The 288,358-nt window shown below is 32.5% G+C and overlaps 2 protein-coding genes across 2 annotated transcripts; one reads left to right on the top strand and one right to left on the bottom strand.

The window, feature by feature from the left end:
• Positions 1-57,399: 57,399 nt before the first annotated feature.
• LOC130450271 (calumenin) lies at positions 57,400-67,752 on the bottom strand. Its single transcript, XM_056788587.1, has 4 exons — positions 67,267-67,752; positions 64,967-65,196; positions 64,594-64,813; positions 57,400-62,839 (listed from the first exon to the last, which is right to left on the bottom strand). Exons 1-4 carry the CDS (start codon positions 67,491-67,493, stop codon positions 62,548-62,550), a joined length of 969 nt encoding a protein of 322 aa, XP_056644565.1. The 5' UTR covers positions 67,494-67,752; the 3' UTR covers positions 57,400-62,547.
• Positions 67,753-94,094: 26,342 nt separating this feature from the next.
• LOC130450272 (serine/threonine-protein kinase SIK2-like) lies at positions 94,095-234,118 on the top strand. Its single transcript, XM_056788588.1, has 11 exons — positions 94,095-94,432; positions 124,222-124,338; positions 143,825-143,888; positions 158,084-158,199; positions 165,928-166,098; positions 176,551-176,674; positions 214,876-215,078; positions 218,756-219,321; positions 221,241-221,752; positions 224,528-224,738; positions 228,011-234,118. The coding sequence occupies exons 1-11, from the start codon at positions 94,307-94,309 to the stop codon at positions 228,345-228,347; spliced, it is 2,547 nt and encodes an 848-aa protein (XP_056644566.1). The 5' UTR covers positions 94,095-94,306; the 3' UTR covers positions 228,348-234,118.
• Positions 234,119-288,358: the final 54,240 nt, after the last annotated feature.

Raw genomic sequence — 288,358 nt, forward strand, 5'->3', positions numbered from 1 at the left:
CTAAAACAAGTATCATGAAACTTGATTAGAAAAACCAATCAAGCAAAGTTATTTAGGAGTTTGTTTCCATTTATTGCACAAAAGCTAAGCCTTGTTTAATAGTGTCAATACTGTAGTATGGTGAGTATTAAAATTGAATATACATAGATGCATGCAGGAGTGATAGAAAGTACGAATTTTGTAGCATCTGCATTTATTTCGACTAGTATGTATCATAATCTTATATGCTGAAACAAGCAGTTATAGATTTGAATCCGTCCTACCTTATTAGTTTGTTACTATTGCTATTTTAGTGAGATTGAGTGGATCATCAACAACGCATTAACAATTTTGTGAAAAAGGTTCCAAAGAAGTCTATAAGAGTTAAAAACTGTTTATAAGTGTCTAGAGCGATTTAAAAGTGCGATCAATAGATAACAGTATACTGTATAAGAGTGTTCAAAATGGAAGATTTCAGGCGAATTCGCAGAATTGAGCTACGAGCCGTAGCCGTGAGCGAGCTGCTTTGGAAAACGATGGTGAAATCGAATTTTCAACACGTGTTATACACGATATTTTTCTGACCACCAGAGAAAAACGCGGTGATTATTTATTTTTATAAATTAAAGTTTATGATAAAGCTACTATAGTTTTGAAAATAAATTGGTGCTTGCAAACGGTTGTTGAGCATTTTAAGTTCTTGATACAACATTTTGAATTTCATGTGTATCAGAATGAAACTTCTTTTCTGGATCTGCAAATGTAGTTTCACAAAATAAATAATTATAACATTGTGTGAAAATGTAGACATCTTCTATCATCGACCTGTGTGCAAAATAAAAACATACGTTCGTTAATCAGATTTATGAAATTTTCCATTTCACACGGGTATGCCATTCGTTCGTTTCCGTGTTGAAATTGCTAAAAATTTAAAATTTCTGATAAGGTGAAACTGTATGAAACATGTCATATGTTGGAGAACTTATTCGTTCCAATAGGCAATTGAATATTGAAGAACTTGAGTGCCAAATTTGTTGCAAGGCATTTTATCACAACTCGTAGCTGTGTTGTAATGTTATCAAATTGAAGGTGCACATAAATAAACCTAATCAATGGTATAGAAATGTTTATAAAGGTATTCAAATAGTAATATGATAAGTATGTTTACATTTAGGTTTTATATTAAAAGTCAAAAACAACAATTTATTATTGAAATAGATTGATTATGAAACAATGGTCAGCTTTAGGGTATCGAAATATTGATAATAATTGAAAAATAATTTCATAATTATAATTATCATATAAATATTTATATTTATTTTTTGGAATCATACACTCACGTTAACTAACATTCCATTTATTAAAATATTTCTAGCACATGCTTTGGGGAAATGGATTTTACAGTATATTCGAATTCATAATTTCTTTCACCTGAAAACAGGTACCTACTTTTATAATTTTTTCTTCTTTCAGTTAATTTTATATTATTTTGATTAGTAAAAATATTATCTTCTTCATCGGTAATTGAGTATTCTTCATATTGGTTTCAATGCAGTTAACAATTGCTATTTGGGATTTGTTATTTCCTTAATTTTTGGAATTAATTGGGTTTGTACTGAATACACTGTTTTCACCATCACTACACAAACGCCCACTAATCCACTCTCTGATGCGCGTTTCGATAACCAAGTTATCGTCTTCAGAGTCTGAAAATAAGCTTTTTTAGTGTTGGTGTAGTGGTGGTGGAAACAGTGTATTCAGTATGAATATCGCCAACGGTTCCAGAAACTCCAACTTAATTGGGTTTGACTTCATATCTTCTATCATTAATTCTTCTTGTATATGCGTTTACTTTACTTAATTTAGGCTTAAGATTTCAATATCAAATTGAAATTGATAATTAATGAATTTAAACCTTGAAAGAACATCATCAAAAGTTTTGGAAAAGGGAAAGGTCTAAAAGCTTCATTCAAAAACAAGGATCATAACAAAGAGATCCCTCATTTACGATTTTATTCGGTACCAGAAGATATTATTAGAACAGCTAAACTTGATACCAAAGGAATGGAATACCATTATAAACATCATAGTCTAAGAGCCCGTGAGAGCCCCAAAAACTGAAAGTTCTTCTGTGTCTTCCCAGTCCAGCTAAGAATGATCCCCACCCATGAAACTTACTATGCAAAAAAATTATTGTATACACTAAGAGTGGTTGTTACAGACCATCTTACAAGGCATTTACAAATCTCATCAATAAATATTTTTACTCTGAACGTTCAAGTGCTGAAAGCCAAAGAAAATAAAACAAAAAAGTTATGTAGATACAAGCAACTCAATTCCAACTTTGTCGTCTACAGAATTTTAGCAATAACATCTCAACAAATTCTTCCAGTCAATAGTAAAACAATCTCGAACATCTCAGCTAGCTCCGTTTTCTGAATCAATAGGTCTGTCGATCTTCAAGATATTTCGGATGATTTTAAACTAGATGTTAATGATAAGATAATTATAACTTCCGAAGTGAATATTTTGAATAATAGTACTGCTGATAAAACTATCATGAGGTTATTTGTATATTTTTTAGTAGAAAAAAGTGCAATCAAAAATTCTCCCGCTTTATGCAGATGATATTCTTCAATTTAAATCTAATGTCTAGCATGGAGAAAGTTACAATTTTTTGAAAAAATAATATAATTTCCATAGCAAAAAATGTATTTTCATACTGAATGCAAAAGGGAATGACATTATCACCAAAAGAATCGTAAAAAAGTTTTAATGAAATTAGTACAATCATTAAAGAAGACGAAAGTTAAAAAGAGAGCTGCTTTTTATTAATATATTTACATGAATCAAATATCAAGTTATTAGAAGGAGTTTTTCAAGAAAGTTCTATTCATATGACAGCCACTTTCAAAGCACACTACGTTTAGGAAAAATGTCGAAAACTATTCTCTAAGGATAAACAATTCTCAACTGTTTGTAATAATATGGATTGAATCGTTAGATTTTTGACATTATTCCTACTGTAAAAATTTTATTCAATAAAAGTTCTTGATAAGAATTTTTCACTAGACAATTCGGAATTAACAATAGTCGATACGTAGTAAAATGTCTAAACAACAATTGCACACGTCGAAATGTCTGGCTACTAAAGAAGCATGGTTCAATGATTTAAACTATATATGAAGTTTAAGTTTTATATAACGGAAGTATACTTACAAATTATAATAATTTGGGGGTGTACGACTACGACAGGGGGCTGTAATAACACTAATTGTCTGACAATGAGTAACTGGAGCTTTGATAATATTACGAATCAATTATAAAAAAAATGAGTTTTATTCTATGATAAATTTCAAATGGAATTCTATACACGTTTTTTACATGTCACTATTAACTTTCATGCGTGAGGATCATACTCACCTTTTCTGGGACACACATAGAAGAACTTCCAGCTTTTATAAAAAAAGGAAGGTCTGGCCCTTTTGGGCTCTCCATTTATCGAATAATTGAATAAATTTGATAAAAAACCGAGAACATATGGCCTCATAAGTAATGTAAAGACAACAGAATATATGGAAATGAAATAAGATACCATCAATGGAAATAACAATAGACAACTAGACATATAGATTTCTAAAATATAGTGACAGTGAACAGTTTCATTTACTCAATGGTGAAAATTAACAATAAAAATAACGAAATAAATAAAACGTCCAAAGGAAGTAAAACATACTTTGGATACTCATACAACGGCCTGAAAATGAAGTTGAAATATGTGAGAGGAAATATTTGAAAGCAAAAAGCTAGAAGTTCGTCATGCAGAAGACTTATTAATAACTTGAGCTAAGCTATTTTAGCTCGACTTATGTTCTCTACCTTTAAGCAAAGATCAGATGTATATTCACATTTCATGTCACCCATGATGGTACACGTCTGCTATTGTTAACCTATTCAGTAGTTTCCTGATTTGGTCAATTTCACAAGACTTTGATCCATCCTTATACCTACTATTTCATTGATTTAAGTTTTTGACTAACGAGAGCAAACTAATTCCGGTCTCGATGTCGCTACTGCGTCAGTCATTAACAGAATATAACGTTCATAGTTCATAGTACTCAGTAACATTTTGAGCGTGGAGTACATAGGCCTTCGTTCTCCTCTATGTACCAGCAGCACTCCGGATCGTCTGTAATGCCCATAGTGTGGATATAGCTGGAGCATTTGTTTGGTGTGTGACGCAAATGTCCATCTATGTGCACCTTCGCTTGTATCAAGCCAGGTGTCTCTATCTATCTCTACCGAGCCTGCCTTGCAAACAGACCGTTGAGAGATGCGATAGCAACGCTTTTAGCTACACCGAGAATGGGTTCTGAGCCCATCAGTGAATTCACTGATCCCAGTATGGCAAGTGAGCACAACTTTTCAGCCGTTATGGCTTATATGACAGGATATACCATGAAACTTCTTTTATATCACGTAGATGTAAGGTCAACATTTTTGTTGTATACATCATTTACCTCTTATTTCTTTTCTGTTCCACCTTATCATAAAGTGACAAGTTCAATTTTATGCTTCCAACACTTGTTAATGTATTTATTTCAATTGTAATATAATTTTAAAGGAAAATATAAACATAAATTGTCATATTATTGGAGATATTTGTTTGTAATTACTGATTTCTGTCGTATAAGTTAATTGTTGACTAATGGAGAGGCCACGATGTACTTCGTAATAGCGGTAGCTGATATGTTGAAAGTTATATGCCCTGAGCAACCAATTACATGAATATTAATGACATTTGGAGCTCAAAGTTAGAGAAACTTGTTGAGCTAAGAAAAACGCTGTCGTTCAGTAAATTAATTATTCCCACGTGGAAGTAACTTGGATGGATTCAATTAATAAATTAAATATATATATATATATATATATATATATATATATATATATATATATATATATATATATATATATAATGTTTATACAGTGCTTTTCAGATAAAAGTATCCACCTTTAATAACTTTTGTAATACTGGTATTTAGAAAAAATCCAAAAACACGTGAATTTCTGTTGGAAGGGGCAAGCATTATGGCTTATTTAAACTTACTGGAAAATCCACCCCCTCACCCCTAGCAGCATCCCCTTTATTTTTTTAATTTACTTTTCATATTTTTTATGTAAAATTTGGATACTCCTGTTTGAGCTGATTTCAAAAATGTATAATACTTGTAGGTTAAAGTGGTTAGTTTATGAGATAAACAATTTTTCTTTTAAGAGCACAAATTTTACTTATTATTTACTTTCACCTTATTTGCCTGTACTAAAATGGGTTGTACAACAGTTCAAACTCTTTAATCTTTTCAACTGTGCTATTTATTCTACTTAAAAAATCCAAACAACAAAAAACTCTACTTTTTATTAAAGTTTGACATTGTCAACTAGAATTTGTAGTCACTATTGATAGTGTAATTTGATACATTATTTATTTTGTTTCTCTGAAATGGTTTACTCTTTGCAAGAAAGAATTGAAATTGTAGGTTTATACTACCAAAATAATAATTGTGCAAGAGCTGCTGCTAGAATATTTAACGAATTACATGACGGAAGACATGCAACTCATAAGTATGTAATTCAACTGATGGAGAAATTTACCACAACAGGGTCTGTTTGCAATAAAGTGCATAAGCGAGAGGGACTCGTAAATAACGAAGCAATCCAAGTGGCAATTTTAGGGCAAGTCAGCTTAGAGGCTCAACAACCCCAATCGTTGTCAACAATAAGTAGAGCGATCGGTGTTTCATCTTCTACAGTTTTCCGAGTTCTACATAAATTCAAGTACCACCCATACAAAGTTAAGTTGGTGCACGAGTTGAATGAAGATGATTTTGATCGTCGTCTAGAGTTTTGCGAATCAATGACGCAAATTATCAATAACAATCCACAATTGTTAAACAATATTTGCTTTTCTGATGAATGCTCATGGTCATTAAATGGCTTAGTAAGTAGGCATAATTGTAGATATTGGGCTGAAAGTGATCCACATATTATGCGTGAATTCCATACACAACATCCCCAAAAGTTAAACGTTTGGTGTGGTATCCTAGGTGACCACATTGTCGGACCTTTCTTCATCAACGGAAATTTAAATGTTGAATCATATCTTGAGTTACTCAGGGAAGGGGTTGACCCACGTATTACAACAATAATAGAAAATGATGATAACCTTTCCGAAGATTTACTGGTATTTCAACAAGATGGAGCCCCCCCACACTATGCTATGCCTGTCCGACAATTTTTAAACGAAACATTCCCCGCTCGTTGGATAGGTAGAAGGGGGCAGATGATGGAGTGGCCACCTAGGTCACCGGATTTAACACCCCTAGACTTCTTTTTATAGGGGTATTTAAAAACAAAAGTTTATACTACCCAACCAGAATCTCTGGATGATTTACGAGAGAGGATAGAAAATGAATGTCGACAATTAAATCCAGCCGTATTAAGCAATGTCAGAGAGGCATTTCAAAATAGATTATACCATTGTATGGAAGTGAATGGTACTCATTTTGAACACTTATTGTAACTTCATAATAAATAGCACAGTTAAAAAGATTAAAGAGTTTGAACTGTTGTACAACCCATTTTAGTACAGGCAAATAAGGTGAAAGTAAATAATAAGTAAAATTTGTGCTCTTAAAAGAAAAATTGTTTATCTCATAAACTAACCACTTTAACCTACAAGTATTAAACATTTTTGAAATCAGCTCAAAGAGGAGTATCCAAATTTTACATAAAAAATATGACAAGTAATTTAAAAAAATAAAGGGGATGCTGCTAGGGGTGAGGGGGTGGCTTTTCCAGTAAGTTTAAATAAGCCATAATGCTTGCCCCTTCCAACATAAATTGACGTGTTTTTGGATTTTTTCTAAATACCAGTATTACAAAAGTTATTGAAGGTGGATACTTTTATCTGAAAAGCACTGTATAATGTTTATATTGTTGAAAATTATATTATTTTGGATTGTAATAGTGGCATTTCTTTCTGAAACGAACATTTCATCAAAGATATTCATGTTATGTATTTTAGAAATGCATAGCATGACTTTAAACTCACCATTATCTGTATTTTAATATTTGTATCTTCGTAGTATCTTCGTTAATAATTAATCTCTACAGAAGTGTTACTTCATTTCGTTCTGTGAAATTTCCATTTTCCGTTTTATTTTTGTTCCCTATATATTTTTATTAATTTTGATTTTTCACATAATTCGTCTTCTTTCAGTGCTGAACTACGTAAATCAAATTGATCTTCTAAGAAAGAAACAGTTTTGATTAATTAGGATTAAAAAAAATATCAGTAAAAATGACGAAGTAGATAAAAGGTTTTGTTAAGGAAGTAGAACGAACTCTGAATACTCACAGAATGAGAACAAATTTTCAGAAAGGAAGAGTGAATATTTGAAAACATAAAAAAGTTTAAGCTGGTGATGAAGAAGGAAGACTTTGTTTTGAACCCTTAAAGATACAAGTAACTATATAAATGAACAATACTAAATGGAAATATAATCTGCAGAATACTAGCTTAAGTTTGTCCAGAGAACATAGAGTAAAAAATATGATAAATCATCTCAGGGTTTGATGCTTTTGTGTTTTATTAATAAACCCGCCAATTAATACGAGTATAACCCAAACGTTGTAGAAGGTATTAGTTTTGTGTGTGGGCGTTGTATTGTCGTAAGTTTTCGAAAACAGTTTATGGATTAATTAACTGCCATAATTGCTTCTGTAATTGGAATGGACACGAGTTGAGAGAATTAGGCCATGTCGCACAAACCATCCCTAATTAATGGATACGATTATAGTGATATAAATATTTCAATTACCTAGCTCAATATACGTGAGGTGCATAAACTTTAAATAAAACTAAAAACGATTTATCTCAAAAACCAAAATGAAATTATTGAGAAAAATACACTCCCAAAAAATAGGGCTTTATTGGTAGAAGATCAAATCTGTAACAAAATACTGAAACAATATAAAATATACTCGAATCATCAATATTTATACTGACAATTCCTCAATTTATTCAACTATGAAACAAGACAAGAAAGTGTGTAAAGAAACATAAGAAAAAAATAATAGTATTAAACAAATCAATACACTATATTAGACAATACTATAACGGCTATAAAATGAACTGGTGTGTGATAGCTGCAAGGTCCAGCTCGTTCGGATGTCCGTTCACACGGGTAACAAGGTCAATACAAGGCTGATTCTCTCGGTAGAATTACCTTTTTTGATATAACCAAAAACACCTTGCAATATGTTTCCAATAAACTGATCTACCTAAACAGTCGAGAAATTGTACTGGCAACTGGACTTTTAAAAATGCACGGTTATTTAGGATATCTACATTATAGGCAACGATCCGGGTTTCCGCTGGCGCATGAAGGACAAGGAAACTGCAAACCGTACCATCGGTGAGTGCGCAGCATTTTTAGGTGTGTTTAAACAGTTAAAAAATTTGGGCAAGCCTATCAAGTGTCGTTAAAAGGCACAAGCTCAGATACCTAATTAGCTTTTCGAAGGATATCAGCCTTTCACAGTTTTAAGTGAGGTATGACTGGCCTATCAGAAAGCCTATTTGCGTAACGGACCTGACCGTCCACTAACCCAATTACTAACTATGAAATTAAAGGGAAAGAAAAAATTTTACTGAACAAAATGAAGTGAAAACTCGGCCAAAACAGGTAACCAGAAAAGTATTTCCTATAAAAGTGAACTTTTAATTTAAAAAGCCCGAAGTTCTGATTAGAAATAAAAATATTGAAAATAAATAGAATCAGTGAAAGACATCCACAAACAATTTGCCCACCCTATAATGTTCTGAAAATAAAATATTCACCAAATTATTAGGGTCAGGTCAGGAAGATGAACTACAGGATAAACAAAATTATTTTTATTCAAATCAACCGAAAATAAGGGTTGAATTTAGTAGAATATATAGTAGAATAAAAAGATGTATAGGTATGTCTGGAAGAATTAGAAATATCAAATAATGAAGAGTATGTAGAAGAATATAAAATTCAATAGTACTGATTAATATATGCTTGTGTGCATAGAAATCGGCCCACTGTAAACTTTTGACTTTAACTTTATTGTTTCTTAAATTCTTCATCAGATCCAAAAAAAGCTATTAAGACAATTCAATATGCTATCTGCAAAAATAAGCTCTGGGATCGAGTTTGGATTGAAAAGCCTAGTTCAAATTTTTTTTGCTCATTCCATAAATGTTCTATTGAATAGGTCAGGACTGTATGCTGGTCAGTCCTTAACCGGAAAAGCGATTTCTACGATGTAATCTTGCACTATTCTGGCGGTATATGTCCTTGTATTGTCATGTATAAAGATAAATTCGTCTCCAATGTAGTCGTAAAGTACTACATGAATTGCTATAATCTCCTCGATATATCTATCAGCCGTTAAACCTCTTCTTCTGTGAGCACGGTCGCCTCTATGAATGAACACAGAAATTGCAGGATCATGCAGGAACCACCTTCATGAGCACTTCGCTCTTCAAATCTGCAATCCGCAAATCGCACTCTTGGTCTTGGGTACACTTTCCTTCTTCAGTCGCTACTATAGAGGCATATTCTAGTCTCATCTGAGAACAAAACAGATCCCCATTGTTCCAACATTCAATTCAGATGATCCTGTGCAAAACGTAGGCGTGCTTGCCGATGAGCTGGAGTAAGTTTTGGACCAATCGCAGGTGTTTTAGGGATCAGGTTATTTTCATGCAGTCTTCATCTTACTGTCCACTGACTAATTGTCACTCCTCGCATCTGACGGAGCTATCATTGCACTTGAACGGTATTGAGGTGACGATTTCTTAATGTTGTTGACACAATAAAGCGGTCATCACGGGCAGTTGTAAATCGGCTTCTATCTATTCCAGATCGCCTATTGGAAAATCCAGGCTTCTTAAAACGCTGACACACTTTTCAAATCGTTACGCGGGTCATATCCAATTGTCTAGGAACAGCTTGCTAACAAGTCCATTTTCGATTAAAGCAATAATTTCGGCGTATGCATTAAACTAACACATTTCAACACTATTGAGATTATAAAAAACAAATAATATGCAAATTTCTCTATCAAGCAATAATTCTAATATGTTATTATTTCCGTTATAATCACCGAATGAACACGTTTCATTTGTTCACCGGATGCTACGCATATAAACGATGAACGTTGCTGATAAATTTAATACATTAAAGCATATAAAATTGTCTTTCAAACAGCATATTTTTCTTTTTTTTCTTATAAATAATTCAAAAAACAATATATTTGAACTCAAAAGATTACAGTGGGCTTACTTCTATGCCTGCAAGTTCAGTTTTCCAATACATTTTTAAACTAATTTATTCAAACAAAAATAAATTCAATCAACTATATCCTCGTCATTCTTTTCAACTACTTATTCCAATGTAGTTGACTCTCTATATTGTAGAGAACTTGTGTGATTGATTAAAAAAATTTGCTAACAGCATTTTCGTCATTATTGAAATACTTTCTAAGAGAAATCAATCAATAGATGCCCCAAAGTAGGAGATAACCTAATATGTGAGAACTATAGATTAATATGCTCATCCCCAAGTTTTGAGATAGACAAATAAAAACAAATATTTATGATTGGTCTTCTTTGTTTTTCCAAATATTCTTAAAAATATTTTTTCCTTTCCGGTTGAGGTATAGCTAAAACATTTGATTTGAACGCATCAACCGCTTCTTTTCTATTTGCCAAAATAAAAAAGAATCATTGAATACCGATTAAGGACGTGGATAACCCATGAATTCGATGTTATGACTGTTCAGAATCCTTTTTATTTGAACCGATGTGTAAGAGTTTGCATTTATGTGGTGGAGAAGGATTTGTCTTTTGCGATTGGTTTCTCTGCTTTTTTCGAACATTTCTGGAAAATAAATGCTGGTGTACCATTCAGAATTGACCATTCTACGTTGCTCTAGTGGAACGGTGGCGACTTGTCCAGTTATTGCAAAAAAAGTCGATTGTTGTTTAGTTTTGAGTTCATAGTTCATAGTTCAATAGATTCATGAGTCGTCTCCTGGCACGATCTAATTTTTTTTATGTTAAAAGCAAGCACTCTATTACACCTAGGTAATACAAGTAGTGCTTGCGGTATGGAGATGCCTGTGGATTTGATTACAAACTTCTGTAGGCGGTAGGGTTTTGGAAAAACGTGCCTTAGTAACTAATTCCACAGGCTTGCACTTCCCCAATGAAATGAGTCCCGATAAATTGAAGTTCTGGGCATATGCAGGAGTTCATGAGCCAAGTGTGCTTGTCGAGTACGTTCTGCAAAAGGTCATAGAGAGAGAGAGAGAGTTAATAGTAATAGATAATAACTAGTATATAAGTCGTATATTAGTCCATAGCAAAAATTTAACCAGAATGTAGCATGACTGGAATTTAATATTATTATTAGAATAAAAGTCTGCCCTCAAATTATTGCGAAATGCGGGAAAATATGATATCGATTTGATTTTAATTGGTAAGTGATAGTGCATTCTTTGCATAGTAAAATATTGAACCCTTAACTAATTCTGAACGTGGGGTATGTAAATAAGTGTATAGCCGAGCAACGTCCTTTCTGAAATTGGAGAAGCGTGCTTACGAATTAGGCAAACGGATTTAAAGATAAAAAATCAGAATTTTCAATCTTTTAAAGAAGTCCCTGCAGTGACTTCTTTAAAATCATATTTTACACTGGTGTCTAGATAGGCGATGTCTTTTATAAATAGAAGAAACAAAATAGGACCTAGTACTGAGCCTTGAGAAACTCCAGATTCTATTGGATTGCAGATGACATCCTTGTATCAACCTTTACAAGCTTCTGTTGGTAAGGTATGACTTTTACCATACGAGAGGTGCTCCCTAAAACCGTAGTTCTACAATTTGTTAATCAAAATATTATGATTAACACAATCGGAAGCCATAAAAAAATCACAAGTTGTTGCAGTGGAGTGATGGCTGTTAAGCTAGAGTAGAATTATTTTCGAGGGAAAATATAGCATCATTGGTGCATTTGTTACTTAAAAACCCAAATTGATGGGTAGTATATATTTTATATTTAAACAGAAATGATCTGTTTTTGACCAATATTTCTACGATCCTAGATAACGCGGGAAAGAGTGCAATTGGCCGATAATTCGATGCTTGATTTTCATTTTCTCCTTTATGCAGAGGTCATTTGGAAAAAATGCCATTTTGAAATAAAACGTTAATCAAAGTGGTAAGGTGATTTAATGTTAAATTGGGCAGACTCAAAAACATTTTTAATGAAGTCCATCAGTTCCAGATGAGTATTTATTTTTGATGTCATTATTTGTAGAGCAAAGCTCTGCTAAAACTACGAGCATAAAGAAGAAATTATGTAAGTTAGTATCAGGGAGATATGAAAGCGGATCATGACAAGGATTTATAGAATTTGATAAGTTTTTCACTACATTCACAAAGTAATTATTAAGGTTATCAGGTGAAATAGAGGTTATGCTGGGTGAAGAAGCCTAATTTCTTAGAACATTCACATGGACCAAGTTTTGAATAAGACACTATCCGAGAATTTTTTTAGGTGAGATAAAGATTGCATATTCTTTGCAGATATACGTAAACCTTTAGTAGACCAAGGTTTATTTTGCTTATTTTTAATACACCTGAGGGGAAAAGAATTGGAAGCCAGACTAGTTAGTGTTTTATCAAATCTGGAAAATTCGAAGTCGACATCACCAGATAGCATCTTCCAGTCAGCTGTTTGGCAACGGTGCGTGAAGGTTTGATAACTTTTTCCCAAAAAGATATGGCATAATTTGCGAGAAGCATTTTTAGTATTGGATTTCAACGAACATTTTGTTAACACTGCTTCGTGATCGGAGAAACCTGAATAAAACACAGTATGGTCGGTGAATTCTGAATCATATGATGACATGACATAGTCTACAGTACTGGAATTGGTATTAGTTATTCTGGTTGGTGCTTTATATGCATGACCATACCAAAAGAATCCAAAATTAACTGAACATATTCTTGACCAGCATACACACTGGAATAATCAATATTAAGATCGCCAATAGAATTAGTTTGCTTTTTAGAGATAAGGACTCCAATAAAGTCAGTAGTTTGTGACAGAAAGTATGCACGTCAACGTCAGGTGTTCTGTAAATTCAAACAATATAGAGGAGATAAGTCTTGTGGTAGAAGATAGAAAATTCGAATACTTTCTCAGATATTGAACTGTGTTATTTCGGAAAAGTCATTCTTTGTGGACATAGTCATTTATTTGCACCAATCGACATAAGCTTTTGTGGAGCGATTGTCAAATTATTCGGTATCCAACGCGGACAAATCTTTTTGACACCCAATGTTCATGCAATATTGAATGTATGCGAGTGGATCTAATGCCCAAGTATGCCTCAATTTGACAGTATATCTCAATACGATCTTGCAATCTCGGGTTACGCACATTATCGATGTTTTCTAACAATAGCCGATTTTGGAGGACCTTCACGAAATTCTCGAAATTCAGAGAATGTGAAAAGGATGTGCATTGAAATATTAATCAGCTTTTTCGAATGATTGCTTAAGCCCACCCTTTTTTCAGTTGATCATACTGTCTAGTTTTTATGTATGCATAAATTTAGTATTTCAACATTTTAGATTCTTAATTTATTCTAAGTTCTCCTACATTTCAAGTACTAAAGAAATACAAAAGTGCAATACTCCCAAATGTATATAAAAAGTAATACATCAACGTCATGAGTTTTAAAATATTTACAGAAAAAGTTTGTGAAAGCTATTCTATTGTAAAATTTTCCACTAGTCGTATATAAAATGTCAAAAACATTTCTATGAGAACTGCATTTAAATAAATACCTCGTCTGTGGGAGAAATAAAATTTTCTTCAAGCAACTACGTTTAACGGCGAGATTTTCAGAAAGAAATTTCGCATGTAAACTGCCTTCCTTTCAGACTGCAAGTTAGTCGACCTGTTTTATTCGCAATAAATTACAACTGGGAGCTAAAAAAGCCCTACTGCGTTTTACATTTGAATATCATTACTGGATTCTAGCGTAAGACACACTTTTAAAATTGGAATATGTCTGGAAATTTTGTTCCTTTGTGAATATATCAGTAACGAGTTTACCGCGAGTTTCCGAAGAATGTATTTAAATGTCCATTACAGACAAAGTAGGATTTTTTCTTTGAGCAATTCAATCTCTTAAGCGTATTTCCTTTTTAAGCGTGGAATTGTAAAATAGATATGATTTGAAGGCGAAAATGGGACAATTTAGACGCAATTTTTATCTTCAGTGCTTTGTTTGAAAAGGAATCTGTTTTAGAAAATTCTTCCCAACTTGACAGGAATTGTTCCTAAATATGTATCTTCCTTTATTCAATTCTATTTCAATTAGTTATTGACCTTAATTCTATAAACTTTACAAATTTAAATACCAAGAGAAGCAGCTGTCCCTCATTTTCAAAAGAAAGTGGAGTATAGAGGGAACGTATTAATCATTTATACAAAATTTAGAGTAATAATCGTTCATTTATTTATTGCCATTACTACTACATTAGTATGAATATTACTATTAAGGTAGTTGGGTGCAAAAGAACGAATATAATTTAGATTTGCCGCTAATATCAATTTTTAATTGGAAACGTTTCGTAACAGTGTACCATATGTGTTGTTCAAAGATTAAAGCTGATCCACGGCGTTGTTTACAAACTATAAGGTAAATATTATTTTTTACTATAACAGCAGTGTGTAGTTATTGATTTAAATGATTTCTATTCGTGGGATTGATCAATAAACACCATCTCTTACGTTCACAATTCATTTAAATACTATACACTACACTTAACAAACTGATATCATTCACTTATCACTATCACTTAACTAACTAAAATAATTTATTTAAATTCGTCGATTATTTTGCTAATTCGTACTATTCACTAGGACTATTTATTATGAACTAAACATACTCCTTATATATCCCAAAGTAGTTCTCAAAAGATATATGAAAATAAAGAAACAAATAAATAAATAGACTTTCCTAGAGATTATTCAAAAGAAGAAATGTAAATAAACCGCTCGCCAAAAAAACTTATATATATATATATATATATATATATATATATATATATATATATATATATATATATATATATATATAATATATATATATATATATATATATATAATATATATATATAATATATATATATATATATAATATGTATATATATATATATATATATATATATATATATATATATATATATATATATAATAACAAAGATCATACGAATTCCGGGCATTAAATAAAATTAACATATTAACAGATGGTTTCGACAGTATTGCCGAATGAGGCAAAATTATTAAATATTCAATTGATCTTAATTTTGGTTTCTGTTTTGCAGAAACTACAAAACCTCAAAGCACAAGCCTTTGAGAGTAGTTATTTGCTGAGAAGCTCGTAACTTATTAATAATTCCATTTTCATGCGACACTACAACAACGGTTAAGAAAAGGAAAAGATGTCAAGTCTTTAGGTAGATTTAAAGCAGTTCTAACGAATATTTATTAATTTATTAAATATTTATTAATGAGTTAAAGTTCTAAGCTATCATAATTTCTGAAGATGACAGGAGATAACAAAATTGCGTGTTTTTGCCTCCAACTATCACGCAAAGAAATGCTTTGTGAATATTTGCAATCCGATAAATATTACCATTTTTGACAATTTCTTTTGATTGTTCAAGCTCGTTCAAGTTCAAGTTCAAATTTACGTATGCGATAACATCTTCGACTGATTAAAATCAGAAGAAGAAATTGAAAACAGACTGAAGTCGCTGGGGTTCAGATGTGTTGTCCTGATTTTCTTCAATTGCTGACGCTTTTCGAATCGTGAGTGATTGTCTAGTTATTCCAACAGTTATCTGTTGTTCAAATCTGGTCTTAATCAGTAACATATCCACTGCCATATTCAATCCATTCCATGCACCACATTGCTTCCCGAGGCTTTCATTTCTTCTTCTTGCTTCCTTCACTGAGATATTAGAATTATATGAACGGCAATTTAAATAATTTCATTTTTAACATACCTGGTAGTGACGCACTCGTACATAACGCCATTAATGAAGTGCTTTTAATAAAGTTATTCCCGTCTTTTAATAAAGGAAGGCATTAGCTTTATCAAAATCGGCTTCCTGGTTCTTCTTTTTTTTAATCGGTAGCTAGTTGCCTGTAAGACATATAGGCATATCCAAATTACCGGCGTTTGCTGTATAGTTTTTATTTTCATTTTTGATTTATATAGAATGTTCAAAACCAAAAGATTTAATTTTCGCAATCAGGACGATATTGTGTTGTTTGGAGAAACGAAATTTTAACTTTGTATCCTCACCAGAAAATTGGTTTTAATTAAATGGATACTATCCAATATTACTCGTTCAATTGTTATGTTACATTAATTAACTGTTGACTTTTGTAAAAAATAGACTTGCCTATTAGGAAACATGAATTTTGGTAAAAAAATTGCTAATGAATTTGTAAAATAAGTATAAGGTATAAATATTTGGGGAGCATTTTGTATAAATAATAGCATTTTATTCGAGAATATCTCAAAATTCAATTTTTTAGAAATACCAGCGATAATGTTCTGATAACTCTATTTTTGAAGTTGATTTCATTGAAAGTAAAATCGCCATTATTCCAATAATTTCCTATTAATTTTCAATTCTTACTGTCATATTTAAAATGCTTTTAGTGCAAACTACCTTCGTTCTGGTCCCCTAAACAAGTTATATCTGCTCTTAAACAAGTTAATTGGTCAAGTTCTTCATCAATTTGTCATTTTGATTCATGAACTATGATAAGATTTTCACTTCTTATATATTCAACTCCACTACTTTCTCGATCATCTTCTGAATATACAACAAGTTTTGAAATGTGTTTCTCGCAGATATAGTCAGTTTGTCTTATCGTATTATTTCCACAGAATTATTTGGAAAATATTATTTCATTCAAAGACTGAAAATGTATACTTATAACAGAAGATTACGTTTATCGAGCCATAGAAGTAAATTCTTGCGTAAATTGTTTTGAAGTGCGAAAACTCGCAGCTCTTAAAAGAAACTTCAAGCCGTCGAGTTCTAATGAAACCTTCTGCAACTGAAAAGCTGGGATGGAAATATTAGGATATGCTTGTACCATTTAAACAGCTAAAGCATCTACTTAATATCTTTTCATCTGACGTGAATTGTTTTCAAGCTCTTGCCTTGTTAGTCACCGAGAAGACAGTTTCGGAAGCGGATGTATTCGAACAATACCCTAAGTGGTTAATAAAAAAAATGTCAACGCATCCTATTATACCATTAATAATTCCTGTATTATGAAGGATGTCTCATTAGTAGCTGAAAATACATTAACTATTGAATTGGAATATTTAGTTTAACTCAAATCCCTCATTGAGTTATAGGGTGTTTTATTAAAAAATTAAAAAACAAATGGACCCATTAGTTTAAAACCATTTGGCGTATCCTTTTCATATTTGGCAGGATGTTTAGGTACTGTAAATCTTATTGAATTATGTTTAATAACCATTTCTGACTAAAATCAGAGGCATGTGACAAGGATAAGTTGCTACAGTGTAAAAAAGGATCTTGAAATTATTTTGGGAAAGAGATGAAACTAATACCTCGGAACCTTATAGATACGTAACTTTGTAAATCCTATTCCTAGTTTTATTAATGCTTAAACGAAATAATGAAAAATTTGAAGCCTTTACCTTTAGACAAGTGACTTGACATAATTTTTTCATCAAAATTTATGAAAAATGGATGAAATTTGAGTTTATTTATAATTATAAACAATTAAGTGGATAATTCTTTTATTGTAATGATAAATCTGGTAACTTTCTATCAATCAAGATAAATCTTTTTCAATAATTTCGTGCTGCAGTTTAGAATTTTCAGATTCCAAACGATTTCTTCCTAGTGTTAAAATAAATTATCACCCAAGATTCAATCTACTTCAAATCTAAGTGCAGGTCTACTAATAGTAACATATCAAGAGCAAATTTGGACTTGATCAATTCGTATTAAATCGCGAAATATGCGCCATATACAGAGCAAAAAAAACGTACTTGAAAGACTTCCACGGACTTACCCACGCCTATTGACATGCTACGCCTCCGTTGCAGCGTTATTCATAATTATGATGGTGTGATCAAAAGTAACCTAACCTAACCTAACCTAAGTACCTAACCCTTTTTTTCTGTATGAGGAGAAATCCTCATTGACACCCGGCGTCATAGTTGGGTAGTGTCGGACTCTTACCAACTATAAACTCTCTTGGGTTCCCTCACTTTGCAATGGTATCCGCTCTTGCATTGCTTCATTGCAAAGGCTGTTTTTTGTTATATATAGTTTCTACTCTCTTTCTCTTTGGTTTTTATTATAGTCCCTATCATTTCATAAGCGTACTTCCAAAACTCCTCTGATTCTAGAAAGCATTCCATTATGTTGGTATATTGAAACTTCTTCCTCGTTTCTGGGTATACAAGTTTCTTACTTCTTCATACTTAGAGCAGTGGAAAAACCTATGCTCAGCATCGTCTTCTTCAGTGCAATAAGTGCATTTAGGAGTGTTTGATCTCCGCCAGGTATAAAGGTACCTGCGAAAGCATCCATGGTCTGTGAGTGCTTGTGTTAAGAAGTAGTCAGTTGTCCCTTGCTTCCTGTTTACCCAAACTTTGATGATAAGAATGAGTGGGTGAGTCCATCGGCCATATGTTCCGTTGTCTTATTTCACTTGCCAGCTCTGAATGAGATTTGTTCTTGCGTCAACCTTCGACACTCCGTCGTACCTGTCTTTTCTCTCCTCTACTTGTAGCTCCATAGTAACCAGCCTTGCAATTACACCTATTCCCTCGACAGATACAGTCTGACAAACAATGGATATACGAACAGCGATTTTTATCTGTAGTCGTGTAAGCTTGGCAATAAATGTTTTACTTTCGTAGACAGTATACGATACTGAGCTATCCATAATCTGGTTATGGACCATGCTAGAAAGGATTTTTCTCTCAGATGCACTAGAGCTTCCTATGGCACTATATTCGCCAGATATGAAAATGTTTTTTCTGCTTTTCCTTTTGATTTCTTTTTTTACGTTGAGTTTCGTGTCTATCCAAACTCCCAGGTACTTTAATGCCCAACCATATTTGCCCAAATTTCCTTTTATGTGGAACAGCTCCTATATTTTCTGACGTTAGCTCTAGACGTTTGCTTTTAATCCAGTTTCCTACAAGCTGCAGTGCTGTGTTGGGCGGGTTCATTAGGAGTTGTTTTGTTACAGCTTTTACCACTAGGCGACGTCCTCTGCAAAGCCAACTAGTATAACTTCATGTGGCACTTCTATTCTCAAGAGCGCATCATACAAGATGCTCCAGGGAGTTGGACCAGTAATTCCTGTGGTACTCCACTGTTCACGTCGAAGATCCTGAAGTTACTTTTTGCTTCAGCTATTATATTTCTATCAGGTACGATGCAATGATGATTATGAAGCTCTCATTTATTCCTCTCAATCTAACTTCATCGAGAATGTATTGCTACGATGCAGGTAACTAGGTACCTACCTTGGAGCACACGATCTTATCTGATGACGTCTCAATTGAAGTTTTTTAAATCGGAAGATGTCGTGTTCTAAAGTAACAAAGCAGTAGTTCCATCTTTTCAAAGTACAACAATAATATTGAAATATTAGTCAATTTTATACAAGTTTGTTTATGTAACACAAGTTATATCGTGTTGTTGCGAACTCATCTCCGCCCTGGAGCTGGTCCTGTTTGGATATAGCGGAGTTCTGAAATCCGGCGGAGGCACCATTTTTGATAAAATACCCGAAATTAGTTTGATCTTTGTTTTTATATAAGTTTTAATGGCAAACGATTTGTATACATTGTTTCTTTTCAATAACTTCTAGGAAGGTCTATTTATTTATTTGTTTTGTCATTGTCTACATTTTTCTAGATCTTTTGAGAGTAATTTTGAGATATATAAAGGGTTTATGTAGCCAAGTTCAGTTCAGCTTATAATAAATAGGGAACTTAGTTAGTTAGTTAGTTAAATGATAGTAATGAGTGAATTATATTAAAGTTAGTGTAGTGTAAAGTATTTGAATGAATTACGAACGTAATTGACATTGTTTATTAATCAACCCCACGAAAAGAAATCATATAAATAAGAAAAACATTACATTATCTTGAATGGTTAGAAAATTATCAATTAACAGAGATCGATAAAATATAGGTTATAGGACCTTTCATATAATGCTTTAACAAAATGACGCACAGGGTCATTATATTTTCAACAATATTTTCAACAATATTTTCAACAATAAGTTGCATGGATAACTATGTATTTCAAATTTATTTTTTATAAAAATTAAAAGATCTGGAACAAACAATATACCTCTAATTATTGAGTTCACGATGTAAAATAAATATTGATTTAGTATTCAGAAATCTGTACTATCTTGTAGATGTACCTAGATGGAAGTAGAAACGCCGCTAGCGCAACTTAAAACTTGTTAGAGCTTCGAAGTTTGTTTTATCGGGATCTGAAATTGACGTCAATTAAATTTAGCACATGCTTGTCGATAACCATGATGAAACGTTCAAGCAATAAAATATAATGATTCGTTTCCACTGAAAATGTAAAACTCAGTGAAAAATAAGAAATTGGGGATTTTTCTCAACCAGATCTCTAATTGGTGTAATTATTAAATATTAAGAAGTATTCCTGATTATGTGCATATGAATGATAATGAAATCACATCCAATGAAACTGACATCCAATAGTCTCACAGACTAAACCCTGGATATAATATCTTTAAGTGTAAATCTTCGCAACAGAAAAAGCTGCCAGACCGCTAAAAGAGTGGTGAATTGAAAAAAAAACACTACAATCTACTAAGATATCGAGGAAATATTGAAAACAATAGCATCAGAAAGGACAAAATCGAAAGTGGTAATTAGCTGTCGCGAGACAATCTCCTGAATTCGTCACACTGGAGTTAACCTCTTCTGGATACCTGGATAATTTGAAGTTGAAGGGAACTCCAGCTCAGATAGACTTGCTAAAAGTGGGGAACAGAGGAGAGAAAACCTAATAAGTTGATTGTGCTGCTAGTCAAGCATCAGGATATTTGGTCAAACAGAAGAAATAGCAGGATATCCAGAGTGATTTGGTTAAGGATCAATGACCATCAAACCAGAAAGATAATCAGATCAACAGAACACTCAATCCAGAAAAGCATTGGAGTGATCACTGGACATTATGCTATTGGCCCCAGATTTCAGAAAGGGAAAGTGAGAAGAGACAACTATTACAAAGTGTAACAGAGGAGAAGAGATGATCGAGCATATGGTCTGTCGTTGCCCTGTCATGATAAAAAACATTTCAAATGTTGGGTGACAACACAATAGATCACATCAAAAATTTCGCAAAATAAGCAATGGAAAAATAAAAAAAAAACTGAAATTCAACTATAAGAAGGAAAGCTAGTCAGATAAGTTTTTGAAATCTGGATAATAGAGGGTAACACAATTTGCTTCAGCCCTCCGAGTAAACCAAAACCAATATAGATCAAAGTTGCCCGTGATAAGCTAACCTTGTAAATGTACCTAGGTGGAAGTAGACCCACTTCTAGTGGATCTGACATTTTCGAAAACTTTCAACAACAAGAAATGTCTCTTGACCAGAGCCCTATTTGGTGTTATAATCAAGTGTTAAAAATATTCCTTATGTGACTTCATTTTGTTTAAAATTATAAACTGCGCAATTATTATTGTAACATGCCAATCGACCTGTTATGTTTTTAGTCGTTAAAACGCAGTAGTCACTTCTGTATTACCCACTTATAAGTTTTTGAAAAAATGAATCAGAATTCTAGTAAATTTGTGGTGAAATTATTATTTATATTCGTTGGTGAGTTTTTCTAAAACCTTTATAACTTGGTTTTTTATATGAAATGCTTACAAAATTCCTTTGTTATGTCATTAGAAATCTTTTATAATCTCCTTTTTAGTAGTTCCCAACTATACTCCTTTGTTTTGTCTATTAATCGATTCTTTTTCGAACCTCTGTAGCTGCTGGTTTGAGTATATAAGGGGCAAAAAACTAAGCAATCGATTAATAAAGCACTACATTATCAAAGACTTCATCTGAAATTGGACCAGTTGTTCTTATCTCTAACATATATATATTATTTATAATTCATAACTGCTTTCATCTTTCTCTTTATCTCCAAATCGTTTCCTTAAAAAGCTCGTGGCGTCCAATTTAATATTAATTGTTCACACCATCTGAGTACTATTTATATGTGAGAGTTGTCTGACAATTTTTTTAAGTCTATACCCTTAAATAACGTGCCATTGTTGATACTTTTCGACTAAGCAATTGTAATCTACAAGAAATAGTGTATACTTTGATGTTGAGTTTTCAAATATTAGCGAGGAAAATTTTATTTATCGACTTTTTCTGAAAAAATATTTCTTTTTTAGCCCTCTCAAATGCTAAATTTGTGCATTTTCACTCTGTAAAGTAACAAGAAAAATGGGAAATCCTGTACACCAAAAATATTATATTTTTCTTAGTCACTCTAACACTACATAACCTCAAAATATACAATATTGTCAATATTTTCCAAGAATAAAGAATAGAACTGCTCCCCAATTAATGGAATATGCAGTAAAATGCTCCCTCACTCTAAAAGCAGCTGATGTTTCCTGTACATGGAGTAACTGAACGATTGGCTTCTGAGCATTAAATCCAAGTGACTCGATGTCTGATCGTCTTATGTACTTCAGCAAACTGGTTTCGATTCATTTGGCTATAACTAGCAAAATCAGTATCACTCATTTTAGTTGTAATTGTAAATTGTCTACTTTTTTTTCTTTTCTATAGAATAAATTTATTAGGTGATTTATTGGGATATTGGGTGGGTTCGACTGTCAAAAATGTCAGACATCTTCTGATTCCAGCTAGTCGCGATCTTCCAATCAAATCCAAACCCCACCGTTTCCAATTTGAAAACGCGTGTCTCAATATGCGGATCACCTCGCAGCACGTGTAGCACGTAAGTGATAAATTGAGTCTGAGCCTTACTTCTTGAAACCAAGCCCAAATTCTATATATCAGTGTGATCCTCTTGATGTCCAGGTTTTAAGTGTTTAAAATAGCCATGGCGCGGCGCTGCTATATAAGCATATACCAAGGGCTCTTCCACAAAGAATAAAATAGTCTAAGCTATTATCTTCGTAATATTGACAAGAACAACGGTCATATCAAGTCCAATCTTTTGAGTTGATATATCGCTTCGCTTTAATTTTTTGGGGTCCGTTTCTCATTTTGTGTTTTCAAACTTACTTAACAAGCTACTCATATTTTATTCACCAACTACATTATTTATTATTATATTTAAATTTTACAGTAAAGTGAAGTAATGTCGTGTAAATTGTGACGTCAGAAGACATTGTGACATATTGAGTTATATAGACCTTCCTAAGCTTTGTGGGAGAGTCTTTGGGCATGTACGTAGGTAGTGTAAAGTACATAGTTACATATGTATTCCATTTTATTTGTGTCGTGTTTTCCATATTTATTATAATTCATTTGGTATATAAATAGTAGTGAGCTAATTAGTTGAAAATATACCTTTTAAGATGCATCCGAGGAATAACTAGCATAATAACTAGACAACCTTATAGACATAGAAAAGTTGCATAGTGACCTCAAATGCTAAAATTTATGAATGATTTTCAGAACGAGGAGATTGGAAAAAAATATGCTGATAATTCTAGAGCACTCCTCTCTTCTGAACATGCAACAGTTAGGAAAAGACGTAAATAGTACTCAAATACTTCTTCTTCTTCCTGCTGTGTATAGGCATCATTGCCTGTTTTTCTTCACGTCATTGCCTCTGCTCAGTCACCTGGGAGGTTGTCACTCCATCTTTTCCTAGGTCTTCCAATGCTTCTTTGTCCTGCTGGTGATTTGTCCCTTGATATTTTCACAATTCGTTCTTCCGTCATGCGGTCGATGTGCTCATTCCATTTTATCTTTCTATCCAGTACCCAGTCATTGATATTATCTATTCCGCATGTTCGTCTTATGTTTTCAATCCTTTCTCTATCCAGTAGTGTTCTTCCCGCTATTCTTCGAACTATTTTCATTTCTGTAGTCTCCAATATCCGTTTCGTTTTAGAGGTCTCAGGACGGGTCTCTGCTGCATAGGATAATATAGGTCTGATTGCGGTCTTGTAAATGCGGGCTTTTGCTTCAGTTCGAATGTATTTATTTCGCCAGATTGTGTCATTTAGGTATACTGCTGCTCTTGAGGCTCTTGTAGCTTGGTTTCTTACTTCCGTCTCCACGTCCCCGTGTCCAGATATTTCGATTCCCAGATATTTAAATTTCATTTCCTGGTGGATTATTTTGTTATCCACTACAAGTTTACATCTGATCGGTGCCTTGGAAGTAACCATTGATTTTGTCTTTGCCGCTGATATTATCATATTGAATTTGTTTGCTGTTTTGTTAAATTAGTACAGTAGCCTTTGCAGATCGTCCTCGTTCTCCGCCAACAACATTTCATCCATCACTATGTTAAATAGGAGCGGACTGAGAGAGTCCCCTTGTCTAATGCCCCTATTTGCAGGTATCTGTTCAGTTAGGTCATCATTTATTTTTGCTTGGATTGTATTTTTTGAGTATATATTTTCGATTATTTTAATGACATTATGTGGTATCTGTTCATCTGCTAGTGAGATACATTCATTTATTTTATTTGTTATTATCTTTGTACTCAAATACATTCATATAATTTTCTGAAAACAGACTCATTCGTTTCAGAAAATAATATACCTATATTATGAGTATTTGCTACATTCTAATCGCTTGGACCATTAATTATATTAACAAAATTAGATTTTATAACAAGCAAATTCCAGAACATGAATGTGACTAAATTTATCAGGAAGATCCTATTGAATAAAATGAATATTTCAACTACTGTATCAAATCGAAACAAGATTTTGTGAGGGTTCGAGAGCAATGTATCATCAAAAAATGACAGAAACTGGAATATCAGCAAGAAAACATGATCTAGAGTTGAAACACAACCATGACAAAAATGAACAAGAATTGAAACTTACAGAAAACGAACAATTTCAATCTTAAATTATATAAAATTTCTCAAATTTTGCATCAAAATATTCTTATAGTAAATAAATGATTTATATTTTAATAATCTTGGTGAAGTGAAGAGAAAATGCTATAATTATATAACAAAAGAGTAAATTTTTGCCCTCTATCCTCTTATGTGACAGTAGTTTTAACACACGATTTTAACTAAGTTACACCAACACTTACAATTACAATATCTGACGCGAGTTTCGATAACCAAGTTATCGCCTTCAGAGACTGAAAGAAAACTAAACCGTCTCTGAAGACGATAACTTGGTTATCGAAACGCGCGTCAGACAGTGTAATCGTGAGTGTGGTGTAGTGGTAGAATGAACAATGTGTTTAGTGAGAATGTTCCAGAAATTCCAACTTATCTACAAGAAGCTGTTCTCTATAATCAAATGAAGCAATAATTAGCGATTAATTTTCATTGCTTTCGTCATGAAATTTCTCCCCTGGATCCGAATTAGCTGAATCGGGAATTTTTCTATAGAGAAATCGTCAAACTCCAAAGCACGCGCTTCTACAGCGACATGAAGCATATAAACGGAGCTCTTCATGCTCAACTGGCATCGATAAGCTGAGCTCAAAATTAAGAATCTGTAGTAGAAGTGAATAAAATCGCCAATGAGTTTCTCATTTCATTCCATTTCTCTTAATCGCAATTATGTTGAGTAAAACATACTTTTTCATTCTCTATAAACGCGTCTACATATACAATATCGCATAAATAATAAAGATCTATTTTGAAATTATTTTCAAAACAATATAAAATAACTATTTTTCTACACAGGAAGATATAATTTCCGCTTTCACCTCTAATTTTGTTATTTTAATGATTCAAAAACATGGTCTGAATGTTTCTCAAAATAGAATACAACTACATACCTGGCTGATACCACAACGAATATTGAAATATATCTCTGTCAAAGAATGTATCTCTGATTAATCTTTTATTGATATCTAATGGCTCCCAATTGCAAGAGTTTTTGTTAACCGGTTTCGATCTTTTTGGATCTCTTCAGAACAGTTTAATACCTACTAGTATGGAGACTCTAAGCTCCGCAACGCCAGCCTTGAAATATTAATATATCGCGTGGAATAATATTCTATACATCTTTTTTCAATGAACTGATATGATAGATGTTACAAAATATCAAAAAAGTATATTCGTCAATTTATATGCCAGATTTAAATTTTGAATTTCCATTCATTATCTTAAGAAATAAAGCCTTCCACCCTGTATGACTGTATGTACTAATTTATTACCAGAACTAAAGTACTGTTATTTGTCATCCATTTTCCTTTTATTTTTCATTTACGTGACACGACTTATATATTTTATACATTTAAATGTAACATTAGTATCTAATTTTTTGAAACTAACTTTAAAAATACTGTGATGACAGAATTACACGGAATCTACATCGAGACATGATAATGCTACACAGATTACACATTACGGAATCAGTATTAAACCAAGTAGAAACAAAAGACCATCAAAATCCATTACTAAGTTACCTGAGGGGATTACCGCAACAACACACCATACAGCAACAATAAGCGAGTTACAGAAAGGTCGCCATTAGCATATAGGACAAACTTCAGATTACATGCATCCTTTATACCATCCAACCACGAAGTATTATAGATATAAGGAGTCTGAACAGTATCGGGTATTTCATAGTATTCATGTACACAAAAATAAACTCAAATCATAGTTTTCTTTTCTGCCACTGGCTGCGCAAGTATTCATGACGTTATTATTATTTTATTATACATGTAAACATGCGCTAGCCCGCGAATATTAAAATTATTTAATTTAAATATGAAATATCAATTAATTTATTTAAAATTAATTTTAAGAAAACAATGTGGAGGTGTTGTTCTGTTCATGGTTGTCTTAGTGGCCGAAAGGCACGTGAGAATGTAGGAACAGTGGCATTATTCAACGTACCAAAAGTGAGTGTATAACCTCAAAGTAATATTCAAAATTTATGTTATTAACAATTAACAACAATTAATTAAGGTGCGTTAATTTATCCTAGTGAACAATTATTTAATTTAATAGAAGTTCGGAAGAAGTATTATTGATGGTGATTGGTACAGAAACAGTACATATTGACACAATGTTTGACATATTAGATGCTGTTTCAAAAAGAAATATCTCGTTTTTTGTTGGCTGTGATAAGCATAAGAAAGAATTGACGATAAAATTCGTTAATAAGTTCTTAATGATGCGAGGACATTTTCTTGTCCAATGTTTCAATAAAAAAATGGCACACTCTACTGGCAAAAAAATATGTCCCCTATATTGAGACAAATCGTTTAATATTACGTTCAGACTCCTTATAACTATACTTAGTGCATCCAAAGATTACTAGTGAACAGTTCAATGTTTCATTTTTCTAATGTAAGTATATTGGTAATTTTCTGTTTCATATAAGTTGAAATATATTAGACGAAATGTATCCTCAGAAACTTTGGAAATTGACCAAATATTTTCATTTATCCAAATAATTCAAGAAAGTTTCTAAACTATGAGACAGTGATCGTTTGAAACAAAGCTACCGGGGATTGATTATTTAACGTGCCTGTTTAATGAGTTATCGAAACTCTTCTTGTTCTTTAATTACCAAAACTTTGCAGAGTCACGGAGTTTCTAATTAAATTTTTGGATCCTGATCCATTTCTTCGACTCATTTGTGCGTTGAAATTCTTACAATTGTTTGCAATATCGAATAATTGTATTCAGATGTCGCTGGACTAGAGAAATATATGAATAAAGAGAGCGACAGACTAGATTTGTAGAAAAGAAATTTGGTCACCCCAATAACAAATTTAATCGAAAAACCAAAGTATTTCTCTGATGTAGTTTTTGGTGATGATCAATATATATACAAAGATATATTGGAAAATTATTAGCTTAGTATAGAACCAAACAAAATTTCAATGTCAAAATATTGTATTACTCAACATATTCTCCTCTTAGTTCGATACATTTATTACAGCGAACCTGCAACGTCTCTAGACCTTTCAAAAAAAAATGTTTCTTCCTGCTCTGCAAATCAGACTTCCATAGCTTTTATTACCTCCTCATTGGAAGAAAATTTACGACCTTTTAAACTTTTGTTCAGTTGAGGAAAGAGATGATAGTCGGACGGAGCCAAATCTGGTGAATAAGGGGGGTGTTCTAGTAATTCAAACCCTAAATCACGAATTTTTTGCATGGCAACATGGGATTTGTGTGCAGGGGCGTTGTCTTGGATAACTTTCCGCGTCTTTTATCTTCAATTTTTTCCCGTAGAGTGGTCAGTAATGTCGAATAGTAATCTCCAGCTATTGTTCTACCTTTATCCAAAAATCAATCATGATTACTCCATGGCAATCCCAAAAAACTGAAGCAAGAACATTTCCAGCAGATTTTTGGACACGAAACTTCTTAGGTCCAGAGTTTCGTCATTCCATCGATTGTTGCTTTCTTTCTGTTCCAGTTCTTATTTGGTCGAATTTTCATTAGAGTGAATTTTACGATCCAGCTTTTGACTGCTTCGCAATAAAAAACCTGACTTAGCAATTGTGACCTTCACAAGTGTGACGGTCAGTATCTTCGACATGCGTAGCACGATTAAATGATAGAATTTGTTTTAATATTTACAGTGAAACTAAAATCTATAAATCTGTAAGTTTTATAGATTCCACTTCAATCCCATTAAAGTATCGTCTTCAATTATTTATTATTAATGTGACAATAATGAACCATAAATATATTAATCCAATTTTATAATTCTTATGGTATAAGATAAGAACTAATATATAAAGAAGCCTGCAAAACTAATACTTCGTTCCTTCAATTTGACATTCGTCTAGTACGCTAGTCAGATTAGTGTAACCACTTGTAACTTTAAATTATTAAATCCCAGTTTGCTGAATAAATTGGTTTTAAAAAGCAAGTTGGTGAATTGAGTTATTGAATTGGCGTAGTATCAGTAGGATCCCAGAAGACAAGTACCAGTGTTTGGAGGAGAAAATTGTTCCTGAAAACTATGCAAGTCGTCAATTTCAACTGTTTACCTGAGGGTTTATCTGCTTTTACGAGCTTATCAGCTATTTCATCTTTCATTTAGGTGAATCCTCTTTTATGTAGAAACCGGTTTTGAGAAAAAAGGCGGCAACTAATTTTTGGAAGGGTTAAAAAGGTATATGGACTTAAACAAGACTAAGTTGAAAAATGAAATTGATCATCGTACAAAATGTCTTTAGTGGACATCTTACTCAATTATAGATAGGACTTGCGATTCATGGATAGGTTGGATTGGGCGAGAAAGGACGAAACATAAGCCTCCTCGATCTCCACAGTTGAATCTGTATGATTTGTGGTTCTGAGGTTACATTATATCAGTAATTTTGGTACAATATTCTGAAATCAGTGAATTGAAGAATCGTATCCAAAGAACTAATACTATTAGAAATATGCCGCAAAGCTTAGAACGTGTTCGAGGACGACGAAACGTAAACCCCGATATTGTTTTTTGACTGGGGGCGGTCATTACAACCATTTATAACAAACCATATTTTATTCTTGCATTTCCATCTTCACTATCAATATGTAGTTTGAGGAAATAAAAAGCCATAAGTATTTCAATTTGATTGCAACAAAAACTTCCGATATGCCAGGTTGAAAAATATCAGTTTTACTCATCATCTTGGAAGGGTTATATCTCTAAAAAATGTGAACGTAGAAACTTTTGTTGTAGATAAAAACCCTCATAATTTCATACGGACAACCATCTCCTGGATTTTGCCCCATGAATTTAGAAACACCCTGCGTATTGAGCGGCCCTAAGGATTGAAACTATTGAGTTAGAGAATTATCTAAATTATGATAATTTGAAATTTCACCCTATTCAAACTTATGGAAATGACTTCTGAGGAAAAGCTAATATGATTTCATAAAGCTGGCCGGATTAAAATTGCAATTGCTCTGTGCTATTCCCTATCATCAAGTATATCGCAATTTTCATATGTGTGCGGGAATATGAGAAATAGTTATATGATTACATATTGGATCTGCGAACATGAGGTCGCTCTGCACCGGAATTATATCCATAAATGCAAAAGAGAAAATGCAGAGAATGAAAAATATTTCAAACTACATATTTCCACGGTAAAACGACGACACAATATTATAAAAAATATATTTTTTCTCAGTAAGACGATCTCATATATTTCATATTCTTTTTTCTTTGTTTCTTCCTACGTTTTGTCTACTCTGATCCTACATTTTTTCTTAGTTTTTTATTTCGACTCTTTTCTTTTAAGAACTCCCATTCGTTCTGAACGTTGGCTATACAATGCAGTCCATATGTATGGGATAAATTCAATTTTAGCGTTATTATGTACGAGTACTATGTGGAAATAACCTGAAACAGGTCGATTTTTATTTTTAAATTGACAATTTACAGTATGAAAATATTAAGCCCCTCTAGCACCCCCTCTGAAATATAAGTACACCCTCTAAAATTATAAGAAAGCGGGTCGTGTGGCACCTTGTTGGAAAGGGATTTCACTCCTATGTTTCACAATATAAAGTTTTTTTAAATTTTGTGCAATCATAACTAACAAAATTAAATTTTAGATGTAAAATTTTGATAATATCAAAACACTTTAAGTAGAATAAAGATAATAATGTCACATCATTTTTAGAATGTCTTTTTCAAGGTACTTTACAATTGAATTTGTTAAAAATGACCACAATTCACTCCTTGAATCTAGCCGGCTATTCGATCGTTCGACGTCTTCCAATCCACATATTGGAAGAAACCTCGTTTAAATAATTTCTAACTGTACGTGCAAAATGCGGTAAAGCTCCGCCTTGTTGGTAGAAAATATATCGATCTATACCATTTGGATGATTAGCATCAGGAAAAAATCTTTGTAATGTAGGCACTAAGAAGTTAATCAAAAATCTATATAATGTTAAAGATACCAACCCAAACGTTCACTTCTTAGGATATTGATATTGATTTTCTCTTTCACAAAATTATCTATCCTTTTTGTCTCGAGCAAATGAATTAAATTTAATACGCCCACAAAGACAATATTGGTGATGTAAAAATAAGGATAACGTATTTACAAAACACCTGACGGTGACGTGCATACTTTCTGTCACAAACTACTGACCTCACTGGAGTCCTTACCTCTAAAAAGCAAACTAATTCTATGTGGCGATCCCAATATTGATTATTCCATTGTGTATGCTGGTCAAGAATGTGTTCAGTCAATTTTGGATTCTTTTGGTGTGGTCATGCATATAAAGCACCAACCAGAATAACTAATACCAGTTCCAGTACTATAGACTATGTCCTGACTAGGAGATTGGTCAAAAAGGGGCTTTTATAATTTCTCTTTAAATATTAATATAATTACTACCCATCAATTGGGGTTTTTGAGTAACAAATGCACAAATGATGCTATATTCTCCTTCTCCTTCTAATCTTCCCTGTCTCCACTTTTTATTATATAAAAATACATTGCTGCCTTTTTCATTAAGTAACACCACCAATGACTTCGTTGAATCTGTAAAATTCTTAGTGCTTGTTGTGGACAACTCTTTGAAATGGGGTTACATATTGCCTCCCTATCTAAAAAATTTGGTTCCTCCTGTTTTGTGCTGAGATCAGGATCCAAAGAACTGAATTATCCACCTCCTTAACAGTTTATTATGCTCTATTAAGTCGCATCTCCGATATACCCTTCCCTTCTAGAGTACGTGTGGTGCGACTCAATTTGAGTGAATCTTCAAACTACAAAAGAGAACTGTTAGATATTTATTCGGACTAAATAGCAGGGCTCACTGCAGGGATTTCATAAATGATTAAAAATTCTGACTCTTCCTTCTTTACTTTTCTTTTAATCTGTTTGCCTAATTTGTAAGCATGTTTCTCCAATTTCAGAAAGATCGTTGCACGGTTATCCACTTAGGAACGCGGAGCACAACCTTTACCTCCTTACTTCACATTCAGAATTAGTTGAGGGCTCAAAATTTTACAATGCAAAAAAATGCATAATCACTTACCAATTGAAAGTGCCTTCTACTTTGTAAACGACTTCTATTCTAATTATAATATTCAATTTTTTCTGTATAATGATATTTTATTTTGTATGTATCTTTATTTAGTTACTTTTGTTTGTTTCTTAGTTCTTAGTTTCTTAGTTCTACAAGCTTTTGTCTACAAATTTCAACATTGTTTTGACAATTAAACATTTCTTTATCTCTCTAACCCCTAAGATCATACAAAATAGTCTCGGTTATTGTCAAAAAGTGAATGGTGGTCATTTTGAACATTTAACATAATTGTAAAATACATTGAAAAATGCATTCTAAATATTATGCGATATTATTATCTTCATACTACGTAATGTTTTGTGATAGAAAAATTATCAAAATATTACATTAAAATCTAATTTTGTCAGTTATGATTGCACCAAATTTAAAAAACTTTTTTTCACGAAGTATATGATAACACTAAAATTGAATTTATTCCATACATATGGAACATAAACTTTTACATCATCAGTGAGAAATAGCTGAGTAACCGATCAATTGGACCACGTTAGTAGATTTTTAAACATTGTTCGTCTTTTCGTTCTTCTCCTCTCATTTACCTTAAACTCAAGAATCTTCTATAACATTACATGCCCAACATATTACAGCCCTAGGTTTTGAACTGTATTGAAGATTTTCTTTTCCTCTCTCATTCATTTTATCACTTCTTTATCGTTACTCATAAAATTTGTAAGGAATTGGATACCTATTTAGGAGGACGCCAATCCAGGGAATCGTGGAGATTTATAGATAATGTTAGATCTGGCAGAAAAGAAAATATCCCAATAGGCACCATATCACCAAATAAATGGCAAGACTATTACCGCTCATTACTCAGAGAACAGAGATCTGAATATAGTAACATGCCGGCTGAAGACATACGGATTACAGGTGAACCAATAAAAATCAACGTAGAAAAAACAAAGAAAGCGATAACACTACTTAAAAATGGGCGCGCTCCTGGTCCAGAGGGAATACCTGCAGAATTAATAAAAGCAGGAACAAATAGGCTGTTTAATATCCTAACAGAAATTATCAATAGACGTCTAAATGGAGAACCAATACCGCAAACGTGGAAAGAAGGATGGATCACGTCCATATACAAGAAAGGAAATAAGGAAGACTGCAATAATTATAGGGGCATTACAGTGACTAGTACGCTCAGTAGGTTATACGGAAAAATAATAAAGGAGATCATTTGTGAAGAATATCACCCATACGAATCCGAGGAACAAAACGGCTTCAGAGCAGGTCGATCGACGATAGATAGTATTTTCTGTCTATCACAAATAATCGAAAAGAGAACCGTAAGATCACAAGAAGTGCACCTACTATTGGTAGACTTGAAGAAAGCGTATGACACAGTACCTGTCTCAAAATTATGGGAGGTTCTGGAAAGAACGAGCATAAATACCACTCTAATAAAGGCTATAAAAGAACTATACAGAGACACAACAGCAAAAATAAAAATAGGTAACAAGGTGACAGACGGCTTCAAAACAACCAAAGGCTTGCGACAAGGGTGTTATTTATCCCCAACTCTGTTCAACATATACATAGATGAAGCCCTAAGAGTTTGGAAAAAAAAATGTAAAGGAATGGGACTAACTATTGGGGAGAGCACCTTGTATACACTGCACTATGCCGATGACCAGGTAGTGGTAGCACAGGAAAAAGAAGATCTGGAGTACATGTCTAGAAAACTTATAGAAGAATACCAAAAGTGGGGTCTACAGGTTAGCACGGAGAAGACACAATACATATGTATAGGATCAGAAGATTCACCTGGGAATTTAGATCTAGAGGGAAAAATAATTAAAAACTGTAAGGAATGCATATACCTAGGTGTAAAACTAACAACAACAGGACGAAACGAGGAAACAATTAGGGACAGAATAACCAAAGGAAGAAAAGTAATAAGAGCCCTGAACTCAGTGCTGTGGCAAAAGAATATTAGACCAGAAACAAAAAAGAGAATATACAACGCCATTTTACAACCAATAATTACATATAGCTCCGAGGTTTGGCAACTTACAGAAAAGCAAAAAAATAACTTAAATGCAGTGGAAATGGATTTCTGGAGGAGAGCAGCAAGAATATCTAGAACGGAACATATAAGAAACGAGGAAATAAGAAGACAATTGAAAGTAGAAAGAACTTTAGTAGAAGATATAGAAAAGAAACAGTTGATTTGGTACGGACACGTTAAGAGAATGGGAAGAGAACGACTACCAAGAATAATATTAGAATGGACCCCCAAAGAAAAAAGAAAGAGGGGAAGACCACCTAGAACATGGCTACAAGGAATCACTAGAGCAATGTCCGAAAGGAACCTAGCAGTCGACGACTGGCAAGATAGACAGGCCTGGAGATTAGGAACCCAAAGGCGTATAACGCTATAAAAGGGGATATATATATATATATATATAAAATTTGTAATTAATTTCCTCCAATCTACTAACCTAACTAGCTGCTTTAGTTTTACTGCAAGAAGCATTTCTAGAAAGCTACTTTCGGAGTAACTTCTTCTGCTCTTTCATGATCTTTTCAATGACAGATACGATGTGGCTAATGTGGACAAGCAGTACAAATTTTAACGCAAAAAATCGTGAATTAAAAGCGATTTGTAGCAAAGCGTATAATCTTGAAGATGAAGAAAGTTGTTTATCTATTCCAAATTTTATTTTTCATAAAACTGTACATCTTAGAAGAATTCACAGTTATTTCCCGATCGCATTATGCCATCAAAAAAAAAAAACATTTACTACAACCTGTTATATTTTGTTATAATTCTTACAGTAAAGTAAGTTCCCGGTTTTCAGTGAAAATATATGTGTTTCGGTTTGAGATTCAAAGCCATACAGCCAAATTTCATCTTCAGTAACAATTTAGGCAATGAAATCCGGAATATTTCAGTTCCATGCAAAATCAATCCGATATTATTTTTGTCCATCAATCAAAAGTCTGTAACGCTTTTTCGTCGCTACGTGACGGATTGCCTCGAGCGCCAGCTTTTTTTATTTTACTTCCCCTTCTGGATTGATAACCCGGGTATTTGCTGCTAGTGTTCCTTACAAAGTTTTGAGGTACAAAATCGTAGAAGAATGCGAAACAACTGTTAAACATAATTAAATTTAAAGCAAAAATAAAAATAAACTATATAAGGTAATACATCAATATATACAAGAAAAAACCAAGCTGGAAAAAGCAACTATACGAAAAACGCAAACTATACCTAATAACTTCCAAGTAAGGCACAAATGGCCGTTATGCGGTACGACAAGGCTGGTGTATGCAACAAGTGGGGTTAAACAACCTGCAAAAGCTTTCGGTCGGCCAAAGCTTTAGGGAATGCAGTTCTCAAACCTCGCGTTAGCAATAACTGCATACGTATTGTATGTGTTTTTCTACTCAATTGGCTGAAGGCACAAACACAACCACCACTGACATGTAAATACGCAGCAACCTCAATGGTACTTTCGCGATTCCAACTGGATTGTTGATACTTAACTTCACCAGTAGCAGTTTTCTTTATTACTGGTATAATCGGATAGCTGGAGGACCTAACACGACCATCACTCAGCTCCCTTAATGACTTTATCCTTAACCCACAAAATCTAAAGCTCAGCGGCCCGATGCGGTCTACGCCGGTTGTTGCAGGCACTATTACTGCCTTACCGCTCACAATTAAGTGAGTTATATCAGCTTACCTGGGTTTCTTCCACTTAAGTTCAGACGGATTAGCGCAAAGCCCTTTAACAGACTTTGAACACTTATTTTGCTCCGGATTTTGTCTTCTCTGTAGACTACATGGTGGACGGCCTGCTAGTTCCTCGAGAACTGTCTTCCAAATATTTAAATGGTTACCGGTATTTCCTTACTACCAATCCGCTGGACCTGCGCAGATTCCGGTTGGAAGTTTCCATATTTCTACTTATAACGATTTGCCTTGGTTGGATTCTTGCTTCGTTGAGGCCGGCGGAACCACTTCCTTTTTCGACTTGGTACCATCTATTTTATTTCCAGAAGCGCTTCCCTTTCACTAGCGGTGCGCAAGGTAGGGTCGCCTTGCCTACAATCCTTGTAGTTAGTAGGTTCAGGAAAGAACTATATTTAAATCGGGTTATTTTCCTAGTTATACTCGTAGAAGAATTACATTTTTACGTTGAAATATAATGTAGATATAAATTAACTTTTAAAATCGGTGATAACGTTGCTTTCAAGTTTTAGAAAAATAGTATCCTCATTACAAGTTTCGAAAGAAATTTGGCACTGACTCATCCCTTTTGAAAAAAATGTTTCTGCATTATTACCACTTTTGAATCGTTTTATTACTTGCAAACTGTCTAAAACGTTCCACAAAACTTGATATTGATGTGTTTTTCAAGATCCACAGATACTAGAAACGCCTAAAAGACTCAACGGCATCAAATTTGTCGCTATTTGTGTCTACATGAGAGTATAAGACATACCTACACACTTCTTGGAATAGATACAGCGTATATATTCAAAAATTCTTAGCCTACTATAGAACCAAACAAAATTTCAATGTCAGAATATTTTATTACTCAACATATTCTCCTCTTAATTGGATACATTTATTACAGCGAACCTGCAACGTCTCTAAACCTTTCAAAAAAAAATGTTGAGCAGAGCTAAATCTGGTGAATAAGGAGGGTGTTCTAGTAATTCAAACCCTAAATCACGAGCTTTTTGCATGGCAACATGATATTTGTGTGCAGGGGCGTTGTCCTGCAAAAACGAAACACCTTTGGATAGCTTTCCGTGTCTTTTCGCTTTAATTTTTTCCCGTAAACGGGTTAGTAATGTCAAATAGCAATCTCCAGTTATTGTTCTACACTTATCCAAAAAATCAATCATGATTACTCCATCGCAATCCCAAAAAGCTGAAGCAAAAACTTTTCCAGCAGATTTTTGGACACGAAACTTCTTAGGTCTTGGAGAACCAGAGTGTCGCCATTCCATCGTTGCTTTGTTTCTGGATCGTAGAAATGTACCCAAGTCTCATCCATAGTAACAATTCGGTTTAAGAAGTCTACATTGTTTTCAAATCGAGCACAGATCGAACCCTTCCACGCTTTTGGTCAACATTCAAACATTTGGGGATCCATTTTGCAGCAATTTTTCTCACGTGAACTATAAGATGAACTTGTTCGTATGAAATATTCAGTGCTTCAGATATCCGACGGTCTGACAAAATCATGTCAAATCAAATCTGATAAATCTGAGTTTGTTCCTTCGCAATATTATATATTTTAATAATATATAATCTTCAATAACCGCCAAGCTAAAAGATGAATAGTAATAGTCATGACCTTCTAAGGCCGGGTTTCTTCACTTCCTAATAAAGTCCCTACTAATTATTATTTACCGAATAACCAAAAATTCGGTTTTTCCACCTGCTAATAAATTAAACCTCCGAATAAATCGAGTTATTTGCCAAATAAGTTATTAGATAGTTCAACTGTCAATTCAAGAGTTTAGTAGAAAGTTAACCTTTAATATACAACAAAAGTGGTTTGTTTGTTTATTATACCTATATTTGATTAGTTTATTTTTGCAAATATTTGTCATACAAATAATTAAATATTTAATATGGATGCTTTCCAAGATTTAGAAGATTTTTTTGATGAGGAATTGATTGAGGAAACACAGCAAATTCCATAAGAAAGAGTTTATTCCGATCGTCATAAAATTGATCATTACAATTTTTAGTCCGATGATGAAATTTTTTACCGTTTTCTTTTTCCTATCAATTATTTTCAATATAAACTATAATTTTCAGATCAACACATCTGTCTTCAACTAGCGACTACAACATAACCTTAACAAAACACGTGCAAAGTTAATTAAGCACAGATCGTTGTCACAAACACAGATCATAGGAAACCGTCAATAAAAGAACGTTTTTTGCTTATTGCTTTCCTTATTCAATACATGGATGATTGCAATATCTTTCATAATGTTACCAACAGTAAACTATTAGTTGAGTACATAATAAATCGACAAATACTCATTAAATAGTTCGGATTTAAACAAAATAGGGTGAAGATACGGTAAACATTTATTCGACAATTAAAAGCTACTATTAAAGTTATGCGAATAATAACTATTTGGCACTTTACTAGAACGTGAAGATACCGGACCTAAGTAGAATTGTATACTTTGAGGTGATTCTACAGAGTGTGAGGATATAATACTCTTCTTTTTTAACAATTTGTTTGTATGTATGACTTAATGACGGTCGATTGTCTCAAGAAACGTCGCGAAGGGCAAGCAATCATATTAAAAAACAGTAGTTCTTTATGCACCTCATTTAAACCGAATTCAGGACCAGAAACAAATACTTTGGATTTTTTTTCTTAAAAAAAATTAAAACTTCAGTCTTAATATATATTGTAGCTCCGCTGCAGCTAAAATTCCTGTAATAAAAAGTCAGAGCAGGTCATCCCATTTCAAAAAATGAATATTAAATGAATAAACAGTCATAAATATTTATTTGCCAAAAATATATGAACTATTCATTTTTTTCTTCTTCTTCACATTGCGAGATTTATATTCGTAAATATGAGTTACTTATTCATACCTTCAAATGTCCCCGAAAAACAGTTTCATCTACTTTTTTAAATTAATACTATACATCATGGAATGTTTACGATGATCTTCTAAATTAGAGATATATTAACGAATAATCCTTCCGATCAATTCCCAACTAAGCTGTCGAAGCAGCGTTACCCATATACAAACATGTTAATTTAAGGATAGAGGATTACTGTTAATCCCAATTTTAACTAAACATTCATCTTTCGGGGGATTTACCCATTTCAATTAATGTATCTGTCCGCAAAACATTAATCACAGTTTATTATTACAAATGGTGTTCGGAGTAGATAGGTATTAAAACAATAGAAATTTTAATTCCACTACTCATAATCTGAATATCGTGTTTATTCACGTAACCAGTTTTTGTTACTGATATATTCTCTGATGACAATAGGTCTAGTTAATAGTATATTACGTAACAAGAGTTGTAAGTAACCGATTACGCACGAAGTGAAAAATTTCACGAGTGCGTAATGGGCTTACAACTCGTGTAACGTACTGTACTTTTTCTACACCCATTCATGTATGCTACTTAAGAAAACGTATCCTATTTTTACAGAAATTGTATAATATGCTGCCTAGGGCTTCACTTTTTCAATCCTAACTATAGATAGATAGATAAAGAAGTTTAAGTTTTCTTCTCAAAACGCAGTGTATGTTATGAGATCTCATTTCGTGCATGTTATTGTTAAATGTCATTTACAAGGAATGTTGACAGTGCGATTTTTCACGTTTACAGACTTGGTCGTAGAAAATAGTGGTACGTAACAAGTCCCGAAAGTGGTCTTTTACTGGACGAGTGGGCAAATTCCCTGCGAGTCCAGTAAAAGACCACTTTCGGCACGTATTACATACAATATTTTTTTTAAAGTGTGCATTGTTGTACCCTAAACTTCATATTATTCAGTTTACATTTTCATAACAAAAAGTTATTTGTTAATTTGGTTCACAAATATAAGCATTATTTTTGAATAGTTATATTAAACGTACAATTATTAGCATTACTTATCTGTAAGCACGGTATTTCAAAATTATTCGCTGACGTGAGATTTTTTGAATTGCTCACATTATAATGAGTTTCTGAGACAATTTCTGTGTTTGAGTTTGAGAATAAAACCACAATGAGTATAACTTTGATTTCTGTATGTAGAAAATACTAATCTATGAATTCAGGCCCTGTTTGGACCTTGATAAATACAGGACGTGTCATTTGACCTCACGACCAATGATGATGCGTTTCAAAAATTTGAATTTCTCTCGCTTATTTTGCACTCTACAATGATCATTTTATACAATTGAGAACAAATTCAATGGGCCTATAATGTCTTTGAGAAAAAATAATCGAGTAAATTTAATCCACATGCATATTTCTTATTGAATCTAAACATATGCTTCATGCAATAAAAGAGCGAGTAGCAGATTGTGACGGTTGGGTTAATTCACTTTACAAACTTTTGGTCCCATAATATTCGATTCATCATAGGTGCCCCGTATATTTTTTTCTTTGATTGCTGTGTCAAGTGTTCCGTTTTATGTTATGAGTTAATTGAATGTATAACGGTGGTAATAGTAGATATATTACACGCTATGATCTCGAGACAGGAATGAAACTAAAATATTACAACAAAAAATTACCAGGCCTATTTCTCAGAATAATCAAGCAGGTACCTATATTGTTACTGTTGCTATGTGGTAAACAACTGTCACCAATATAAATAAAGTCTCGGATGAAGAATTTATGGATTATACTCCACCAGAAATACGCCGGGTTGCTGATGCAGCAGAACACGGGTTGGTGCCATGAAAATGTAAGCATCGCTACTCTAAAAAATACTGAATTATATAGGAAATCATGCGAAGAAAAAAAGGTGAAGAATACTCTTAGCATATTTTGAAGATAAACCAGACAAAAGAAGCCGTCTACTTTGTGGGCAACAGTATGATTCGAACGATGCTACAAATTGAAAAAAAAACTGATACTTCGAAACATATGAAACTGTTGGCCTTTCTAAAGCGACAAAATGTCGGCTTCATTTCAATAATTAGTATGTTGTATTTTATTTCATTGTTGGTTTTTATTGTTTGCCATTAAACAGATATTATAATATTTGTCAATGTGTTATATTTTTAAATATAAAAAATAATCATCTAAAGTAGATGAGAAAAATTTCAACAATACCAATATTTTAGAGGGCGGGAAGTGAGGGCTGGAAATGAGAGTAAATGTGTGTAATATGACACTTTCTAGTCTTCAATAACGTTAGTAATGACAGCATTGCATATATGGTTGCAATTTTACAGACGAGTCCAACAAAGTAGTATTTCAGCCGCGACGTACACAACATTTTTTAGACGACGCATAAGATTCAAAACTTTTTCAATTACACTGAGGTTGAAGTTTTTGATTTTTTTGTATATACCCTTTGTTTTGTTCCTTCAGGAAATTGATAAGTTTTGTATATTTGTTAATGTGAACATCTTATTGTTTTATTGCGAGAGTACTTTTAATCATCGATAATGTAGACCATAAAGTAGAACTTTTCCAGCTTTTAGATTTTCCTGAAAAATAAGCGAGCACTACGTTTTCCGTTGGGTTTTTCGCCTTTTTTTGGTGACATCACTTCATAAAGATCTCATACTGTTTTTCGTACCTTGCACGAGATTTATACGGCAAGGAATTAAGAACGGCCGCATTGCTTTCTTCGATGAGATCAGGTGGTGTGGATTCGAGTAACTCTATATCGCTAATGTTTTCTTTTTCATCATCATTCATTGTTATTCATTAATTTAGACAAAACTTCGGATAAAACAAATAATTTCAGAAAATTAAAAATTTAAGGTTATGCAAAAGCATCGAAGTGAAACTGTCAACTGTCAACATTGAAGTGGCTAGAGTCAAATTTAAGGAAGTTAAAGTTGTCTACTTCAGAACGTCCCGAAAGTGTTTTGCAGTACGGAACTGTCACTTTCTCTACATGGAACACTCAAAACGCAACTTTCAGTATGTAAATGAATAAAACATTTATTTCGTTACTTTGCATATATGTTTCTGTTTTTTATTATAAAAACAGCTTCTGCAATTTTAAATAGACGAGCTTTATTAACAGCTATTTGTTAAAAATACATTTATTGATTTAGTAGAATTTCATCTCAATATTTTTCATTTTCATCCATATATTTTCTAGTACTAATTAAATAGAGCGTGCCTGGAAGTTGTCTAATCCGATATTCATCTGTCGCACTCTAAGAATCCATTATTATTGATACTTAGTTGAATTTCCTAGAATTACTAATTCTGTTAGCCTAAGAGTATCATCTTCATCCTAACCACCGTCCCATTAGCTAGGAAGCCTTCAAGTTCGATCGATATACCCATTAATCCACTATGTAAGGAACGATCTAATCAGAGACGTATCAGCAGAAGTGTTGATTTTGTGGTGTTATAGCTGTTTGGCATAACGATGTTGGAATCACGGTTGGATTATTTCCAAATTAAACCTAATATTTGATTTAATTAGGTGTTTAAACATAGAGATGTCCGATCTCAGATATATCCAGAAATTGATGATAAAAAATGGATTAGAAATACAACAGATTTTGGAACAACTTTTTTTGCAAGCAGATCGCATCTACTACTGGGGTAATTAGCGAAAAAATTATAAATGGACTATAGATTTATACGTATGTTAATGTCAAATGAAGATTTTAAAGAAATTCGGCCTCTATAATTTTTGCCAAGTATTTCTCCTATATTGTTATTAAGATTGTTGCCTTTGTTGTTGAACAGAAGGTATTTTATAGTGATTTATGTCTTGCATCATTCATATTTTACAAGTCCACTTTTACTTATTAAATGAATATGAGTTAGCTTTATATGGTCAATTCGTAACTTAGTAAATATAACTTTGAGAAATCTGTCACCTATTGATTGCGACTAGGGTTTTGTTTTAGGTTTCACAATGCATAGCTTCGATTTGGAGGTTTGCCACTCGTTTCCCACAGTTTTGCACTTTTAATTAAGGTAGTGGTACACGTTGTGTACTACCTTTTGCACTTCACACCGATTTCTTCGTTTCCCTGGAGACCAATACGAGAAAGAACCCAAAGTATTTTTGTGGTATGATTCATTTGTTGTAACTGTGATAGTTGGACTAGTGGGTCGCTATTGGGTGTGTGGGATAAAGTTGGTTAAATTATATGGATTCAGTCTATTATTATGAAGGATCTTGGGACATTTCATATTTTTTTATGAATTACTGTTTGCAGAATTGCAGATACTACTTGCATTATTTTGAAGGTTCACTGCTGCGTCTCTACTCCGTCATTGGTTTTGAATGTCTCGGTATACGCTAAGTTTAATTGTGGAAACTTATAATTGCAGGCTTTTTATTGAACTAGAGCGAAATACGCCTGTTGATACTCTAACTGCAGCGTTCTGGATGATTTCTAGATGCTTAGAGTAGTTTGTCAGTCGCATATACTATATAGCCTATCTTTGAGCAAATCAGTGTTTCATATATCAAATTATCAAATCTAGAGACAAGAGAGAAATATTGAGCAATTATTAAGGAGAAGCTTTAATTTTGTTGGGAAAGAGGTTCAGACGTTCGATTTGGTGTTCTGCGAAAATTTGATGGGCTCTTAGAAAAATGGTCGGTTTGTTTTGGTGTTCGTCGAATCTGAAGTTTTGTAGCGATTGTGATGTTTGTTGGAGTTGATGAATTCTGTTTGTTTGCGTTGATCAATAATGGGGCTAGAGTGAAATGTGCCTGTTGATACCCTAAGTGCTGCATTGTGAATGAATTCTAGATGGTTTAGAGTAGTTTGTCAGTCGCATATACTATATAGCCGTAATCTATCTTTGAGCAAATAACTATTTTATATAAGTGCATTAGATAGTCAGAGTCCCGGTATTTGCTTGTGATTGCTGTTATAAGGTTTGAACCTTTTTGGTATGATTTTTTGTCGTGCAGTATATACTGCTTCCAGTTAAGTTTCTTGTGAAACATCATTCTAAGATATCTAATATCGTAGACATAGTTGAAGTAATTGTTGTGAAGTTTTAGCTCTATAGAAGTAGGATTGTGTTTTCTAGAAAATAATATTAATTCCATCTTCTCAGTTGAAAATTGCAGTCCCGTGAGTTTAAATCATTTTTGAAGTTGGTTTAAAGTTCCTTGGATGTGTTGCAGAATTGAGTGTACGTGGAACAATAGTTGAATAAAATAATTTCAGCTCGGAATGAAAGAAATCTAAGGGAGAAGAAAAATGTATTATTATAAAACAATTGTTCACAATTCGTAGACCAGAGCTTGTAAATAACTAAAAAACAAACAAAAATGACTACATGAGTACATAAATAAAATGTAAACATAAAGAATTTACCAAAATTTTAATATGTACCCAATATACATGGAAGCCGTTCGTTTTTGAATACGTTCTCAAAGAGATAGAAGATATACAATTGTTAAAATATGATTAACAAACTAATCAAAGAATAAAACAACCAAAACTAGGAATTTCGAACAATTATAGTTATAAAAAAAATGAGAACTAACAATGAGACAATATGGATAAAATGAAATTGCCCAGTACTTTTGATAGTAAATTCAAAACTTTGTTAATATTACGAGGGTTGCTATTTAAGTTTTGAGATAAACGAATAAAAACAAATATTTATAATTGGATATGGCTTTATTAGTTTTCAAAATGTTCTCACACATTATACTTTTTCTTGCGTTTGAACCAAATGTCGAAGCACTTTTGGTGACTGGAGATGGTGCTTCATTACCAAAAATCGAATCGAGTTGATCGGTACACTACTGTTGGTCTACATCGAAAGATACAGAAAATCATCGAAAATGTTCGCGATTTAATTCCATTTTGCGACCAAGTTGAATGTGTCAGGTATGTGTAAACAGCTCAAACAGCACTCGTATGACAACACGTTCTGAGTACGTTCACCATAAAAAATTTCAAACTTCATGTGGCAATGTCATATTCACATTCAGGGTTGTAGAATATAAATTATTCACATCTAGAGAAGTGTACACACGTTTAAAATAATTTAAAAAAAACTGTAATGAGCTGTTAATTTATAATCATCATACAATTTTAAGTCTGTATAATTCGCTCTACACAAGTTTTATCATTAAAATCTTGGAAGATCAACTATTTATTATTCGAAACTTTGATGGACAGATTTGCAGAATAAGTTGTTTTGAAATGTTCAGGCGAACCCGAATAATTATTCACGCTACAGAAACAGTATTTTGACAAGAAATTCTAACATTCAATAACATATGGTATGTAGTTGAAATAATGATCTTTACACTAAAATTTATTTCTGTTCAACCTAATCACCCTTTATAAAAAAATAGCTATATTAATATAACAATGTCAGTGGCAGCTCATGGTAAAAAAATTTCAATGTTTAGCGATGTTTGCTACCTTGTAAAAGGTTTGTTTTCTGTATGTAAGTATGAATTACCAAGTATGTAAGTATGAATTACCAAGTACTACTCTAAGTACTACTCTAAGTTTTTACCAAGGTCTTTATTAATATTTACTTCTATACCTTTAAATGAAATTTCAGTTTTCAAAAATGTGAAAAACTGCAATTCAATAATTCCAGTGAATTGACTATATTGAGAGACTGTTCACTAAACTAAAATATGCTAGGAGACTCAGAGTTGTATCTTATTCAGCCAAGAAAAACGTCCCGATTATGGGAAATGTAGCATTATGCGAAAAATTCAAACGTACCACAAAATTTGATACAGTTAATAGTTTTTGACAATATATACATATGCTTCGACACATTTTCATTATACGTATAGTTCTTCCAATATCAATTGCAGATTATAAAAACCCTTGTCAATTTTGTTTGATCTACCATAGGCGTAGATACCTCATTTTATAAATTAATTAATTAATAATTTTATTTAATTATAAAACGTAAATAGACGAGCTAAATGCACCTGCCTGTAAGGGCGTTTGGTTTAAATAGGGTACCAGACGTGAACTGAGCCCTTTTTGTACCCCATTCGTTTTTTTTTTCTAGAAAACTAAATTTCAGCAAAAACAATAAAAGAAAATTGATTCTTTGCGAATGAAATAAAATAAAAAAATATTTCAATTTAAAAGTACCTTTATGAATAATAATGGTAGTCAGAATCGTCTGAGCTAGAGTCATTATTTGATTGAATTATAAAGGGTTGTAAAGAGGGTGATACTCATCTTCATCTTTGATAGCATGTCAACACAGTTTTTTCAAAGCTCTTGGCGGTCTGCTGCAGGAACTTTCTTTACGAGTTCTACAAGCTTTTTACTCAGTTCTGGGAGCTGATTACATTTTCGTAATTCTGATTTTACGTTTGCCCATATTAACTTTATAGGGTTAAATATACAATAGTAAGGAGGTAGTCAGAGAAGAGTATGACCCTGTTCTTTACAATTTTTACGATTCTCAATCAAAATTTACTACATCGTTACTGTCAAACTATGTTCCATCTAGATAAATTATTTGTCTATTAGAACTTCGGTAGTCTTTTATATGACGCAAATAACCTTGTCGCTATCAAATGATCTTTGACAATTCGGTTATTGCCATCCGTTTATTCAGTTTTTTGTGTTTAAAACCACATGCTGACAAAACTTGACGCAATGTTTCTAAACTGGTATAATTGTATTCTGTATAATTGTCCTAGATATAAACTCGTTACATGTTTTTCGGTTCTGTGAATGATCCACAGCAACCCCTTTCGTGACTCTTCTATAAATGGAAAATGTATTTACTCTAGTTAATACAGCAATTCTTATCATGATTGCAGTATCAGATTGCTGAATATTTTCCTGTAAATCTTTATTATTAAATTCTTACCTGTCCTTATTCTTATTACACGCCTATGCTTATCGTAAGCTGTCTGGCAGGAATATTTCGAAGAAATTGTGTATATACAGCTTCGGCCAATAGAAATACATTTATGTTTTCATTGGTAAACAGTGGAGATGATGAGTCCACGTGAAATAGCGGTTTGTTAGATGTTTCCCGAATTTAATACGGGGAGTAAACAATATTTTTCATTTCTTTCATTTCATAATTACCAGAGAAACCATCCATTATTAACAAATCTTTGTAAATATAACCAACTAAAAATTAGAAAATAATTTTCTAACTCTTCAGATAAATGTGATAAAAATGTCACTGTTATTTAAAAAAATGAGGATGGCTTGATATTAATTAATGTAATTATTTAATGTTTGTAGATAGCTATAAGTATAGTAATTATAAAATTATTTCAGAAAGCGCCCTACGCTGTTTTACATTGAAATGGTACCTTTTATCTACAATTCTACCCTTATTTAAAGTGCTGAAAAATATTTTCTAATTTTAAGTATGTTTTACTATCATTAATTTTTATTCCAATGTCGGTAACTTATCTGAGAAGTAGTTGAATGCACTTCTGCCTAATTCCTTTCATAAGATAAGTGGTTCTTACGCCCACTTTCTGAAAATACCAAGTTTTTATTCTATTATGCAAATAAGCATACGCATGTTTGAAGACGTTCTTTGGTGCTTGACACAAACTAGATATGTTTCTGGTGAAACTTTTGAAATTCCTGGCACGAATTTATTAAATTATTGTATTATCATCGGTCCTTGATAAGTGTGCGAAATTTCTAAAAATTACGACGTGCTCAAAAATCCAACCTCAAGTATTCTTCGCATACATATATAGAGTGAATTTTATGTATGGAACGCCTCAATTATCTCGGTAATGGTACGATTTATATAAATTTATGTGCGCAAGGGTCTTGTGATACGGCCGGCATTATGGTGGTATTTACATTGTTTTCAGATCTTTCCTTTTTCCGGAAAAATAATGAATTTTGTTTCAAAAGATCACCCTGTATTTTTTTGCACTTTTCGAAATCCTTAAGAAATACTTACTATTTTTCATCCTGTTCCTTAAATCTAAATGCCATAATTTCGGAGTTATAGCTACATTTACAGTATCTCCACCAAAGTTACAATAAATATTGTACATTTAGTAGATACCTAGTTGCGATTGAATAAACTCATTTAATTTGAATATTCTTCAATAATTTATGTGCTATTACAAATCTCGTAACAAGGTCTATTAAAGACAAATCTTTAAATGTTTGTGTCATGTTAGAAGTAGATCCAATTAGTGAAGTAGAAAAATTACATATTTTAGGAAACATACAGTGGCGATTACAGCAGATGCATCCCTGACTGCTCAATTCTTCTTATATCTGTGATAATCCTATCATTTAATTTCTGAATATTGGCAGGCTTTGTCTTATAAACGATGTTTCTTAAGTGACCCCACAGTAAATAGTCTAAAGGATTCATGTCGGGTGATCGCAAGGGCCACGCTCTCCGATCCATCTTGTGAGAAACACATTATTTGGGTATTGCCTCACCACACACGCATAGTGGGTACCATCTTGTTGTAACCAAATATTGTCGTTTGTGATATTGTCTTAAAATTTCTAGTAATGAGTTTTTTTAAATGTAATTTAAAATACTTACCTGGATTTGGAAATATCTGAGCCAACTCAGATATAATACTATTTTCCAATAAATCTAAATACGCCGGACCATTTAAGTTACCGGCAATGAAAATAAGACAATTATTTTGTCGCCTATTATTCCAGCCCATACATTTAGTTTTTCGGAATATTAAGTGTGGAATTCACGCATCCATCGAGGATTGTTACGTGACCAGTATCTACAATTATGTCGATTTACGATACAAAAAGTGGCCTCATCGCAACACATAACATTACTTGAAAGATTTGGATCGTTTTGATTGTAACATTTTTTCATCATTTTTCATACTCTTAACGTCTATCAAAATCGTCATTTGACACTTCTTGAACCAATGTCACTTTGTATGGATGGAATTTATTATCACGCAGAATTTTCATTAAGGATTTTTGGGAAATATCAAGCTGCCTAACTATTTAACCAGTACTCAAGTGTGGATCTTCTTCCAATAGGACACAAACATCTAAAGATTTGTTTTCAGTTGATGCAGTTTTTCTGCGTCCTGATTTGGATAAATATTCCACTGAACCAGTTTCGTTAAAGTTTTTTACTAATCTACTGGTAGTAGATCTTGTTTTGGGATTTCGGTTAGGGTATAAATTATTAAAGATACCACCCGTTTTTTGCTGATTTCTACGCCTATCACCATATCCTAATATGATTAAAATATCAAATCGTTCTTTGTACATAAGCGATCCATCATGACTTTCAATAAACTTCAACAATAATAATTTATTGAAACGTCCAATTTGTTATTGTAGCAGTATTATTTCAACTTCAGCGGAGATAACGGAAAATTCGAAATTATGGCATCTATGTATAGGGAACATGGAACAATGAAAAATAATAAGTATTTCTTAAGGATTTCTAAAAGCAGTGATTAATTTGAAATAACAAAGTTAATTATTTTTCTGAAAAATGGAAAAATGTGACAACAATATAAATACAAACATTTATAAAAATAGTACAAGCCGTTTCCGAGATAATTGAGACGTTCCATACATAAAAATCACTCTGTATACCAATCTAATATAAGCGTGTCAAAAAGCGAGAAGTATTCATTTAATGTACGACTCTAGCTTAGTAAATTTAGTAAAGGGGTATATAAATAGGGTTTTTTGAACATTAAAAGTTAATAATTTTCCGTATATAGTTATCTATAGTTGTTTTTTATGAGCAGTGTAATGAACAGGTGGCTGAAGCTTATGTGTTATCAACTTCTAGCCTTCTTGTCATAAGAATAACTTGTTGGTTTTAAATTTGGCTATCAAATCCGCATGTGTTAGTGAATCGTTGCAGATTAATAATTATTGTGAGGTTTTTGTTTTTTATTTATTTATAATATTTCTATTCGTGGGCTGAATTAATAGACACTGTCTTAAATTATTTAAACACTATACACTAAATAAGAATAATCCACTTATCACTATTACTTAACTATCTATTTCGGTCTGTTTACTACGACTATTTATTATAAACTAACTAAATTCGCTACACAACTCCTTATATATCCCAAAAAATTCTAAAGATTTCTACGAAGTAAAGAAAGAAAACAAATACATAAATATACCTTCCTAGAAATTATTCAAAAGAAACAATATAATTAACCCGCCAGCTATAATAAAAAATTCCGGGTACTTCAATCGTACATCAAACGTTCCCCCCTTCGCCGAATATTAGAATTCCATAACAGCAGGACAGAGGCGGCTTAAGGACGCGACGTAGCATTATTAACCTTCCAGGAACTACGTGAATAGATTCGTCTTGCAGACAGTGGAATTTCCAGGACCCATTTTCATTATATTTTTTATAGTTATTATATTTTAAACACCATTAATGTATGTATTATTTTTATTGGACTATTGAAGAACCAAAATAAAACAAATATGTCAAATATCATGAAAATTTTTAATGCTTTTAGGATTTGTAACAAAAACTGTACTTGTTTCAAATAAAAGTTTGGTTTAGCCTAAGAAAAAAGTACCTAATAACTTCTTATTGCCTTACTATCGAGAATCTAATGAGGTGAGAAATAAAAATAAAACAGAAATAACTCAACATAGCTAGTTTTATTGCGATCCTAGTTGGTTCAAATTACTACAATTTTAGCTGTTCTATAAGAGTTTTACTAAATAATAAGCCACGTATGCCTTTGAGAATATTCTTTGGAATCAGTGGATTGTCTATGCAGCCTATTAACAAAAAAAAATCGTGCTCTAAGCATATTGATACCCTACATCGTTTGCTTTTTTTGTATTTGGTATTCCGATCTTTTCTCCTGTCGCATCCAAAACCACTTATATAGATCTTGTGATCTTCTTTGGCTGTTCTATAAGAGTTTTAATAAATAATAAGCCATGTATGCATTTGAAAATATTCCTTGGAAACGGTGGGTTGTCTTTGCAGCGTCTCAATTGTTTTTCAATAATAGACATTCCAAAATCACAAATAAAATTTCGTTTTATTAGTTTTCCGTGACTGAATGCCGTTGTTGAACATATTTATAATCATAGCGTTGATTCCTGCATGGTTAAGTATAGAGAACATTTAAAATTATTTGAAAATAAGAAATTTGTTAATTCAAATATCAATCAAAGCTCTACCTCTATCTTACACAACTTATAGTAAATATTAGGAAATTTGTAGTGAAATTATTCTTCAGATTTGATGGCAAGTTTTGTAAAGTCTTTTTAACTTTGTTATATCTAGTACTTACATAATTCCTTTCTTATTTTATTTTTACTCAAAATATGTGTGATAACGTCTCTCCAGCAAGTAAAACTTTCAGGTCAGTAGACAGGAAAAAGTCGCTAGAAGCTAGATGGTAAATACTGTAAGTGGTCAACCAATTCAAATTGCAATTCGTGAAAACACTTTCTTTTTATCAAATGCGGTCGCTTTCTTATAATTTCTCCCCTTCTTTATCAAACAATGATACGTAATACTCTCTTGTTATTATGTTACCGATGAATACAATCCAATGACTAAACCAAAAAACGATAGACTGTTTTTTATTTAAAGAGTATAGTGGTGAATTCAGGTTTTATCTACAGTTCAGATTCGACATATTATTAAGGTTTGGAAAATGTTCATTCGAATGTGCTTTCGGTCCAGTGTGAGCAAAATTGCCATCCAACGCGCGGACCACTTACGCATAAATAATTCTTCAGTAATTATGTGGTAAATGCGTTCTTTTGATATGTCGATAGAATCTTCCATCTCTCTAACCTTAATTCGATATATCCCTGGTTGTAGTAATGTTTAGATCCCCCCTTGTCGTCAGTCAAGCTGATACAATTACGTTTGAATTCAACTTCCGAAAATTTTACGATTGTAAATGATGGCGCACAGTCTCCATCTAACTTCTTGATGACATGAAATCTTAATGAAACTCTATCTACATATGCAAAAATTTTCCAACGGAAACTGATAAGTTTTAACATCTTCAGGTTGAGGTCAGGAACTTTTTAGGCAACCCTCATAATTTCAAACTACGGGGTCTAACAATTAAATTCCTGAAATTTCGACATAACTCGAGAATTGACAACTCTGCGTCACGGCAGTCCGTCCAATTCTGCTTAGCAAAAGAAAAAACTCTTTCATCTAAGTTGGAATTTTTGGAGTATTCCAAGTGAAGCCAGGCACAGGACGATTCCAATAATCACCGGGTATGAGACTTGGAAATTGGAGTATGACTCCAAGACCCATTAACAAAGGTAACAGTAGCTAGAAATCAATTGGAAGCCTCCAACAAAAGCGAAGATATCCAAGTCGCAGCTGAAGGCATTGTTGATAGTTTTTTCAGAAATTCACGATAATCTTCATCGAGAACATGTTTCTGTCGATTAAATAATTTCTGTTTCTATGTTTGTATTCTGGAGTGGTCGAAGGTACACGTTTTCTGAATGGGTTAACTTCAGACGATTATTGTGGAATCTAGGCTGGAATCATTGTTTTGAGTTAAATAGGGACTAATGGAAAGTTTGATAATAAATTATTTTAATGATAAATTTTAACAACTACATTGCCACATCTGGTATAATAGTGATAAAGGAAAAAAGAAAATGTTATTTTTTGAATAAATAGTATTCAATTATCTTCTCAGACTTAAAAGAGAAAAGAATAAATTCAGTTATCTCAAGTCTCAAAACTCAAATGCAGACGCCTGACCTAAAGTATGAGGGTAGAGAATTGGAAACAATAGTGTATACGTCGAAGAGCGGAGATAAAGATAGATCTAATAGGTCAAAACTCCAACAATGGACACTGACCTGTGCATTAACGTTTAATGTCTGTTCCAAACGAATGCTAAGGAAACTTTGGAAATACTATTAGAATCAACCTAAAAATAATTAATTATGGAAGAACCAAGCGCAAACATTGTTTCCTTTGTTTCTCTAAACAAGATCCTATCTGTATAGTGGTATAGTTCTAGAGTGAAAAATTCATTATCCGTCCAATAATCGTTGGATTCCGTAAAACTTAGTTTCATAAATAATCCATTTCATTGAATTTGCAAAGATATCTGAGAAATATATAGGATTATGAAAGTAGGGTACAAATTTTGTGACACTTTTTCAGTTGTGGCGGGATGTAATGGAGGTATGGTGGGGGGTGTGAAAAGGGTGGAAATTACTAAAAAAAATGTCACAAATCTCTCATTTGTACCCTACATATGAAAAAGTAATGCACAAATTCTTAAAACACGCAATATCTATGTTTTAAGATAGTGCAAAAACATTTTAACCTGCATCTTTTAACAAGTCAAAAAAAAAAATGAATAAGTTATGACATTTTCTGTATTATTGAAAAATAATTTGAGTAGGAAAAAAACGAGAAACTTAGAGAAACTTAAAAATCGAAATGAACTTAATTTTAGGTAATAAGATTTGAATTGATTAAACAGTTTATTAAATCAAAACTATTTTTTACAGAATTTGTTCAAATTGTGGCTCGTTTACTATCTGATATAGTCCAAGACGATGATCAGAAGTGTGAAAGAAACACTTAGGAATTGTAAGAACCTTGTTACCGGTGCACTTGGCAATAAGTTATCAGTAAATAGTCCAACATTATCAAAGCTCTATTGCATTCCCAAAATTCACACACCTGGGAACATCTAGTAACATTTCCAGATGGTTAACGAATGAGTTTGGAAACCTACCCCTCAAACCAGAGAGTTTTTCTGTGAAGAATTCATTAGAATTTATCAACAAAGTTAAAAGTACAGAAATTGAAGATAAGGAAAAACCTGCTCCCACAGATCTTGGAGTACCTTGAAGATTTACTGAAATCTAATAATTTGGAAGCTCACATAATTAAAGAATATTTACAATTAACGAAAATATTTATGGAGCAAAACTATTACCAGTAAAAAAAAAACGATTTTTACAAACAACCACCTTTTATTATAGTTCAACTATTCATGATTCACATTGAAAAGCTCACTGAAAATTCCTTCTATGTCGTATTTTAAGAGCTTAACTCTAATTTTTTGGAGACGTGGTGAATTAATTTCGGATACTACTTTTTTCATTAGAGATTCTAGTGGACGATGATCAGAGTCAACTTTAACATAACGACTAATGACATAGTTGTGAAATTTGTTACAGGCCCATAAAATAACTAAATATTATTTTTCAATCTGACTAATCGGAGTTTCACTGTGTATGAAATTATCTTGAGGCACAAGCTTTGGAAGTAAATAACGGCCTAATTCAAATTGACTAGCATCGGTTTCTACCTATTTCTATTTCTTTATTTTCATCAACATTTGTTGAGTCTAGTTGAGATGTTATCAATTGTTTAATTTGAGGTAAAGCATCACTATGTCGTTTTGTCCATGAAAAGATTACATTAGTTTTTAAGTTTTAAGGGGTAATTTTTGTTGTGTGATTAACAACAATAAATGTGGTTTCAGCGTACACGTTTCGGGTGATATCGCAAAAACCAAAACTCAATCGGTCACACCACTCTAGCTATTCTCAGTTGGCTTTGTGCTTGTGACATAACGTCTTCGTAAGGTAGGAGGCAATTGGGGTCAATAAAGACTTCCCCATATCACTTTCGAATTTTTTCACATATTTATTTTTTTATTGTACAATGAAAAACGTTTCGTGTGCTTCAATGGCCAGTACAGATGATACAATACGTGTTGACGGTCGTCTTATAACTGCCGACGAAGTAATGGATTTGAGGAATGGATAAAGAAGGAGAGACCGATGAAGAAAGGGGAGAAGAAAATGAAACGAAACATTCATCAAGATGACGAAGGATTAAGTGATGCCAGTAGTGAACACAGTAACCATGATTCTGATTCATTTATTTCTGAGTAAAAAGATGAAGAATATTATCAGGGTTCATATATCTGGGATTTGTGGCTTAGCATTTCTAAACAGACCACAAACTGCTTATGAGGCACGATCTCTTTTGATTCCAGAAGATATGTTGTAAATTATTTTGGAATATATCAACATAACAGAAATCAGCGTTGCGCATGGAATTACGGCCAGTTTCGTTTATCATCTTTGTTATACAGAATTAAAAGCTTCTTTTGAATTAATTTACTTATGGGGAGTATTTAAGTCCAATCATGAAGATGTATCCTCACTAAGGATAACAGATGGAACTTTGAGACATTGCAACTAGGAGAGACAGGAATATTTTAGAGGGCAAATTGGCCGCTATGTTAGAGAAATATTTAAAGTTTATTGCCAATTTACGTAGTAATTATACTCCAACAGAATTTGTGATCGTTGGCGATACGCTAGTAGGATTTCGTGGACGTAGTTTCTTTAGAGTCTACTTGAAAACAAAGCCAGATAAGGAAGTTCGCGAAATGGATCCGTAAGCCGGCCCTGCCAGTTACAATGGAATTTTAAAATTTGGTGGAGGAGCACAAGGCGGGGCTCGTTTGATGTTTGGGTGTAATCAATTTTTTTATAGCAAGCGGTTTATTCATATGGTTTCTTTAGATTAATAATCCAGGAAGAGCTATTTATTTATTTTATTTCTTTTTGTTCTAAATCTAGAGAATTCTTTTGGAATAGGTATATAAGTACATAATTTAGCGCAGTTAGTTAGTTTTAAATAAATAGTTCTAGTGAAAAGGACGGATTAGTAAAACTGATCGCAGTTAAAGTTAAGTGTATTATATATTATTAAATAAATTAACAGCGTAAAAGACAGTGTATGTTAATTAACCCCATGAATAAAAAGAGTGTAAATAAATACGAAAAACGTTACTATACATTACAGTAATAGATAGACTTCGCTGAAGTTTACATCTTAATTTGTTACAATGTCGGTAATGGATAAATGTGTTATTTGCATTAATTGAAAAAATTTATTTAGAACATCCTCTGATTGGTTGTTTAATATATTTTTGAGACGCGCCTCAGATCACGCCGTTTAAAACCCGCATAACTTACAACTAAGAGTCGAAATCATAATTGGAAATAGTCAAAATGTTCGTATTGATTAGCACTTTAAGTTACTACTTTTTAAATTTATATACCCTTAAAACACTTACGGTGCTTTTTTTCATGAAAATTTGTACATTAAGGCATCTCTCACTTTTTAACAGATAATATTTAAAAGTTCTACCACATCTCATTAAGAGGCTTGAGCTTTTACGTTGAGAATGAGCTGCTTTAAATCTTTCTACGTCATGAAGGAACAGAGTAATGACTGATAAAGTGAAAAAAAAACGTCAATTTTATAATAATTTTGTATTATAATGACGATAACTTTTTAAATATTAATTTTTGGAAAAAAACTGTACGCACCTTTTTTGTAAATCTTTTTTATTCGTAACGTTTTTTCATTCTTCACTTTGTTTAAGAGTTATAGCTTCATAAACAATTTAATTGTTTATAACAAATTACTCAACCAGATTTGGGCTCGATACCCTCGAAAAATCGATTCTACACATCAAAAATCATAGGAAAACGCTCTGTAACTGAGGAGAGTATGAAACGGCCCTACTGAGGGTTAAACGTAAAATTATAATTCTCATGTATCCATATTAAAATCATAAATAACCAACAATCCAAATTCCTTCCTCTTCTTTTTCTACATTGTGTCTCAACATAGGTGTCCACAACCGTTTAATACATTAGGCAACTAGCCTTATAATTATACAGCTCTGTCTTTTAAGGTTGGATAACCCTGATCTGTTTCATTCTGCGAAATATGAGTAAATTTCATTAATTGTTGACAGTAATCAGAATTGATCGCTTGGTTCCTTGGAAGCAGCTGAAAAAACTCAACACTTTTATTATCCCACCAAACTAATAGCATGAGCTTTTTTGTTGTTTTTCAGCTTTCATTGTGGTTTATGCTTAAGAACAATTAAACAAATTACACGACCGAATTTGGACTCGGCACCCTCTAAAAATCAATTCTACGCCTCAAAAAACATAAGAAAGTGCTCTATAACTATGAAACGGCTACGGGGCCCCCTGTAGCTGTCGTATTATGAAGGTTAAACGTACAATTATAATTCTCGTGTATCCATATTACAATTATACATAATACTCCCATATGGACAGTTGGTATGGGAAAAAATGTTCCCACGTTATGGTGCCAACGGTATTAATTTTACCTCTCGTTGGAGACACTTTATCTATACTGCGCATGCTTGAGAATGCGCAGAAACGAGCTGAAACCTCGTAGGATAAAGAAATCGTTGTCATTCTGTCTTCCTTAGTCGGATCAGCTTCCACTTATTGGAACTGTCTATATAGAAGTATTAGATATATGATTACAATCATGAATCACCAACAAAAACAACCCAACATTCTTCCTTTTCTTTTTCTAAACATAGATGTCATCAACCCCAAATATGTAATACTTCTATATGGACAGTTCCAATAAGTGGAAGGTGTTTCGACTAAGTGGAGCAAATAGTGTATCGTACTCTCTCTCCTCCGGGAGATTCAGTTAGTTCTACGCAGCTTTTGCGCGAATGAAGCATGCGCAGTACAGATAAAGTATCTCGAACGAGAGAGAAAATGAATATTGTCAGCATCGTAACGTAGCGATGTTTTTTCCCATATCATCTGTCCATATAGAAGTATACATATATGCTCAACCCTTTAAGGTTGGATAACCTTGATCTGATTTAATCTGTGAAATATGAGTGACAAGTGGCAATTGACATTTGCACCTACTTTTGTTAATACTGATAAAACATTGTTTTGTACAGCATTTTTGAAATTGATAGACCTTCGAATATTTACATTCAAGGCGCTAATATATGATATTATGTCATACTTTTATGTTTCCTCCAATATTTACAACAATTCAGGCCTACTTGCATCGTAATCTAAAATCTACTGTTTAAAATAACAGGCTGTTAAAATTCAAACGGCGATTTAAATCATAATCGCTTGCATCGTATTTTATTCGGCTCAAGTTAAAGTTATTGATTTGGGGAAATTTTCTTAAAAATTAGATGTATTGGTACAAACATCTATCTTCATATAAAGCATTTTAAAGTTTTACAAGTGGTTTTTCGTGTTTATTTTTATATTTTAAGAGATTCTTGTAAAATTCACGTAATACAATGAATGCAAAACGTGTAATATCATCGCAAAATTAAAAAATGTTATCGAAAACAAAGAAACGGACAAACATACAAATCAAGAAAAAAACTCGTCATGGGAGACTTCACTTTTTAAACATTTTATATGTACATTCAATGGCACAAGTAGATCTCCCAAGGTAAATCGAAAAACTAAAAACCGACATGTAGGCAGCAGCAAATAATCAGAAATTGAATAAATGATTATGATTAGCTAATTTTTTTTTATTTTATTCCATATAACAATTCCTTATTATTTTTTATCATCATTGTATATGGTTACATCAGTAAATAAGTGCAAAATAAAATAAAATTTTAGGATAATTGTAAAGAACGAGGCAACAGTTCCTCGACAAAAAGTGAAAAACCATATAAATTCAAATTTATCAAAAAAAAGTTGTAGTGGAGTTGTGTTAAATTCAATAAAATTGTCTAGTTACTTCCTTGGAATGAGTCACCACCAATAAGTTTTTCTGAGAATACAGCTCTTGTAAGTCTCTGAAAACTATATAATCATTCAAAAACTGATTCTAAATGTACATACATATCATAGTATGGATATGAAACCAGTCAATTTCCTATTATATCATCGTAAAAAATATGGGAACTTTGGATCAAAGAAGATATTCTATTCCTATTCCTTGACTATTTTGTATGGGGATACCTTAAAAGTAAGGTTTATCAAAATAATCCAACGAACCTAACCCAATTGAAGGAAAACATCAGGTCAGAAATGGCAGCAATATCAAGAGCTTTGTGTCGACGTGTTATCGCCAATCTTCGTTCCCGTTTAGAAGAGTGCCAGCAACGTAACGGTCATTATTTGGATAACATCATATTTTCCAAATAATTTTCCAATTCCTATGGTATCAAAAAACAATAAAAACTTTTATTGCTAATAAATATTATTTGATTACTTGAACTTACAAATACCCGATACCCTTTCTGGATACCTTGAAGTTTAAAAACGTTAAAACTTCGTTTAACACACGGTGCAAATAAAAAAAAAATTAAGCCAGTATTAAAATTTAAACCATTGTTAACCTTACGGTGCAAGTGACCATAAAGGCTCTAATATATGATGCATTTCATACTTTGATGGTTCTTCAAAACCTTTATAAACTTCAAGGCCCTAATAACAGATAAACAAAAGAATAGAACAACAAACTTAAATCCTCATATCATGACATGAAGTGTAAACCTAAGGAAACCTTTAAATCTGTGATAGACAAAATAATGGGATACTATGTACACGTTGGATGGATAATAACGTTGTAAATATAGAGCGTCGATTCAGTACGAAACGATATTCTTATGATGAAATAAAGTTATATATGTTACCGTTAAAGTATATAATGCAGTTATTTCGTAGAATACCTAGTTATTCCATGAAATAACTGATCGTGTCCGTTAAAGTATGTAATATGTTATTAATTTGACACTTTAACTACTTATTTCTTGAAATAACTAAATATTATATAAATTAACTAATGAGAGACAGTTGAATTGTAAAATGAACGATTTATCTAAAATGATATAACTAGTTATTCTAAAAATAAACTAATGATAGACATTAAAATAAAAAAGAAGCAATTCATCTAATTTATTCAGCTTATAAATGGTATTTATGGAAACGTACCATAAAATCATTTGTTACAAGCACTACTAAAATGACACTTGGATTATAAATAACATTATTTCTAAAACAAAAACATTTTTTGTTGACACACTGGGTTTTACACGAAAATTTTTTAAATCCCTGACCATTACCTAAACTTTGAGCTGGAGCAACAGACCAGTCCGATATTTCATCATGCGGTACTTCTTCTATTCTAATTAACTTTTGTTCACAGACACTGAACTGGGATCGGGAATATAATTGTTTTATGCGGCCGTTCCTTGTGCCCAATTGTAAAAATCCTTCTTAGGTTATTTTTATGATGATAGCTAAAATAGATTTTTTTTATCGCTTGAATTTCCAAGCATTTTTTAGACTTTTCTGCTCAACTTCATCTTCTGAAACATAATCTTCCGAACAGGATATGCTTCATACATTCGAAGCAAACTATATCTTCACTGCATTATTTTAAACAGACAACACATACTTTCGTAATGGGATTATTTAATACTGTTTGTTCAACTACTTTTTCGTTATCAGGTTGAGAAGAAACATTCATTGTAGTCGAAGTATTTTGCAATTGATCTTCATCATTTGAGGTATGTATACATACAATTAAGTGCTTCCTTCGAAATGGCAGTTGTTGACAGTCCAACTGTAGCTTCGCAACCAAACATAGCCTCGTAAGGTGACCTTCTAATACCAGAATGGAACGCTCTGTTCTTCATAAACTGGATAACTTTTAACCTGTTACTCCACAAAGTTTACTGGTTGTCTTGATTCGCTCTCTCAACACAATCTTAGCATAGGCTATGTCTTGGTTTCTCATGTACGATCTTAAGCTCTGGCCAAGTTAATTTTAAGTCGTCCATAAGTTTGTTACAAAATTCTCTTCCATTGTCCGACTGCAATATACATGGAGCTCTACACAACAGGAATATATCAAGCAACTGTCCTGGAACTTCTTCAGTTCTCTTTATTTAAAAAGGTCTTAAAACTACAAACTTTGTAAGGTGATCATGATAAACTAAAATAAATTTATTGATTGATTATTATAAATTGAAAATCTATGAGGTTAACCTGACATCTTGAATTCATTTGTGAAACATATGTGAAAAAATCATGGGTTTAACAGCAATACCTTTTCTGACCGCTTTGCGTTTTTGTTGACAAGATTTACAAAAATTCAGGAAAATCTTAATAGTTTTGCATAATATTTTTGTAACAAAGATTAAGTTCTTTTATCATTCGGTCTCACCACCGTGCCCAATATATAAATGAGTTTCATACAAAATGTCAAACAAAGAATCACTTGAGTAATAAAACATTCCATCTGGTGTTGCGTTTGTTACTGGGACTATTCATTTTTCTACTCCTTGAACTTCAAGGACATCGTAATGTTGAAGTAACCAATAATCACGTGCCACTTTCTTATCTGATGTTTTAGATTTCTTTATATCAGCTACCAAACTTAATAATTTTTAGTTATCACTTGAAGAATTCATTGTTCAAGGCAATTTAAGGTCTTAAAAATAATTGCACTTAATGTAAACAATCGTAATTAACGTAATAACAAATGACTAAATTATAAAACTTGAAAAAATAAAAGTATCTCAAACCTGATACGTGGAAACAGTATTTCACGAACAGCAGCTGGCACTGTACGTGCAAGCAATCAATTAATCAGAATGAACTAGCACCAAGACACCAAACAAGTTCTATCTTTATGGCCTGTAATAGTTCATAGGTACAATAAGGGTGGAAGGTAAATATATTTGTCGTTATCATTAACAGATCGTTTTTCTATAAAATAACTAATCAAAATGTCAAATTAATAACATATTACACACTTTAACGGACACGATCAGTTATTTCATGGAATAACTAGGTAATCTATAAAATAAACGGTAACATATACATATCCATACCAAAACTAATTGGTCAATACAATGCATTTGAGGGAACTGATTTATTCTATGAAACCATTTGACAATACCAAATTGGAATAGTATGTAAAAAGTAGTTTTTTGGGTTTACATGGTTGCTAGGTGTATGCAATCAAAAACCTTGGCAACTTCAAAGAAAAGTATGTATAAAAAGTGTAATGAAGGTAACAAATATTTTGCATTATTTCATACAAAATACAATTTTTTAAAAATAGGAAGCCAAATTTTCTGAAAAAATTTACACCCATATTATCCTAGTATTACTATATGGTACCGTCAGTTTTGGTCGTTAACTAGGGATTTGATAATTTAATTCTCTCCATTTTATGCACTTTTTGAAGATTATTTCAAAGTTTTTATTTTCCAGGCTTCAAAGATCAATAGAGAAAATAAATGAAGGTAGGTGACATAGGATTCTAGAAAATCAATATTGAAATGAAAAAAGTGATTAGAATTACTTTATTATATGATAAATTATTTGTCTTAGGATTAGTTCATTGAGTTGCCTAACTATACATGCACTCAATTTATTATTATTTTTAATTAGGAACAATGTACAAAAATAATGCACGTATATATATTTTTCAAAATAGAAGAATAGAAAAAGAAACTGTAGAAAAAATTTCACTTACTCTAAATTTAAGCATACAATGAGACACAAACTGGTAAGTATCTGCGAGAACAAAAAAAGAATGTGAAGTGTTAGTATACAAATATTGGATACAACACTCCAATAATATCAAATGTAAATTTGTTCAATCATATCTAAGATTTCACATTTAAAATTCGTCGTGCCTAGCTAACGCTTCTCCAAAATCTGTAGCTTGGGATCCTACGAAAATATCATATTTGGATAAAACTTCATCTTTAGTGAGTTGTTCGTCGGCATCAGAATCGGCTTCGTATATCAAATGCCTAGCTTCTGCTTCAGCATGATCGAAGTCTTCTGGTAAAATCCAGTTTTTCACTTCATCACTGTCCATGAAACCATCGCCGTCTTTATCCCGGTAGGTGTTGAATTGTTCTCGTTCACTTTTCACCCAATCTGGTTCTTCTTCACCATCTTCTCCTCTATAAAAAATATGCAATAAAATATTATATATAATTATGTAATTAAATTTGTTGTCATCACATTTATCAGCAGTCCCAACAAAAAGTTTTATTGCCACTCCTACTAGCTTGGTAAGTCCTGTAATATTACAACTTTTTAACACGCTTATATTTGCTTCACCTGTAGGTTTAGTTGTTTGTGTGTTTGTAAATCTCCTTTGAGCTAAGACCAAGTGGATTATTTCATAAAAATTTTATTCGACAGAGGTTTCGAACCTCTAGTCTCCTTGTTGGAAATCAATCACTTTGACAACCTTACCAACTACACCGTTATGACTCGATACAAGAAAAATAAATATAATTTAAGAAAACGATCAGCTGCTAGAACACCACCTACGTCATTATGTTTACATTTTTGTTTTGTTCATATTTTTATGTCAAACAGAACCTCACTAACATTATGTTCGAGTTATGAAGATGTGTGTTATCTCTTGCTGATCTAGATGCTAGCGTTGTTGCCATTCTCACAGCTGTGAAGAACCGGTGACGTCACTTGTCTACTGCGCATCTTGTTATTGTTCTATTGTTCTAGTAACCTAGCTTCCACCTTATACTGTTTTCGATAAGTATATCACATTTACATTAAAATATTTTATACTAGGACAAGATATACTCATATGTGTCGACAAATCAGATATAAAATTCAAAAGTAAACTTAGTTTTAAAACCTACAAGCCAAATAAGTCGACAAAATGGGGCCTACGAATATACGTTTTTGACTGACTCAGAAATTGGGTATGTGTACAATATTCTTCCATTTTATGGTAGTATTATTATCAACGATAATGTTATAAAATCTTATTTGCCTGTCAGTACTAGAATGCCATTGCATCTATATCACAAATTATTGTCGAACATACCAGATGCACAAGGTTACCATATGTACACTAGCAGCGTACTGGCAGAGGAAATACTACAAATGAAAGACCATCTAACAATTACAATGATTATCAATCGCATGAGCATACCTGATTCCATGAAGAACCCAAATTTGGTGAAAATAAATCCAATAGCTTAGAAAAGGGAGGAAAAATGATATTGTTCTAGAAAGATAAAAAGGTGGAAACACTGTTAAGAACTAATGATAGTGTTGGATTCATTACAAAAACAAGATTTGTAAGAGAAGGTAAATAACAAAATGTGGAAAAGCCAAAATTGTTGTTAACTACACAGCTTCAATAGGTGGTGTTGATCGCCAGGATCAATATGCAACATCATAGTTTCTTAAAAAAATCTCTTAAGTGGTGGAGGAAAATGTCCTTTTGAGAAATGGAGAAGTCTGTCATAAATTCATAAATACTGACATATTGAGGAATGACAAGAGAAAAGATTGTCTTGTGGGTTCTAATAGACATAAAAGAATAAAGGACAAAGACAAGAAACTTTGGAATATTGTAATACTTGCCCTGGTAAACCACGAATGCATATGGGTAATTGTTTCGAAATATTCGTTTTATTGTAATGACTCCATTTTTCTTCTACATCATGGGTTTATAGTTGTAATTAATATAGTGCTGGAGTTATTAGTATCCTCTATGAGTTATTAGGCAGGGTTAATTCATTTTAGCTTCTAGAGTAAATGTTCTTTCCTGAGTTTTAAGTCCAAATACATTCTTAGGTATTAAATTACAAATGGATTGTAAAAAATAGATGTATTAAAGAAAAGGAAGAGGGAGAGAAAGATAATTAAATCTAAATATATCTTGTAACATTACCTGTACATATCTCCAATGTATTCTTCCAAGGAAACTTTGCCATCATTGTTTTTATCAATATCTTCTAAAGTTTCCACTACAATCAAATCACTCATATATTGGTCTTCTTCGGGATGTAGAAAAGATGCAAATTCCTCTTTGGTTAAACTGTCATCACCGTCTTTATCTGCAGTTTGCCAACGCCTCCTATCTCTGTTCATCATTTTCTTGTATGAAAATCCTATTAATTCAAATATTAAATAATGAAATTATTATATCAAGTGGCATAATATATTATAACACTTTTTTGGGAGGGGAGGGGGTTTAAAATTAATTCTCAAAAATTATTTGTTGAATATTAGTAGTAATCGTTCTAATAATGCATTATAATTACCTGTTCCATCTTTTTCGATTTCAGATGGATCCATGTTTTCCAGAAAGCCGTAAACCATTTTTTGGTATCGTTCCCACTCTAAAGTTGGAAGATTATCAGGATTTTGTTGTTTCCATTGTCTGTCTATATCTTCAGTGATATATCTTTTTTGTGTGAATCTAATCCAATCTTTCAATTCTTCTCTATTAATCAATCCATCTTTATTGACATCAATTTTATCTACAATTAAACTGAAAAAAAAATTATTCATTATTTAAGTTCATTTATAGTCAAAAATATCATTACTATATTCTTTAGATAACCAGCCATACTTATACAAAATATGTATGCACCATGGTTTAGAAAATCCACTTTTTACATTCCCATCTACACTTTTTTCTCCTAGTTGGGGAGCTATCTGTGATCAAGAGATATATTCCGAAAATACTCAAGAGAATAGCTGCAAATGGTAGAGGCTTCCAGTAACCTTAAGATTAAATGCGAAGCAGGGTGAGTAAATGTACATTGACGAAAACCTAGAGTAGGAAAAGAGGGATAACTGAGTCCTTAAGTGGCTAAATAAGAGCAGTTGTAGGTATATCAGAAAAAGTGGATAAAATAGAATGTAGATTGGAGTAACATTAGAAATATAGAGAATTGGAATGATTAAAAAAACTAGAGTTAATTAAAAAGGTCAAAATGAAAAGTGCAGAACAGTTAGAAGAACAGTAGTAACCAAATTATTAAGCTAAGTAACAAGATTGGCAGAAGTTTTATTCAACAACAGGTATCAAGAAAGGAAGGCACACAAGTAAAGGGAGTACAGAATAAACACAATCTATAGAATATGTCCATATATATCTACATGGGTCATATAAAATTATGCAGCCCCAAAGGACAACTGAATATGTAAGAAAATACCTCAGGCGCCATGTTACTGTTCTGTGTTAAAGTTTTTGTATGCAGAGTGAAGAAAACACTTGTCCCCTTTTTGATGTTTTTTATTAGATATATTGGTTGCCAAAAGGAGTCCTTTTTGTGGTTTTGACCAACAGTGATATGTTGCAGAAAGGGATCAAGTTATAGCTTGGCTCCTTTTTATATTCTGCTCATAATAATGTTGTATACACACAAAACAAAAATATCAATTGAAGATTTGAGATGCCTGTTTGCAGACAATTTTTTTAGGAACTCTTGACATCGAAAAGGAAAAATAGCATTATACCTTTCAAAATACTACTGTGTTGAACTCTTCAAAACCTGATAACAGGGGAAGAGCACCTAATACAAATAAAACACCAACTGAAGTGGTGAAGGAAGCTGAATACTTTATATCCCAATTACCTGCAGTGTCATCCCATTACTGTTGTCAAAACACAACAAGGCAATATTTACCTTCACACTTAAACCTTAAGCGCCCTTGTCTATAAATGTATTCAAAAAAATATAACTGGGCCTTATATGAAAGAATTGTTAACAAAAACGCAACAGATTGTCAACAGTTTTGTCTACTCCACTTTCCACACTATTGTATTATTCTAGAAAATATGTCTTCTTTAACAGTTTATGAAAATCAAAATAGTCCTGTGTATTGTTATCCATGAGTTATTAGTTATCATTGAGTTCCAGTTGTCATCAACTGGTCATACTTACATGGGTGCAGATACTATAGGGACATTTAAAAAAATCTGTCCATAATGGCACCATCATTATAGCTAATACTAGTTATTTCTCTCTCAAGAATGAAACTGAATACACTGATTGTGGTTAAATTGGAATACAATGATTTTGAAGATTGGAAATGTATTCAGAGCACATTGTTTCAAAACGGAATTAAAGATTCATCAGGCAATAAAATTTCATAATCAAATACAAGGGCAATTATTTAATGTTTTTTGTTCTATGAACACCACTTATATACATGAAAAATTATAATGATAAAAAGAAAACCACATAATTTGGAGTAAAAGTAAATTCATTATCATACTAGATAATTTTCTTTCATTCTTAGATATCGGTGTCTTTAAATTTCCGGCATTACAAAAAATAACTAAGATGTTCCATAATATTGAAAATTTGATATATTCAGAAATATGTGAGTAACTAATTTCTAACTGCATTTTGATCTCACTAATTTCCAATTTGTGAGCTCAATTGATTTGTTATCAATGAAAAATTATAGCCAAATTGAAGTTGTTCATCACTATTCCAAGTGTTAAGATTGTATTATAGTATTTTAAATCAACATCTTATCAGGTTCAAGATAAATGATAAAATACCGGCAAATCATGTAAGATAAGAATGGCCAATAAAGTACATACCCCAGTCTCCTTTTACTCTCTTCAGGAGGTAGTTGATCGAAGGTTTTTGCCTCTTCCGCCCCCAAAAATGCTTCGTGGTCATATTCTGAGTTATGATGCTGTTGTTCGAAATGTTCTTTATCACTTAATTCTCGGGTAACAACTCTTTGCGGATGTTCTTCTTCTGGTTTACCAATTACCGACGAAATTAGAAGAATTACTAAGATTTCATATACTTTTAAGCCCATTTTGTTCAAAGTTTTAATTCTACTGTGGACCTATTTTTGGTTATTAAATTAAAACTGTCCCAGATTCTCATGAGCTGCGTGGCTTAAACTTATTGGTTCATGTGATTGAGTTACATCTACTTCCACATCATCAAAAACATAAACACCCACTATGTTAATCTAGAAAATGAGAACATATGTGTGTAATGTCATATGTCAGAAGATGCGTTCTGAAAATCAACCTTATGTCATAACATGAGTTCCTATCCCCTCTTATTTAACAATGAATGCATATTTCATTTCTTGACGTAGGTATCCAATTGAAAGAAGAAATGGAACGTAACATACATGAGGTAATGCATAATAATCCAAATGCCGGATCCGTATATATGATTTAATAAAATACATGAAATAATACTTCAAGCAGTATAATAAACAATTTCATCGAAAAAACTCAACTGATATGGCTAAATAACATAATATTGTGAACATTGTTAGCTAATAAATTTCAAACTTTAGTCACGCCTGAATTATCAAAGAAATACAATTGATGTTAAATTAGTTGTGTTTTTTCGTATATTTCTAATAATTGGTCGTTTTTCTATTCCATATATGGTATTTACCACAGGGGACTATTATACCTTTATTACTTTTTCAATAAATACTTAATATCATTGAGTTAAAAAACTAAATTACTTATGGAATTATGAAATATATAATGTATTATGTAAACACTAAGTTTTAGCCACACAATTAGTTTCTCTTATCATAAGGACCGCGCAGCTTGGTTGTATCAGAGATATGGGTTGTATATATAGTAGGTGAGAAATGTATGTTATTGTACTACCAAAAAAACGGCGAATTCCATAGAATTGTAAATGTAAAATTATTGTTGCTTTTTACACACAATGTATTCAAATAGTAATAAACATCTCAATAACTCCTTTAAACAGTTAAGCGGTACACAGAATAAACGCGAGCGTGATGTGCTGCAGACGTTCATAAATGTCAAAGATAGTTCAACTTGTTAAGAAACTGTCTTAACGCACACATTGATCGCGCTTTTTAATATTTACGCGCTGATCGTCGATGAGCGTCAAAAATATAACCTCACTTCTCTAGTGTAGTTTTTGGTTGCAGATACCCTAAAAAGTGATATCTCTGATTGAAAAACTGATGGAATTTGTACATGTTCATGAGTGTTTATATAACAAACAGTTGGTTGAATACAAAAAAACTAAAATTTGGCAGAATATAAGGAATAATTTTCCCATTTGAAAGTTCCATGACAAGAACTAGTGATTAACTTCCTGATCCAATAGACAGTGAGGTTTTCTTATTGATAGTTTTGTTAAATCTCTCCTCAATGACTCATTCTTCTATGTTTCAAAAATTCATCTGGATCTATTTCGTTCATCCGAAAATATGTTGTAGCAAAGTAATTGTAGATCTTTTTATTCGAATTGACGGGTTTCACTAACCAACACCGTATCAAATGTCGTAAATTTCTTTATAAACATGCACCATTAAGGTTATGTTTATTAACGTTCGCGTTCATTTTTTGCAGCTTCAAATTCGGGGTGTATTTTAAACATTCATGAACGTCTAGGCGTGCGTCATGTTCGCGTTTATTCTGTGCACCGCTTTAACAAGTAAAAAAGAGGTCGCACTCTCGATCTAGGCGCGACAGACTATAGCGCATTTTTACCGTTACCAGTAAATATTAACGAAAATCTTAATTGACACAACGAAGTTTCCATGAAAAATAAAACAAGAAAGATTACAATAATTTTAATTATTTAATACTTTTGACCTTATTTCTTGACAACTCTCATAATAATTGGTTTATGACATGAAAAATTATCTCAAATGACTCGAATTAACGTACATTGAGGCCAATTGACGTTTACTGTCATTTGACGTCAATCGATGTCTTATGATGTCTATTAACGTCGATTGACGTCAGTACATGTCATTTGGGATCACATTTTGGTTAATTAAATTTTTTCCTAATAATGCCCAAAATTTATTTCGTTTCTGCATATCTACAGCTAAACAGAAATTGAATACAAAAAATCCAAGCTCGCATGCATGTATCCTGTGAGGAGATTTCGCTGCTACAGACAAACGGACAGAACGCTAGTAAAAGCGCATTTTTTACAAAAAAAATACTTCAGAGGAAAAACTGAGATAATCAACATTTTTTGCGAGTTTGACTATACTTAACTGTAGCATTTTGGTTGCAGTTCACTACATCATTTTTTGTTTTTCAAATCAATTAAATTTAAAATGTGTCTAGCAAAAATAATGATTTGAATCAATTTATATGTTTGAAAAATAGAAGGTACTGTTATTTTAAAAAAAAAACTTATCTTATGCAAATTTTATCATCGTTTATTATGAATGTTTTCATTGGAAAATTGTGAATTTTGAATGATGATTTTTTCATTTTATTTAGCTAACAACGAATTTAATACATTACTACGAGGATATATTGAAAAATTCTTAGTCTGCTATAGAACCAAACAAAATTTCAATGTCAAAATATTTTATTACTTAACATATTCTCCTCTTAATTGGATACATTTATGACAGCGAACCTTAAACGTCTCTAGACCTTTCGAAAAAATGTTTCTTCTTGCTCTGCAAACCAGACCTCCACAGCTTTTATTACCTCCTCGTTGGAAGAAAATTTACGACATTTTAAACTTTTTTTCAGTTGAGGAAAGAGATTATAGTCGGATGGAGCCAAATCTGGTGAACAAGGGGGGTGTTCTAGTAATTTGTGTGCAGGGGCGTTTTCCTGCAAAAACAAAACACCTTTGGATAGCTTTCCGCGTTTTTTCTCTTTAATTTTTCCCGTAGTGTGGTCAATAATGTGGAATAGTAATCTCCAGTTATTGCTCTATCCTTATACACAAAATCAATCATGATTACTCCATGGCAATTCCAAAAAACCGAAACAAGAACTTTTCCAGCAGATTTTTGGACACGAAACTTCTTAGATCTTGGAGAACCAGAGTTCATCGATTGTTGCTTTGTTTCTGGATCGTAGAAATGTATCCAAGTCTCATCCATAGTACCAATTCGGTTTAAGAAGTCCACATCGTTTTCAAATTAACCTCTTTTGAAGCTTGCAGTCCAATTTTTCACTGTTACCTACGAAGGACATTGATCGCCAAGGGTATTAAGCATATCTTCGTAAATCTGCTTACCTCTTAACCCTTTCAAATAAAGGTACTTGATGATGGACATCTTTTTTCTTTGAATTTATTGCGTAACTCTGGCTTACTTTTTTGTCGTCAAACTTTACACTGACACTTCTAATAAGTTATTGTTCGTTGCTATGGTAATACAATATTTTGTTTATGCATGGAAATGGTCTAGGCTAACTAGACATCAAAGAAGAAAAAGGAATAGTATGCATTACAGAATTAAAAACAGATAATTTTCCATAGTTGGTAAGTAAACCTGCCAGTTTCCTAAACATGACCAAGGTCTCTTTCATAGCGAGGTGAGAAAACTAGAAGATACATTGTAAAATATATAACATGTGTAACATATATAACAAGTGTCAATTGTTTAGAATAGTAAAAGGGCCTTACCCTATTTCTCATCACTAACTAACACGTTCTGTTTTTTTAAGAATATTGAGTTTTAAAAACTTGGCAAAAAAAATACAAGACGTTTAAAAGCCAGTTTTTCACACATAATTTAGGGCTTCTTAGTGTTGCCTTGATTCTTGTTGAGATTAGATTAGATGGGCTAGTGCGTAAGGTCGTGAATTTACCTCGCTAATACTTCGACCTATTGTGTACCCCGCACTCTTCACCAGTCAGGCAGCAACGACTTTGTGAAATAAGCTACCTGTCTGGGAGCTATGCGGCTTACCTCTCTGGCTTTAAAATAGCTTGAATGTGAGGACCGTAGTCTTTGTTTATGGATTGCTTCGTCTTCCAAAGGGGGTATCTGGCGGTTTCCTTTGGTTCTTTACAGAGAAGCGACGAGAATTGTCTCGAGTTTCTCCAATGCTCTTCAGGTGGTAGTTCACTAGTGTCCAGTAAGTATACCAGTAACTCTTCTTAGTTCGTCTTTGTTCAATGTTAGGGCCTTTTCAGACCAGTTTGTGGCATAGGAAAGAAATATTTTCGATTGTTTCAGACCTGGGGTCTTATTCCATATGTATTATATCTTCTCGTTTTCCTACTTCTTTATCATTATAACATGATGGATTTTTGGAAAACCTATGGAAGGTTGGGGTCCTATGAAAGGAATTGCCCCGCCATTTTCGCCAGATGATCGACTTGTTCATTGCAGTGTACCCTGATGTGGCCAGGTACCCATATAAGAGTAACTTCATTGTTTGCTCCCATTAAGTTTGAAAATTCGATACAGTTCCATACTAACATTGACTCAATTTCATAAGAGTCAAGTGCTTTTAGGGCTGATCTGCTATTTGATGGGATTAATATCTTTGCATTGCGGCAGTTATGTTGTGCGCAGCGAGCACGTAAGTATAGCGTATAATATGAAAGTTCATGACCCCATTAGATTAGCGAGCTTGGTTCCTGTGAATTATATTCCATCCCCTACATGTCCACTTTCCGTTTTCGAGCCTTCAGTGTAGAATACTAATGTCTAGTGGAAACGCAATATCTGTACTTGTTATTTGCTGTCGATTTTATTATTATAATTTTATAATTTTTGGTGATCATGTCTATAGGCACTTCACATTCCTTTAAAATGCTAAGATGCCCAGCCAGGTCGACGGGCTTCATGTACTGTTCCTTAAATGCTTTTATTACCCACTTTATCGCTTCACTTTCTATAAAGGTCCTCAAAGGAGGTGAATCTAAAATTACTTGTAGTTCAGACGTCGTACCTGTTATCGCAAGGCAGGCCGCCCTTTGCAACTTATCTAGGGCTATTTCCACCATTTTGGTTTTTGTTCTTGGCCATCATATGAAAGCTACATAACTCAAAATAGGTCGCACATTGGATTTGTACATCCAGTTCATCATTTTGGGTTTTTCCTCCTCCTCTGCAGCAGTTGTATAAAGCACTAGTTACCTTATGGCTTACTGCTTGAAGATGTTGCCTCCATGTTATCTTCCAATTGAAGGTCACCCCGAAATATTTATTATCTGACTTGAGGGTTAGTTCTACCCCGTTAATTCTGACTCTTTACTAGAACTTTGTTTACTCTAGGAGTACTTAGAGTATCTTCCACGATGGCCACCCTTTGAGCAGTCTTGTCCTCCATTTTCCTGGAGTTAGATCATCTGTTATAAATGAATCCAGCATTTTCCATCAAACGTGCCAGGTAGTGATTCCACTAGGGCAATTCTCGGTTGGTTTTGAGAACTTTCACGGTACTGCTGCTTTCGTAAGTCGAAGCTGATTAGTTTCGGTGGCTACTAAGTTCAATTTGTCAGTAGTGAACACCCAACTTTCTTGGGTGTTCCTCATCGACTCTGAGATGGTCGAGATGTTGGTCCCAATTCCTGCACATTTCTTTTTGTTGTTTGTTGCTCGGCATTTGGTTTGAGATCAACGCGAATGAAGATATAGTCGGAAAGTGAAGTTTCCCTTGATACATGCCAATTGCCGATTTTATGTTGTATTGCAGGACTTACAAGAGTGAGATGTACGACTTCCTCTCTAATTGCGTAACAGAAGATTGGTTGGCTACCTACATTTGCAACTGTTAATTCTTCACCTCTTTTGTTGATGTTGGTGCTCGCCCAGCTTTTATGGCATGTGTTACTGTCACAACCTATGATATCTTGATTGTAGATTGTGATTTTTGCAGTAGCTTATGAAGCTAGAGACAGCTTCTGGTGGTTATGCATCCTCTACATGGTGGTAGGTTGAAGCAATTGCTACCTCGAGCTTCACCACTTGCAGATTCGCATCAATTTTTACTGCCGCGATGTCGCGTAGTTTGGTATTCTCTCTCGAACTCTCCTGTCATCTACTGGTCTTTCGTTTTGTATGTCTGTCAGGTCCTCTTACTGCAGTAAAGATTGCGTTTGTCTGGGGTGCAGGAGATATTGTTATCTCGTGCGAACTCAGCTATAGAGCTAGGTACTCCATTTGCCGATGACGTCTTTGGAGCTGCCACTTTATCTTTTTTGAGTAGAAGTTCTACAGTTCCTAGTCGATAGTTGATCGTGAAGTCTTTTTCAGCTTTGTGTCAGTGGACCGGAGAATTCTCCAGTGATTTTTTCGAAACTATTTCCTTTGTTCTGTGGGCAGGATGTTCGGAAAATCGTCCGTGACTATAAAAAGGCATGTCTTTTTCATCTACGACGATGGTCGGTGTATTGGAGAATTTAGTTGCTTTGCTTGCAATTTGACACGATCGGCAGTCTAATTGCTGCAATTGATAACCAATTTGCCCCGCTCTGAAGCTGACCCCTCGAAACTCAGTGCCAATTTTTGCCTTACAGGACAAAATGTGGATGATTTTTTGTCCGGTGTAGGCTCATTTACTTTAGCTCTCTTAGCTTTTTTCTGGGGGGATTAGGTGTGAAATCTTCCGATCTTACTAGCTTTTCGAGTTTCCATGTAATGTTAGCCTTCGTATCGCCTTCTTTGGGCTTTTTTTAGCATTTGATTGAAAGCTTATAGTTGTGCAGTTCTAGACTCTGAAGAGGCTAGCAGAACATCTTCTTCGTTTACTGTATAGTCGGAGATAGAAGCTTGACCTTGTGGTTGAGTCTTAGCCTCGGTATCAGCGTTTTTTGTTGTAGACTGAACTATTAGAGTCTGTTTGTCTATATCTAGTGCAGTAGACTCACCGGATACAGCCTTTTTTACTTGATCATGCCCAGTCTACGTTCATCGGTGTCTGTAAAAAGAAAAGTTTTATTAAATTCAGCCATAAAACTTGTTTGAAATGAGGAAATGAATAGTTCACCGCATTAGAGCCTCTAAACTCAGTAAGCGATTTAGATCAAACCTGAAGTCCACCGTTCGAATATAGCTTACGGACCCTCAACTGCGAACATGAAAGGTAGGCGATAGATAGATTCAGGGTGTTTAGGTGATAGGGAAGGTTGAAGCGGTATGAGTAGGAGCTATGGACAGGAAAGCTTGGAAGGGTTAGTTCTTGGAGAAACTGGCAGAAAAGCCACTTGGTGTTAATGTTTTCACAATAATTTATGAACTCAAATATGTCGTGTACTTCATAGATATTATTTCATGAAGCGAGATCTCGGAGTTAAACTGAAGTAAGTCGCTTGTATTTATTTGCGTCATTAACCGAATTACTAAATAACTTCAATTTCGAGCATGATGAGGAAACTAATAGTAAGTTATGTTGAGCTGCTAAAGAGCATGAAGTATTTAAGGTTACGTCGAGAAAAGGGGGTACTGAAAGTTTTTATAAAATGACGACGATGAAATCGTTTTATGGTGAAGAACGTTGAAAATAGATATTTCGAGAAGGGTCGAGCATGCGTAGGTAGGATTACAATCCAAACTTAGTTGTATTCATGTTTTTCATCATTATGGGGGCTTAATTCGTCAAAGAGTGCAATGAATAAGTTTAAAACTAAACTTTTTCCTAGCTATTATTACCATGAATTGAGAGACTTTGTTAGTCATAATTGTCTGGATAATCCTTTGCAGTTTTCATAGTCGCCCTTGCCCAATCCCATGAAGGCTCTCCAGAATTATAGAATCCTACGTACCGACTTGCACTGTACCTACTCTTTACTCAACTGTAGAATTTACAACCCCCTGTCTGTGGAGTTGATCTCACCTATGAAGGCTTTGGCTTGCTCTTGATCAATTATATGATGTCTTACAATATATGTTTAAGGTTTTTAATTGGGTTCTCCTCATTCTCGTCCTTTTATAGTTATACATCCAAATTTTTTGTATAACAAATCAACTAGATGCCAAAGTGAAGCAAGTGTACTACTCTGACCCACCCTGGCTACGTCCATGGATATTCCTTGAGACCCCAATGATAACAAGCAAATATGAATCATGTGCAAGTCATTTTCAAAAGGCGCTTATCTGTTCAATTTATTATAATTTTTGTTTCCACATAAATTTACAAAATAATCAGCTATTTTAAAAGTCAATGCATGACAAATCAAAATGTAGATTAGTGATCTGAAAAATTTATAATTATTTATATTATAATTAACGTCAACTAGTATTGGTGGATTTGCCATTAGGCTTAGTAGGTTTTAATCTAGGACGCCATATTTCAAAAGGCGGCAAATTTTAGAATTAGAACTAACGAATAAGACGACATACAACGAGATAATTAATCCCCTCAAAAATGTATTTTAACGTATTTATACTTTAACTTAAACTATAATACCAATAGATAATTAAGAAAAAATATTTATTTTATTGATGTTAAATTATAAGTCTAATAAAAAATATGTATAGATTTCTGATTAATACAGTAATAGATTATGTTTATTGAATAATAACATACACATATGTAATTTAAATTACCAATACCATAATTATTTTTCGAAATAGCTGATTACCGTGAGATATCGTGTGGTTGTCTGATTGGGGGTTATATATAGTATTTTCTCTCTATATATTTGGTTCCATTTGGCATACCTTTCGATTTCATCCCCTTTGTCTAAGGTTCTTTCATATTTTCAATCTATCTTTTTGAATAATTTTCTTACGTTCCATAGTTTAACTTTTATTTTCTGCTCCAGTCTGCCATTACTTTCTATTATTGATATTTATAGCTTTTTACTCGTTCAATAAGTTCTCCTCCTATTTGAATACCATTTACTTTCTACTATCATGCACTTTTCTATTTGTATTTAGCTTCTTAATCCGAAATAATTATTTCATTGAGCATAAATGGAGAAATTCAAAGAGATGATGAAAAAAGATGATTAGGCTAAATGAAGAATATAATATGATGTGATTTTGGCAGGATTTGAATGTAAAAAACAACAACAATCTTTTATTGATAGTTGATTGACAGATTTAAAATCTCATATACTGAAAACAGAGTAGAATAAGTGGATAGATCCAGGGAGATGAGATGTGGATATTCTTATATTATTGCAACTAGATATTTATGACATTTTACTTGTTCCATTTGTTTTATATTCCCATTTCGCTAATAATCATCTGCGAGTATCATTTCATATATGTCGTAGGTCAATAGACAAGTTGGGATTTTAGCTAATATCCCAGGATAATAGGCGGTTGCCTATTCTCCCGGAATATTAGCTCAATGCCGGATAATAGATTATTCGTCGAAAAATGACCAAGCGTTTGTCTATTCTCCTGGGACTTTAGCTAAAATTCGGATAATAGAATATCTATTGAAAAATATCAAGCGTTTACTGCTGTCCTATACTTCTAGCGAAAGGGCCAATACCGAAGCCAATTTCATGCTGGTTTTTATTTTTGAGTTCACACTGAGGTTTGCACTGGCACTTTCCATAAAACTTCAACCTAACCTAACCTAACTTAACCTAACCTAAGCTAACATACATCTTTTTCTTTAACAACGTTACGTTAACTATATTTCACACCTCGGACGGCTTCTATTTTCATAAAACTTCAACCTAACCTAACCTAACCTAACCTAACCTAAACAATGATCTTCTCCATTCTAAATAGTTTTTGCTAATGACTTTTCAAGTTCACATATCGACTAAACTGACTAATAATATACAAAACTGGACAAGACTCTGTTTCGGTATTGGCCCTTTTGCTAGAAGTATAGGACAGCAGATAAACGCTTGACCTTTTTCAATAGATATTCTATTACCCGAATTTTAGCTAAAATTCCAACACTTACCTTCAAGTAAATTCTTTATTCGTCACTAATTTTGTACATTGCTATTGGTTTGCCCGTAAATATATAGAGCATTAATTAATTTCCTTTTCTTTATTTATTAATTTCTCTCTCAATTGCTTCATTGTAAACGAACATTAAATCGTTTGGGCTTTTTCCAATTCTAAAGCCACAATGTAATTTCGACTTTATTTTTTATATTTTAATTTCCATTATTCTAGTCATTATTTTGCCGGTGAGCTTGTTATTTTTATTTCATGCTAGTTTTTACACTATCTTTTATTTCCACTTTTATATATAGTTAGTATAACTCCTGTTTCAATTTTGCAGAATTTTTTTCTTGCGTAATACCTCATTTATACAGTATGTTCATTAATTTATTTCATTTTCAATCATATATTTCATCATCTCAGCAGTTATGTTATCTCCTCCCAATGCTTTTCCTGGGTCTACTGTTTCAATTGCTTCTACTGCTTTTTCTTTCCTTATATTCTCGGTATCTTTAATAATGCTATCAACGGCAATTAGTTGGTGGAAAAAAATGTAAATTGTTTTTCGCTAAAAATTTGATATACTTATTTGTAGTAAAACCTATCAGAATTTCAAGAACTACAAGTTCCATCATTGCATCGGAGTTTTGGGTATTGATGGGAAAAGACGTAGATGAGTATTTTTTTTGTTTAAAAAAATTATTTAATAGAAAAGTTGAGCTCAAATTTATTTATATACCTAAACACTATGAACCTAGGTACCTACAACTAATCTAATAATACTAATCGCGTAAACACTTTACAACTATGCTTGGTTCTTATTACTTAAAGGGCCCATATCTATATTTTCAAAGAATTATGAAATGTAATCCTCCAAGAACAGTGTTTGTGTCCAATACAGTTTGCCTTGTCTTGTTTCTGATTCAAGATTTTGGGCATTGGTCACAATTTTTTACAGGCTGTTTCAAGCTTTTCGTCAGGAGAGACCGCTAGATTTGTGACCCTTGAATCACTATTAAGATTCGGTTCGGTAAATATTATTAAGACTGAAGCAGACGTAGCAATTATAGGTCATATTCATATAAAACCGTACAAGAAAATTGGCTAAAGAATCAGATTTTTCGCGTATTACCCTTCGAAATTATACATTTTATCTTTACAAGATTCAAAGGATTTAAATTAAGATAACCTAGATAGACGATTATAACTGACGAAATAAATACTAATTCAAACATATCAATGAATTTTTTTTTCGTAATCGATACCGTAAATCGACATAACTTCTTCTTCTTCTTAGCGTGCCGTATCAAGTCCCCTTAACGTTGGCGATCAGCATGGTAAAACTCTCTCTACCTTGAGCTAGTCTAAATAACTGTTCTGCTTCTCTCATTCCATATTCTTCAACCAAGAGGCTTGTTTCCTTCCAATTCCTCTACGACCTTCAACTTCACCCATCATAATCAACCGGAGGATACTAAACCGGCTACCACGCATTATGTGTCCCAAATAAGCTATTTTCTCGCATTTAATGTTATCCACCAACTCACAAATCGCATTTGCTCTGTTAAAGACTACATCGTTTGTTTGCATAGCTGTCCACGGTATCTTGAGCATGAGTATTACTGGTAGATATTTTTAAAGTCCATTCTTCTACACCATATAAGAGAACTGACCATATGTAACATTTGATCATCCGTTTCCGAAGTTGAAATTTTAAATTATCATTAAAGAAGAGAAATCTCATTTTAAAAAATGGGATTCAGTTGTTCAGTAATGTAGCAACCAAGATATTTGAACCTGGACACTCTTTGAATCGTTTGTCCGTTTACCTGTAGCTGTGTGTCATGGTACGGCAAGCGACTAAATACCATATATTTTGTTTTTGAACAATTAATGTTCATCTTCCCACACTGTCAACGGCGTTTAAAAGACATTGCAGTCCATTCAAGTCGTCACACTGTAGAACTGTATCATCTGCGTATCTAATTGTATTTATAAGTTTACCGTTAATATTTACTCCATATGATAAGTTGTGTCTAGCTTGCTGAAAGATCTGATCTGAATACAAATTAAATAAAAGTGGTGAGAGTATGCAACTTTATCTGACTCCTCTTAAGATTTTGCATTCTTCTGTCGATTTTTCGATGATTCTTACGTCGGAACTATCAACTCCTTTTTCCTTTAATATATTTATTAACTTGTCTCGATCGAATGCTTTTTCGTAATCGATGAAGACTGCAAAAACCTCTTTTTGTTGGTCCCGGCATTTTTGTAGTAATATATTCAGTACAAAAAGTGCTTCTCGTGTTCCCAACCTATTTCTGAGGCCAAATTGAGTTTCGTCTTGATTTTCTTCGCACTTATTTCTCATTCTAGCGTAGATGATTCTTAAGAATTTTTTATAGTGTGACTCATAAGACTTATAAGTCTATAGTCGCTACAGTGTCTTGGTCGTTGTTTTTTGCCAAAGTTATGAATTCGGATTTTAACCAGTCTTCTGTAATTTCAGCGATTGAATAAACATGATTGAGAGTTTGACCAATATTCCTATATTATCTTCATTTATAAGCTTTAGCATCTCTCTTGGAATGTTGTCAGGTACAACAGCTTTCTTCTTTTTGCCAGGTTCATAGTATGTATCACTTTTGATTTTAGTATTTTTAGACAGTGTATATATAACAATTGCTGTTGCAATTTGCCTCACAAAGACCCTAGAATATTTTACATATTACTTACAGATGATATCTCGAATTACTGAAAGACACTATATATATATATAAGCGGTTTCTTATTGGGAAGGTGGCAATGAAACACCAAAGTGGACTAACTTTAATATATTTTCCGAGCTTTGGAATACTTATGTATTCATCGTCTAGGAAATAATTGGTTTTGAATCGTAATAACTTTCATAGAAATATTTCTATCGACGTCAATTTGAATATTGAATTTCACCACAATCAAATTCGACTATTGTACAAAATAGTTTAAGGAACGTGTCATTTATTCAATGCGGATTTAAACATTGTACTTGTAATTGTAATGTACAATAAAATATTCTAAAATCAATATCTTCCTTTGCTTACGCCACCCCCCCCCTAAAATGGAAAAAACGTATTTTTGGGGAGTATTCTCTAAAAAACGTGTAATTTATTAGTTTTGGGCTATAAATATGAATGAAAATGAACGTGAAAAATAGAACGAAATTCCTTGCAACGATCTTAACCCTTTTTCCAACAATTATAAAACCCTTTTAGGAGGGTGCTACCCCCCTCCCCGCCTAAAAGGGCAAAACCGTATTTTTAGAGGGTATTTTCTAGAAAATTTCCAATTTATCAGTTTTGGGCTATAAATATGAAAGAAAACGAACGTGGAAAATAGAAAAAAATTCCTTACGACGATGTCAACTCCTTGGTGTGGCACATCCTCCCTCCCCAAATTGATAAAATGTCTTTCTTGGGAGTGTTTTCTAGAGATATCTGAGATTATCGCTCTTCTGTAATGAATATAATCAAAATTGTTGTTATCCCAGAAACGTGTTTGAGGGGATATGTGAAAAAATATGTGGAATCACTTCTTTCAGATATAAATACGAACGAAAACTCGAGAAATGTCGTTATTGAGTTTTAAAAGTCCGGTTATGTGAACCGTTTTCATTCATAAATTCAGATAAACTTGTATAAATCAAACGTAGAGACCGGACCTAACGGATAAGTGTTTTTTTCATGAATACTGAGGAAGAGTACAAAAAAATTAATTCTCGAAAAATCACCAGCAAGAAATGGGTAGAACAATATATTTGATCATCGAACACAGTCTGGGACTATCACCGGCAAATTTTTGCAGACTTCCGTCGTAAATTTTAGACCACTCTTTTTGCATGTGCAAACTTCGATTTGAACCAGCAATAACTGATGAGTGAGCGTCGTGTTTACATCGTGCTACTGCTAGCACTGTAGCAGACCGCCCCCTGTGAAACCGACCGGCGCACACACAGACACGACATATATAGCGGCCCGCCAGCTGCCGCTCGGACTAGGTTCCCGGCCGACAATGTATAGGTATAAGAATTTGAATGCGTTCCTCCCAGGTACATTGCAGAATAGATCTTTTGGGTGTATTGAATTCCCCGTTCTTAAATGCCATTATTACACCAAGGATAAGATGCAATGCGAGTAAACGTCGACAGAGTTTTTTTTCAGCTACTACAAGATTGACTGAGCTTTGTTTAAAATCCCTGCATGTAAGCGCATTTTTATAAACCCTTTCAAAAAGATTAGATTTTCCCCTCCAGATTCCACTTTGATTCATGTTAATACGTGCGCTTATTCCTGAGATATCAACATTTGAAGTTATCAACTCTATCAAGATTTTATAACCTAAAAAATAATCGTATTTGAACCAGCATTACTGGTACCGACTAAATGCTATGGAATTCAACAATTAAGTACTCCTCAACTTTTAATTTTACTCGCTACAAAGAGTCAAGATTTCAGTGATCTCGAGCATTATTTCACGCAGTTAGAAATAGTAGTGTAATGAGAGCTTAAGCTGTAATTTTGCTGCTGTTCACTTTGCGTAAAAAAGATGATAATATGTCAATAGAAAGCAGTAATATTTATCTTTAAAATGACGTAAGATTCGTTAAAATCGGACATCTCTATCGGGAGTTATGAAATTTTTATTCCCCGCCTCGGTTGAAAAAATGCAGCTTGCCGCGCGCCATGCAGATCGCGAAAACGCTTACCTTCAACAATTTTTTTCAGGAATACGGTGCAATTTGGCGAAATTGTTCTAAGGACCTTTTTTTTGCAAAATTTTGTGCTCTTTCTGAATCTACAGTTTTTTTTGATAAGACAATGATTTTCTGAGATATTCTGAAATTACCTCAAAAAAACAAGTTTGACGCGTATTTTGGGGGAGTCGCACCCTCCTTAGGGGGTGATAAGATTCATCATAAGTGATGTGCACGTTAGGACCTACAATTAAAAAAAATATCGCAAGAGCCATTTAAATTTAAAGTTCCTAGCCCTTTTTACTGGCCTATAATGATAGCTTTCTACTCCTAGTAACATAATGTACTCTTTATAAAAAGTGACATTCTGTTACCTGTCAACAGACATAAAGAATCAAACTATTTTCTGTCACAGAAAAATATTCATTTTTATATAGTGTTATTTGATATTTCTGTCAAAAGTATCGGATTGATATTTTTTAATTGTATTATATTCAAACCACTCAATATTTAATTATAATATTAGGCGATTCCAATATAGCAGTTTTAATGATAAGTAGTTAACAAAAAGAGTCAAAAATTATCAATTTTGTAGTTACTAAGTAGACATTTCATTATAATTGTTGATATCTGTAAATTGTGTGGAAATAAGTCATTGAACTACAATCATCAAAAGAAATTTGACTGATTTCAAACATTTTCAATTTGCAAATTCAAAAAATGCCACTAGGTATTTTTGATCAGCTTTTGTCTTTGATGTATTGTTACTAGATGTTAGTTCTGATACTAATAAAAAATAAAGAAGAAATTTTTTACTCAAAATTAGCACCTAATTAGCTAAATTAATATCTAAAATTACGAGTGTTGTTTAAAAAAATTCCGACTTCAACATGAAGATATCAGCACTTATCATAAGCTGTTATTGAATATTTGTTTTTGAAAGGCAATACTTTTACGCAAATCAAAGAGGAGTGTCTGCGCCATCATTTACGACCGTAAAATTTAAGGCAGCCAAATTCAAACGTGGCGCTATCAGCTGATTAATGTCGAGTATTTGGGACGGTCAAAATCTACAACAACCAGCAATGTTATCGAAAAAGATCACCAAATTGTACTGGACGATCGTCGAATTAAGGTTAGAGAGCTGGAAGAGGCTATCGGTATATCAGAAGAATACATTCGCTATATACTGACTAAAAAATTATGCATGCGTAAATTATCTAGCTATCTACGCGTTGGGTGCCGAGTTTCCACACTTTACATCAAATGCGCGTTCGAATGAACATTTCCCAGGCCTTATTAAAGCAGTTTGAAAAAAATGACTTTTTGCGTCTATTTATAGATAGTCATGTTCATCTGTTGTCTTCAAAAAGGTGAAACTATTACATTAAAGTATTTCTTGATAAGGTAAAGGGAGAAATTGCAAAAAAGTGACCGCATTTAAAGAACAATTAAGTGCTTCTATCAGGAAAACGCATCCTCTCACACTACGGTGATCGCCAAGGCTAAAATTCATGAATTACACTTCGAATTAGGTAAACAACTACCATATTCACCAGATCTGTCCCCCGTGACTTCTTCCGTTTCCGAACCTTGAAGTTTCCCTTGCGAGGGAGATATTTTCATCAGAGGGAGTTGTCGCATACGTAAACGCCTATTTTTAGGAGAAAGGCGGGAGATATTATTTAGAAAGGTTAAAATGTTTACACCATCACTGAACTAAGTGTATAGTCTTAAATAATAAAATAAAAATGATTATGACAAAAAAAGTCTTACTTCTTTATTGGGTCGGAAACTTTTCAGACAATTTTCGTATACTTTGATTATCTCTCTCATTCTAAGTTAACCCTGCTCCTTTTTTCCTAGTTTCTAAGTATATTTGGGGAATTATCTAAAATCCTACCATCCTATACTAGCCTCAACTCTAGTCAGGAACATCGTTCCTTGGTTTTACATACTCGATTTAGTACTTTGTTTTTCAAAATGAGAAGCAGGATTTTTCACATCAAACTTACAGTTTTAAATAATACGAGGTCTGGCTATTAAATAACGAGACTGTGCGCCTAGAGGGCGCCCTAGACAGGTGGGATAGGAACCGAATAATGCCTTGGGTATCTAGATATCTTGTCTATGCACGTCCCAAAACACATTGCCGTCACTACTATGGTATTTGTGCATTAGCAGTTTTAAACTAACGTGTTTTTTTCTCGTGCCGAAAACCATCTGTGAAGATAAAAGTGTCAATCTCAAATTTATCGTTAAATTGAAAAAAACTCCGACTGAGTGCTTTAAATTGCTGCAAGAGGCCTACGGGGACAATTCTCTACCTCGTGCGCATGTTTTTGATTGGTTTAAGTACTTTAGTGAGAGCCGAGAGAGCACTGAAGATAACCAGCGCCCAGGTCGCCCTATGACTGTTTTAACTTTAACGAAACAGTGACCAAAATCAACCAAATTGTGCGTGCAGATCGTCGAATGAGCGTCCGGATGATTGCCGAAATTATAAACGCCGATAGAGAAACGATTAGAAAAATTTTTCACGAAGAATTACACATGACAAAAGTCTGTGCGAAGTTAGTGCTAAAAAATCTGACTCCTGACCAAAAGCTGTAGCGTCAACAGATCTGCTCAAATTTCCTTGAAAGGTTAGAAAAAGATCTGCTTTGGAGCTCGATTTGAGTCGATGGAGTAAAGTAAAGTAAAAAACGGCAAAGCTTCTAAAGGAACTCACCAAATAAGACTTCCAGCATTGCTTCGTTCAATGGAAAAAACTTATGGAAAGGTGTGTGGCGAGGGGAGTATATTGAAGAGGAGCATTAGAATGTAGAATAATTCTGATAACAAAACCCTTTTTTCGTAACCAGTCTCGTTATTTAATAGCCAGACCTCGTACATCAAACAAAAAGAAAATATCACAAGGTGGTACAAGTAGAACGAGACTCTCCTAAATAGAATATTGTGTTTGTCATTTCCCATAGAAAAGTGTGAGTCTTTTCATGGAAAAGAACATTCTTATTTGAATACTCTACAACTATGAATCTTCTTTTCAGTAAGATATACGCCATGGGATTGATTGTAAGTGGTCACGGTTACCCGATTTGCTGCGGTGTGATTTTTATTTTTGGAGATTAATAAAAGATTATGTTATCTACCTTTGCCACCAGTTGACATCTAATTAAAAAATAGTAACGAAATAGTTTTTGCAACATTTACTAGACAGTTGATGTCTGTCGTGTGATGATACTTTCATTGAACACTAGAAGGCTTTTATGTAAAATTGAGTTGTTTGAAATATCAATCAGAACTTCGAATATAATCAAATAAATATTATAAAGCGTTAAAGCTACCCTATCTATTTTGAAACATCCGGTATACTGACGAGCTTTCTCAAAGAAAGCTTTAGAATTTTTCTTTATTTTATAGTATAGTATCAAAACACTGAACTAAAACAAAGACATTCTCAAGCACACGTAGTTGTGTATCTTATCCCAACATTTTTTTTGTTATATATGTGGCGAATGCACTTTAAAAGAAAGCAGAAAACCTATATCTGACTTCGTGAAAAGAGCTTGTCTTGCCTAGTTTGGATGACGGCAGCAATTTAAAGCAGATTTAATAACTCCAATGAAAAAGAAATAAACTCCGTATGATGCACGAAGATTTTATATCGCATCAAAAAGCGCAAAGTAATTGAATTTGAAATTCTAGTATAGTTATTGTAGATCATTGATCTCCAAACTTTTTTGTTTCATAGACCACTTTCATCATCTATGGAAACTTGTGATGTGGCTAAGTTTTAACGACGAGTTAACAGTTTAAAAAAATAATGACAGAATTGATTGCTTGATAGGGTGAATTATTTGATAATAAAAGCGACTAAACAAATTTTCAATTAAATTTTAATTGATTGTGCTGTGAGTGGATATCAAATATGTGAAGTTGGCTAATTGAAAGAGTAGTAGAAGTTGCTAAATTATTTTATACAGAGTGAGTTTTATATATATAGGACGCCTCAATTATCTCAGAAACGGCTTGTACGATTCTTATATGTTTAAATGTTTGTGCACTAGGGTCTTGTGATACGGCCGGTATTATGATGGTATCCACTTTGTTTCAAAGGATCACCCTATATATTTTTCGCTTTTTGAAATCCTTAAGAAATACTTATTATTTTTCATCTAATTTTTTCCGTACCTAAATACCATAATTTCGAAGTTATAGCTACATTTGCGTTATCTCCTCCGAAGTTAAAATAATAAATTTAAGTGGCTATGACTGCTACAATAACAAATTTAACGTTCTAATAAATTATTATTGTTGTAATATATTGAAAGACACAATTGTTCGTTTATCTGAAAAAGAACTAATTGGTATTTCAATGATATTAGGATATGGTAACAGGCGTAGAAGTCAACAAGAAACGTGTAATATCTTTAATAATTTATATCCTAACCGAAATCCCATAACAAGAATTACTGTCAGAAAATTAGTAAAAAAGTTTAACGAAACTGGTTCAGTATTTATATATATTAAACTAGTATGTAACATACCTGGAATTAAATATTAGTCTTAGAATAGAAGTCGTTTTCCGGGTAAAAGTGATTATGCATTTTTTTGCATTGTAAAATATTGAGCCCTTAAGTGCAACGTTCTTTCTGAATTAGGCAAACGGATTCAAAGATAAATAAAGAAATCAGAAGTCAGAATTTTTAATCTTTTAAAGAAGTCCCTACAGTGAGCCAGTGAGTTTAGTCCGAGTAAATATCTAACAGCTCTCTTTTGTAGTTTGAGGATTCGCTCAAATTGAATCGCACCACACGTATCCCATAAGGGAAGGACATATCGGAGATGCGACTCAATAAGGGCAATAAATTGTGCAGAAGGTTGGATAAGTTCAGTTCTTTGGAAACTGATCTCAGCGCAAAACAGGAGGAACTAAATTTTGTAGATAATGCGGCAATATGGAACTCCCATTTCAAGGAATTGTCAGATGGTGGTGTTATTTAATAAAAAATGCTGCAATGTACTCGTATTCTTATATGATGAAACTTTGGTTTTAGAAACGTTGAGACAGAAGATTAGAATCGCACTATGATTTAAATAGATATAGTCTTAAGTATTGCTCCAAGAGAAACTAGTGTCTTCTGCAAATAGATATATTTTACCACTAATGTCTAGATAGGCGATGTCGTTTATAAACAGAAGAAACAAAATAGGGCCTTGGGGCACTCCACATTCTATAGGCATCGTTGCATCAATTTAACAATCTGACTTCAGTTGGTAAGGTACGACTTGAGAGAAGACGTGAAGACTTTGCAGACCTAATGGTGGAAAAATGTTACAAACAAAGCAATCCAAATTTTGCTATGTTTTGCGAAGAGGCCACTTTTTGTATTAATGGAAACGTAAATCGACATAATTGTAGATACTGGTCACGTAACAATCCTCATTGGATGCGTGAATCCCACACCCAATATTCCGAAAAACTGAATGTATGGGCTGGAATAATAGGCGCCAAAATAATTGGTCCGGCGTATTCAGATTTATTGATAAATAGTATTATACCTGAGTTGGCTCGAATATACATTTGAAAAGAAAACTTTACACAAACATTATTAGAAATTTTCAGACAATAATAATATCTCAAACGACAATATTTACCTACAAGATGGTGCTCACTAAGCGTGTGTAGTGAGGCGATACCTAATAATGTGTTTTCCAGAAGATGGATTGGAAGGCGTGGTTTATCGAATGGCCCTCACGGTCACCAGTCATGAATCCTCTAGGCTATTTCCTGAGGGGTCACTTAAAAAACTTCGTTTACAAAACAAAACCTGCCAAAATTCAGAAACTAAAAGATATTAAAGTGAATGGACAACATTTTGAGCATCTGTTGTAATTGCCATTACTGTATGTTTCCTAAAATTTGTAATTTCATTCCTTCATAAATGTCGATCTACTTCTACACACATAGATTTAAAGATTTGTCTTCAGTTGTGGTAGGTTTTCTGCGCCATGATTTGGATAAATATTTTACTGTACCAATTTCGTTAAACTTTTTAATAACTTACTGACACTAGACCTTGTTACCAGATTTGTATTAGCACATAAATTATTGAAGAATAATCAAATTAAACGCATTTATTCAATCGCAGCCATCTTAAAGTACAATATTTATTGTAACTTTGGTGGAGATACTGTAAATGTAGCTATAACTTCGAAATTGTGGTATTTAGATTTAAGGAACATTAGATGAAAAATAGTAAGTATTTCTTAAGGATTTCGAAAAGCGAAAAATAATACCGGCCGTATCACAAGACTCTTGGGCACAAAAATTTTAAAAAATCCTATAAATGGTTTGATTGAGGCGTTCGATACATAAAAACTCACTCTGTATAATAAAAACATAATTTTTTAAGAAACAATAAATACCAAAAAACATATAAATAGGAGTTGTGAAAAAAAATAGCGAGGGATAGTAAAATGGAAAACAACGTGAAATATGAAAAGAAGCATATAGAGGAAAATTAAAATAAAACAGTTAGAGACAAAGAACATGAAGTACAATTGAGATGGTTTGGACACATAATGCTGTTTCCCGAAAACGGATTATCAAATGGGTAGTTAAAAACTAAAATAGCAGATACAAATTATAAAGGAAGACCAAGAAAAACAGATTTAAGAATGTGAAAGAAGCAGATAAGGCAAAGGGAATAAAATTGGAAGGAGTAGAAAATCAAACAAAAGATATCACGGCATGTAAAAATGAGTATATGTCAGAACCCATAATCAAACAGCCATACATCATTTATAATAGATGACTTTTTGTTTCATTGGGGTGCTATTGGAAATTTGAGAAAAAAATCGTTAGTCTCTTCGAATCATAATTTAATAAATAGCAAAGTTGCTAAAGGCCAATGAGATCAATAAGTACTTTCCGAGTATATTCAATAAATCCCATGTTTGTCAGGGAAGGTTGCTTTCTACAATAGCCATAAAATAGACCCTTATAAAAAGTTTAGCTTTATAATGGAGTCTCCTGAATCAATCCGTAACTATGTATTGACGATCAAATATGACGCAGTTAAAAGTGATGGGTTTACATTAGGGATGCTTGAACCCTGTTTGTCCAAGGTATTAAATCACTTGACACATATTATAAATTCTTGTTTAGAGACTACTTACTTTCCTAGATTGGAAAGAGGCGTTAGTCTATCCAGCACCTAAAGTAAATAATCTGACTGAGTTGAAAGATTTACGTCCTATAAGTTTGTTGGCAGTAGTTTCAAAAGACCAGTGCTCACCCAGATGAACTCTTCTTTGCATGTAAAAATCTTCCCGTGCATAGGCATAATAGAGAAGAAAGAAGATAAGAAGAAGAGAAGAGAAGGATGTCATATGTGTCTCCTCAGATTACTCCAAGGTATCAGATATGTAGGATCTTCTTTGTGCAAAGCTGAAATATCTGGGATTTGACGAAATATCTCGTAATTTATTTGGATCTTACTTGAAAGGAGAGTTTGCACGGATCAGAGCTCATCTGAGACTGGAGAAATAGTAACTAGTGTGCCACAGGGCTGGTCCACTTTTGTTCCTCGTATATGTTTTTGATATACAGGATATTTCTGAATTCATGCGACAAAATTTAAGAGGCGATTGCTTGTATGAAATTAATATGGGTGTTTCCTGTAACACAATTTCCTCAGCCCATCCTTTCAAAGGTGGTGACTAAAAGTGGATGTTATGTACACCTGTATGTGACAGTCTTGCATTATCACATTAAATCATATGCGAATGACACCCGGGTCCTGCACTACTTTGATTATGCAGATCCGGAAGCATGATCTAAAGCTTAATGCAAATAAGTTTTGCTGTTTTGAGAAAATTTGTACCAAAATTAAAAATTTAAGTTGGGACGTGAGACGTTGTTAATAAAACAATATGCTAAGAACTTAACAGTAATTCTAGATGCGGACTTGAGGTGTAAAGAACATTTAAAGATGAGCTATGCTATGCTAAGATGAAACTCTTGTATACAAACATATCCATTTTTAATTTTAAAATGAGGAGAAAATTTGAATCTCTGGTATTGTCTACCTACTATAATGTTATCCTTACGGATGCGATCGAAAAATCGCATCAATATGTACAAAACGTGTGTTGTACATTTATTTTGAAACGAAGAAAGTATGATCGGCCAAAATTAGTGGATTGAAATGATTAAAAATGTCGAATGTTGCGAACTATCATTTTATATGTCCTTATAAGGCAGTTTTAAAACATTCGACACCTGTTTGATTGGAAAAAGAAATTTGTCGTGAAAAAATACATAAGGTTTGTTCCAACCCATTAAAAAACCGTCCTTGGTACAGTGACGATTCTACGCAATAGAGATTACGTGTTCCAACCGGGCGGTTACCGTTATACGAACGATTTTGTTTTCCGTTCCAACCGTTTGTGAACCATTTCAGGGACGGTGTTTTCGATACTTGGTTGATAGCAAGTACTGTTGCAAGAACCGTGCATAGCCGTAGATTGCGTACGGTCCCGACTAGCAGGTTGGAACAAACCTATAATATACATGTAAGGATGCACCTACATTGGTTTCGTATTTCTCCCAATCCGATAATTCAAAGAGTACTAGCGAATGGAGATTGAAACTTTCGATTATATTCTTGGAGGTATAAATGAAGAATTAAGTATCCCGTTGATCTCAAAGACCAGAATCATTCCTCACCAGCTCTATCAGTAATTCCTTGTCGATTTTCGAAGTCATTGTGATGAAGCATCGAGAGACCGATATCGGTTTAAAAACAAACACGTTTGGTCGGTCGCCGTATCGGTCGTCGTCAGTTGCCATCGGATCGTATCGGATCGGTGCTACAGATCCACTCTAGGCACATACGTTAAGATGTTTATGTTTGTTTTTTACAAACGTCGGGCGATATCGGATCGGATCGGATCGGGAGAAATACGGATCCAATGTAGGTGCAACCTAAGACATAAAAATCTGACAACTATGCCTCAGCATAAAAATGCACCTTTTCAAAGAAGTTTTAGCTGTTAATGGTTATAATGCTCTCCACAAGGACCTTAAATTGTGTGGTATAAATTCTTTTAAAACCAAGTACACATCAATTTTGTTTAATAAGCAAATATAAAACTGTCTTTGTTTTTTGGATTTTTGCAATTATTCAATAAATTTATATTTGAAACTATATAAAGTTTTTTTTTGCATTGTAAGCAGCTGGAAATGGTTATGTGGAAGAATAACATATATGTTAAATCTCGCCACTCCTGTTGCATGATGTGTGTATATTGTATACTTTGTCAATTGTATTTTGAACACATATTACACCAATGAAGACGATTCTTATGCACGACGCCGGTTGCTGACATAACAACTGATTGTATTTGGCCAGTTCTCCTGGTGTTTGTTGAGAACGTTAAAAGTGTTTGGTATAGCTACATCGATGAGAAGGACTGAATTAACTCTTGTATCAACCACCACGATGTCAGGACTATTATCCGTTACCTGTATATCGGTGATAATGGACCGGATAACGAAGTAGAGTCTAAAATTGTCATTTTCGAGCACCTTGCACCTGGTACTTGTAATACGGTGTATAAGTATTGAGAAGACCGAACATTGTTGGCCAGTTTCTGGTGGATGATGTTACATACTTGGTTATGCCGGTGTAGATAGTCAGTATTAGCTAACACACTACAAGCAGATGTTATATGTTTTTGCATTTGTCGGATTGAGTACATTTTTCTTGTAGTTATTCGTGTTAATAATTTGATTCTGGATAGCCATCATGAAGCCTTCGGACTCTGGAAACAGATCTCCGTTACTAGGCCATCTGTTCAAAGCTTTTCTGTCAACATGCGGCTGGTTGAGATCGTGATGATGTCTAACGTGTAGTGCCTTTCGTGACAATAATTGTTCGAGCTTCTCGGTGTCTAATATTATCTTCAAGTCAGATTCTGGCGATGCGAGGTTGAGAGATGAGTAATTCTTATCCGCCTTGAATATAATTTCCTTGAACAGAATTCACGTAGGTTCATTACCTGTCAAATTTGTAGGTTAAAAAGGTCGATCAAGCCTCTATCAGCCTCTTTTCGGGATAAAGGTATTTTAATAGTAGATGACTTCGGGTGGTGGTAGTTGTTCTTAGTCGTCATTGTTCGTGTTAATGTCTGAATACCCCTAGCTCTGTTTTCGTCCACCTCAGGATTTCAAAACAGTACGATAAAACAGGCGTGGAATACCTACTCCACGATTGCTTGAGCTAAGATGTCTGCATTTAATAATAATAAAACTTCATAAGTGACTTCACTTTTTTTGTGCAATTATCTCGGATTCTAACTTTTACCTATAACTAAAATTCTATTTGTAGGTTTCTCCGTTTTCCATCATGTGTACGATATCTCCGTTGAGCAGTTGTACATTTCCGTTAATGACAATGCCGAGTCTTGCACTTAGACAGTCCAATATTAGTGGAGAATCGATGTGTTATATCAAGAAGATGAATGATTTGACGCTTATTTGCTGCGTATAGCTTTATATCATCCATGTAGAGAAAATGGGAGATGGTAAAGTTGGTGTTCCTTTTAGCTTATGTTGAATCCGTACTTTGAATCATTGAGCATGGTGGATAGAGAATTCATTGCAAGACAGAACCACAACAGTCTCAATGAATCTTGGTATTTCGATAGTACTGTGGGAGTTTGGGCAGATTTGCAGATATAGGTTTGCAATTCTTTACCTCTGTTGAAAGGAAACTTATAATCGTTGGGTGGACTTTGTAAATCTGCAAGACCTCCACAAGCCAGGAATGAGATACATTATCGAATGCTTTCTAGTCATCTACGAAAGCAGTGTGTATATTACGGGGATCTTTCCACAAAAAGTTGTTCTTTGCACCGTAACTGATCTCTTCTGCAACCTTTCTCTTCCTCTGATAAGATTTTATTTTCCTTGACGTGTCTATAAAATCCGTTAAATTTTTTTAATTTATTATTTCTTAAACCTCTTATATATGATTATGTTTCTAAATTGTCTTCATTTTAGCACTCTTCTGTTATAAAATCAGTTTTCTTAAATTTTTGAAGACATAAAAATTTGACGTTTCTACTATTTTCAGTCTTTATCAAAATATTTTCATAAATAGATAAGACCTAAAATCTATACGTTTTACGAGTAGTATTAGTGATACAAGCTGTAAGTATCTTTTACGAAGTGAGAAGACACGTGATAGTTCTGTACTGTGTGGGGTCATCCGTCTGGTAGCTCTTTGGAAGCAAATAAGTGGAGCCCAGTGATAGAAACGTTAGGATATCTTCTAGGTGCTGTGGGAGGTGAGACAATTGCATCGCTAATTTCCTGTATACGCTCGAGAATTTCTTACACCAGAAGCTTTGGATATTATCAACTCTCGGTGCTTTCCATTTGTTAGTATTTTGCATTACGTCAGTGACTTCTTTTAGTGTGAAATCATTAAACCGCATTGAAATAATATTTAATCGCATCTCTTCGGCTGCTATCATTCGGCGTTTCTCTTGTGGTTTTTGGGAGTCGACCACAATGAGAACCAATACTTTTTTAACGGCATAGATTGATTAATGATTTTATTATTATAAACTCTTATCTGGCAACCCGCTAAATACATAGTGGTAAAAAATGTGAATCCCTCGTCATTAATTAAGAACTTTTGATCATTGGGTAAATTCATGAAAATAATATTAAGTTATATCCAAATCATTTTAAAACTTGGAATTTCTACATATAATTGGTTTTATATTTCGCATTTACTTAATATCATTAAAACTTGTTTGCGTTGGAATTGACATGCGTGAAAAACGTTTTGAATTATAACATTAAAACTATGCACTCCCCGTAATATTCATACACCTGTTTAATATTAGATTGGACGCGCAGCTTTTCTGCAAATCGCTGGTTCCACGTATAAATAATCTATTAACGTTAGCAACATTAAATAGAATTATTACGGAAAATCCTATCTATGCGTGTGTACGTATTTACGTCAGTCAAAGACGACGACCACGATACTCTACTCCCGGCGCACGCTAGATCTGAGCAGACTCCTGTTATCGGAACTTCGAATACCGAAACAGCTGACAGTCGCATACAACGCTCCGTATCGGTAGTACAGTTCCGTGCCGGATCTCTACCTCTTTTAATAATGACAATACTAACACCGAATTTAGCAATAACGTTAACGTTTAGTTCGTAAGACAGACTATTTTCGATTTTCGAGTGGACTTTTAGTCATAAAAACGCGATACAATGGGCGAGAGGGAGAGGATAGGCAAGAATCCTATCAGGGTTGGTTTCTACGATATTGAAAGAACGATTGGAAAGGGTAATTTCGCTGTTGTTAAACTCGCCAAGCATAGGATAACTAAAACTGAGGTACCTTCAACTTTTTCTCGATTAACATTATATTTAATTCAATTTAATTTGTGGAATGTGAACTTATCGCTATCGATCAAAATACGATGCACTATTCTCTATATAACCTCGACCTTAAAATCTACAAGCCAGACAAACGTGAACATATTTAGATCTTCGATAAAATACGTACATTCTGACATTGGCATTGAAGAATATATATGTGGTAATGCAGATCTAAATCCAATCGTAATTAACAAATTTATCACAAAATTTACGCACGTATCGTAATTTAGTTGTCAATTTTATTTGAGAAGCTATAATGTTCTGGATTCAATAATTTATTGATTTAAGTGGGTATACCATGATTGAAATTACCATAGGTTAGGTATTTATTCATAAATAAATTATAATAAAAGTGTTACCAAGTGTCTCCAATAAATAATAATTATATGGTATAGATATAATTGCAACAGTTAATTGTGGAATATGACATAATGTACCTAGTTCTTCAAAGTTCAAAACTATATACGATAATAGATAATTGAAAGCATAGTAGCTCGGATATTATTTGATGTTATTCACCTAGGGATACAGGTTTCGAATATATAATCATTTCTATTCAAAAATTCTATTTTTGTCTTAAGTCTAAGTGTCCTTAAAAGGGACAGCGAAAGTTATTGATCTCGCAATTCTATACAATACGTCATATGAACTATGATCAAAATAATTATGGTTTATAAAATGAAACGGAAAATTACGCTTACATAGTTAAAAAGAGAAAAATGATTTTTATTAGAGGAATAAGATGATTAATACGGAAGTCTTTGTTCTAGAAGTGAATCATTTTAAACTTACCCATATTAAGAATTATTTTTCACTTTTTAGTTTCATTAACTGTAAAGGCATATCACTGTTTTTAACTACAGTTCATTTTGTCTTATGATATGAGTGAAGTAATCATCTCATCTAGTGCTTTACAACTATTTTGACTAATGAGCATAATTATGAGCAATTAAGTTCTTCTATTCGTATACCGTTTAAGGATCGTTCGTTCCTAAGTGTTATTACATAAGCTTGTCTAGTATTGAATAGTCGAGATCCTAGATTAACGGCAGCCTAATCATTAATGAAGCCTTGCATATTGTGGATAGTCGATGTCCAATCCATAGTGTTCTTACAGCAGTAAGTATATACCGGTATAGTAGAGATACGCAATTAATTAAAAGAAAAAATATGTCCACCGAAATTGTGAAAATCGGAAAATTGGAGTATCGAGCCATCATCAAGTACTTGTATTCAGAAGCGTTAAGAGGTGAGCAGGTTTACGAGGTAAATTTTCCATTGAAGATGATGACCGATCGGAAGGCCAGTTTCTGTTGTCAGTCCCCGAAGATATCGATGCAGTTCATGACATGATTTCATCAGACCGTCGAATTGGGCTAAAACGGATATCTGAAGCACTGAATATTTCATACGAACGCGTTCATCATATAGTTCACGTCAATTTGGACATGAGAAAAATTGCTGCAAAACGGATCCCCAAATGTTTGAATGTTGACCAAAAACGTGCAAGGGTAGAAGCATCGTGTTCGATCTGTGCTCGATTTGAAAACGATGTAGACTTCTTTAAAACGAATTGTTAGTATGGATGAGACTTGGGTACATTTCTACGATCCAGAAACAAAGCAACAATCGATGGAATGGCGACACTCTGGTTCTCCAAGACCTAAGAAGTTTCGTGTCCAAAAATCTGCTGGAAAAGTTCTTGCTTCAGTTTTTTGAGATTTCCATAGAGTAATCATGATTAATTTTTTGGATAAGGGTAGAACAATAACTGGAGATTACTATTCGACATTATTGACCAACTACGGGAAAAATTAAAGAGAAAAGACGCGGAAAGCTATCCAAAGCTGTTAATTTTGACGTCTTTATAGGTTTGGATTTGAGGGTTACTTAAACATAGTAGAACTTAATAAATAATTCGTGAATATCGTCTCCCATTATGATGACGAGCTGGTGCTGTCCGAAATATCAGCAAAATAAGCAAAGTACCAAGAGTTGAGATGGCGCAAGCTAATAAACAATTTTTCTTTTGTGTATATTGATTTAAATTCGTTTAATATTTAGCGAATTCAGACTAGAGGCACCAGTCTGAATGAAATGCGACCTTAACAAGTTTCCAAAATTTCAAATTTATCTGATATTTTTAAGTTTGTACAAAGAAGTTCGTTTAAAGATTCCTTTGCAAACTATGCTGGTGAATTTAACAAGGGTAATGATACGAATTTATAACATTATAGTATTGTCGGTACTCAGACAGTTTTCAAAATTTCAGATTATTTTTAAAAATGAGTTCAAAGCTTCATACAAGTGAGACTAATAAAAGCATCTTAAGAAGGCAAACAATTCACAACATTACAGAGGATGGTATAAAAGAAACATTTATTCTGAAAATGGTTTTAATTCTTTATAAAAAGAGAACAAAAAGATGATATAATGGTTGTCGAAGTTTTTTTCGGGTCAATGGATATTTTATGTTACACTGTCTTGTCCTTGCAAAATATTAGATTAGATCATTGCCCAGACCTGGTTTAGAATTATGTCAAAAATTAAGCTAAACAGTGAAATGAACGAATTATGGAAATATGGATTCCGATGTGATACCCCTACAACAGCAAATTCTTTTCCTAATTAAAAGAATAAGCGAGAATGAACTTCGGTATTTACCGTTAATTTTTCTTCGCAATTTCTAACTTTTTCAATAGAAACTCTTACATTATTATAGGCATCTAATATGATGTGCTGTCCTCTAACATTCAGTTCGAGAATCTTTTTTTTCTCAATGAATATGTTCCAGCAAATCTTCCACGACTTCTATCCACTATCGACTATCTTGACTATGTTCGAATCCACTGTACACTTATAGATCAAGTGGATATACCTGATGAAACATTTTTGGTATTCCGCATTTGAAAACTACTAAAATTGAGACAGATTCTTTGTTAATATACGCAATGACACAAGAAGTATTACAAAGAAGGAATAATTTATTGACCTTGATTTTTTCTGCTTGTCATTGAATCTAGTTATCGACAAAAAGAAGCGATCGATGTCTGCTTGTCGGACATCGTTCTAAGCAACTTTAACTTTATAGATTAACTGCGCTAGAGACTGTGTGTGGTACAAAATGCATGTTTGATGGGCTTTAAATCTAGTGTTTTCTGCACAAGGTTAAAAGCTCATCACAGACTACCTTCCACGCCAAATTGATCTTTTCGTGTTTGTCTACCTATTCTACACACTCATCGTTACAGTACAGTTAACAGGTAATTTCGAAATGGGGTAAACTTTCGTCTCGATTCGAGGTCGCAATTCTACCCTTGTCAGAATTGCTAACCTGGCGATATCTTCGAACTAACAAAATTTGTAATATTTCGCTTTCGTAATAGGTTGCACTAGGAAAAAAATTTAATGAAAGAATTGTTTGATTGATAAGATAAAACGTTAATATTATTATTAACACAGCCTGCTCTAAACATGGTAAAAAATCAAGGTCCTGGCTGTAATACATCAATTTCACTAAGAATTTTTTTAATTTCTTATTTCTTAGACCTTTTGACATGTTTATTCCTCCAAATCGTCTTAACCTTATGTCTCCTCAGTTTTTTTTATTTTATTTTCATTTTGATATTCACGGTGTAGGTGAAACGTCAAATTTTTATCTGTCTTTCAAAAATTACAATTAAAACTAATTTTGAAACAGAAAAGATCTAAGATCAAGACCATTTAGAGACATAAGTATATTTTTATTCACTGTGAAATATCAAAATAAAAACTAATAAAATAGGGTACAATGTAGATACTAACTTTAAGTTATGTTGAAAAATTCCTGTTACTTCACTGACTAGTTGTTAAACAAAAATGAAATAGCAAATAAAGATTCAAAAATAGATCTCGGATGTATGACGCCATTATCCCGAATTCGCAAGATATTTTTAGTTTTACGTTGAATATATTTAATGAAAAGTTGATGATTTGACAACCCTGTCAATATTTAATTCAGTTAATTCAGAATGAGGTTAAGGTTAACGTTTCGAAGCTATGCAGGTTTTGGAAGAAGTAGTTCATTGCCACGATAACTTGAGTAGGTAACATTTCATTTTTAAATTTGTTAGGTGACCATTTAAACATCAAATGTATCGACAAGAAGAAATCAAGGAATCGAAAATATAAGTTTTTAGTTTTAAATTATTATTTCAATATAATCTCTTCATATGAATTTAATAATATTCGATAGTCAATAAAATTGAATGAAAGACAAATAATTAATAGACTAACAGTTGTTTTACAAATTCATTTAAAATTCCTCTTGATTAATGTGTGACTACTTAAAAAAAGCAAAACAAAACTCACACCTTTTAACACCCGCAGATCAAATTGTTATTTTTGTAATAACTAGCTATATATTCATTCCCCACAAAGGTCCATAAACTTGGTTAATTCTTGCCACCTCAGAGCTGGCTCAAATGATGTAATTTATTTTCACTGCTCACATCAGAATACGAAGTATTCATGTGAGATTATGGGAATAACCTAATGATATTTTCATAGGTTGAAAATGTCTAAAAATATCTTAGATTAGAAAAAAAAAACCTTTCGGTGATAATAGTGCCATGTCACGACTGTACTTATTGGCAAACGGCTACCAAGACTATTAATGCTTCTTAAATTATTACGTATTAAAAGGAGCGAAAACTGCTTCTAGTAGAAGGAAAAACTATAAACAAATTCAGATCTCCTTCGCGTAACACAGTTAGTCAATAAAAGTATAGAGTCTGAGAATGAACTAAATTCCATTTGTTCAGAATTAGTATTGTCATACTACTTTTGAAATTGCGGCTTTCTTTTTGATTATATGTTATGTGGACATTGTTTGCGCTATATGGGGCTTCCATCATAATGTATAAGCTTATTTTTACCAAACAATTCACACACTTATTACCTCACCACTTAATACTCTTAGTTTTTAAACATTCTAGAAAAGGGTTAATTAAATATTTTATTGAACTAATCAAACGGCGGTCGTTGTACTTTGACGTGTTGGGTGATTTCAAAATAATTATCAACGTGTCTGTGTTTTTTGTTTAAAATAGCTTTGAACGATTTCAATAATTCTAAAAGTATTTTTTGTTCCTTATTCTATGGCTTATAAATTTGCTTGTTCTTATGAAGATATTTTGATTGATTTGAATGTGATTACAAATTAATAAAAAACGGAGATTCTAATTTAATTTTTAAATGAACATAAGGCGTAATACATGTTATTAATGAGAAAAATATTCTTCATAATATAATTTTGAGTGACTATTGTATATAAAAATGATTGATTACTGATGGTGTCTAGTCACTGTTCCGACAAACATTGATTGTGATCATTCTTGTTTACGATATAAAATTAATAATCGCGGTTTTTTGGACAAGCAAATAAACACTTAACTTTTATAAATGAAAAATTACGAAACTACGGTTGTAAGCAATAATCAATTTTAAATTACGATCAATGAGAAGTAATAAATCGAATTGTGATAAAAATAATCAAATTTTGCCATAAACATGGTGATTGGACGAATCAAAATGAATATGAAGAGAAGAAATTGATGAAGTGACAGTTTACCAGTAGTATGAGATACGAGGAGGGTCACAGAAGTACCTAGTTGAACAAAGGAAACACAACAATTTTCGAAAAAAATATACCTATCTATTTTTCAACGAAATCTCCTTTTAGCTCCTTACACTTTTCATAGCGATGTTTAATCACCTCGTCATTGTTGGAAAATCTTTGCCCATCGAGCCATTTTTATAAGTCTGGGAACAGAAAATAAACCGAGGGGGCTAAATCTAACAAATAGGGTGCACGAGGTCGAAATTCAAACTTTAATTCATTAATTTTGGCCATTGCAATAATGGATGTTTGAGCTGGTGCATTGTATGATGAAATAACACTTTCTTAGGTTATTTTTGATTTATTTCTTCGCTTAAACGTTGCAATAAGTTCACATAATACTTGCCTTTGATAATTTTTCCTTTTTCTCTCTAAAAAAACCGACACCATTACCTTGCCTGCAGTTGAAATCGTCTGCCTACTTTGAAGCCGGTTTTCCCTTTTCAGTCCATTGTTTCGTTTCTTCTTTTGTTTCCTGTGTGAAGTGATTTACCAACGTTTCATACATGCTTATGGAGCGGCGCAAAAATTCGACTCTAGTTTTTGTGAATCATCGCCAAACATGGAAAACTGTTTTTATTCCATTATGAGCAAATTTTCAGTTAATATGCGATGTAATGTATTTTTTGGAATGCCTTCTATGTCTGCTAGCTTGTGCACTTTCAGACGACGAACGTTTTGTGGATTTTTTCCAACATTTCTGGAGTCGTCACTTCATTTGGTCGACCACTGCGATGCTGATCTTCGAAGGTCTTACAGTCTCCTTTAAACGATAACGAAATCTTACCAAAATTAGGAGTTCACCTTTTATATTGGTTGGGCTAAGGCTTCTCAAATAAAAGTATTGTATCACATAACGATGATCAACTTTTTCTTTGTTTACAAATTCACTGAAAACGTTCACTATTGATGACTGCCAAGCTAAACACATGGCGTCTTCAAACTTCATACGTATGCTGTATAGATTGCATAATTTCTAATACAGTGGTATTTTATATTTTTATATTTTTATATTTTTATATTTTTATATTTTTATATTTTTATATTTTTATATTTTTATATTTTTATATTTTTATATTTTTATATTTTTATATTTTTATATTTTTATATTTTTATATTTTTATATTTTTATATTTTTATATTTTTATATTTTTATATTTTTATATTTTTATATTTTTATATTTTTATATTTTTATATTTTTATATTTTTATATTTTTATATTTTTATATTTTTATATTTTTATATTTTTATATTTTTATATTTTTATATTTTTATATACTTCTTGGACCATTCTCGTACTAGAAACCAGATCCACAGAAATGCAAACCAAAAGAATAGTATTGACGACAATTCAGCTCAGATAGATCACGAAAAGGCAATAAGCGTGCTAGTGACCAAAACTGTAATTTGGATTTAGAGAATACACTAAAAGACTTAGAATGAATAACTAAATGAAAAAAAAAACATTTTCAATGAAATAACAACGGAACAAAGACAAAATTGGTCGTTAACGGTTAATTGTATGTAGTTAAGCAGGCCCGCTGTGAATTCAATATTACATTTAAGGACTTATCCATCTAATATACTATCTACAATAATATATGTTTTAGATGGTACATGGTTCTTGGAAACCAAAACATATGAAACTATGATAGACAAAAAAGTAGCGAATGCAAATATTCTGAAAAGAAAACGCCAAAAGTTAATAGTGGGCATAATTATTTCAACGAAAAAACTGAACACTTCATCAATATGTCAATATTAACAAATATTACTAATAATTATGTTATAGGTGATGATAAGCAAGAAAGGCATGATTGAATATCACAAAAATTGTCCCTACAACAATATTTCCTAGCATCTTTGCCATTTGAAAGAATAAAGATTAGCATTCCTCTTACTCCGTTAAGCCAAAATAAATAGAATTTGCTTTTTCGCTGCCTTCTTAATGAAAACAATTTTAACATTTCTTATTTTTTTATCATACCTCGTGTACATTCGTCCTCACTAATCGAGTACAACGCGATTATCAACCAGCGAATAATAAATCACTTAAAAGCTGCAGATGAAAATTTTGTGGTGTAACTGTATGTTTATCTTTAAGCTCAATTGCAATATTTAAAAGTTCGAATGTTTTTTTCACGATTCTTACTCACTTTGACTTTCGAAAAGAGTTAAATTTATGCGGTACTCAATGCGTAACAATTTTTCTTTCATCAAGATAATGATGTAAAATTGAATTTCTTGTTACCGATCCAACACCAAGAGTTGCCTCAAGACTCTCAAGAGTTCTTCTCAATTTCTAGACGCATCTTGGATTTTCGTAGATAATATGTCTCACTTTCTAAATGTTCTTGACGGTAACTGAAGAGCAGGGTCTACCATAACGTGGCTCATCACCAAGCGATATCAGTCTTTTTCTAAATTCGTTATACCAGCGAAACACAGTTCCTGATAGACATTATTCATCAAATGCTAGCTCAAGCCCTTCACGACTTTCTTGTTCACTTAAATCGACCTTGAAATCGTGTTAGATGTTTTCGTGATAAATTTATGGTGTGATGGTGAATCTTATGTACCACTATTTACCCTGTGATTTCAGTGACTTAACTGCAGTGAGAGCTAACTTAAAACAAAGCTGGAATAGAAAGAATAAGCTTCATCAATGTATTCCACTTATAAAAGAATATTATACAGAGTGTGCAAAGAGAACAATCTAGATATTTGGTAGTATTAGTTCCGGTGAGGTAAAAAAACAGCTATCATCAATATCATAAAGAATTATTTCTAAGCAATAGATTAGAAGGAGAGGCTTGATAGAATGGCCTGTAGATTTTACTGCCGATTTTACTGCCTCTCGACTTATTTTTGTGAGACACGAACTAGAAGAACTAAGACCACAAATAGTACATGAAGGCATTCTGATCACCTTTCAAAACCTTTCAAATACACAAATTCGGAATGAAAATTGTATGGACCCCATTTTCAACATATAGTTCATTCATTCTATCGTGAATGAAAATATTTTAGGTATCATAATTTTTAATTTAGGTTAGTTTTAATAAAATATATTATTTTGGCACACTTCTATTCAATTTACTTTCAATGGTGCTACGATACATATTTAACAGGTGCTCTTTAAATTAATAAAAATAAGTAATTTCTGAAAAAACGAGTTAAGTGCAAATTTCGACAGTTTTAACTTAAAATTACTTGCTAGCAAAATGATCTAAGTGATTTTCTAACGTTTGGCCCCATCTTGTGGAGTTTGAAAAAATAGGTTAACGTATCCACGCATTTGGATGTATTTTAATATTCTAAGTATTTAGTACAGTGTTCTACGTATTATGGTGCTAGTATGTTGTGTTATTTGAAGTACTTTGATTATTAGTTTTTAGTATTTGAACTGTTTACAAATTACAAGTACAAGAAAGAGAAAATGTTTTTTACTCAGACACAGGTGTATGTTTCAAAAAAAAAAGATTGAGGATCATTGTTCTTAAACGCTCCATTTAAATAACTTTCCAATAATGTGTTACACTTTGTATATTTTCCTCTTATTTATAAAGAGTTGCGAAGTGGAAAAGAGATAAATGACAGATGTCTGTATATTAAAAATGGGTTCCGTTTGAAACCAAATCGACTTGTTCCAACGTTCACTTGAATTCCAATGAATACTACCAAATATAGGGCTGGACTGTTTTCTGTGGCCCATTCTGTATATAAAATTTTTCGTTTAGTGTAATGTAAGATTATAGCGATTAATATGGAAAACAAATTTTATTTGCAAATGTCTTTTGATAATTATATTAACGGTTATTTTATTTATTTAGGTGAAAAATATTATTGTACGTAGGAAAAATACTCAATGCCATTGTTAAGTTTTGCTTAATATATGTTTATCGAACCTTCTACATACATTCATACTTGAAAATATTTTTACTGAAAAATATAGGACGCAAACATGAGAGAAATATTTTTCTCACACGTCTTCAAAACATATGAGGGTTGTCTCAAAAGTTTCCGATCTAACAGATAAACACGATATTTCTTATTCCATAATAATACACTGTTACCAACAATGCTAAAACCTCTTCAACCGTTCCCAATAATAGTTGCTGTCTTTCTCATCTGATGAAAAGACATCTTCTGAAAGTGAAATGTCAAATTTGAAAACAGTAAAAACATTGCGTTTATTTTAGACATGGCGATCCCTGAAGAATGAGTGACTGATAATGTTTTTTTTTGCGGTTCGAATTTTTCCCCTTATAATGCGTAACACTTTCCTATTATTTTTTATCTTTTAAATAATAATCGTTGAACATTATTCCATAAAACGGTAGCCACCACTTTACCGACAAATGAAAACGTTTTTACCTTGGAAGATCGACCTTTACAATCCACTGTCTGTTTGTCTATTCTTCCATTTCAGACATGTATGGTGGATCCAGGTAGGCTCACAGGGTGTTCCAAAATTATATTTACAACTGTTGTCAATTAGTGTGGGGGTGCACGATCCTGTTGGAAATAAACAATCGACTGTAATTCTTCCAACTGAGGAAGAGCGAATATTAAAGCATATCCAGGTACATGCAGCCAGTAACTGCGGTTTCTATGAAGAAGAAAGGACCAATGATTTTGTTGTGCATAAGCCAACTCCACACATGAAACTTTGGGCTGTCTCGTTAAAGTTCGACTATTCCATGTGGGGTTTCAGAACCCCAAATTCATAAGTTGTGGCGGTTTATTGTTTCAGACACATGGAACGTGGCCTCATCACTGAAACACATCTTTTTCAAGAAATCTTCATCAAGCTTAATACGTTGTAACATGTATACGGTAAATTCTACACGTTTTGGTCGATCTGTTGGTAACAGTGTCCGCAGCAACTGTACCTTATAGGCATACAGACACAACTGTTTATGAAGAACCCTGTGGATTGTGGTAGTAGGCATTTGGAGTTGCCTTGAACCCTGACGAATTGAAGTTTTTGGATTATGCTGGAATGTTTGCCGTATTCGCTCCACATTTTCTGGACTTGTACTAGGTCGTCCGGCTCCACTTTTATGCAATACTGATTCGGTGCTCATGCAGCTTGTGTGCCATGCACAAATGGAGAGTCTGGATGGTGGGTCTCTTTGGAATTTTGTCCTGAAGTTCCGTTGAACCTGTGTATCTGATTTTGTCTCTATGAACCATGACACGTATTGAGCTTTCTGTTGTGGTGTCCACATATCCACTGATAACTGTTCAGCCTATTGAACTTTGTTAGTTGCAGTAATACCTTTCACCGTGTGACTTAGACCTTGGAAATTATTTAAAGTGAGTAAACGCGCGTATAACTTACACATTACGCATTATTTTTAAGTCAGAATATAGAAATTGTCTCTTTTGATATACTGATAGCATCTTCTACCTCTCTAAACTTAATTCGATGGTTGTTTAGTACCATATGTTGAACTTTTTCGATGATATCGTGTTAGGATGCAGCTGCCGTAAAATTATGACGTTGAGTCTCTCCGACACAGTGTCTAAAATCTATTAATTTGATGAGAGTTATTGCTTTTCAAAAACAAATATTTATTGACAGCTCAATGCTCAATTTTTCTCATTTTCATAAATAAAATTCACAACGTTCGAATGGCTAAAATTTTCTTAAGATTCTGTTAATGTATTGTATGTATATGTATTTTTCAACTTTTATTTATGAGTTCTGACATTTCAAATCGACGTTGGAAACCTTTCAGATAACCCTCGTACAATGTAATTTTTTAAGATTAAATGCAAAAATAGTAATTACCAATTTTGAATAGATTAAAAACTACTAATGACTCATTTTAAGGAATGGTTATAGTTATTATTTTTTTAATTAGCCAATTTAAAATAAACTAAATTGTTTCCAATTAAAATATCAGTTCAAATATCTAGGTACTATATACGTGGTGTGATAAAATTTGTATTAATAAAAAAACTTACCTTGGCTATCAATATACTTATCCTTAATGTTGATTACATGACAGTAATTGTATCAGAACATATCCCTTTTAGCACATTTCTCCTTCTTGGAAAGAGTCATAAGTTGCTTCTGGCTGAGTCTGGTGAGTAAAGCAGATCAGAATTAATAGGGTTTTGTGGCAAATCAAAAGCAACTTGTGGCACAGAGGGTATTCATGGTAAAGATAATCCCTTGGAACATCGTTTCTCCAACGTTCCAGTACCCTCTTGTAAAATTGAGAGTTTCAGGTTTTTTCTCTAGAAATGGAATTTATAGTATAGTACTACTATGATCTTGATGTTCAACAACAACAATGAGATCGGGATCTGTATGAAAACGATTTGATTTCATGCAAGTTTTCTTTATGTTAGTTGGAATATCGTAAGAATTTAGCACTCAATTGTAAATGATCTGTAAAAATGTTGAGTTTTCAGGTAGATTGCTTGTTTCAATGAATGACTCCATTCCACTTTTTGATCGTTCATACCACTTGAAAATTTGTTTCCAAGGTTACGAGACATATTTTAATATTTCGTGATTTTCTTTGGCATTCTGTTTCTCAACTCGAAACAAAACAAAAGATTATTGAGTTTTTCAAATTACCTGTTTTATGACAGACAATACTATCGAGCGACCATATTAGCAGACAGGCAAGTCGGAATGGGTACAAGCTTATCAGTGATTGTCTCAAAACATAGTAGTTGAAATAGATTAAGCATAAGTAATTGCTGCCGTAAAAATCTCTCCACATTAAACCAAATCTGTAATATTTGATTTCAGTGTAAATTTTTCATTTAGTTCGGCTAGTAATTGTGGTCACTATGTCGATAGATTTGGGGCCGTAAAAACCACAACGATTTTGGTGACCTACTTATGATGGTATCTTGCAGATGTATTGACTTATGGGATACCACACGCCATTGATCTAGCAGAAGAAACACTGCCCCTTCTTTTAAAAATACCAACACCATCACAGCATATCAAGAGAGTATCTGCAAACTTATAGTCGACCCGCGTATCACAGCTCTTATAGACATTTTGGGTCTGAAGATTTCCGGTTTTGCGTAACAAGAAAACGAAAATAAATAGATGATCATGTATTTTATCTTATTTCACACTTGAATATTTCATTATATCCATAAATACATCATAGATCTTACCATAGTTGACTGGCTTGTTCTTTCCGATTTGTATAGACGTTTTTTTCAAGTATGATACATTCTACACCTTTATATCTATAATAGAAATCCAAAATACACTATTAGTTGACATTATATGTAATTGCTCACTATTCATATAACCTAAATAAATATAACTTCTAAATTCTTCAAATGTTCGTCAAATATCTTTCCCAATACTACGATTCCTCTAAATCTTTTTCAAGATGACCTTTTCAAGACGTTTTCCATAAGTCTTTCAAATGTCGCAGGCGCATTTCGGATTCGGTGGTAAAAGCAGTTTTCTTCTCATCTACAGCCAATATCCAGACTTTAGGTCCAAGGTAGAACACAGCTTGTTGCCGGCTAAGATGTATAATGTACCGCCTTTCTTTGTAAAGCTGTTTAACTGACGAAAGTTCACGTCAAATCCCGTGCTTCTATCCTTTTTCTTTACGAGCAATCCTGGAGACACTTATAGATTATTAAATGGTTCTATCACTTTCTCTCCATTCAACTCGCAAGTTATTCTTCCAGTTTCCTTTTCCATCGCCCGTGGTAGTCTGCAAGTTTATTGTCTGATCGGCATGGTATTACCCGTATCGATTTTGTGCTTGACGGCTGATATTCTATGTTCTATGTTCTCCTTTTGGTACGAATAGGTTTCGATACTGCAAGAAAGAATTATCTCATTCTCCCTTTTCGTTGATTGGTAGACTATAGACGTTACTTATAATGGTTTTGCTTCGTACAGAATCTTCCTGTACGGCTGCCAACACCATACTGCTTTCATATGGATGAAGGAACACCTACTTTAATGGCTTTGTTTCTCAAGTCGAACTGGAAACCATGTAGAGTTATTACGTGCATCCCCAGAATTCCTTCTATGTTAGCTACGACGATCTTATGCTTGAACTTTCCTGCACCAATTTCCAATTGGTTATATGTTTCTCCGTGAACATTGGTAGTCTCACCTGTGATGGTCCGTAGTCGTAGTCTGGATGGTAGAAGCTCCTTCTTGGAGTTTATTATCTCTGGTTCTAGCTACTCCAGTCTCCACTACCATAGTGTATTTCTTCCTATCCAATCCTCCATCCTTATTTAGATTCTCATTGCAGCAACTTGTAGTACAATGATCGTTAATTGAATAACTAGTAGATTTGTCATGTCCAATTGAATGCAGTGATTCGTAGTTCAAGATTATATAATTATGTTTAAAAACTACAAAAGTTAGTAACTTAGTGTATAATCAATAACATTAGGAAAGGGTCACAATTTATTGCTCTTTTTCGCTCCCATTCCTAAATTTTCTAGAAGTATTTCTTTTCAACAATTGAATTATCTTAATTTCGGAGCTTTGGCCACATACTGGACGTTTCTGTGTGTTTTATTTATTTTACATGCCTCTTGCAATTAGATCTAAAGTTTCTCTCTATCTAGTTAGTAATGTTTGTATTATTATCAAAATATATTTATATGTTTGTGTGTTTAAACAATATTCAGACGTCAGCTCCACTACGAGAATAATAATATCAATATTATCACCTTTGTTTCACGTGAAATCAAGTGCTATCAAATATTTGTTTAGCGTTGTTGTTATTGCTATAATCAAGGTGATTGACATACTTATTTTAAGAACAACTGATTAGAAAATATACTCGTAGTGTGCAGGATTCATAGGATAGTGGATGTTCGTATGTAGTGTTAATATTTTAGTAAATGTTATGTAGTCTACTTTTTTACTAATCTAAACAACATAATCAGTCTTTGCTAAAATGTGTTTCAATTTTGGTTACAACATAAAGCCAGGAAATATCTTGCAGTCATTTAACAATTCCGCAGTTTTTAAGTACCCCAGAAAAAAATCGTAAATTCACTGTACTTGGACGACGCTCCTTACTTCTTGTTTTTGGTTACCTCTGTTTATTTCGTCGTATAGTTTTTGCTACAGAATGTCGTCGATTGAAGAAATCTATCACCAAAAATAGAAACAATTTCTTATAATAATTTGTTTCAATTCCCCGATTAATTTTATGAAAGGACATGCTTCATTTTTGAGATACCTTATATTTTATTGCATATTTTGAATTAGCTTCACTTCCTTATTATAATAATATATTCATAAAGTTATAAGCAGTTTTCCATAAAAAGTTCAATACCCTGTACAATGTAAGAGAAATTCAAGAATGAAGATCTGTTAATACCAAAGCATTTGAATAGTAGTAACAATTCTGGAAATCAAAATCAAAATTACTAAATCAAAATACTAACACATTATTTTCGGTTTTTTCAAATGAATCACTATGTATTTGATATGAGTATCTGGAAGGTTATGCACCTACTCGTATATCTAATCATTTAACAATTAATTGTGAGTTGGCTATGATTTATTAGTCAAAAACTGACATTTTATCATTGCTGTTTGCTACTATTGAATTGCAAGTACAAAGAAAAAACGAGTATAATACAAATAAAATAATAAAACGAAAAAATAAAAAACTATCCTATTCCCTACAGTATACGTACACGTCTTGATTATCACAATAGTTGTTCGAAATGACCTCTAAACATATCTCTGCATGCTTGAAATCGATAATTGAAAGAGTTAGTTCTCACATTACGAAGTGTTTCTATAGAAACATCTCGAAATTCATTCCGTATTCTGTCCATCATGTCATCCCTTGTTGTTAGTCTTCTGTACATTCCATCCTTTATGTGACCCCAGAAAAATCCAATCCAATGAAAGAGATAATTGATTTACTAGATAATATAAATACATCTCAGCATTTTAATGTTCCCCAAAAAAATATGGTCCTACTACATATTTAACAACAATTCCTCTCCACACATTCAACGATCATCTAGTTTGACTGTGTGTCACTATGTGATATAGCTTGGTTGATGAATTATAATGAAAGTTTTTCCTGTTAACACAACCATTTTTGTTAAACGTGGCTTCTTCACTAAATAGAACATAGTCGAAAAAGTCTCTCTTGAATAACTTTTCCTAAAGTTAATGTTAGTCTTTTTTCAAAATCAACTTTAGTTAATTCCTGTTCTAAGTAAATGTGATAAGGGTGCATTTTGTCTTTGTCGAGGATTCTTTGAAGACCGTAATAACTCAGTTCTTGTTCACTGGAATTACCCCTTACACCGGTGTGGGTTTTCAATAGCTGCTAGCAAAATGCTAATTTCATTTTCTTCTGTCACAGAACTTCTTAATTGTTTTTAATAAATAACTTCGTGCGATTCAACCACTCCATCAATATCTCCAAGGGTGCTTTTGAAGGTTACTGCCTTTTTTGAAAGCATTCAACACATCTTAATTCGTGAATTTCTCTGCTGATGCCAAATATATAAAATTTAAAATTTAAAAAAATGTAACTTTGACTTGGACAGCTTTGATTGTTAAAAGAGTAATAGAAAAGTATCATCAGATCTTCCATTACTGAAGATTAGTTAAATCAGCATATCTACTTACAAATTCTGTGAATATTTATTAACGAGCTTTCTTCATTCGACACACATTTATTCCAACATGCTCATTTTTTACAAGGGATTAGTGATTGGCTAAATGTTCAGTTTAGTATAAGATGATATGAGTGTTACGTGCTGGCCTGTTAAATCTCCAGACCTTACAATAACGGATTTTTGGTGAGGGAAAAGATGAAATAAATAATTTATTATAGCCACATTCCGAATGATAGTGAAGTATTGAAAAACAGAATAACTCGCGCACTTCGGTCAATTACTAGAGAATTACACGTAGCATTTGGAAAATTCTGAAAACGTATTGAACATTGTACAGATGTAGGAGAGGGATTAGTTGAATACAATATTTAATCTGAGGTTTTTACCTTTACCTTGACTTACTCCGAAGAAAAATATGAAAAATGTACCTAAGGAAAATGAGAATCATTCTAAAATGGTAAATTATTTATCTTAGAATCACCCTGGGCTTCTGTGGTATTAAGAATATCTCAAAGAAAATTACTATGGCCATCATGATGTGCAAAATACTAACAGGCAAAAGATAGAAATGTAGCCCCACATGTAGCCCGAAGGATGTACACCATGATTGTAAGAGAAAACTCAAGCAGCAATCAACGAGACAACAAATGAGCAAGGTAATGAGACTAGAGTCTATGTGCATTACAAGATCCTTGAAACCCTGTCAACACATTATAATAGGAATTAAAAATTATACTTTTCCAAAATGAGCTTGGTCAATAACTTTTTTTGTATTTGCTACATAAAAGACACTTCACAGAAAAGGGATTAGTTATAAAATTTCCGCGATATGTTTGAGTTTTGAAAACTATAAAAATGATTTTATATTGAATCAAACTTGAATATAATTTCGATTTTGTAAAATATTTCAGATATTAGGACTTCTCGGAAACTATGATGGAGTTAAATAATTATGACAGAAAAACTAACGCCCAAAAAAGTAACATTTTTCTAGATCGTGTTTTAAATTTGCTATTTCCACAGAAAATTAAACGCAACGAAATAAAATATCAAAATTAATGAAGAAAAAATCCTAATATATTTACCATACAAACAACTAATGATGTTAAATTTGCCGGTTATCATTAGCACCAATTCTTAAAATACATATATAAACATTGAACCCAACTTCAAATCTTTCAGAAGTTATTGGAAAATAATCCTGATAAAAAATGCAGTTTTGTTAACAAATTATGAATTCATTGGAAACAAACAATACTCTAGTAGAAAATATTCTGTTTTCTTATGGATGTTTTCAATTTATAATTGTGAGTGGGAGAATTGTGAGAGTTCACGGTGGATAAAGAGATGCAATACTTCAGCAATGCTCAGAAAAAGTAAATATTTGGGTTAGGACCGTATGAAATCGTGTTATTGGACCAGCATTCTTTGAAAAAACTCTCAATAAAATATGATATTAGAAAGTTTTGCAAGAAGAATTGGATGAATGATTTCTTAACCGTGTAGTTAGTAATATTTCAACAGAACCTCATAACCCTTTCTACCCCAGCTAACATTTTTATTTAAAGTAAATAATCCCAGCGATCTTGTTGTGGACGCAGATGACAACGAGTAGGTGGAAATGGTGAAAGAGTATGAAGTACAGGTTCATCACAAACTTCAATTTGTTGCCTTCGACGCCGTCTAGGAAGTGGCTCATTTGCATCCATTATTTCGAATTCTTCTGAACGCCCTTCCACGAAATATTCAATTACAAAATTTGAGTAGGTCAATAATGTCATATTTTTGTTCGATCAATTTGTTGTAAACATAATGTGAATTCAATATTGCACGTTGAACAAAATGTATTCCTAATTTCTTGAATCAGGTCTATGATTTACGGCAACAATTATAGGCATGCAATAATTGATCGATTTTATCGACGTCTAGCATACACTGAGTGTATTGTTGAATTACTGCGGGTTTCATAAAAAATTCTCGCTGTCTACCTACAACATATCTCTCTCTTTCAGCAAGTTCCGCACTAAAGTTTGTCGAAAGAACGTACACGTCTTTTTCGTCAAATATTTTAAAATAATAACATTCTATTTTCTTGTAAATGCTGACTGGTTTCTATTGAGTAGAGAATTTATTAATAGATTTAAAACCCCTCTATCCAATCGAATCGTACCAGTAAGTAGCGTTTATCTTTGTAATAAATATTCAACAAGCCGAGTGCTACTGTACCAATTATCTGTATAGAAAGAATAACTCAAGTTCAGTAAGTTTCTACCAAGATGAACTACTATTCTTTCTGAAAGCGATAATCTAGCATTATCAACGCCGTCAGGAAAAAGAAACTTCTGCTGACCTTGTCCATTATAAAATTCAAAGCTGTATATATATAGAGCATTTGGATCAGCAAATCTTAAGTATTCTAATATTGATAAAAATCTGTTTCCACTCAGTCCTTTTTCCCGAAACCATGGAGTATTTAGATTATAGCGCATACTCCAATATATTGAAATTTATGGATCATATTTAGTAGGTATCCAAAGAATAGTTTAATTTCTTTTGTGGTAACGTCGCGCTATTGTAGACCATGAATTATGAAATCTAGATGTGATTGATTTGCAAAATATAATTGAGCTGTCGTAATCGTACATTGTACAATAAAATTGAATAATTCATTTAGTACAAAGGCATCTACATATCTTGTAAAAGATACGTATTCATAAGGAAACACATCAGGATTTGGACTTGCAACTCGAAGGAATTCTGGCACATTATCAGGTCGGATCGCCTATCATGCAGGTGGATCGTCATCAACAGATGAAGTTACTAAGGTCTAATAAAATTTCATTGTCACTACTAGCAGAATTTTCACTTTCACTGACGGATGTAATATTGCCGAACAAAAAATCAGAGTCTGAATTACTGTCACTCATGATTAGAGGAGACTTTATTACAGATATTTGCATAAATAATTTAATGAAGACTGTACTTCAAATCAAAATTTGAAACTGGAATACTTGCAAATTCGAACTTTAATTATAAATAAAATAGAAACCATTTCCTTTGCCAGTTAGGCTGAAATCGGTGAGGAGAACTATTATACTGGAATATAATTTTTCTTGATCCTTTCTCAATTTTGTTATAGTTTTTTATTTCCTTATTTAATTTAATTGAAGTATAATTTTTTCCTTTCATTCGTTTTAATTTATTTTTATTACGTTCCCAGTTGAAGCTATTCACGTTTTTTTCCTTTAGATCTTTTACGTTTTGGAGCAACAGTTTGATTTGTCTTATTTTGATCATTTTCTGAGAAAATTTCAGATTCCAGCTTAGAAACCACTCTAAATCTGAAAATAACCACTGTCACTAGGTTCACTATTAGAATTATGAATTTCCAAGTAAGACAATACGGGGATGTATTGATATCTAGTTAGCCCAGACCAGTTCCATGCATAAATAAAATATTGCGTTACCATAGCAACGAACAATAACTTATTAGAAGTGTCAGTGTAAAGTTTGACGTCTAAAAAGTAAACCAGAGCTACGCCCCCCGATATTGTAAAAATCGAAAAATTTCGAGCCATCATCAAGTACCTGTATTTAAAAGGGTTAAGAGGTAAGCAGATTTACGAAGTTATGCTTAATACCCTTGGTGATCAATATCCTTTGTATGCGACCGTGAATTGGGCTAAAACGGATATCTGAAGCATTTAATATTTCATATGAATGAGTTTATCATATAGTTCACGTCAATTTGGACATGAAAAATATTGCCGCAAAATGGATCCCCAAATGTTTGAATGTTGACCAAAAGCGTGCAACCATCGCGATCAATCTGTGCTCCATTTGAAAACGATGTAGACTTCTGAAACCGAATTGTTACTAAGGATGAGACATGGTTACATTTCTACCATCCAGAAACAAAACAACAATCGATGGAATGGCGACACTCTGGTTCTCCAAGACCTAAGAAGTTTCGTGTCCAAAAATCTGCTGGAAAAGATCTTGCTTCAGTTTTTTGGGATTGCCATGGAGTAATCATCATTTATTTTTTGAATAATGGTAGAACAATAACTGGAGATTACTATTCGACATTATTGACCACACTACGGGAAAAATTAAAGAGAAAAGACGCGGAAAGCTATCCAAAGGTGTTTTGTTTTCGCAGGACAACGCCCCTTCACACAAATCCCATGTTGCCATGCAAAAAATTCGTGATTTAGGGTTTGAATTACTAGAGCACCCCCCCTTATTCACCAGATTTGGCTCCGTCCGACTATCATCTCTTTCCTCAACTGAACAAAAGTTTAAAAGGTAGTAAATTTTCTTCCAACAAGGAGGTAATAAAAGCTGTGGAGGTCTGGTTTGCAGAGCAAGAAGAAACATTTTTTTTTTGAAAGGTTTAGAGACGTTGCAGGTTCGCTGTAATAAATGTATCCAATTAAAAGGAGTATATGTTGAGTAATAAAATATTTTGATATTGAATTTTTGTTTGGTTCTATAGTAGGTTAAGAATTTTTCGATATATCCTCGTATATGTCGTATTGTCCTGTATTATTTAAGTCAAGGATTAATAAGGGTTCCTCCAAAGGTTATGTTGGCTGGCACCGTGGAAATACCAGTTATATCATGATCTTGATTTCTTTCAGAACAAGGAATATTACCGGTTGATACTTGTTTCTCAGTGATATTGTTAAAAATATCAAATCATCACCTATGATCAAGCTACTACTGGCTCTTAAATCTGTCACCAGAATATCATTTTGATCCTGACCTTTGCAGAAATCATCTTGTGTTTTACCCTTTTCTATTCTATGAGATCTCAACATTAACCCCCAACATAATATTTAGAAATCACGGTAATATTAGGTTAATAAACGACTTACCCAGTGATATTTTTGTTAAATGTTAAACTCACAATATATTTACCACGACTACCATGGATATCTGACATAACTATTTGATTTTATGAACGTTTAGGACACAAAAACAAACCTTAAGTTGTTTAGTTAAGTTTTCTTTTTTTATATATTTTTCATATCAATCTTGCTAGCTTTTGAAAGATGTCACTACAAGTATTAAAAACTGTTCATGAACTTACGAGGTTTTGCAATTTAACCAACGATATACAAAGTATACCAAACATTGATAGTTGTTGATAAATAGTTTTCAAGTGTGAGCAAAAAATAGCAAGTAGACGTCGTACGTCCACTGGTGTTGAAAGGGTGTAATGGCCACTGAGAGCCCATATGTCAATCTTTTTGCACTGTATATTCATTAGAAATGTTCAAAACGTCATTCGCTCATGCCTAGGATATTGTAAAATAATCAATGGGCAAAATTATGAGCACTTGCATGATTTTAATAATTAAATTCAATTATTTGATTACTCATTTTTAATATTTGTTCGTTACCTTGAAGTGAGTATGGAATAAAAAATTGATATTAGCAGTTATGTACAACATCACAAGCCAAAATAGAAATAAAAATACATTGTTGTTATTTAACATTTAGTTTAATGTTATATCACTAAATTGAAACACTTCGTGTATATTAGAATTGTATAAAAAAATATTATTTCAAATACTAATAGTATTAGATCTACAGCATTCATTCCAAATTACAGATTCTATCTGTATTTATGTATAATATGGGTGAAGCTATAAAAATTAGTTTATAATGGTATTTATGGTTATGTTTATCTATTAAATATACTTATCAAGGTCGTGCATGACGATATTAATTCAATCTTATCATTTACAGGGATGAGTTTGAAAAAGCAACATAACTAGAATTTTGTTGTGTCGCAACAGTTTAGGCGAATTTTTTTTATTGTACAGAACATTCTCAAAATTAAGTAACTATTTTTCAGTGAATATTAAATTATTTTGTTTACAATATTGTAAAGATTGAAATGAAATAATTCACGTCAAAGTAAAAATTTGTGTTATAAAAAGAATTCCTATGAATCATCAAAGTTTACTTTGTCAATATCAAAATAAATAATAAAAACAGATATATGTTATTTTACGTTTAGTTAAGATTGAGTCATCTTGTGGAACTTATGGTTATTGACTTCAGTAGCATGCCAAACGAAGGTACATGTTTTGTCATCACTCAAATCAGTATCGCCGTTTATGCAACATGCAACAATCACTAACCGATGCTCATACAACTGTTTTTTGGACGATAAATTTTATTATACAAGCTCATTTGACCTTATATTTGCCAAACCAAAGAACCATTAGATTTGTTTATGTGGGGAGTCGTTTTGGTTTTACAGCCGATTTGCACCTATATCTATGTATCTGACCCCGCATCTCATTGTTTTGTCACCAAAATATGCGGACACCTCCCCATAGGAGGCTATTTTTCTGAAGGTTGTTTGTGCCATTTGCCAAGATGTTTGCTCTACAAATTAGAGGGGCTCAATCTCTATGGTCTGATCGCAGTTGGTATTTGAATCAGTACCTATCTGTGTTAAGTCCTATAGTGTTCCAGTATGACTTCATCTGATCCTTCGGTTCGCTATTTATGTGACATCTCATGAGTCTACAAGAACTGTGTTGCGGTTGTTACCATATATAATGTGAAGTGTAATAAAGAGTTGAGTGTTGAACACAGTAATACACAATTACACCGTCTGAGGCGACGTTCTATTACCAAGTTATCGACTTGTGAAGGTAAATAATTTACCTTTCATTTTCTGAAGAAGATAACTTGGTTATCAGTACGGGCGTTAGACAGTGTAATGGTGAATGTTAATGTAGTGGTAGTATAAACAGTGTGATAAGTAACGGTTCCAAAAATTCCAATTTAGACTCGAATTTATCTATCGTTATGATTGAAAAAACAGGATTCATTAAAATGTGGCATCAAATGAGACACAACTGATTGTAGCTACAATATGGATATGTGTTGTATTATGTTGGCTTCAAAGACCATTGGTATTTATGCCTCATTTGCCTTCGACTTGTTAAGGTAAGATAAATTCTAACGGGGTCAAATTGCATGATTTTGGTGGTCAGTTCATATTACCTTCACGTGAAATGACCATCATACATGCAGGATGTCCAACATGGCATGAGATTTGTAGCACGTTGCACTTTCTCACAATCATTTTCTAAAACATTCATTTCATTTTCTACTATTTGACTTTTTTTATTCTTGTTGAATCATCTTTCTTTCAGGTTTATTTTAAATCGAATTGGTTTTTCACTAGATGTAAATGTTGATTTTTCCATCTAATTTTTGCCTTTATCAAAATATTTGCTTATATTAGTTGTGGATGTTTCTATTAAATAATCAATTTTTTAAATATGTTTTATGTTCGACAGGTTTTGAACGAAATTCCTCAGTTTCGCTCACAACCACGTTTTTCACTAAAAATCGGATGTAAAGGTCACAGTTCTAAATAATAAATTATTAGTGGTAGCCCTCGTAATTAGTGATTCACAGCACTCAAATACATCCTTGACTATGTCTTTTTGACGACAAAAATGGATTTATAACTAAATTGTACGAAAAAACAATTTTTTTATTATTTCCGGTATACATATTTGGGAGAGTTTTTCTACAATTTGAACCTGAAAAGCATACGTTAACAATAGTCGTAGAACAAAAGAAAGTTACAGCAATTGAACAGGTTAAATCTTAATTTATGAACAGCGAACATCGAATAAATGAACTGAAGCCGACTTGCGTCACATTTGACGTCAAATACCTATAAAAGGTCATTAAGTCTGTATAATTGGCTAGTTGCGATGTTTTCAGCTAATGTATATTGCTTTTTGCCAGGATTAATATAGTTCATTAGTGGCCAATAATTAAAAATTATATATAATTAAAATTGTCTTATAGATGAAGTTTTTTTTTTTCAAATCACTCATACTTAAAAAACGTTTACGGCTACGACAACTCAGAAGCAGTTGAATTTGTTTCTAATAACGATACGACTTACATATTCATAGAAGTAAGATTAGAATTTCTCGCTGGCTATAATTGCTCTTTGATTTATTCAAATAAAAATTAAGTGAGCATTCTTTACATACATAGGTTGGTGTCAGTCTAATTATAATCTATTCGAATTTTTGCGTTGATTCCAGCGCTCAGACAGTTGAATTCGAAACTTGACCAAAATAGTGTAGAATGTAAACAAACAATACAGAACTTTCGCAGACGATTACTATTGAAGCTTACGTAATTTTCTACAATATATAAGCGTCTCAATAAACACATCGAGGACTATTCTTGGAGATAAATAATGTTATAGATAAAAGTTCTGTTTACTTGCAATTCTTTTCCGAAAATTTCTTTGGTGTTGTGAAGCAGTTACAAGTAGCATAGATAGATGAACTAACATCTAAGCAGTACCTAAGTTGTACATGCACTGCGAATCAAAAACGTCTATTATATCACACTTGATGAAAACATCTCAGGACATTGATGAATGCTTGAAACAACCATCCAGGTCACTATAGTACAAATTAAATAAGAAAAACACACAGCGTCACCACTCAGTTACTGTCGATCTCACTTTAATGTATATCCATCTCTTTTACTCTGAACCAGAGGCATATCAAATTCAAATAAAAATTCAAACAGTTGATTGTTAACAATATACTTAAGTCAATTTTAACTTTATTTATTAATTTATTTATTTATAATACCCAATTGATAGATCGCTTGAAATGTTTTCAAGATTATGACAAAAGCGGATAATCAAATTAACACATTACAACTCGTAATCTCACCAATGTTTAAACACTATTACTTTATATTACAGTTTTAAAACATATTCTTCAGTTTAACGTTGAATTTTGAAATATGGTCTATATTTTTTCTCCCTTTTTAACATATTGCTCTAATTATGGTCTCATAAACCCTTCAAATTTTAAACTTATATCTCTAAAAATAAAAATGAAGAGACACCTAGCTATAATAGAATAAAAAAATAATAACTTTTTCATTATATTGAATTAAATATTTATTACAAAAAAATTAATCATCATCAGAACTAGAGGAAATAGGAAAACAATCTAGATCATCATCTGACAAATTATCTGCCTTCACTTTCTTCCGAGGACCCCGTACTTACAGTAAATTTAAAGTTATCTAGGGCGTCATCAAAAAGATTCTCTTTTGTATAAGTTCATCCTCATATTTTTTTTGTATGTCTACAAATACTAAACCATTTCTGTGCCGTCAAAACCGCAAATTTTTGCCCAGCAAGCGCCTCTGCATCTACCAACCTAAATATGTTGTGTTGTGCGCGGCTACCCAGTTTTTTACTAACGCCCAAATTTTTTCTATGGTGTTAAGTTTAGGGTAGTAAGATGGTAAGCGAAGTAAACAATGGCTATCTATGTGTTTCTAAAAGTTCGTCCAACCGGTACTTCGTGGGAAACCGAAATTTATCATCTTTATATATTTTAAGCAATTCAGGTTTCGTTAGCTTGGCATTTGCTGGCAAATCATGTTCTAATAACCAATTTATAATGTCTTGTTTCCTTTAAGCTGTTGTAATATTTTTTGTTATACGTACATTGTGATATGCTGCATTGTCGACTATAAAAACGGACCTTGTAATGAGATACCTACCTACCTAATTTAAAATTTATGAGACCTTATAAATTTCAGGGGAATATCGTGAAATTCACACAAAACTTTTCTTCTATCTGGCATTGACTGCCACCTATAAAAGAAAGAACATATATTATGAAATAACTGAAGGGTATATATGACACAGTCAACTTGGTACGTAAATAATTAAGTATGCTTATTACCTGAATACAATTTGTTTAAGAAATCGATTCAAGCTGGATGCGCTTATTGGCTCTGATAATATTTTAATGTCATTAATTTTTTTCAAAACACCTAAAATTGCATATTTGAGTTTACATTTTATTATTTATTACAATAATTATTCCTAAAATAGGAAGTTTTTTCTCTAGCAAAAATCTAGATGCAATTTTTAAAGGAATGGTAATTTCTTCCTCTGCTTCTTTTTTCATAAAGTTACTAACGTTATGTACATTTTCTCATGCATGGCTATGTACAATAACACCTTGTTTTCCGACTATTTTCAGCAACATTTTTTAATTAAAAGTTATCATTAAAGTATCCTAAAAAATTTTTTAAATAAATGGTTACTTATATTAGCACAACACAAAACACAAACAACTACAAATAGCACTAATAATTGAAACCGAATAACAGGACGAGTAAACTACCTGCAATATATATATTTACCCCTTTCCGATTTCATGAGTGAATTCGGGCAACATCGGAAAAAGACTGCCAATAATAAAGTATCCATGTAAACGAAACCGTTGATGTTCAATTTCTAATTTAAACCATGCAAAAACCGCGCACGTTGCCACTTCATTTAGCAAAACATGTTCTACACAATAAGAATACGGAAAACTTGTAAACACGCCAATGTAGTAAAAATACAGTGAACAAAAGGGATGAGGATATTCTCATGCTCTTTCTCAGGTATGCCGTGCCGGTTTTTTTCTTATTTGCTTTAGAATTTGCTCAGAATTTATTTCTGTCTGGACATAAAATATCACCGTAAATTCGCCTCTTGGGTGTTGTGGTTGAGAGCAATATGTCTTGGCCGAGTATAGTAGTCAAATTAGCTGAGGCAGTTTCACAGAAATTTAGAGCTCGCTTTGGAACCAAAAATTTGTTTACACCGCAATAGCTTCTAATCCTTTCAAGACCTACTAAACAGGCTCATGAACATCGAGTTCACCTGCAGAGGTTCAGAACGTCAATTTTTCGGGATTTCTTTCGATGGAAAAGTGTAAACCTATTAATTACCAATGCAACCTTTTGTGCTTGCTTTTTACATAAAAAAACTTCAAGGAGCTTTCGATCTCGACTGACCGAATACCAGGGTGTAGCTGCCTCGATTTATATGAAAATTATATATTGTTTCACATTCTTCGTTACAAACTTATGATCATTATGGTCCTAATTTAAAAGGTACAGTCCCGAATGTCTCAAATCGGATACTGTAGTTTTCATAAAATCATCGTCTAGTTGTATAATATTTTCATTTTTATAAAGCCGAATTGATCATATCAGTTTAACTGAATATTCACTACTCATAGTCTTTTTTGTTAGTACTCTTGATTTTAACATTGTAGTTTATGCTCTCGTATGAATAATCCTTTTTAATTTACGTTCATACGATTAATTATCTTTAGACAAGTGCAGTGTTAATAATCTTTCATATATTTCATGATCTTTTCCAAAACCTTCTTTTTTAAAATCTAATCCTTTCTTCTAACAACGAATTATCTTCCAAATTTTGTTTCCAAATAAATTTTTTTTTGAAAAGGAGATTGGAATACGCAATTCTTAAATTCGTGTGTTCACATATGTACATATATTTTAGCATGAACAAACAATGAACTACTTATTCTATTATAAAGTAATTTTTTTCGCATAATTACTCGTTTTTATTATTCCCACAATAGTGAATTATAATCATTGTAGTGCAGTGAACCCTTATATTCTAATGTACTTCATTATGAACCTGGATGAAGTACATACTCTGAGAGAGAGATGATGTAGTGCAAGGGACTTTTATATCATGGATCAAACTTTATCCTATTTCGTTACTAAATAACACCATGTAATACTGAACAAGCTGTTTACACTAACACTACACCAAGACTTACAATTAAAATGTCTGACGCGTGTTCCGATAGCCAAGTTGTCGTCTTCAGGGAATGAAGGTAAACGAGGCTAGGCGAGTTTAGCAGTACACAAGTGATTCGTTTATATATTACAAATTCAGCAATATGATTTCTATACCAGGAGGAGAAGGCTTCTAGGGAAAGCCAATTTTTTTGCCAGTAATTCATAAAGGTCATTTGGAAGTTCGAATTATCTTACTAAATCATCCAATTTGAATTGTGAAAATATTTTTGGCTGATTTTGATCTGAGGTTGATGCTTCATAATCACTATCCATATAGCGAGCCATAAATTGAGAAGATTTCCGAAGGTTCTTTTAGTACTTTGGCGGTTATAGGTATAGGTAAATCAACAATGTGGGAAACTGGTCTGACAGCTGATTCATCATTGGTTGTGAAGCCCAATATTTATCTTCATATCCTAATTTCATTTTAAAATTTATATAATTTACACTGCCAACTGAAAGTTTCCGGAAAAGATGAAAATTTATTGAAACAATTATTAAAAGTACAATAAATCAATTTCAAACAAATTATATTTTGAAAATATTATAAGATAACCTTCTACGATACAACTATGAATATATTTTGTACTGCTACAATTTCTTTTCATCAAAGAAACTACCTCTGACCACTAATTTTATACATATATATATATATATATATATATATATATATATATATATATATATATATATATACATTTCTTCAATTTCTTATTTCTTAAACCTTTGACGTTTCGACTTTTCTTTAAGACATCAAAATATAGACTACCTTTAATATATTTTCCAAGTTTTCGATTACTTATGTATTCATCGTCTGGGAAATAATTAATTAAGATTTTCGGTGATTTTTGATAGTATTAATGCTTTTATGAATTTTCAAACTCATAGAAAATATATAAAAATATAGAAAAAAGTATAAATATATACAATTTAAATATACGCACTTTACTTTTTTGCATTCAACATTTCTATGAATTTCTATTAGGTAATAATTAATTTCCAAATTATTCACTTACGATTAATTGATATAAACTTTTTTGACAACATTAATTGAAAAAGAAAATATTATTTTTACTTCTAGATTTTATATTAATTTAACAAAATCAATATTTTTTAAAAATAAATTTTTACCATCATACAATTTTTATTAATAATAGTTTTGATTTTTCATACAATTATTTTATTACTGTATTATTCGTTTTCACACGAATTATCATTCTATTATTTTATTTTATCAGACTACTCCAAATTCTCTGAATAAGAAATTTTTCTGATGAAACGATTTATGTGTCAAAAATTGCATGATTGTCAAATGTATTTAACTCGGTTTGAATTAGGCGCCTATGCTGGTACTGATTATGGCGACCTATCTACCACACTGTCTCTCGACCCACTGTATTATGTCGAATAATTATTTGTAGATGAGTTTTGAATAGTTGAATTAATGTCATTTTGCGTGAAACTTGTATGTATTTCATTATCTTGGACCTTCATTCAAATGCACTGTTAAAAACTGGAAATTTTTTTTCGCTTGTAATTTCCCACACCACAATATTTCTAATCGTTGGTAATTGATTATGAACATTTTAAATTAATATGTATCATGATTGCTTCCAGTTTCCTAGAAAATATGTTTTCCTAGTATCAATTATTACCAAATAAAAACTTGAATTTTCTCTTTAGTAGATTTAGGTAATTTTATACTAGAGAAAATACAGTGGGAAGTGGAATAACATTTTTTTTCTGTTTCAGGTTGCAATTAAGATAATTGATAAAAGCCAATTGGATGCCAGCAATCTTCAGAAAGTATATAGGGAAGTTGATATAATGAAGAGATTAGATCATCCTCATATAATCAAGCTGTACCAGGTAAGCAAAATTAAAATAATTATTGCCGTTTCGGTTATTTTAGTAAACATTTATTACCTTTACATTGAGAATTAAAATTAGAAAATAGAATTAGATTCTTGTTCCTAACTGTATATTTCATTAATTCGTTTTCACTGATAAAGTTTGGTTTTCGAATTATATACAGGTTGCCCCACGACGAGTTCAAACTATGTATATATGTATATGGCAAAATACTTATAGTAAAATCATGAAAATTTCTATGTTTGTATTTTCAGATACGATTTTAACTGAAATATTTTCAGTTCCGGTTCTACCGGAAGTCGACTGTAACTTTGTTATTTTAAATGGAACACCCTGTACATTAATACATTTTTGAAGTCTACGTAAAATTTTAACATACTTTTTTCTAAAAACTTTTTTCAAAACATTCATACTTTCGGAGTTATTTATTTTTTGTAAACAATTTGACCCTTGTAGACCCTTATTAAATTATTTTTTTATTTTATTTCAACCCGCAAGCTCTAAGAAATAAAAAAAATTATGTAAATTTGCTTTTAATACATGGTAAATATGGCAAAGTTGTTACAAGAACATGTGCTTTCTTTGCAGTAAGAAATCCAGATAGAATCACATTCGAAATCGGTTCATTTTAAGCAAAAGTTAATCGAATTAAACCATTTGTGACAATAATGAGATATGCTACAAAATTTTATGGAAAATTAAAAGCTAAAGGAAAATAGTCTGATGTTTTAAAGTAAATGTTCAAAATTGATCCCTTGAACTTCAATGCATTTTTCAACCCTTCTCAGTACGCCTTCCTTCGTCGCACACATCATTTCAGAAAGGGAATTGAAGGAATTTCGAATTTTTAGCTCACAATCGTCTCTAGTTATTAAGGCTTGTGAGTAAACCTCTTGTTTTATGTGATCCCATATAAAAAAATCTAAAGGCGTCATATCGGGAGAACGAGAGGGCCACCGAAAAGGCCCATTATTTTCTAACCACCTGTCTTCAAATTGCTTTTCTAAAAATGTATTTATGACGATTGAAATGTGAGATATTAATAATAAAAAGTTTGTTTAATTCGTCTGGTGGCAAGCGGTCTAAATGATTTTGTTTGAAATTTCTTAAAATATCAAGATATCTTTTACCTAAAAATAAAACAAAAAACATTAAAGAATATAAAAACATGTTTTTACATTATTAATTGAGAATAAATTAATTGTTTGTGTTTCCTAACCATTCAAATTCCCATCGTAAAAATGAAGTGTTATTATTTGGTTATTTCTAATAGCACAAAAGACATTGAACTGCCACCGATCTTGAAAAGCATGTTCTTTGGTTAAATGAAGATTATCTTGACTCCAATAATAGGAATTGTGTTTATTAAATAATCCATTTTTCGTGAATTTCGATTCGTCACACCAAATTATGTTTTTTAAAAAATCTCCGTCTTCCTGGCATTTTATTATTAAAAATTCAGCAAACTCTACTCGTTTAATAGAATCGGTTGGTTTTAAATTTTAACACAAATTGAGATGCATTTTATGTTTTCGTAAAATACGGTGAATCGACAATTTGCTTATTCCAAGATCTCTTACTGCAACACGTATTGATGCTTCTGGATAAGCAGTAAAATAAGCAACAACATTAATTTCGGCATTATTATTTTCAATAACTGGCTTAATTCGATTAACTTTTGCTTCAAATAAACCGTATAGCTTCAAATTGTTGAGGATTCTTTTAACAATATGCGAGTTTGGTCGTGGTCTATCTGGATATCTTACAGTAAATAAAGTACATGTATTTTCGATTAAGGAAAAACTAATGAAGAAATGATGCAACTACAATTAAAATAGCTAACACAGAATAAAGGTATTGCTGTTGCAGTATTATACTCCAAATAATTAAATAAGATTTATAACAAAAAAGTCGAAGGCTTTTATGAAACTCTGAGAGAACATGAATGCTTGTAAATAACTCATAATAACAAAAGTACCAATATGAAGCGATAATAATCCTTCTGGTATACGCAAATTCGAAATGAAGAAACACGCACTAGGCAGATCTATCGATGATAACGTTGATGCAGCCATAAACTCAATATTCTCTTTCCTTGAAACGAGCGACGAGGAATGTCAATGTACCATTGAAGAATTACTTTAGGCAGTATCAGGTGACTTTCGCTCACTGCCAACAACACTAAGAAGTCTCCTTGCTAAGTATGATAATTATATACTAATCACAAATCAAAATCTTAATCGTGTATTTGAAGATCACTGGCCATCGAGCAATGACCGAAAAGAGAATTAAGGAGACGTATTGTTTAAGGAGCAGCTACCATAATTGATGGAGGTATACAATCACAAGTAAACGGTATACCCCATATAGGCATGTTTCTTGGATGGCCACGAGAATCTCCTTACGAATATTCTTTTCACTGACACAGTGGTCTTGAGCAATAAGAGATGGGATCTAGAAAAATGGTAGAGGAATTCCTTCGCGATTATTCATGCTATAATGCTCGCGATACATCCAAACTCATTCAACTTTGTAACATTCACCATGTATTAAAAGCAAATTCACATAATCTTCGTTATAAAATGAGAACGAGCCATTTAAATGATTTTCGAAAGTATCAACAATTGACTAATGACAGTTAAATAGGTGTCATTTATTACAAAGCCTACAAAAAGTATACTTAAGAAATTAAAACTTGTTAAAAAATACAATAATAATTTGAAATATCAAATATCTCGGAATCGACTAAAATTGGAATTGGATTAATAAATACAATTTGATTTTTTTTTCAGTCCTTGAAAAGCTAAAAAAAATACTTTTTTATTTCTTAGTGCTTGTAACAACGGGTCAAAATAAAATTTAGACCACACCTGCATCTCTAAAAATTTACAGAAAACATTAAATATCTGTATAACGGTAAGGTTTAGACATAGGAAAGTGAGTGTATACATGAATTTGCCTTATTTTTTACCCCCGAATGCAATAAAATAGAAAAAAATCTGGTGGTTCTATTAAAAAAATAAAGAAATTTGATATTTTTGATATTAAACTTTCTATACACACCCTGTATAAAATGAAAAATTTTTCAACATAGATTCAAATACATCTGACTTTGCTAAATGCAAATGAATAGAAACCAATTTCATATCTTTAAGGGTATCCTCGTAAAAAAAATTATATGCAACGGTCAAATCTTTTACAAAAAAATTAATAACCCAAAAAGTATGCATTTTTCGAAAAAAGTAGACTAAAGTTTTACGTAGATTTCAAAATGTATTAATTTACAGAGTGTTCCATTTAAAATAACAAAGTAGAACCGGAAGGCGGCCATCTTTGAAAATATTTTAGTTGAAAAGATCGTATCCGTAAGTATTTTACTATACACAGATAGTTTTAACTCGTCGTGAGAAACCCTGTATATAATAATTCACATTAAAACAATCAAGCTCGATTCGTTTATCATGAGTGTAATAGATAATGATAATAATAACATAGACAGACATTGTGGCACCCGCGATTTTTCAACTGTTTCTTTTTAATTTTTGTACAGATTCTGAACTTGTCAAGTGTCAGATTTTGCTTAACAGATTATTTTATACTATTATAGATATAGTACATACTACATTTAGTTAAAACTATTACTATTACTATAAAAAAAACATATATTAAGTATTTATTACAAAATTCACATCAATAATTTATCCTAAATTTGTTCATTGTTTCAAAATCAGCCAAAATGAATAGTTAATGGTAGACAGCTGAGATATTATTGATCAGTTGTATTTCTGGTTTTCTTGTACTAAGCTATCCAGATGGAATGTTTCTAAATTTTTGATATGCTAGAAACATTTGATGTACATGTTAACTTGATATTGTTATTATATGATCCAGTAATTATTTTTATTTCCGAAGAGAATATACAACTAACCAACTAACCAACGGGCCCAATTAATTATCAAACTAGGGGAGACTTATTAGCAGATCCACAAAAAAAACTTAAAATACTTCGAAGGAGTCCTTAATGGACAAGAAGAAGAACCAGAATAGGAAAAAGATTAGAAAATGTGGATCTCGTGGAGGTACCAACAGATGAAGACATACAGAACAGAACTTAGAATGTAGAAGAAAATTTGATTCCAGGAGTAATCATTAAATGCCGCGGATACGAAAAAAATATGGAGAATAGTGTGCGAAATTTGAAATGAGAGATGCCAGAGATGTTCAGATGAACGAGTACCAAGAAAAACTAATGGGTGGATACCAAGAAAGTTCCAAGAAACTAAGGAGATCAACGGATCAGATATTTATACTTAAAACGATAATGGATAAATAATATTACCTATATCTATACTTGCATATTATATCCATAGATTTTTAGCCAGCAAATAAAATACAAATAAAATTTAAAATACTCATATTACTACAAATTCTGCAAAACATTGTGAAGCTAGTTAAGATGACATTAGACAAATCACACTGTAGAGTAATGAGCGACGGAACTGTATCAGATAAATTTAGGGGTCAAAAGGATTAAAACAATAAGATCCCATATCGACAGTGACACCCTATTTAGTGTTTTCAAAAAATGTAAATACTACATACTTAGATATTGATAACAGGGGTTTACCACCAAAAGCAGAAATAATGGCATATAAAGATGATTTAGTTTTAATAACCAAAACAAAGACGAAAATGGAAAGAGCTTTCATGGAAACTAGAAGAGGCTGCAAAAAATTTTGGATTGAGAGTAAACCAATAGAAAACAAAGTATATGCTGCTATACCACAATCGAATTTTAATAAAGACTTAAAGAAAAGTCGAAAACGTCAAAATTTATCTTTCTTTTCAAAACTATCAAAAAGGACTAATTTTGAAACAGAAGAGACCTAAAATCAAGAACATTTAGATGCATTAGTATCAAAAGGGCTAAGAAATAAGAAATAAGAAATTTATATATATATATATATATATATATATATATATATAATTCACTCGTAGACAACGTACAACCTCACTGTATAACTGAACGACGGTGGTAACTGACGGGGCAGTTGCCAAGCAACGCTGACGTCATGACGCCCACTGTCGTCCCCGACCGGCGTCGTAGTCACGGCGGTGGCGTCAGGGGCAGTCAAGTTGAAGGTAGTGTTAACGAACTCGGGATGCGAGGGTACGATGTATTTAATTTAATATCCGTTCAGAGTTCAAAGTTGATAGAATTCTTTTAAGAAACGTTTCCTTTTTGAGGTATGTGGATCAAGAGTACAAAAGTTTTGTTTTGTATTTTCCTATGGGGAATTTGAAAAAAAATATATATAAAATTCGCGGAATATATCGTATTATTTCTCCACCAAATTGAAGCTGAAAAATGCATGATTTGTATTTATTATGATATGAGAGCAAAAATATACGAGGATATATTGAAAAATTCTCAGCCTAATATACAACCAAACACAATTTCAATGTCAAAATATTTTATTACTCGACATATTCTCCTCTCAATTGGATATATTTATTACAGCGAACCTGCAACGTCTCTATACCTTTAAACAAATGTTTCGCCTTGCTCTGCAAACCAGATCTCCACAGCTTTTATTACCCCCTCGTTGGGAAAAAATTTACGACCTTTTAACTTTTTTTCAATTGAGGAAAGAGATGATAGTCGGACGGAGCCAAATTTGGTGAATAAGGGGGGTGTTCTAGTAATTCAAACCATAAATCACGAATTTTTTGCATGGCAATATGAGATTTCTTTGCAAGAGCGTTGTTCTGCAAAAAGAAAACACCTTTGAATAGCTTTCCGCGTCTTTTCTCTTCAACTTTTTCCCTTAGAGTGGTCAGTAATGTTGAATAGTAATCCCCAAAAGTAATATCCAAAAAATTATGATTACTCCTTGGCAATCCCAAAAAACTGAAGTATGAACTTGTCCAGGAGATTTTTTGACACGAAACTTCTTAGGTCTTGAAGAACCAGATTGTCACCATTCCATCGATTGCTGCTTTGTTTCTGGAGCAATTTTTTTCATGTCCAAATTGACGTGAACTATATGATGAACACGTTCGTATTAAATATTCAGTGCTTCAGATATCCGTTTTAGCCCAATTTGACGGTCTGATAAAATCATGTCATGAACTGCATCGATATTTTCGGGGACTGACACAGACACACTGACACACTGGCCTTCCCGATCGGTCATCATTTTCAAAAATTCAAAAATTCAAAAAATTTCTAAAATTTACCTCTTTTGAAGCTTGCAGTCCAATTTTTCAGGGTCGCATACGAAGGACATTGATCACCAAGGGTATTAAGCATATCTTCGTAAATCTGCTTACCTTTTAACCCTTTTAAATACAAATACTTGATGATGGATCGATACTCCTATTTTTCCATTTTCACAATTTTGGTGGACATCTTTTATCTTTTAATTTATAGCGTCACTCTGGTTTACTTTTTTGACGTCAAACTTTACACTGACACTTCTAATAAGTTATTGTTCGTTGCTATGGTAACGCAATATTTTGTTTATGCTTGGAACTGGTCTATGCTAACTAGATATCAATACATCCTCGTATTATTAGTCTCCTAAAATTCCAGTTGAAACATTTATTTTTTGTGGATATTGAGCCTTCAGGTCTTCATTGCCTACGACCATTATATTATAGAGGAAAGATTGTGTTCACGAAATAATGAAAAACTTAAATTCATATCCTTTGAATAATTTTCGTTGATATTTTCATATTCCAGTAAGATATTTTCGGAATTGTAATTTAAATTACCGTTAAGTATTTCGTTTCAAAATATTCCGATAACAACTCCCCGCTTTTTTTCTGATACTGATCGATTCTTATAAGTAGGTTACTCAAAGGGTATAGCAGAAATCAATGAAACTTGAAGTTATTATAATTTTTCGAGACATTCTAGTCAAATTTATACTACTAGTAGTTGAAATCTATTTATCTATATACCTATTTCGTAAAATTGTTCCCAATATTTTATACGTGTTTCTATATTGGAAGCTATATTACAATGCATTAACTTGTATATATATATATATATATATATATATATATATATATATATAACGATTTCCTCTACAAATAGATAGACTCATAATCCTCTGACTGATTGATGACTCCATGAGGATAAAAAGAATTATGTATGTCATTTTACGTTTGATATCGAGCAAAATATCTAAATTGTATCTTTGTTAGGTATGTATATAATCCTACGGTTTTTTCCACGATGTATTCTTTCTGAATCTCCTTATAACGTTGTAAAAATGTGCTAACATTCAGATGTTAGGTCCAGTTGCACAACTCCTTTCTCACCTACAAAATGAGATTAAAGCCAGAGCTCGAAATATAATTTTTCGCAAAAACCAGAAATAAATGAGACTGACATGTGAGCTGAAGTTTGCAATGTTGATCAAGTATAAGGGTAGTTGTATTTGTTACGAGGGCTGCTACTAAGTTTTGAGATATGGTAACCCTAATGTGAAAATTATGAAAAATAATGTTCGAAATAATCAGTAAAACCACTTTCAGGAGAAAAATCATTCTCTACCTCGACAATGAGCACATCAGCTCAAACAAAAACGTTTTTGAACAATCATAATGAAAAAAATGCTTCGAAAATTGGTTTAAACATGCAAAAGTGTATTGATCTTAATGGAGAATGTTTTGTAAAACAATAAAACCATTTCTTATTATAAATACTAAATATCTATCTCAAAACTTAAGTTGCAACCCTCGTATTCATGAATATATGAAATAGGCAACTCAAAAGGAATAGTAATATATAAAAAAACGGAGAAACAAGAAATATTAAGTTCCCTTAATGGAACAACAGTACAAATGGAGGGCAATAAACCAAAGTCAAGTACTGCAACGAAAAATTGGAAAATATACAAATAAATACAACGCATGGACTAATTCAAATATTAGTATGATGGATAACAAAAAGTGTATGTATTTTGGAACAGAAATGCGAAAAAAAACAAACATCATTTTTCTACAAATGGATAAATGATTAAATGTACCTTTCTGAATATTTAATTTCATTATATTAAAGATACCTACATTACAAATTTACTTCAAAATAGCTAACTAGTAGAAATTCAACTTAATTTTTTGAAAAATGGTTAATACCTTTTATAAATAAAAAATCAGAAACTAATTTTACCGTAGGTTTCAGCTAGATTCGACCATGAATAAAAAAGGTTTTAATTTCATTTCAAAAACAATTTTCAAACTGCTTTTATGAGATGGTTTTTTATACTTATACTCTTTAGGATCAATTATAAAATGCAAGACCTGCAACACTGTTACGGCGAAACCAAGACCAGAATATGCAAGACAAAGACCAAGATCACATATAAGGCTGCAAGACTAAGACCATTACTAAGTCTGTCTTCGCCTTGCATTTGCTCATAAATACTTCCACAGGAAAATGCGAACCCTTGAGTCGTAAACTATGTTACTACATGTTTTTTTGTATCAACATCTTGATACCATTAGAAACATAATTTCTGAAAGCATTTAACAAAAAAACTTGTAAAGACTCAAAACAATATCTCTCAAATTAAAAGTCTATCATTTTCTATCATTTATTGAAATACAGCTCAAGTCTTCATTCAATTTTTTTCGTCGTCAAGTTTTTTGTGTCTATTGTTGAAATTTGGTGCTATGGGGTTACGAGGTTTACGACTTAAGCCGAAAATATGTGTTTTGAACCATCTATTCATTTTCTATTCAAAAAAGTTATTATTTCAACTCTATTGCAGAATTTCGCTATACTATACTAAGATTATTAGTGGGTATGCATCAAAAATATATGAAAGTTTTCGTGGCAACATTTATTTAAAAGGCCTTAGTAAATAGCTTTGTTATTAATATTATAATCTTATTTTGTCAACGTCAATTCTGATAAAATAATTAGATTAACGAAGATGCGTGAAATAACAGTTTTACAAATGATTGTGTACGGAGATAAAACTCGAATACAACAGGAAGTAACTCACTTATATAATGAGAAATTTCCTGATTTACTGTCTATTTTCCATAGAATAATTTGTAAAGTAGAGAAACAATATCTGGTTATTAAAGGTTATTAAAGGCAGATAAAAAAGCAGCTGCTAATGCACCGGGCGATGAAGTCAAAGTAGATGTTATGTTTGAAAAACCCACATACATCGAGTAGGTAGGCATCAACAAAATAAAATACCTAAACAGGAGCTCTTGGTAGAAAATTTTGAAATTAGAATTAATTTTTGTGAACGAATACTGGATATGCTCAATAACAATAACATTCAATTAGGAAACGTTGATTTCAGATGAGGGCATTTGACTGTAATGTTGATCAGCAAAATTGCCGCTACTGGACAACGGAAAATCCTCACGGGATACGAGAACAACCAAGAGCGTCGTCAGCTTATGACTAAGGGGGGGCAATGGGGCAATATTATGGAGGATAAAAACCAGTCGAGAGCATGAAGCTTTACACTTTAGAAGTCTTTGCTTCGATGATTGTAATAAGAACGGTTCTAATATCAATGTATAAAACTTTCAAACACAGTAATAATTATTTATTTTAACAAAAATAATATTTAATTTAAATATAACCTGCGGAGATTTTTTTCAAAACCACTTTATCATTAATATCATTCAGGTTTTTATTTATTATAGCTCTGTGTACACTCATCATGGCCAGACCATTAAGGCGATCTTCTGCCATGATGCTTCTTAACTTTGTCTTCTGAGGCTGCTAAAAGATCGCTCTACTGTACAGGTCGTGCATGGTAAAACGATCAAAATTTTCAATGTTTTTTCCGTTACGGAAAAGAAGGAATTCGTTTCTGTTAGGACATCAACAACTATTATATTTATTGGATTAAGCCTATCGTGCCACAATTGCAGCCAAAGCTCGATTTCATTCATTCATAATTGAATCCAAGTATGGTATTAGTAAAGACCTGGTAGATGATTACTTCTATGACGTTGTTTCCCCTTAATACGCGGTATCGATGTAATATTCTCCTCCAGTCTGACTTTCTCTGTAACAACAGCAGCTTCATTTATAATTTCGTCTGTGACTTTTTCCGGATTTTCACTGTGGTTTTTAATTAAAAGTAAACGTGCTCCGAGGCTTTGATCACGTCCAAACCTACAGATTCTGAATATTTCAATACTTTCTACAATATACAGTAAATCTTAATTTGTCATGCGATGCGGAATTTATTAATAAGTAGGGAAGTCAATTGTTCGCACGGCCTTAGGACTTTGGTCGCTTTGCGGCTAGCTACATTTGATCTCTAGGGGGAAGGGCAATTGCCACCCTGCCCCCCCTTGGCGACGCCCTTAAGAAGAACACATGCAATACCTTTGCTAGCTTTCTTCTCCAATGGGTAAATTTGGAACTATTTCAAAAAAATATCCACCACTTTTAGCAAATTTTAGTGCTGATCCAGAAAACTCTTCAGTTCCAGTGAATACGATAAGGTTTCAGCAATATGGAGCACTTCACTATCGCAATTTTCAGCAGTACTTCATTAAAATTTTTTTCAATCGGTGGATAGACAGACAAAGGATCGATAAATTGGTTAGTCTTACATTATTATTTTTTCTATGAGGATATGTTAAGGGCATTCTACACAAAACTTTTGGATTTAAGTGACTTAGAAGAATCAATAACGTTTGCGATTAGGTCGATCTAATCTAATCGACCTAATCGCAAACGTTATTGATTCTTCTAAGTCACTTAAATCCAAAAGTTTTGTGTAGAATGCCCTTAACATATCCTCATAGAAAAAATAATAATGTAAGACTAACCAATTTATCGATCCTTTGTCTGTCTATCCACCGATTGAAAAAAATTTTAATGAAGTATATATATATATATATATATATTGTTATGGTATGAATATATTCAAAATAAATTATTAAATAATAATAAGATATAAATAAAGCAATAAGTTCAGCTCTGTTATTCGGTTATTTAGAGCAGTTTATCACAATAAAATAAATAACATTCTTTATATTAAGTTTTGGCCAACACTATATTCTAAATTATTATTTAATTTTGACAAATCCTGTATAATCAAAGAATTTAATCCATAAATTGACAGATAAAAACAGGAGCACCAACATCAAAAATTTGTGTGACATACCAACATAAATTTTAAGGTTATAAATGATAAATATAAAAATTTTGACAACTGCAATGATAAAATTAATAACATAGGAATGAAATAAATACAACAAAGAAATTATAGAATAATATTATTTGAATAAAGTCACAATAATTTTAAAATTTAGAAATGACAATTTAGTAACTAACTTTTAAAATAAATATCATTGGTTAAAAAAAAAAAAAGTTTGTTTAAAAAAAAAAGGAATGAAGAAAAAAAATCAACAATGAGAAAAAATTTTTTTTGGCAAGAGAAAAAAGAGTAAAATAATTTTAATTGAAATTTAAAAAAATTAAAATCTTGATAAAAAAGGCATAAAATATTCAAAGGATTGATAATTAATAATTGTATAAGTGTAGTCATAAGAAATTAGTGAAAACAATTAAATAAAGTGAAATAAGTGAGAATACTCACAAAGGGACAATTTCCAAGATAAAGAAGTTGTGAAAAGGAAAAGAACAGGAGTGGAACTACAGCGGAGTATCTGTTTATTCTGCAAGGCCGTAACAATTTCCAATTAAAAAAAAAAAATTAAAAAATACAACATAACAAACACTTAAGGTACTGTTCTATTAAGTTTAAGTATTTGTTTTAGTATATAATATTTGAGTTCACATTTCCATATAATTTAGTTTTATGAATGTAATTACGAGTATGAATGAATGAATGAATGTTTGTAAAATAAAATAATTGTAATAGCTAGTTAAGAAATTGTATATTTTGAATATTTTATTCATTATAAAGAACAGACCCGGTCTTAAAACTATTATCATCTGACCTTATAACCATAACAATTTATCGCAATAAAATTTTTTAATTTGACCTCACAATATAATACCCTGAGAATAAAAAAAATAATAATAACATAATAAAATAAAGAAATTCAAATAATTATTAATGGCGCCCAAATTAAAATCTGATTTTATTTAAAATAAAATTTATAAAAATAAACATTACACACTATTAATACCATAACAATATATATGTATCAATTTTCGTGACATCATAAATAATATAGTTGAGTAATACAAAACAACCCTCATCACAGCGGCGTATCATTATCAATTACTTATTATTACTACGAACTCTAACCTCAATTACTACAAATTGTCTGTATTTCATATTTCTGTCAGTTTTATAGATTGTCAACTTTTACCTCATTAAGGTATCATCATCAATTATTTATTATTTAATTATTATTAATGTGACTATAATGAATCATAAATATATTTATTTAATATTATAATTATTATTGTATAAGTTGAGAACTAATATATAAAGAAGCCTGTAAAACTAATATTTGGTTCATTTGATTTAATATTCGTCTAGTATGCCAGTCGGATTAGTGTAACCAATTCTAACTTTAAATTATTAAATCCTCAGTTTGCTGAATAAATTGTTTTTTCAAAGTTGGTGAAATGAGTTATTTAATTATATCACTGAAAACCCATAAAATTGAGTTAGAAAGACACGTTCCAATCGATCTATTAGAAAGTAGTTACATAATTTTGCCCAATGTATGAAAAATATTTTCCGTATGCAATGGAATGTACCGCATTGGGAGCCGCAATCACTTTGAACCAAAAGCGCTTCCGAACAAACTTTTGTAGGACTTATTAACAACAGATCTGGGAAAAATGTCTTGTTTCTTTGTTAGGCCGACAACTTTTCAGAAAACCCTCGTATATTAGCATATTTATATAAGAATCGTTGACTCAAAAAATACATATGAAATAGCTATCAGTTGTATCTGTTAAGCTAATGGATAAAACGTGTATCAATATGAAACTATCAAGGAATCATTTCACGAGTAAATTTCAGTCCATCGATTTCAGGAAAATTTTATCAGTTAAAGCTATTAGAGTAGATATAGTGGACCATTCCAAAAGTTTTCTATCTATCGATTTTATTATTGTGCAACTATAATGCAACTGTGACTTTTTTAGAAAACATATTGGTTTGTACTACACCGTCTGAAGTCCGTAACGAATTCATTATATTAATATGGTTTCGATAAAACATTTATGTATCACTGATATTGTGTGTATTCTAATTAAATTTCTAATAAATTGTATTTTCAAAAGAGCGTAACTTTAATTAAATAAATATTTATTATTAACGAATTATAAATATCTCAACCATCATATTCTCAATTTTATTCAGAAGGAGCTACTCACTTGCAGAAACAAGATAGAAAGAGAAATGCTTTATTGTCAAAAAATTGTTACAATTTTTTGACAAATACTTGTAAAAACTAAAAAACAAACATAAAAATAACTAAAGATACAAATGAAATAAAATTTCAATATACAGAAGAAAACCGCAATGAGAAGCAAAATTATATGTAATACTAGTAGGTAATAATTAGTATATAAGACCATAGCAAAATTAAACCAATATGCAGCATTCCCGGAATTAAATATTATTATTAGAATAGAAGTCTTTTACATTGTAGAAGGCACTTTCCAGTAAATATGCCCTCAAATTATTACGGAATGCGGGAAAAGTTGATATCGATTTGATTTCAATTGGCAAGTGATTGTGCATTTTTTTGCATTGTAAAATATTGAGCCCTCAACTAATTCTGAAAGTGGAGCAGGTAGGTAAACGTTGTGCTCCGCGTTTCTAAATGGATAGCCGAGCAACGACAACATAAATGTTAATTTCATTTGATTCGAATCTCACACCGGAATAGAGGAAAATGAAAGTAAAATGGATTAGGAAAGAATACATACAATAAAGAGCGATCAATAAAGAGTAACTATATAGTACATTTTTTTTTATTAATCGGGTTAAAACGTTCTTCGCCGTCTTCCGATTCCCAGTTTCCATTTTTCTCGATCTTCCCAAAGATCTTCTTCCAATCCTCTCTCTCGAATATCCTCGATACCATCTCTCCAACTTAATCTTGGTCTTCCTCTCTTTCTTCTTCCTTGTGGTGCCCAATTTAAAATTTGTTTGGGTATGCGGTTTTCAGGCATTCTTTGGACATGTCCGTACCATCTTAACTGATTCACCCTAATGTCTTCCATAATCGTGTGTTGCACCTTCATGATCTCCCTGATTCTGTCGTTTCTTATTTTTTCCAGTCTTGATATTCCTGCCGCGCGTCTCCAATAATCCATTTCTGTGGCTTCAAGCATTTTGACTGTTTTTTCTTTTAGAGGCCAGACTTCGCTACTATATGTTGTTATACTTTTTATTATGCTACTGTATATTCGATGTTTGTTTTCCTTGGATATTTGTTTGTCCCACAATACACTATTTAGTTGTCTTATTGCTTGTCTTCCTTGGTTATTTCTTTGTGCTATTGCTTCATCTAATCTTCCATCATTAGTGATGATCATGCCTAGGTATTTGTATTTTGTACAATGACTTATTTTTTGTTGTGTTTCTTCAAGTATTAAATTTTGTTGTTCTCCTCCAATACACATATATTCCGTTTTACTAAAATTTACTTCTAGACCCCATTTCCTGTATTCCTCTACTAGCTTTCTTGTCATATATTCTAAGTCTTCGTAGTCCTGTGCCAAGATTATTTGGTCATCTGCAAAACACAGGGTATATAGTGTGGAATCGATTAGTGGAATGCCCATGTTCTTACATTTCCTTTTCCAGTGTGCTAGTGCGTGTTCCAGGTATATCTTGAAGAGTGTGGGCGACAGACAGCATCCTTGTTTTAACCCCTCATTGATGGAGAATCCTTTTGAGACCTTGTTTCCTATTTTTACTTGTGATTTACTGTTTTCATAAAGCTTTTGTACTGCTTTTATTAAGGCCGCATTTATATTTGTTCTTTCCAAGGCATCCCATAGTTTTGTTTGCGGTACGCTGTCATATGCTTTTTTAAGGTCAACATACAAAAGGAGGAGTTCTTGATTTTTGGCGGTTTTCTTATCAATTATTTGCGAAATCGTAAATAAATGATCAATAGTCGACCTCCCCGCTCTGAAGCCTGCCTGTTCTTCTGCCTCCATGTTGCAATATTCCTGTTGGATTTTATTTTTTATGATTTTTCCATAAATTCTGGATATTGTACACAGCACTGTAAGTCCCCGGTAGTTGTCGCAATTTTCTCTGTCCCCTTTTTATATACGGTAGTCATATAAGATGTTTTCCACTCTTGGGGTAGCGCTTCACCATTTATACACTTCTGGAAAAGCATTTGCAGATGAGAAAAAAGTTTTTCAGTGCCATTTTTAATTAACTCTGGTGCTATTTGACCCGGGCTTGGAGATTTTCGATTATTTAGTGACTGACAAACGTCTTTTACTTCTTTAATTGTAATTCTAAGCGAAGATGTGATGATATTTATATTGTTCTGTTTTTGATTTTTGAACTCTGGTCTTGTTTCTGTAAACAATTTAGAGAAGTACTCATCCCATTTTTCTAATGTTATTGGCGATATAAGATTATTTGATCTATCTTCTCGAAGAAATTTTAAGGTTTTCCAACTTTCTGTGTTTCTGCTGCCTCCTAGGTAGGTGTTTATTTGAGTGCAGGTCTTTTCCCATGTTTCGTTTTTCTTTTTTGTTATAGCTTTTCTTACTTTTGTCTGTGCTTCTTTGAAATTTCTTTTATCATTATCATTTTTCGTGCATAGAAACTTAGAGAACTTTACTTTCTTATCGTTTATGAGATCCTCAATTTCCTTGTCCCACCTTACGTTCTTGGTCTTCTAGTGTTATCGGATCTTCCCAGTGCTTCTTCCGCTGCAGCAATCATGCTTCTTTTAATAAAGCTGTAGTGTTGTTCCGGATTGTCAAAATTTTCCTGTACCAGTTTTCCATCTAGACGTTTTTGATATAAGTTCTTTACACTTTCCTCTTGTAAGCTATTTAGATTGAATCTATTAATTTTTATTTCAAATGCTTTTTCTTGTTGCTGTTTTTCTATTTTATTTATCTGCATGAAAGGTAAAATTTTTGTTCTAAGTAAGAAGTGGTCGCTGCCACAGTTTGCCCCTCTTTGTACTTTAACATCCTGTATTCTAATTTTTGTGTTTTGTCTCATTATTATATAGCCTATAATAGATCTTAAGTCCCGTGTATGCTGTACCCATGTGTATTTATGTATCATTTTGTGTTGGAAGAAGCCATTCAGTATTTTTAATGTATTTTGTTGGCATAATGTAATAAGTCTGTTTCCATTATCATTTGTTACTTCTTCCCCGAATCTTCCTACTATCTGATCGTCTATTTTCTTGCCTGTTCTTGCATTTAGGTCTCCTAGGATAATTACCTCTCTTGAAAATGAACCAACTACCACTTTCACAGAAGAAGCTACATCAAGAAGACCCAAAGAAACTTATGAACTACCTGAAATACTGCGAACTAATTAATAAAATTTAGATTGTAACCCCGTATTAAACCTCAATTACTCGCCAATAACCCTGCGTGGTTAATGCCATGTGGGAAATAGACTTTTTAATATACAAACTAGCCAAGTTACGTAACTTTTTCCATAGATTCGTTTTTTATCGATTTATTCCGAAAATCACTTTTCAGCACAAGCTGAACTTATTGGGTTGTGTGAATGAAAAAGTTTTTACTTGAGTTTTTTTATCAGGATAAATTTTTATTAACAGCTGTAAGTACCAGTGTTTACCGGAAACTAAGTGAATAACCTTGCTTGAAAATCAGTATAAAGCAGAACCAGCAAAAATATGTGCAATTATTGTTGGCTTTGCGATTACATTCGATAGAATAGATACAATGCGGTCTATATGTATGGAATAAATTCAATTTTAGCGTTATTATTTACTATGTGAATAAAACCTGAAGCAGGTCGATTTTTATTCTTAAATTGACAATTTAAATTTTAAATAATAAAGGGGATCGTATGGCAAATTGTTGAAAAGAGATTTTAGTCCTTAGTTCAGTTTTTTCAAATTTGGTGCAATCATAACTGTGAAAATTAATTTTTAAGATGTGAAATTTTGATAATTTTTCCATCACAAAACTTAACGTAGAATGAAAATAATAATGTCGCATATATTTAGAATTACTTTTCAATGTACTTTACATTTAAATGAAATGTTCAAAATAACCACCATTAACTTCTCGACACAAACCGATGCAATTTAAGAATTCTTGTACAACATTTTGTATGACCTCAGGGGTGCTCAACACGTTTAGCAGCCTACAGTTAGCAAAATTGTAAAAAAGTTTCGTGAAATTGAATTGAATTGAAAAACCAGGAAAAAATATGCAATTTACTGATTAAAAAAAGTTAGATGTACTTCTAGAGATTGAGGAAATCCGTATAAGACAACTCTCTATTTTGAGAGTTTCGCATGAAGAAATATACCTTCCTCACAAAGTTGAGTGGGTTCAGGAGTTAAAGGAAAATGACCTTCATAAAAAGCAAGAATTATGTGAATTGATGATGGACAGAATGAACGCCGCTGATGATGTTTATCTAGATTTCTTGATTAACTTCTTTGTGCCTAAATTACAAAGACTTTTTCGTCCAAATCATCCAAATGAGATAGATCGATCTATTTACTACCTACAAGACGGAGCTCTACCGCATTTTGAACATACAGTTAGAAATTATTTCAACGAGGTTTTTCCCATTAAGTGGATTGGAAGATGTAGAACGATCGAATGGCCGTTTATTTAAAATCAAATATAAAGTATCTTTCAATATAGACCAGAAAATATTGCTGATTTGAAAGTAAGGATAACGGAAGAAAGTAACAAAATAACCCCTGAGGTCATACAAAATGTTGTACGAGAATTCCAATATCGCCTTGGCTCTTGTCAAGAATTGAATGGTGGTCATTTTGAACTCGGAACATTAAATTAAATTTTAGAGTACATCGAAAAATACATTCTAAATATTATTCGACATTCTTATCTTCTTCATTCTACGTAATGTTTTGTGATAGAGACATTATCAAAATTTTACGTTAAAAAATTATCTTTCTCTGTTATGATTGCACCAAGTTTAAAAAAATTTATATCGCTCAACAGAAATTTTCGAGGAGGTGCTTATAATTCAAAGCGGGCGCTGAAGGGATTTTCATATTGTAAATTGTCAATTTAAGAATAAAAATCGACCTGATTCAGGGGCGTTTTCCTGATGGATACTTGTCTGCAATTGCTCCTTTTATATTATCAAGCAATGATTCGTACTACTTTTCTATTATTTTATACGTTTTTATAGAAAGTCGATGAACACAATCCCATGACTACTCCAAAAATAGTCGCTATTACTTCTTCCGCCGAGGCAGCTCATCACAATCCACTGTTTTAAATGTTTTTCCATTTCAGGAGTGTGGGATATCATCTACAGTTATGAATCTATCCAAAAATTCCGGCTCATTCTACTTAAAGAGTCAATAATGTTCATTTGAATGGTCTATTGGTATAAAGGGGGCAAACGCTTCAGTATGTGGCAAATGCGTTTTTTTGTTATGATGATAGCCCCTTCAGTGTCTCAAACCTTAAGTAAAAGGTCTTTCACTACCATTTAGTGACATTTTTCGATGATATCGCTGATTGTCGTAGTTTTTCACCATCCCAAACACTCGTCGTGAATCAAGTTGATACACGGTTACGTTTTAATTTAGATGCTTAAAATTTTCCGGTCGTGAATGATCGTGTAGAGTCTCCGCTCCCAATAAATGTTTAATAACATCTCGATAATCAGTTTTTCCATTACGATTGTCAAATAGAAACTAATATTCCAAAATGGCTGAAATTTTAATGGGAATCTTGCAACGCGTGCGCGAATATATCTCAACTTATATTGAAGTCGTCTGAAAGGAGAAAACCAATAAGTACAACATTATACGGAAAATGACACAATTTGGTTATAATACTGACGAAAATATTAATGAAATTAGAGAATCAAACATACCTTACATTATATTCAAATAAATTATTAATAGCATGCCTATTGGAAATACATCCTAATCAGTTATAGGAATTAACTCGTCTGGACCTTCACTTGTATTTCTAATTGTTCTTTTGTTAATTGCAGCTTTAAATAAATTATTTTCGCTCTGTACTTATCAAAAATCTTTCTATCCGAATAACTCTCGACCATTGATAAATTTTATAACAATTTTCTCAAGCTTGTTGCTTATAGGCAACAGTTCCCAAGCAACAAGTTTTCGAAATCTGTTATAAAATTTTTTCGAACAATTATCAATGTCCTTGATTTATCACTTCTGAGAAGTTATGATATCTTCAAGTTGAAATCAGAAACGTTTCAAACATCCCTCTCATATGGGAGAAAACGATGGTATCTGTACAGGAATGGAATTCATATGATTTTTTCATTTACAGGTAATGGAAACAAAAAACATGATCTACTTGGTTTCGGAATATGCCAGTCAAGGAGAAATTTTTGGTGAGTGGAATTTGTATTGATTATATTATTAAAGTTTTAGAAATAATTTACTTCGTTTGAAAGTAAAATAACAAATTATCTATCATAACAAAAAACTGAAATTAGATGTATAACTTCATAAGCATCGAAATCATAACTGTTTATTTAGTCTACTTATTAAAATTATTTGCGTTTTTTCATATGTTGTTGTACATATTGGCAACTTGGTGCCAACTATATACAAAGGAGGATATTGTGATAAACGATAAGAATGTTCCACTATTATTAAAATAGTGATTTTTCCAATTAAATAAACATCGAAATTTCCAAAAATTAAACAATGAATTTATTCACTTAAAGATCAATGTGCGACATCGTGATTGTACTCTAATTTTATGATCTCGTATTTGTGATTAAGTCCATTTGATGTTTAATTATTCCCATCGCCGCTTATTCGAGATAAACTGATAAAATGGTTCATTGTAAACAAACTTAATGACGCTATAACTCCCTACAAATGTAGTGGAGCCCTGTGCCAATATTTAAATTGTACTGACCGATTTAAAGTACTTCCCGAATCATAGAATTTTATTGACCAGTGTGTGTATATATTTCAGTTAATTAAATGTATTTCATATTTTTTATATACAGAACAACTAGTGTACTTCTTAAAAAGATTGGGGTTAACAAAAACACTAGTAACAATTTTGTTTCATTTCAAGTGAGTAACCGATAATTTTCTTCACGATCGTAAAGTATAAAAATATTCATTTGAACTTGCACAAAACAATTCGTTGGTTATATTTTTATTGCTCTATATTAATTAGTATTCATACTCATTGAAATCTCACATCAAAGTGAGAAAAAAGGAAAATTTGGAATATTTTTCAAAACGGGTTCTTTTTTAGAGGTGTACCAAGAAGGATCGGAGGTTGAGGTTTGGATCATTGACGAATTTGATCAAGCAATTGAAGAAACTATTTGATTTCCTGAATGTATTCTTTTTGTAAACAGTTTTTAGTTACTTGTTGTAAAAAATCAAGGCAACGGGGCTGATCCTAGGGCGTCGGCCGCCCATGTGCAAAGATTAAGTGTACGCCCTTTTGAGAATGTTTTATATTCTCACTGCTACATAATGACATAAAATTTGGAAACCAAAAGTTTATTTTTTAGCAAGTTTTTATCAAGAGACAAAAAAATATAATAAATATAACCTACGAAATGAATATTTTATAATTAGCAATACAAAACAACAGTATTCAATCAGAAAATACGATCAAATAACAAATTAAACAAAAATCTTGTGAATCGAAAAGTATGTAACTCAGTCCTTCTACAAAGTCTACTTATACCTAATGATTAACTTTTCTTCTGGTTTTCTGGAAAACAAATTTGTCAAGAAGATCGGTGAAATTAATTTTTACAGAGAATTACAAATACCCTATACAAGTTAGTGATTTGCATTTTTTATTTACGCTTTGAATCAATCACTTTCATATTCTGCGTGACTCAAGCCTCTGCCACGCTCGAAATTCTGCATCTGATATATTTTTTTATAGGCAACTTTTAGTTTTAGTTTTTATGATTTGAATACAGCAAATATCATGATAGTTTCTCTTCAGACAAAGAGAACTCGTTAAATTTCTTATATGTACTGCATTGTTAAACGTTGTTCCGACAGTAAACAATTCACTTGCCGCTTGGAATAGAATAATGTATATCAGTGTTGCAAAATACCGTTAAGTTATCCCAGTGGTGGGCAACGTTGCGCCCTGCGGGCCAGCTTTGGCTCACGTGAAACTCTAATACAGAAATATCTAATTATATATACGTTTGTATGTGTTATGGTTGTGGGATGTATATATTCATATTCCTTAACAAATTGTTGCCATTTGTTTCTTATCCCAGTTTTCTTCGTAGCCTCTATCAATTTTATTGTTTTTTCTCTTAAAATTTTTGGCAATTATGTTTTCCCAATATTCTTTGGTCGTATTGCTTTCCTCTTTTCCTTTTCTATTCTTGTCCAAATCCATTTCGAAGGTCTGTGGCGACCATGTCATGTGGCTTCGGATTCAAAAATACAAATTACAATCTTACACCACTTTTCTCGTCCTTTGACTGGATTCTCCAAATAATTTCTTCAATAAAACAACAATCCGTCGACCCCATAATAACCGATGCCTGACTCAAGCAAGTCCAAGTCACATTCTTTTTAATCTTCTTAGTGCAATTAACTTAATCTTCTCCGATATACTTGCACGTTTCAGGGAAAACAAACATATCTACATCCCTTAACCTTCCACACGGTGTCATGACAAGAGATTTTTTTTCTTTTTTATCCGTTATATTATATTGCAAGCAGCGAATTTTAGCTCGGCGATAGCGAACCAGTATACTGGCGCTCATACCTTCGAGACAAATGGAGACAAAGAGAATATAGAACCTATAATTACAAAAATAGAGAATCAACAGATTATATCGGTTGGATATGTTGGTAGAATGGAGAACAAAAGGTGTCCAAACTATGTAAGCTGTTGGTTTTCCATATTTTTATTTATACGGAAGTACCGAGTTTACACTACGATGTAGGAGGACTGATCGACATAATTATTTATACACGTTAATTTTATTCCCAGTAAATTAATGGCCGCATTCACTTCTCTATTTCCATCACTCTGTATTTCGACGGCAAACTAAATAGTGGGCATAAACACATTCAAAGACTCCAACAATTTCCATATTTCTGCATCCTAGTTGTACTTGTTCTACTTTTGTTTCTACTTCTTTCAATCTGGTCAATTTAGACATTCGAAGTTACATAAATTCCCATCAAGCTGAAAATTAGTAAAATTGTTTAAAATACAATTGAACTTAGAATTTGAATGTTCCCCATCATTTACGTTTATGGAAAAAATTTTATTCAAGGTCACAGGTAAGTTCTAGCTGTTTTCAACGAAACGGTGAGTTTTATCATAAAAATAACTTAGACGAAAACTGTAAATCATATAATTATCTACAAAAAAGGTATCAATACGTATTTAATGGTTCCACCAATATATTTTTTAGACGACGCCATCTGAAAGTTGTTAATTCTGTATTCATTTACATACCGAAAGTTGCGTTTTTAGTGTTTCATGTAGTGAAAGTCACTGTTCTGTACTGCAAAACACTTTCGGGACGCTCTGGAGTAGACCTTCTGATGTTAAAAAGGAATGGTGGGTGGGCTTCTACCACCGTAGCGGAAGCTAATCTATATAAGCATATAGATGACTCAATAACAAACAAAATTGAAATTCTAACAGAATACTTTCTTCCACCACAAATACGAATCAATCAACATATAGAAATCACAAACACATCTACAGAGATTCCGTCAACATCTAGTAGAGATATACATATTCCATCTGCATCCAATCCAATAAATATTAATAATTGTTCTGGAAGTACAATCAACATTACTTTTTGCAAATAATTAATAAATTAATATTGACATTGCAAATATCATTAAGTACATTATATTGATCAATAAATAAAATGTTTATAATTCTCTATTATTTATTTTCTTTCCTCAGTGTAATTGGAAAAGTTTTGGAACTTATGCAAAATCTAAAAAATGTTGTGTATGCCGCGGCTGGAATACTACTTTTTTGGTCTCGTCCAACAAAGTAGCACTTTCAGTCCTGGCATACAAATAACTATTCAGTAGTAAACTTTTATTACAACAAAAATGAACCGATATTTGTTGTGAGAATTTGTAAGAAATTTCTGTCGACTGGTAGAAACTGTCATAAGCTCATCAAATAAATTATCAATTGACGAAAATGTTGCTAAAGTTCGACGATGTTGCTCTGCAGCTTTGGTATTTCTCGTGCAATCATTATAGCCATTAAATACGACAGTTTTTTTATGAAAAAACTCACCGTTTTGCTGAAAACTACGAGATCTCATTTTTTACCTTTGACCTTGATCAAAATTTTTACCATACTCGGAAATGATGGGGAACTTTCAAATTTTATTTTCAATTGTATTTTATACAATTTTACTGATTTTCAGCTTGTTGGGAATTTATGTAACTTCACTCTTATTTTTTGGTCTAATTTGACCGGACTATTTCAATACAACAATATAATTAACTCTAAACTCCTCTCCCTTTTTAGTCGTGTAATCCTTGGATTTAACGTAACCAATATAATTTGTTTTGAGTTAAACTAATATGTCAAAATCTTCATTTATAATTTATAAAAAACAAAGGCTGTTCTAATGCTCTGATCATGCAAAAAAATTGTTAATACATGTAATAGAACTGAGCCCCTTATTTTATTCGTTTAGCTCGAAACACCAGATTACGGATACGAGGACTAGATCTATTAAACTTCGTCATTTTACCTTCCAAATAAAGGGATTATTAATTACGCTGAACCTACAGGATTTTATAGAAATCTTTCGGACAAAAAATTTCCCAAATTTGATTAATAATGCAAAGTTCATCTAGTCCTTATTTGGCACAACTTAGCTGTTAACAGATGTACTCGAAAACAAAATTTCGTAAACCGAAATATAGAACTTCAGTAACCAAAAACAACTTTCTACTAAATTCTGATATAACAACAAAGGTCACATTGATAAATAATGCTTAATCATTTTTTTTATTTCACCTTAATTGATAATATATGATGCTAGAAAGAAATGTAATTCTTAATTAAGGTTGTTTTTTTTATTCTTATAAAAAAATTGTCAGTTTTCACTTCGGCCCGCCTACGAAAAATTAACCGTAATCTGACCCTCGCTACACTAAAAGTTGCCCACCCGTGGCTTATAATATTACGACGCCTACGCACGACCTTAACGATTTGACGTCACAGTCTGGTTAGAATAGTTGGAGTACGTAGATGATAATCGACAGACAAAGGGAAATGTCGTAGCCCTGGGCCCCAGTGACTCGAAACAAGGACGATACGCCGGTACTAAATATTATGGAAGTAGATAATATTAATCACTTTATGAAAAACCATATTCACTCAAGGATGTAAAATCAATTTGATAATGTAGTCTAGATAAAATTTACTATTTTTCCGCACAAATTTAAACGTGATCTACTTTAGAGATAGCATACACCTTACTTGGTTAAATTTTCTAATTCTAATTCGTTCGGAGCAGTACTACAAAAATATTAAACAAGATAGGAGTAGTCATTGAAACATTTTTTGTTTCAGAGAAAATTTCTGGTTGAAAAGATGGCCAAAAATACGGTCCAACAATGAATGAAACAATATAGATATACACTACAGGTTAAACGGGTTAATTCACAACTTTAAAAAACTATTTATTAACATAAAATATAAATAAAAAAGTGGCTTCAATAATCTGACTACTGTTCTCGTTGGATGTCAAAACTTTATAGAACAATCTGTCCTAGTTTATGCTCTCTTATCCCTCTGTAAGCATTGTAGGTAAAGGATGTTCAAAAATCTGGAAGACCAGGACCAAGCGATGATCCAAAGTTAGATATTTTGCTGTCATTAGAATACGAGTAAAATATTGGGTAACAGAATTTAAACGTACGACCTTCGAAGACCAGCATCGGAATGGTCGACCAAAAGAGGTGACGATACCAGAAATCCACAAAGGGTACTGGCCATAGTTCAACTTTTTGGAAAGAAATATCATTTTTAGACGTATCAACGTTTTGTTTAAGTAGTACAGTAAATCGACATAATTCTCCAGCGCCCTCAATAATTATGTGCTCAAGGAAAAAATTATTGGTCTTTATTTCTTTTGCGAGAATTTAACAGATGCGCGATATTTGGAACATATTCGTATACCAATGCTTCTAATTGCCCGATTCACATACAAAGGAAAACCTTATCTAGTTATCTACAAATGATTGAACCATATAATACAGCTACCAATTTTTTGGTATTGATATTATCAAATCGAAAGCATATTACAGGAAATTTGAAACCGTTTCACTCCATACCCGTCCTAACCTCTCAATTTTTCCAAGGATTGCCGATCACTCCGTAGTATCTAAGCTGGGTAAAGTAACGTCTCTAACTCTAAGAAATCAGTTGAGAAGATAGCTGGAGGCTATCTCTCTGTTGTGAAACACAGAAACTTAGTAGTCCAAAACATATTCTACTCATCTCATAGATTAAATGCGCCTGACGGAAGGTTAAATACTAATGCTATTGTAATCTATAATTAATTATATTTATAGTCGTTACGTCACATCAATACAAAAATAAGGATAAGTAATTTGATAAGTTAATGGAGTTTGAAGCGTTTAAGGGATATATGGAATCGCTTTGGTAAGACGTTGAGGACGGTCAGCCTACAATAAATCTTAACGACTACAATAGTAAGTAGAAGTTAAATAGGTAGATTTATGATTCTTCACAGTCACATTAATATAAGACAGAAATTAGGTAAACCGAGACGATACGTTAATGGAGCATAAAATAAGAAACATATTGTATAACTGAATATATGGTTAACAGATCTTGAATGGTTCCCATCAGTATTGGCGAGATAATCAACGTTTTCAAATTAATACACTATGACAATTCCCGTTATTTGTTTACTTTATAAGAGTGCATGTTTATATTTTGTCGGTGAGTGCGAGAAGTTGAAAGTTCCAAGTACCGGCTGATTGGTTTGTTCTTTTTGAACTGTGAATTATTCCTCCGGTATTTGAAGATTAATGTTTAGTCCCAGTGTAATGACAGATTGTCTTTACTGTTTGTACCAAGACATCTTTTTGTGAAGAAAATTTAGACTACAATCTGATAAAATATGGACTAACCTAACCAGCATCTGGCAATAGAAAGCATTCAGGGCGGCCTCGAAAAACCAAAATCCCTGAAGATAAACGTATTGTAACGTTTCTATTTACCCTCTTTCTATTCGTGAGGTGAATTATTAAACACTGTCTCTCACGTTCTTAATTCATTTATACACTATAAAATACACTTAACTTAATAATTTACTTATAAATATCACCTAAATAATTTCTTCGATTACTTTTACTAATTCGTTATTTTTACTTCGACTATTTATTTAAAACTAAACTTACTGCGCTACATAAACTTATTTATACTCCATAAAGAGAATTCTTCAAAGTTTTAGAACAAAAAGGAACACAAGAAATAAATAAATAGACTTTCTTAGAAATTATTTCAAAGAAATATATTAATGGTACCGTGCGAATTCGCCGAATTTTAAAATTCCATTATAGCTGGACAGGGTCGACCTAAGGACCAATTTCGCGAGCTTGTTCGTAACAATATTGATTGATTATTAGTACACGTGACCGACGACCTACAAGCCCAGAGATAAGAGCTCAGATCAATAAATCTAGGGATCTGCCTAAGAAAACCTAAGATTAAGAAAATTGAGAGGCTGCAATGGGCTGAAGAACACAAAAATTGGACGCATGAAGGGTAAGAGAAAGTTTTATATGTAATGAAGAGGCAAAGTTTGAGTGTTATGGGTCTAAGAGAAGAGTGTAGAATTATTTAAAACACGACAGAAACGCGGTGATGATTTGGGGGTGTTTTGGACAAGGGTCGACGGAAATGTAGTATATTATTGCTAGTGCTTGATCGATAAAAAATATATCTTTCAGCATGACAACGATACCAAGAATTCGTCTGAGCTGTGCAGAAGGTATTTGAGAGAATTGAAAAGGAAGAATGTACTGAAATTAATTATTTGGCCAACACAGTCGCCCGAACTTAACCCGATAGTTGTTGTGAGACAAATTAGACAGAGAAGTCAGAAGGCAGAGTCCTACTTCGATTTCACATCTTTGGAATATCCTGATAAACGAATGGAACCAAATATTTGTCGAAATTGTTACAGAGAGTGCCAAAATTGTGCATCGAAATAATGAAAGTGAAAGGGGGTTACATCGATGATTGAAAAATTTAAATATTCAATAATAACGTACTGTAGTGTATCCCGCAAACTGCTCCCTCTCTTCGACAATCTGATGTAACCTCCCCTACCAATTTCTTGTTCGACCTGTCTTTTCTTCTAATTCCCTCTTCCTCCATTTGTACTCGCTTGGCAATTCTGTTTTTATTCATTCTGCGCACATCTCCCAATCGCTTGAATCTTTGGGCTCTGGCTATTTGCTTAATATTAGGCTCGTTATATATTCCTTTCAGCTCGGCATTTGTTCTTGTTTTCCACGATTCATCTTCAAATTATAGGGTGGGCGAAAATTTTTTACCGATAGTGTACATTAAAGTGATTAAGTAAATAAAGTAAATTGATAAATAGTAGTTCAACTGTTAAAGTAAAATATTTTTTCAAATCTTACTGTAGAAAACATACGACAGGAAAAAATCTATGAAATTCCTATCTCTCACAATTTTGAAACGACAAAAAATCCATTATTATCCAATTTAGCAATTGACACCATATATTGTTGCTTAGAATATTGTCCTAATTCAAAGGCAGTTGAAAATACTTGATTTTGTAAGTAACTAAAGAGAATGAGAAAAATAAAAATTATTTGGTACTTAGTATTCCAGCCCATACTTTAATCTTCTGTTGAAATCAAATGTAAGATTCTCTTGTTATGTGACTAGTATAAGGTTTACGTTTCCATTAATATAAAAAATAAGTTAATCAGAAAAAATTCCTTTTTTTTTAAATTTGAACGACTTTGATCATAACATTTCAGTATTGTGTAAGCAAATTTTTGGACAAAATTTCCTTTATACGAATGGAATGGAATTCCTTAACTCTTTAACCAATTCAGTCACAGTAGTAGGAATAAAAATTACACTTCGTTATTTTAGTCATCATAATAGAGGTAATAAAGATAAGCGTTGTGGAATTCTGGCAAAACAATAACAAAGTATTCTCTTAAATATATATTCCGATTATTGAAATTATGGCCATTAATATAAAATAAAAGATTATATATATAATATGAAAAAATTAAAAATTACTTACATTAATCAACTGATAATTATGGTACGCAATTTTTAAATAAAATAGTAAATTTATATGGATCAAAAAACAACTTTCTTTCAACAAAAGGATAAGGTTTATTCTATGTTGTTGACTTCTTTTGTTTTTGTAATTGTAATCTTTTTAAAGGTTACGAGAGACGCTGATTTCATAGAATTAGTTTTCTCAAAATCTAGAAGATTTATATTTATTAATACACTGATCATCTCGAGCAATCTATGTTATTTCAGGCTTATTTCTAGTTATTTTGTTGTTAATACTTTGGCAGATTCATTATCTATATATGTAATAACATTGATAAACTGCTTGTGAACATTTGTAAGTAAGTATAATTTGCTGTCAATATGTGAGTTGTAATGCCATAGTGATTATAAACCATGTGTCAATTTATTAGTTGATGTTCTGTCTTTGATTTTAATGAGAATAGAATGGATTTTGAGGTATTGTTTGCTAGAAACTTTATATTATGACGACAACACCATATCCTAATATTATTGAAGTTGTTAGTTGTTTTTCTGGTAATCTATTTTTAACTTTCAATGAATAACATTACTCAAAGTGAAGTGGTCATTGCTGCAATCGTAGCCATATTAATATTTCATTTTCACTTTGGTGAAGATATGAATTTTGGTAATTAAGTAATATTGGTAATATTCACCATACAGAATTTTTGAAACCAAATATATATATTATATAATTATTATAATAACAGAAAAAAAAGATCTAATATTGACCAAATTACAAAAATATTACGAATTAAAATTTATAAAATCTTATCAGGCGTGCGATATTTAAAACTCGCCCTGTTTGTTGTCAAAATAAAGCTACGCATGGACATAAAAATGAGAAAGAAATATTTTTACTTTTCTTTTAACTGACGAGAAATGGCACCAGTCAAAAAAATCGCATTTACTGCTACATCGGTGTTTTTTAAAAGTAATTTTCTTAGTTTATGCACTGTTAAAATTATTTCATCAGAAAATGGTATGAATTAATAACGTCAAATTAATTCTCAAGCAGACCCAGCTGTTCCCTATCTCACCGCAACTGATAAAATCGATACATGGACAAATCCAACAGATATTGAGTTAAGTTAACCATCTCGACGATTATCCCAGAAACTGATGAACTGCAGTTTCCGCGTAGACAGTCTGTAAAGACTCCTAAACTACAAAAACCATTTTATCGCCATAAAAAAAGTATACAGAAATTTAAATGCAACATAAAAAAGACTCTAGATCAGCATATTTTATAGACTATAAATTCTTATGAGACATTTTACACTTTCTCTTTTTAACCCATACATAACACCTCTTGTAAGTAGACACTTTTAAAAATTGTACAACTAAAGGTACGAAGGTTGCTCCTTAAGTTTTAAGATGGACAAATAAAAACAAATATTTTTTCCATTCCGATTGAGGTACCTCCAAAACATATAATTCAAACGCATTAACCGCTTCTTCAGGTGTTGAAAAACGTTTACCTCAGAATTTAGTTGTTATCTGCGGGAATAAGAAGAAATCATTGAGTGCCAAACAAGGACTTTACGGCGGATGACCCATCAATTCAATGACTGTTTTTATTTGAACTGATGAGTGAGAGCACGCATTGTCGGAGTGGATAATAATTCGTGTTCTGCGATTGGTTTCCCTGTTTTCGAACATTTCTGGCAAACAAATGCTAGTGTACCATTCAGACAAGACCGTTCTACGTTGCTCTGATGGATTGTTATTTAATTTCGGGTTCTTATGCACAAGTCCATGATTCGTCGCCTATCACGATATTGTACACATCTTTGGAAGCATCGCTTTTGAATTTTTTCATCATATTGAAAGTATACGAGTGGAGCGGATGCTCAATTATACCTTTATCTCACGGTATGACGATCTAGCAATATCAGTTTACGTACAGAATCTATGTTGTCTGGCACAACAGCCGATTTTGGATGACCTTCGCGAAATTAACCCTGCAGCGAAGTGGAACCACGATTGAATTCGGAAAACCAGCAAACCACGGTGATTGGAGATGGTTTTTCATCACCAAAAGTCTAATCCACGTCAAAAGATAGAAAACCATCGCACAAAAATGTTCGCGATTCAATTTTTTGACCAAGATGAATGTTTCAAGTATTTGTAAACAACTCAAATAGCACTAGTATGACAACACGTTCTGAATACTGAATATTAAAAATGTCAAATAATAGAAATGTCAGATTTGAAATATTCACATCAGTATTGCCATATGTTAAAACTTATGTAGCAATCCTCGTGGTTATGAGCCAATTTTTTATCAGAAGTATTAAAAAGACATTCGGAAAAGCTTTATTCTAATCTAGAATATAATTGTGATAATTTTAATAAGCTCAAGTTAAACAAGATTGTGTAAACTTGAAGTGTGAAAAAAGAGAAACAAGATCCCGGTAAGATATTTACTTACCCTAAAGTAAAAGTGAATAGTTTCTACTACTACAGAATCGAGGAGCCATAACATTACTAGTACCTTTGTGAGTATATTCCTTATTCGGGTAAAATAATACAGTCCACTAATTCAATACACAGCAGCCGTACAGGCATCAAAATGTTTTCGATAACCTAACCTAACTTACACTTATATGAGACGAATTCATGTAATATTTGTTCCAAAAACTTTACGTATTCGAGATATATTTCTACCGCATATTAAATACTGTGCGACCAAATCCCTAGAACCAGGAAAATAAAAATCTTGAATGCCACTTGTGTGTGCCGGTTTCATCTTTTATAGATAGTTAAGTTGTAGACTGCATAAAACTTGCAACAGACAGTATATAAATTGCTGATTAATTATGAATAATAGGAAAGGTATATTATTATTGATTATTGACCTTTTCTGAGTCTTTGAATATAGTGTTATGTCGTCCTTCAAGAGTATAAAAATGAATCTGCCCTTTATATGTTTATTTCGATGCTGCAGACAAAAACCATACTGGAGGTGCTTAGTATTGAAATAATAGATTTTAGTGTAATTTAAATAGGACCTCTTCATGGTAGTGTTTTTTATTTTATTCAAGTTAGTTTGAGTTTCCAAAACTTCTCCTTTCATCGACACTAGTATCTAAAAGAGCAAAAATAAATTGAGAAGAGAAGCGAATCGATAAACAGAAATTAGAAAAAGAAAACAAGGATAAGTCATTTGTGCTGCAATAATAAGAAAAGAAAGCCCAGCTAATAAGCTATTAGAAAAAGCAAAGAAAAGATTAAAAAAAACTAATGATATGGAAGATATCAGATTGGCTCAAAGTACGGTAGAACGAATGAGCGGCAGAGAACAGAATGCTAACAAAAAGGAAGCAGTCCGTCATGCAAACATAAATGTCAAATATGTTGAAATGCTTCTGATATTTCATGAGTTTTTTTCATCTGCTGAAAACTAATGTTCTCAATATGCATCAAGTTCTGTTTAATATTCCTTATTATATTGTAGTTTATGGCAAAAACTTTTTTCTACTTTCAAATTATAGAAGAAAAGTAGTAGAAGTGGAAGAAAAAAATCTAGTAGTTATAAAAGATGTATGTTAACTCCCTAAATTTTTATTTCAGGCTAAGTTTTTGTTACTGTTAGGCTACTATTTAGACAACTATTATCAAGGTGTTAGGCTACTATCAAGACAACTATTCTAATACTGTAGGCTACTAAAAGAAACTATTTATGTTCTCATTTTCTTGTGGCAATCCTAGTAATGTCAATTCCTTTAAATTGTCAAATACATTGTATGGATATACATAATCAATCACTGGAATTTTGATGTTCTAGTTTAGAAGTTAGAAACATTTTTTTTAAATTTCGACTTCTTTAATTACCTAAGGAAAGCTTGTGTAACACAAATTACATATATGCAATAGGTTAAAGCGGCATTTAAGCACACCAGCACAACCTGATATGTTGTCACATACAGGACATAGAGTAGCTTATACGTAATCGAAAATACTCTGCTTGTGTGAGTAACATACTAACCTTTATTTAACTGATTTTGCCCAATAAACATTAACTTTTGTAACCTATAGATAGTGCTATAGCTACTTGAAGTGAAGTAAATTGTGAGAATAAAAGAATTCCGTACTTTATAAAATGTTTTTATTGATGTGTCTATGATTTACTAATGCTAAGAATCTACAAATGTGTCAGTCATTGTGTTGGCGATTTGGCAGGTAGAGAAATCCTTACAATCTGTTTCTTCTTCAATGATGTTCTGGCTTATTTGCAATTCTGTAATAATCCTAAACCTCAAAAATGAACGAAAAAAAAATAATTTCGCCAGTGAAATAGACAGCTTACTATAGCAACGCTCTACAAGGGTAGACTCAATTCCTGGTTCTGAAGACAAATGGGTCATATCCAAATGATTTTTTCTCATTTAACAGTAAGAAGGTATCAAAATATGCGTATTTTGAAATAAGGGTATACATTACTGCTAGGTATCGATAATATTTTCATTTTTATACAGCTAGAGCATTTAGCAAAGTTATAGCATATTGTTTTATTATTACATTCTAATAATCAGCGTTTCATATGTCCTAATAGTTTCATGACGTAATTAAATTTGTTCGCTTTGTTTCGTTGTTTTTGTCGTAAATGAATCTGCAATGTAGCGACAAATTTTTTTTTAATTGTGACGCATACTTAACCACCTTAAATATTTTTTAAACTTCAATCACTTAAAATGAATGTATTTATTGTACTCAATATTCTATTTTGATTAAAAGGATCGTTTTAGACAATTCATTAATATAATTTCCATGTGAAACAGAATATTTTTTGGATATTTAAGTACTTTCAAATTTGACATTTTGATTTGAGCGAAATTTAATCCCCACAACTTTCAATAATGATAATTCACAAAAAAAAATGAAGATAATGTTACCATAAGAAGATCGGCTACATTGTATAGGTTCACGAAGCAATTTCATTATCGAATAATCCAAATTATATTGTACATACATGTTACACTATGTTTTTGAACAACAAAATATGAACAAATTGTTGTTATCGAATAATCAATGATTAAATAATTCGTATTCGGCATCTTCGTCACTTTCAAGGTGTCCCCAGCTTTTTGTTCGCATTAAGCCTTTCATTACTACTATTATTTAAAGAAAATAAAGTGATATGTTGAACTGAAAGGTAACGTTACTGATACAGTTCATAACCCAGCAATTTCTTCAACCATTTTTGCCAATTTATTTATTTTCTTTCAGATTACATCGCTAGGTATGGTCGGATGACTGAGGACCATTCAAGGAATAAATTTTGGCAAATTTTGTCAGCTGTAGAATACTGCCACAACCGTAATATAGTTCATAGAGATTTAAAGGTAAGTCATATGAGGGTTGTTTGAAAAGTTTCCAACGTAACACAGAAACAAAGCATTTTGCCCTAATCACTATTATTTGCTACCATAGTCTCCATATAACTACATACGATTTGTCGTCTTTCTCCTTAAAATAAGCATTTACTTACGCTATCAAGTTCTAGTCTGATGAAAATTCCTTTCTTGCAAGTCAAAGTTTAGAATTATGAAACAGAAAAAAGTCGCTTTGAACCGCATTTGGTGAATACTATGAGTCTTCGACCAATTCGAATTACAACTCGTGAACTTCGACCATGTCAATCACCGATCCTTTCTCTTCAAATACCGCAATGATGCGTAATACAGTCCTGATATTATTTTATGATTTTGCAGATGGTCAATAAACACAATCCCATGAATATCCCACAAAAACGGTCTCCATCATTTATCGGCTGATGAAACTGTGTTTACCTTTTTCGCCCTTTGCAATCCAGTGCCCTGAAAATTTTTCGAATTCTTCAGTCAGTCTATCGTAAATACATTCTTTTGATATACCGATAATTCGACGGTCGTCACGTACCATTTGGCGATCTTTTTCGATGATATCGCTGGTTCCTGCAGTTTTTAGCCATACCGAACGCTCGTCGTTAAAACAAATATTTAACGACATCTCGATACTCAATTTATTCCATTTTTTGTTTTACTAAAATCTACTAGTAATGACTTTCTAAAATCAATTTATGCAGCTTAATCTGCTTTAAGAACAATAGGAAATTATTAACTCCTTTCTGCTGAAGTTGTACCCAAAGGCACATTCAACATAATTCTGATAGATGCCATCCAATATATTTGTAATTATGTATTGAATCATCTGATTGGTGTCTCTAATGGAGTTTAATAGATAATAAAAGCTGCAATTCTTCGTAAGGCTCATGAGATTCCGTGTTTTCACTTTCTCAGTCTTCAAGTACTATACCCAAGTCGTTACAACGCTTCAAAAGATTATTATTTGGCAAATATTTTGAATTTTAGATTATTGTTCATTCGAAAAGTAGTAAAAATTAAAATACAAATGGTCAAAATCTATTATGTGCCAAAATTATTAGTCAATTTCCTTTTAATAGGTGTTTCTGGTCTAACTGTAGAAATAAAGAAAGTGCTTGGTGGCATTTTCAGAGACACAAAAAAGGTTATTTAACCCTGTGGAGGACTAATTAGCTATTTCACTAATGCACAATATAATAGATCCTTATCGTTCAACAGAATTAGTATTTCAAACAGAAATTGAGACCACCAAACTGTTAACCACAGCCAAACTTCATAGATCCGGATAATGGCGCAGACACAAATAGAATTGAGTGACTATGAGGATTAGCTCAGTCCAGTTTTCAATATCGGTTCGGTAACCATTCCAATTATAAGATTGTTACTTGTGTGAATTTATGTGGATTTCTTTCACAGCAAACATGTTTGGAGTAATACCTTAAGACATTATGACATTCTGGCTAGTTACCCACGGAACACACTGTTTACACCACCACTACACCAACACACAATTACACTGTCTGACGCGCGCTTTGATAACCAAGTTGTCTTCAGAGAAGCAGTTTATTTTCAGTCTCTGAAGACTTGATAACTTGGTTATTGAAGCGCGCATTAGACAGTTCAACTATGAGTATTAGTGTAGTGGTGCTGTAAACAGTGTTTTCAGTATGAATGTCACCAACAGTTCCAGAAATCCCACCTTAATTCTGAGTAGTTATCTCAATTTACGTATGTTTTATCTTTCTAATCATCTAGGAACTATTTGTGGTACATATTTGGTACTTATTTTGACCAATGATTGTATTGCTTTATAATATAGATTCTGTAGGACATACAATGAAAGTACGAAATGAACACGGACTTAAGTGATACTCAAATAAAAATGAGGAATCTCCTGTCTACAGGCAAACTTCCTTATAAACGGCTCATTCACTAGAATCACACAAACCAAGTTTGAATATGCTAAAGGTTACGGGGTCTTTATAAAAAAAAGTGGAAAAGGGATTTATGTGTTGTATTATATACTTCAGATTAGGAAGAAACTGAATATTAATTTTTTTTGATATACGAATATTTTAAGGTTATAAACTAGAATTCTTGACCTGATGGTATAGCATTTAAGGAGACCTAGCGAGGCTCCTTTTATAGCGAGGTAGTGGACTCACTTCGCCCATGTCTATCTACGCTACTGCAAACATCTAAAGGTATATTGATCCGTGATAACCCAGACTTATAGATTGAGTCGAAAAGAATCAACAATCATCTGCGTGATATTCAAGGTTTGCCGAACTCTCCTTATGCACTGACTTTATTTTGTATTTCAGATTTATTATTTAGGTGTCTTGTAGGTATTGCTGAAAAATCCCGTTCTGTAGTCGAGCAAAAGTCATTTTTCACCCTGTCATCATTTATATGGTCCACATGAATTTCGTTATTTAACGTCAAAACAACAAATTAATATGGTTGACGATATTTGATGTAATTACTTTTATTTTATTTATAATTTTTCTATTTTTAATTTGCACGACCGAGATATGATCATATTTATTAAGAAACCAACATAAGTAAACATAAAACATTATCGTTTATTTCTTTTTTCAAATTCTTTCCTAACACTCCATCTAAAGATAAAATTGAAATACGAACTTCCTCTAGTCTTTGATTTTTTTATCTATTTTCTAAAGGATACAAGAGCACTTTAACACTACTTCTCGAGGGCATCAGCCACTTTTATTACAGCATTATGTTGGAGAGACCAAAGTGAAAAGGATGGGGAAAGTATAGCTGTAACGCTCAATCATAGAGGAAATGCATTTTCTTTGTGCGTATGTTAGTATGTTGCTGGAGATAAAATGAGATTTTATTGAATAAAACTGATAAATTTATGAAAGTAATATTACATTTTGAAATCATGGAAATGTACAGAATAAATTGTGGAATAACATAACAAAAATAATAAATATTTCTGTCCTATCGTGCAAGGAGTGTAGATTTTGGTAAGGAATATTTGGAAATACATTTTTTTCAATCGCTTCAGGTTATTGTTAAGAAACAATCGATTCGAACGTTAAATTTTGATGCACTTCATTGATGTGAACGGTCTTAGATTAAAACAAATAAAAGAGTAACCAAACATCTAGAATTTGATGATGAAATACAATATTGTTCTTATAATACGAGGATGGTCCCATAAGTACTTGGTCTGACCTAGAGATGGCAGTACCTACACAATCTATACAGTATATGCTTCAAGTTTAAAGATGCCACGTTGTTTATTATTCATTTGGCAGCCTTCAATAGTAACGTTTTCAGTGAATTAGTGAAAATGAAAAAAAAAATGGTCATCGGAATGTGATTTGAAACTTTTATTTGAAAGGCGTTAGCACAATCAATATAAAAGCTAAACTAAATTTTACTTTGGGTGAGACTACTTCTTCGTATCAACAGTAAAATATTGTTTAGCAGAGTTTAAACGAAGCCGTACTACCTACGAAGTTCAGCATCGCAGTGGTCGACCGAATAAGGTGACGACTCCAGAAATTTTGTAGATTTTGCTCATTTTCATAACCATGGACGAAACGTAGACCTATCACTTCATATCCGAAATAAAAGAAAAGTAAAAACAATGGACTTAGAATGGAGAAACGGTTCCAAGAAAGCAAAGACATTTTTTTGGGATTAAAAGAAGAAACTATCAACGGCTATTATTAAATGAACTTATTACAAAATTACAGAAATCCTGGAACAAAATTTACAATATTGTTGTACGTATTTGGATCACAACCTGAAACGTTACAAAAAAATGTTAAGCCTGCCAAAAATGCTCAATAGAATTAATACAGCAGCACACGGTGACATTATTAAGATAATAAATACTTGTCAAACTTATTCCACTATAGATAATCCATTCTCATCTTATTTCAAAATAATTTAGCTATTATTATTAAACTAATACTTTTGTACTAACTTCTTTTCTACCTTTCCTTTGAAAGAGTTGTTTTGACACCTAAAACATTTCTGAAATCTAGCTAATTGATGTTATTTTTAAAGTTTCTTCCATTTCCAATTTTTTCATTAGTTCAAGATTATTTTTTTTAATTCTTTCTACATATTTGAGGTTTCTCAAATATATAGAATCATAGATTCAATTATTTAATTCTAATGATTTTAGTTTGATGTTTAAATCATTATCATGGTAAATATTTCTGATCCCACTTCTTACTTCACAATATATGTTTTCCTACGACCACTTATGAAAATGATAGATTCCACACTCATTTTTACCTAAGGAAGTAGCTTATTTCACACGTACTAAAAAATAACAAAACATACATGTATTGAAATGCTTCATTTTCTTATGTTATATATGGTCTCGAACGATAGAGGGAATACGCGAATACAATATGAATCTGGCGTCTCAGAAAAAAAGTAAAACAAAATCATTAATAAATAATTAGATCTTGTTGGGTATTTGATATAGTTACAAAAAATTTCTTGTTCTATTAGTTCTTTTTCTGTTCTTTAGTTATAAAATATTTTATAATAAAAAGTGTATTTCGCACTCTTCACGTTTCAGCACCTGCCGCTACACGGCTCGTGTAAATCAGTAACTATTGCGAAATGTTTCCAAACTCCTTATATATATATATATATATATATATATATATATATATATATATATATATATATATATATATATATATATAGCATTTCAGTACATGTATGTTTTATTAGTACATGTGTGAAATAAGCTACTTCCTTAGGTAAAAATGAGTGTAGAATCTATCATTTTCATAAGTGGTCGTAGGAAAACATATATTGTGAAGTAAGAAGTGGAATCAGAAATATTTACCATGATAATGATTTAAACATCAAACTAAAATCATTAGAATTAAATAATTGAATCTATGATTCTATATATATATATATATATATATATATATATATATATATATATATATATATATATATATATATATATATATTATATATATATATATATATATATATATATATATATATATATATATATTATATATATATATATATATATATTATATATATATATATATATATATATATATATATATATATATATATATAATAATATACTATTCCCTGTTTCATATAATCCCATCTCTATTTGGAAACTTTTCGAAATTCATTTCCATGTCAATGAATCTGAGATACCGTCTCCCTAGTGGTGGAAAGCTCTAATTCTCTGAAGCTATGCTTTAAGTAAACTGGATTTAAAATCTTCTTTTGTTACGGAAATATTTATTCAAATTTTGAAGGTTTCAACTTAACTATAATAATCTCCAATGTATTGCAAAAATATTTTATCGAAAAAAAATCATGTTTTTGCTATAAAAATGTTATTATGTGGCTTTGAACTTTTCACTTACCTAACCTAAATTAGCAACTTTGAAACTTTTAATCTTAAGAAACTAAATTGAACGCAAAATTGTCTCAGTATTTTCGACATCTGAAGAACTTCTGGGACTTCTTACGTAAAACTCAAATTTTCATAAAATGAATGGTGAGCTGCAGGAATACACAAGACAGCAGGTTTTGGGTTTTTTTCTTTTTAAAGAAATTCATCATTATCCCGTAACCCACTAGCAGTCATTTTGGAGATTTTTTTTAATGTGAGTAGATTGAAATTCTGGATCGGAAAGTTTTTCTTTATAAAATATTCGGGTAGGATCCTTTCCATATTATGTCCATTTTATTTTGAACCAGCAGTTTCTCGTTTTCGTTTTTGTTTCGATTTTTTATGATCATAGAGGAAAATCGTTAAAATTTGAAAAGTTATCAAAGTTAAGTTCAACTGCTTTATAAACATGTTTTTCTTGTTTTTGTCTGAAACAGGTCGATTTTTATTCTTAAATTGACAATTTACAGTATGAAAATATTATCCCTCTCCAGCATCCCTTCTGAATTATAAGCACCCCCTCGAAAATTTTAAATAATGAAGGGCGTTGTGTGTGTATGAGTGTGTTTTCAAGGGATTTTGGTAAAGTTTTTCTTAAATTTGGTGCAATCATAACTGAGAAAATTAATTTTTAAGATGTAAAATTTTGATGATACAAAAATTTACGTAGAATGAAGATAATAATATCGCATAATATTTAGAATGTATTTTTCAATGTACTCTACAATTAAATTGCATGTTCAAGTGCAAAATAACCACCATTCACATCTTGATGATAAGCGAGGCGATTTTGAAATTCTCGTACAATATTTTGGTATAACCTTAGGAGTTATTTGGTTAATTTCTTCTGTATTCCTCATTTTTAAATCAGGAATATTATCTGGTCTATTAAAATTTTAAATAACTCGATAAGAAGTAATCAATGGGAGTCAAATCGGGGGATCTAGCCGGCCATTCGATCATTCCATGTCTTCCAATCTACCTTTTGAAAAAACGTCGTTTGAATAATTTCTATCTGCACGTGCAAAATGCGGTGGAACTCCGTCTTGTTGATGGTAAATAGAATCGATCTATCAGATTTGGATGATTAGCACCAGGAAAAAGTCTTTGTAATGTAGACACTAAGAAGTTGATAAAATAATCTGGATAAACCATTAACTATGCCTTCACAAAATAAGGGCCAATAATTTTATTATTAATGATATCTCCATTTTCTACAGTTCTGTTTATTAACCGTTCCGTTTAAATAAAACGTAACTCCATTAGAAAAAATTGTTTTGTTTATGAACTGCAAATCTGAGTTCATTTTGTTCATCATCAATTCACAGAATTCTTGTCTTCTGTCAGGATCATCTTCATTTAACTCCTGAACCAACTGAACTTTGTAAGGGTGGTATTTTTCTTTATGCAAAACTCTACAAATAGGTGATTTGCATACATCATTGTCGACGGCAAGTTCTCGAGCTGTCTTACGCGGGCATTTCTCAATGTCTAAATTTTTATCTTCAGTAAATTAAACATTTTTACATGGTTTTTCGATATTTTTTACATGTTTCACGAAACTTCTTTTCAATTTTGCTAACGTGATGACCAGTGTATTTATTGTATTATATTGTATGAAATAAAACTAAGTAATTTGATATGTTAGTGGAACTTCATGTGTAAGTAAGGGACACTTGGAATCGCTTAATTATAACGTTGGTTCCTATAAGAACCGGACAGTGTACAATAAATCTCAACTAATACAATAATAATTAGAAATAAGGTAGGTAAATTACTGGTTCTCAGTTAGTCATATTAATATAAAACAAAAATTAAGTAATACGAAACAATACAGTAATTAAGAGTAAAATAAGGGACACTTTGTAACACTTGACTATATATTAACAGATCCTAATCAGGAGTGGTGAGATAATTAGTAGTTGTTTGAATAGATAATATTTTCAAGTTTTCAAACTTATCTCGGACATTATGAAAATATTCTAATATTTTGAGTATTACTTCATGATTTTACTGATTATTTTTTTTGCGATGCTACTTTCTTTTGTTTTCTTCTACATACTCTTATAACATTTACAGAATAAAATTATGAAACTCTGTAAATTCAGTAACTTGTAAAACGTACTATTTCTATTTTTTGTTTTTTTCTATTTGAAATTTTGTTAAAATTTCCATTCCAATATTACATTATTTCATTGTTTATTTAATACTTTCCTTTGTATCAACTGAAACTAGTAATTAAATTGGAATCACACTCATTGTTTTTGTTACAGGCTGAAAATCTTCTTTTAGATTCAAATAATAATATAAAAATAGCTGATTTCGGATTTTCCAATTATTATACCGTCGGTGGTCAATTATCAACATGGTGTGGATCGCCCCCTTATGCCGCACCTGAGGTTTTCGAAGGAAAAAAATACGTCGGTCCGGAAATTGATATATGGGTAAGTATTTAATTTAAGTAAATATACACTGCCGACCAAAAGTTTAAGATCACATCAAAACAACATATTCATCTATCAATTGTAAAGAAAAAAGTCATTCTTTCAATTACTTCCAAATTCTTTGTTTAATTGTTTTCCAACACCGTTAAAGCCAGGAGGTAGAGTCGTAATATTATTATCGTGATGTGCTACAAACTAATTGCTCTGATTTTGTTTCCTATCGGTCAATAAGTATTAAATAATATCTAAAAACACGTGCTCTCGACTTATTATTACCTGAGGTTGCATCGGTTTGTTGTTACAAACAATCTCAATTAGTCTAACCTTGTGGTTTCTGCAGTGGAGGCGAAATTAACAGTGAGTGAAGTGCTTTCTGTCATCATTGTTTTACATAATAAAGGTAAATCCGAACGTGAGATTTCCACTCTCAGGAAAGCTGAGAACTACTACATCAAGTGAAGATAATTTCATTGTTACCAACAAGCTTAACAGCACCAAAAATCCGCGTTGAAGTGAATAATACCCGAGTTAAACCTTTATCATTGACTACAGTAAAACGGTGATTTGGTTGTGTCGCCGTTCGAAAACCTTTGCTAATCCACAAAATAAGAAAAAACGGATGCAGTGGGCCCTTGCTTATTGAGATTGGCTTTAGGAGGATTTTAAAAAAGATCAATGGACCGATGAATCCAAGTTGAAGTTATTTGGTTCAAAAGAATTTACTTTTGACGCAGTACCCAAGAACGGGATGGTGGGATTTTATCAAAATTAAACGGAATTTTGAAAAAGGAATAGTACAAAAAAATTTAAGAACATAATGCCGTTACTTGGGATTTATAATTAATTGAAGATGGATCCATTTTCCAACAGACTAATTATCTCGAGAATAGTTCCAAACTATGCAGACAATATTTAGAAGAAAACGAGAAACAAGGTTTGGCCTCCTCACAGCTCGGATCTCAATCCCATTGAATTTTTATGGGAAAAGGATGATAAAAACCTCCGTAATTGTGGTCTGTCGTCGCGAGAAGAAATGTGGAATGCTTCATGCGATAGTTAGAACAATATACTAGACACTATCAACAAATTGATTGTCTGTGTGCCAAAATTTTAGTTTAGCTAATTATAGCCTTTTTAGCATGGACTGTTCATATTTCTTTACACTTTTCAAAAAGTGTTTTATTAGATGATTTAACAGTTTAATTAAACACTTAATATATTATTAGATATGTATTTAATTTTCCTACTTCAATTGAGGTGGTCTTAAAATTTGGCCTGCAGTGAACTTATAATATTCTATAACTAATTCATACGTTTGAGAGTCCCCGCGTTTACAAAGTACACAATAGAAATAAAAAAGTCGTAGAGAAATAGCCATGAAATGTTGAAATTAATGGAACACCTTTAAATGTTTTATATTTCTAGCTGTCAATAAACAAGATCCACAAATCGTTGGGTAGGTAACGATCCCTCCTATTTAACAATTTATTCAAAATTAAGATGATATCGTAGATTTATGTATTAATTTTTAGCGTATGTCGGGTCAGTATCGTCAAAAGTTACTGGAATCATATATTAATCCCTTATATCTGATACTAGTGCCAAAATTTATACAATACCTTCTATCTGCTTTATTTAGCTACATATTAGTCTCTAGCACATTTGTAAACGATTCAATTAACTCAATTAGATGTCTTAAAAATTTTAGCAACTACAAGCAAAAAGTAATTTTTCATTTTCCTAGTTAACTAATGAATCAATAACAGATCTGGAGCGATCTTTGCTTATTTTTTTTTCATTTTTACTAAGTTAAGATATTTCGTTAAAAATTGTTTTCTCTACACTGATTCAAAATAATTCATGCATATCTTTAAGCTACAAAATGCATTCTTATATTGTTTTTAATTCTTGATAATATCAAATTATTACAATGTTCTATCTGTCCCGCGGGATTGCTGAAATTTTGCATCGGAAGCATTATATTTCTGCACCAGACATGAAAGAAAATTGGACCGACAATATACAGACTGAACAACAGTCGTTATTTGTTTTGCTGAGAGAATGTATTTCCACAATCTAATACTTGATATTTTGTTTATTCAAAAAAAAATTAATTAAGGTATGTCCTACAGTTTTGGCCCAAAATTATGTTTAATTAAATTTATGGCTCGTGATCCTCAACTAGGCATAATTTTCTGCGAACATATCTCATTAGGTCTTGGACGACTTGCACATATATTTTTCTGAAAATTCTGCATCTTGATTGTTCCTGTTTTTGGGCTTGCCACCCTTCATCACACACTTTGCGAGATAAAATTGTTGCATAGAGACAAAATTGAAAGACAGAAAAACTTCCCGAGACTATTAAACTAGAATATTACTTTGTTTTATATCGCTGACTTACACATTTCGACTTTTTCATATACTCCAATACAAATTTTTATAAAAGTGTGTCAACCTTCCTTCCTTAAACCTAAAAGTGATAGCAAACATATTTTATCTCGTAACATTTTTCTTCTTCAACCCATTTTTTAAACTACCTTACATGGTGACTACTATTGTGAACCAAGTTCAAGTGTTTTTCAAAAATTCAAGAATCGTTTTACTAAAATGATTGGTCGGAGATGAAGCATTTCTTTTATTTGGTTCACCAATGTTGTGAAAACCTATACCAATAGGATATGCAGTAACTTGTAAAGAGAGCTATGAATCAATAAGTACAATAAAGTACAATAGAGCAGAAATACGAAATGGAAAGTTGGTAATGACCTCAAAGTCATAGGATTGTTATTGAGTTTACAGGGTGAATGTACCGTATACTCTTACTTTCTTTCACTGTGGTATAGCAGTGTCTGAGAGCATGATTATATAAGAAAACAATGATCCATTCGAAACGTGTACACTCCAAACAAAATGCCTGCAATGAGTCGTTGGTGTATCCAAAAAACATTATTCTAGCTCCTTCACACATTAAACTGTGACCCATGAAAACCATTAAGAAGGCGCTAAAAAAGAATTGTGATGCCTATCGATATGTATAAATAATATTTCAAATATTATAGAAATAAAACTAAAATTTGTTGACCGATTGATCCGTAAAGTTAGAAAAGTTCCTCAAATTGAGTTTTAAACGAACATGAACAGTGGGCTAAAAGCGACAAAGAAAAGCAGATTTATTTGAGAATCATCTCACTACAGTCTTCCAGCCACTAAGTCACGGGACAGAGACAGAGAAGTAGAGCAAAACTTAGCAACTGCAATAAATACAAGAAGCCCTATAAAAGCATTGAAAAGCATACAAAAGAAGTACGCACTGAAATAAAATTACTAACCCCAAAAAAGCCCCGGGCTCTAACCTAATAACCACCAAAATGCTGAAATAATTGCCATAAAAAGAGGTAGTCATGCTAAAATACATCAACAATGCAATTCTGAGACTTAGATACTGGCCAAAATCATATAAAGTTGCACAAATCATATTAATTGGTAAACCTGGCAAAGACCCAACCAAAGTGTCATCATACCGTCCAATAAGTCTTCTACCTACAATGTCTTCTTGCTCCTAAGAAATTACTCCTACATAGAATAATTGAAGACTTACCTCAACAGAATTGGATCCCCTGCCATCAATTTGGATTCCGATAAAAACATTCGACAGTGCAACAAGTCCACCGACTCACGCAGAAAATAAATAAAACCCTGGAAAACAAAAAATCCTGCTCTGCTGTTTTTCTTGATATTGGATAGGATTTTGACAGAGTGTGGCATCAAGGGCTGCTATACAGAATTGAAACTACCCTTCCCCCAAACTACTATCCACTTCTGAAATCTTACTTAACCAACAGAAGCTTCCATACAAAAGTTAATGAGGAAAAGTCCGAAAATTTTACTATAGCAGCAGGGTTGCCACAGGGTAGCGTACAGGCCCACTATTTTACTTACTGTAAACATCAGATATACCAGAGACACAGTATACAACAACAGAAACTTTTGCTGACGACACAGTTATCCTTTCTACAGATCAAAAACTACAATCACCAGCAAAAAAGGCCAAGATCATCTTGACCAATTACAGGAGTGGCTACGAAAATGGAGGATTAAAATTAATGAAACCAAATCAATGAATGTAACATTCACACTACGTAAGGGTACATATCCACCAGTCAAGTTAAACAATACGGAAATACCTCAAGCAGATAGTGCCAAATACTTAGGAATCCAAAAAACTTAACTGGAAACAACACATCCCAAAAAAAAAGAAAACTACTTGATATAAAAGAAAGAGTACTACATTGGTTGATAGGGAGAAAATCCAAAGTCTCACTTGAAAACAAAGTCTTTATCTACAAATCTGTCATCAAGCCTATATAGACATATGAAAATATTCAGAGATCTCAATCTAAAATAATCCGTCAGCTAGTAGACGCTCCATGTATGTAACAAATCACACCATTCACGTGGACCTGGGAGTGCCCTCTGTACAAGAAGTTATCCAAGAAAGGATTATCGAAGATCACAAAACTATAGAAACGCACCCAAATCCACTACTAGAGGAGTTGTTAACGCTACGAAACACGAAAAGACTGAAATAAAGTAGGCCAATAAACCTAATATGAGGTACAAGAGGTTACATCACTGGATGTAAGCCTTACCAAGACATTAGAGATGTTAGATTATCTAACACCCGCCATAAATTAACCCATAGAATGTAAAAAATATTCTGATTGTTGATAAAAAATTGAGTTTTTTATCTGTGAAAGTTATTCGAAAAGATTGTCGGAGAGTTTTTGAGGAAAAATAAAACGAAACATGATAAAGATGTTATTGTTTATAATAGTTAATGTAGTTTTATAAGTAATTAAGTATTTTCTAAACCAATGTGACAAAATATTTTCATTATTCCTTCTGGCTAACTGTTCAGCTAACTAACTTCAGCTGGGGTATAAAAACCGTATGAACTTCTTTAATTTCTTAATTCTTAGACCTTTTGACCTAGAATCAAAAACATTTAGAAGTATAAACCGTGTAAACTACAACCAATGAATCATCCTTATAGGTTCATGAACTTGAAAAGAGAATATCTGACCCAATTCACCCAACTGAAATCGAATCATATAGGTACAGCTCCATTGGGAGTTTGCGAGTGAAAAATTATAGTAGGTTGAAAATTATTTGAGATCGAAACCTCTGACACCAATCAACATTGACCCCAAACTACACCAAGCACCTCTCAGATAAAGGAAAAATTTAATCATTGACGAAAGGAAAAAATCTGTTCTTTACTTGTAAAATAAATAACCTACGTATGATTTTTCTCTCCAATTTGATATTGTTGTGAGACTTTTTCTTTTGATAAAAATGAATATTATAGAATAGAAGAACTAGATAGGTATTTACTTATTCTATACAAAACTCATACTTTGAAATTTTATCCTGCGAAAATTTGGAAGGTATTAGTACTAATAAATCAATTATACAATTTATGAAATTCTAATTATTGTAATAATGAATATTGAAGTATGATATGCAAATACTGGTGAGAACTATATATTGTCATATCTCCAATAAAATATTACTTCAAAGAATTAAACAATCAATTTAATTGAATGATTTCTTACTAAATAAATATTTCTAAAAGCAAATAAATTATAGAAATAATGAATCAGAGTTGATTTAAACTCTTAGGAGCCATTTCGAGTTCGAAATACGATTGCGATGATGAAACGACATTAGAGATAATTACTTTAATCAAAATTAATAATCAACTTCTGCACTATATGAATGAAAAAGAGTTTTAGACATGAACAATGAAAAAACTCTTGCATTCTGTCGATCCCCTGGTAATGTTGTGAGAAGAACTGAAATATAATATGCCAATTTTCACCGTAGTGGCAAAAAATTTCGATAAAATTTAGTAAAACATGTAATTCCCGACGAGACGAATCTCTTTCTTTTCCCCTTTTTTCTGATCAGTGACTCTCTCATAGAGTACGATGATAATTCCTTGGACGGAGAAAAATGGAGAAATTCTACACAATTTTTTGTGCTCCTGTTTGTTATATTTGGTATTTTGTATAAGGAAAAACTTGAAAAGATTTACGGGAAAAAGTTTTTAACCATAATATGTTTTGTATATTCAATAATTTATTAGGATCCTGCGTCATTTGTCAGTATTTTGAACAGGAACATTTAAGGGCTCACTTAACATCTGAACGTCTAACAAACCCACATATTCTTCAATTTCTGTATTTAATTTTTCATGAAAAAAAATAACTTAAACTCATTATAAAAGGTAATAACGCCGGTCTTACTGAAGGAACTAGTTTCCTGAATTGTTTCGAATAATGGAAGAGGCGCATGGAAGCTATATATCGAGGATGATCATCAATAAACATCAAATCAAACTTAAAATCAAATGGAAAACCACTATGCGATCTGGCATATCCCCATCTTATTGTAGCACCTAAACTATCACTACCTGAGACTAAGTTGAAATTTCTGGAACCGTTGGTGGAATTGAGCCTTGGTGTAGTGGTAGTGTAAGCAGTGTTCAGTACTGCCTGAAACCCTCGAATATTTTCATTCGTTTGTTTTATACATTTTTTAAATGGTTAGAAAATCTTTTATTGTTCTTATCATCTAAACTTGCAGACTTAGTGTGTAGTAGAACAGAAATCAAAGGCAAAAAATAGCTAGAAGTGTAAAAAGTGTTATAACACGCTGAAAATTGGCACACTTTTCTTATAAGATGCATTTTTTTGTCTAAAAAAGGATGACGAGAGATAAAAAATGTTTGACATTAAAATTAAACAATTCGTTTTCTGATTATACCTAGGATACAGAAAGACGTAAGAAACTGTCATTATTGAATGAAAGTTTATTAAATTTCCTTCAAAAATTATTTCTTCTACGACCGTGCGTTTCAACCCACTTTCCCGCACGCATTTTAGTTTTGAAAGTGTTGCAATTATGCAAATTTTAACCTTATTAGATAATTTTTTACTTCGGAGGTTATAACTATTGTTATTACAGGTAAATAAATATTTACGAAATAGTCCATCAAATAAAATTTAAACCTTTTTTATCTTTTTGTAGCATTTTTAATTTTTTGAAAATATAAAATAATAAAGATAACTCCACTGGACCGGCAATTCTTACTAGTCTACAGAATGCAACAAATTGTGTTTTCAATATTAAGATTTATAATAATTAGTAGTTCCGCGTTTTGGCGTTAATGAGCCGTTTTCTCACAATAAGCGATTGAACGCCAAAATTTAAGATTGCCTTCATATTTTTCCGCCACTGCGGTATGGCCGCAGTGCAGGAAACAAATTTGAATAACTTCAATTTATTTTCCATTCTACTGTAGAACTATTTTTTTTATTAGTTTTAAATAAGAGAAGGGGACAGAAAAATAGGTCTAAAAATATCGCATCATGTGACCCGTTAATTTTTGAAAATAAAATCTACATGGAAAAGGAAGATATTTGGACAATGTCTCAAAACACCTCAGAACAACAAAATTTTCAATTACACAACAGAAACGCATTTTTGCAGATGCATAATTTCTTGATTTCTAATCAGAAAACCGTAAACCCAAAACTTGATACTGATTCCTCTACACTTCTACTTTTCATCTAAAACGCACATTTAAGATTATCTCCAACTTTTACTGTAAAATTCCGGCAAATTTGCTCCAGTCAAGAAAATAAAGATTATAATAATAATTATAAGAAAAATAATAGTAATATTATTAATAATAATAATAATAATAATAATAATAATAATAATAATAATAATAATAATAATAATATTTTTGTTTCCTACAATTAAAAACCGCATACTTCTTAAGAATGTTCCGAAGAATGATCAAAAATTTCATCGATTTTAAGAAGTCACTTGGAAAATAAGGGAAAGGTTAGTTGAAACTAATTAAAAACCAGCTTTACGGCTACAACTAAGACTTTGATTGGAAAATAAACGTACATGACTGCAATATTACAATTTTCGTTTAGTGGGAAGACAATATTGTTTGGGACAGTTATTAAGTAGCTTGCTTTTTTATACAATTGACAATAAATGTTCCACATTCAGGTTCTCATTATAAGTTTTTTATTTTAAACTTGATACAATACGAGGATATATTGGAAAATTCTTAGCCTACTATAGAACCTATAATAATTTCAAATTTCAAAATATTTTCTTACTCAACATATTCTCCTCTCAATTGGAAACATTTATTACAGCGAACCTACAATGTCTCTAGACCTTTAAAAAAATGTTTCTTCTTGCTCTGCAAACCAGATCTCCACAGATTTTATTACCTCCTCGTTGGAAAAAAATGTACGACCTTTTAAACTTATTTTCAGTTGAGGAAAGAGATGATAGTCGGACGGAGCCAAATCTGGTGAATAAGGGGGGTGTTCTAGTAATTCAAACCCCAAATCAAGAATTTTTGGCATGGAAACATGAGATTTGTGTGCAGGGGCGTTGTCCTGGAAAAACAAAACACCTTTGGATAGCTTTCCGCGTTTTTTCTTTAGTTTTTTCCCGTAGTGTGGTCAATAATGTCGAATAGTAATCTCCAGTTATTGTTCTACCATTATCCAAAAATCAATCATGATTACTCCATGGCAATCCCAAAAAACTGAAGCAAGAACTTTTCCAGCAGATTTTTGGACACTAAACTTCTTAGGTCTTGGAGAACCAGAGTGTCGTCATTCCATCGATTGTTGCTTTGGATCGTAGAAATGTACAGAAGTCTCATCCATAGTAACAATTCGGCTTAAGAAGTTTACATCGTTTTCAAATCGAGCACAATAGAACGCGACGTACCCTAGAATATCTAGGACATTGATCACCAAGGGTATTAAGCATATCTTCGTAAATCTGCTTACCTCTTAACCCTTTTAAATACAGGTACTTGATGATGGATCGATACTCCAATTTTTCGATTTTCACAATTTCGGTGGACATTTTTTTTCTTTTAATTTATTGCGTAACTCTGGTTTACTTTTTTGACGTCAAACTTTACACTGACACTTCTAATAAATTATTGTTCGTTGCTATGGTAACGCAATATTTTATTTATGCATGGAACTGGTCTAGGCGAACTAGAAATCAATACATCCTCGTATTTCTTATTCAAATACTCATTATCCTGAAAGTTTTTGCCAATTTTGGGCGTGCTATAACAATTTTTCTCCGCAAAATCTCTACCAAAGAAAAGAAAAGTAACTGATTCCTCGAGAAGTATTACGAGGATTTCTAATTAAGTTTTGACATATGGCAACACTGATATGAATACGTCAAATCTAACATTACCATCATAAAGTTTGACATTTTTAGTGGTGAACGTGCTCAGAACGTGTTGTCATATGAGTGCAATTTGATTTGTTTACAGATACTTGTAACATTTTTCTTGGTCAAAAAATGAAAATAAATTGCGAAAATTTTAGTGCGACGATTTTATATGACTTTCGACGTGGATTAAACCAACAACATTGTGCCGATTAAACCGCTTTGGCGTGATGAAGCACGACCTCGAGTCACCGTGTTTTGCTGATTTTCCGAATTCAACCGTGGCACTTTTCTACAGGATAAACTTTGTGAAGGTCGTCCAATATAGGCGGTTGATCAGACCCGAAAACATCTATCGTGTGCATAGAAAGCTGTAACGGATATTGTAAGATTATCATGTAAAATACCGTGAAATTGAGACGAGCTAAATCCAACAAAAGTTATTCGAACACGAAGTAATTGGAAGCAAATGACCGCCTGTTTTTTGGAATAACTGTGAATGTCCCAACGTTCCATTAGAGTACATGTAGAACAGTCAATTATGAATTGTATACCAACATTTTTTGCCAGAATTGTTAAAAAAAATCAGGGAAAAAAGTCACAGAAGGCGAATCATTCTCCATCACAACAATGCGAGCTCTCACACATCAGTTCAAACAAAAACGTTTCTGAACACTCAAAACATCGAACAAGATGTGTCATTTGCCTTGTTTGGCACCCAATGTTTTTTTCTTATTCCCGCAGATCAAATATAGATTGCGAAGTCAACATTTTTCTATACCTGAAGAAGCAGTTGATGGAATGGGAAAAATGTTTTGGTAATTGGTTCAAAGATATGCGAAGTGTATTGAACTTAATGGAGAATATTTTGAAAAACAATAAAGCTACATCCAATTGTCTATCTCCAAACTTAAGTAACAGCCCTCATATTTCATAGAATACAAAAATAAGAGAACAAAAGTAAGGGAACCAAATTACTAGATTAATATATCCAATATTGATATATTATTACCGACATGGGCATAACATCCATGATAACTGAAATGAATAGGAAAATATGCACAGAACACGTGACAAAATAGTAATATATAGTTCGAATACATTGTTTAAATAATTCAATTTGATTGGTACTAACAGTAATTCTTTTTACAGAGCTTGGGTGTAGTTCTATACGTTTTAGTATGTGGAGCTCTACCATTTGATGGCTGTTCATTACAAGCTCTTCGAGATAGAGTTCTATCCGGTAGATTTAGAATCCCATATTTTATGAGTTCAGGTATGTTTATGACATTTTATTATAGTTTCTATGCAATATAATCAATTTGTTATTTTTATACATTAGACATTATCTTGTTGATAATGACAATATCACTAGCAAATTAAAAAATCAATTCCACTTTTTGTTACTTCATATTTGAGATGTTTTTATCTGTATGTTATCAATCATTTGGTCTATAATATTCCACAGACACTAAAAATGATACATTGTTCAAGATTGTATCAACAAGTGCATTTAAAGAGGTTTTCGAACAAATTGGTCAATCTCTTTAAATATTTGTTTACGTTTATCGTAAAAATAAAGATCTTGCTTGAGATAAGCTTCTTAGACACAAAAATATATACAAGGGTCTTTTAAATTTTTGTACCAGCTGCAATACCGTCATTTAAATTAATCTTCTATGTGAAATATTTGATATATGTTGTGTTTATATCAGGAATAAAATCTTGATCAGTTCAGTACGAGCGTAGATACGTAACTGCAAGTTGAAGGAATTTTTGAAATTTTTGCTAAAATAGAAGTCAATCAAAATAACCCTAACCAGTAGGGTTTCATCAATCTGAGCTGAACAATTTTAGGTAATCTGACTCTTAGCAATAGTTTTTAATTAGCATGCAGAAGAAGAACCTCGTCGTAGTCGATTAGCTACTGTAGTTACCTTAAAAAACATTCAAGAAAACTGTAGACTGATGATGTCGAAGAACAAAATCGAGAAGACTGTATATATGAGATCGGCAGCCGTACAAACAATTGTTGAAGATCACTCACATCTAACAAAGTGATGTCGAAGATGGGTGCCTGATACACAAGCAGTTTATAATGTCATTAAACTGATGAATTGTAGTTGTATTTATACTATCCTAAATCCAAAAAGCAGTCGACAGTTTGGTGCTTCAAATGGGAATTGCCATTTAGAAAAATTTGACGCTCATGTAGTGTTGGGAAAAGAAGGAAATAGTATTTGCCTTCTCTCGAAAAACGGTTATATGAAGACCATTGCGATGGGAATCCATGAAAAGTTTTAATCGATATATCGCGAAATGATCGACGATTTCACAGTTACAACGGCATATGTAAAGGAAACTCAACAAATTTCAAATGAGTACTGGTCAGAAATGTATAGAGTTAGATAGAAATATATTGATAAATTCACTCAATATTCGATTTATTCACAATAATCTTTTAGTGTTTGAATATCTAAACATTTTTAACATGACCCTGGTCATATAGGAGTATAGCTTCAAATTGGTTATCATACTTTTTCACCCTATTATTCACCTTCATGACTGGTGGGAGTATTTGCCATATCATATGTTTTATGATCCCATCTTATGTGTCATCTGTCATATACTGTTGCGAAATGATGCTGACGAATGACAGATACGCTAGTGATATATGACAGATGCGTTAGTGACATAGGACAGATGGCGTTGGTTGTATATGAGAGATACCAGATGATGCAGTAAACAAATGATAGAAAGTAGATAGGATAAATAATATATGGAATAAATTCAATTTTAGCGTTATTATGTACTATGTGAAAAAAACTTTTATTCTTAAATTGACAATTTACAGTATGAAAATATTATTTCCCTCTAGCACCCCTTGAAAATTTTAAATAAGTAAGAGGGTCGTGTGGCATCTTGTTGGAAAGGAAATTCAGTGCTTTGTTCAACAATATAAAGTTTTTTCATTGCATATGATGCAATAAATTAATTTTTAGACTTAAAATTTTAATAATGTCTCTATCACAAAATTTTACGTAGAATGAAGATAATAATGTCGTATAATATTTAGAAAGTATTTTTCAATCTACTTTACAATTAAATTAAATGACTACTATTCACTTCTTGATAATAAGGGAGGTGATTTTGGAATTCTCGTACATTTTGTCCTCATGGGTTATTTAGTCACTAGAAGATGTAAGTCTAATATTTGTGCTCGTATTAAATTCAATTGAGGCTCATTTGTCCGAGACTCAAAGATGAGACATTTTATTTCAGATTGGTTGTGGTAATAAAACAAGAATTCCAAAGGAGATTTGTGAAATTTTTAATAATTAATAAGCTGATCAATACATTTCGCAGTCTACAGCTAGTAAAATTAAACAAAAGTTTCTTGAAACTGGAGATGTAAAAAATATTTGAAAAAAAAAGTTAGGTGTATTTCTAGAGATAGAGGAAAGATAAGCATAAGACAATTCGAGAACTTGCCGCCGACAATGATGTGAGTAAATCATCTATTTTGAGAGTTTTGCATAAAGAAAAATACCACCCTTACAAAGTTCAGTTGGTTCAGGAGTTAAATGAAGATGATTTTGACAGAAGACAAGAATTCTATGAATTGATAATGAACAAAATGAACGCAGATTTGCAGTTCATAAAAAAAATAATTTTTTCTAATGGAGTTACGTTTTATTTAAACGGAACGGTTAACAAACAGAACTGTAGAAAATGGAACAGAGAAAATCCTCACTGAATACTCTAAAAAAGTGATCGTTTGGGCTAGTATCATTAACAATAAAATTATTAGCACTTATTTTTTTGAAGGCACAGTTAAGGGTGAGGTTTATCCAGTTTTTTTAATAACTACTTAGTGCCTACATTATACATAGACTTTTTTCTGTTGCTAATCATCCAAATGAGATAAATCGATTTACTTCTTATCGGATTATTCAAAATTTACAGTATAGTTCAATAGATCCGACAACATTGTTGATTTAAAAGTTAGGATAAGGGAAGAAATTAACAAAATAACCGCTGAGGTCATACAAAATGTTGTACGAGAAATGAATGGTGGTCATTTTGAACATTTAACTTAATTGTAAAGTACATTGGAAAATACATTATCTTCATTCTATGTAAACTTTTGTGATACACAATATCAAAAGTTTATATCTTAAAAACTAATTTTCTCAGTTATGATTGCAATAAATTTAATAAACTTTATATTGCTGAACAGAGGACTGAAATCTCTCTCCAACAAGGTGTCACGTGCCCCCCATTCTTATTTGAAATTTTTGAGAGGAAGCTTATAATTCAGAGGGGGTGCTGGAGGGGGATAATATTTTTATACTAAAAATAGACCTGTAGGCTAGTCGTTTCCATCTTATTTTTTATTGATAGATACTGTGGACCAATTTGTTTGTCTCTGACACCAAAAATTTGATTATCATTGATTTTAATTTCAAGAATTTTGCTAAGAGATACTTTGGAGGCGACTATAAATTTTTGTATTCATAGTTTGTTGGTTGATATTTTGTTTTATAAATTTGTTTATTATTTTTATTTTGTTATATAAATTTCAATGCCATCGTTCATATTTCTGTTTTCATAATATATATCACGCAGACTAATTATTTGAGAGTTGATTAATGAAATAAGATGCAATAAACATCAACGTTGATTACATTTTGTTTTGTCACGTTTTATATTGTGGATTACAATCAATATTGTGAAGCTGAAATACAAACAGAATATTTAGATTCTACTTCACTAATCAAATATTTACATTATCTATGACGTATATACAAAAAAAAATCGGTGGATAATTATCGCCGACTGACGTAAACGCTGTTTGGGTTAATGTAAGATCAGTGTTATTCAAATATCAATGGGTCATTCCTTTAAGAGATAATGGATTCAGGATTTTCGCAAGAGTAACTCCAGTCATTATTTTTTCATGAAATTTAATAGAAAAATTTGAATAAAGTGGATAGAGCAAATCTAAAAGTACTGCCCTTTATCTCAAGACATTTTAATATTTTTTATAAATAGTTTACACATCATACTTTGAAAAGTGCTAGAAGGTAACCTGAGAGGTGCTGTAGTTCAGCCTTTGGAATCTATGCATCTGTCCTAATTAATTTTTATGAAAATATCTTCTTCTTGTTTCAATATTAGAAAGTTTGTAGTTTTCAAGTTCAAGTAATGTTTAAAATATATAATCTGATTTTATTGCGAACATCCGTTTCATAGGAGTTCTAACAATGTCAATAATGAGGATTAACTGTTCTGTAACTATCAGATGGCGCCATAAGAGGTGATTAACAGAAACGCGATTACAAAACTGATATTTTTGTTTACTCATCGAACTTCAGAACAATTCTATAAAAATAATAAGCATGTGTCGTTTTTTGACCCAGAAATGAAAATGTTCTGAAGCAGGGGTTAGTACTGAACCGTAGGAACAGTTTTACCCTTTCAAAGTTGTGGGCAATTGAATCACCAAACACAGAAAAGCGGAATGTTTTTTATTCCTATATGAATTGTTCTCTGTTGTGCACTCATTCTTACATTGTGTTGGTAAAACTCTGAAGAGTAAACTGTATAAAAAATAAAATTTTTTCCAAAAACTAGTTTCATTGTATATTTTTTCGAATAAAATAATTATTTTTTCTGTAGTTTTAAAGATTGTAACTACAAAAATGTAGCATTTGGCAGCGATTATGCAAAGTGTCTATGAGATTTTGTTGATGGATAGCTCGCATTGACCGAGAGGTGCTGAACTGTTACCTTTGGTTCCTTAGAGAAACGACAAGAGCTACTGGGAGTTTCTGTTAGGTTCTTCAGTTGGTATTTCACCGGAAAGGGTCCAGTGAACTTATCAGTACCTCTTCAGCACCCCCTTTGTTCAATAATCCTTGGTGTCTATTTCCTATGTCCGCACATACAACACGCTACATATTTCACAATAAAGCACGGTGAAGTGCATATGCCAATGATATAGTGCTATTTAAAAGATAGAAAAGAGAAATGAAGAAGGTTCTCACTAAATTTGTTGCCGAAGCAAAAAAGTGTGGCTTACAAAAAAATGGAGAGAAACTTGAAGACATGGAGATCGCTCTAAAATCACAGATTCCAACAAACATACGAAATGTATCACATTATTATATTATATATGAATAATTTTATTATCAAGAATATTGTAGGCAAGTTTGGAGCTGAATTTTGATTAGTTTTTCGCGAAAACTCATATTTCCGCTCTATCCATCTATGAGAGATTATTGAAATCTTGTGGTGCCATCTTGTATAAATATACCTCGTTTGCAAAAAAATCGACTCAAGTCACACGCTCGCATTCAAAAGTAGAGACCAACTCAGTTTTTGCTTCCATTGAGATGCCCGCTTAAACCATCAAAGGAAGTTCCCCCAAAAGCCACGTTTTCTTTTATGCAACACTACGCGAATCTTCCTCTAGTTCTTCTGTAGACTCGTCGCCTCTTATTGCAACCATATAGGCACACTCTACTTTCGTTTAAGAGGAGAACGGAGCTCTACTGCTCATCAATCCAATTAATGTTTTCTCTGGCAAATCGTACACGGACTGCTCGATGGACTGGGGTTTATTGGGATCAGTTGCTGTTCTTTGAGCTCGTGTTGGATTTGAACACCAGTGAGCGTTCGATATCTCAGCGATGTGCTGCCAATGAATCGATCATCTTTCTCGGATGTACCCTTTTTTCTTTCGGAACCGCCTGGTAGATGAAAGTTACAGTCTCTTGGTAACAACGGTAAACTTTGGAAATAGCGGACTCTCTCATATTCAGCGCACTGACCACTCGTGTTCAGTTCTTGTCTATTGTTAACGATTGAAGTTTGATGGCTAACTAATAGTTGTGGGTTAGGTAGATACCCTTTAATAAGGATAAGTTAACTCTAATTAGCACAACAAACACAAAAAAAGTGGTTACCTGTCATAATATATTGTTGAACTGTATGAGCAAAAAACATTACAAGGTTTTATATCATATAATGGATGGTTTCTCAATAGGAGCTGTCAATAATATTTGTAGATTATTTAAACCAGAGGAGTCAAACTCAATTTTGCACGGGGCGATATATTAAATTTTGAATTCGTATGTGGGCCAGATTGAAAATAAAAAAACTTGAACTGAATTATTATAACATTTTATTTATTAAATTATATAAGTATGTAATATACGGTTGTCAAAAATCATATCAAAGTTATAAAAGGTGGTAGGTAATTATGTTGAGCTCGAGGATCCAGATACCTGACTTGTCTTGTTTTTGACAAGCTCATTGATGTCAGGTATCCTACTCGTTGTAGTTATTTCAAGAATTGATTGGAGATTTTCATTCGTAAGTCTTGTTTGATGTTTGTTCTTATTTATTTTCATGACGGAAAACATCTGCTCATATAAATAGGTGCTACCAAACTCCATTTGCAAATGAACTGGTGTCTGTGAAGCTTCAAAATTGAATGGATTATTGAAAACTGGGAATTTCATTTCAATAATTTTGTGAAAGTCTCAAAACGTAATCAGAAGTGGAGTAGAATTTTTTTTGGTTCACTGTGCCAAATGATTTTGAATTATAGAAATGGTCGAAAGTTTGATTTTTTACCTGATTTTCCCACAGCCTCAACTTTGTTTCAAAGGCTTGAATATATAAATACATGTTTGCCATCCGTAGTTGTGCTTCTAAGTATTTTCCAGTCGGGTTCATATTCTGCTATCAAATGCTCAGTTGCAGAATAAATATCATTTGCTGTTGTAGTACCTGTCAATGGAAGTCAATGGAACGCACTTTAATAGTTCTTCAGTTATTTCAAAGTTACTGTTAATGCCTCGTATAAAAACAGCAAGTTGAACTGCATCATCAGTATCAGTGCTCTCGTCAATAGCCAGTGAAAAATTTGTAAATTTCTTAATTTTCTCCTAACCAAATTTTGAGATAAATCATTAATTCTTGAAGCAACAATGTTTCTTCAGAATGAAATACTTTGAATTATTGACTTTTGAGATATGAAACATCGGCAACTTTCAACATACAGTCTTTAATAAAATCACCATCAGTGAAATGTTTTGATCTTTTCGCGATTTATAATGCAATAATAAAACTTTATTTCAGGGCATCTTCGGTCTCTGTATTAGCTTATGTAAACATCGATGTTGACCTTAAGGTTAGATTTTAAAGATGACAATGTGTCGAATCTTATGTTTTCATTGTAACAAGCGAATTTTGATTTATGATTTGTATCATAGTGTTTCTTCAAATTAAACTCCTTCCAAACAGCAACTAATCGATTACAAATACAGTGGTTTACATTTCAATTCTATGAAAAAATATGCAATTTCCGATTTAGACTGAAAAACTCTGGAGTCACTATCAACTTTACGTTTTTGTGACATTATGCCAAAATAGTAACAATTATGGAACTCGACACAACAATTATTGATATCGCACGTGCAAGACACAAACAAATGCACAATACCTTCACAATCACTACTTCGCAGTACATTTAAAATCCTTGTCCAAATGTATCGCTTCGATTACTCGACACAATTGACTCACGTCGCGCCGACGCACTCATTTTATATGGTTAAGGAAGGTTCTAGTCTAGACTCGAAGCGTGTGGAAGATTCTATAATTCTAACAATGTTGAGATGTTTCTGGAACAAGAAAATAATAGGCAGTGACTCACAGTATGGGTGAGTTTGCATATTTGAGATACGTGGCAAGTGATCGAGGGGCAATTCGAGTGGTATATAGTGAAGTGATAGTAACTAAACTGTTAATATTTTTGAAATGAGTGTAATTATTGTAATTGAATGAATTGTTGAATGTTAATTAATTAACTTGCATAATTTCATAGACGAACCTTACTCGCGAAACGTTACACTATATTATTACCAATATTTTATTGGATGAATTTGCGTCTAATATTATTCTGATGCCATTTCAGTTTGAATAAATACTCACTGATCACCCTGTATACTAATCGCTTGTTCAATGAAGTTTCTACATGCGAACTAATAATTTCTGCTGCTTTCTCCGTCTATGATGAAAAGTTTTGAAAATCAAAGTGTGAAAAATTATTTGTACACAAAAAGTCTCTGTTTGACGTCACCTTGCGCTATCTATTTATTGATTGCCCGTTAAAAAAAGCATAATCGTTACTATTAATAATTTTTCTTTTAATAACCCACCTAGAGTTAAAAAAAGATGACTGGCGTCATTCGGAAAGTTACAATCATTCCTGGCAATTTTTGTTTGATATAAAACAGAATAAATATCATCTTATTATCTAAAAGTAACACCTTCTTGACGCAAGTGATACACAAAGCGTGACAAATGTAATCTCTGATTAAGTGAATGTCAATACTGTTAACCATTCTTTTTAAATAATAATTTCGTTTACAACATTAGTATTGAGGGATTATTGATATTTTTTTAAAAAAGTAGGAGCATAAAATACTGAAATAACTATTTAGGAGCACACAATAAGAAGCTAACAAAATTATAAATGATTAGAGATTCTCGGAACCAAGACTTTAAAGATAGTAAAGCTTAGTAAGGTAATCATAAAATACTTAATAAAAAATTACAAACACCACAATTCTTTTTTAATATAACATTCAAACATTCATATACTGTACGGACTTTGAGTTTATCAACTAGAATATATGAAATCATCTTTGAAACATAAAATAAAAGCCCTTTTATGCGCAGTTTATATATATATATATATATATATATACAAGGATATACATTCCATTGAGAATTGTAGCCGCTCAAATTGAACCCTTTTGACCCCGTATTTTTTGTGGTTTGCAGCTTCGACTATTGTTCTCTATTTTTCTCTGTCCTGCATCTGTTTGTTCCACTCACGTACTCCTAGATTTTCCATATATTGCACAATCTGATCTTCCCATCTATGGTCTTGTGGGCAATCTTTTCTCGTACATTGTATTCTTTTTGATGTAATTGTATTTAGTAGTTCATATGTCCTCTATACTCATTATTTCTAACTTGTCCATTAATTTTTCTAATTATTGTTCTTTGTCTGTATTTGTTTCAGCGGCGTATGTAACTTCTGGTTTTATCGCAGTCTTATAGACTTAATTTGGTTGCTCCGCTTATTCTTTTGCTCTGCATTATAATTTAGTACTTATTATATACCCTATATCCCGCATGAATTCTTTGTTTTATCTCGTTTTCTGTGTTTATCATTGTTCCTAAGTACTCAAAGGTGTCGACTACTTCGAAGATGAGGTCACTTATATTCACTATTTCTTCTTTCTATCAATTTCCCTATGTTTTGTCTTTTTTTGATTTATTTTCAATCCTCGTTTTCCTATCTCTCTCATAATTTTCTCTAATGTGTTCTCTAGACTCTTTCAGTCTTTCGGCTAAAAGAGTTAAATCATCAGCAAATGCTAATACTTCCATTGATTTATTAATGATACTTCCATCGATATTGAACCAAATCCGCCGTGTTGGGAGGTAAAAATCTTACTTTTATATTTGGTTGCACAGTTTGCATAGCTCAGATTTTTATCCTCAATCAGCTACTAGGTTTGCAAATTTGTCTGGGTATATTTCTGTGGCAGGAGTATCTGCAGATGTAGTTTCTCTGACGATTTTAATGTTAAGCAGCAATTGACTCACTTTAAATTCAGCAATCTTCCGATGTCTGGACCACTCTAGGGCACCTTTTTTAGTTCCTGTCATCGATCCATAATAACAACACCACTTCCATTCTTTCTATTGCTGCATTTCGAACAATTTTCCCTGAAAAATTTAATAAAGTTGATTCGTTGATATTTAATGAGCTTGATATGGACGCAAACGATATTCCAAGTCATTTTTATTTCCACTTTAAGTGGTAACACATGTTTTTTCTCGAGTTGAAACTCGTTTTCCATTTTTTCAATCGATATTATAAATTAGGAAGACAGTAGAGAAGAATTGTTACTCTCCAAAATTTTTGTAACGAATGGAAAGATGAAACAATAAAAATTGTTCTTATCAAAGAACGGAACGTCCATTATGTGGCAGCAATTAGAAATATACTTTATGCGTTGAGTAATAAGGTTGTTTAAATCTGTTTTTTCGAGACACTAAAGTCTCTTTTTGTCTGGTCTAAACAATACAGTGGTGAAATCATTCAACAACATACTTCAGTTGGGATAAGATTTATTTTAGTGCAGTCGTTGAAGCGAAAAATAGGGTATTACATCCAATTTTTTTTACTGTGAAGCGATTTGCATGAAATTTTGGAATAGGCTCATCTTACCCTTAACTTCAAAAGTAAAAATGTTCTGAGCTCCGCCTATTATTTTTAAGGGGTGTAAACAACCTCTTAATGGAAAAATTGACATTAAGCCATTTCATCCCTAGAAAACGTGTTTAATATCAAGGGGTGAAGTTGTGAAGTGCTTTATAACGCAATTACATCATAATAAAATCATTTTCAATCCCTTGATTCAATCCTTACAACCCATGCAAACAACCCCTAAATTGCAAAAATCACAAAAAATTACTTTGGTATGACATGAAAAAATTAGTGACGAGTAAATAATATTTTATGTTCTCTATCTTAATTATCGAATTTTTAACCCTCTTTCGACCTTAAAAACAACCCCTTGAAAATTGTTTAAAAAAAATTCTTTTGATGAAATGAGAAGGATTTAAATGTTATTCCACATTCTCGAAAATGATTATCATATTCTCAAGCTTTTCGACCCTTAAAACTACCCCTATATTAAAACAGTAAATATCTATGATTACACAATTAAAAATAATTTAATTATAGAGTAAGAAATCACCATTTATTGAATAAAATATAAACTTATTAATTTTCAGTTTACTAAGTAGAAAAAAATAAGATTAGTTTTTAGACCATCACTCTTTCAATTTTGATGCTATCACAACCATTCTAAAGATGATTATAAGAGTTACAGCTCTTTTATTTCAATATATAGTGAAAAACCTTTTATTTTAAAACGGTGAAGGGTCAAAGGGCTCGAGAGAGACTGTGATTGCACTGCCGCGCACTCTTTAAACAATCATATCACCGTTAATTTGTGTGTGACAGAAAAAAAAACCAATTTTTTTGTCAGAAAAAGACTTACATTTTTCATCATTATACTTTTATACGTATCTTTCATCATATTTGAGATATTATGAAAAGAAGGTGGTTTTTTTAATAATTCGAAATTTTTTTTTCTTAAAATCATATTTTTTTTGAAATATATGTGTTTTAAAGCAGCCAAACTGCTAGAATCCATCTCTCTATATTAAAGTTAATTCTAGACGGAATACGATTAAGTTTACGTGTAAAAGACTTTTAACAGTGCTCATTTTAAAGCTTATTTCAAGCACTACAAAACCCTATTTTATTAGAATGCATAAAATGTATCTGCTCGATGCTAGATGGCATTGTAAACATCGATAAAATTTCAGACAAAATAAAAAACAGCTTTGGTCTTTAATATCTCGCTTAATATTGCACTTAGAACACTTTTAAAAAAACCTATTTGTTCAGTTTTTTACCTGCTACAATTTTTTCAGTATAAAATTTTCGTTAAAACGCATATTTGCAAAAAACCGATGAAAAACGTGAAAAAATTCCGAATTTTCAATTACTTCTAACGTATTGGCTTTTTTGAAAAACTTTATAGAGCAATTTTTGCTCGAAATTAAGCTTTCTTTCGATATCCGAGGTTATTTTGAAAAAAAATTACACCACCGAGAAGAGGCGGCTACCACCCTCAGGGTGGATACGGAGTTTAGATCATTTTAACTTTCGAAATTAAGGGTAAGATGAGCCTAATTCCAAAATTTCATGCAAATCGAATCATAGTAAAAAAATTCGGAGAAATATGTCTATACATAAATCCACTTGACGACACGTGTATAAAAGTTACTAAGTCGGATACCTGTTGGAATCATTTTTATTAATAAGTCTGTACCCATTAGATCCACACAAAAAATATTCAAACTGTAATACAGGAATTGGATGGCATTGTTTTAATCCGCAAATAGTGAAATTGTGAATGAAGGAACTCGAATAAGGAAGCTTCCTTGTACAAAATAAAATTGTAGAACAATTTTACCAACGATTACCTGCCTGGCTCAGGCATTTTATTACGTGCTACCGAATATGTAATATTCTTTGGCTGGGATTCCTAATTTTCTAATTGACTCTTAGGTCAAATGTTTTTGATAAAAATTATTCCTTAAAGAGAGATGCGTATTCTACTTAAGAGATTTTTGCACGCACTACTAGATAAGGGGGTAATTTGTAACTGAGTTTGTTCTGATTGGTTCAACAATATTCCAATCTTAAAACTTGAGAACAATCGTCATATTTGTAAATGTATGTTTTGAGTTGCCCTGTGATTTATTCAACTATTTTGTGCGAAAATTTTAGCTTGAAAAATACCATTAAGTGAAAATGAGACTGATAGTGAGCTAAAAATTTGAAGAACGTGTATGCCTCAAAGTATAAAAGAAATGTTATGAGAAATTCTGCAGTATAAAGAACAGGAGAGAAAACCAAATAATTTCGGGATCTAAGGGTGAAATTAACTTCTTTGAAAAATAAGCAGGATATATTTCTTCAATTACTTATAGAAAAGCTACAAACAAAACACAGGCGTCTTCGAAAACAAAATGCTACTTTGAAGCAAAATGCTTTTCGATTCCAAGTTTTAAAACAAACTGATAAAGTTAAAGTTTGCAAAAAAATTATTGCCAATACGGAGTTACTGAAGCCAGATTCGCAGACTTATGTTTTCTTATTGTAGGATAGAGGCTATAAATTGAAGAGGATGTCACCCGAGAGCAAATACGGTGACTCCTGAAACAATATGCCCAAGAATATACAACCAAAAAAAATGCAATGTCAAATAAGTTTTCAGATTTCGATGTAAAGTAGATTTTTTACTTCAATGAAAACTGTTCCCTCACATTTGGGCAATCACAAGTCACAAAAATAAAACAACTTATCAGAAAAAGCCAAATGTTTGGTAGAAGCTCATTTAGTGATCCATAAAAGACATGCTAACAACAAAATTTTCTTACAACAAAATTTCATTAGTTCAAGATCTTTATGAGGAACGAGTTGCAGCTGTTACATTCATTGCTTCACATACTTATATAAAACATTTTTTATTCACGGCAATTATGGATTTTCTGTTTTGGTATTAAAGAATTTAAAAACAGGTAAATTGATATTTCATATATATCATGTAGGTATTACTAACATTGAGGTTCATGGTATGTTGTTGCATTATATAAAAAATGATACTCATATTAGTTATTTGACTTTGACTGATTCTAGAAGAGTTTTTCCATAATTGGACATTCAATGTTACCAAATGACCGTGATTTAGGAACCAAGAAAAAAATTCGACAGCATGTTCGTACCTACTCGTACATCTCAACAAAATATATTGATTTGATTCCGAATTTCAGCGTAACTTTAGAGTCATCAAGAAAAAAATTGCAGATATTCTGAAATTTAACAAATGTTGGTCAAATTTGTGAAAAACAACCGATTCTATGAAAAAGGGGCCAGAAAAAATCATTGGTACCTTCGGTATACATGGATTTTCAATAACTACTGTCCGATTGCTTTAGTCTTAGCCATTGCCAAGGTCATGAAGAAAGTCGTTAACCAGCAAATAATGAGATATCTTGAGTCTGCTACTATTATCAGCGATTATCAATACGGCTTTCATAAACATAAATCAACCGGAGATCTTCTAGTCTATGTCAGCAGTGTATGAACTGAAGCTATAGAGAAATATGGGGAATCCAGAGCAATCGCATTGAACAAAGCGAAGGCTTTCGACATAATTGGCATACAAACCTTCTAAATAAATTAAAATCGTAGGATTTATTATACTCTCACCAACTGGCTTAGTACCTTTCTAAAAGACCGATTCATCCAGATCATTATCGATGGACACACCTCAGAAAGGTTTGAGGTCAATGATTGTGTTCCCCAGCGATACATATTGTAATCTACTCTATCCCTCCTGTACATCAATGATCTACTCGACAAAACTGCAAACCCGATAAATGGCTTCGCCGACGATAGGCATCAACAAATCACTACCATTAATACCGATCTTGAAAACATTCTGGAGTGGGGTGGAAACAATCTGATTGAGTTTAATGTAGCAAAGAGCCAGACTGCTATTTTTATAAAAAATGCTGGTACTGCCGCTGAGGATTTTATTCTGGACATAAAGTATCGTCACAAATTCGCTTGATGGGAGTTGAGGTTGGAAGAAATATGTCCTAGCATACTCACGTAGCTAAACTAGCTTCACAGAAACTTGGAGCCCAAGAAACTATATACTCCGCAACAGTTTAAAATCCTACAAGGCCCAGATTCGTTCTTCTTTGCATCTCTCGAACATTTGGAGCTCGGCTCCCAAACATACTCTTAAGATGATCGATTCAGTACAGAAGAGAACAATTCGACTTATAGGCGGACCAGAGTTGACCAGAAACCAGCTAAGAGTATAGAAGAAAGGTCGCTGACCTGACTCTGTTTTTCTGATACTATCGCGGCAGATGCAGAACATCAATTTATCAGGACTCAATCAATTTCCATAGGCATCTCCACATAGTGGGCATCACTCGCACTACTAGAGTGTAAGGGTTTTCCGTATTGTGTTTGTTTTTTACATAGTAAAAATTCAAATCGAATAGAACTATCATAGCCAAAGCATATACCACTTCTATTTTAATTCCATCAGCCATAGCCTACGATTTAAAAATTTCCATCAGTAAAAAATAGTCGATTCAAAATAAGTTCGGGATAAAATTCCGGATAGGCATATGCCACCTTATAACAAGATTTGATGATGAATGATAATGATATTATGTACCTAACTTAAAGATATTGAGATGTGACACATTAATACATATAAAAATTCAATAAGATTATTTTTAATAATAAAATGATTATTACGATTTTTGTGATTAAATTATATAGCACTAACATAAGTTAAGAACAGTTTCTTATGTTTTTTTTTATTATTTCTATTAATCTATTGATAAAGTGTGATGGTTGTTAGCTATAATTTTTACTGCTAAAATATTTCATTAAGTAAAGTAAGTTAGTAAAACTCTCTCAAAACTAGTTTGTTTGTGTATAAAACAGTTTTTATTCATTTCTGAAAAAGTCTAATTGAAGTAAAGTTCTTGAATGACTGATACAATTATTTTTCTTTACCTTATAATGAATAAAACCTTAGGCAAAATCGAGTTATTTGCCAAATAAGTATTTGACTAATCACAAATATCACTTGAATAGTTTAATAGAAAAAGATCTTATAGAAATTGAGCAAAAAATGATTTTAAAAAAACCAGGTGGTCTTTAAAAGCTGTAAAAAATGAGGAGTAGAAGTTTTGAAGTGAATCATGTTATAATCGATCTTTAAGAAATATGGTTATTAGGAACTAGTTAAAATCAGTAAAAAGCATATTTCATTGGCAGTTTGGATTTTTCCGTGAACGCGTAACAATTTCTGTGAGGCGAAGACGTAGGACGTAGGACGTAAGATGTAAGCACGAAAAAATCAATATCTGAACGAGTAATAAATGATACTTTTATTATTCTTATCTGAAAACAATGTAAAAAGGATAAGAATTAAATTTAAAACATTACATTTTCAAAGAAATTATAATAATATTAGCTGGAGCATTAGTATTATTCTTTTCTTGGAAGACGATAGAATAAATTTAAACGAATGATATATAACTCATCACTCAACAAGTCTTGTAACCAACTAAGAAAAACACAATTTTTGCCATAGATTTTATTCATCAATGTAATCTCCTTCAAGAGCAATACAATCATTCCAAGGCTTCTCAAACATCTCAATGCCGTGCTTGTAGAAGGATCTGTCTTTTACCTCAAAATAGGCAATTCGAAGTGTAATTCGTTGAATTCAACCATCGTTGCTATCGACTTGTGAATCAGTACATTGTCTTGGTGAAACAATGGTTTTTTATTCGACGTATAAGGCCGTTTTCCCTTGATTTTTGCATTCAAACGATCCAACAACTTTTATGTAGTATTCGTTATTGATTATCTCTCCATTTTGGAGATAGTCGATGAACACTATTCCATGCGCATCGCAAAATACTGAAGCCAGAACCTTCCCAGCTGACTGTTGTGCCTTTGGACGTTTCAGACGTGCGTGGTTCACCGGCTGTAGTCCATTCAGATGATGATCGTTTTGATTCCAAAGTAGAGTGGTGAATCCATGTGTCATTCATTGTCACATATCGACGCCAAAAATCTTATTTATTACGTTTAAACACTGCTCTGATTCATTAACAAGTTGTCGCTTTTGAACGACTGTGATTAATTGCGGCTCCCACTTTGAAAAAGGCTTTCTCATGGTCAAATGTTCATGCATAATTGTAAACACGATGCCTTCTGAATGCCTTCTGATGCCATCTCAATTTACGATTAGATATAATCAACTTGTTGACTTTTTTATGTTTTCTGGACCTCACCTGGACGACCAGAATGTTCACCATCATCGGTGTCCGCATGACCACGTTTAAATTCAACAAACTAACAAGTGGAGCTTGTATAGTATTTTTTTCATCAAAAAGCAATTATAAATTAATACAGTAATTTGTTTGGAATCAATTGTTTTTAAAATAACAAAAGTAGCTTCACTTAAATGGCTGTTACTTTTTTCTGATCAATTGAAATGTCATGAAATTTGACATGTATTTTGAAAGAACCGTCGTATGGATTTGACAATGGCAGTCACACGACTTACTGAGTGATGTATTATTCAACTGACTATACCGATGCATAATCCTACCATTTCTATATATTCGATCATATATATATATATATATATATATATATATATATATATATATATATATATATATATATATATATATATATTTCATTGATTATCCTGTAGGTCAGTTATTGGACTTTATAAGTAAAAAATTTTCCGTCCTCATAATTAAATCTGAGAAAAACTTAGATGTTGACCCACTGGAAAATATGCATATTATTCGCATGTCACCATATTATATCTTATATTAGCTCTCTGTGACGCAAAAGAGATATTTTCAGAACCGAATATATTTACATAAACCCGTAAATAACCTTTTATTTGGAAAATGTTGATAACGCGTCAAGAATTTATTTTTTTAAATCGTTTATGTTTTCGTTTTCAAAAATTATGTGTGGATATGTATTCACACGGCTCAATAAAAATAATCCCTAGAATACTTAGAAATAGAATCATTTTATTTCTACCAGTGTCGCCAAAATATTGAATATATTCAGTGATATTGAAACCCGTCAAAATTATTTGATTTCGGTAATATTTGATATAAATATCAAAAAATTCCAATTGAGTGAAGATGATCCAAGTTCATGCTCACCAACTCCATTATTTCTAACATATTCCCTAATAGTCTAAGAATACTGATAATCAATATCCTTATGGAGTATCTCATACTATACCTCCTTTATGTTATGTCGAAGAACCTTTAGAAAGACACAGTAAATTTCTTCGCCTTCTTCTGATTATGTCCCATACAATTCAATTTAATTAGGGTCAAATTCAAGGGACCAAGGTGGAAGTGGAATACAAGCCTTGTGGAAGTCGTCCAACGTTTGCCTGGTTTTATCTGGTTAATTCTTTTTTCGGACAAATCGGATTTTGAAGTTTTGTGCATTTATATTGCCCCTGATAATAACGAATGTTCATCTTCATCTTTAATCAACTCCAATATCGTGATATACATACTTGCCAATGAAAAATTGAGATTTACGACTATCGCCTATTCTCCTCCTCATCCTCTCTCGACCTCGAACAATTATTTCGTAAACGTTAGTAAGAATATTAGCTCTAAAATATCTCCAAGTCGTGTTACTCTTTCTTTTCTTGTTCCTTCCAAAAGAATCACTGACAGTCTCTTCCTTAGACCTGTAAATAGATTTGAGCTATAGCAAATACTCAAAATTCAAAACAAGACTTCCTGCAGCATCGATGGTTTATCAGCTAAGTTATTTTAAAGTATTCCGTAAAGTGATTATTAACGTCTAAATAACGAATTCCTTTTACAACTTCTAAAACTCAACAATGACTTAATATGATCCGCAACATATAGTCTGAACATGAGGAGACCTTGCCGAAAAAATTATGCTCTGCTAGTTTTGCCATAAAATCAATTTGATTCTTATACTGCTTTAACAACTTACTACTCGTTGTTGGAATCGCAACTTCGCTATGGTTTGCCTTTCTGGGAGTCTTTTAGTTAGCATCTCGTCGAATCCATCTCAAATTACAAAAAAGAGCGCATTATTTGTAGAGCGCATTGCGATTTCTATTTTTAAAAATACAAACTTTTAACTCTCTCCACTCTTTCGATAGATTTTATTTCACACACCTGTAGGACACTTGACGCTGCCATAGTAAGAATTTCTTGGATATCTTGTGAATTGGTATTGACCGATATTCGACAATTTTGTAATTTCAGTCGCCAAATTGTGGGCTGCAATTAATCAAACTCTTGTTAGTTATTCACTGAATTAATATACTCAAATTTATTCATCTTACTATCAATAGTCCTCTAATTAAGCCGGTCCCATACACTTCGCGAATATGAGAATTTGTAATTTGTGTGGGAAGACTGTGGACTGTTGATAAACTTTTACTGATTTAAGGGAAATTCAACTCGTCATTGGATTTAAGATAAATTTTCACATAAATTTTATTGATTTGGAGGTACCAGGTAAATTAGAAAATGACCAGCAACTTGGTTAACAATTTTTAAATTGTTAATAAAATCATCTTACGAGGAGTAAGTTATTTTTATAAATATTGTTCGTCTCCTTCTCTTGGGACTTTTAGCTTTTTTAATTAGTAGATAACCAGCAGATATCTAAACGTACAGGTAACAAATGAGTTTTCAATTATAATTTTGATTTGATTTTATTCTCGTTTATAGTAATTGAATCGTTTTTTTTTTTAAACGGACGTAAGTCCATTTTTTTATTCTCAAGCTTTGGTGGTTTTGTAGTCTAAACATCAGAATACATCGATATTTGTTAAAAGGGCGATTTTATCACGAGTGGAAATGGGTAACATCAGCATTTTAATGTTGATTTGATCCATAATTTTGATGTTCATGAAATAACTGACATAATTTTGCAAAACTCGTCACGGTTTAATAAGTTACACTGTTCATGAGGTTACATCATCTGACGTAGTTTTAAATGTCAAGAAATGGCAACATATGTTTTACAAAAAATTCACAAGAAATAGAAGGAAAAAATACAGATAAGAAGGATAAAATGTACATTCAAATTAGTACTCTCTTTATATTCGTTTATTAATCTAAGTAAAAAGGATGTGTTAAAGCCTACCGTAGAATAAATGCTATTATTCATCACAACTTGATACTAGGTAAGACAAAAGCAGATACTCTTTCTCCACCTTCGATTAAGGCTTACCAAGGTCGAGTACCAATAAAAAGTGTAAAGATGGAAGATATTAAAAAACTGAGAGCCTACTTTCCAGACGAGCATCAGGAATTTTTCGAAGAAATTTGTGACTGGCCAACGGATGACAGATCTCAAGAGATTATCTGCGATTTCGTCATCTATGACCTATAAATCAGAAATATGGCCTCAAATCTACATCTTTGATTTTTTGTAAATTGTAAACATTAAAAATAACAGTTATTACTTCAAATTTAAGGTTTTTTATCTCCTTACAACTTGATTTTGACATTTTAACTGGTGATACTTTCACATTTTTAGAGCTATATAACTAAATTATGGATAAATACGAGTGTAAAATTTTGAATTTTGTTGTAAATTGAATTTCATTACATGTTGACTTGTTTTCTAAATATTTTGATTTCAAAAGTTTTATTTAGATTTTCAAAAGCTTATATTCTTGGACCAACGCTCAGTTAAAAAAAACGATTCAGTTAACAACTGCTTAACCTCCTTGATAAAAGGCGTATGCGTGCAGCTTGTATGAAACGAGTATGTCCGAATGACATGTGCCAGGCATATGAGGATTATTCCAATAGTGGAGTTGCTGGTACTCCTCAGGACTCGTGATAGGATATGACGATTACGGTGGCTGTGAAATGGACGAGATGCGCATAGCGTTGCCCCAAGATAACACAAAATATGTCCGTTATCAACTGTCAAATTTAGTATCGGAAGATACTTGACTAATAGCTACAATTTATTATCCCTATGGATATGCTAGGTATTACCTAGAACTAGAGTTCATATTAGCAATGCAAAGTATACTCGTAGACTCTTAATGGATTAATGGAATATCAAAGGAAAATGAAGATTTGTAGATTCTATAAAAGCAAATTATTCCCATATTTTTTGCTAAAGAGATTTGGTTCCGTGAAAACATGTATTCTACTGACAATAAACTTGAGAGTGAAAATTATTAGGAACATACAATAAACTGCATACATTGCCAAAATTTCCCTATATTTGTCAAAATATCGAGACCAATATTCTAAGTCAAAAAATATATTACATTATTATATTCACTTTGTTTATGTATTCAATGCAAATTGGGTGAAATGTATTTTACCTGAACAAGAAAAAAATACTAATTAAAAATATTGTATAATAATATGATTAACAGTATTTAAAATCTAGAAAAAAATTCACTTTAGATATAGTAATAAGTCAACTCGCCTGTATATGGAAACCATGTGACAATTAATAATATCCATTGGGATGTTGTTCCATTATTCTTGGACCGCGAGTATGAGTTTGTCTTGCCAATTTTCTGGCAAAAATTTTGTGTTCAATGATGTTTCGTACATATCTATACCCTGTATTAGTATCTGGATAGGAATAAGCCGCGTACGATGAATATGGGTTTTGGTTCCCCAAATAATCATTGCACCCTCTTGGTATGGAACGACTTCTCTGGTAACAGATGTTTTTCTGGCCGCCTAAACTATGTGTCGGCTACTATCACTAACTAAATCAAATCTGGTTTCGTCCGAAAAAAGTCACTGAGGTCACTGAGCTAAAAGCCAGCTAAGACCCTCAAATATAAGCTTTGTCGATAAAGTTGTAAAAATTTTCTAGTGACGATAAAACTTATCTCTCTCAGTTCCCTAATCTATCCGCCAATCGACGACTGGCTAACTCTCATCATGCAAACCCACTTAATCTATTGAACACTGAAATTCTATTGCCAGGCAAAAATGCCAAGGAAAACTGAACAATCACTTGAACACATTAAATTGATGTGAACTATGTTTCGAACATTGTAGGACTTTTTTTTGTAAGCATTGTTAGTTAAATGGCAACGGTGAAATAATTATAGAATAAATCTGCAAAAAATGAGCAACGATAAATATTTCGTTTTATAATTTGAGAGGGAAATTTGGCGAGATATTATCGCTTTTTTATTGTTTTCTTTAAGATTATTTGAAAGAAAACGCTTATTAAAATGGCTTTGAAACAGTTTTAAATTTCAATAGAACACTCTAACAAATTGTCAAAATACCCGCTATGGGGTGGAAAAATGTTTTTGAGTGGTTTGTGAACTTATTTCTTCGATTTTTGACCTTCCAGTTCTCTCGCGAAATTACTCTTAAAGATTTACTACTAAATAAAGTGCAATATTCCTTTCGGGAATCGTGCCTCATGCTCTTTTCATCTAATGAAAAGGATTAATTTCATCTAAAACTTCAAGTTTGACCCAGTAACTTTCAACTGCTACTGGCTTATTAAAAAAATTAAAAAGTATTCACTCATGTTTGATAATCATGAACGCAACAGTTAAAACTAATGTTCAAAAACCTCCCGTAATTTAAGCATAAAAAAGACACAAATGTTCTAAATTTTATAAATTTCTTGAAAGTTAACTTACAAACTGAGTAAAAAACAAAAATACTCAGCTTCAGCTTTATTAGTTTCACTGAAACATATCGAAAAAGTATCGATGGAGTCTTTTTAACACAGATCAGCTGTTTTCTTAATTTGCCTAACGAATTAAGAGAAAAAATAATTCCACTTTGAGAATTACAACTGAACAGCTGATATTTTGATATTGAAAAAATTGATATTTTTTCCGCTGCTCTATGTTCAACTAAGTATATTGTTGGTATTTGATTTTTTAGAATATAGTTCATTTCCCCGTTATGTCAGAAAGAACTAAAAATTGCTTCAATTCAAATTATTTGTGACGTATTGTTCCAAATAATCTTATAGTATCTCAAGAGCTTAAAAAATGATTGATTATTTTATCAGTAACGAGAAGTAATTTGCGAAAAATCACGAGAACGTAGCTCGTGGTATTTCAATGTTTACGTGAATTACAAGTGACAAATAATAATCGATTATTTTCGATTACTCGTTATACAATGATTATAATTCCATAAATTACTTCCAAACTTCTCCGTTATCAGGAACGTATGGGGACGTTGAAGATACAACTGCTTAACTTTGTTGTAAATTTAAAGCTATTCCGAAGTGATTAATAAATATTTTAAGACGTTTTTTAACTTTTTGGGAAACATGAAAAAATGGTAACTATCGCAACACAAATTGTTCTAACCACCACAAAACTGAAAAGGCGAAATTAATTATGAATAAAGCTCTGAATTAAATAATATTATATCCAAAAAATTGATTGTTGATTAGAAATAAAACAGTTTTTCTGAAATATTTAAAGGGCTTTATTCCAATTCCAATTTGCTTGAGGTTACTTATTACTATTAACGTCTCCAAGAACCAAGATATTTGAAATTGAAGTTCACTTAAGTGACCTAAAATTTTTTATCTACAATTAATAGGTTTTACTATATTTGTTAATCATTCGTTGACTGAAGCAGTCTCATAGCAATAAAATATGTTATTACTACGTAGTTAAATTGTCATTTCACCATAGTCGCTTCGAAGTAATATTTTTATTAAATACCATAATTAATTACGGAATGATTATTATGAGGTTAACAATTTTTATAATGTTTAAATCCATTTTATGATATTTGTTCATCATTATTTTTACAGAAAATAGTAAAGCCTATTTTTTGCATAGTTAATTATACACTTGACAATTAATAACACAGTTTACATAATTATTATACTTGAGTTGGAAGTTGCTAATAACTAGTAATTTACCCTGACGAAATCATGTCATGTTTCGTTTTAGACATACTACTCGTAATGTAAAAATAGATATTTTTTATTTAACTGACATGAAAATTATGACGTATTTCTCATAGTTTACTTAATTTTAAAACCATAAATTGTTCACACTTTCAGAAAACTTTATTACTATGTTATATAGTCCAGTCATTTCAGGCATTTTTAACCTCAATCGGTGGGAAAATTCCTTGTGAGCTGCATTTTGTATACATACACCAAAAGGTCACGATCAGTTTTTTCGCAAATATCTCGAAATCTATTGCTTAGAGATCAATAACGGTTATTATAAAAATAGTTCCTAGTAAAATTATGTACAAAAAAGTTCTGTTGCATTTTTCTGTAAAATCAACCGTTATTGGATTAGAGCCCTGAGAAAGCGATTAGAATGCACTCACATACAGTACAGTACACAAAGGCGGAAACTGTATCGCTTCTTAATATACTTATTTTAATAAAGTTATCTTATAGAGACAAGAACTTGTAAAATCTACTATAACATATCCAAATGATCTTCATTGGAAGGTGTTCAGTACTTCATTGTTGCGAGACCCGTTTCTTTATACCTGCTACTGCTTATCGGACTGTGTTTAGTTCAGTTGAAAATTATTTCTTGTGTGTTAAACACGTTATTTTAGTTGTATTCTCAACAAGTATCCCCATTGCATGAAATATATTCTGTTTGTACGTGACATGACTGGCTGTAAAGCAACTTCTGTACTTTTTGGTAAAAGAAAGTTGAAAGTCACAAAGATATTTGAGAAAAGACCCGATTTAAACAATTTTGTAGAAATATTCCAACAAGAAAATTGCTCTCGGGATGTCATTGTCAATGCTAGAATTACGTTTTCTACTAGTAATACGGTACTCTAAATTCAAAACAATCGATAAATAACTGCAAATACTGTACAGCTATGAAATTTCTTTTATTACCACCTACTTCTTCAGCAGCTGAATAGAATATTTACCGAGATATTATCCAACCAACCAAAGCCAATAACGACTTTATTACCATCAGCACCCGATGATCTACTGAACACCATTTTTTGTAAGTATACGATATGTTGTGGCGGCAAATGTGGATGCAAAAAAATTGTATTGAGGTGTTCAAAAGCTTGTGGACGTGGCCAGTCATGCTTAAACGCAACAAATAATAGAAATAATGTAAATATGTACATGTAAATCTGTAAATAAGACCACTCGACGTTTTGTCAGCAACTATTACTCATAGAGAAACATAAGATATCGGTAATGAATGAAGAAATTATATACCAAAATTTATTTTTTCTTGAATGAGAAAACCTTCTATTGAATATGTTGGATTATACCTACGGGGGAAACCATGTAAAAAACGTCTACTTCGTAGGTGGTGAAGAAAAGAGTGCATCGTCATGATATAGTCGCTTTCTCATCGGACAGAACTCTTGGACACACATTAATCTGAGATCGAGAATATAATTGTCTTAAGATTTCGTTCTTGGTACCAATTTGGGCTCATCATCGGTTTAGCCAAAACTACACCTATTATATTTCGGGCATCAACACGTCCTCTGTCAATTCGTACAGAAGTGCCAATAGGTTTAGGAACAAACTTCCTTTCACTCGATTTCAGCATTTTTTCAGTCTGTTGTGGTAGGTTTTCTTAGCACTTTGAAGGTTATCTTGTTCTTTATATTTTTTTTAACATAATGGACATAAAACTTTAGATCCAAATCTTCCATCGGATTTGGCACTTTCCGATTGCTATACCTATAACATATATTTCCGGTAACATATACATTACTATTAGATATTGAATTGAGAAATGATATCCACGGCTTGTCAGTCAATCACTTAGATTAGCCCATAATCCCCCCCGATATTGTAAACAGATTTACGAAGATATGCTTAATATCCTTGGTAATCAATGTCCTTCGTATGCGACCGTGAAAAATTGGGCAACAAGCTTTAAAAGAGGTGAATTTTCCATTGAAAATGATGACCGATCGGGAAGTGCAGTTTCTGTGTCAGTCCCCGAAAATATCGATGCAGTTCATGACATGATTTTATCGGACCGTCGAATTGGGCTAAAACGGATATCTGAAGCACTGAATATGTTATACGAACACGTTCATAATATAGTTCACGTCAATTTGGACACGAGAAAAATTGCTGCAAAATGGATCCCCAATTGTTTGAATGTTTAAGAGGAGAATATCTTGAGTAATAAAATATTTTGACATTGAAACTATCGATCATTAATCGCAAGTCATCATAGTTTATGCAAAAGTAACCGTACCATTATAGCCGAAGTAAAAATACCTGGACGTACTGTGGACTAGAACCTGAAAAAATATGCCACCATCAGGAGCTTTGACGATAGAAAATGTCCTGGGTGGATAAATGTATTATATTGATGCAAACGTGATCGACGACTCAGGGGCCCAAAGATAGAAGCTCTCATAAATGAATCTAGGGATCTACCTTTGAGCTCTTCTACAGTGAAAAGGAGATTGAGAAAAGCTGGTCCCCTTGGAATGGTAGCAGTGACAAAAACCTCTTCTAAGACGTCAAAATAAAATTAAAAGATTGCAATGAGTCAAAGTTCGAGGTTTTTTGATCTAAGAGAGTATTTGTGCAGATGTTAAATCCATATATAATCCCAACTATAAAGAAGATGATTTGAAGGGACAGCTACTGGAGACCTGGATAAAATTGAAGGAACTTTGAAGAAATAAGGCTATAAAAAATATTAGGAAAGGAAAATGTAGTACATTTTGGCCAGTGCCTAATCGACATAAAATTCATCTTCCACCAAAAAAACAACATTCCTCGAAATTATGCAAACAGTATATGAAAGAATTAAAAAAGAAAATGTGCTGAACGTAGTGATTTGGCCATCACAGTCGCCCGACCTCAACCCATTTGAGTTGTTGAAGGACAAATTGGACAAGGAAGTCAGAAAGTCCTTCTTCCACTTCACATTTTTGGAATATCCTGAAGAAGGAATGGAACCAAATAAACGTCGATTATTTGTCGAAATTGTTACATGAAATATCAAAATTGTGCACCAAAATAATAAAAGCAAAAAAAAGTTACATCGATTAATCAAAAATTTGAATTTGTAACTATAACAGACTTAAGTTCTACTATCACTATATTTTATATCTATATATGTTCTTAAAAATATAACAAACACAATGGGTGGTATCGTATTTTATTTGTCGTATATCCCACTATAGGGTTGGCTAAAACTTTTGACGGGTAGTTTACTCGTATTATCGGAATCCACGGGCCTTGCACGATTGTCCGAATCAGATTACCAAGCAAACAAGAAGTCGCATAGCAACCGCTAAACGAGTCCCATTTTCGAACGTTAAATATTAATTGCTGACATGAGCTGTGGAGCTTTTTTTTAAATTGAATTCATATAGCAGTAAACGTGATAATAATGATGAAATCTCTACGCTGCGTCGTCGGAAATTGTGGAAATTCCAAAAGCAACATCTATTATTTTATTACCAAAAAAATCTAGGACTGTCATAGAATGGAGAAATATCAATAAATCACTTTTTTTCTGAAAACGTTCTCTGTCTCTCTATCTATTTTACAAAAAGATATATTCAATGTTAAGGACCACACTAAAATTAAATAAAGAAATATATATAGAAGAGTATTCGAAACTGTATGCTTTTTTCAAACGACCAGTAGAGAGCTATCAATCAAAAAAATCCAAAACATTTAGTCCATAACGAATAAATAAATACATAACAGAAGATCCAGATATATACTGTACAACAAATCTAACAAATATATATTACGTGAAAATTATCGAAGTTTGGGCTTTATCAAACAATTTTTTTAAGGTTGCATCATTGATCATGGCTTAATGGGTAACGTAATGAGTAACAAAAATGTACTCCATGAACCAACCATTGATATCATCGAAACTCCACTAAATTGTACTGCCCATCTAGGAGCTCCCAGACTTAAACGATGAGGCTTAGCTTGTGCCAACGCTGGGAAACCCTGCTTGGTATACCGAGAATGGCCCAAGCCTGTTTGAAGTCTGGGTAACTTAACCTAGGCCATGCTATATTCACCCAAACCTGGCTAAACTCTGACCTTGGCCATCTTATGGTTAGGTAGACTTGGCAGAACTCTGAATAACTATATAAAGTTTTGTTCTAATATCTTATCAATAATAGATATATTGACATTAAAAGTAATAATGTTTTATGAATAAAACTCTCTGCATAAAAAATATAATAATAAAAACTAGTATCACGTCTTTATATATTTAATTATTTAACTTATATTTTTATGTACATTAATTAGTAAAGCGCATTAATAAAAATTTGTCATAAAACTAAAATTTTATCAACAATATATTAAAAATCTATTTTTACAAGTAGGCAGTCTGGCAGGGATGCAGACTAGTCTTGAGTTTATCTAGGCAACCGGGCCTGGTCTAGGCTTGCAAATCAAGCGAGGGACATTGTTATCAAGATTCCCACCAAGTCTGGGCCAATAACGGCTTCCAAGCTAAGGCCAGAGTGGTACATACTTCGCCAAAGTCTGGACTTATACTGGGCCCATCGTAAAATCTTATATACGACCATCGCATAGATATTAGAGATATAGAAGAAGCTATCGGCATTTTAAAAGAATACCATCGCCATATGCTGACTGAAGAATTGGGTATATGTATACAATCCGCAATAAGGTGTCGTGTTTGCTCACTTTTGACCAAAAGCGCATTCGAGAGAATATTTCCCAGGCTTTTTGACGTAGTTTCGGTTTTTTTTTTTTCGTCGATTCATAATTGTATTTAAAACCTGGATGCACCACTATACTTATGAGGCGAAAAACCAGTCAAGAAACTAAATTATATAGGGCAAACCTGCTCCTAAAAGGCAAAGACAGATTCACATGTGGTGATACCTTTTTTATTATAGTCATGGGATTGTGTTCATAAACTATCTGTAACAAGGTAAAAACGATAATAGGAGAGTATCGAGCATCATTAAACATAAGAGAGCGACTGCATTTGAAAAAATGTATCAGGTTGACGCACCTTCTCAAACTTAGCCATGGCTAATTTTCACAAATTGCACTCAGTTGATCACCTACCGTATTTAGCAGAACTGACTCCAGCGATTTTTGTTTCCGATTCTTGCAGATTCACTCGCAAGCGAGAGATTTTCATCAAACAATGATGTTATCGCATACTTAAACGTCTATTTTGAGGAGAAAGACGGCACCCTGTTTTTTCGTCAGGACGCAAACTTTTCAGTCAATTCTCATATATTAGAAAACAGTTAAGTTATGAACAATGCTTACTGTTTCCATTTACATGTAAATGGAATTATATTTACGCTTTTAGAACAAATGTTTTACTCGGAATAGATAGATTCATCATGTGATTAGCTCTGATTACAATGCGTGGTTAGTAACCGTTTCGGCTTAACACGTAATAAGCGCCTTCTACTTCTCTTATACTGTTATTAGATAAGATAATAACCAAACCTCAGTTTTGAAAGTGCCTAATAAGCTCCCCTCGCTACGTCCACTACCCTTTTTTTGTTATCCTGATAATTCTGGCCAGAAAAATTTATAATTAATGTTGATACAATATTTTCAAATAAGTGAAAATCGTGAACAAAGCTTCCGGCCTCATATGAAACAAGTAAAAATACAAGATTTCTTTTTATTCACTTCATAAACTTCACTTTTGTGAATTGAAATGTAACCCATCAGTGATTACAAATTGCTTCTTTTTGATTGAGCGTCCCAATGAAAATTAAATATATACCTAGACGTGGCTGGAACTACCTTACTTTTTATGGACGGACTATTATTCTGTAATACTCTTATTATGATTATGAATTATCAAGTACCCTGGATATATACCTAGTCCGCAAGTGATAGGTAGTCTTCTAGAAAGACACAAACGTCAGAAGATTTTTTGCACTTATTGCAGCTTTTCTAATAATATGATTTGTATAAAGTTTTGCCAACACTAATTTAGTAATCCTTTTTCATCAACTTCGGTTATGATATAAATTATTAAAAATACTACACACTTCTTGTTGACTTTTATAGTTTTTTGAAAAAGGATATTATCTAATTCAATTCGGAAAGAATTCAATTCGACCTCGTGAGAGAAGATTCACAGTGGGATTTTTTAAATTTAGCTTTTCGTTCCATTCTTCCGTTCGTTATACGTTATTCTATAAAGAAATTTATTTTCAACATATGAATAGATCAATTTAGATTAGATTGGTATTGAAGTTTTTCACAATTTCTTGTGGGTTAGACTACCAAATATCGATTTTGTTGCGTAATTATCTCGTAAAACTTGGCATCAAACAACGATCTGAGATAATCTGGCAAACCGGTAATTTGCTAGAGAAAATAAATTTACATTGAATAAATACTAATCTGAGTAATATGATTGGAAATAATAAACATAATAATGTTTAAAATATAATATCACATATGATCTTTAATATTTAATTATTTCATAATATTGAGAAATCTTCAGTGTATTATTTTCCCATCATTTCCCATCATTTGTTCCTTAATTTCATTTCACAACTCTTTTATTGTATTGATATCGTATTTCTCCAAATTATTTTTCATTATCTTAATATTTATCATTTTTGTTATATTGATTATGTAAAAAAATGGAAGAATTATTAAAATAAAACACGCAACTATATTAGAAAATAAGCTGATATGTATCGAATGACGTATTTCGCGAATGATAAAAAATCAACTATTTTAAGATACATCAAAAATAGAAAAAAGCAGAATATTTTCACTTTAATATCGCCGACAAAATTTTTTATAGAGAAATCATTCAACGCAATAATCTGATTAGTAATTTCGCGGTAATTAGAATAAAACCCAATAATGAAAGATAAAAAATTTTTCTTAATTCGAGAAACTTAATGTGACACTGACCTTATATTATTATATATGTGCACTAAATATTATTGAAGCCAAAATTTTAGTCCTAGTTAAGTTAATGGGTAATGGCGTGAAAAGTTGTAGACAGAATAAACAAAATTATTATGCGAAAGACTTCTGCACTACATAGCTAAGAGCCGGTATCATTTACGAATCCTGGATACAAAGTATCAAAAGGATAAGGCTCCGATGTGGCAAGTATTCAATATTACAGCTCTCTGAATATCGGGGAAGGTGTTTTTTGGTAATCCCAGTTTGGCGATGCTATCGTGCAGAGTCTTAGGTACGACACCAGTTGCTGACATAATAACTGGGACTATTTCCATATTTTCGCTGTGCCCCACCTATTTAATCTCAATTGCGAGATCCGCATATTTGGCCAGTTTCTCCTGGTGTTTGTTGAGAATGTTATGAGTGTTCGTTATAGCTACATCGACAAGAAGGACTGAATTGACTCTTCTATCAACCACCACGATGTCAGATCTGTTATTCGTCGCCTGTCTATCGGTGATAATAGACCTGTCATAGTAGAGCCTAAAATTGTCATTTTCGAGCACCTTCTGCGGAAGGTACTTGTAATACGGTGTATACGTATTGAGAAGACCGAACTTGTTGGCCAGTTTTTGGTGGATGATGTTGCACAATTGGTTATGCCGCTGTAGATAGTCGGTATTAGCTAACACACTACAAGCAGATGTTATTTTTTCCATTGTCTCTGATGTTTGTTGGCACTTTCTGCATTTGTCAGATCGAGTGTTCGTATCCATCAGTCTCTAGAAAGAGATTACCGCCAGTAAGTCATCTGTTTCTTTGTCAACATGCGGTTGATCGAGGTCGTAATGATATCTACCGTGTAGTGCCTTTCGTGACCAGCTTCTCGGAGTCCAATACTATATTTAAGTCAGATTCTGGCGATGCGAGGTTGAGGAGTGAATAATTCTTATCCGCCTTCGATATAATCTGGTGTAGAGGTGACATTTCCGATTTAGTTTGAAAGAATTCACGTAGTTTCATTACCTGTCGAGAATGCAGGTTAAGAAGGTCGATGAAGCGTCTCCCACCCTCTTTTCGGGGTAATGTTGTTCTAATAGTGGATGGCTTCGGGTGGTGGTTGCTGTTCTCCGTCATCATTGTTCGTGTCAACCTTTCGTCCACTTCAGGATTCCAAAAGAGTACGCCTAAACAGGTGTGGCATAGGTGTTGATTGCCTGGAGTAAGTTGCCTTCATTTAATTCGGATTTCATAAACGACTTCACTCTTTTGGTGTTTTGATCCTGGATTCTAGCTTTTGTCTGCTTGTGGTACATCCTCTTAGTCTGTTGAAATCCTAGATATTTCTAGTTTTCTCCGTTTTACATCACCTGTACGATATCTCTGTTAGGAATTTGCCATTTCCGTTCATGACAATGCCTTTCTCGATATGTAGAGTCTTGTACTTGGACAGTTCAATATCGGTGGAGAATCGATGTGTTATATCGAGAAGGTTATTGATTTGACGCGTATTTGCTGGATATAGCTTTATATCGTCCATATAAAGAAGATGGGAGATGGTACAGTTGGTGTCTCTGTTCGTTTTAATATTAACTCCGAATAATGTATCATTGAGCATGATAGATAGGGGATTCATTGCAAGGCAGATTCATAATGGACGCAAGGAGTCGACCTGGTATATTTTCCTACGAATGGATATTTCGTCAGTACTGAGGGAGCTTGGACCGATTTGAAGATGTAGGTTCGTTCGCCATAACTTCATCTTTGTTGGAAGGAAGCTTACAATAGTTTGGTGAACTTGTAAATTTGCAAGACCGACCTCCACAAGCCAGTAATGAGGAACACTATGAAACTCTGTGTATATTCCGGTGATCTCTCTGTGCTCTCACTGTATCACAGAGTCCATGATAAGTTTTTCTTCGCACACTTAGTGATCTCATCTGCAACCTTTCTGTTTTTTTGCTAAGATTCAGTTGGAATTTCTGGAATTGTTGGCGATATTCATACTGAATACACTGTTTACATCAAGACTCACAATTACATTGTCTGACGCGCGTTTCGATTACTGAAGGTAAACAGTTTTTTAATAGCATCTCTTCGGTTGCTATCCAGTCGGCATTTCTATTGTGGATTTTGGGAGTTGACCACAATGAGGACCAATATTTTTCCAAGGTCTGCTTCGATGCCATAGGTTGTTGATTGGTGTTGTTATGGGGCATAGTTTCTTGTAAAATACTTTTTGGTTGCTATGAAAAGTGTTATTCTGTAGCTTCTCCTTTCTGTACTTAATGTATCTCGATAAACGTTTGGATTTCGATTTCAGCTTTTGCTAAAGCAGATCAATATACTCACGCAAATGTTGTTGATGTTCTGGATGCTGTATGTGAGTACCTATTTTCTTGAATATTTTTCTGATGTGGTTTCTCAAGCGTTTAGAAGATTTTGTACAATTATTGTAGGCCTCTTAGCTCGCTCCTAATGGTATCGATGGAACGTTCTAGACGGCGTTGCCACCACGGGTTTTTGTTGGTGTTGTTGCTATGGATATTTGTCACGTATATTTGCTGATCACGTAGACGGAGTACTGCAATAGCTCCGCAATAAATAAGTGAATGAAGTCGCTCGAGCGTATTGTAGTCAGTGCACAGGATTCCTTTTAATGAGTCGACTCCTGCAATGATGTTATTAGAGTTTTTGTTGGTTCTTAGCTTAGGTAATTTTGGTTTGTGCCTTCAAATTCCGTTAATGCCTTGTTCATTTCGAGTGACACTTTTTCGACGATATTTGGTTCGGTATTATCTAAATCGAATATAGTTGGTGAAGTTACCTTCACGTTTGCCAGTGTGGGTTTTACCGTGTGTACCGTTTGCATCTTACTCCTTCTCTGGTCAGCTATACGTTGTTCCGTTAAATGCTGCAATTCTGGGTACCTCTCAACAAAATCACGATGAATGGCGTATCGGTAGGTGGTCATATCGGTCTCCATAATAGGAGCGCATAATGAATGAATTCAACTCACTGGCCTACTTAATACACTTCCTAAACAATCCGGTTTCCGTGGTAGTAGGCACATTGACTTGAGTCGCCGTAAAAACAGCTGAACAGGACAAAAGGTTATGGTGGTACATTGCTCATTCACCCGTTTACTCTGTAAATTATTCATCATTTTTTTGCATTTTAACCCTTCTAACAGAGGATAGGGAAGATGTGAAAATTGAATAGGTGGCCAAGGGAGGCCAAATAGAGAAAATGAAGATGTGATCCCACAAAAAGGCGGGTTTAAGAGACTAGTGAAACAAAGTGAGTATCGAAGAGTAAAATCTCAATTTAGTCGCCTTTTACGACACGCACTAGACACGCACGAGACACGTTGGGGGTCTTCTGCAAAGAGATCCCGCTCACCCACCAGTGAAACCATACACCATGACTTTTTGCTTAGAATTTTACTTTCTTAAAATAATACATACATAGAGATGGGAAGGCACATAATATGGCAATATGACTCCCTTCACTGGAACAAAAATGTCGATATTGCCCTGAGAGAAACATAAATTCAGAGCTGAAGAAAATTGAAAGCCGCAGTCCAAAGCTCTATATCCCGTCTTAGACACTCTAGCTATAGCTCAGTAAATAAAACAGTAAGAGATCGAAAAAATACATTGCCGTAAATATCACATTCCCATTCTCACAAGATTTTTGAGGGATCACATTTAGAGAATGAAAATAAAAAATACAGCCGACTACAAATTTGTGAAGGAGAGAGTCAAACACCGAAAAATGTTCGCATACATCGAAAAATACTGCATGCACCCGTGCTCAGGTATTCGGTTTAATAGAGATCGAAAATGGAGAACTAATCTCCTCAAAACCTTCTCTCATAGGAACTTCAACAAGTTCTAGCATTCGCCTTTCGGACCCGACTTGGTTTCCAAGATTTTCTCGCTAGTTATAGATGAACTACATCGACCGAAAAAGCGAATGCAGTCTTCAAAAGCATATTTTAAAGCATCATCTCCTCACTGAGATAAGACTGATCGGCAAGTATCTAAATCTAATTGGTCAATATTTAAAATAGCAATAAAAATGTTTTCCATTGTACTCGTTGCTTGTTTCTTTTTATTCTCAATACACCAAGAACAAACCTCGTCATTTTTATAAACTAACAATTTCTACAAAACTATCTAGTTCTAAAAATATATATTAAAACATTGAAATGGTTGACTGATTTTTTTCATAAGCGAACAAATTGGCAATTTGCTTTTTAATAACCTGTTGTCGGTGATCACAACAAACCCACGTCTCCTATACATCGCCACTTTAATATTACTCAGCGAATCCAACCTTGTTGAATAATGTTTGAATATTATCGAACGTCGACATCGAGCGTTAAACTTTCGCCCCAGCAAAAACGCCACGACAACCAACGTGATGACGCACGTGTGACGTCAAATGGGCTAATGTAAACTCTACTTCTACACTCGGATGATGCTTAACAAGGGTTGGATACAATAACGTTAACGACTCGATGAACGTTGGAAAGTTTCGAGAAGATTGGAACATTCGGGGTACAGGACAGGAATAGGAAAAGAATGGATAATATGGAAATTTTGAGGGGCTCTTTACTCTCTGAAAGGTCATTGACAATAAAGTCGGTGATCTTAGGCCTAGACACTTTTGAAAATCTAAGCCAGATATTAACCCAGAGAGTTTATTTATTATAAGAAAAGTAGAGTTGAAACTGTGGCGTCATTTACAAGCAGATCTTTTCAAAGATTAAAATCAAATTCACTGTTTGGAATATTTTAATGAATTAAAATTTTGTGACAATTTTAAAAAATGGTGAAATGAAAACGGGAAAGCGAATGAAATCCTAGAGAACAGATGTTCAATAAGAATTATAAAAGTTGAATGGAGGGGCGATGTGAACTGTTCGGATAATGATAAGACACCATCGTAAATCTATTCAGATATACTTCACATTCTACCAAACTTGATAGATTATGAGATTTATGATATTTTGACTACATAATTCTTATAAATCTCAAACTGTAGCTTAAGCAAGTGAGTTGTTATTTTCTGAAAATACAGAATACTATAATTTAAATATCAAACAAATATAATATCAAATTGTTATTCATCAAACTGTTTGATCGTAGTTTCATTGTTAAAATGTTTTATTTGTGTCGTTTATTGTATTTTTAACTTGTAATTATAATATCTATTGACCCAACATTTAACATCAGTAACAATTTTAGCAATGAAACTCGGATCTGCACAAAGACGATTTTTCAATTATATGCAAATTGAAACGATTTTCTCTTTGTTCATCATTCAAAACTCTTGACACTTAATTTATCTATTAACATGGGCCCGTGCGAGAATATAGTTATTTACTTAGCTTTCAAATAATCAATCCCCTGTTTGAAAGAACACGCTTTTCCACTTAATGCAAATTTTCATCGGCTTTAAGGTACAAGAGCGTTCCGACTGTTCCTTTTCATAAACTCGTTTATTTTTACTTTTAAATAGTTCATACCATTCTTAATCAATCTTTAAAATTACTATATCATCCTCATAGACAGATACCAACATTGGAATAACAACAATTACCCTGTCTGACACGCGTTTCAATAACCAAGCTATGGTCTTCAGAGGCTTACCTATTTGATACTAAATTATCCCACCAATGAATATTTTTCCATGAAAAATAATTCCAGCGGGAAAAAACCTTCTTGGCGGGAATCTTCACATTTATTCTTTAACTATAGACTAAATAGGAATAGGTCTTCCTATTTGAACTGTTTTGACATTTAACAATTTCAATGCTATCAAATGCATACAACAATTTATCATTAGATACATTTTTCAACAATTTTACATTATTTATATCAATTTCATGATTATGATTGGCAGCGTGACCGGCAATACTCGATTTTTAGGCAATTAATCACTACAGCTAATTTCATATATACCACAAAGAGTGGTTTATATAAAATAAATAATGTGAAATTAAAAGCATAAAAATTGTTAAATGTAAGAATAGTTTAAATAGGGACAAAGGGCATATTCCTTACAGCCTGCTCTATAGTTTAGTACTTTTCTCTCTAGAACTATTTTTCGCGGGAGAAGATTCATTGATGGCCAAACTTGGTGTAAAATATGTAAGTCAAGTTAATAATGGCCTCACCTCGCATCCTCGCGTCTCTTGACTCGTGTCTAAAACCGACAAGAAGCGAAACGACGGCGAGGCAAGGGGATACGAACGCACCGTCTACATTCTCGCATTCCTTTCGGGAGACTTGTACAGAGAGTCTGGGGGTTCTGGGTTCAACATCTTTTAGTTAGTACTTCTTTTCATATCCCTATATTAATTTGATCCACGCACTCAAGGTTTTTTTGAAGATTTTAGACAAACGAATGTTTAAAAAGTGCGAAGAGGTTAGTGGTGGAACGCAGTACGGATTTAAAAACGGGCTAGATACCAGGGAAGCACTATTTTGTATGCAGTGACTAATTCAAAAATGCTATGATTAAAGATAAGATGCCTTCCTTTGCTTTATAGACTACCATACCAAAAAGCGTTTGACTCCATTCAGCATGACTTACTGTTTGACATCCTAAAGGATGTTGATATTAATAATAAAGACATCAGGATCATAAAAAAGCTGTATACAGATCAAACAACAGAACTGCGAAGTAGCGGGTCTCTAACTACGGAACACCTTCAGATACTTAGGAGGATCAGGATCACATATACGTAGAACGAATTTTTCAACTGGCGTTAAAAGACCATCGAAAAGGCATTAAAGTAAATGGAACACTTATCAATAATATTAGGAAAGCCGACGATACTGCGATATTAGCAGACAAGGTAGAAGACCTACAAGAGGTAGTCAATTCTATCAACGAAATTGGAACCAAACACGGACTCACAATTAACGCGCATAAAACCAAACTAATGATCGTAATCATATAATAACTCGACAAAGCTCAATTACTTGACAATGGAAATAACATAGATAGAGTCAATAAATTCAAATATCTTGGACGTATGTTAAATAAAAAATGGGATTTTGACTAGGAAGCTAAAACTCGGATGGCAATTGTAAAAATAAGTTCCTAATCCGCTGAGAAGACCCCCTAAGCCTTAGATTGAGGGTAATAAAATGCTATATTTGGCCAATCCTTTTGTATGGTGTGTAGACGTGAGCTCCTTAAACAGAATAGAAGCAATTGAAATGTAGCTGTTGCGCAGACTTCTACGGATCCCATGGACCGAGCACTTGACGAATGAAGAAGTAGTGAGGAGATCGGGTGTGGAGAGAGAACTGATCGCGGTAATTGAACAACGAAAAGTATTTTATTTGGGACACATTCTGCGAGAATCGAGATATTCAACTCTCAAGCTCATACTGACGGGAAAGATCGACGGAAGGAGAGGACCAGGGCGTAAAAAACATTCCTGGCTACGGAATATAAGAGACTGGTGTGGCATTCAGGGTGCGGCGACAATTATTCGTCGTGCAGAAGAGGGGTGCCTTCAGATAATAGATTAGAAGCTTTGGACAAGAGAACCCCTCACGCTGCAAAGTGTATGGTACTTGAAGAAGAAGTATATTAACATTGAAATCTCAATATAGGATAATTCTAGGCCTCAATAAAATTAACTCATTATTTATTTGTATAACTACAAAGATGAAGCAATTTCTTCTTGATTAGATAATTTAAAAAATATACGGCTTTAAGAACTTGCATTTGTAGGCAAAACTGTAAACGAACAAAATTTTATGTATTTCGAAAGTGCTTGATACAAAAAAAAATATTGAAAACATTGCTCACTAAAAGGTACCTACTCAAGCTTGTTTTAAAAAAAAACAATAACGACAAAGTTATAAATGAAAAAAAAATGTTGATATAAGTTTGATTGCTTTATTTAAACTCCGATACTTGCCTTTTCACAATTCCATTGGTGTAGATTTTCTGTGGTATTATTGGAAAAAATGACTCTTTTATTCTCCATTTTCTTCTGGAAACTAATAATAATGAAACGGTACACCTTCATTAAGACAATGGAATAAACTGAAATGATGTAATATATGATATTTTACTTTGGTTTTGAATAGTAGATATTTTATTCATTATATTACTCTGTATATAATAATTGATACGTCTGAATGTAAAAATATTAAGAAGTCTTTTTCGGGCAATTTTGTTTATAAACTTGATATATGTTCTTACATTCATGATGCGTTTTATTTTCGCTTTGTTAACCAAATTTCTGTTTTTTTCAGATTGCGAGTCTCTTATAAGAAAAATGTTAGTATTAGAACCGAATAAGAGATATAGCATTCAACAAATTAAAAAACATCGTTGGATGCAAATGGGCGTACTTCCCATACTACCTCATACAATTAAAACTTCGAACGCTCAACCCAATGAACAAATTTTGAGACTCATGCAGAGTTTGGGCATTGACAGCACAAAAACAAGAGAGGTAACATCCTAATCTTTACCATTTTTCTACATCTCCCTTTTTTATGTATTCGCTCGATACAAAATTCAATAATATATACAGAGTGAGTCTAATTTATCGCGGAAATGCTAATAAGGAGAGGCGAGTAAATCATCACTATTAATATTAATAGGATATTCTCGATGGTCGAATCTATCTGCGTATTGTTCCGAGCTAACTCCTGCAACTAAATCCTGAATGGTTTCTGGAACGTTTATTTCAGTGGATATATATTTCAATATATAAAATAGAACTAAGTCTTTGCCAATCAATTTAAGAGCGTTTCCTTAGTGGGAAGCGGCAAAATTAAACACCAAATGTACTATCTCTAATATATTTCCGAGCTTTCGAATACTTATGTATTCATGGAGACTGAAATTATGGTCAAGTACAATATAAAAATACGTATAGGATTTATCAAAAGATATATATATATATATATATATATATATATATATATATATATATATATATATATATATATATATATATATGAATACAGAGTGAGTCATGAGAAACTTCTACCATATAGAGTTCTTCAGGGAGGATATCGTGTGGCAAATGATTTTCAAACTACTTAAATGATAAATGAAAACGACGATGTACATAGATGAACAATCGATCAACGCTTTATAGGACAATATTTACAGATGAAGTCCAGTTTACAAGTGCCTGGATAAATAATTCTCATAATTCACATATGTGGGCAGAAGAAAATCAGAAATGCTATTCGAGAACTTCGTTTCCAGTTAAGTTTTCGGTTAACTTGTGGATTGGTGTTATAAATGACAAATTAGTAAGTCCTTACTTTTTTGATAGTCCTTTAAGAGGATAGGTCTATTTGGACCTTCTACAAAATATTGTACCGAACTTTCTTGCCGACGCGAACGTTGTTATCCGAGGGATTTATTTTCAGAGTGATGAAGCATCTCCCCACTTTTTACTGTCATTGAAACAACATCTAAATAATGTTTGTGATAACAGGTGAATAGGAAGTGAAGGTCCTATTTCATTGCCTTCACCATCCCCTGATTTCAATCCCGTTGATTATCTTAGGTACTTGGGGATGATTGCAGTAAATAGTTTACATAGAGAATATTAATAACCGCCAACAATTGATTGGTAGAATTGTACATTTTTGTAATACTATTAGAAACGATCCCCAGAATATCCGTATACAGCAATTAACAATTCGGCAACAAAAATGTGGTCTGGGTTCCGAGAATCTACTTTTAATCATTTTCAGTTTGTTGCTGTTATAGTATTTTTTCCATTTCTTATCTATGCGGCTTAATTACATAATTTTAGTTATTGCTTTAAAATTGTTGCACTTTATTGTTATTAGTTGCTGTTTTTTGTTGTTTGGTATTTATAGTTATTGTAATTTGTTTCATTTTATCATTTCAAATAAAATACTTGAAATTTATAACATTTGCTTGAATTTATACCTTATTATGTAATACGTCATTATGGTTGTTCTATGTTTGATAAGATTTGATCGTTCAGTAAAAATTCAATAAAACTGCGACAACATTGTCCTTTTCATTGGTTATTGATGTAGTTTGGAAATTACTTATTGCTTCAAAAAAATATTATACATGATGCAATAATCAATACAAATCCCAAAGCCGGTCCTGGAATTTCTAAAGTTAGATAGTAGCAGTCGAATACTTCATGTACTGTTTCATGAAAAAATTTAAAAAATAAAATGAGCTGTGTAAACACTATAGCCAATTGAAATTTATGTTCAATATCACAAATCACCCTGTGATATAATAGAGAAGAGGAGTTGACACTTTTTAGTATCGACATATGGTAGAAGTATGTAAAGTTCCTCATGACTCGCTCTGTATAAATCTATTCATGATATTCATATTAAATCATACTAAACCAATCTTTTATAATATAGTAGAAAATAGTATGTTAAGAATAATTTCAATAAATGTAATATTTATTTTAAATTAAAAAATTTCAAGGACACCCTTCAAATGTTATACCAATAATCACTTTTGAAAATGAAATTTAGCGACCCAAATAATATACCACAATGGAAGCAAATTTGTTTATCGTATGCATCAATCAGAATAATATATGTAGATAGATTTCAGTTGTAAAATATGCAAGTAAGAAAACTACCCAAATGGACAGAATATATATATATATATATATATATTTTTTTTTTCACCCATAATCGACTTGACAAAGATTAAGTATTTTTATTTCTAAATTCGTAGATATTCGTCCATCCTTTTGCAGATGAATAGTCTTGGTTTTGGGTGGCTTCCAATTGCTTTTTTAATTGATAGTATTTTTGATATCCTGATCTAATTTCATTTAGTCTATATATTTTATATATTTGAATTATTTTTATTTTTTATCCCTTGAATATCAATAATAAAATTATCAAAACGAAAAAATTGAAATTCAAATGGTGGAACACATACTAAAGAGAATGTCAGTTTTTGATTCCATATAAAACAATCTTGGCCCTACCATTTATTCATCGAATATTACATTGAAACAAATATGAATATATCGTATTCACCACCAAAATCTATTGTTTCCCTTCCATCTAAGTGTTATCTTCCGTATGCATTTTTAGCCACCCGATTAAGGTATGTTACAGACCATATATAAAATCAGACCGTATGTGGTTTAGGTCGTATACATACGGTCTAAATTGGGCTGATCGCATGTAAAAAATATGTTATTTCATAGACCGTTTATATACGGACTATTGTGATTTAAGCCGTATGCTCGATTGCAGTGTTTCCAAGCACGTGGACAATTTACCGCTTTTTTGCTGTTGTTAAGTATTTTAGTAGCAGTACTTGTTTCAATCCCGTGAATGAAGAAGGTTTCGATGCTGGAAACCCATGTTCGGAAAATAGTGGCAATTTTTGCAGTAGAAACAGAAACATAGCAATGGCAAGAAAAACTGCTCATGATGGATTACAACTACAGGCAAAAACGAATGAAAGTAATATCAAATAGCAACCATCCGAAACCGAAAATCGGATCAACAACTGTAAGAATTCCTGTTCCTGACGTCGATCGAGGCAGAGGAGATGCTAGGTCAGTTTTAGCTGTAGTACTGGAAGCCACAGGAAGATGGGCTTTACCGCTTGGGAACAAAACATGGAGTGATTTCAAAATACTATGGCCGTCCAGTATTTAGAACGTGCCCTGCGAACATTTTGAAAACTGCAGAAGTTTCCAAAGACAAGGAAATCCCTCTTAGATCGGTGGCTACTGCTCAATCGACAGGACATGGACAAGGTTTTAAAAAATGTTATTGTAAGGGTAAATGTCAATCAAAGAAATGTGCTTGTCCAAAAGGTAATGTATTATGTAATTCTAAATGCCATAATAGCTTAAGTTGTACAAACAAATAAAAAAAATGAAATGTTCTGATTTTTATTCTTTACGTACGTGTTTTTATGTATAACAGTTCATTAAAAGACAAGCTTTTTCCACATATAGACTAATATCCTCAGTCCTTTTCTATACGGACTAGTCCTTTTATAAATGGTCTATTTTTCATAAATGGTCTGTAACAGATACATCAATACCCGAATCCAAATAGAAATAAATCATTCAAATTTCGAAAACTATTATTAAAAAAAATATATAACATTGATTATTTGCTTTGTTTACAGTCATTACGCCTAGCTAGCTACGACCACCATGCTGCCATCTATTATCTCCTCCTAGACAAACTGAGAAGTCAGTTAGTAGGTGGTGATAACCAAACAGGAGTTCGTGAAGCTCAAAGACGAAGACCGTCGAATGTAGCTGAACAAGCGATGAGGAAGATCTGCCGAGCAAGTACCACAGAAGACTGTCGTAGATTACTTCACAACACTTCTGCTGCTGCGCCCACTGCAAGCAACAGCAGAATATGCACTAAAGGATCAAGAACCTGCGATTCGCCTCCCTCGCACGGAATAGACGCTGCTAAGTTATTAGCAGCGACGAATAGTGAGGACGCTTTGAAGATTTTGAATCAAGCTAGTACTAAAACTGTGTTTAGCATGTGTAGCGAGGCAACTAAATTAATGTCTACTTTGCAGATGTCTGCTATACCGTCACCTTCTGTTGATAATACAGGTTTTAAAGAGTATAACCATCAAGGCCATGGGATACCATATTTAAATGCTGGGAGCTGTCTACCATCACTCGACATTCTTGAATCCAAAGGGTCCATCGGGAGGTTTTCAACAAAGTAAGCTCTAGAGTAGTAATTGAGACTTTTTATGTGGATTAAGATATTTTGACAACATTAAATATTTTTTACAAGTCTACACACGATATTTGATTTTATCTTGTTTTACTGTATTTTACTTTGATCTTACATTGAGTTATGTGGATACAGATTTGTCTGCTCATATTTAGAAACTGAAATTCACTTTTTCAGCCGTATATTCCTTCTCACTACGATAGCAACATAATAGTTGAAAAATATCTCTTTAAACTTAATTAAATTTTTGAAAGACGGTATATATGCGAAGAATAAGAAAACAAAAGTATATAACAACATAAGGGCAAAATATATGAAAAACTGGAAGTAATAGAACTACACTTTGTAAACAAACATATCAGGAGCTTCTATTAAACGCGAGACTAATCAGCACTATTTAATCATGTAGGGTGAAGATAAAGAAATTCAATGAGTAATACGAGGGTTACTACGTAAGTTCTTAGATATGGCAGCACTGATGTAAATATGTTAAAAACTACATTGCTATCATAACGTTTAACGTTTTTAATGGTGAAAGTACTCAGAACGTGTTATCATACAAGTGCTATTTTAACTACTTATAGATAGTTCAAACATTCATCTTGGTCTAAAAATGGAATTAAATCGGAAACATTTGTGGTCTCACTTCCCTACAGGACGAATTTCGTGAAGCTCGTGGAAAATCTGTTGTTGTACCAAGAAACAACGATGCTGGGCTTAAACTGATATTGCAAAATCGTCATGACATACCGTGCAGTTGAGGCGTACTTAGGCATATATTCAATATTGCATGAACATTTGGCTGTGATAACGATGGTTCGCGAGCCAAATCCAACAAAAGTTGTTCGTGCTCGAGGTACTTCCAAGCAAATGGTTTCCTGTATTTCCGGAAAAACTGAACATGTCACCAACGTTCCATTAGAGCAACGTAAAACGGTCTATTCTGAATGGTACGCTAGTATTCGAAGAAATCGGGGAAACCAATCCCAAAAGACGAATCATTTTGCACTACGACAATACGAGCTCTCACACATCTGTTCAAACAAAAACGTTTTTGAAGAGTTAAAACATCGAATTGATCGGCCATCTGCCGTTGTTTGGGACCCAAATCTTCTTTCTCCCGCAGATCAAAAATAAATTGCGATGGATGGATGAACTGTTTTCTACACCTGAAGAAACGGTTAATGCGTTTAAATCACATATTTTGCAGGTACCTCAATCGGAATGGATCAATCGTATGCAAAAGTGTATTGATCTTAATGGAGACTATTTTGTAAAACAATAAAGACATATCCGATTATAAACATTTGTTTTTATTTGTCTATCTCAAAACTTAGATAGCTGGACACAGCAATGCAAAGAAATATCGAATTAAGAAGAGAAACAAATGGAGAGCGAAAGAGGGTCACTTCTCTAGCTAGATTACGAAAAGCATTGGATGATATCAAGAATATTTTTTGTACTAGATTATGACTATTTTTAAAATTACTATCCAAGCTCCAAGAACAAAACCAGTATCAAATATATTATGCCATTTGAGTTACTGAAATTCTTTTTCGAATCGTAGTTCTATCTAAATTTTTCTTAGGTGAGATGCCAACTTAACTGAGTTATATAATGTTTGAAATGTTATTTTGGAGAAAATCAATTAATTAATTAACATTTTAGTACTCTCTTAAGAATCATTATGAATAAGAAAAATCTGGCATTCGGGAAAGTTACTCAATATATCTCTTTCACTTTGATTTCTAACTGATATTTTTATCGTGTGATTCAATTTTTTCAATTCTAAAAGCGTGATATGGAGTGTAGAATTAATAACAAATCTTAAATGACTGTGTTTATGTAGTAATTATCGAGAACAATTTCAATCGAACAAATTATAATTTATGTTTTATTTTCAGTTATAAAAGTGCAGAAATTCAAACCCAATACTCCAGTTCGACGGACGAAGGTGTTGAAACTGATCTCGAAGATCACCCACCTCGGTTAAGCTACACTTCATCGAATTCATCAAGCGGCGTTATGACCAATTTCAATACATCGAAAAGTCTCAGTCAAAATTTAAGCTGTGATAGTAATTTTGAAAGTTTGGAGTATCCATTATCCGAATCCAGCGAATTAGCTAGTAGCTTACCTAGCTGCACCTCAACAGAAAAAAAACCCGAACCCGTGTTAACATCAGCCAATGCTCTGTCCACACACTATTCGTTAACAACGAAACCGATTTTTCATAAGCATAATCCGCTATCGCACATATCCAGCTTCAAAACGACTAGAGGAATTACTAGATCTCCTGTCGACTTCAGAGAGGGTAGAAGAGCTAGTGACGGACTAGTTGCTCAACAAGCAACAGATACTGGTAAAGTGGTGGCGTTCAATTCACAAAAGTTTACTGAGAAACGTAAAGCCAAAGGTAACATCATTTATTTATTTGCATCTTTCTAATTTAATGATTACTATGTAATATCTCTAATCCCTATATAGTCTCCATCCATATCCGTAAATATTAAATATCTACAGGATCTTACAAAACAAACTCATCTAACGAAGACATGTTAAACATCATGATTCGATTCTATGCGGGTTCATTTGAAATGATTTGGGGAAAAACGTGGCACACCTGCTGTAACTTGTATATTTATAGAAACTAACCTGGAAAGAGACAGTAGAATACACTATAGGTCAAGCGATTGTCTAAGCAAGAATCGGTGTAGGTTACCCTCAGAGAGGAAAGGTGTCGCCGTTATTCTTGTAAATGTTGCAGGAAAGATATCAGGCGTTCCTTAATATTCTCAACAAATAATAAAGAGAAACTTACAGTTAATGCGCAGAAAGCGCATGCGATTATCTTCACTTTAGAATTAACACTATTAGGTCTATAAACTATAAACCAGTGCAAGGTTTTAACGGAAATTGCATGCGCCAAAGATATAGAATAATACCCTGAGGTATATTTCAACCGACCTATTAACAACCTTATAAAAAACGCAAAAGTCCAAAAAAAGTGTCCATATCCGAGGCGTTCTAGTTATTTGTTTTATAGAAATTAGGCTGCTAATCTGGTTCCCAACGAACTTGGGACCGGCAACAGTACCACAGTACCACAGATGATCTTATTAAATACCTGCAAATAATACAACAGAGAATTAAATTCAAGTTCCCTAGACGGTGAAGACGAAGTAAGCCAGTACATAGACAAGAATGAATGATACGAATGTACTACAACAATCAGACCTATAATGACCTATACATCAGACAACAAGGTCAGAAATATCAAAAACGAAACAAATTGTAGAGACCACGGAAATGAAAATTCTCACAAATCTCAGGAGAAACACTACGAGATCGTGAAAGAATCGAAACCCTCAGATGATCATGTGACGTAGATAACATTAATGAATGGATATCACAGCATAAGAAACAATGGAACCAACATATAAGTCGAATGACAGACAATGGACTGATAAAAATAACAAGAGAAACACCTCCAATTGGATTACGAAGTAGAGGTCGACCACGAAAGAGGTGCAATGATATCCTAAAGCCAGGATGAGAAAAGACATCGAAGAAGGAATAGGCGATAGACCTATTATGGAAGAAAGAAGAAAAGTATCTACGCATTTTCGCACTAGGCGAAGCTAGATCTATAATGCACATATTAATATATAATCAGCAACACATAAGTCAAACGCATAATGCAAATTAAAGATAACTATTGCAGAGCTGAAAATAGCATAACCTATAAATGCAACAGTTACGAAATAAATCTTAAACAACAAATTTAAAATAACTATAGCAGGTACTGGAAGAGAGTTGCACCCATACAGGTGGAAGCTACTCAGTATACGAACGGTTTAACGACATAGTGGCCTCTAAATATACTGGGTAACCGTAGCCACGATGACCTGGGCACGAGAGTCGAAAGTGTAATTAAAAGCTAGACTAAATGACCAAACAACATGCCAATGACATTCGTTGGATTAGAGCCCTTATACGGCAATGGAAAATCAGAAATTTGTGAAGAACAACTCTAAATTATGATTGAGGAATCACCAGGTTAAAGAAAAAGTTGATATTACATCCATCATTAAAATTTACAGTAGGTCTGAAAACTGGATATAAGAAAAAAATCAAAATTTCCAGGTACTTTGGATACATTCTATATCACTGCGACAGTTTATCAAACGTGCAGTTCTCAGTATTAAGCTTAGGAAATCTATGACAAGGAAGTACATGAAGTGCTTAAGCTTCCTAAAGCCTGTACTATACGATGCATCCAACGTTTGCGCCAACATTCGCGTTCCGACGTTGGCTGAACATTGATTGAAGGCTGGAACTTTACCTAAACTTAGCTGTAGAAATGAAAATGTTGCAAAAAATTATGCTAAGCTAGATGAAACTGGCACTTTTATTTTCCATACAAAACATGTAGCTTTCACAGGCAAGAGGACAAGAAGTGTGTATAGTTGTACAACAAGTGTTGGTTCAAACTTCGTCCAATGTTGGGTACTCCTTTGACCTGGGTCAAGAAAACCGACTTTCCATATTTGTTGAAATCACATTAACATTTTTAGTAAATTCAAACTTATATTTTTCCGCGATAGCGCGTATTCGGACCGAATGTGGCCGAAAATCTACCGATCAGCTTAAACGCTCCAGATTTTTATTCAACAAGAATACTAGTTTGTATGATATAGTTCTTGTATGGTAGGCAAGTGAAACTTGTTGCACTGATTGCCGACAATTCTTAATATTTTGCATATATTAGTTATCTTTTGTAGTTATAGTGTATAATTAGTGGAAGAAGTGATAATTTGCTATTGGTGAATCACGCAGTGGCTTCTTTTTTGTTATAATTATAAATATCATTGTTGACAGTTCTTGAGAAACGCAGCGTTACCAACCCGTCTACGTTAAGTGATCCGTAATTGTAATTATTAAGCATTTTTTATTTTTATTTTATTTATATTTTCTTCATTTATTTTATGTTCCGGTGATATCCGATGGTCCCTCGATTTTTAATTGATTAAACCGCGATTGAAAGGATTGTGCGAGTTGTTACCAGCATCCAAAACATCTTTAATCGTACAATACTAATTGTAGAATATTCCATTAAAAAATACACCATCAAATATTTCAGAATATAAAATGTTTGGTATATTTGAAATGCGTATTTATATTATTTCAGGAGTATTGGATATGCACCTAGTTCAACGCGAGAATCAAAGACTGCAACCGCAACACCCAGTAACGGTAAGGGAAATATCCGAAGAGGTAACACCAAGACAAAATCAATACCTGCAACCGAGACCTAACAAACGAATTAGTTTACCTGATAACTTTAATTATACAAATCCAGGAGTAGAAACTGTTCAACTGCAAACCGCCATGCAACATAGGTAAAACGTGTTTTCGCTGTACATAGATTATCTTGAGTCCAAAATTAGAATTATCTCTTTTAAAAATACATTACTCTTCAAGGAACTCCATTGTGTAACAAAAAAAGTAGGTCATAAGTTGACCCACATATTAGAGGACCAAAAATAACTCGACTGTACATAATTCACCTTAATGTAAATTTTTTTAAGAAGGTAAAGTCCTTGATGTACAAAGTGAAAATCAATTTTCACCAATATTTAATGAAATGTTTTCCATTTTATAATGAAAATGGATACACTTCATATAAAAACGAAGAAATTTGTATATCCCATAAAGCTTTTTGGGCTTTATAAATCCCCAAATATTTTTATGTATTAAAATTAAGTTGTGACATCAATATAACCCTTTCAAAATGTTTTTGTCTTTTATCACTCCATCGAATTATCAGTTTTTATTCTTTGTTGACTTTTGAAAACCTGTTGAACAGTTACATGCGGCTATGATTTTTTTTCTTATTTATTTGATTTATTTTCAACGATAGGGTGTATATTCTTAATTACTTAATTTATTGATAAATTATCTTTCCTACTAACTCATTTAAATTATTCAGACGTTTACACCAAGTACTCTAAACTATTTACTATTCACTAAACTATACACACGAAGACTTATCTAATTATTAACATATTAATTTATTTAAATACACCGCTTACTTATCTATACGATGTGTTCGTAATGGCATCAGATTATTTACTGACTTACTCGCAGATAAACAAGCATCTATTTATACAAAACGAATTTCTCGATCTTTTCAGTTCTAGAATGTAAACAAGAAAATGACTTCTATAAATTGATTCTATAAAAACGGACATAGCATACTATGAATGAGCTAAAAAAAACAATACGGTTAATGGAAGGACGATTCTGGTTCAGTGCATTGAAAGTTTGAACGTATATGAATTTAATTTGGAATGAATTTTGAAGAACTGGGCAGAAACGACAACGTTATAATTACAGATCGTATCAATGAAATGAAGGAGATAGTACGAAGACTACCGAATGGAACGGAAACAATAAACACCAGCATAACGGAATTTAGATTATATTTATAGATATTTAGGGTATGAAATTCACATTGGGAGAGTCAACTAGATTTGTGAAAGATAAAATTGCATCGTTTACGGATGGTCTCTGTGCAAAAAAGATTTTGGAGACCTCGTATAAAAAAATATTGTAGTAGGCGACGTCCATTAACAAGATGGTACAATATTGATAGAATGCAATCGAACTGGATGAATGCTGCACAGAATCGACACAGATGGTTTCAATTACGGCAGGCTTATGTCTAGCTGTTGCCTATATCTATAATATAAAAATGAATCGCTGAATGTAAGCGCAAATCTCTATAGTTTATCTATACTGCGCATGCTTGTAAATGCGCAGAATCGAGCTGGAACCTCGGAGGATAGAGAAATCGTTGTCTTCCTTAGTCGGAACAGCTTCCACTTAGAGAAACTGTCCTTACCGAAGATTTACATATGTGAGCTGAACCAATTTCGCTTTTTTTATAATATTCTTTGAAGTACGAGGATGGTTCTTACGGAACGAAAAAATTTTAAAAATTGCCTGAAAAGGTCTAAAGCAATACTTTTCTATTTTTTATAATATAATCAAATATTAATGGAGAGGTTCAGGGAAGGCAAAAAAACATTGACAAACGTCATTGTCACGTTTGTCAATATTCATACGATGGTGACATTAGTCAAACACGAATTATCTGTGGTAAAATGTGTTAAAATAAAATATAAAACCCACATATCTCTATAAAATTGAAAGTGCTGTGTACTTTGTGAGTCATTTATACTCGACATGCCTTCCTATAAGGTGGCGGACAAATTTATGCAGAAGAACCCGAAATGCAACGCATCAAATCAATTGTCAATTGATGCATTTGTTGCTATTGGACCTATGAACTTACTGAATAACGTAATAGAAATGTTCATATTGGAAGGAAAGTATAAAGGAGAAAACATTGTTTTGATACCCTGCATCCTGATGATTACGACTGACGTATCATTTGAATTTAAATGACTGCAGTTTCCAATACGGCTTGCTTCCGCAAGAAGTAAGAATAGCAGAATAAGTATTTAAAAAATCTAAAGAATCGACGGTTAGGCGGTACGAAATTCGCCGGGGCAGCTAGTGATATTATAAAAAATCGATTTTAATATTTTTTATTAAGGGTTGTAACTTTTTGGTGTAAGGCAAATTATATTCGATCGAGTTATTTTACACTCTAGTAATTGGAGTTCAATTTGTGACAAACTTTCTTGTTACACCTGTATAATATGAAATCTGAGGATTTCCACTAAAAAATTTTATTTTGATTAAATATCAAATTAAATTTTAATCTATTCAACACAGATCTAAAAAGATCTTTAACGTTTTAACAGCTGGTTTTCAAATGTTTCCGGATGCTTTTGAAAATGATAGTTGAATTGGTTTCCACTAAATTTTGGGACAATCATTTCTAAATAGTCTGTGCTCTTCGGATGTATTTCTACTTCGTCTTTTTCATTTTCAAAAAAAATTCTGTATACTGCATCGCAACGTCAAAAGTCAATACAAATATGAAAACTCTCATTGAAGAACAGTCAGTAAATAATGGTAATTTACTCCTGTTTGCTATACTGCCACCAACACAATGTGCTGTAAAAAACGACAAATACTTCTAGATAACCTATCACTTGTTTACTCATTGCATCTATTCTTCATTTGCTTTTTTCCACTATAAATGATATTCTTCTGCCAGTTTTTCAGTTTATTTTGTTTTTTTTTATTAATAACCCAGCGCTGTGGATTTTATTATTGCTATGTCAATTCTTTGTTACCCTTCTTTAAATTTTTATTCTTCGCGTTTGTAATTATAACTATAGCAATTCTGTTTCGTCACTCTCCTTTTAGTTTCAAGTTCCATGTACCTTATGGCTTTTTGTTTCGTTACTTTATTTATATATTATTAATTGTTGTGCTATCCTCTTGAGCTTCTTTTTTTCCGTCTCTTGAATAGTACGTTACCTCAAAAGCACAGAAAGCTTCACGATTAACTCCGCTTTCTCTCATAATTCTTTTTAAATCTATTTCAAAGAATAAGATGGGCTCACATGTACATCGCTGGATGTAAACCTCATCAAGACATAAAAAATGCTATAAAACTTAGCACGAGTGAACAAATCAACTAGAAGAAGAGTTTTTGTCGTAATATTATTTTAATTTATTTCTTCTTTTTCAGATTACTACAACAAAAGAGACAAATCCTACAAAAACAATGCGCTCTATCACACCAAACAACACCAGTGCCTACTTTAGACACAACTCATTCGTTGTCAAGGCGACAAATGTTGAGACAAGCAAGTTACAAAATAGCTCAACAGCAACCCGTCTTACCGCCTTTACCTTTGTCGGAAAGCGAAAGCAAGGATCTGATGGCTTTTCAAGCTTTAGTGGAAGGTTCAGGAGAAACATGGAGCGTTACTAATAATTGTCCATTGTCCGAACCAGTATCACTGCCAACGCCATCTTGGCAAACTACGAGTGCTACTTGGAATCAGGTACCCCAGCGTTTGTAGTGAGCAGTGTTCAGTTTTTAAACATTAGATTAGAAGATAGAGATACTAGTTTTCTACAAACATCAACGGTTCACCAGAATTAAATTTTATTAATTAATTGTTTAATAAGACTATAGGTACATTTCTATCTTCTAACAAAGTGAATTTAGTGCTTAGTTCTATAGGCATTACGAAAGCTTTTTAATTAGAATATCACAAATACTTTGTTTTTTAATTTCTTGTTTATACTTTTGTTTTTGGTTGTAGTAGATTCTTTTTAAAGACAAAAATAAACTGGAAGATTGGAAAGTTAAAAATAATGTTCGAACAATAATTTGTAAAGTTAAAACTCTAAGATCAACTGCTACAACGGTTTGTAAAGTTTTTGTAACTCGAATTGATTATGTAATACGAATAGATTATTCAGTATTTATTTTGGAAGAACTAATGTTCAGCAAGATGATGTATTGAACAATATACAATAATAAAGATTGAAGGCGGTTATTCACTAGGTGGTACCTGCTTGACCCTAGTTTAAGTACTGGTACTAGTAGTCAATTTTGTAAAATTTTGCGATGAGTAGATATCATTGTTAGTTCGGCGAGAATGCATGTCATATTGGTGGAATTCGTTGAGTCAGAAATAATGATACTATTAAGGCTTTGGCAAGATCAGTTATAGCTTATTCAATTGAACTCCATAGAGTATTGTAGTTATGCAAAAACTTGCCATTTGTGTATATGCAAACCAATTGTGTTTGCGTACATTGACATTTCTTTTACTTTGGGTGAAGTTTCAAAATGTTGCGATTTTATTTCTTTAAATTCGTTGTAGAAATGCCTTTAAAAACTCCGATGGGATACGTTTCCAGGCATCATGGACCTTGTTTTTATTTTTGCACAAATATGAATTGTTTCAATGCAATTCTGAATTTAATGTGAATAGTATATAGTAAAATCGTAGGACTGATAAACTAAAATTGCGAATAATTAAAAAAAATTATAATTTACAGAAAGTATAAAAGTAACTTGTGTAAGTGTAAATTATTATACAGAGTGTATCACATAAGAACCGATACAGAGCAGAGGTGTATAAAAGAGACCAAAACAATGACAATAGGGGACCATTTACCTCTATACCAAGTTGTATTACTAACGAGCTATAGGACCTCAAAGTGTGGTCCAAAATTTCGAGAAATTTAATTTTTTCGTAACACTTTACTCTATAATACCAAACTGGTACTGATACTCGTTTTTTTTATTACCGACTTATCGCACAGCAAATAGTTTTGCTGGGAAACTTTCACCTCCACTGCGGGTTCCTAAGTCGCGGTGGGGTTGGACGGATTGTATGTCCTCTGTTAGTCGCTTTTATCTGAACTCCGCTCATTAATCATTATGGCACCATTAACAAATATTTCTTCATAATGATGAGCTGCCTTTCTTGTGATTCCTTCTTCTCTGTTTTGCTCCCTACGTCTCCCTTCCCCTGCTGCATGCAGGGATGAAGAGTTCGGGTCTATCTATTATCTTCTAATGTTGCTGTGTGTTTGGACCTCTTTGTTTACTGTCCTGTTCCTTTCTTTTTAGAATTTTTTTCACCATACTCTCAACAGCTTTCCATTTAAAATCTGCTTCCATCATGATCTGCACTATATTTTCTGGTCGTAACTCAGCTCTTACTGTTATTTCAGACAAGTTTCTAATATCCGCCCACGCAGGACATTTGAAAATTGTGTGCTCTGCATTATCTATCTCCGAGCTACAGTATAGGCAGATGTCATTTTCAGCTTTACCTATTCTCCTAACATAACTTTGGAAGGAGCCATAGGCTGTCATTGTTTGGGTCAAATAGTATCCAATTTCACCACAGGATCTCTCATACCACGGCGTAATATCTGGTAGCAGTTTGTGAAGCCACACGTCCTTGTCGCTGGCGTTCCATCTATTTTGCCATTTCTGTACCGTTTCTTTTCGAAGAGCCTTTTTCTCACCTGCTGTCATTCCTATCGCTCTCGATCTCTCTTCAACTAGAAGATCTATAGGTATTATTCGTGCAAGTACTCTTGCAGCCTCGGTTGAGATAGTACGATAGCCCCTGCATATTCTCAGCGCTACTCTTCTTTGTACTCGGCTGGCTAAGGTGTTATATTTGTTAATCTCTAGAACACTACCCCAGATTGGAGCTGCGTATAAAAGTATAGATTCCGCCACGCACCCCAGAATCCTCCTTTTTGCTTCACATGGGCCTCTCATATTAGGCATTAGACGACTGAGAGCAGAAACTGTAACGTTCGCCTTGTTACTCACATATCTGAGGTGTTCAGTGAACTTGAGCCTTCTGTCTATGATTACACCTAGGTATTTCATATGGTTCTTTGGGTGAATGGCGAGTCCTCCGATCTTAAGTTCTATTGGGCCATTACGTTTCTTCCCAACTATCATCACAGCTTCTGTTTTCTCTGGAGCTATCTTAAGTCCAACTGACCTCATCCAAGCTTCTATTTCTTCCAGAGCATCATTACACCTTTCCATTAGAACTTGTTCTGTTTTGGCTTTGATCATGACTGCGAGATCATCTGCATAGGCCACTGTCGATACTTCTTCCATTAGCCCTAAGTTTAAAACCCCATCATAGATAATGTTCCACAGCAAAGGGCCCATAACACTACCTTGTGGCACTCCAGCTGTAATGGGTACCATCTCATCCTCCTCTATACAGAGAGACCTGCTAGAAAGATAACTGCTCACCATTCTTAGGATGTAAGGAGATATGTCCCTCCTCTCCAGTTCACCTATTATCTGCTGTCAGTCTGCTGTGTTAAACGCATTTTGAACATCCACTGTAACAAGTGCACACAATTGTCTATTTCTAAAGGTCTTCCGCAGCTCTTCTCTCGCAAAGTTGCAAACACTTTCTATGGCATTTACTGTAGACATACCCTTTCGAAAACCAAATTGCCTGTTGGAAAGATTTTGCTTGTGTTCAAGCTCTTTGCGTATCCTTTCTGATAGTAAGTGTTCTAGGAGTTTCCCTAAGGTGTCCAGTAAGCATAAGGGTCTAAAGGATGATGAGCTAGGCCCGTCCTTATTAGGTTTCCGTAGTAGTACCAGCTCAGCCATTTTCCAGCAAGTAGGGAAGAGGCCCTCTCTAAGAAACGTGTTGAACATTTTCAGTAAGTATTCGGGTGCTAGTTTGACTACCTCTGAAGGGATGTCATCTGGACCTGCCGCTTTACCTGGTTTCAATTTATTTGCTGCCTCTTTAAGTTCTTCTGTGGTGAACAGGTCAAAAGTTACAGCAACGTACTTCTTCCAAGTAACCTCTTGGTGCTGCGGGAATAAAGCATTTACCACTTCCTTCTTCTTTTCAGGATCTATTTTTGTGTATACTGGGATATACTGATACTCTTTATGAAAATGTTAATGGCATTAATTAATGGTGAGTAAAAAGCAATCGAACCATTCTGGGGGGTTAATTAGAGGTGAGATAAATTTGAAATTTCACAGAAGTTTTTTATATGTCAATAGGTTTAAAAAATTCTATTTTCATGCTATGGATAATTTTATTTAATAAAACTTTGTCATTTTCAAGTTAAAGACGAAAAATCAAAGATGTGTTTTCAATATTTTATTATATTATTTATTATTTATTTATATTCCTAGTGATTGAAACGTTATAATTTTTTCTCATTCAGCGAACAAGAAAACTGAAGAAGAAGCGTGGAAGAACATCAGAGAAGGTTTCGTAATCAAGTGGTTATTCACAAATAAACATTTTCTAATATTGAAAGATAGGCTCAAGAAACTGGAAAGTGTTAAAAATAATGTTAATCGAGAACATACTATTCAAATGACTTTGCGAAATAAAGAATTTATTTCGGATACCATTGACGCTCAACAGCATTTTAGCACTAGAACATATCAAGCTCAAAAAGTGTGTCACCTCGAGATTGGTTCAGCGAGTAAATCTCTAAAATCAACAAGGTAATTAAATGTTAAAAACTACAAGTAGAAACGAATGGAAGGGTATAGTGAAAATGGCATCATGAAAAGTCGAGACAATATTGGCAATTGGAAAAATGGAGGAAATTGCAAAAGAAATGTTGAAATAGAAAATAGACATATTGGCACTTCAAGATATACAACGAAAGGGACTATCACACATAAGCAAAAAATACTGTTATATTATAGGGAATGTAGACAAGGAAAGTATGGTTTTATGACAAATTATAAGTAATATGAAAATATTTAATATTTATGCACCGACAGAGGATGCAAAAGATGAAGATAGAGATGAAAAAGAAACTGCTTGAGTTATGTGAATGAGTTGCAAGACATGATACAATAATTATTATAGGAGATATGAATGCCAAAACAAGGAAAATAATACTAGTATTGCGCGCAAGTACACCTTACATGAAACAACTATTTTATCATTATTTGTTATTAATTCAACCGAAGAACTCAACATGTATATTAGCAGCAATAGTTTTAAGCATAAGAAAGATCATAAAATGACGTGGATGATACCAAAGACTACGATAGGAAACCTAACAGATCATGTCTGAATAACAAAAAGAAAATTAAAGGTGATACAAGATGTATGATCATAAAAAAAGCTAGAGACTGATCATCATTTCATAATAAAATGAAATTGAGAATGGTCAATATAATGAATAAGACAATGCAGTGAATTAAATGTGTAGAAACTAAAAGAAATGTGGACGACTACGGAGAAGAAAGAGATTAAGATTAACGTAAAAACTGCGGTAGAGGAAGTTTTTTGTAGAAAAGATACAAGAAATCATAATAAATGAGTTGACCAGGATTGTACCATAAAAATTAAAAAGAAAAAAGGAGCCGAAGTAAAATGGCTTCGAACTATGCAACAATCAGATTATGATTAATATATACAAATAACAAAAAATAGCTAATGAAATGAAAACAAGGATAATTAAATGATAGAAATATGTCACTTTTATACCACATGTAGCTTGTCGGATTGGCAACTTGTGTCCTTTGACCTGAAAATATTAGGTTTTCATACCCATTATTCAAAACTAATAATTAGTTATTACGAGACAAGTACTGCGTAGTGAGTGGCCGCTTTAGAATTGTTCAAAGTAATGATAAAAATCATGAAAATGATTAGTTATCACATCACTTCTCCTCGTTTCTAGTTTAAATATAAGTGTGTGGTTATTTTTAGTTTCTGATACCAATACTATGTCAATACCATGCTTTTAAAATAAGTTTGAAGGGATAGTTTGATATGGAACTAACAGTTCGTTTACTGTCAATAAAAGTACAATACAGCAAAATTTATATTGTATAAACAATTACCATTTTAAGGTTGATTTTGTTATAAGAGTTTTTATTATTTGACGTGATACGATTGATCCCCATCCACATTAAATAACTCTCATCCTACCAAACATATTTTCCTTATTTTTGCATTATTATCCTTTGATAAGTTCCTTGACAATCTTTAATTTGCTCATCGTTAAGCCGTCCGACAGTAATGTACAATAGCTTGAATATTTTCTAGGTATACAGAATTTATGAGAATATGAACGACACATTATCTACTAAAAAATTATCCGTATAAGTCTCTAGCAACCATAAGGTATTTTTTTATTCGATATTTAAACCAGATTGTTATTTGGCCGTTGGGTTCTACGTTATATATTACCTATCTATCTATTCTTTAAAAACGGATATTACCATTTATTGATATTAGTTTAAATTCAAATATCGCACTTTTATTTCCATGGTGCAACATCTCAAAAAGAATTAAAATTTACATTTTCTGTCGAATATATACTTTAAGATGTTTGCAGTATTTAATAGTGCCATATCATCAGTACTAACAGATTCCGCGTGAGGCACTATTAGAATGAATTACTGTCATCTCATTTCGCCGAAAGTTGTTTCACAGTCTGTAGTGCAATAACCCTCACCAATTTTTATAACATAAAGAATCTTCAGACGCAGATCGGTATCAACTTTGACAGAGACATAAATGGAATACAAGTTTTATCTCCAAATATAAATGTCGTGAGATACGAGAAGGAAAAACTCTTTTCCTTTCAAGTGACAACCTCCTATCAGAGTGAAGATTCCGAAGAGGTGATTATAAGAAAAAGAGAAAGAAGAAATGATTCTAATTAATTTGGTTCTGATCTCGGCATGTAGAACTAAGCCAACGATTGACGCGCACAAAAAGGAAGACTTATTTGAAGCTGGTGTGATTCCCAAGTCGTACCTACCTTATTTATCAGGCTGTGCTATATGTAAAATCCTAATTTTAATTTAAAATCCACGCTCAATATTATTCTGTTTTTTTTTATATTGTTATTTCTTACACTAAACGAAGATTTACTAAAGTTTGAACACAACGACGAGTTTTAGTTTAAACATTTTTGAGTTTGATGTTTTTGTGTTAATTTCGTTTAATTCGCTAAGTCTAAATATATGTATGTGCACCAAATTTGGTACGTTTAAGAACCAAAGTAACTGAACAAGAAAACAATTTCTTTACGATCGCTTTTATTTTGGCTTTCCAGTAAAATTAGCATTCATGTGCTTATGGCACTATTCAAATAGGGGTGCGATATATAAATCTTTTATTGATGGCTCTATTCAAATTATTTCTTACACTATAATATTAACAGATTATAAATTTCAATGTTTTCACATAAACAAGACATCTCCCATATAATCTAGCTTTTTTAGGAATCTCTGACCACAAAATTATAGATGGTGAAATAAGTAAAATACATTCAAGGATCTTTGAACGAGATTCAACCATAAAAACTAAAACATGACTACATTTCACCTGCGAATTGAAGCCAGTCGAGAGCTCGAATCCCTTTTTAAGAGCAGTAAAATTTGATGTAAACATATTTTCTTTCTTTCTTGAACATTCTTCTTTCTACAATGGAATGTCTAAAGAAATAAATATTTTTTTTCCTAAACAAATTGCTCCTTACTACAGCTATAATCAAAACATGATTCTTCTATTTAAATAAACAAAAATTAACAAAACTTGTCTTATTCGGAAGTTAATTCAGGTATAGACTTGTGATAGTACCTTTCGTAACCTTTGTGACATTACCTTTTGTAAATTCCATGATTTTTATGAAGTAGTTAGATGTTGAAATATAATTTGAGTTTACATCTAGTAACTTCCGAAAGTTACATACCTACATAAATAAAATTATCTAGATTGTACAGCAACTTGCAATGACAGAACTTGAATGCATTATGTATATAGGAACATTTGAATCCTTACGAAAAATTAGCTATTAGCCATAAAATTAGATTTAACAATCATAACTTCAGCTAAAAAGAAATTTAAAAATTCTACAATGAGCTGTGAAAACTACAACAAACGATAGTTTCTTGAAAAGTAACATATTATAGTTTATTTCAGAAAGATATAGAGTAATAAAACCTCATTAGGTATGCAAAGGGACCACAGAGTGACCCAACGTATATTTAAGCCACTTCCATTGTTTGGCATTGATTTCATTGTAAAATTCTTTCTTTTTATCAAGTGCAGGTAGTACCACCCGGGTTGGGATCATTATATGGGTTTAGCCTATTGTTATCCATTCACAAACACTGAAAATAGTGTGCCAAAGGCGTGCCGTTCGGATACTCGTAAAAAGGTAAGCCGAATCTGAAATAGGGTTGGAATTAGGCAGAGGCACTAATAGAAGGGAAAACGGTACCTGTTAAACGCAAAACGTAACTGTATAATCTACTACCTAAGGAATACCTACATAATATTTCAAGACCTACACCTATGGCCGATACCGAAATTGAGCCGAACTGAACGAAATTCCCCATTTTAGTACTCTATATCTTTCTAAAATAGACTATAGTAGTGCTCTACTCATCAACTATTCATCTTTTATCCGTCTCTATAGATACTCAAAATAATAACTATTAATTTTTAGTTTAATCTCAATTGAATATATTATTACATTCTCAAAAATGATATTTCTTGGTCCTTTCTGCAGTCCCTCTTTTCAGCTTGTTCCACAGCTGAGAATAAGATTAAATGTTTGGTCTTTAAGGGTCATCCATAAATTGCGTCACACTAATTTCATGATTTTTTGCTTCTCCCCCGTCTTTATCACAGCTGGTTACATTTGTGAAACTCCCCCTTGCCTATTGGGACGTCAAATATTTTGCAAATATACATTTAGAAATTATTGAATGAAAACAGCAGCTCCAAAATAAATTTTATTTTCATTTAAATTATTTTTTTCATAAAATTAACATCAAATCAAACAATTAACCAAACAAAAAACGATTAATTATATTAATTATAGCAATGAACAAAACAAAAAACATTAATGGAATTATATTAATTAATCTTCTATATCTAAATAATCTCGAGTCCATTGACTTTGAATCCACACCTTTAAATTATGTATACCTGGCATAGCAGCCACTTCGCTCTCGTTTTTGTTGCTGTTGTTAATGTAAGGAATTTTACTTGTGCCAACACCTTTTTTTCATCCGATCATACAGCATCATCGTCATCATCCACACAAAGAAGTTCAGTTCTCCTTTGAGGACAAAACTTCGCAATAGGTAAAACTTCTTGTTGCTCTTATGTAATTGCTTGTGTTGATCAGTGGCTTTGTATGATGCAAAATATAGACCACAGATACTACACGATCGCTTAACCAAGTATGCTTCGTCATTAAGACAATAGCTATCATACGGAACTTGCTTCAAACGTGATAACTCTCGCAGATCCAAAGCTAACTGAAGTAATAGTGGAACGAATTTACATTCGGAGTCATCTTTTTCTGTAGAGCCTTTTAGTATTTGTAATAAATATTGAGATTCGCGCACATGATTTATATACTAAGTCGCATCACTTTCCAATTTTTTTAGCCTGTTCAACATTTAGTCTAGTGTCTGTTGGCACACGATCAATTGGCTCCAAATATTAGCCAGCGCAATACCCGCATTCTCAAAGTTTCGCTTTTTTAACTCTAAATCAGTAGTTCCATTACTGGAATACTGAACTGCCATTGCAAGTAAAAATAAATTTTTACAAAACATTCTCGAGTTCTCATAAACTTGTTACTTTGGATGTAGAATGTTTTCCGCTACGAATTGCTATGTATGTAGGTCCAGAATGTGTCATATTTACAGGTTACACAATATCTTATATTTACACAGATATAATTGTATATGTTTTTGAGGTTTTTGTAAAGTAATAGTTTAAAGTTAGTATTTTAACATTTAGATTTTGAAATGACACGTCACGTAATTTAGGACCACTCTACCCCCTTGTCACACAATGTCACACTTAGTCGATCCCCTCACGCCCCCTTAACGTGTGACGTAATTTATGGATGGCCTCTACCTTTATTTGTAATTGTTCACATTAAAATTTTCATGGACTGAGAATTTTATTATGAAGTTGATTTTGAAGTATCATATCAATATTGATAAGATTTTTTCGGCATACTCGAGCGTGCAACAGACAAATTTGGGTCCTTATTATACAGTTCACTGTCAGATGTATAATCAAACACCAATGAAAAATGTTGCTACGTTCTTAACAGTTTCTTTTGTCTGTGCATCCGTATTCATTTTTCATTTCAGTCACTGATAGATTGTTACAAAACTACCAGTTCATTACATAGCTGTATGCAATTAATAGGACAAGTCTTTTTTCAAATGCTGAATGTTGTCTAAACAATATTGTACAGTATTAGGTCTATACCGTCCAATATTGTGAGACACATATGGTACGTCAAAGCAGATCAGAAAAGCACTAGGCAAACCCCTAACCAAGTTTAAAAGCTTGTCTGCATAACTGGAGCTATGAAATCTAGGTCACTTGAGGTCATCACAGATCATATTCTTCTCCATTTGGTGATACACATCCATTTTTAGAATATCTCAAAAAATTACAGGTAATTATAGTAATTTAGTAAATCTCATTATCCAGCAACAAAGATAATAGGCATCGAAAAGAACTTTACCAAGATGCTAAGTAAATAGGGAGACAAATTCTAAAGAAATACGATTGAATGGTATACAGATGATTAAAAAACTACAAGAAAAGCTGGAACCGGTGCAGTTGAAGTTAGTACCAAACTTGAAATATGAGATAAAATTCACTCTGATATTAGAGGGTATTGAAATACTGATATCTATGTCATCGACTCGAAGCTGACATAGAAGCACCTAAGAAAACTAAAACAACCAAGAATAATGGAGTCCCTCTATTTTTTGTTTTTTTCTATAGAGGAATCGTAGGAAGTGATAAAACAAATGCATTTGCTACAAATGAAGCACGAACATCCAGAGCCGTTGTGATACAATACAAAGAAGGAAACTGACAGTGAAGCACTATGAAGGGTCTTCCCAGGTTGGATTACAGCAAAAATTTTCTTTGGAAATTTTATACATAAATAGATCCAAAAAGTATTATAAACTTAGTAAAACCAAGATTCAGCTCTTCACTAGCTTCATTACATTACTACATATCTACTTTTGAGCAACCTTCAATACAAGGCTATTTTTTTATGACATAAACCTGCTATTAATGATTAATGAAATCTTATTAGAACCTGCAAAGTTAATTATTATATTACATTATATTATAGTACTTGAACCACACAACACGTGAAAACATCATTATTCAATGGCAATAGATAAAAAACCCTGAATTTGCTTCCAAAACTCTTCTCAAGAATCAGTTGGCTATCAAAGGATTGAGTTCCCACTTTGGTTGGTCAAATAAATCGATTATTTGATTTTTACAACTGACACGGCAAAATGGATTACTAGACACCTTAAAAAAATTTTTACAAAATATGAACTCTTAATTTTACTAGAAAGATCATCCGTATAGCAGTTTTTTATTTTTTTCTCAGTCCAAAAGAAACTTATAAATTGAATTGAAATTTTCCAATTATTTAATGAAAAACTCTTAAAATCGGTATACATTGAAATTTTGATGATGAATAATGATGAATACCTTTTGAACGCTTAATTTAATCGTCAAATTTTCTACAAAATTCTTTGAAAACATTTTTCTGTACAATCGATTAATGATGAGGTATGAATTTTTTTCTAATGGACTAAGAAAAAAATGAAAAACTGCTATGTGTGCTATTAAAACTAAGAGTTCATATTTGGCGAGAATTTTTTAAGTGTCTAGCAACTCATTTTTCTGTGTCAGTTGTAAAAATAATAGTTGATTTTTTTACTTTTTGACCAACGTCAGTTCCCACGTGATTATTTCAAATCTGACATAAGAGTGTGGGAGAAAACTTGAATTCGCTAAAGCTCTGGGAATGAAAGGCAAGATGCAGATGAAAACAGTACTAATAAAGGTGCAAAGTAGCGTCAAATCTACTTATTGATCTCTCAAAATAAATTTACCGCAATTAAATTTAGTTACGTTCAATATTTTGGTCACTGCGAAATAGTAAGTTCAGGCGGTCAATAATACTGTGCAGTTCGTTGAATTGTTTAATATTATTGACCGTTTATAGTCTGGCAAAGATTGTTTTAAAGTTAATATCAAGTATAATTTAATATAATCTCAAAAATATATACTGGTTAGTCTTTCCAATTAGTTTAATCTTGCTATTCTTATGGTCGTCTTCATAAAACCTTTCAAGCGAAGGTAATAGGTCGTTCTTGTGGTTTGTGAACATGGTAACCTAACCAAAATTTAGTTTGTATACGTCGAATTTAAAGCTAGAGAAATCTATAAAAGAATTGAATCTCCAACGGATGGAAAATGTTCAAACATCAGCGGCAGATGGCCAAAAGTCGGGGTTCCAAACGCGAGACATACATGATCATTAATATTTCCAAATTGCATATGAGTGTGTATTATTACACAATCAATTATGATTTAAATATAAATTCTCCTAAAAATATGTTCGAAAATTCTCCTTAATTTTTCAATGAACTGATATACATAATTTTTATTGAAACTAGAGCTTGGCATCGTCAGTAAAAATATAGTATTAAACCTAGTCTTGTATAGTTCTTTGTTTTATATTCAAAATTGTGTTGTTTTATTTATTTTCGCAGTAACTGGCATCTGTATAATTTCTTTACTTTAATAAATATTTCACTTAGAGATTTTATGCATTTTATTTATGTGTGTTTTGTTGCATGTTATTACTTATATATTGTTAGAGTTGCCATTCTAAAATAATTGGAAGAAAGAAAGAAAAAACTACGTTCGTTTTGTCTTTACGTATTTACTATGTGTGTTAGAAAAAAATATATAAACAGTCGCCCTTATTTTGGTATAAAAATTAGAATTTGGTAAATGAAATAAATACAATCTCTTTATTTACCTCCATAGATTTTACCTGAATTCTTCAATCTAATAATAGTAGGAAGTCGGCTGTATAAAAGTCCTATAGATAACATACATGAATCATTTTTAGGGTATGAACAGTTAAGCCATAGGTCTAGAGGTCACATCAATAAAATTTCTGTGAAACGAAAGTTTCTGTCAAGAATCGACAAGCTCTATGTATTCGCTACCCTGAGTCGACCACCATTAAAAATTATTTTTTTTTAATTTATCTGAAACTAGAACTTCTAAAATGACTGAAAAAAATTGGACGACACCTTTTATTTGCCCGGATCTGAGCATTAACTCATACGTTCCATGTCTATATATGCTCAATTATCTACATATATTTTCCAAATACATTAATAACCTTTTTTTTTGGTGATTTTATACTTTCGTGGCGCCCTCATTTTTTGGCTTTAGAAAATCGAAAAATCTTACGATTTCGATAATTTTTCTTAATCTTCGTTTATGAAAAAAAAAATATGGGAATAAAAAAATTGAAAACTTATATTGGTTAGGTTAAGCTAGATTAGGTTAGGTTAGGTTATGGTGGGGTGTCCTAAAAATTCGGAACAAATGTTCATATTTGGTCTGCTTTTCAAACAATTTTTCGTTTTAACGATTTAATTATTTCTTATTTCATCCAAAAACGCCTCTTCAGTGGAAACAGCAGAAAAATTATTTTGAAAAATGATTAATCCTGATAAATTAACATCCGTGCAATTTTTTATACCATACATTTCGCAAGTATACTTTTGAATTGTGTTCTTCATTTCCTGCGATCCTACCAAAGTTATACCTACTGTCCCAAACTTGGGGCTGAAAAATATCGGGTTCTCCCTTCCTACTCGTGCTCTTTTTTAATGTCGTAGTAACTCCGAACCTAGCTTACGTTACAAGTACAAAAGAATAAACGTGGCGGCTACCTGGATCGGAGGGAAAATCGATGGAAAACGTTGTCCTGGCAGACGATAAGCTTTATGGCTGAAGAAAATTCGTGAATGGACCGGCTTAGACACTAAGACGCTGATAAGAAGGGCCAGCGATAAAAATTACTTTGCTGGTGTTATGGCCAACCTTCGTTAGAAGAGCACCCAAAAAAGAAGAAGAGGGCTACCTGGACTTAAGGTAGAAATACAAAATACATTCTCAAGGACTTGAATGTTAACAAGAAATAGAAAAATGAACAGTATTCCAAAAAAAATTATAGTAATGTTGGAATTAATTTAAAAAAAAAATATTAATGTATTTGAAAAAGATATGCGGATAATTAAATAATTAAACATACATAGAGATGGAATGGAATCTTTAATTCTTCAAACTAAATCGACAGTCAGACCCGGACAAATAAAAGGTGTCGACCAATTATTTTCAGTCGTTTTAGAAGTTCTAGTTTCAGAAAATCGTTAACAAATCCATGTATTCGATGGCTTCAGATAAATTAAAAGGGTCCTTAAACTTGAAAATGAAATGAAAATAATGATCATACTCTAGGATGTTCCTTGAACTTTGACTTCTAAATCTAAGACACACAAATAATTGAATTGCCAATTCCACTAAAGTTATTATGTCAAAAAAGAGACGAAAATAATGATCATACTCTAGGAGGGTCCTTAAACTTTGACTTCTAAATCTAAGACACACAAATAATTGAATTACCAATTCCACCAAAGTATTTTGTCAAAAAAAAGATGAAAATAATGATCATACTCTAGAATGGTCCTTAAACTTTGACTTCTAAATCTAAGACACACAAATAATTGAATTACCAATTCCACCAAAGTATTTTGTCAAAAAAAAGATGAAAATAATGATCATACTCTAGGATGGTCCTTAAACTTTGACTTCTAAATCTAAGACACACAAATAATTGAATTGCCAATTCCACTAAAGTTATTATGTCAAAAAAAACGAAAATAATGATCATACTCTAGGATGGTCCTTAAACTTTGACTTCTAAATCTAAGACACACAAATAATTGAATTACCAATTCCACCAAAGTTATTTTGTCAAAAAAAAGATGAAAATAATTATCATACTCTAGGATGGTCCTTAAACTTTGACTAAGACACACAAATAATTGAAGTACCAATTCCACCAAAGTCATTTTGTCAAAAAAGAGATGAAAATAATGATTATACTCTAGGATGGTCCTTAAACTTTGACTTCTAAATCTAAGACAAACAAATAATTGAATTGCCAATTCCACTAAAGTTATTATGTCAAAAAAGTGAAGAAAATAATGATTATACTCTAGGATGGTCCTGTTGCAAATTAGTTAGTTGTTGCAAGTTTTTTGTACTTGTGTGAAGCGTAATGAAACGCCTCAAGTTCTAACACGTCGTAGTTATCACCACAGATTTTGAACAGGGATAGAATTGTAAATTTCTCGTCGTGTTAACTATACTGCAATGAAAGCAATGCATGTGTGTGTCGTGTAGGGGCCGAAAAAGAAAGAGGAACAAGAATAAAACCAACTTTTTACTGAAGTTACCAATGACCGTGCTTTGATACAACCAGCTCTGTAAGTCCGTTTCGTTACCATGCGTCAAATGACTGAATAGTGGTTTGAAGCGGAAGTTTGCCAACGATTAGTGTTCCCTTCGACTACAGACCACTGTCAATAACGCTAGTGTGAAGAACTGCAGCACTGGTAGGAATAATGGCTTAATAATGTAATCGGCGATAGACCACGTTTATATTTCGATGTGTATTACGACTGAAGAAGGTTAAAACTCCGCCTTGGAAAGTTATGTGCAAAGGACTATTGGAGCAATGGTTTGGGATGCTATTGCTTCTGGTAGTCACTTTACTGTTTTATATAAATGGACGTTCTTTTTTTTAGCAAGAGAATATATGTCTATATATTCTTAATAGATCTAATGTTTTGCTGTAGCGTAGATGTAATTCCCATGAAAAACGTATGGTATACGATGAGAAGATTGTCCAAGTGTTCGCCATCATTATCAATTTTTTCTGAGTAAATGTTAATAAAATGATAATATAGATGGATAATATAAATGCTCCACAAAGGAACGGAATTAAATGTCTGGAATAAAATTAAAGTAGGATCAACAAATGAAGAAGAATAAGTAAATCGACATCAAATCAAAACAATTAATTGATAGGAATTTCTTATGAAGTAAAAGAAAAGAAGAGGTTCCCGTAATCAGCATCAACTACTTAGATTATTTGGTTTTAAAATCCGTCAATCGATTTGCTCAGATAAATTTGGATAATTAAAGCATGGAGTATATTTGAATTATGTAATAAAAGATTGAAGAGAAATTCAAATTTTTACTATACTATCCGAGGAATCTGCAAATTTGGTTGATCTATGATGACAGATAATGTGTTAAACTAAATCTTCACATTTCGGGCTTTGGAGTACATACGAGACGTAGGTATTAAATAACGAGTTTGATGATGTCGAATTTTTTTTTTCATAAAACTTCATCTTAAAAAAGTTTTAATATGAAATAAAGTAAGGGCTGCTAATTTCACCGCCGCCCGTATAATATAAAAGGATTATTGAAAAAATACCCGCGGTTAGTTTTTTGCGAGTGAACTAAAACTACAGAATTTCAAGTTTCTAGCTTTACTGAATTTTGTTATAAGAAAGACCCATCTTAATTTCATACGAGCAATCACCTCCTGAATTTTGTCACATGAATTTATAAACATCCTTCCTCTATCTCTACAAAACCCTGTATAAACCTACAATTATTTGAAACAGTGCTGGAAGTCCTTATTTGTTAAATTACCAATTCTTCGATAATCATCAATTTTTGACATGACCCGAGCGGGAATCGACTAATAAAGATAGAGAGAGCGGTATTTAAGTGGAAGTTTACTATTGAAAGCGAGAGGATTTACCACTCTTTATCTTTCTCTACTTACTATTAAATTAGAAACTTGTTCTTATCCCTGTTTATCGTTCCAACAATTCGAAACATCGACGAGTAGATAAAAATATAGGGTAGTACGCTTTGGCAAATACAGAAATTAATGTGAAATAGTCACGCACGTCAATGCGCGATACTAGATGATGGTAGTAGGGATTAGTACGGTCTCCCAAACAGGTAGACTTGACTACTATTGTCAGTTCTATTGTGCCTGTTAGACAGTGAAGAGCACTGGGGTGGGTACCTACGTTCATTATTTACTGTAGTAATTCATCAAGCGCATATTACCCTCTTTATCATCCGAATTTTTTCTCATTTTAACTTCGTGCCTATCGTACGTTTCTCGACATTCACTAGGGACGGGCAAATGAAAATATTATATCGATAAATATCGTATCGATATATTCAAAGAATATCGATGTATGTAGCGAAAAAAAAATATCGATATTTTTATTTCAAAACGTTAAGTATTCAAAAATAAAAGAATTATTCGAACGTTAAAAAATTAATGCATTTTTTATTTTCGTCAGTTCTATTTATTATTTAAATAGAAGTATTATAAATGATATCTATCTATCCAATAATATAGGATCCTTAGTTCCATAAACAGATTTTAGTGATCATAAATTTGTTGACATTTGTATAAAAGCATTAAAATGTTTTGTTTTCAAATGCATCGCTAAATTTGTTGTATTTCCACATGTTATGTATGTGTTACCACATAAATTACAAGAAACAGGTTGATTGTTCCCATTTTTGATAAAAAAATTCCACATTGCAGACATTATGAATAAAAAAAATAACAATAACACAACGAAAAGACACAATTAATTAAATATGAGGACAGGCAAAATATTACAACAGTAAGTGAAATATAAAGTTAGTATATACATAGTTAAATAAAATAAAGTGTTCTTAAGAAAATATTGAATTAGATACTCAAAAATTAATATCGATATTTCAAGATAAAAAAATAACGACGATATTTATCGATTAATTTTTGAAAAAATATCGATAGTTTGATATATCGATATTTTGTGCCCTTCCCTAACATTCACTCCTGTATTTGCCAAACTGCCTCTACCAGTAAGTGGGGGCCGTTTGAACAAGCTCCCATACCTAGCTCTCTTTATTTATAATATTAAATATATGCTTCTAGGTCACATTTGAGATGCTTACTACTATAACACAGTCAAGGGCAAGTGTGGGAGGGGGATGAGCATCGGTCTGTTTTTGTTTTAAATTAATAATCGAACACCCTATTCCATAGGTGGGGAACCTGCGGCCTACGCGAGGTTCTTGTGCGGCCCTTTGCCACCTAGTACAAAATGGTAGAGTGTTTTTTCTTTTTCCTTATTCTTTTCTTTTTTCATTTAGAAGGAATATTGGGAATTAAAAAATTGTAGAATTGTCAGGTAATTGAAAAATTATTTATTCGGATATTTCAGAATTCCAGAAATCAATTATGCTTTTTCAGAGTATTGCCGAAATGTTGGTTTTATATCCAAATAAATAATTTTACACTTTACTGAAAATTCCACATTGTTTATGTAATTTACATATCTAAAAGAAACGAATAATGTTCTATGTAATATTTATTTGTAAGTAAAGTAAAATTACAAAATATTATTTACAAAATTTGTCATACAGAGCAACCACATGCTAGCTGACGATATGTTTACATCGATATTAATTGGTTGCATCATCGATTACACAGAGCCATTCATTAGTCAGCTGATTGTCTTTGCAAAAAAAATTTAAAGTAGTGCTAGCAGCGCTAACTACCTTGTCTAAGAAGTAAACAAAACTCGGTTTCACATCTCCCATTTGAGTGTCACACCTTGCTTTAGCTTCTCTGACTCGCATCTCTCAACGCTTCCCTGTTGCGATCTTCAGCAAACTGTAGTTAACAGTGCGTGCTTATAACAGTTACACGGTTTTATTGTATTTCTAGAATGTATACACTTTGTTAAAGATATTATTTGATATTGGTTTTTTTATCCATTATGTCAAATAGCAAGAGAAGAAAATTAGGTGATGAAAACAGAACATTTAATGTAGAATGGGAGTTAGATTTTAGACTGCTGAGAAAGATAAAATGATGGGTTTGTTGTGCAATACGGTTTTAAGTACTTTAAAAAAAGCGATTTGTCGCATTTGTCATTCAACGGGTGAGGTACAGCACTAGCGATTCAAGGATAATTATCACCATCTTGCTTTTGTTCGGGTAGTGGAGTCAAAAAGAAAAAAGTTCTTGATTGTGTTTTTTGAAATTATATTCAATTTCATAATAATTTGAATTCTTTAAATCTTTATGTATACTATACATTTTTTTTTCAGGGACCTCAATTTCCTGCAAATCACTCGCCTGTTTGGCCTCCATTACTGCCACTAAGAGAGAGCCCAATTTTAGAATTAACTGAACATATGGAATCCATGTAAAAAGTATTTATATGCAAAATATATATTAGTCATATTGACTATTTATTAGTTACGATTATATTTTTAGGCATTAAGTGGCTTAGCAGTGGTGAAGTATTTTTCAAATTATTTTGAAAATTGTGAATATATAGACAAAAGACTTTGACTAGAACTATTGCACAATTGAAGAATACTTCTACTTCTAGCAGTCAGTATACATATTGTTTTGCTCGTTGGAAATTTGCAGGTTTTAAATTGGAATGGATAACATTATTACATTGGAAATCATGTAATTTAGAATTATTACATCTCATTAAGACTTAAAGTTTTTCTTAACAGCGCTCACTATTTTCGAAATAATTATATAAAATTGGTATATTTGCTAATTCAGACTATCGAAGGAAATAAATAAGCTGATTTCTTGGTACTCTTTCAAAGAAAACTGAATTAAGTTTTGTTTTTGTGATCTTTTTGAAGAATAGTGATGTGAAAATAAATGAAAACTAGTTTTCTTCATATGACCTGGAACAGGCGACATACCGCATACCGCATCCTTATTTTACAATCTTTCACTATTTTTGACGTAACAATGTTATCCTTTAGATCTTGTCTTTATAACAAGTTATAAATAGGTTATGTCTGTAAACATCAGTTATATTCTTATGTATATCAAGATCATAAATCTACAGCTGCAATTTTCAGGAACCATTCCCAATTTTGATAATATTTAATATACAAATTATCAGGAATACTAAGTAAAATGGCTGATCAGAAATTTCCAAAAAGGTTTGTTATGTTGATCTAAACATTTTGCGAGCCGAAGAAACGTCTTAGAATGATAAATAAATAGCATGAATCTAGTGTAAGAGGTTTTTTCTAACATTATGGAGCACACTTTCATGGAGCATCTAGTGAGTGAAATTATGCCCCTAATTATTGATAGACTAACATCTTCCAAGCGATGTTTACTCTCCCTGTAGTAGTCAAGTTTTGGAAATCTTTTCAATGAATTCATCCCATTAGCTTAAACTGTAGTTTTGTCATCGTATCAGTGGTCTTTGAGCTGATTCTATAGTATGAAAGATGTCACAGGAAGCTACATCCGGACTATAAGGATGTACTGGTAGTTTACTAAAAGTTGCTGTAGAATAATTAATGAATAATCTATTGCATTATTGTAGTGAAGAAGACAATCACTATTTCTCTAAAGATTTTATACATCACAGAATCTTTTTGCGTAGTATTATTTTATGATCTCTATTGTGCGTGTGTCTGAATTGTTTCAGAATCATACCTATAAATTAATTGGTAATAGCGTACGTCATTGAGTTTGTGAATATTTATTGGTGACGCCCATGGCTCATAGATGTCGCTTGGAAATTATGACGCGGAGACCAGATGGTAGGTTCTTGTATACCTCCAATTTTTGGGTTCTCAATGTTGTCTTGTCCCAAAAAATCCAATTTTGTTAATTCAATAAGCAATTGAGGACCTCTAATTAAAGTTATCCAAGTAGCCCTATCAGCCCCAACTTAATAAGAAAATACAGTTCCGTACTGCAAAACACTTTCGGGACGTTCTGAAGTAGACAACTTCAACTTCCTTAAATGTGACTCTAGCCACTTCAATGTTGACAGTTGACAGTTTCACTTCGATAATTTTGCATAACCTTAAATTTTAAATTTTCGAAATTATTTGTTTTATCCGAAGTTTATCCACGCCACCTGATCTCACCGAAGAAAGCAATGCGGCCGTTTTTAATTCGTTGCCAGATAAATTTCGTGCAAGTTGCGAAAAACAGTACGAGCTCTTTATGAAGTGGTGTCACCAGAAAAAGACGAAAAACCCAACGGAAAACGTAGTGCTCGCTTATTTTTCAGAAAAATCTAAAATCTGAAAAAGTTCTGCTTTATGGTCTACATTCTCGATGATTGAAAGTACTCTCTCAATAAAACAATAAGATGTTCACATCAACAAATATCCAAAACTCATCAATTTTCTAAAGAAACGATACAAAGGGTACACTGCAAAAAAATCGAAAACTTTAACCAGAGAAAATATAATAGAATAATTCTTGTTACATTCTTATGCGTCGCCTAAAAAATGTTGTGTACGCCGCGGCTCAAATACTACTTTGTTGCACACATCTGTTGCTCGTCTCGCTTCGCTCTTCTCGCAATTTTCAGACTCATCCAACAAAGTAGCAATTTCAGTCCTTGGCATACAAATAACTATTATTCTCGTAACCAAAGCTTTACTGATTACGATTGTTTTTCCTTGAATCGTGACATTTCTGTTAATCAAATGCAATTTAATAATATTTTCTATAGTCACTTTGCTATCCAATTATGAAGTTTGATTTTTTTGAAAGATTGGCGAAAAGAAATTGAACCATATTTGTTACCGTTACGTGGAAGGAAACATTTTAAGTTACGTTTAGAATCGTCAATAAAATGGCGTTAATGGTCTAAGCTTTGCAACCTAACCAATTTCTTTGCTTAAAATTCTTTTATATCATTAATCAGAGAACATTAACTGGCAAACACATTTTTTGCTAAAGCTGCTAAAGCTGAGAATCGAGAATTCGAGTTTCGAACAGGATAAGAAATTAAAAATCATATAGATTTCTTGTCTTGATGTAACAATAATTATAATTGAGACAAATTTTAGAGAATTAAAAATATCCACAAATGTCCATCTTGTTATCTTTATTTCAATGTGAAACCTCTAAAAATAAAAGTGTCAAATCTTGAACCAAAAGTTTATAAAAGAAGTTCCTCATAATATACTATGCTACAACTATAAAATTTATAGAATAGTCCTGTCAATTTAGATATTCGACGTTAGATAAACTCCCACCAAGCTGAAAATCAGATTATTTAAAATATAATTAAAAATAAAATTTGAAAGTTCCCCATCATTCCCGAGTTTGGAAAAAAATCAAGGTCGAAGGTCAAAAAAAAACAAGTTTTTCGCGACTTTCAGCGAAACCGTAAGTTTTTTCATAAAAATAACTTAGATATAGACATACTTAAAACAGATCAATACTTTTTTCCTCACGAGCTTTTTTTTTTCTTAGACATAATAATCAAGTTGTAAAAATTGTAATCGTCATAATATACACACGTTTACAGCCCTACCCCCCTATGAGGTAATTTTAACATGCTTTCACTAGTAGCCCTATTCCACGAATCTATTATGATCATGTTTAATTTGAAACTATTGCAAAATAATGGAAATTGGCAGAGATTGAAAAGATAAAAGCGATTTAAATTTAAAAAAAAAATTAATCGTCCAAGTCGTAACTTTAAAATTCTTCTTATTCTTCTTCTTTATCTTCATCTTCATCCTGAGTGCATGTAAATTGCGTCAATAACGATGTATCGCATGTCGCCTTGTAGGAATCAAACGGTTCCTCCACTGTTGGTGATTCAATATTAGAGCACGACCACATTTAGCACTGTATCCCTTTTTGCAGTTGCAAAAAATTGTGTTCAACAGATTTTCCGGCGCCGGTGGAAATAAAGTTTGAACTAGTTCTAATGTATTGTTGACCATCTTTTAACCCCATTCTGTAAGGTCTAACTGATAACCAAGCCACACTTGAACTTGGTAATATACCCGAAAAAATTGTTGATGAGCAGCAACTGAGGTTGGAGGAATTCAAGCCAATTGAACTTGTTTTTTACTTTTAGTATTTTTATCGAAACATACATATCGATACTTATCTTAGAAGGTAGTTTTTTTAGGAGCTTTGTACATAGAAGGAAGAAAGCGAATGCCGTTGGTAATAACTTCTTGTCGAGTTGAATTATTGTTTTTAAAACTTCAACACATTGAACTAAATATTTTTCTTCAAGAATTTTGAAAACTGTTATTTTACTATTGATGTTGAGCTTTTCCTGGTTTTAAGAAGACTTAACCAACAACAATAATTGTATTTGTCAAACTTTTAAATTTTATTTTTAATTATATTTTAAACAATTTTACTGATTTTCAGTTTGGTGGGAATTTATGTAACTTCACACTTATTTTTTGGTCTAATTTGATAATTTCAAGTTCACTAATTTAAACTGATGTATAAAAAAGTGACCAATATCTTGTCAGTTATGTTATAGGAATTTCGTTGCGCAGGGTATTTAGTGGATCGATCAAAACCATTCGAGATATTATTTTCATTCTGGTATAACACACTCACCTTAATTCAAAGTTGAATAAATGATGAGATTTTTGATGATTTCTCTTTTTTTAAGACAGTGGCTGAAAATTTATTATTCAGGATTATCATAGAACTAGTGGCTATACACATTTTAATTTTTTGTGGTCCTTTAGTAATGTATCTCTAGATGATATTGCTGTACTCTCCATTTTAAAGAAAATAAAACTAGAAAAGGAAGAAGTGCTTTCAAAAAATATTAACAGCAAATCTAAAAGGTATAGAGCAATAATAAATAGATGTGATAGAAGGTTAAAAAATAACCGAACGGATGTGTAGAAACTTAAGTTTCTTGAATTATGCAACGAACTTTGTTCTGACGATCTACTTAAGGTATATGCCACTAAGCGTTCACAGCGTCTGAAATATTTTTTTGTGAGTTCCACATGGTGACTACGATCGTTGTGGTCATGGCGAAAACGTCACTAATGACGTAATGACAAACGCTCACGACGATCAATGTCAAGAGGTGGGTAAAAGTGAGCTTTGAGCGAATTCATGGAATTTTAAAAACTCGAAACCACAAAAATTCCAACCATTAGAATCCTCATCGTTTAATGCGTTAAGAGATTATATAATTAGTTTTGAAGCATTCTTGTGACGCATCACCAAATATCTTACTATTACAGCAGAAGACACTCTGATTTTATTTTAATGTAAATTAGTTACACGCCCCAATGACTTACAAATTGTAACATCACCTTTTAAGCTTTTATTTTATTTTTAGGGGTATTTAGGGAAACCCAAATATGAGATGTGCATCTTTTACATATTTTGCATATTATATGCGTTTTTATAAACATACATCCTTAGTAAATAGTCCATTGTACATACTCGAACAAATTTTAAAAGATGTAGAGCTTTGGCAAGCGTTTCAAAAACAAAAACAATTAATTAAATTGCAGTTCTCAAATCTTAAAGCAGGTAGTCAAACGATTCAATGTTATCGTCTTCGAAGACCAAAGTAAAACTAAAATATACTGAGTTGATCTACTATATTTACTAAATTTTCTCGCTAATAACCCTCCTCCGGTGAAAAATGATTTCAACTGTAAAACTTACTTCAGTATTGAATTCTCAGAGTTCATTTCTATGTTATAAACTATCAAGTAGACTATAAAGAATAGGGAGATAATCAATTAATGTACTAGGAAATGGACATTGGCAATTTTATGTTGTAGAAGATGGAAATAATCAACCGGGATATACCTGCATATAGCTATGGTTCTTAATACATATATCAAATTTCTAGCCTGTCTTAATTTCTAAGGTAAATGTCCAACTATGAGATATACTTAGCAAATGGAAAATAATGGAAAGTAACCAAGTAATTTAGTATTTTTTATCAAGGGTTACTGTACAGATTTCCTGCATCAGTCATAAAAACTATGCATTCCAACTATCCGTCCAAAATTTTCCACTACAGCGTCTGTAGACTCTATAGGCGAACAGAATGAGGGTGTACAATGAACTTTGTGATTTTATTATTTCATCGACTTCAAGTATAGGTAGAGCTCCCTAAATAACTAGTAGAGAAACGAGACAACACACTAGAAGTCACAATGCAAAAGGTTAGTCACAAATATTAACATCTAAACTTGGACATAATAAGAGTAAATCTCACTCTTATTGTTTTCTCATCTTTCTCAACCAAAGACTTTTTTCGGATGCAGTCAAAAAGACACAAAAACGTGTAATGTAATGCTGTCATCAAAAAATGAAAAATATCAAAAGTCTTATAATGCATAAGACTTATCATTAAAATATGCAAAATGATGTCTTATCAGTTCTTGTAAGGTTTCCATCCAAATACACTGTAGTCGAATCTTCTAAAGACAAATGATGTCTTTTAAATACTCATAATACACACATATCTGAGAAATAACGATTCAATCATTCTTTTTAATAAATAAACAACCCGCCAAGAAGTTCATCCAGATTTCACAATCTTTAGTCTTCCAAGAATCACGAAAAACTGACATAAGCCAAACGCGTGGAGACTTTTCTTAATGAAGCGTGTAGATTTTTGCATGTTAACATCATAGCTTTTTCTGTGACTCCCATCAGCGTTAAATTTAACGTAATTTTTCTCAAGAGTAACAGCTTACCTCTTTCATCTAAATCAACAAGTTTACAGCAGTTGTGGTTGAAAGATTTACTTGTGTGAACTGCCAAACCCCTCGTCAAATGAAAAATTGGTGCCCAAAGAATATATGAAGCTCTTATATGTTGTAATCAATAATACAGTTACCTTAACTTATATCTTGTTCTTGGTATACCTAACCACCTAAAAATTCGTTACAGCTGCAAAGTTTTTGGAGATGAATATGATGTGGAAAAAAAATAATAGAGAATAAAGAAATAAGAATACCGGAGAGAGACTATTATCATGTCACATGAGCATTTAAAAAAAGATATAGTAGATGACTCACTCACATTCAAACAAAAAAATCGCAATTTTATAAATAATATATTAATTGACAAAACTATCTTCATTGGCCTTTATCAAATGGAAAGTAACAACTAACAATGAGATTTTAACGTTAGCATTTATGATATATGCAATCCGAAATTAACAACTGTAACAAATAAAGTCTTCCGTAAAATCCCAGGAGCCTATGTCCATAGGATTAGTATCTGTAGTTCTTACTCGTCAAGGATTAGGTACATCTGTGTCCCTCCTTCCAATGCCATATCCAGGGTACAGGACGAAAAGATATTCCTCAACTTTTTAATCGAAATGAGGTGAAGTTCTATCTTGTATATACCACATATTTTACCTTACTCCTAAATTTACGTCTTTTAATTACTTTGTTGTTCCACAATTGAAATTATTTGAAATAAATACCGGTTCTGCTCCGTCACACTCTTTTCAATAATCGCCTTTTGTCCCTCCCCATTTCTGAAGTCTTATGCTAACAATACAATGTCCAGTGACTACTCAAATGGTTTTATAGATTGAGAGCCTCGTAAATATTATCTTCTTCTTCTTTTAATGCTTATCCATTAATGGATGTTCGCGACCACATTTTTCATGACTTCTCTATCTCTAGCGGTATGGATCAATGTCTGAATATCTTGTATACCCGTCCACTGCCTCACGTTCCGCAACCATGACATCCTCTTCAGTCCCAATCCTCTCTTGCCTTCAATCTTGCCCTCGACTATCAGCTGAAGGAATTGATATTTATGGCCTCGAATTATATGGCCAAGATATGCAATCTTTCGTTTCTTCACGATGTTAAAGATTTCAAGGTATTTATTGATACGCCTGAGAATATCCTCATTCCTCACTTTGGCAGTCCATGGTATCTTCAGGATTCTACGATATACCCACATTTCGAATGCCTCTGATTTGTTGAGGTTTTTTACCTTAAGGATTAATATTATCATAAGTTTAATTATGTAATATAGTAAAATTACTTCTGTTTGACCATTTATCCTGATGTTTGGCTCGAATCCAAAAAAGTGCCTCGCAATCGCTTATCACCACGTATGATTTTGTTGTTTTTGATACTAATGTTGTTAAAGCTGCCTGACTATCTGGGTAGACTGTTACGTTTTTGTTTGATTTATCCCTTTCCCTTAACAATTTGATAAATTTTTCTATTGAGTAAAATTTCACTAGGAGGATATTACTTTCACTTTTTAATTTGTAAGACTTCTGGATAATCAGCTTTTGCAGTACACACCAGCTCCTGCTCCATTTTTATACTGCGCCATCTGTGAAGATTGAAGTTTATTTTCTTTTTTTTGTAATGGATTTTTAAAATTATTCATGTCGTTTTAGTGGTCATAGAGTCCGACTCTGATTTAATAGATCCTCAATTCTTCTTCCTTTTATATTACTCATTTCCTACAAAAAAGTCCGCAATTCTTCGTTTCCAGTTATCATTCTTTGCCTTCGGTTGTCATGACTTTCCCAGTGCTTTTAGCTTCTGCACTTCCGTGAGATTCTTTATGTTCGTTTATTTTTTCATATATTCTCACTATAAACTGAAATATAGATCATAATATGCCTTATCATTGTTATATACAAGCAATATATTACCTTTGGTTGCAATCCACCTTCATTTCTATACCACTGGTATAGAAAGCAATCACTCCTTCTTTTATTCTTTCTACCACATTCCTTTTCCAAAGAGTTTAGCTTCCTTTGATAGGTAAATATCTTGTCCAATCAATTAGGTACTTTTTTTTTCTTGCAAACAAAATAATTTCGGTCTGATTCGGACGGAGTCCAGTATTTTCCATTCACAAGATGTAATTTTAGATCAACTGTTCAACATCCATATAATTTAGAAGAGTTGAACAGCCAATTAAAGAATTTTTGAACGATAATGGGTGAAAAATGCGGCATCTTGATAAAAAAGGATAAATATTTTAAAAATGATGCATGGAATCAATAGTGTCTCAAAGCATTCATTCAATTATGACGCATGAAAAAGTTTGATGGTTTTCAGAGGTTCAAAACCTCTTCAAAATTTATAGATTATATTTGAAAGATGCTACTACTATAAGTAAGCCGTTTTTGTTACAAAATATTCAACGGTTCAACACATAAACTCGAATTTTATTTTTTACTTTTCAAAGATTCAAAGGTTTTAACTTTTGTCTGTGCACATTGAGTTATAATCAATCGAGTTATTTTTGAATGCAAAACATGTTCAATTTACGATCAACCTTATTATGACACCCGTAAATATAAGAATTAATTTTTTCTTCCTATATTGTAAACGACGCGTTTCGTCACTGTTTTAAAGGACGTAAGTAACAATTACCAAAAAGGTATCGATTGCCCTTAACGACGAGTTGTGAATTTACTTACCACAGTTAGGTGGTCATAATTTATACCATATAAAAGTGTGTCTTATTTACGAGGTTTCGACTACAAACATAGGAAATATCTTCAATTTTTTATTTCATTAATAACGTTAAAATGATTTACAGAAATTGAGTTATATGAACATTAATAGGATAATTATTCCAATTATGAACATTATTTACAAATTTTGTAAAATTTTTGTTCGTATTTTATCTAAATTTGCGGTAGCAATCTTTGTTTGGACCATTTATTTAAGTTGCTTCATACCAGACATTTCTGGTGGCTACAGACAGGTAATACCTATTTGCTGATTCTTCTATATTCATCAATAAATTGAATTTATGATAATAAACTGTCAACTTGAAGTTGATTAAACAATAATGGCTACGATGGTGTAGACACAGATCAAAGCTGTTTGTATAGTTCGGAGCCGGCAATCTCAAAAGACCCGTGAATTGCAAAATATGTAGAATTTAAAAAAAAAGCAAAAATGTTTTCCAGTCATGCGGATTTTGATAAAAAACGGTCTATTCGATAGGAACTTTTGTGAATTAATGAAAAGAAATCGGCTTACCAATTTTTCCAGCCGGAAGGGCCCGGCTGATGTAAATTTTAAAAATATCTTGGTATGCGTGCCTAAAAACGGCCGGAAATATCTCGCATACCAGTTTTATTGTAAAGGACTCGATTCTCATCAATGGCTATAAGCCTTCAACTACATCATTTCACTCTGTACTAAATATTTTCTGCAAAAATATTGTTATATTAATTTATTAATATTTTTTTCGTTTTCGGTGGCCCCTGGTAGAGTAAGTGAGAGGGATTCTTGGTTAAGGTCAGGTTATCCTAGAGCGTCTTTGAGAATTTAGGTCATTTTTCTCTTCAGTTTGGTGTCTTCATAGTTATCGAATGTTTCGATATTTTACAGAGTTTGCTGCACATTGATCTTAGAAAATATTTATTGTGTAAACAAAATTCGTCGATAACTAATTGAATTTTATAATTATAAAATCGTATTTTTACTTTTATTTATATTATAAACGAATATTGTTTTTATTCTGTAACATAGTGACAATTAATTATGTGTAGTGTAGTTTCATTTATGGTGGAAGATTTTGTTAATCGTGTCTTATCTATCCATTTTTATTTCAAAATGGACTGTTTTATCTGTAATACTTCTACTCATTCTCCGTTTTCTAAGAATGGAGATGCGTTTAAAAAATGTCAAGTTAAACTAACATACAGAAAAATGAAAAATCTGAAATATGACGATTTAAATTTGAATTTAAATGATCTGAATGATAGTGGTTATCATCTCTCGTATAACAGCCCAGCAGCACCACTAAAAGTTGAAGAAATTCTAAGTCAACATGCAAATAATGAAGAATGTTACGAATCAGAGGATGAAAAACATTATAATTGATAACAATAGTTTAGATAAACGATAATAATTTTATTCTGCTTCAGTATAAATAATTGTATCATCTTAAATTAATAAATTGATTGCTGGAATAAAAATGAACTCGAACAAAATGTTCCTATATTTCCTTCGATTCTATTTATCCTTTTACAACTTTAAATTTAAGATATAAATAACATTTTTTATTGTTATATGGACAGAGTGAAACGATGTAATTGAAGGCTTATTGCCATTGATAAGAATCCTTTCCTTATACAATAAAACTGGTATGCGTGATATTTTCGGCCGTTTTTAGGCACGCATACCACGATATTTTTAAAATTTACATAAAAATAAGCAAATCAAAAAAAAAGTATTCCGGAATAATGGGGAAATGTTATCCCCCAATAACAACCTTTAAATAGGTAAGCCAGGCCCTTCCGGCTAGAAAAAATTGGTAAGCCGATTTTTTTCATTAATTCAAAATTTCCTATCGAATAGACCGTTTTTATCGAAATCCGCGATGACAGGAAAACATTTTTGATTTTTTTTTAAATAAGTATTTTTTTTCGAACTTTCGGCCAAATAAATCGACGCTTACCGAATGCATTTTGTTCCTCTAATTAATAGCTGTCGATGTATATAAAAATTTTGCAGTTACGCGATCACGGGTCTTTTGAGATTGCCGGCTCTCGAACTAGTAATTTCATGCGAAAAGTATGGAATCAAATTAATAAAGCTCCGAAAATAAATTCTGCAGTAAGGAAAAAAAATCTTATATACATTCTGTAACTTCATTGGGAGCCCTCGCTTCGGATGCTAAATGGTTTTCGACTAGTAAATGTTACTTACATCCCTTGTAGTAAAAAAAAGATTGCATATGGAGGGTCAAGTTTAGGAGAACCGTCTTGTATGGGGGATTAGTTGAAAAAGTGTCCAGCTGTAAACAGTAAATTATAATTCGAAGACTCACCAAAATAGCGCTAGTGTAGCAATTGGAAATGTATATTAATAGTTTCTTTGAAACAATTATGACTTTCAAAAAAAATTTATTTACTATCCTACTCTATTAGTTCGAGGTGCTCTTTTTAAAATTCTTCCACTTGCTACTATTGCGCCACCGTAATTTGCCTCCTTTTAACAGACACCTTTCGAAACACCGAGATGGTTCTCCTTACCTCTCTCTACCCTCCATATTATTGCAATAGGGTACATATTTGATTTATTCGTACAACGATCCCCAATTGTATTAAATTTAAACACACGTAATCTCTTAGTATATTTTACTATGGGTATCTAGGTTATTATCATATTTTATTAAATGTTAATAGTGATAGATTGTTTCTGAAACATTGCTATAAAGTTAGAATATTTTTAGAAAACAAGATATGTCAAAATTGAAATAAAAAGTCAATTTAGATTTATAAGCATCAATTGTTTTGGAACTAGACTATTGAAATTTAATGTACTGGTGATAAATTTGACAGGATAATATTTTAGCAAATCTATAACATGAACTTATCTTACTCAGCACACAAACTGCAAAGTAATCGTAACGCCACGATAGTTTTCAACCATATTTCTTAGATAACTATTGGGATTCAATTCACAATATTTAATTTTTTCACGTTGGGTACCGACTTCTTGGTAAGACCTACGATTAGTACCAACATCTGATTTTAATGAAACGTCATATGTCATATGTGTTGGGAGTACTACAAGAGAAATTCGGGACCGCAGAAAAGCCTCCTACTGCAGTTATGTGTAAAACGATTTTAGAGGGCTTGTTTATTTGTATATCTCTTCCATATATCATTTTTTCAGTTTTTCCATATTTTTTGTGTTAGCGAATTGGTGACCCATTTATTACAGTCAACTGTTTTCTCATTTTCAATTTGCTCGTTTGGAAGTTTGTTCGATATGTTTTTCAAGTTTAAGACCCAGTCAAGTAATCATATGAATAATAACGAAGTATTACGGACGCTTCTTTTTTGTATATTTCCTGTTCTTCTTGAATGGAGATATCCATGAATTTCCTCTTAAGCTTAAGTGATACCCTCCTGGGGTAGTTCATTTGTTAGTTCCAACATTTCATAATTTTCTTTAATTTGGTCTATTCGAGTCTCCCTCTCTATATAAATAGCCTTCTTACCTAACTTAGGTTTACAACAATAGAACATAGATGTAGCAAATTGTCGCAGCCCAAATTTTCCCAAATTTATCTCGTGCAAAAGATATATTCGATGGCCTTTCTGCAATTCACACCGATCTCGTCGATTCTACGTTGATAAATCAAGAACAATATTCGATAATATATCCGGCACTATATATACAGTTTTCGAGCGAAAAATATGCTCAAACTGAGCGAGGCCTGTTTAACCCTGGAGTACTACTCACCTAATCGACGATGCAACTTCTAAAAAAGTCGGTCGCACCTTTATATTATTTTTCACTTCAGATACAGTTCTCCAGATATTATCATCACATAAAACTAAGAAAGAAGATTAATCAGCGGGTAATAAGGAAAATCACATTGATGTTGATCCGGTTTATGAATTAGATAATGAGATAGGGTTTGTTCTTTGCCCCAAATCAAGACGTTCAGTTGAATATCCATAAAGTTATAGTTTATTTCAGAAAGGTATAGAGTAACCAAACCTCTTTAGGTATGCAAAGGGACCACAGAGTGACCCAACGAATATTTAAGCCACTTTCATAGTTTGGCAATGATTTCATTCTAAAATTCTTTTTCTTTTTATCAAGTGCAGCTAGTACCACCCAGGTTGGGGTCAATATATGGGTTTAGCCTATTGTTATTCATTCACAAAAACTGAAAATAGTATGCCAAAGGCGTGCCGGTAGGATACTCGTAAAAAGGAAAGCCTAATCTGAAATAAGGTTGGAATTAGGCAGAGGCACTAATAGAAGGTTAAACGGTACCTGTTAAACGCAAAACGTAACTGTATAATCTACTACCTAAGAAATCCCCACACAATATTTCGATGTTGACACTTCAGGCCAGAAAACATACTTTTCCTAATTCTCTTACACAATTATTTGAGATTTTAATATTACTAACAATACTATTTCAAGACTTACACCTATGGCTGTTACCGAAATTGAGCCGAACTGGACGAAATTTTCCATTTTATTACTCTATACCTTTCTGAAATAGACTATAAGAACAGATACTTCGGCACAGGGCCCTAATGAATTAGTTATTATACCATCGTATTGCTTCTCTTTGTTTATTATAGATGATATGGTAAATGTGTACCAATGCTGAAAAACACGAGATTGTATCAGTCAGAGAACATTAGATGCTATTGATGTTAGAGCTCCCATCGAGATTCTTACGTTAGCTGCAGCAATAAAGGAAAACCATTTCCTGTAAGGAGATATTTTATATTACTTCAAACTACCCTGTACGATTTTATTATACCAATTTTGAAGTGGTATAAAGTTCGGCATTTAAGGCAGAGCGAAGAATGACAAAAATTAGTTGTTAAAAGTGTATTAAATCATCGTATAGCGAATCAATATCAATTTTTTCTATTGATTCTGGGTATGAATTTTAATTATTTAATTATTTTTTAAGTTGTGTGATCTTATTTATAATAGGTAAGCACTTGAAAAATATCGTTAATTAGGGTAACAATTATGACATTCTTTGGCAAAAAGCTTTAAAGCTCATCGAAACAAATTTATGAAAATGATTAAATAAACTAGTCCATTTAAACATAAGAGTTTCATTGGCAAAAACTATCATTGAGTGGGAAAGACTTTTTACGTGGACTTTTAATACTAAATTAGTTTGACAAAAAATTATTACTAATATTATCCTTACAAATTTAATTCCAGAAACAATATAGAACTGTGATGTTTAGATTGTAGTTTTAAATGTATGTATTACTTTTTATTCACAAATATTTGTTAGTTTTAAACAGATTGATTCAATCACCATTTTTTCGAAATTATCATAAATAACATACAGGTAGCACCAAAGAAACCATAAGATATGAAACATTTGTTGAAAATTTTATTCTTTGAGATGGTTTCAACTAATATTTAGTGAAGAATATCACACATTACTTGAAGATTGGTCATATCGATGTAAATCATTACATGGCGGGAATTCCGAAAGCGGGAACTCACAGATTGGCTTCAAATGTTTCACACACTAGATGATTGTACCTTAAAGGATTTTTAGCGACTCGCACGAAAAGGGAATGAAAAAAAAATTTATTTACATTTTTTCATGTAGTTTGTTTTGAATTTCTAATAAGTAAGTAGGAATTAGTAAAGACAAATGTGACTTATTACAATTAATTATTTGCAATTTAGTTTTACATCAATAATCGATCGTGACGCAATGGAGAACAATATAATTTATTTATATTAGGAAATAAATTCAAAAATGGTGAAAATACTTTATTTTGGTGTAAGCAAATCGGATTCTTATCGGATGAGGAAATTTTTTCCCTCATAAGAAATCTAAATACAGGTAAACAATATTAGTAGCTGAAAATTCGTGATTAGGTTAGGTTGGGAGAATTTTTTTCATCCATTTTACTAGCGAGACGCAAAAATTCTTCTAGGTACAATCATCAAGTTGTGATAAGATCTGGTAAAAATTTGAAACTAATCGATGGGTTCCCGTTTTCGGAACTCCAGCCCATTACATTGCCAAAATGTTTTTCAGAATTCAAAATATGTTTCCAAAATTGTAAAATAATTTTTGATTTACTAGAAGCAGTTTTTAACTCCAAACGAGCTAGTTAAAAAATATATATTTTAACCAAAAAAAACGGCCTTTACTGTACAAAAACAAAAAGTCTTGATCAGACTTTATACGAAACCGTTGTGCAACAAACGCCATGTTTCAGAGCGATTTTATTTTGTACTAGGTAGCGGGTAACGTTAAGTTGTAGCCTTCTTAGAAGAAAAATGATTGAATTTGGTCATAAGTATGAGGAACTTCGTTTTGAATTATAATGTCCGTTTCGATATACATATAAAAGTGAGTGAGTGCTGAATACACATGTAATCCTTCAAAAAAAATCTAGACAAAGTACCACCACATAATGTAACACTCGTTGAGTTTCATAAAAATAATTATGTTTGAAATTGAACAAAAAACAACCAATCGAATCTTTATGTAAAAAATACACCTGTCAAACACTAACAATTTATAATATAATGGGTGCAAGATATATCTTGAATGTGAAGTTTTTTTATAACTTGTCCAATGACTTCTGACAATCCCAGTTGACTTTAACACCATTGTTGGATTTTCTCGTATCTTTCACAAGCCTTGGATGTGCTCTATGATATAGTCAGCACCCCGACCGAGTCCTGCATATAGATGAGCGTTTTTGACCCCCAAATCACACTTCCATTTGACTGAATTCTTATTTTTTATTTGTTTATGTCTTTTCAGTTAACTTAAAGACTAAAGTATTACTTCTTTTGTAGTCAATAAAATGATTTTTAATTTGCAAATTAGTAAAATTACTTTCCAACGTTGAAGTTTGTGTTAACCACCATAATATATAATGTATTGTATATATATAAAATATTGTCGGTCCAAACTATTGAGAATACAAGTCTACGCTAAAATTTGTTATAAATTGTCATAGTATGTTATATCATCATAGTCTGCTTTATTTGCTAGTTAATTTCCATGTGTATTATGAAAAAATGAGAAGATAACAGAAAAAAATCAGATACAGATGATGATAGACTACCTTATTAACTAGGCATGCAAAAATTGACTTTAGAATTGACTCAAAATAAATTCACATTAAATTTAAACTATTAATTATAAAAATTTAGATCAATTAGTTGATTATTGCAATTTGAAAATATGAAATGAGGTCAAAAATTGAAACGAAACATTTTATTAAAATGGAATTAAATACCTAGATAATATAAATCTGTCCTTGGTTAGTAATACAACAATATATCACTGGAAGCATTTCTTGAAAGTATTTGTTTGGAATGGCTTTCATCTTGATCCTAGTAAAATCAGAAATAGTGTCAAAACGTTTGCATATTTTTTATTTTAGACCCAAAATACATGGCAATTTGAGTAGAAGGAAATGACTCTTAAAATGTTAAGAGTAACTGAAAACAATAAATTGTGGATATAATAGGAATTTAATATGCCAGTGCCAAGGAAAACTTGTATTGTAAAATAAAAAATTACATTTAGAATGGAAACTATTTTTCTTCGCAAACTTTGAATTCTGAAAAAAATTCTTCAATCTTCAAGAAATTATTTATTTTCACGAATATTTTCTAAAACACAGTAGTAGTGAAGTAACATATAAATTCATAATTAGTTAGTTGTTTAAAAAAGTAACCTATTTTAACATAAATAATTTCATGTCTTCTGTTGATTCCAAAAATCACAAATTGATTGGTACACGTCAGAGAAAAACTCAATAAGTGTTCATTCCAATTTATTATTAATTGGCTCTAACAGAAGCAAACGAAAAAAAATTATATCAAATGTTTCTATTGTTCTCCAGTGACAGCTGAAGAATGATGTAACTCTCCATTTTCTAAATTAAGTAAGTAGAATAGGAAGTGAACAGGATACGGATACTACTATGTTTGTCATTGCAGACTTCATATTTAAATAACCCCATAATGAGAAGCAATCAACTATATTAGACATGCCAACGACACAGTAATTATAGCACAAACTATACGCAGCAAGTGGAGAATATGGACTCTCCTTGAACATATCAAAAACAAAACACATGATTATTACCAAAAGTCAACATCCTCCAGTGCGTCTAATGATAAACGGTCAAGATATACATCGGCTACTTTAAAAATATTGGAATCCTTCGAAATGTGGATATATCGGCGTATTTTAAAAATATCCTCGACGGAGCACTTCACCGACATGGAAGTTGCAGAGAGTAGAGACTAGTCCTGCATTACAGTATGGTAATTCCACACACACATGAATAATTTTTTCTAGGAGCTGAGTTTTCTTGGTTATCACCTCTTTAGCCACTTTTTATCAGGCCTCAAATATTTTCAATTGGGTTCATATCGGGGCTATTACTGGGCCAATCTAACATAGGATTATTTTCTTCAGCCAAAAAAGCTTTAACATACTGAGCAGTGTGGCATTGACCTCCTTTTTTCATGAGAGTGAATGGTTCCTCATTTGTAAACAATTCTCTGAGCTGCTGAATCAACCGATGTTGTAATACTTCTTTGTACTGATCTTGCCTCATTATTCCTTTGACGACGTACAGACGTCCAGTGTCCTTGCCGTCGATGACTGATTAAATCATTACTTTGGTGGGATGCTTTTGAGCGTGGAGTAAAAATTGATTTTCTACTGCATCTTTTCGGGATTAATTCGTCCTCTGACTCAATTTTCTTTTTTATGTGTCATCCAATTATCATAATCTAATTATTTTTAGAAGTCACTGCGTACAAAATAACTAATAACTTAGTAGAATAACACTGTTAAACAAACAATCACAGTCCATAAAGCCAGAGAAACTTGTTGGTTTGAACTAGTTTACGCTCATGTATCACTTTGTCAACTCAGTGCCATATATTAAAACTAGATACAAATAGATAGTTTACAATAAATCTTAAATAAAAATAATTAGTAATTAATATTATAGTTTAATATACAATTACGGCATAAAAATTCTTAAGAAACATAAAGTTATTAAAAAGTAATAATAATTTGGCCGGGGACTATAAATCTTGTGAAAAAAGATTTAAATGTTGAACTATATAATCGTGTGCGACATATTTCTCCAGCTTCAAAACTTGGCCTAACATTGAAGTGAATATACTATATTTTTTAATTCAAATAAACAATCCTTTTTAGTATAATACTCTTTATTTATAAGATTTATAATTTTGTCCATTATTTATAATGTGCATAATATATTGTGTCCACTTCTCTAAGAAAACACGCATTTTGGACTTGGAGAGGCAACGTTCCATATCCTAAAAAATGGGGTAGCCACTTACTATTTCTATTAACTGTTCATCGTTGGAAGCCCTAAAACGTATTTGTTGTTTTTCTGAACACATTTTCAGAAAATGTCTCTCTAAAAACTCTCGAAGCAGTCGTTCAGTTGCGACGACGCATTACGCTTGTGCAAATCGTTTTTACGCAGTGTAGCAAAATGACATCATTTAATTATCATTAGACAAGTACTCAGCGTTCTCCTGTCGCGTAAAACATGCAAAACTGCGAATTAGAAGATAGAATCTGCCTATTACAATTTCAGATTTTGCAGGTTTTTCGGAATATATTTTAATTTTTCTATTAGCGGATTGGAATACTTATGAACTTGGATACGTACAATTTTAAAACAACGACGTTTTTGCCCGACCTGTACCAACTTATGATAAATTTTTGGAATCGGCTCGCTGAAATAAAAAGGAATGTTTTATTTAGGAACTGATTTCTTGCGTCATTACTCGAAATAAAATCAAAATAAACCTATTTCAGTGATTTTTCTTACTTTTTACTTTATTGTTATAGTTATTTACTCCATTTAATTTCATTTCAAGCTTTTGTGGTTTCTTTGATCTAAATCATATTTTGCTAGAATCTAGATAATAGCAATCATTGCTGATTACATAGACTGAAGACTTTCTAAATAAAAACGATTAATAATCAACACAATTTATCTAATAAGATATAAATCCAAAATGAGCTTCAATTTTCTTGTTTTTATAAGTAGCTTTTTTGGTTATCCCTTTTATTTCAGTTTACAACGTTGCCAGTTTGTATAGAAGTCTACAATCTATGCCATTAAAAAGAATTGTATAATATCGCGCGTTTATTAAATTAGGTACATCGTTCAAAATAAATCAGTAATTTTTCTAAATCAAATATAAAAACATTGATTTAAAGTTCGTATTATATTAGTTTTTCAAATATTAACAATTAAAGTACAAGATATAATGAGACCTTTATTCTAACAACGTATTTTTGAATTATGTTATCTCGAAAGATGGTGATGGCTTCTTACTCATCGAGTAATAACCAGCTCCAATAAATCACCTCAAAATGACCACATCAGTTTCCAGAACTACTAAATAACTGAGTAAATTATAATTTTCTGAATTTTACTTAAATACTTTACTTCTGAAACATACCCTGTTTACAAAATATAAATAACAGAAATTGTTCAAAATATTCATGTAAATTTTATTGGTATAACAAGCTAAAAATGTAATTCGTCAGTTACGTTATCGATAAATAGAGGAGATCCTCATTAAGAGGTCAAGTTAATTTGGACAGAATTTCCATCTAGTCACGAGTATGTTGGATAAAATAGCATACCCTGTATATAAGAGTGATATTGAAAAACAAAAAAAACACCTAGATATATCTTATAATATGTCTTTTGCAAATATCTCTAATGAATTGCCTCAGCCTCTTGCAATTCCGGCACATTATGCATGTGACTTTTTGCACATTCACCGAATTCAACCTACCCCATATTTTGAAAGCGTATATCTATAGCGTACTTTTTATTTTCCCATTTGCAGATTTCGTTTTCTTTGCACGCGGTGAAATCACTAAAAGTTGTACGGTTATTTTTCAGGATTTCTGTTTTTGACTACAGTTTTATCATTTGCTACGACATGAGGCTAGTCTGTTATCATACTGGGCATAAAGAGGTGGTCTATGATGACTTCAGAGATAAACGGGAATGTCCCAGTTCCAGCAACAGCAGCAGAAGCTATTGCAATTGTTGCAAATTCACCATAGAGAACAGAGAAAATATTTCCCATTTGAAATAGTCCTTGTCCACGGCCAGAATTGGCTTTCAACAACTTGTCATTTCTTTGTTTTGATCGGTGCCCATGGGCTTGCTTGCTTGTAATTTTTTCTTGAAAAAATCTAAGCAAAAAGAAAAAAAAACACTACGGCGCCTATGCCAAATACCACTGTTGTATGCGTACACCATTCCCAGCTAATGGACCTGTTTTTTACGTTTGGTATCAAAAGTTTAGATGGGTTCTACACTAATGACAACGCAAACTTATCAAAATTCTAGATATCATTGGGTTCAAAATTATATTTTTTCTTGAGGTGTGCCAAACGCTTGATACTTGCGGCTTATTGAAATACTTGCTTTGGATTGAGATTCGGACTAGTTGACAAGTTGAAATCTAAGGTTTGACCGACCCAAAGATTTTTAAAGCCAATAAGCTGAAATTAAAAAAGAGCAAGTTGAGATATCTCAATCAGAATCGTAATTTGTTGGTATTTTTAATTTTTAAGTAGCCTGAAATTCCTACACAACTTCCAGATGTGCCTTTAAAAACAGAATTGGCATCAGTAATTTTACCTAATTAGGGCGTTTTAGGACTCCAACTTTGTAATTAGCAGAATTAAAAATTTTACCATTTAGACGAGATGAGAGTGAATGGAGGATAATTGAAACGTTTGAAAAGGTATAGGTTCACACAACTATCACAAGCAGTCGCAAAGCTGTTCCCATCGCCAACAGGCGATAATTAAGTGAACAAAAAGCACTCGAACAAACAACAAGACGACTGATTATTAGAAGAACCTTTCGTTCCTCACCGACCACTGCCATCTAGACTTACGTCAAATAGGACTATTATTAGAACATGAGGAAGTCAGGTGATCTCTTAGAATAGCGAGAGAGTAAAAACTGAAAAGTGATAGCTACAGATGACAGCTTCCTATTCGGAAGGAATATAATGTAACTATGAAATAAGAATTTCAGAAAAACTATAACGTGACATTCACAGGGTCATCAGAATAGTGATAAATTTTCTTCCCTGGCATTTCACACCAAGAATGGACGAGTCTTAAGCAGTGACCCTTAAGTACAACTAGCCCTTCTAATGGACTAATACTCATATAAATTTCACGTGGAAACCTTTGCAAAGTGAGACTTCTTTGAGTACTTGGTTATATTAGAGTGCACAACGATCAATTGGCAGATCAGCTACCCATAGAAGGCGGATTGGAGAACTGTAGAGCTTCTTTGGGCAAGTTACGCGAAGTTACACAATGTAATATCTAAAATTGTGGACGTTGAAAGTTTCCTACATACGTATGTATTACATTAGAAGACGTGGTTATAAATAAACTTTAAAAAGAAACAATTCTCATGTGAGAATTGGATTTTTCGGTTATTTAACCAGATGTTATTCATATTGGGAAGGATAGTTTCTCATCAACAGAAACAGACTGAATCGTTTTAATAAGGTAGTCTGAATTTATCAAAAAGTAGTGATTTATAAAGTTAAATACATTTAATATTTGAATATTTTGAATTATGATCATATTTTAGATCATTCAGATCCGTTCGCTTGAATTAAATGGTTTTTATTAAACTATATTAGCTGACTGATTTCATTGTTAGCTTGTTACACAACAGGAGAGTACAGAGTTGTTTTGAAAAGGATGATGATGAGGGTTTTGAGAGATTAACAACGTAAATTACTGAATACTTATCTGTATTTAATAGAATTTAGCTGTGCCAATTTGCTAAGATTAGAACGATAATATTATATTGTATAAGTATAACGAACATTATGCAATCAAAAAAAAATAATTGAAACAGAACTCCAGACTGTAATATTAAGATAATAAATAAGACATTTCGCTGTAGTTTTGAATAAATTAGCTCACAATGTTCTGAAAATACTCACAATAGTGGAATAAAATACACTCAAATTGAATCCTTAAAATAATAATTTACAGATGAATGTTGTAAACATTTATTATTTTATTACGTCAATAAGTAAATTGAATTCGTCTTTCACATGATCAGAAAATTTATTTATTGATGACTCTGTATTATCAAACAAAATCATTAAAAAAAATGAGTAAAAATTGAGTCTGTTCCGTTTTCGAAGTCAAATGAAAATTAATGAAAGTCGCCTCAATTATTCATTTTCATGTAGAAATGGATCACAAAAAATGTTTGAGGTGTTTAAGTACCTTCAAAATCATATAGTGTCACGAGATTACGAAATCACAAACAACAAACCGTTCACTATTTGACATGTAAGTCTCCAACAAAATTATTCGATTAGATCATACTTACCTATTTTAACCTTTTGGGTAAATTTTTTACTGAAAATTCTTAGGCTCGTAGGATGATATTGTTATTTGCATTTTATTTTATTTTTTTAACGCTTCGCTAACACATTATTGACATATTATGTGACATTAATGTACTGTTATTTTGAATATAATATTAATTACAATTATTTTTATAATGCCTTTGGAGAGATAAAATGAAATTTAAATGAAAAATCATCCTAAGAGCCCAAGAAACTGTAATAAAAATATACATTAGTGAACTGTATCCATTATTTTATGTCATTATCACTTTATACAATCGCTTATCTTAGACCCTTTTTAGACCAGGCTGCCAAGTTACGTTTATCCCTTCACCACTGGTTGCATCACACAGAACTTCTCTCAGTCAGAGTTAGGGTTACCAGGTCCCCAAACCTAATAGCCGGACAGACCAGCCAGTTGGTCCGGACATTTGGGCAGGAAGGCCGGACACCCTGCATAATTGAGCACTTTGTCTCAGTGTTAATAAGTACGATAAAAAACACAATAAGACTGTTTTAACTGAAAACAAAAATAATCCAAAACTACTTATCGTTAAGTTAAACTATAGAACAGAAAATTTCGATAGAATGTCTGTAAAGACTTTTCATTACTTTCGTTCGAAAATACAATTTAAATTTCTTAGCTACGATAAATACCCAGACTTACTTGCATACTCCTACTTTTGGATCTCACAGACATTTGTCTGTACTGTCTAGTTTGCACAGACAAAATTCAATGGAATATTATGGAAGTCGTTTTATCCTGTGGACCCACCATTGAAATCAACGTGTTCAGAAAACGGGCTCCATCAAGCTAGCAGCCAAATATTCGGAAAAATTAAAAAAAAAACATATGAATCGAAAGGATTTTCAATGCTCGTTCTGAAAATCCAAACCCCTAATTTTCTCGTTGATTCGATAAAAAGAATTAAAACCGTGGTTGCAAATTTAGATTAGAAAAAATTTTTTTATTTCCGGCCCTCTGGAAAAACTAAAAATACCTATCAAATGCTCCTAATTCACTCGTTTCAAAAATATTTTCCTTTTTGTCTAAAGTCTTAGGGAAACCTGAGAAAACAATTAACTAATCTTTCCGGATTATTCATTGCACAGGCCTGTGAGTTGGCTCTCGTCGCTTGCTCTCGGCCACGCTCATTTGCGAAATGTAAAAAGCCTGACAAAAGCCGGACACTGCTTATTTTGGCTTAGGGATGGGCAAATGAAAGAATATATCGATAAATATCGTATCGATATTTTTAAACAATATTGATTTATGCAGAATAAAAGATATCGATATTTTGATTTATCTATATTTTTTCTTCAGGTTGCGATTACCCAAAAAATTTTCGAATGATTCGAACGATAAAAAATATGAATGCTTCAACATCCTTAATTTTTAGATGAATGGTTAAATTTGTAATATTTCCCCACGTTTTATATTTTATATTAAATTACAAAAAACAAGTTGATTGTTTCCTTTTTTGCGAAAAAATTACACACCACAGACATTTTCAAGCTAAACAATAACAGTTATAAAACACACAATAAACCACGCCACGTAAAGTAACTTGCCGGCAATAAACTGTCACTTATGTATATATGTACACTATACACACAACTTTAACTGTGGGCCAATGTTACATATAGAAGCAGCACTTAAAGTGAAGCTCCCGCGTTCTGGTCTACCCTTATATACTTACTTGTGTATTTAATTAATTTATTAATTTATACTTAAAACGGGTAGAATATTACGATCGTAAGTGGAATACATAATAAATATAAAATATTATGATACTCGAAAATAAATATCAACCATTGATACTTCAAGTTAAAAAAATTGACGATATTTATCGATTATTTTTAGAAAAAATGTCGATATTTCAATATTATCGATCTTTTATGCCCTTCCCTATTTTGGTCAGACACGAAATCAAAAATGTCCGGACGCCTGGCAACGCTAGTCACAGTCATAACTCATGGAGTACATATCGCTACGCCATTTCTGTTGTTTTGTATCACTTGTACAAGTGTTCTACAATAGTTCTCTACGTTATAAGTCCAGGAAGTGATTTAGGACGGTACGAGATAGATGTTTATGGACGAGGCGACAAAGGAGCCGAGTCAAGAACATCTAATCGAGTACCGTAATAATAACTTCACGGACGTACATCGTTATGTTTTTTTATACTGTCTTCGGTTTAAAAAAAATAGTTCCTTTGATTATTCTCTTATTATTTAAAAAAATAAAAATTAAAGTAATATTGTAAATAAATTTTTGGGATTGGGAGAATTTAAGAGTACTGTCATGTACAAGGATATCGCAAAGTGTCATTTTCCGAACTCAAATTAGTACTGTAAAGTCATCGAAGTATGAAAAAATAGTATAATATTACGTAACAAGAGTTATAAGTAACCCATTATTCACTTTACTCTTTCTACGCCCATTCATGCATGCTACTTAAGAAAACGTGTCCTATTTTTAAAAAAATTGCATAATGTGCTGCCTACATTTAGGGGCATCACTCTTTCAATCCTAAATATATCTCGCTAATGCTGAAAGTTTTTATGTTTTTTAATTGACTAAATTTGTGTAAATAGGCCAAATAAAGTCTTACGTAAATAAGAATTTGATTGTAATTCAATTAAACTAAGAAGTTTAAGTTTTCTTCTCAAAACGCACGTGTATGTTATGAGATCTCATTACGTGCATGTTATTGTAAAATGTCATTTACAAAGAATGTAAGCAGTACAATTTTTGACGTTAACAGACATGGGTGTAGAAAAATATAATTAATACATACTATACGGTCCTATCATATTTTGACTTTTGTACCTCGTGAAGAAAACTGCTATTGGGACCTAAATTAATTTTCACTTAAATGCTTACTTACCTAATAATTAAAAGCTTCTCTTCTAACGAGATACATTTTCTCATTTGAGTATCTATCCCAGTAATATTATCTTGGTTTAGACACGCGAAAGTAATTAAAAAATTCATGAGTAGCAACAGAAGAAGTAAATATTCATCTCACTGAACTATCTAGTCTATACTGAACAGCGAACTGAACTATGCATTGTTCTTTTTCATCTTTCAGTTGGTGATTTTTCTGGTGCTTCTCTGGTCGCTCTGTTAGACTGCCAGACTGGTGATTTCTTGCCTGACTGATTACGGAACTTGGTTGTCTTGTCTAATAAGCGATACATAGCACATATAACCGTAGGTTGCAGTTTTTTGAAGAAAAGAAGAATGCCGGAAAAAGTTTTTTCTAATAGCGATACGTTTTATTTCAGCGGTACAGTATATAAATATCATTGTCGCTTTTGATTTACCCATTGGATCAGGGAGCGAAAAACACAGGAAATAAATGTTTGGGCAGGAATTATTAATAAGCACTTAATATTTCATAGAACGTCATTCAAATGCTGACAGATATTTGAAACTATTAAGTAAGTGATGTTTCAGCAATATCAGCCATATTTCTCATTACACCCGAGCTTTATATAACTCTAGATGTAGTATTTCCACAGAGTGGATGATATTACATCGAGGAACAAGAAAATGTCCACCCGGGGTATCGGACTTGACTCCGTTAGATTTATCGTGGAGATACATTGATTATGAAATATTATTTTGCAAAAGATAAAACTTTCCAATATCTACTCAAAGAGTCGTTTTATAGTCCAGTGAAATTTTACATAGACGTTACATTATTCTTAGGAAGCGATGAAACTTTTGGATGTGATGTGAAGGAGCTTAACCTCGAATTTATGGGGTCGCAACCCTTGTCCCGCGGCCGTTATCTTAGAAAACTATATCTTTCAAACTACCAATCACACAAAAAATTTGTGATGTAATAAATTGTAGCAAATCGCTTTGTCTACAAAATTTTGTCTCTATGACTTTTCAATCTAAACTCAAAAATAAAAAAGTTATCAACAAAAATAAGTGAAAATTTCGGGATCTAATTCAGGCTCAAAGGTGAAAGTTTGCGGAAAGAGGGGGGTTAAAATTGGAGTTGGTAATCCGTCTCCATTTAAGTCCTGCTTTTCTGCAGCCACACATGCTCCCACAGCTTCCTCTGCATCTGCAGAATATCTATTTAATAAGGTCCGTGGTGCTGGAGGCTTGGATTAGTTTCCAGATATTTCCATACTTGCTCCTACTGTTTTGGTGAATCTTTTATATCGCATAATGTCTAAAGAATCATCTTTATTACTGCCGTATAGCAATACAAAGAAACGTTTGCCAACGAGAGCAAGCAATGACGTATCAACCTTCTGACTATACTGTGGTCTAGCGCTCCACCAACTGCTAACTCAGGCTATTTATCCATAATGTTTGAAAATTTTAATTTGCCCCTGTTATAAGCTGCTGATGTTGTGTCACATCCTAAAAAAGCATGGAAAAACAGTAAATTATCAGTTATAAAATCTGCATATCCAAAACCTGAAGGACTATATAGGTGATCAGATGTCCGGCATTAGGAAGGTTGTAAAAAGAAAACGTTGGGCTGTTTTCTGGCTGATGCTGTAAGATAAAAATGTCAATGTCCTCTGCTACAATGGTTACAGAATCATAGCATTGGGATGCAGCAAGCGCAGAAGATACGATGACTGTATCTTCATCGAATTCAGCCTAATCAACAATAAAACCCACCTCTAAGAGCAGTTTTGAAAAGCTTTATTTTTTTTTCAGTACTAAGAAACTTTTCTTGGGATATTGTTGGTACGGTGCTCTTATCAAACTAAATTTCTGTCGATTTACTATTTTTGTGCGTCGTAAGCGTTCCCATGACTTTATTCTTGCGATATGAGGATTTTCTAAGTATCCATCAAATGTTATACTTGCAGATAACCCATAATGTTGTTGTACACCGAACATACTTCTCAAGAATTCCCTTCATCGACGAATTGCGATCTCAAACAACTTTGTGTAAAAGAAAATTATTATTATTATTATTATACCGATTATAAAATAAGGGTGTATCTTTCTCACACTCCTTTTAGAAAACAAGAATATTTTAGGCTCTATGTTGAGGGCAAGAGAAAACAATAAATACGTCACATTGTAATAAAAATGATATGTAATATCTGCAAATGTTTACTTTTTACCTGATTTTAATGAGTTTTAGGCCCGAATCAACTTCGGAGCGTTCTCAAGCTTTCATAAATGCATCTAATAGGAAAAAGTATCGCAAAACATTCGTGGAAATCTCCCCAATAAAATATATCATGTAGTTTTGTGATAAAATGCAAAAATGAAGTTATGAAGAAAAAAAGGAAATTTTTTGAGAAATTTTCCCGAATTTTTGTTTTTGAATTTAGAGACAAAATTCTAGACAATTTTTCACTACAATTTTTTGGTGTTATTAGTAGTTTCAAAGATATGGCGAAAAAGGCGTTTCTATCTCTTTTTCTAAGATAGCGGTTGTGAAACAAGGGTTGCGACCCCACAAACTTGGAATTAAGCTCTTAGTGACCCCCCTACACATCCTAAAAGTTCTTACATCGCGTTCTCAGATAAACGCAAGGTAAGGCCTAAATTTTGTAACATTTCACTGGAATATTACTTGTATTTATGATTGTCTCAATGTATGTATTTCAGAGTGAATATTAACCCACGAATTGTCTATTTATTTTTAAGGACGTTATCTAATTTATATGATCAAAATATACAGAAATTGGTATTTAGTACTTTTCACTATTTGTTCCTATAATTATTTTATTCCACTATATTCTTCATATAAGCTATGTATCATACGAACATATCATTCTCGTCAAATACATAACATTTTTCAAGTTAGATCAACCATATGGAGCATTATTTAGTAGTTTTATGACGGCTTTAAGAGTACAGCATTGTGTAGAATAGCAATAATATATTTATATATTTATAATAATATGTAAGGTATTGATTTAAAGGTGCTTTTGTTGATTTTTTTATTAAATATTAATGTTATTTAGATATGGCATTTTTATTCAATCATTACACTTTCGATTTTACTCATAAATGGATTCTTTATATCAATGATTTAACAATCAATCAGTTACGTAAATTACTGATATTACGATTTTCGTTGGATTTACAAAAATATATTCATTTTCAATGAATCAGACCATATGCTTAAATCGAACAAAAGTCTATAGAGACACACACCGTTCTCCAAAATTTATTTTTTACACTATACTACACCCTGCACAAATTGCAAATGTAACCTTCAAGACCACATAAATCTTCATTTTGGTTAGATTCAGTTGAAAACAGAATTATTAAAGAAGTATTTTGTCCAAAGACCAGTCAAGTCAACACTATATATCGACGTAAAATTAGATTATAAGGCAAAATAATAAATAAATAAACAATAAATCAAGCAAAGATAGTCAATAATGGGAGTCTTATCTTATCATGGGGTAGCTGTCTTATTTAATTATATATATCCAAATCACTACTAAATTACCAAAACTGAATTGTGCAACTTTTTCATGAAGTTGGTTATAATTTTACGTATAAAACGCTGTCCAATGTATGGAATAAATTAAATTTTAGCGTTATTACAATTTACATTATGAAAATATTGTCCCCCTCCAGTACCCCTTCGAAAATTTTAAATACGAAAGGGGGTCATGTGGCAACTTGTTCGAAAGGGAGTCCTCTCTTCAGTAATATGAATTTTTTTAAATTTGGTACAATGATAACTGAAAAAATTAACATTTTTTATGTACTTTACAATTAAATTAAATGTTCAAAATGATCACTATTCACTTCTTGGATGATTTCGTATATTTTGTATGACCTCGGGGGTTATTTTGTTAATTTCTTCCGTTCTCTTAATTTTTAAACCAGCAATATTGTCTAATCTATTAAAATGTACTTTCGGAATAAGCAGGTATTTTCGTACCTGTTCTGCTAAACATAAGGGCAAAATTTTTGAAGATACTAAAATATTAGTCAAAAAGCTAAATAAACAATTTATATGAATCTAGTAGGCTACTGACATTTAGGTAGGTATTTAAGGTTGCTAAAGGACGTGCGCGTATTAAATTTAATTACGGCTCATTTGTCCGAGACTCAAAGAATAAAAATTTTAATTATGATTGTTTATGGTAATGAAACAAAAACTAAAAAGGAGGTTTGTGAAAATTTTAATAATAAATATCCTGGTCAACACGTTTCGTAGTCTACAGTTGGCAACATTGAAAATAGTTTTGTGAAACTGGACATGTGAAAAATATTGAAAAACCAGGTAGAAATGTTTATTGATGAAAAAAGTTAGATGTAAATCATCTATTTTGACAGTTTTGCATAAAGAAAAATACCACCCTTACAAAGTTCATTTGGTTCAGGAGTTAAATGAAGATGATCCTGATAGAAAGCAAGAATTCTGTGAATTGATGATGGACAAAATGAACAAAATAGTTTTTTCTGATGAAGCAACGTTCCATTTAAACGGAATGGTTAACAAACAAAATTTTAGATATTGGAGCAGAGAAAATCCTCTCAGGATGTGTGAGGCTCATACTCAATATCCTAAAAAAGTTAACGTTTGGGCTGGTGTCAGTAACAATAAAATTATTGGCACTTATTTTTTTGAACGCACAGTTTATGTTGAGGTTTATCTAAATTTTTTGATTAACTTCTCAGTTCTTACACTACAAATACTTTTTCCTGATGTTAATCATCCAAATGAGATAGATCGATCTATTTACTACCAACAAGACGGAGTTCCACCGCTTTTTGCTCGTACAGTACAAAATATGAATTGGAAGACGTGTAACGATCGAAAAGCCGGCTAAATCCTCCGATTTGACTCCTCTAGACCAGAAAATATTGCTGATTTAAAAATTAGGAGAACGGAAGAAATTAACAAAATAAACCCTGTGGTCATACAAAATGTGGTACACGAGAATTTCAAAATTGCCTCGGTTATTGTCAAGAAGTGAATGCTGGTCATTTTGAACATTTAATTCAAGTGTAAAGTACATTGGAAAATACATACATATCTTCATTCTAAGTAAAGTTTTGTGATAAATTATCAAAATTTTACATCTTAAAAACTAATTTTCTCAGCTATAATTGCACCAAATTTAAAAAACTTTATATTGCAACAAGGTGCCATACGATCCCCTTTCTCATTTACAATTTTCGAGGGGGTGCTAGAGGGGGATAATATTTTCATACTGTAAATTGTTAAATTAAGAATAAAAATCGACCTGCTTCAGGTTTTTTTCACATAGTACATAATAATGCTAAAATTAATTTTTTTTCATACATATGGACCGCATTGTATATTTGATACTAATTTTTTATAGATCATTGAAATTTCGGTACCATTGAATTGCGTTTACTTTACTTCATAGATTTTTAAATATGAAATAAACATGGAAATTTCCGCTAAAATCTCTAAATCTTATACTCTGCTAAAATTCGGATATCTCGAAAGTTGTCATTTTTTTCAAAAGGGATTCTTATTTTTTTTGTACGCGAATGAAATGAAACGGTTTTTGTAGCAATTAAAATGTTCGGTTTTTCATTTGTAACTTTTTTCACTTCCCAATTTTTATTTCTTTGTAAAACACATAAGTCAGGTCCGAAATTCGTCCGCGTATTTGAAATAACCGAGAGAATATCTGACGTATTTACTTTGTATCCTATGAACACTTTTTATTTTATACTTATGACGTCATGCAATATGGCGGCGTTACTGGAATGTTTAAACTATCTACAAAATTTTTGAATGTTCTATAATTTTTTTCTCTATAAATATATTGATCGAAGAACTAAAAATAATTATATTAAAAGTTCTTTATAAACTATCCAAAACTATTTTTTTCTTAAACCATGCAAGGATCCTATTAAATGTAATATATTTGTTTAAACTTTAATACATGGTATCTAAAAATTAAGAGGATCCATTCCGTGCACATAAAATCTTCTTGTTTTTGCTCCTTAAATATGCCATTTGTTGTCAAAATAGCAATTTAACTAGTAGCATTATGCAGGCAGGTCTCCTAAACAATGGGTGCTGTTGACGTAGTATCTAATTGGAACAGATCTCGGGCGGTATAAAATATATCCAGGCTTCTAAACTTTGTAGTTTGTTAATAATAATACTATCGACTTGAAATAAACACCATTATTGTTTTAAAATTAATTTGTTTATTTTTGCAAAATAGATACTTTTAAATTTTTCAAGCCCATTGCAAAACACAATGGCAGTTTGATAAAAAGAAAATTATATATTGTCAATTGACATTTCAGTATCTGTATCTTGTCTTCCCTTCACTAGAATTTTTAGTTTCTAAAAATCATTTAATTTAGTAAACTTCACATGTTTTTTACCACTAAAATGAGGATCTCATTTGAAACAAATAAGTTACCTAGCTCGTGAAATTCCTATTTTTCATTTCATCTTTTTCGACGACAGGTATCAACGAGTATATGCATCAGTTTTCAAATTATCATCTAAACTCTCTAATTCTGACTACTTTTGAAAATTGTAATTTCTCCATTATTTTTAGCCAACGGGTAGTTCTATCACTTGCATATTGGATTTGAAAGGAATGGAGCACCCAAAAAGAAAGCATTTAGTAATAAAAATAAAGTGTATTAAGACACTGCTTTACAATTTCATATATCTCATAAATACATCAACAAAAAAATATATAATCACGTCAATAGCTGCAGTACTTAGGACACTAAACAACAAATACCAACTCGTTTATTTTGAGAAAGTATCCCTACATTAAAATTAATACTAAATAATCAATTGTGGGTGTTCTAACAACTCGCAAATAATTTACAGAGAAATATATGGAGTATTTTTCGTTACAAGTAAACAATAATGGAGTAGTAAGTTGAATAGTTCAATTCTAAAGTAAAAATAGTGAAAAATTAATATTGGAACCAGAATGATGTCTAGATACTTGTATTGACAACACTTTTCAGCATAAGAAAAATTCTTAAAGTTATAAATAAATAAAGATAAAAGAATTTATGTATTTTTTACGGATAGTTTCAAATAACTAAAAAAATTCCAGTGAATAAGTCCTTCTCAAACTCTATCTTTATTATTAATAATTTTCTATTAATGCTGAAAAGTATCAAACAATAAATTGAAAATTTCTGGTATATTTTGAACATTCAGAATTGATTTCTTTTGAATATTGATTTTAAAGGGAATTTATTAATAGATAGGCGATTGTTACTAACAAAATTTCATCAGATTAGTGACAAATTTGATTAAGAAGTATAACAATCTAAAAAATACTATTAAATAAATACCATGGTCAATGTTGAAAAGATTTTTTTTCGTGATGATTTATCTTGATTTTAGGTCTCTTGTTATGGAAAATCAATTCAAAATAACGTTTCGATATACTTTTATGCAGACACACTGGGGTCGTTCGCGACCGGGCCTTATACTTTTCAAATTTCCCCCCACTTAATGTTCGGAAACCGGGCCCGTGGTTCCATCTAGTTATAGTTTGAGAGTAGCTCTTTCACTTAGTATAGTTTCCAGTTAGTCAAGTGCGTCAGTCGGTCTGTGACACCTGAGTGAATTGGAGCGGGGTCATCAACGACCCCAGAGTGTCGGCTACGGCTCAAATTGATTTTTTTTTCTTAATTTTTGTTTCGCGTTGTTTTGTGCTACAAATTGTCAAAGAAGGTGAGTATACTATGTTTTGAAAGTGTGATTTTTTTTTCTTCTTAAACTAATAGTATTTTGAATATTGTAAGATGGCCTACAATCTTCGACGTCGCACGATTCGGCAAGAGCTCCTTGATGAGATGCAAGAAGTTCCTTCCGAGGATGAAGAAGCTCAAGGGATCGGAGAGAGTGAAAATGAAGGAGTTTCTGAGCATGAATCGGAATATTCCTACGCTACGGATGCTTCCTCGGAATTGGATTCGGACATGGAAGATGCCACTTTGGACAAGCGTCTTTTGGAGTTAAGGGCCCGGGGACGGCCGACCTCAACTTTGAAAGGCAAAGATGGCTTCAAATGGAATACAAGAGCTCCTGAGCGTCGTTCTGGTTAGTACTATAGATATATAATACGCTTAGTAGGGAAGATTAGAAAGAAGGGCGGTGCAGGTAGCGGGGGTATACAAGCGCCTGAAAGGAAGAGCGAGCGAGCGAGCGAGAGACAGGTAATAAAAGAGAAAGCGAGATTGTGAGAGTAGAGGGGGAAGGGAAACACTAAAGGGACAAAAAAAAACAGAATATAAGTGGCATGAGAGAAAGCAAGAGTGAAAGAGAGGGAAAAATGGAGCGCAGTTTGAAAATTCAATTTGTTTTTGCAGATCGAGTAAGCGATGTTTTACCTGCTCATGTACCTGGACCTAATGGTGATGCGAAAAATCTTGATTCTATTGAAAAGTTTTGGGATATTCTTTTCAACGATGAAATGATTGACATAATGGTGGAGCATACAAATAAAAAGATCGAAGAAATCTGTTTGAAGTTGGTTGTCGAAGACAAAGCAGAAAGCTATCATCACTTGACTGATCGTGATGAGATTAGAGCATATATTGGTGTCTTATACTATCAAGGGCTTTGGAAATCTGCCGATGTAGATAATGACAGACTTTAGGATAAAAAAAATGGCATAACGCTCTACAGATGCGTTTTCCCAAGGCTAAGATTTACATTTCTAGGATCTTTTTGCGGTTTGACGACAAGAAGTTGCGAGATGAGAATGATAGATTTTCTGCAGTTCGTCAAATATGGGATATATTCATGATGAATTGTCAACAGTATTATACACCGAGCAATAAATGCACTATTGACGAACAGTTGTTGAGTTTTCGAGGCAGATGTGTGTTTCGTATGTACATGAAGGATAAGCCAGATAAATATGGATTGAAAATAGTTACCCTAAACGATGCAGACACCTCATATTTGGTAAATATACTTTCATATTTCGTCTTCGTTTTGAGAAAGCAATAAAGCAGTTTTTTAGGATCAATATAATTTTTTTCAGATTTACGGAGTACCCTATTTAGGCAAGGGATCTGCTGTCGTGCGAGAAGAGAAGATCCATGAGTACTTTTTCCGTGTCGTTACTACTCCTATCCATGGCTCTCATCGGACCGTAACTTGTGACAATTGGTTCATGTCGGTACCTCTAGTCCAGCGTATGCTGCCTGCACCTTACCACATGACAATTACTGGAACGATGAGAAAGAATATGAGAGAGATTCCAGCTGAAATGAGAGTTGCTTCCAAGTCACCGCCAGAGTCTAAGTTCTGCCACACAGATAATCTTACGCTGGTCAGCTTTACGCCAAAGAAAAATAAAATCGTATTGCTACTTTCTTCATATTTGCGCACAACAGAAGTTATAGATAGTAAGCCTAAAATTATTCATCACTATAACGAAACAAAAGGAGGAACAGACACGTTTGACCAGCTGTGTCATTCGTATACGGTATCGAGAAGAACGAATCGCTGGCCAATGAGAATTTTTACGGCATGCTTGACCAGGCTGCAGTGAATTCTCGCATTCTATTGAAGTGCAAACTCAAAGCTGACAATTCCAATGACAAGTGTACTGCCATAAGTTGCCTTGAGAAACTTTCATTGTACCTGATCAGACCGCATTTGTTGAAAAAGTACAATGACACGGTCACTTTGCGCCGTGATTTGAAACTCGGCATTGCCGGGATTCTGGACTTAGACGTTCACAAAGAAGGAGGATGTGAACGAGTGAAATTCCGGAAGAGACTGAGATGTGCAGTCTGCTCGCGAAAAAGCGACAAGAAAACAAATGAAGGTTGTGCAAATTGTGAGCGACCGATCTGTGATGATCACCGTTTAATGTTCTGTAAAACGTGTGCTGAAATGTAATGAATAATTTTTCTGTTGGCAAAGTTATAATAAAGTGTATTTTTCGATTAACTTGACTATTTTTCTTCATTCCTCGATTTATTTTTGTGAATTTTCAGTATGAAATGAGGTTTGTAATGAAAAAATGCACTTTTGAAAAATGACTGAAATTCTGATATTCATTCTTCAAAATAAATACCTTTTTTTCAGCGGGCAATATAACAATATTTTTTTATATGAAGCAATATGTTTCCAGGGAATGCTGCTGAAATTTGAGCATCCAATTCGCAAAATTGAAAAAGTTATGAATTTTTAAGTAAAAATGATCATTTTTCGGAGTTTTTTGTAAACTATATTTTTTTTAACAAATTAAATTGAAATTTTTTGTATCACACTCATGTAGTCTTGTAAATGGGTAGTTAATGTACAACTGTGAATTTTTTTACGATGAAAAACATCTTAGTTCACTTAGAATAGACGATTATATGACTGGGGTCAAAAACGCCCCAGTGTGTCGGCTATGATTGGCGCCAGAAGTGTGTCGGCTAAGGGTTAAAAAGATAACACATTTTTTATGCAAGATTGCAGTCAATAAAAATTTTTAAAACTGAACATTTTTTACTAATTATCTAAACATGTTAGTTTAGAAAAAATATAAGAAAGTTTTTAGAATCTTAATTTTGATATTGAATTAAGAAAAAATGAATTTCTTTAAGTAAATTATGATAATAAATAAAAAAAAACTTTTCAAACTATGATAAACAAAATATTAGTTATATTTAAATTATAATGAGATCTCATTAAGACATGTTATAGATGAAAGAAAAATAACCTAAACTACTGAACAACCTACCTAATTTCCTTACAAAATATAATTATTAGTATCATTATTGTAATAACAGCTTCTGTAAAATAATTTTATATAAATACCCATCATTGTTTACTTGATTATGGAAAAATATTACACATTTTATTTACATCGCTCGTTTTACATAGAATCCCATAATATACAGAAAAAATTAATAGCTATAAATATAATACAAAAGTTTCTGATTGTATACCTATAAATATACATAAATACTATGAGTAATTAACCACATAGAATAAAATTTGAGTACATACTCCTACATCTAACATAATGCCAATATATGATATAAAACGACCAATTAATTTAAATTCTATGTTTTATCATATTCAACAGCAAAATTTGATAATTTGGGAATTGTTTTTAAAGATAAGATTAAAGTCATAACTCAACCTATTTTGAATCAAAATTACAATAAATCCATAAAAACTCTACTTCAATATGCACTAAAAAATAAAAAATAATGCCAAAGCAAATTAGACCCTATCTAAGATAATTAAATTTCTTCATTCCTATCAAATATTGTCAGAGTCCACCATGGAGAACTATATTAAAAAAAAGGGCGCGCCTTTTTTAATTCGAAAATAAACACTATATATAAAATACCATATATGAAGTAAAAACTGTTAAAAATTGTAGAAAAGGGAATAGAGAACAAAATACAGTTAAAGAGTTATTATCGGTAAATGGCAATATAAGATAGGTGTCATATATTTCTAAAAAAATTTAAAACAAGATTGTGGTATTCCAAGATAAATTGGGAGGTAACCCTAAAACCCTAAGCCTATTTTTGAATATAACGAAAATACGGGAGAAGATGATGGACAAGATCAGCTATTGAATTGGAATTTCTGAAACAGTTGTTGATATTTATACTTAACACACTGTTTACACTACTACTACACCAACACTTGCAATTACACTGTATGACGCGTGTTTTGATATACAAATGGTGAAATGGTATAGTAAACAGGGTGTCAGTAAGATCAACTGTTATTAACCAAGTGCGAAGAAATCTTTGTTCTGGTATAAAAAACTTGTTACTTGCATATTGCAAACGCTTCTAATTACATAATTCATATTTGCTATATAAGAGCTTAACATTTCAAATGGAACACCGTCTACAGACAGATACAGTTCACAAATTTAGTACTAGATCTCGCTAGGGAGTGAATAAAGGGTAGGGTTTCACATGTGCCTTAGTCTAACCCCACTCTTCTCCGATACAGTATGTTCACTACCTTTCACTAAATCTTGAGATGGTTTTCTTATATTTGACTGCTATGAATTGTTCATTTTACTTCTTCGTTTTAATTACTTCTTTGTGATATTTGGCTGAAAGGATCGTTTCCTGCAGTTCTGTCAACCCGTAACCAGATAGATTACATCCTTATAAACTCCAGATTTGCTTCTTCAGTAAAAAAGGCATGCACATATCCTGGAGCTGATATACCCACAGGCCATGTACTACTATTGGCCGTCATAAAAATATCCCTTTCAAAGGCTAAAAAGGAAACACCAAGACGTACAATAGCACTAGATAAACTGCATAGTCCAACCATTAAATCCGTATTAACCAACCGATTAAACTCTCAGATACAGAAGTTAGATTCCACGGTCGAAGAGGACGACCCGTCAAAATCATGCGTAGAAATAGCAAGTGTTTTAAGAAATACCTCACAAAGTGTTCTAGGATTCAAATCTAGAAATAAAAAACAAAAATGGATGACCGATGAAATTTTGCTCTTAAAGGATGAGCGTAGAAAACTAAAAAAGGACATAAATAAGTACTGAGACTTACAGAGACTCATAAGATCATAAATTAGCGTTGCAAAAAATGAATGGCTTAAAAACGAGTGCAACGAAATAGAACAACTGCAACGAAGACACGATTATTTCAACCTCCATAAAAGATTGAAGGAAGCTGCTGGTATATTTAAAAAACGAAATCTAGGTATAATAACCAACCAGGACAACCAGATAGTTATGGAAGATCATGAGAAATACAGGATAAGGGAAGACTATGTAGAAAAACTTTTTGACGGCAATAGACCAGACCAGAGAGCTCGATGCAGAAGAACGTCTAACTGGACCTTCTATTACCAAAGAAGAGGTAGAAAAGGCTGTACTAGTCGCTAAAAACAATAAAGCAGCTGGTCCAGATGAAATACTATCAGAAATACTGAAACTACTGGACGAAAGGGGCCTTAGAGTGCTTCACAAGCTGTTCAACAAGATATATGATACTGGTCATTACCCTGAACAGTGGCCATCTTCAGTTTTTATTCCTATCCCAAAAAAATCGAACGCGAGAAAGTGTGAAGATCATAGGCTAATTAACCTTATGAGCCACTCCCTAAAAATATTCCTAAGAATAATACATCAGAGATTATATAGAAAATGTGATAATAATATAAGCGACTCGCAATTTGGATTTAGACAGGGGTTAGGTACAAGAGAGGCAATAGTAACAAGACAGGTCCTTGTACAGAACTGCTATGACCAAAGAAAAAATGTTTGTCTATGCTTCACAGACTACGAAAAAGCTTTCGATAAAGTTCAACATCACAAACTTATGCAGCTCCTCAAAAAATTGGATTTGGACGAAAAAGACATTCGTTGTATCGAAAATCTGTATTGGCACCAAAAATCGCAAGTCAAAGTAAATCATGGTCTAACTGAGCAAGTCCGGATTCGCAGAGGAGTACGTCAAGATTGTATATTGTCGCCGCTCCTGTTTAATATATACTCTGAAGCCATCTTTCAAGAGCCACTTGAAGATAAAGACATTGGGATCAAAGTCAATGGAGTCTGGGTCAACAACATACGTTACGCCGATGACACAGTGCTGATTACAGATAATATAGATGACCTACAACAACTAATTAATATAGTAGGCGGATATAGCCAAAACATGGGATTAAACATCAACATCAAAAAAACTAAATTCATGATTATCACTAGGGAAGCGAATACGTTTAGAAAATCTAGAGTAACATATAATGAAAAATTTATAGAACGGGTCGTCGAACGGTGAAATAAAATGCGGAATTGAGCAAGCTCGAAGTACATTCATCAAATTTCAAAATGTATTTACATGTACCGACTTTGATCTTGATCTTAGACTGAGACTTGTGCGGTGCTACGTTTGGTCAGTGCTTCTTTACGGGATGGAGGGTTGGACCCTTAAGGTAAAAAACATCAACAAATTAGAGGCATTCGAAATATGGGTATATCGTAGAATCCTGAAGATACAAGATATTCAGACATTGATCCATACCGCTAGAGATAGAGAAGTCATGAAAAATGTGGTCCATTAAAGGATATGCATTAAAAGAAGAAGAAGATATTTGGCTATATTTTATTATAGTTTTTATATTTGAATGATACTGATTACATATGTTAAATATTTATATCATATTCTTTTATTAGGTACTTCTTTGTGATATCTGGCATTTTTTACTGTACTCTTTCTTGTCTTTCTTGACTCATAATCAGCAATTATATTCCACATTCTATTTTAAGTATCATCAACCAATTAGTCCCTTTGAAAACTCTACTTAAACAGATGCCTAATGAAAATACACACAATCTAAAGAGCCCCTATGGCCTGAGGAAATACCGTTATATCCAGGAGATATGCTTAATCTGGAATGAACTATAAAAAAGACGAGACAAGTTATACCATACCCTGGAGTACAAAGGAACATTTTCTGGCGGTCGTTTTATAAATAACAAAAACAGAAAATAGAAAATAGTTTGACTTTTCTTTCCAAATTTAAAAATCGTTCATAAAATTCAAAAAATTGATGATTGTAATCAAATCATCAACACTAAATGTATTATACTCAATTAGTGTAACTTATTTTAGATGTCTACTTTTTTCACTAATATTCACAATAACTTTTTCTTGGTCAGTTAAGAAACAATTTTTGGAAGAAATACCTCATATTCAGATTTATATAAATCATTATTATGTGTTAATTAGGTGTCCTGGTCCTTTTATGTCGTGTGATGATTACAAAAAAGAAAAAAAATATCTTTAAAACCTCAGTTTTGCTTGAATGAGCGTCGTTTTATAAAAGTTTTCTAATAACTAACTTCTTTGAATTTGGTAATCAAAAATATGAACCAGTGTATGGGTAGCAATCAAAGATTAAAATATCCAGTACCTGGTTATAAGAAATATAAAACAGAAAAAATTTTTTATTATATCACTAGACTTTCAGTATGTATATAGAAATTCTGATATATAACTAAGGCAATTTAAACTGTACAAATAAATAATTATTTTGGTAAGTTTTTATATATTTTTCATATATTGACATTATGTTAATAGAGAGTAAATAAATAATACAATCACGTATATATATATATATATGAATTCTAAAGGCACATTTTTGGACGGCTACAACAAATACTGGTAGTCGCGAAATCAACAAAAGCCAGAATAAAATTTTTCTCTTATTAGGCTTACTACAAAATTAATATAAAGTAATAAAAAAGATTTGCACATACATTAATACTACATTTGAACTATATTTCGTATCATATCGGTCTGGAAAGTGGTTATACTGAAGTCAATGTATGAAAAGGGGTGAAAGATAAAGTGTTTTTTAATAAAAATACTTAGAATTATAAATATATGGGGATAATAAGTACTTATAAATAGATACTGGTACCCAGAAAAATAAAATGGTCAATAAGATCAAGAGAAATTTATTGTTATAAAACAAAAGTAAAAAAGATGGAAAAAAGCAGATTTAAAATTAATACCATTGATCAATAAATCCTTGGTCTGACAAATCACATTTTCGTATTATTTCTTGAAATACCATTCCCTCCAGTTTTTAAAAATTTTTTACAATTAAAAACCTCCCAAGTTTTTCTAACAATAGAAAGCAATTCCATGTAGTTCTTAATAATTGTTTTTTAACTGGAAAAAACCGTTGAAGTAAAGGCTTGAAAAGTATTATGGTGATTTGGTATGTGGAGTTTTAAGGTCAGGTTAGAGAAGAAAAAATTTCCTGGAAATCACGACGAAATACTGCAAGGTAAAATTTAAGAAATAGTAGACATCACAAAGA

The sequence above is a fragment of the Diorhabda sublineata genome, chromosome 11 (genome assembly GCF_026230105.1).
Source record: "Diorhabda sublineata isolate icDioSubl1.1 chromosome 11, icDioSubl1.1, whole genome shotgun sequence".
Lineage (NCBI taxonomy): Eukaryota > Metazoa > Arthropoda > Insecta > Coleoptera > Chrysomelidae > Diorhabda > Diorhabda sublineata.

Bases quoted from the DNA above. Each gene is read 5' to 3' on its own strand.
- LOC130450271 (XM_056788587.1), bottom strand. From the start codon at position 67,493: ATGGGCTTAAAAGTATATGAAATCTTAGTAATTCTTCTAATTTCGTCG. The intron at 65,197-67,266 runs GTATGTACTTTA...TTTTTTTTTCAG, and splicing joins GAGAGTAAAAGGAGACTGGG to TTTAATTGTAGATAAAATTG. The intron at 62,840-64,593 runs GTAATGTTACAA...TATTTTTTATAG, and splicing joins TACATTGGAGATATGTACAG to AGGAGAAGATGGTGAAGAAG.
- LOC130450272 (XM_056788588.1), top strand. From the start codon at position 94,307: ATGGGCGAGAGGGAGAGGATAGGCAAGAATCCTATCAGGGTTGGTTTC. The intron at 94,433-124,221 runs GTACCTTCAACT...TTTCTGTTTCAG, and splicing joins ATAGGATAACTAAAACTGAG to GTTGCAATTAAGATAATTGA. The intron at 166,099-176,550 runs GTAAGTATTTAA...TTCTTTTTACAG, and splicing joins GTCCGGAAATTGATATATGG to AGCTTGGGTGTAGTTCTATA.